Source organism: Acinonyx jubatus, chromosome D2 (genome assembly GCF_027475565.1).
Source record: "Acinonyx jubatus isolate Ajub_Pintada_27869175 chromosome D2, VMU_Ajub_asm_v1.0, whole genome shotgun sequence".
Classification (NCBI taxonomy): Eukaryota; Metazoa; Chordata; class Mammalia; order Carnivora; family Felidae; genus Acinonyx; species Acinonyx jubatus.
The window spans coordinates 36,894,154-37,181,372 of NC_069393.1; the positions used below are offsets into that span (position 1 = coordinate 36,894,154).

General features: G+C 47.9%; 2 protein-coding genes and 1 long non-coding RNA gene across 11 annotated transcripts; 1 reads left to right on the plus strand and 2 right to left on the minus strand.

Moving 5' to 3' along the window:
- Positions 1 to 371: 371 nt before the first annotated feature.
- On the minus strand, positions 372 to 13,551 carry LOC113600103 (uncharacterized). Its single transcript, XR_003421058.2, has 4 exons — positions 7,091 to 13,551; positions 4,477 to 4,558; positions 2,205 to 2,275; positions 372 to 1,421 (listed from the first exon to the last, which is right to left on the minus strand). It is a non-coding gene; the product is annotated as an uncharacterized LOC113600103 (long non-coding RNA).
- A 1,645-nt stretch (positions 13,552 to 15,196) lies between these two features.
- Positions 15,197 to 67,850, minus strand: POLR3A (RNA polymerase III subunit A). 2 transcript variants are annotated; one of them, XM_053207677.1, is made up of 32 exons: positions 67,647 to 67,850; positions 64,946 to 65,081; positions 64,578 to 64,715; positions 63,492 to 63,663; positions 63,090 to 63,244; positions 55,394 to 55,633; positions 55,122 to 55,284; positions 54,807 to 54,943; positions 53,385 to 53,488; positions 52,377 to 52,518; positions 49,321 to 49,461; positions 45,479 to 45,548; positions 44,705 to 44,832; positions 44,237 to 44,375; positions 42,817 to 42,981; positions 39,299 to 39,471; positions 35,574 to 35,685; positions 33,741 to 33,859; positions 32,479 to 32,616; positions 30,250 to 30,420; positions 29,205 to 29,318; positions 27,902 to 27,937; positions 24,682 to 24,768; positions 24,509 to 24,591; positions 23,765 to 23,935; positions 22,577 to 22,670; positions 22,299 to 22,391; positions 20,862 to 21,026; positions 20,235 to 20,399; positions 19,888 to 20,019; positions 18,744 to 18,876; positions 15,197 to 17,049 (listed from the first exon to the last, which is right to left on the minus strand). In XM_053207677.1, the coding sequence occupies exons 1-32, from the start codon at positions 67,688 to 67,690 to the stop codon at positions 16,901 to 16,903; spliced, it is 4,209 nt and encodes a 1,402-aa protein (XP_053063652.1). In that variant the 5' UTR covers positions 67,691 to 67,850; the 3' UTR covers positions 15,197 to 16,900. The 2 variants fall into 2 exon arrangements, with proteins under 2 accessions (XP_053063652.1, XP_014921692.1); XM_015066206.3 differs by lacking the exon at positions 27,902 to 27,937 and having other exon boundaries at positions 67,647 to 67,846.
- Positions 67,851 to 69,678: 1,828 nt separating this feature from the next.
- Positions 69,679 to 155,127, plus strand: RPS24 (ribosomal protein S24). 8 transcript variants are annotated; one of them, XR_008292318.1, is made up of 6 exons: positions 69,679 to 69,742; positions 71,219 to 71,284; positions 71,374 to 71,583; positions 72,489 to 72,599; positions 72,725 to 75,505; positions 75,893 to 75,975. XR_008292318.1 is itself a non-coding variant. In XM_015066211.3 (6 exons), the coding sequence occupies exons 1-5, from the start codon at positions 69,740 to 69,742 to the stop codon at positions 75,484 to 75,486; spliced, it is 393 nt and encodes a 130-aa protein (XP_014921697.1). In that variant the 5' UTR covers positions 69,681 to 69,739; the 3' UTR covers positions 75,487 to 75,505; positions 75,893 to 75,975. The 8 variants fall into 8 exon arrangements, 5 of the variants coding, with proteins under 5 accessions (XP_053063653.1, XP_053063654.1, XP_053063655.1 ...); XR_008292319.1 differs by having other exon boundaries at positions 69,680 to 69,742; positions 73,250 to 75,505; XM_015066211.3 differs by having other exon boundaries at positions 69,681 to 69,742; positions 75,484 to 75,505.
- Positions 155,128 to 287,219: the final 132,092 nt, after the last annotated feature.

Below are 287,219 nucleotides of genomic sequence, written 5' to 3' on the forward strand. Positions count from 1 at the left end.
ATGCTCAACCAGACTGAACCACCCAGGTGCCCCCCAAATATTTATTTTATTTTATTATTAAAAAAAATTTTTTTTCAACGTTTATTTATTTTTGAGAGAGACAGAGTGTGAGTGGGAAAGGGGCAGACAGAGAGAGGGAGACACAGAAACCAAAGCAGGCTCCAGGCTCTGAGCACAGAGGCTGACGTGGGGCTCGAACTCACAAGCAGGGAGATCATGACCTGAGCTGAAGTCGGGCACTCAACTAACTGACTGAGCCACCCGGGCGCCACCCCCCTGGCAAAAATATTTTTTTAAATACACATTCTATACATTTTTTCCTGGCTAAATAAGAGAACATGAAGAAAACACCCAGGCAAAAGCTTCCTTACATCAATCAGGTGGGGAGTGGTTGTGTTTGGAGCCTTCCCGGACCTTGAAGAGCATCCAGAGATCCTGATAGAGCAGATCTAGCCGGAGGCTCCGGGGTCACACTCTGCTACGTGCTCTCTGGGTGGCCTCTGGCCACTCCAGGGGAGGCAGGTGTTGTGACTGGTCAACCACGTAGAAAGCCTGGTGACTTTAGAGTCAGATGGAACTGGGTTTGTTTTCTGGTTCCAACATTTATGTCTGCCCTGGAAAAGTGAAAGAACCACTATGGGCCTCAGTTTTTTCACTTACAAAACAGGAACAAGCATACCTGTTACAGGATCATTTGAAGAGTTAATGCCAACATTTGATATGTTCACCGGGGTTCTTGCTGCATAACCCTATCAGCAAAACCCGATAAACAGCGGCTGTTGATTGCTACTCTTATGGACACAAAGTACTTGGTGTTTCTCATCTTCTGGACGGCCCAGCATCTAAATCTCTCCTTCCTCCATCAAGTGAAGGCATTTCCTTGTCTCCTGTTCCCCAGGACAGGAATGACAGACCCTTACGACCCCTGCCCTTGGTCCCTGGTGGCCAGTGTGGTCAACCGGTTGCCCTGCAAGGGGAGAATGGAGAGTCTTAGCAGTAGGGCCAAGGCGGCACCAGGCCCCCCAGCAAGGCGCCCCGGGCCCTCACCAGACCACGCAGGGGTGCGGCCCCGTTGGTTCTCTGCTGCTGTTTGCCCTTGCGTTTTGCTTATCTCCTCATCGTGAATCCCTGCACTGCCTTCCCAGCCTTTGTGACGGCTCTGTGAGCTGCCTGATACGTTTCCATAAACAAACAGAACAAAACTTTTCCACATCGTGAGCTGGATTTGGTTTCTATTTCTTGTCACTAGGAATTCTGACTGAGACACCTGACGTCCAAGACTAGCGACTTCTCAAAAACAGGGCAATGACGTTTGAGGTGCCAGGGGGACCAGGAAGCACTTGTGTTTCTGGTTGTTCTAGGAGCATTGACAGCAGGCCACTTGTGAAAGATGAAAACCACCAGTCAACAACAAGTTGAACCTCAGGAGAAAACAGACAAGTGCAAATTAGAGAGAGAGCATTTTCTCCTGTCACATTAGCATGAATCTATGTGCGTGCGATTAACTTAAAATAGCTCATACTAATACAACACTGTAGGTTAACTATATTGGAAAACAAATAAAAAGGAAAGAAAATAAAACATAAAATCGCTGGTGTGAGCAGGAAACCTCACGTTCCAGGCACCTCACGACAGAGAGCTCGGTCTCCGCGGGCTCTGAGGGGTCCAAACAAATGTTACCACCTGCCTAGTGGAGAAGCACTTTACTTACTTACTTACTTATTATTTATTTTTCCCTTCTTCGGTTTAAAATTATTTTAATAATTTATTGTCATGTTAGCTAACATACAGTGTATACAGTGTGGTCTTGGCTTTGGGAGTAGATTCCCATGGTTCATTGTATATACAACACCCAGTGCTCATCCCAAAAAGTGTCCTCCTCAATGCCCATCACCCATTTTTCCTGCCCCCAACCCCCCACCTCCCCATCAACCTTCAGTTTGTTCTCTGTATTTAAGAGTCTCTTATGGTTTGCCTCCCTCCCTCTCTGTTGGTAACTTATTTTTCCTTCCCTTCCTCTATGGTCGAGAAGCATTTTAAAGATCGCTCCCCACTGCCCTGAGCAGTTTTCCTAAAGGACGAGGGTCATTACTCTCCTGTGTATGGATTTGTTAGCAAATGACTTGGCTGTGCCTTTAAAACGAAATTGTGGTAAAATACACATTACATAAAATCTATCACTTAAACTATTTTTAGGTGTATACTTCGGTGGCATTCAGTACATCCACGTTGTTGTGTGGCCATCAACACCATCCATCTCCGGAACTTTTTCATCCTGTAAAAACTGAAACTCAGTGTCCATTAAACAACAATTCCACATATCCCCCTCCCTTCAACCCCTGGCAACCACCGTTCTACTTCTGTGTCTGTGGATTTGACTCTTCTAGGCACCTAATATAAGTAGAATTATACAGCATCTGTCTTTTGGTGACGGACTTATTTCACTTGGTGTAATGTCCTCAAGGCTCATCTAGGTTGCAGCGTGCGTCAGAATTTCCTTCCTTTTTAAGGCTGAATAATATTCCATTGTGTTCATAGTGTACATTTTGTTTATTCATCTGTCAACAGGCACTTGGGTTGCTTCCACATTTTGGCTCTTGTGAATAATGCTGCTATGAATGTGGGTGTGCAAATATGTGTTCATTTGTAGACTGGGCGTCAGCTCAGTTCATTTTCCTTTGAGATTTAAATGACATCGGCTAGGGGCGCCTGGGGGGCTCAGTCCGTTAAGCGTCCTGACTTCGGCTCAGGTCATGAACTCACGGTTTGGGAGTTTGAGCCCCGCGTGGGGCTCTGTGCTGACAGTTCGGAGCCTGGAGCCTGCTTCGGATTCTGTGTCTCCCTCTCTCTCTGCCCCTCCCCCACTCACGCTCTGTCTCTCTCTCAAAAATAAATAAACATTAAAAATTTTCAAAAAATTAAATGACATCGGCTTAAGTACACCCATGGCCCCTTATCCCCCAAAAGCAAAATAGAATGGAACCCTTCCTTGGGGCGCCTGGGGGGCTCAGTCGATTGAGCGTCCGACTTCGGCTCAGGTCATGATCTCACAGTTGGTGAGTTCGAGCCCATGTGCATCGGGCTCTGTGCTGACAGCTTGGAGCCTGGAATCTGCTTCAGATTCTGTGTCTCCCTCTCTCTCTGCCCCTCCCCTCACACTCTGTTTCTCTCTCTCTCAAAAATAAATAAAAACATTAAAAAAAAATTTAAGAATGGAACCCTTCCTTGATACCGTCATGGTATCTAGGAATCCTGTCCTGCCTTCTGGGACCATGATAACACTATTTCTGGCCTGCTAGGTGCTGTTCTAGGTACTCCACAACTCTTAACCCTTTCAGTCCTGGTAGTAGCACTATATGGTGGCTGAGGGCCACTGCTGACCCACCGGGGCCTTTTTATGTATTAGGAACCGATGCCCTTTTTTCCTGGCACACCCATAGCTTGAAAAGCAGAGCAGGAGCTGGACTGGAGTGCCCACTCGGGCCCTTGCCACAATGGATTATAAACACAACACCGGTCTGTGAGGATCCTGAGCCCGGCCCTGTGGAGGAGCACAGGGAGACACAGAGGTGGAGGACTTTGTCTGAGGTCATGGGGGGCCAAGGCAGACTTAGAGCAGAACGAGGCCTGCTTTAAAACATAGACCTCATTTTTATTTAGGTATGGTGAGGCCAACAGATCGGGGGATAATTGTCCTAGGAAAGGTAGTGTGTGTGCCCAGCATGGTGACTGTAGCTAACAATATTGTACTGTATGTCTGACAATTGCTAAGAGAGTAGATTTTAAAAGTTTTCATCACAAGTAGAAAAAAAGTTTTATAATTATGCATGGTGACAGATGTTAGCTAGACTTACTGTGGTGATCATTTTCTTTTTTTTTTTTTTTAATGTTTATTTATTTTTGAGACAGAGAGAGACAGAGCATGAACGAGGGAGGGTCAGAAAGAGAGGGAGACACAGAATAGGAAGCAGGCTCCAGGCTCTGAGCCATCAGCCCAGAGCCCGACGCGGGGCTTGAACTCATGGACTGTGAGATCGTGACCTGAGCCAAAGTTGGACGCTTAACCGACAGAGCCACCCAGGCGCCCCATGTGGTGATCATTTTCCATGTACACAAATATTGAATCATTATGTTGTGCACCTGAAACGAATATAATGGCATATGTCAATTATTCCTCAGTAAAAAGAAAAGAGAGTATGTTACACACAGTTCCCAAGAGGAGGGGACGTGCCATACAGGGGCACACTGGGAAGCACCAGAAGGCAGGTGGGGAAGGGGAAACATGGCTGAGACCCTTTGTTGTGGTTTCTGCAGGAAGGATGGGGAAGGTTGGGTAAGCACATTCAAGACTGTCTAGTTTGAATAGTGTCAGTGGCTCTGGGGCATAGGGCTGTCCCTTGTTGTCTGGTACCTGGCCCTGGGGTGATTAGGGCAGGGGAATAGTGGCTGAGTGTAATAACAAGGCTATTGGGGTACCTGGCGGGCTCAGTCGATGGGAGTATGTGACTCTGGATCTTAGGGTTGCAAGTTCAAGCCCCATGTTGGGTGTAGAGATTACCTAAAAAAACCAAAAAACTTATATGTATTAAAAAAAAAAAAAGGATGATTGGGATATGGGCTCTAAATCAGTTGGTTTGCATATGAAAAGTGCACTCCCAGGACAATCCTTTATCTCCAGGAATTGGCTAGTCCTGGAAGGGGTAGTCTCTCCAGGGTCAGCAAGTCCCCAGCATATCAAAGCATCAGAATAAAAAGACAGGCTTCCTACAAGGCCAGTGGCTAGGTTCTTAATCACTTTGCCATCCCTCCTTAATACTTTCTCTGGTCAGTGGCTTTCAAACTTTTACTTTTCTTTCGTTTTGACAGTGGACCCCTTTCTCTAAATGAAATCTTGAGGTTGTCCCATTTGTTAAAGAATGATGATCTGGCTGAGGGCCGTGGGGAGGAGGGCACGATCTGAAGCCCCAGCACATGGCGCCCACTCATTTCAGAAACAGCCTGAGAAGCCCTACTGGCCCTCCTAAAGAGAACGGGTGCGAGGAGGCTGGCCGGGAGCCGGGACCCCAAAGCAGCCACTAGTGGTTGTGCGACCTTGGGTTAGTACTTTCCCTCTCACTCTCTTGTTTAAGCGGCTTTATTGAGATATTATCCACGTAGCATACAATGTACCCACTTAAAGTATACAATTTAGTGACTTTTAGAATATTCAGAGTCATGCACCTATCACCACAGTCAATTTGAGAACATTTTCACCACCCCGGAAGAAACCCCACACCCATTAGCAGTCACCACCCAATCTTCCCCGCCACCCCACTCCCCCGCCCCCTGCCCCGAGCAGGCGCTAACTTACTTTCTGTCTTGACAGATACCCCTGTTTCATGTAAGTGCCATCATATATATGGTATGTGGTTCTGTGTGGTGCTTTGTGAGTGGCTTCTTTCCCTTAGCATGACCTTCTCAAGGATCACCCGCATTGTAGCGTAGGTCAATACTTTGATCCCTTTTGGGGCCAAATAACATTCCACTTGTGGATGTGCCACATTTTGTTTATCCACTCATCCACTGACGGACATTTGGGTCCTTTCCACTTTTTGACTATTTTGTAGAATGGCGCCGTGAACATTCATGTCCCTGTTTTTGCATTAACCCATGTTTTGAACCCTCTTGGGGATACACCTAGGTGCAGAATTGCTGAGCCATGTGATACCTATGTTTAACCCTTTGAGCAACTGCCAGACTGTTTTCTAGAATTTTTTTCATGGACTGAATGTTTGCGTCCATCCCCCCACTAAATTAATGGTTGAAGCCACCATAACCCCCAATGTGATGCTATTAGGAGGTGAGGCTTTGGGGAGGTAATTACATTTAGATGAGGCCATGAGGGTGGAGCTCCATGATGGGATTCGAGCCCTTATAGGAAGAAAAGAGACACCCGAGCTTCTCCCTCCACCATGTGAGGATACCTTAAGCAGGTGGCTGTCTGTACATGGGCCCTCATGAAGAACTGAATATAGTGGCACTTTGATCCTGGACTTCTCAGTGTCCAGAACTGTGAGAAAGAGGTGTGTGTTGTTTATTTTGTTATTATTATTTTTAAATGTTTATTAGTTTTTGAGAGAGAGAGTGCGAAGCAGGCTGTAGGCTCCCGGCTGTCAGCACAGGGCCCGATGCAGGGCTCGAACTCACAAGCCATGAGATCATGACCTGAGCCGAAGTCGGACACTTAACTGACCGAGCCACCCAGGTGCCGCATAAGTGTCTGTTGTTTAAACTACCCAGTCAATGGGATTTTGTTGTAGCAGCCTGAGCTGAGACACAGCTGAACCATTTGATAGCTGTGTATGTAGGTTCCAATCTCCCCACTAGTAGTGTATGGAGGTTCTAATTTCTCAACATCTTTCCAGACACTTGTCCTGGTTCATCTTTTTTTTTGTTTGTTTTGTTTTGTTTCCATGATAACCACCCTAATGGGTGCGTGGAGATAGGTCACGGTTTGGGTTTGCATTTGCCTGGTGGGTCACCTTCCCTCTCTTGGGCCACACCCTCCTCCTCTGCTAAGAGGGAATATAGAGCTTCTTCAAAGGTCCCTCTGGCTTGGCTCTCTGAGTGAAGTGTTTCCTTTGGAACCCTGAAGATGCACTGCTGTGGATGGGGACTGGAGAGTGGCTGAGGGAAAGGGGGAGGAAGAGAAGGGCTCTGGTGATCGTTCTCAGAAACCCTTCCAAAGAGCCCCCAGTCACAGGATGCCAGCGCTATAGCAGGACTTTAGCTTTCACCCAGTCCCCACCGCCCAACTGTTGCAGGGGAAGACACTGAGGTCCAGGGGTGTGACAGTCACCTAACAGTGCTCAGCGGGCCAGAGGCAGATGAGAGAACTCAGACGTGCTGGGGGTGCTGGAGAGCCCTGGGTTTAATTCCCACTGATCTGTGTGATGGTGGGCTGCTTTCTGAACCCCAGTTTGCCCATCTGTGTAGTGGGATCGATACCTAACCTTATGGGGTTGTTTTGAGGGTATAAATATTGAATGTAGTAAGTGCTCTGTAAATAACTTATTTAATTTTAGTTTTGGAATATTTAATATTTACATACCTGACAAAACAAAGTCCGACAGTACACAAAGGAGCACACGTGACGAATAAGTCTCTCTCCCTCACCCCCTTCTTTGGGGCCACCAAAGTTTCTAGTTTCCCGACTTTCCCGTCAGATGGATTCTGTGCATACGGTAGTTCTTTATCACACGGGACCCTAGACTTGGTGGAGATCATTAACTTGCCCGCCTTCCCAGGCTGGTCTTTCCCACCCTGCCCTTTCACCCCCTCCTCCTGCCAGTACACAGAACCGTGGGGCTCCCTCATATGCCCAGCTCCCCCTTCTCAAGCCCCATCCACCTGGTAATGATTTCCTAGAGAGTCTCCCAGGGGTCTCCATGGGGACGTTTCCTGCTCCAATCTCCATGGCAACTCTTCAGGTTGCCATGGTGACACTTAAGTGATTATTTGGAGACCCTTAAATAAATCACCCATGGTGGTATATGCTGGAAGTGTTTGGCTCCGACTCTTCTGTTTGGGGCCAGGGTTGGGGCCCAGGCCTGCAGACAGGAATGGGAGGCGGGGAGGTGCTCATCAGCCACTTGCCCCGGTTCCAGCGCTCTGCGAGGGGCCCGCCCTGGGCAAAGGTGGAATTGAGCCTTTGGTGGGGGAAAAGTGGGAGACGATAGTCTTTGGACAGAGACCCTGCAGCGAGGACACCCTTAACGGGCCTGTGGGCTCGGGGCTCCGGGCAGCTTCGAGGAAGCTGCAAAGTGAGCAGAGATAGAAATCCAGGCTGCTGGGCTCCAAGGGCCTCACTCCTTGATGCTGACTACTAAGAGGGAATTCAAGACTGAATCCACTTCATTTATTCCACCCGCTACGTGCCAGGCACCATGCTAAGCCTGGAGGACACAGCGGGCCATTAAAACAAAAGGAACTACCCATCTTCGTGGAGCCTGCATTCCACTGGGGGGAGACACAATTAGCAAAATAATTAAAATACGCAGGCCAGACGGTGGTTTGTGGACTGGGAAACTGGGAGGGAGGGAAAGCAGGTAAGGCGGCTAACCCAGGCAGGGTGGGTCTTGGCTCGCTCAGACCAGGACCATTTCTGCCGGACCCGTGGAGTTCTTGGCACCTCTGTGAATTCACACGGAGCCTGAGCGCTGTCTTACTGAAGGCTGAATACATCGCTTGCCTTGAGCACCTGGGAGACTGGTGTAGTCTAGCCGGGAGTCTGGTCAAGTTTACTTCTCATGCCAGCCTCGGGTGGTTACGATATGCTCCCCGACCTGTATGGGGTGAATTGGTCAGGCCTGTTGTTTGGTGGTGAAGTGACTGCAGGGGACAGGGGCATGATTCTCTTCACCCCTGGCTTCCCTTGGAGGCAATCCCTCCTCCAGGAAAGGAGTATGGAAGTACAGGCCCCAGGCGCACTGTGAACACGGAGCGAACTCTGTGCCAAAAAGCTTCTGACGGAGGCTGTGGGACTCGGTCTTTCTCCGCGAGGCTCCCTCTGCCTTTTCAGAGTGTGGATCATCCACCTTCTAATAGGACTTGGGTTTGGGGCCAGGTGAAGAGGCCACAGAAAATGCCTTCTGGACACTTCCAAACCCCAAGAGATAGACGTTCACCAGAAAGCTCCTTGGACAGTGACTGAGGGGAGCCGAGTGGCCAGCCTCAGAAGGCACAGAAGTCGGTGGAAACTCCCTGGGCCTGGGCTCAGCTACCGGTTAGAAGTTTCTGGAGAGGATGTCACTGGCTTCCTGCTGGTGGCCCTTGGCCCTTGAACGGGCCAGGCTCCCCTTCCCCAGGGCCTCCCTGTGCACCAGTCCCTCTTCCCGGAGCCGTCACCCTTGCTCTTCTCATCCTTCAGGTGGCCCCTGCTCTGAGGCCCGCTCAGATCACCGGCTCAACATTCTTCTTCATTACTGTAGCTCTTCCCTGGCTCAGCACAGCACGTGATTGCGTACCATTTACGGTCTCTTCTCTTCCACTAACCCATGCTTTCCAGTCTTAATACGATAGCCACCAGCCACATGTGGCTATTGCACACATGGAACTTGGGATGTGCTGTTAAGTATAAAACATACAGTGGAATATGGGGCACCTGGGTGGCTCAGTCGGTTAAGTGTCCGATTCCCCCTCAGGTCATGATCTCACAGTTCGTGGGTTCGAGCCCCACATCAGGCTCTGTGCTGATAGCTCGGAGCCTGGAGCCTGCTTCGGATCCTCTGTCTCCCTCTTCCTCTGCCCCTCCCCTGCTCTCTCTCTCAAAAATAAATAAACATTAAAAAAAAAAATACACTGGATTTTGAAAACTTAGCATGAAGAGAGTAAAATACCTCATAAATTTTAAATTGATTACGTAAATAAAAATATTTATTTTGGACGTGTTGAGTTAAATAAAATATATCGTTGACATTAAGCTTACCATTTTAAAAAAATGTATGGATGCTAGAAAATTTAAAGTTACATTTATTTCTGCTGGAGAGTGCTGTGACTGGATTAAGTCAACAGGTAAGGGGCCACGGAAATTTTGCCCACACTCTCCACCCAGCACCTGGTAGCAGGCGAGCAATCATCAGGGCTACTGAATGAATGTTTGAGTTATATTCTCCAAGAGCCCAAAAACACTTTGAACAGCCTGCTAAGGGAATGTGATCTAATTTCAGTATCAGTTTATTAAAAAACAAAACAAAAAAACCAAGCCAAAAAGCCAAAAGAAAAACTGTCAGGTGTAAAATTTGCCAGAAGGGGAAAAAAGAACAGGGGGAATCAAGGGGTCAGGGTCTCGGTCCGTTTCTTCTGAAGAGGAAGAGGTTCCTTGGTCCCACCTGCCCCAGCAACATTCTGTTCTGAGGGGTTCAGGGGGACTTGTGGACCTTTGTCAATCAAAACAAAGAATTAACAACAACAAAACCCTGAAGGTCCTGATACACCAGAAGCAGAGACACGATTGTTTCCCACTTCCTGTTCCTCTGGTTATCTTCGCTAGGCACACGGCTACCCAGAACCCGAGCGGCATTTGCCAGCTTCCCTTGGAGCTAGGTTCGGTTAGTTCTGGCGGAAGGGATGGAAACAGAAACGTCATGCAGCTTTTGGGAACTTTCCTTAAAGGAAGTGCTATGCCTCTCTTTCCCCTGGTCTTCTGGCTAGAATGCCAGGAAATGGAGGGGCCGCCTTGGATCATGAAGGATGAGTTCAGGGCCATAAACCAGAGCTGGTACAAGGGGAGAAGCAGGGCCCGGGTCTGACAGCTTCGTGGAAGTGCCGTTTCAGCCCTGCAACGCCCACTACGGTCTTCTTATGTCAGAAGAGAAAATCGTGGGGGTTTTCTTTCTTAAAGGTTTATTTTTGAGAGAGAGAGCATAAGCATCGGGTGGGGGTGCAGAGAGACAGGGGAACAGAAGATCCAAAGAAGGCTCCTTGCTGACTGTGCAGAGCCCGCTGCGGGGCTGGAACTCACGGACTGTGAGACCACGACCTGAGCCAAAGTTGGATGCTCAACCGAGCCCCCCGGGCATCCTGAAAATCTTGGAGATTTAAGGCCGTGTCAACTGAAGACATCTTTGTCACCTCATCCCAGTGACCGTGTCCACCCTGCGTATCTGGTGTGTACTTGCTGTTTGAGTAACTGGGAGCCACCACTCCGCTTTCAAAACACCTGAGCACTTTCCAACACGACTTCGTTACCATCAGATATTGATTTAAAAAAATGGCAATACCTTCAGAAAGCACGAAATTAGAAAAGCCCAACAGAACAGTGTGAAAAATAACCTCCATCCTCCGTCATTGCTTCCATTGCCAGAGGCAACCGTTACTGCCGGTTTCTTAACATATTCTTTGCGGAAGGCTTTTAAATGGTAACCTCTCGTTTTGTAATGTTTTTCTACTTTATTTTCGAGAAAGAGCGAGCAGGGAAGGGGCAGAGAGAGGGAGATAGAGGATTAGAAGCTGTCAGTGCAGAGCCCAATGAAGGGCTTGAACTCACGAACCATGAGATCATGACCTGAGCTGAAGTCAGATATGTAAGCAACTGAGCCACCCAGGCACCCCGGTCACCTCCCTTTTAAAGAGAAAAACGTTGCACCTCCTGCGACACCCTATTGTTTAATAAACCCATATAAATAAATATATCAATATCCACCTCTATAAAGACTCTGAGTTATTTTGGTCTTACTGCCCACAACTCTTAAAATGAGGTCACATTTACTTCATGGCCTAAAGTAAAACGTTCAAGGCCCCAGTCATATGACTGCCTAATGTCAGTCCCCTCCCCTAGCCTTCTCCCTGGTATGATATACTTCCTGGATCTACTGATCAAGTGGACTGTGGGGCAGAAGTTATGACTAGGGAGGCTGGATCCTCAAGGCCACAAAGGACAGCTCCATCTGGGTGAATTAAAAGGATCAGAGTTTGGGTTTTATTTATTTTTTTAAAGTTCATCGGGGTGCTTGGGTGGCTCAGTCGGTTAAGCATCCAACTTCAGCTCAGGTCATGATCTCGCTGTTTGTGAGTTCAAGCCTCACGTCGGGCTCTGTGCTGACAGCTCAGAGCCTGGAGCCTGCTTCAGATTCTGTGTCTCCCTCCTCCCCTGTTCACGCTTTCTCTCAGAAATAGACAAACGTTTTAAAAAAAATTTATTTTGAGGGGGAGAGAGAGTGCAAGCAGGGGAGAGACAGAGGGAGAGAGGGAATCTCAAGCAGGCTCCACACTGACAGTGCAGGGCTTGAACTCACGAACCAGGAGATCATGACCTGACCTGAAACCAAGAGTTGGAAGCTTATTTGACTGAGCCATGCAGGTGCCCCATATATATATTTTTTTAACTAAAAAAAAAAAAATGTTTTAAGGATATATTTTACTTTTAGAGGGACAGACTGAGGGGAGGAGGGGCAGAGGGAGAGAGAATCTCAAGCAGGCTCCACACTCAGTGTGGAGCCCATCGTGGGGCTCAATCCCACAACCCTGGGATCACTATCCGAGCTGAAATCGAGTCAGACGCTCTACTGACTGAGCCGCCAAGGCACCCTGGAGTTTGAGTTTTAGTTCTGAATTCTCAGACCATGTTTTTCATAAAAAATACTGATAGTCACCATAACTGTGAACATACTTAAGGAGTGTGTCCTTTGTGCCAGCCGCTATATGTGGATCTTACATGCATAATCACACTGAAATTTCACAATGACCCTATGAATCGGGTACCACTAAACAGCACTCCTATCTTATACAATGAGGCAGAGAGGTTAAATCATTAGTTCAAGGGCACCAGGAAGAAAGGGGAAATTGGGATTTGAATTCTGATAGTCTGTTCATGGAACCCAGGCTCTTAACCGCAAGCTGGCTGACCAGATGGTAAGTCCCATGCATGCAGGGATTTTCTCTGAGGCGGGCACACCACCTGGCACAGAGCAGAAGCTGAACAAATCTTCCTGGACTTAAAAATGTCCACTTAGTAACACTGTACATGGAAGGTGGGGTAAGTATGGGAGCGTCCTCTCCCAGGGGCCACAGGACACCCAATGAGTGTCCTCCACTCCGTGCCTACCTTCTAGAATCCAAGTCCTAGGGACAGAGGCCAAATCAGCAGGGAAAGACCCTGTAGAGGGGCTGGAACCAGGGGGCTGTGCTGGCTGAGGGAACTTTCTCTTTTTCCCAGTGAGCCTGAGTTGGCGGGCCTCCCACTGGATCCTCAACTGTGCAGCTGTGACCCTAGACGGTGCCGGACACACTTCTGCAGGCTTGATCCACAACCTCTTTGCCCTCTTCTGCTGAAGAATGAGTCTTAGGTGCATCGGCATCTGATTTGCCTGTTTCGTTTACTGCTGCTCTTCTAGTACCTAGCGCTTCGGCAGGCCCTTATTAGCTGAATGAATTTAAGAGTAAGTTAAGAAAAACTCGAAAAAAAAAAAAAAAGAAAAAAACCCAAACAGTTAGGCAAGGCACTTGATCTGGCTAGGTGGCACTTCTAGAAGTGCACAGGCTTAGGAGATGCTGCATTGTGTCCCACGGAGTTGGGAGTTGGGAGTTAGGCCACATGACAGGGGCAGGGCACAGCACTCCTTGCTGACCTCCAGCACCTGGGAGGTGGGCTTGTGGCAGGGGACATTGATTATTTCAGGAGTGAGAGTCCACACGTGTCCCAACCCACAGGCCTGAACTGTTACCACTGTATGTATAGCAAGTTTTCCTCTTTTCAGTTCTACTCAAAGAGTAGAGTTCTGCAGAGATGCTGCAAAAATTCAAGAAAAATAATCATACAGTGTCAGGCTCAATCAGACACGAATCAGTGTGAACATGCAGGGATACACCCTGAAACAGAAACGAAGCACCGTGATTTAACTCTGACACACTTTCTGACAGACTCCAGAATGTCTCTCCCACCCCCACAGTGCTGAACAAGCAGGGGGCTGTAACTGAGCTGATGACAGCTATTTAATCCCCTTGTACAAGAGGTGTAAAAAGGGCAAAGGACTAGTCAGAAATACGAATTTGTTAATATGGAGGACACAATTTAAAAAAAAAAATTTTTTTTTTAACGTTTATTTATTTTTGAGACAGAGAGACAGAGCATGAACGGGGGAGGGTCAGAGAGAGAGGGAGACACAGAATCTGAAACAGGGTCTAGGCTCTGAGCCGTCAGCATGGAGCGCGACGTGGGGCTCGAACTCACGGACCGTGAGATCGTGACCTGAGCCGAAGTCAGACGCTCAACCGACTGAGCCACCCAGGCGCCCCTGGAGGACACAATTTAAATGTGTTTTTCTTGGGGCGCCCAGGTGGCTCAGTCGGTTGAGCGTCCGACTTCGGCTCAGGTCACGATCTCACGGTTTGTGAGTTCGAGCCCCGCGTCGGGCTCCGTGCTGACAGCTCGGAGCCTGGAGCCTGCTTCCGATTCTGTGTTTCCCTCTCTCTCTCTGCCCCTCCCCTGCTCATGCTCTGTCTCTCAAAAATATGTAAACATTACAAAAAAAAAAAAAAAAAAGTAAATGTGTTTTTCTTATTTCTTCCAAACAGGCACACAGAAAAATCCTAACCTCGTACTGAGCTTGCTCTGGAGGACACTGCCGCGTGGATCTGGGGTCCGAGTTCCGTGCTTGCCCACGGCCCAGTGCCAGAGCAGGGCGGGTGACCCCTCGGGGAGAGGTGAACGCCCACTACGACACCCACGGTGGGGAGCAGGGCGGGGGCTGCCAGGCACCCCAAAGACATGTGGTTTCTTCCCAGGTGCCACGCTGACCCACACGCGGCCTGTGCCCGCATGCAGCACAGTCACACACATCTCCTGAGGGCACCCAGAGCACTGGCTCGAGCGGGACGCGGCTCCCGGCGGGATCGTCTCTACCGTTCACGGCAGCGCGCGTCATCTTTCCTCTGCGTTTGTGCACTCCAGCAGTTCTGCCTCTGGGCAGGCCGGATGCTTCCCTGCCAGGCTGGTTTTCAGGAAGGCAGTGGTGTGGCTCTGAGGTTTCTTTGCAGGTTGTGCGAGAGAAGCGGTGCCCGTGGTGACGTTTCAAGCGACAACCCTGAACAAGCCAGTTGACAGGCTTCACCTGTGTCACGAACCAGGCTAGCTTAGGTCAGAGATACAGGGGTGGGAGGTAGAACCTGAAAAGTGAGTTTTCACCTAAAGAGGAGTTCCTAAGTCAACCTCATGGGTGCAAGGAGACCACAGGGCCAAACTAATTTTAACAGAATTTTAAGCCAGAGAATGGCCAAACGCTCAGGTCAAGAATGCTGAATTCAGAATCACTTCAGTATGGCAGAGAAAGCATTCATTCTAACACAGACCCCAGAACGAGTGGTTATATGAAATATACCCCAGCAGCATGAACTCAGAACTGGGGGAACCAGCTAGGGAATGTCCGAGGAAGCCAAGCATAGTTCTGTGTAATACTACTTGAATTCTGTGTATCTTCTCTACTTTCTCTTTTCTTTGCTTGTTAATGTTTATTTTTGAGAGAGAGAGAGAGAGAGAAAGCAGGGGAGGGGCAGACAGAGGGGAACAGAGGATCCAAACCGGGCTCTGCAATGACAGCAGAGAGCCTCAAGCGGGGCTTGAACTCACAAACCATGGGATCATGACCTGAGCTGAAGTTGGATGCTTAACTGACTGAGTGGTAAAGAGGTAGATGGGGGGGGGCCTGGCCCCCCTCCCCTACTTTTACCACATCCGCCTCTTCAATCAGCCACACCATCTTCTTACTCAACAATAAACTCCTACGTCTTCAGTTTGGGCTGCTGTTTCTTCCAGCGGCTGGATACAATGAGAGAATGGCGACATCATTTCGGAAGTAGACCTTCTCAGGTACATGGAGCCAGGAAGTAGGGTCAAAGCCCCACTTTTCACTACCATCTCACTTCCAACTAAACAGCCTTGGTTTCCCAAGCCTCTGGTGAGGAGGTAAGAACCAGATCAGTGGGACTCGGCTCTGGACAGGGAGGGGAAGGAGAGCAGACTTCACAGAACATTCTCCAGAGAGAGTAGAGAGCTGCGGCCGTCATCACTTTTCTCCGTGACCCTGGCCCAATCTTAAGGAGCTAATTCAGTACAAAGCACCGCAGTCTCCAGCAGTAAAACCGTCTGCTAAGACATGCTATATCCATTTCTTTCCTCTGTTGCACAAAACCCCATCTCAAGCCCTGGAAAACCCACCAGTGATGGTGCAGTCACCAGCAGAACACCAAGAAGGCAATTAAACGTGGGTTTTCCTGGGATACCCTGCTGGCTCTCCTCCCAGCCTGACAGGTGCTTTCGATTGTTACAGATTTACCCTTTGGGTAGCCTGCTATTGCCAAATGGGGCACACCGCCAGCTCTGACACTCCACCCCCATGTGGTCCTCCTTTCCTGTCTGGGTGGCCCGTTCACCCCTTACCTGTATGTAAGGAGGATGCCTGTCTGTACCCGGGAGGGCCCTATCCCACCGTAGCCCCCAGGGCATTTTTTAGGCCACAGCTCTGCACCTGCCCTGCTTGCTCTTTGGATGTGGGAGGCAGGGCAAATGCGCACATACCTCAGGGGGTGTGGTCGCCACCCGGGCAGTGCAGGGGCCTGGACCAGCCTCATGCATCACCTCCATGTACACTGACAGTCCCCACCTCAGCGGGCTCCAAACTTTGGCAAGGCTTCTATTGGCCACAAAGGAGGGTCTGACTCCTGTCACAAGGCAGAGACTCCCCCTACGGGGGTCGGAGGTAAACAAAAACAATGGGGTGGCCAGGGGTGTCTGTTAAAGATGTTTCAGAGTATTGGGGCCTCATAACAGTTTCAACTTGGTTACAAATCCTACTTGGTCCCTTTGGTTAACCAGTTTTTCCCATGATACTTTGATGCTGGCTCTCTTAGTTTTTATAGCTTCTTGGTTTTGAAAGTAAAGCCAAAATAATAACAAATAACGAGACTCTTTACTGAACAAATAAATAATAGTGATAACATTTACATGAGTAGGCCATGTTGAGAGATTCTAGCATGACTGAGGGACAGAAAAACCAGGAACATGCCCTGACGGTGAGGCTTATAGCTGGCTCTGGGTCATGGTGTGATGGGTGAAGTGAGAAGGACAAAGATGCCTGGCCGGGGTCTCCTCGTGACTCCAGGGTTTCAAACAGACAGACAAACCTCAGTTCTCCCAACCATGCACCATGGTGTGATCAGGGCCACTGGTGAGCTGCTCCTGGGGTGCATGCCGGCTGCAGGCCGTGGCGCCCGGGAAGAAACCACGTGACTTTGGGGTACCTGGCAGCACGGTGGGGATGTCAGGGTCTGTCTCAGGAAGCACAAGCTCTCCAGATCGGCCGTCAATGTCGACCCTTTCCAGACGGGACAAGGAGCCAAGGTCAGGAATGGTCCCCTCTTCCCTGGACTATGTGACAAGGGGGATGTGGAATTCATTTGTGTCGAAGATCAGGGGCCTCCTGGGAGGGCTTGGGTCCCTGTCGGCCTTGTGTAGCAGCTTGAAGAGCCCAGTTCCAATGTTCATGGGGATCCCCATGATGATGCATTCAGACACCCCTGAAACCAACCAGAAAGGGGATGAGAGGGCTTTTCAACACAGGGGTGGGCTCACAGCCCAGCAGGTCCCCGCTGTCTGTAGGCACGCCTTCACGTAGACAGCAAGGATACTGAATGATGCTCAGGAAACACCAAGCCACCCAATATTTCCTTAACTTAGGGCCTAGAAGAAAAGCAACCAGGCTGACGGTCGGTAGATGCCAATCCCCTTGGAAACAGCAGCAGAAACTTGTTCCCTGTGCTCGGGGTCAGGGCTGGGCCAGGCCTAACAGCACACCTGTGCCTTGGAAACCCACAGCCCTAACCAGACGCACTGAGAAGACAAGGCTCCTGCACAGACACAGGAGTGAGGTGATGGGGCAGATTCCTTCTCTGAACTCCACTCCAACTTTGGATCAGGCTTCTGCTTCCATAATGAGTGCCTGCCTACTGTGTTCTGGGCTTTGTGCTACCAGGAGACCAGAGAGACAATCACCAAATTAAAGACCAACCGATGTGAGGGTTGACAATGAATTAGCAACATTAAAGGACGAGGAAGGGGGAGATTTCAGAGTGGGAATGGTGTGACCACGCCAGGCCCTGGAGGCGGTCGGCATGGAGAGAGGTGGCAGTGTGTGGGGTGCGTGCTGGCTGTCAGTCCCATCGTCAAGCATGCTTGCTCTTACTTTTGCCTTGCCTTGCCCTGTTCTCCTGCCCCAATCTCTGCTCCCTTTTCTTTCCTCTGACCATTCATTATCTTAAAAACGATGTAGTAACTTCTCTGTCCCTCTATCTGCAAGCTGCGTCCCTTCCGAAAGGAGGAAGAGTTAGCCTTAGGAACGAAAAAAGCAGAGGTGTCTACCCTGATGGGCACCCCCACCTGACTGCCACCTGTTTGGCAAATCCACCTAAGACTGGGAGAGGAGGCGGGAAACGACCACCAGGAAGCAGAGCTCTGGTGGCGGGGACGGCAGCCAGGCTGGGCATCCCTGCTTGGGCCAGATGAGAATGTGACCTTGGGCAGGCTACTGAGTCCCCCGGGGACTCCCGCCTTGGGCCTGCAGGGTCTCGCATGAGAAAGGATAGAGAACAGCAGGCCCTCAGTGCTGGGACTCAGGGAAGAGCCAGCTGGGCAGCGGGCACTGTCGTGATGGCTCCCCCACAGCTCTCCTCTCCCAGGCTGTCATCAGAGATGCGCTGCATAGCAGGGGGAGGAGGCCGGTGTAGGGCGAGACCTGTCAGCAAGCAAGTTAGTTTCTTCTTCTCGCCTATGCAGGGTTTAATACCTGCACCTCACACATGTGCTGAAGGAAGTGCACGCACGGTGCTGGGCCCGGCGGCTCTTTCCCGGGGGGTCACGACAGCAGGGGCGCTGGACGCTGTCCCTCTCCTGTCAGCCCAGGCACCACACAGGGGGTGCAGGATCAGAGTGGCTGACTGCAACTCCAAGGTTGAGAAAATTCCTTGGTGCCCAAGGTTGATCTTTTCTTCTTGGCCCCAAAGCCGTCTGTACTGACAGAGGAGCCATGTAACAGAGAGGGAGGGACGCAGGGTGCCACAGCCAGGCTTTGGAGAAAAAAAGATCATCCGTGATTTTATTCTCAAAAAATAAAAGCTCTGCCTACTCAGTTCCCTCACCTCCTGGGAAGCCCTAGCCCACGAGATAAGCTATCAACAAGGGCCTCTGGTGAAGCTCCTAGAGACACCAAACCTACCACACACGGAGTCCTTCTGCCCGAAGTAGGCAGCATCGAAGAGATGGTCGGCTGTCTTCTCAAAGGAGGCCAGCATCAGCACACTCTCTTTCATCTTGGCCAGGCCAAACCTCGTAATGCCCAGGACTTCACCCTGCATCAGGAGAGGAGAGGACAGGGTGGTACTCACGCCCCTTACAAAGGCCCAAAGCAACCCCATCAACAGAATAAGCAGAGGTCAGCGAGGTGGCAGTTCAGGTCAGTCTCAGGTGTGAACAGGACCCTAACGGCCATCTGTCCCGCCCGTACCCCACGGCGACACGGACCCTTACACTCATGACCACGTGTCATTGGAAGAGAGAACTAGGAACTGAGAGCTAGAATTAAAGACCTAATTTTAAAAAAGAGTATTTCTGAAGATGTTTACTATGGCTCAAAGAACTCCAAAGTCAAATAATTTGAGAGTTTCAAAGTAGGGAAAGAGTTAAGTAAATTTAGGTGCCTTCATTCAAGTGAATACCGCATCATCGTTTAAAAAGGATATTTATAAAAACTACATAACAATGTGGAAGGTACTTACAACAAATAAAACAGGATAAAAACGGTATGTCCACTACTCACTGCAACTACGTAACACATACGTGCGTAGAGAACAGCACAGGAAGGGAAGACTTAAAAACGAGAGCCTTTACCACAGGGTGGAGGAAACGGGTCATTTCCCCACCTAGTTCTATGCGGAGGCGTCCTGAAAATCTTATGGCACTACTCCGGGGAATATGATTTGTGGGAAAAGAGGAAAACAAAATAACCAATCTCATTCCCATCTAACCTCCCCTTCAGAACACATTAACTTATCATTTACCTGGAAATGGCTACAGAAGTGTGATGAATGGGTTCGAAGGGAAATAAACACCTTGGTTTTCCATGGAAATCCCTAAGCTTTCGGCAATGGCCAGTTTTGCTTTAGGAGGACATTTCGAATAAGGACAGAAATAACATCCCACCTCATTCCATGAGGTGGCACATTGCATCCTGGAAGTTAACCAGAACACCCAGCCTGACCGCATGCTTTGGCTTTTGGGTGATGGTAACATCTGATTTTCTTTCAATGGTGTCATCACAGCCGTGTGTGAGACATTCGGCATGCCACATCCCTCCCACGAACCTTGTAGGTCATCAGGTCAGATAGCAGCATCACGTGCCTCCTGTCGATGCTCATTCCGTGGTTGACCATCGTGTACTGGATTTCGTTGATGATAGTTGTCCGGGCAGCTTCGATGCCCAGGGTTTTCTCCACCTACAGAGAGCCAGGATGAGTGCAAGCAGCCTCTTCCGGCAAGCCGTCCCAAGTTCTCCCTCAGTTCTCCTCTGCCCGGAAGCTAAACGGCAAACTCCGGGCCCTCTACCAGAAACGGACTGCTGGGCAATCTTTAGCGGTAGGTCCAGGGCAAGCGGCAGGGTCAGAGGGGTGTGCGGGGACAACTGGGAGGTGACCCTGGGCAGGAGCTGTACCTCGTAGGTGTTGTTGGAGGTAGTGCGGGTGCCCTTCACACCGTGAGTGGCCATGACTGCCCGCAGGTTATCGCCCTCCACCAGGAGTTTGTACTTTTCCTTTCCACTCTGCTCGTCGATGTGGATGACAGCTCTGGAAACCTCTGGGATGCCCTGTACCACCACCTGCACTCGGAGACACAGAAGGCTCAAGGCCCTGCGGTGCCCATGGCCCCATGGCCCCCGTTACCCTCAGAAAGCACACAGGCTGTGAGAACTGGGTTGGCACCTTGACCATCCCCGTTTCTCAGGTCTTACCAAACCGAAAAGTGCCTGTGTGCTGTTAGGGGTTATGCAGAAAACGGAAGATCAGGGGACCATGCCATATATACTCCATCAGTTTTACGACAGAACAGACAGGAATCTAACAAGCAGAGTCAGCATGGCCGTGCTAAGATGGGAAAAACCTGATCCCAGAGGGACGTGGCAGAAAAGAAGAAACAGGCACCACCTTCAGTCTCCGCAGGACCTTCAGTCCTCAGGTTGCCAGACAGCTGGGTATTTGGGGGAGAGGTAAATGCCACCTCTCCCTTTACAAATCTCTGGGCATAGGCTGGGGGAGGGGCCAAGAAGGGACTTTTGTCTCACCTTGGGGAGATCCTCTTTCAGGAACTGCAGCACATAGTACATGGAGCTTTTGCTGTTCTCTCTGGGGGTGACGCACACCACGGCCTCACCGTGAACGGCCACGTCACCAGGCTTCACACGGAGCTTAGACATGCAGATGGAATACCGCACTGTCTCAGCGTTCACCTGCAAGGTGGCCGGGCACGGGCCACACACGCAGGACGTCATTGATGTGTGTGGAGGCTTCAATGGCCTTTTCCCATCGCTGCCCCCCAGCGAGCCACCTCATTTCCCCCCCTAATCTTGCTTCTCACCATGAAGTTTTAAAATGAGACGTACTATGTATTTCCTTGTTAGGTAGAGATTTTTTTTTTTCACAACCTCCCCTTATCCCCAAACCAACGTTTTTCCCCACTGAAAATGGATGGTCAATTCACAGCAACACACACAGGCTCTGAGGTTCTGGGAGCGGGGGCTGGAGAGCAGGACAATTTAAAAGTGTCAGTGAAGCCTCCCCCTTACTGACCTCACTACAACTGCTCATGTGCCACATTCCTCAATGCAACCCGGCTCTTCTGGTAGAAGAGCCACAAGGCAGGTGGCCCGAGCTAGGCTACAGGAGCCCCCAGGCCGGGGAACTGGGCACTCAAATCCGGAATCACAGACTACGGGCAACACAAACTTGGTACTTGAGAGAATGGGCTGAAACAATGTATTAAGGGCAGTATGGATGTTAACTACCTGGGAGGAAGAGGAAAGTGCCAGGAAGTTACTCAGTTTGCAACCCTGCCTCAACTGATCTGTGAGAAAGGCTGATGTTCTTTCAATTTTTATGTATTCAGGAACACCAGTAATAGTAAGCCAGAGTAAGCCACCCAGCCAAGAACATTCGCTGAGCCAGACAGGCGCTGTGCTGAGGGCCCACAGAGGAGTGAGACACGGGTGGCCCTATGCTCCCGCCAGACCCCGTAGTACTATGCTATAGTGAAAAAGTATCGTGGCTTCATAAAATTTCAACTAATTTCTTGCATGTCTTTAGATGGGAGTGTGTGTGTCAGGGTCGGGTTTAAAAAGGGAGAAAGGGGGGAGGGTCTGGGTGGCTCAGTCGGTTGTGAGTCTGACTCTGGATTTCAGCTCAGCTCACGATCCCACGGTTTGTGAGATGTGACGCCGAGATGGCAGCCTGCTTAGGCTTTTCTCTCATTCTCTCTCTGCTCCTGCCCCACTCGTGCTCTCTCTCTCAAAATAATAAACTTAAAAAGAAAAAAGAGAGAGAGAGAGAGAGAGAGGGAGAGAGAGAGAGGGAGGGAAGTACAATGGACTCTTACAGAGCAGAAACCCAAATAAAGCCTCTGCAGTGCTTCTCGTGCCTCGCTTAGCTCCTGCCCCAGTTTACTGGCGCCCATCCTGGGACTAACGGAGGATGACTTCCTGCCCACATTTAATTACGTGACTCACTTCCAGTCTCAGAAGTCTGATCCGTTCCAGGGAGAGTTTGACGAGGATAAAGCAATCATCCGGAAGAAACACTTCTTCAATATACTCTGAAATCTGTCGTGTCAAAAGAGCAGAACGTTACACAGTCACTTCTCCCTTTCCAAAGAGCATACGCTGCTTGTGGTTAGGGACACGGGCCAGCATGGCCACAATGACCAGTACACCCACCACTGGTGTTTACGCCTGCTCACAACGTTGCTGATCTAGTGTTCTTGTTGCCAAGAGGGATTTCTTCTTACCTCTCCCAAGAGGGTTTTCTCAATTCTGCCCTTCACGAGGCGAGCGTAGTCTGCGTCGTCGTCCTTGTCCAGCTGGGCTGTGATGATGGGAGTGCTGAGAAAAGGCAGGGGGACAGTGGTTACAGCAGGAGAGAGCCCGCCGGGAGACGGCTGCTCTGTGAAATCCAGGCACTACCGGATCCTAACGCTAAACACAACTGCAATTTCCTGGGGCATTTACTGGGGGCTTCCCAGACATTCTCACCCAGACTTACTATTTTTAGAAATCATGCCGCGACCCACTCTATCAGTGAATGAGACAGTTTTTGGGACATTCTTCCTGACCAGGTGAACCTATCTCTTCCTCTCTGGTCCTCGCAGGTGTTATTCTGGTTCTGCTCCCCGAGTGAACCGACCCTTCGTGTTTGTGTATTACAGCTTCCCATCGCTGTGCCCTACCCGCACCACCGCCTCTCCAGGACGTCTCCAACTCTTCCAGTCACTCTCTACCAGCCTGTGCCCTGAACGTGCTGGCTGGCGTCCCCCGAACACACTCCTGGGAGAGACTGGAGCCGCCCAGGGAGGCTGCAGAGCCCCTGCCACCCTGGACGCCTCCAGGTGCTGCTCTAGAACCAAGCGTGGCGCTCCTTCGTTGAATGCTACCTGTCATCCCTTTGTTGGATGTGGAGCGCGAGTGAATCATGATTTTGTCACAGAATGCACTGTAACGTATTTTTTTAATCTTTTTCTTTTTTTTTAAAAATTTTTTAATGTTTATTTATTTTTGAGACAGAGAGAGACAGTTTTTAACCTTTTTCTAGTCTCAGATGACCTACAAGCCCTACCACGAAATCACCTGGGAGTCACAGAATATGGCCAATAGTCAAGTGACACACTCACTGTCAGGCGTGATTAGGCTGGGAATAATCAGATCTCCAGTTGAAATCTACAGGGACATATTAATAGCTTTCCCAGTCATTTTTTTTTTTTGTTTCTCCCTTTCATGTGACTTGTGGCCATAAGCAACCACTGCCTTAGTTTTCACTGTATCTAATTTTGACTTTTCTCAAGCGGGTCTTTTAAAACCCCAGATCTGATTAACACAAGCCTATCACCAGAGTTTACCACACAGCCCATCAGAGTATCACACGTGATGAGAGAATGTGTGACAGGCAGCAAGAGAACAAAAGGGAAACGGAGGGCGGGCACCTGATGGCCTTGGAAGCGTTGATGATCTCTTTGATCCGGGGCACACCCAGGGTGATGTTCATGGAGGCCACGCCCGCAAAGTGGAAAGTCTTCAGGGTCATCTGGGTGCCTGGTTCACCAATGCTCTGGGCACACAGTGCACCCACCGCAGAACCCGGCTCCATCTGTGCCCTAGAAGGGAAGGGTATGGAAGAAAAGCCCAGCAAAACTGCTGGGAGGAGATTCCGCTTCTCTCCTCCCTCCACAGACAAGAACGCAAGTGTCATCAGGGTCAGGAGCGAATACGCTACGAGCTGGGCTGTGCTTGCAACAGGTCGGCAGGAGGTGCAGATGGAGGCGGGGAAGGGGTACGACAGTCAGGGGGCTCTGATAACGGAAGTGACCACTGGCTCCTTGTGGTCAGCATGTGATGACTGGGCCCAAACATCGACTGCCCGCAGAAGATCCAAGAGCCCTGCTGACACATGGTGCCGACGGTGGACAGAGCAGCTGGTACCCGCCAAACATATCGATAGTTACTCCACAGGGAGAGGACACTCGGAAATGTCTTTGAGATTATTTCCACCACCTGCAGTATCCAGCCTACCTCCCCACCGGAGCCCCTAAGAGATGAGGGGACAGAACCTGCTCAGATGCTGACAGTCAGGAAGTGGTGCTGACGCAGGATTTTGCTCCACTGGGGAGACAGGAAGGACAGGAGGCCCATGCAACTGCCTGGCAGTCTGAGAAAACTAGCATGCGTACCTCATGTACTTGTCCCTGCAGGTCTCCAGGAACTTCTCAATCTGGGTGGGGGTGATCCGGTCCAACTGGTACAACACCCGGGGCTGGAAGGACAGAAGCCGAGTGCAGGGTCAGGCTGGTGGCACCTGAGCCCACGAGGGTGCCTGAGCCGGTCGGGGAAGGCCGCCCGTTACCTCTGTTGTGCCGTTATCGTTGATGCCGTATTTGTCTCTGGTTTTCTTGATCTTCTCAGAAACACCCTTAATGAATTTTTTTATTTCCTGAAAGATTACACAGCAAGCATCAGTTGTGTATTTCTCGGGAACTTAGATGGCAGTTTGTTTTACAAACGTCAATAATGTCAGGTGTCCACTGGTTTCGTGATGGCTAGCTCCACCCCCTGCGCCTGCTCCACGAGACCCTGGCACGGGGAGCGCGTCCCACGCTGTCGCCTTCTCCTCTGCTCTCCCATCACCTGCACTCACACAGCTCAGCACGGCTAGAACAAACCTGTAGTCTCTAAGCAGACTTACTCTGAGGCTTTCTTCTGAACTTATGATCAATTTAAGTAGCAGCTAATGCATAGCTTTGTAGATGCTGTATATACATCACAAACACGTGGTTTCAGCCTGCCTTCATTTCAAAGAAAACACTCCCAAATCCCTGCCTCTCTTTCTCTCTCTGACCCTCACCTCTGCATCTCCCCCACCCGGGGTCACTTTCCCTTCCCAACAATTAGGACTTTGTAAGGATTCCTGGAAAGCAAAGTTGGAAATGAAACATCTGTGTATTTGTTGTCCCCTCTGTATTTCAGAATAGTACTCAAAGCCCTGGATGAGATCTACATGGAACAAGGAAGAAGGCGACAAGGACATCATGTGGAGGAGGCACAGGGCAGGGCTATCGGCCACAGGCCTAACTTTTCTGGCAACCGTTCAAAGGGGAAGACCCATCTGTTCTGCAATTTATGCTGTATCTCTGAAATAAATCCACCCTGTAGTCACTCCTGGAAGCAGGACTGGCCAGCACTCAAGGAGGACTTACAGAGGGGTGGTGAGCTTTAGTGAGCTACACCCATCAAAGTCCGGCTCCCAGGCGCTCACACGTCAAGTGCTGACTCTTAGGGCAGGTCCCAGGTGAGTTGATGGCACACGCCATGCAGCAGCCATCCTTTAGAGGCTGCTGCGATGCAGGCATGGGGGCTGGTGATTAGCTGCTCTAGTTTGATCCAGGGGCGTTTTTGAGAATATGGGAGAGTAGACAGACTGCACTTCCCTCAGCAGCCCTCCTAGAAATGTAATTTCCCTCACTGATCGTGGACAAGTAACGGTGGCAGTGAGCTTAAATGTCACTCTTGAATGTCAGCGCAGGCACCCAGCTGCTCTGTGTGGCTGGCAGAGGACAGACCCACACACATGGACAGCCCGAGGGTGGACTGCATATTGCGGGGGCCGCAAAGCTTCAAGAAGTCTTGTTTCTTGATTATAAGGCAGGCTGAGGGACCCTAAGGAGAGACCAGTATGTCCTACCCAAAGTCTACTCAGTCTGTATCACATAGCTGAAAATGTCTAATGTTTTGTCTGAAACAAGTATTTTAAAGCAGATGGAACCAGAAGCCTACTTCTGCAAAGATAAAATCCTATGGGCACCCACAGAGAGCTTAACACTTACTAGAGCCCAGTTTTATCATAACCTTGCAAAAATTAATCTCTTTAGCTTCCCACAGACCACCTGGCAATTTCTTACTATCTTTTCTGAAAGCAAAAACCCCCTAACACTTACTGTTGTTATGTTTAAATAGCCTTAGGTTATATCCACACAGTCCATGGCTCATGGGCCCTTCTCGGTCAGCAGCTGCCCAGGGGTTGAGACCTCCCCGTGAGGTGGTATGACATTAACCCTAACAGGCTAGAGTGGAGGGCCCTGAGGGGCTCTGGGAGGTCATGGGCTTGGCCAAGGCAACAGGCCTGTCCCTGAAGTCAGATGCTTTCTCTGAAGACTGGTCTTGGGCCAGCGGTTTCTGCAGTGCCACCTCTGCCCACTGGGAGCCCAGCTAGCCAAGGGGCTACCAGAGATCCACTGCCCTCTGGCTGCCCCCCCGTTCACGAATGCAGCTTCCTCACAACGAGTGCTCCTGTGCGCCAACTCTCTTCCTTCTCCTGGACCAAGCGTGCAATACACGAGGGGTACTGTGCCCCATCGTCATTCTACTCAGAAAGGACTTTTATCAATTTGTAAGAACTTAAAAAAATTTTAAGTAACTCTTTAAAAAGCTCTCCAGATTTACTCACTAACTGGGAGTTTGAGACTACACTTTAGACAGTCAGCTCCTGCAAACCAGAGCAGGGAACCAGACCGGAGAGGGCACTGGAACCGTCTCTCCTGGCATGGCTCTGCTTGACGGCAGGAGCGTGCAAAGGCACGACTGTGTGCTATGGCCCTGTCTTCCTGCTATGCCATTCAGCGTGAAGAGTCTCTCTCACATTGGTGATTTCCTCCCCCAGCCTACTCGTCTAGCTGTGCTTGTGTGGCCTCAGGGAGAGCTCCTGAAAGCCCTCTCGGTCCAGGTGTGGTCATCTCGCGCCAGCTGTTAAAGGCTGCCCCACCTGCCGGCACAGCGAAACCGGAGGAGAGCCCAAGGCTGAGCAGACCCGTGGATTTTCACCTGTGAGGAACTCTGCGCACAGAAGGAGTAAAAGAACACACACCTACAACCATTGCTCAGCTTAGGCACTGGAGAGGAGTCTTTCAGCTACCACCCAAATGGACATTGCTTCCAGCGGCTTTGCTGAAAGGAATGACTTTCCTTACACAAAAGTTAGGGAAGATATTCTGAAAGTTAGGTTTAAAAAAAAAAAGGCTCATTTTGTAGAAATGAAAACTGAAATAAGCTACTAAGAACTCAACTGAATGAACCCATGCATACTAAAAGAGAACTCACAACACGGCAACTGGCAGGCAATTAATCACACGGTTAAGCGGCAGTTAGGTCTTCACACCCTCGCAGCACAACTGTGGGCACCGGCAGCAGCCTCTGGGGCGGCCAGGGCTCCGTGCCACTCAAGAGTGGCCTCCGTGGCCTCAGATAAATCGGGTTCCGGCCAGTGGATTTTGGACCTGAGCTCATTAGACCGTTAGCCCACAGAGGGCAAGGACACAGTCATCTGGGTGTCCCCGGGATCTGCAGGGCGTGTGACATATTGAGGGCTAGGAGTGCTCACTGAAAACGCACACACTCCTGGTCAGGGAGGCACCCGTAAAACCCTGCAAAAGGCAAGAAGGGAGCCAGAGTGATGAGCAGGGAAGCCGATTGTGCCGGGAGTGAGGCGGAAGCTCGCCGGGGCGGGCAAACAGCCGGACTGCTGCCAGGTTCACCCCTTAAGCTTAGCACTCCCAGCATGCTCAGCACGTTACCTCGTTGTACTTCTCATAGCCTGTCTCAGTTAAGGTCTTTGAGGATAAACAGAATAGTAAATAGGTGAATATAATATAATCATGCATAAACACCAAATCACAATTCTAATTTGTTAAAAAAAAAAAAATGAAAATTTGGGAAAAACCACAAAGGCACCCAGCCCAACCATACTCTGGATTTAAACTTACTGAAATCTGGAAATCTCTTTTTCGCCTTTCACACCTCAACATAGGAAAAGAAAGAATCAAGGGCATACTTGACTAGAATACTCTTTCAGTTTCACATGACTGTTGTCATTTTTGATATACTGAAAGGGATAGATTCCTGCCAATTTTGTGCTGCATTTGAATCACCCATTTGCACACAAAGGCAACCATTTACTGGCTTCTGTATCCCTCTGCTTTTGATCATAACCGTGATAATAAACAGGAAGGAGCTGCTCCAGCAGGTCAGTGAAATTAAAAAAACCAAAAAAACAATAAACTAACAAAGCCCTAAGAGGTTATCAAGGTAACAGCTCTCTGGAAAAAGGAGGCTGGCTGACTCCATGAACTACTGATCCACACTATGGTAACAGGAAGAGCAATTTATACCACCACCACCAGGTGTGTCTGGCTGGTTAAGGCAGTAGAGCGTGAGACTCTTGACATCCAGGGTGTGGGTTCAAGCCTTGCGTTGGGTGTAGAGATTACTTAAAAATGGAAGTCTTGGGTAGCTCAGTTGGTTAAGCTTCTGACTTCAGCTCAGGTCATGATCTCACGGTTTGTGAGTTCGAACCCCAAGTCGGGCTCAGTGCTGACAGCTCAGAGCCTGGAGCCTATTCGGATTCTATGTCTCCCTCTCTCTCTCTCTGCCCTTCCGCTGCTCATGCTCTATCTCTCAAAAATAAATAAACATAAAAATTAAAAAAAAAAAATGAAGTCTTAAGTTACCAGGATTCGCAATGACTGTGGGAAGAGCTGGTCTGCAAGATGAGACAGCAGGTAAAGGGGTTGATAGGGGGACAAGGTTAAAAAACAAGAACAACAACAAAAAACAATAGTTCTCTAAAGGAAGTATTTTTCTTCTAGCAGGGTGACACCTGCGTGAGAGACAGACACTAAGAAGGACATGACACGAATTCTTCATGTCGGCTGCTGAGAGTTTGCCTGGGCCATTCCTGAAATTTTTAACAAAGAAAACACTTTTAACACACTCCACCCCACGGCCCCCACCCCTTGCTTATAAAAACCATCTGCCGGCACCGGGCAACAATCTCTTGCTGATGACCAAGCTGGGTGCTCCCACCAGTAGAGAGCTCACCTGCAGGAAGCTGTCCTGGCAGCAGAGGAACTCCGTCTTCTTCATGATTGACTCCGTGGTCAGGACCAGCTCGTTTTTACTCAGCGCAGGCTCGCTCTGACACGGGAAGACTGCCTCAAGTATCAAAAGGAAATAGTGTGATGTGTATGGGGGTGACTGAGGGTGGGGGCAGGATTAAATGAAAGAATTTACAAGAGACAAAATGACTTTTCTCAGAGTGAGCATGATTTTTTCTCACCAATCTATGATTTTTTTTTCTTTCAAAGCATATTTTATATTCTGAAGACAGGATAAACCCACTCCATCTCACATAAAGAGTGAGTGTGAGTGATTCAGTGGGTACCGTTCCATTACTTCTCAACCTTCACCCCATCCCAGATTTGCATTGAAATTATGTATCGCTGTTTTTTTTAAAAAATAAAAAAATAAAAAATAAAAAAAAAATCAAAAAAACATATAAAAAAACCCCAAACATTTCAGGAGTGAAACTACTCCCCTACCCCAAAGCTCACGGGAGTCCCCCAAAGTTTTAAAGGCTGCATATTACCCTAATATATGGGCAAAAGGTGCTAGAAAAACATTCTTGGTACATTTAAGTCATTTCTGTTGGGCAAATTCCTATAAGTGGAATTCCTGGATCAAAAGACACCCACATATAAATTCAGATTAGTATTGTCAAACTACCTTTCAAAAAGGTTTTTTAAAATATACCCCTAGTTAAAGCATGTGCTTTAGTAAAAGCTTAAAGCTTGCTTCTCAACACCCACGACTTTTAACACTGTCCGTAACATGCTTCACTAGAAAGAAACCAAAGCCCTCTTCTGTTGGCATTGGATTACTACCAGTACTAGACTTTGAAATTGAAAAAATATTTTTCCTTCAAATTTGGGGAAATTATGCAGGGTAACACAAGACGAAAAATACTACCGGTGGCTGGATAGATATAACTCGAGTATTAACTGTGTGTGATACTCCAAAGGATGCCTCCATTGTAAACACACGTCCTTGGAAACACTCTAACCCCAGATATAATGCTAAATCTTACTTTGATGTTGTCCAGAACCCTTTTGAACTCTAAAGGTTCATCTTTTCCCTCCATAGCTGCAGGATCCAAGCCATCTCCCCCGTAAATGAACTGGATAATATCACCCGTAGAGCTTCGGACTGTCAGATCGTATTGTGAGCAAAGATCTTCAAGGGACTTGACAAGCCTTCTCTGAAGGAAGAGGAGGAGAGGAAACAAATGCTCAGCTGCTTTGAGAAGGCCAGTCACGTGTGCAGGGGATGAGATCTGCAATGCTAACTTTCAAGGTTACCAGCACTTTTATCATTTAAAATATTTTATTAGAAATCCCTTAAAAAAGAGTCCCCTGGCCCTTTGGAACAGCAAGCCCAGAAGTGACCCGTAAGCCTGTGCAGTGGGATTCAGAATATGCCCAACCTTGAGTGCTTTAGTGTGTTTTTGAATACATGTAATTTAAGGCCCATCACCCCCAAAGGATTCTGTAAACACTAACTGTTTTCCTAGGCCCTTTTGCCCCTTCCCTCTCTTTCTCCCTAAGGTATAAATTAATGCAACAGCTTTACATTTCTAAACACAACTGAATCCAGGACCCCTGTGGGTGGACTTCAATATGAATTACAGAGGATCTCAGGTGCATACCCCCTTCTGGGACCCAGGGGGAAGAAAAGAGAACAGGGATGGCATTGTGTCTGAACCAGCAGGCAGCAGCCATTTCTCACATCTGCTTAGGGAGAACCTTCCACCAGTAGAATGCTCCAGCCAGCAGTGTGATGGTGGTGCAGTGAATTAAAGAGAAAAGAAATCTTCCTCCAGGCAACCTCGAAACAAAAATCCCTCGTGCCAGAACTAATTTGTTCTAAGTTAACACACTGCTCTGGGAAAGTCATACTCTCTACTTCAAAAAGGTAAAGTCAAAAAATACAGTCAAAAGACATTCTGGCAAGAGTGGTAAAAGCATTTCACAGTCTGTTGGGTTTTTGACAAAAGCAGCACACTCCAAAACTGAAGGGCAATTTCCCATCAAAACGTGATGAAAAGGGTAGGTATTGATGAGGACACACACATATTTATGGAAATAGCTATTTCTATGGACTCCAGTCTGCTCTCACCTTCATCAACCTTGTTTGCTCTGCCTGTCTTATTCACACCTCTGGTTGATCAGTTCTGCTTTCCCAGCCTGCAAAGGGCTGTGCTTCTTAAACTGGGATCCACAGTGGGGACAAAGGGGACTCAAAGCCACAGCAAGTTCACAGCCTAGCAACTGGGAGATTGGACTTTATCTGATGTTATAAGGAGACAGGAACATTGAAAAAATATAAAAGCAAACACAGGTCATGGAAGACAGAGGAGAAAATGATAATCAGGGAATGAAATGAAATCCTCTGCTTGTGGTCTTATATAAGGAAGAATGAAGTCGGGATGTGTTCTTACTTGTCTGCCATTAGGGATATTTTTATGGCGGTCTGAGAAGCATGGGAACAGGAAGCCCTCTAGTTTCATCCTGTCACCCTGAGCCTACTGTCCTGGAGCTGCACATATGATGGAGAGCCATCCCTCCAAGTGTCCAAGACCTCCTGCAGGCACCGGAGTAAGTTCTTGGAGTCAGTTAAAATTAAAAAACAAGAGGCTACATACATAGTTGCCAAGTGTGGGGCGCCTGGGTGGCGCAGTCGGTTAAGCGTCTGACTTCAGCCAGGTCACGATCTCGCGGTCTGTGAGTTCGAGCCCCGCGTCGGGCTCTGGGCTGATGGCTCAGAGCCTGGAGCCTGTTTCCGATTCTGGGTCTCCCTCTCTCTCTGCCCCTCCCCCGTTCATGCTCTGTCTCTCTCTGTCCCAAAAATAAATAAAAATGTTGGAAAAAAAAAAAAATAGTTGCCAAGTGAGAAGCAGAGTCCTCTCAATCATTGGGACGTAGGTACTGTCATCCACATCTTCGTGGATTAGGAAACAGAGGCCCAGTGAGGCTCAGTAACGTGTCCCCGGATACACTTCCAGTCCACGTTCTCAGTACAGCTTTGGTGAGTGTGGCCCTGGCCTGGTCTGAATCACTTAAGGCATAAGGGATGAAGTGAACATATTACCTTTTTATGCTGTTTATTTCCAGGGCTCCCGCATTTCCCAATTATTCTTTTTAAATACTAAGACTCGATATGTGACAGTTCATGTACAAAATATGTAAACACTCAGCAGTCAAAATCCTCGGAACCCTGTCCTGCTCTGCCGCTAATGGCCTACATTTCTTCAAATTACCTGCATGTATCCCGTTTCAGCAGTCTTTACGGCTGTGTCGACTAGACCTTCCCGGCCAGCCATTGTGTGGAAGAAAAACTCGGTCGGTGTCAAACCGGAATAAAAGCTATTAGCCACAAAGCCTTTGGCAGCTGGGAGCTAAAGAGAGGTGGGGAAAAAAGAAAAGCCAGACAAAAAACCTTCAAGGTCCACAACTTCAAACCTCATTCAAATCACAAAATGCCCCACCTTTAGACTATAAATACCTGGCCAATGCACGCTTATGAAGGGGCAGACTTTACACGCCCTTTCTGAAAGGAGAAAGAACTTGGCATAAACCATCCTTCCCAGAGACAAGGAGGGTGAGCTCCCAGGCAGGGCAGGTGCTGGTGCTGGTGCCTGTGGCAGGCAAGTGGACCAAGCAGTTTGAATGCCCCCAGCCTCCCCTTTAAATGTGTCAGGCTCCCTTAGAACTCAGCCTGACATGCACAGATGGGCACCATTCCAGTGACCACTTGGCTCTCTGACTTCTAGTGAATTCTGATCTTGGACAGAGTCCCTAAAATGTTCCTCAGACTGTATGATACAGAAAATACCTACACATTCCCAGTACAGCAGTCCTGTCTCCCCGGGGGGGGGGGGGGGGGAGTGGCTGGACAGAAATCCCACAGTCCCATAGGATAAGAGCAGCTGCAGTATCTGTGCTTTAATGGGAATAAGAGCTGATTCCAAATCCAGAAGCTGAGTGACCAAACTTACTCTAAGTTCCTCACCTAGACTTAAAAGTTGTCTGTCCTGAGTCCCAGAAGAAGCCTAGCACAGATTTGTCTATTTCTGCTTATACCAGTGCCCAAACCACCAGCACCACTGAAACCCAGAGGTCATTTAAAAACCGAGTTTGAGAAGTCGAGAGGAAAATCTGGACTTTCCTGGTCGTTTTAGTGTGGTTCATATTATCACTATTTTAAAATCCCCATACTTTGATGTCAGTGTTCCCATAATCACACATTGATCAGACATGAGGTATCTATAGATTTTGATTATTGGAAAGGACCTTGAAATCCTCCCTCTTGGAGAGAAAACAAGAGGGCATTGATCAAGTTTGGTAGCAGAAAATCTAACAAGGCTCCCACACGACTCTGTAGGGGTTGGAGAGGGAAGGCCCCAGAGGAGCCCACCCACACACGCCCCCTCTGGGAGCGCTGGCAGCACAGGGCTCCCAATACTCTTCCGCACTCCCCACGGTTGCCCTCCAAAGTTCTGTCTTAACCACTACTACTTACCTTTGAGTGTTTTTCAAAGTGAGGCAAGGACCTGTTTTCAAAGCCATCTGGCACTCGAGAGCCACTGATGGCTTGCTGTCCTACACAGGCAATCATCTGTGATATGTTAATGAAAGAACCTGGGGAAACAGGTCAGGAATGTAACATTTGTTTACCGAACCATGTTAATTAAGCACAAGAAGATCCATGGGATAAAACAGGAATATGACAGCGCAGGCTCACGGTCTAGGGACAGTAAGAGCCAGAACGAGAATAATACAGGGTGGAGCCCTCAGCAACAGAACAAAAGCGGAGGCAGAGCTGCAGGGCTCAGCAGGGAGTGTAAGCACTTTGGGGCTGGAGCAGAGACTTGCAGGGAAGAGTCTGCCACCAGGCTGAACTTCTGGAGGACATTACAATGTGGATATAAGAAGGGATGAGGGGAGAAATTCCAAAGAAAGTGGAAAAGTGGAAGCAAAGACACAGGAATGGGAAAGTGGGGGGCATGCTCACCAGGAGCAGGAAGGTGAACACTGCAGGGGGCGGGAGGGAAGCAGCAAAGTTGGACTTTATTCTGCCAAAAAAATTTACAGAAATAGAAGCATGGAGGTTTTGAATCTGAATGCAGTACCATGAAACTTAACACTTTAGGTCCTAGACAACTATGAAATTAAAGCATTTACCATATCACTAAATACATTAATTTGGAAAGCTTTTTTAATTTTTTTATTATTTTTTTAATTTTTATTTTTTTAACATCTATATATTTTTGAGACAGAGAGAGACAGAGCATGAATGGGGGAGGATCAGAGACAGAGGGAGACACAGAATCTGAAGCAGGCTCCAGGCTCTGAGCTGTTAGCACAGAGCACGACGTGGGCTCAGAGCCTGGAGCCTACTTTGGATTCTGTGTCTCCCTCTCTCTCTGCCCCTCCCCTGCTAATGCTCTGTCTCTGTCTCTCAAAAATTAAGTAAACGTTAAAAAAATTAAAAAAAAAATAGGGGGGCGCCTGGGTGGCTCAGTTGGTTGGGTGACCGACTTCGGCTCACGTCATGATCTCGCAGTTTGTGAGTTTGAGCCCTGCGTCGGGTTCTGTGCTAACAGCTCAGAGCCTCGAGCTTACTTTGGATTCTGTGTCTCCCCCTCTCTCTACCCCTCCCCTGCTCACGCTCTGTGTCTCTCTGTCTCTCAATAATAAGCGTTAAAAAAAATAATTTAAAAAAATTAAAAAAAAATAGGAGTTACATGTCTAAGATGTAAATAATTCTCTTTCAATACATAGGATTTAAAAAGATATGCCCTGGGGCACCTGAGTGGCTCAGTTGGTTGAGCGTCCAACTTCAGCTCAGGTCATTATCTCACGGCTCATGGGTTCGAGTCCCATGTCGGGCTCTGTGCTGACAGCTCAGAGTCTGGAGCCTGCTTCAGATTTTGTGTCTCCTCTCTCTCAAAAATAAATATACATTAAAAAAAATTTTTTAATAAAAAAATATATGCCTTTATATATATTTTTTAATATGTACATATTTATATATTAAATATACATATATTTATTTTTCGAGAGAGACAGAGGACACGAGTGGGGTAGGGGTAGAGAGAGAGGAAAGAGAGAATCCCAGGCAGACTCTTGTGCTTAAGAGCATGGAGCCGGACACGGGGCTCTGACTTACAAACCTCAAGGATCATGACTTCAGCTGAAACCAAGAGTCGGATGCTTAACCAACAGACCACCCAGGTGCCCCAAGGCATATCCTTATAAATGAACGGTCTGAAATTACTCCTGCATTTTCTGGGAGAAAACCTGTCAACCCATACAGAGAATGCAATGAGGGCAGTGGTGGAGGAGCGCACACCTTTGGAGCCACACAGAGCCATGGTGAGTGGGCTATTGCTCTTATCCAGTTCCCGGAGGCAGGCACTGCCCGCGTGGTCGCGGATCACAGACAGCTCCTTCAGGATCAGAGCCTGGAGGGAAAAAGCGAGGTGCATGAGGACCCTGCTGATTACCAACATTCAACCTGACATTTATTTTATTTTTTTTATTTTATTTCATTTCATTTCATTTCATTATTTTATTTTATTTTATTTATTTATTTTTTCAACCTGACATTTAATGAAATCTGACAAAATTTAAGCCGGATGTCAGATTTCCAATAGAGAAAGGGTTTCGAGCTTTTGAAGATCAATATGCCTTATCTATAAAGACCTTAACCTTCCATGAGGACGGAAAGGTTCCAAATCAGTGTTTAAGGTAAAAATGATTAGTAACAAAGTCTTGAAAAATCCTTTAAATGGCCCCTAAGGCAGAAAGTATATAGCATGTGTATAGCATCCTCTACAATATGTCTGTATACATATCAACTGTACATGCACACGTAGGCCCAAATACACTTAGGAACAGAAGCTACCGTGTAGTATGTAGCAATGGAAAACTGTTTATGCTAATTCTAAAATTTACCTCTTATTTTTACTTTCCAAGCACACATGTGAATTCCCACAAGTTAAGTGTGTGATGAGGTGACTCTACAGGAATATTCTAGTCCATGAACTCACCCACAAGGTGTCCTTTCTCAGCTCACAGAGAGGGTGCTAAATCAGTTACGAGTCATGGTTCCACTACAAACAAATGCTGCTGGAGCCTCAAGTAAATTCCTAGGTAAGTGCCCGTGAGGAACATCCATTTCTCTCTCTCTCTCAAGACTCAGAGAGATTAATCAAAAAACTGCTAGAACTGATAACATGAATTCAGCAAAGTCGCAGGATATAAAATCAATTTACAGAAATTGGTTGCATTTCTATACACCAATAATGAAGCAGCAGAAAGAGGACTTGCTCTCATTGCAATTGCACCAAAACCCATAAAATACCTAGGGATAAACCTAACCAAAGAAGTGAAAGATCTATACGTTGAAAACTATAGGAAACTTATGAAAGAAATTGAAGAAGACAATTCTGACAATTTTCCTTTTTGGAAAAACATTCCATGCTCATGGATCAGAAGAACAAATATTGTTAAACTGTCAATACTATCCAAAGCAATCCACATGTTCAATGCAGTTCCTATCAAAATAACACCAGAATTCTTCACAGAGCTAGAACAAACAATTCTAAAATTTGTATGGAACCAGAAAAGACCCCGAATAGTAAAAGTAATGTTGAAAAAGAAAACCAAAGCTGGGGGCATCACAATTCCGGACTTCAGACTATATTACAAAGCTGTAATCATATGGTACTGGCACAAAAACAGACACATAGATCAATGGAACAGAACAGACAACCCAGAAGTGGACCCACAAATGTATGGCCAACTAATCTTCGACAAAGCAGGAAAGAATATCCAATGGAATAAAGACAATCTCTTCAACAAATAGTGTTGGGAACACTGGACAGCAACATGCAGAAGAATGAACGCAGACCACTTTCTTACCATACACAAACACAAACTCAAAATGGATGAAAGACCTAAAAATAAGACAAGAAGCCATCAAAATCCTAGAGGAGAAAACAGGCAAAAGACCTCAGCCGCAGCAACTTCTTACTTGATAAAGGCAAGGTAAACAAAAGCAAAAATGAACTACCGGGACCTCATCAAGATAAAAATCTTCTGCACAGTGAAGGAAACAATCAGCAAAACTGAAGGAATGGGCAACTGAAGGCAACTGAAGGAATGGGAGAAGATTATTTCCAAATGGCATACCAGATAAAGGGTTAGTATCCACAATCTATAAAGAACTTATCAAATTCAATACCAAAAAACAAATAATCCAGTGAAGAAATGGGCAAAAGAAATGAATAGACACTTTTCCAAAGAAGACATCCAGATAGCTAACAGACACATGAAAAGAAGCTCAACATCACTCATCATCAAGAAAATACAAATCAAAACCACCATGAGATACCACCTCACACCTGTCAGAATGGCTAAAATTAACAACTCGGGAAACAACAGATGTTAGCGAGGATGCAGAGAAAGGGGAACTGCTTTTGCACTGCTGATGGGAATGCAAACTGGTGCAGCCACTCTGGAAAACAGTATGGAGGTTCCTAAAAAATTAAAAATAGAACTACCCTACAATCCAGCAAATGCACTACTAAGTATTTATCCAAAGGATACAAAAATGCTGATTCGAAGGGGCACATGCACCCCAATGTTTATTGCAGCACTACTGACAATAGTCAAAGTATGGAAAGCCCAAACGTCCATCGACTGATGACTGGATAAAGATGTGAAGATGTGGTGTATATGTATGTGTGTGTATGTACACACACACATACACATACACGATGGAAAATTACTTGGCAATCAAAAAGAATGAAATCTTTGCCATTTGCGACAATGTGGATGGAACTCGAGTGTATTATGCTAAGTGAAATAAGTCAGAGAAAGATAAAAATCGTATGATGTCACTCATTTGGAATTTAAGAAACAAAACAGATAAACATAGGCGAAGGGAAGCAAAAATAAGATAAGTAGAGTGAGGGAGACAAACCATAAGAGACTTAAATACAGAGAACAAACTGAGGGTTGCTGGTGGGGTATTGGGTGGGGGGATGGGCTAAATGGGTGATGAACATTAAGGAGGGTACTTGTTGGGATGAGCACTGGGTTTTCATGTAAGTGATGAATCACTAAATTCTATGACTGAAATCATTACTACACTATATGCTAGCTAACTGGTATTTAAAAAGTAAAAAAATAAATTAAAAGACTCAGTGAGATTAAGAATGAGCTAATGGTGAATGGTGCCTACAACTCTGCTTTCTTCCTATTTCACAAAAAATTCATGTCATCAGAAAATTTCTTATTGCTTATCCATTTTTCCACACTTAGGTGAGTTAAAGCTCTGAGCCATGGGCTGCAGGGGAGACAGAAGAAAGCCAGGTGAAATCCTGGTGCAGTCAGACTGCCGACCCAGGCTGCCTGAGAGAATGCAGAGCTCCCAGAGGCTGGTCCTCATTCTGATTCTGACCCCTGCTTGGCACGTTCTCAGCTAACCTAGTTTCTAATGTGACAGGGGAAGCAGATAGGCACGTGATATGAATTTTCCCTCTTCTGTGCCCCAGTCTCTTTTGAAGACCATCCATTGAGTTTTATTTTTTTAAAGATTTGATTTTTAAGTAATCTCTATATCCAATATGGGGCTCAAACCTACAACCCTGAGATCAAGAGCTGCACGCTCTACCGACTGAACCAGCTAGGTGCTCCTTCAAAGACCATCCGTTTAAAGAGCTGTGGTTGCCAGTCTCTACTCCAAAGATGCTAGAAATAGAAAGGGCACAAGCATGTGAGTACCAGTTACAGAAGGGGCCTAAGTGTGACGCTGGAACAACAGCAGCCCCATGTGGTCAAGTGAACAGAGGGCCCTGTTTTCACCACCTAGAACGTGAAAGCTGCTAGGGATGTAAAGGATCCGATTGAAGGCCCTCCCCTTGTTAAACGACACACATGCCGCACAGGGCTGACCTGGGGCTAAAGGCACGGCCTTTACTTCCCCCTCCCTTCTGCTACCTTCTCTTCAGGCTTGCAGCACAGCCCTGTGGGCATGAAGTGGCTAACCCACCCGAGGAGCAGACTCACCTCTAGAGTCTCCTCAGCGGTGCAACCAGGCTGCTGCTGCAGCTTTCCTGTGTTTAGGGCTTCAATGTATTCATCACATTTTTTATAGCCAGCATTCAGCAACTCATACTTGGCCTTTAGCAACCCTTGACCAGGTGTGACGTCACCAATCCCGATGGAGAATCCACGGTTTGCTGCAGAATAGTCGGCAGGTAGATCAGAAAGAGAGTGCCATGGATGTTAGTCAACCCACTATATACAAACCAGTTTATACCTTGAGAGAATATATCATGACCCAATTAAATAAAAATGTATCAGTCTGTAGAGAGTTCCATCAAAATGACCAAGACTCACTGAATCCTGTCAGAGACGTTACAACCCAGTGGAGAGCAAGTACTGTCCCCAACTAACTATGATATACAGTAGGCCAATATTAAATACCAAAGAGCAGCTGGACAAAGTCAGCAATGGAAAGCGAGCCATCTGACTTCTTGTTCTAAGACATCATCTCAGATGCTTTCTGCCCACACCCCCGTCCTTCTTCAGAAATCCTCCCCAAACACAGAAAAACCCCACCTTTGAGGGAACTACACATGGTCAATAATCCCAACGCTAACATATGTAGAAAACGGGTGGATGAGAGGCATCTGGCTTAGCAGGGTGGGGAAGGGACACCTAAGAGTGGCTGTGGAAATGAGGACCCATGAGTCTGGAAATGCTCAGAAACTATACTGCCAGCTTCTGCAGATGCTGGAGACAACGTATGTGTTGGAGATAAGGAAACCTGATGGAAAGCCAGTATTTTCCTGTGGAAGATGAGAGTTTATGTCCCAGTATACAGAATTAGAGAGCTCTAGACTGAGGGATCCTAAGTGCAAACAGAGAGGGAGGACTGTAAAGCAGGGCATGAGGTCTGTATATACCATGACTGTGATTCCTTAGTCCCTTTCCCTGGCCACATCCCAGAATCCTGAGAAGCAGGTCTCAACTTTGGGTGGGAGACTGAGAGCAGAAGATATGTCCCTGGAGAAACCAAGCCTCCCTAGAGAAAAGTATTACTGACAGGGCTATTTGGTAGTTCCTCAATGAAAATGTTGCCTTGCAGCTCAATCAAGGGACTGAGAAGTCCATCAACCAACAGGCTCCATCCATTTCCAATCGGTGTTTGGTGTCTCGCTCCTCAAAATATGAATGGATAGCCAGGGACCACCAGATTAAAAAAAAAACTTAATGTTTATTTGTTTTTGAGAGAGACAGAGAGAGAGAAAGACAGACAGACCACAAGTGGGGGAGGAGCAGAGAGAAGGAGACAAAATCTGAAGCAGGCTCCAAGCTCCAAGCTATCAGCACAGAGTCCGACGCAGGGCTCGAACTGACAAAATGTGAGATCATGACCTGAGCCAAAGTCTGACGCTTAACCAACTGAGCCAACCAGGCGCCCCTGGGACCACCAGACCTCTGAGGAAAGTCTTCAACATGAAAGACTAAAGACAACAAATGCACAGAAAAACAAGACTAAAGAGAAAATTCAGGGAGAATTTTCAGATAAATCTATGAAAAACATTGTCTCTATGATAGAGAAGAGGTATCTGGAGATCAAGAACAGGAAGTCTTCAAACAAAAAAACAAACCCAAAAATCAAAATCTACCTGCAAATAAGAAACATGGAAAATATAGTTGGAAGTGAAATAAATGACAGTTAAAATAAAAAAAAAAAATCAATAGAGGAATTCACTTAAATTTTTTTTTAACTTTATTTTTGAGAGCGAGAACATGAATGGGGGAGGGGCAGAGAGCAACTGAGGGGAGGAGAGAAGAATCCCAAGCAGGCTCTGCAATGTCAGCACAGAGCCCAGGGGGAACTCATGAACTGTAAGATCATGACCTGAACCAAAACCAAGAGTTGGATGCATAACCAACTGAGCCACCCAGGTGCCCCGAGGAACTCACTTTTAATTTTTTATTTATGTATTTACTTTTGAGAGAGAAAGAGAGAGAGAGAGGTGTGAGTGGGGGAGGGGCAGAGAGAGAGGGAGACCCAGAATCTGAAGCAGGCTCCAGGATCTGAGCTGTCAGCACAGAGCCCAACATGGGGCTTGAACTCACGGCCCATGAGATCATTACCTGAGCTGAAGTTGGCCCACTCAACTGACTGAGCCACCCAGGCACCCCCTAATTTTTTTTTAATGTTTTTTATTTATTTTTGAGAGAGAGAAAAACAGAGCAAGAACAGGGGAGGGGCAGAGAGAGAGGGAGACACAGAATCCGAAGCAGGCTCCAGGCTCTGAGCTGTCAGCAGAGCCCAATGTGGGGCTCAAACTCACAAACTGTGAGATCATGACCTGAGCCGAAGTTGGTCACTTAATTGACTAAGCCACCCAGGTGCCCCTCTAGGAAATCATTTTTAAAAGTTAAACTGAGAGGCACCTGGCTTGCTCAGTCGGTTAAATGTCCTGACTCTTGCTTTCAGCTCAGGTCATGATCTCACGGTTCATGGGATTCAATCCCCCCTACTGGGCTCTTTGCTGACAGTGTTGGAGCCTGCTTGGGATTCTCTTTCTCCCTCTCTCTGCCTCTTCCCCCACCCAAATAAATAAACATTAAAAAAAAAAAAAAAAAAAAAGATAAAGTGAATCCAGAAACAAAGAAATGGACCACAGAGAAAAGAAGGTAAGAAAAATCATAGAGTCAATCTAGAAGCTCTACTTACAAAATGAACAAAAATTCCAAAAAGAACAGAGAAAGTTAAGGTGAGAAAATTATCAAACAAAAACAAAATTTCCACAACCAAAGGACACACGGAGGCAGATTAAGAGAGCTTACAGAGTGCCCAACACAATGAATGAAAAAAAGACTCATACCAAGCGTCTACAGTGTGAACTTCCAGAACAAAGAGGATTTGCAAAGCTTCCAAAATGAAGACACACACAAAAGTTGAAAATAAGAATAGAAATACACTTTCACAGCAACTCTGTAGAGTAGAGCAGTACCTTCAAAATTCTGACGAAAAATAAAATTCAATCCAGAGCTCTATACCCAGCCAAACAATCGATCAAGTGTAAGGGTGGAAATGAAACGTTTTTGGGCACGTAAAAACCTGCACGTATGGCATGCTCAGAGATGGGCCAACAAAGGAAACAGAACAGTGCAAGGAGAGAAGGGAAACACAGAGTAACCCAGCAGAGCTGAGCTGTGAGGGCCCAGAGGGCCATAGGTGGAGCGCAGGTACCTTGGAAGCAGCCTGCGGAGGGCCCTTGTCTAACAACCCTGTCTGACTGGCATCTCGGAGCTACTGGGCATTTTGAGACAAGAATTCAAGAGCAAGTTCAAATCTGAAACCAGGCAAGTCAGTACTGAGCTGATCCCATTCTGTAAGTCCCAAATGATTCAGCCTGGGGTAAGTCTCCTTTCCTGTGTGCGGGTATGTGTGTGGCACGTGGGGGCTGGGGGAAGGAAACAAAGGTAAAAGAACAAACTAACGCACAGCCCTGAAACCCGAGCAACCACCACCATACGCCGAGGACGCTGGAGATACTCACAGAGGTAGACAGGAGCCAGCCTGGCAAGCCGTGACATTGCATCGGCAGCTTCGTTCTGCCCCCAGTCTCGCAGCAAAATGTAAAAAATATTGTTCTTCGATCCTGATCCCAACGTTCCCTTGTCCATGCTGCCGCTCATCAACTCACTGTTCTGGATGGTAACGTCTGCAAAGACAGCAAAGATTGGGCACTTGAACAATTACTTACTACTCAGCCTCGTTCCAACGTGGGGCAGTGGAGAAAGCATGCTCCCATTATGAAAATTAAAGCAAAGCAAAGCAAAATTCTCTCAAAATTTTTTGAGGGGAAAAAGAGAGAGATCTAGGGACTTTTGAAAAGCATGAAAAGCCCAGTGGTTTACCTTACAGTCCTAACTCTGAAAAGTACTACAGGACCCTCATTTTCAACTGTGAACTATAAGTGACAGCACCGAGCACTTATCCTGTGTCACAGGGATGTTGTGAGCATCTGATGAAATCACATGCCACAAACTACTCCATAAACTGTAAAGCACTTTGTTATTCCCCCAAGATGATGAAAACTGATGACACCACCATGAAGAGCCTATACAACAAAATGGAATTACATGGAGAAGAAACAAAATACAATCTAAAACAAGGAAGCCAAAACACCTGAAAGACCAGAGGTGTGTTTTCAAAGCAAAGGCTCTAACCCTGAGAAAAATCGGTGCCCTTCAACACATTTACTCTTCATTACAAAACAGGAATCTTGACCTTCAGAGACTCTGTGGTTCAGTTCTTCAGCACAGAGTCCTGGAGATCCATTTCTTGTCACAAGACCTTGCTAGCAAAGCCCATTCAAAGTCAGTGCCATTCAGAGGAGCCTGCTGGGGAGCTGCCGGTTAGCAGTCTGGGGTGAGCAAGGAGGCTCGCGTCAGAAAGGAAACGCTGGCTGAAAGGCACTGGTCTGTGGACTATACTTTGGGTTGAATTAGTCTGGATGACTCAGATGGTTTAACATTTATATCCTCTCGTGGTTACACCTGATCTTCGTGTTATAAGAAACAAGTTGACCAGGAGGCGATAGAAAAATAGTCCCATTATACTTTTAGACAATGAACACATTTTTTGGACATAAAATGATAAATTATATGCCTCATATGATGAGATACTTTCTTATGGCAAAAAGGGGGGGGGCAGAATAAAAGAAATTGCATTAATTTACAGACACTAGTCATCTAAAACACATCCAGAGAGGAACATTCTAATCACTGGATCATGTATCTACATGATCTCTACTTTTTAGAGAAATGGGGAATCACAGCTGAGGAGACATACCAACTACACTTCCCTAAAGAATAAACTTCCTGCCTAAGAGAAACATTGCATTTGCTTGCTGAGTGAAGGCAGTCATTGGCCACCTGCTTTCTGCCCGCTCCCACCCCGCTGCTTTGACTCACAGGAATCGTTGACACAGAGATCTTCTCCTTTGCCACAGTACTGCTTTCCCTTGGTTCGGAGATTGGCCCTTACTGGATTGTCATCACTAGGTCTGAGGATGACGCTGAATATCTGCTTTCCTGTCCACAGGGTGACAGGCTGAAGGAGGAAGAAAGTCACAATGTCAGCTGGCTGAGCCTGGCCTGCAGAGTACTCACATGCAAACCTGTACCTGGCATGCCTGGTTCCCGCACAAAGCTTTACTGTCTTAAATGTATAGTTATTTGCATAGAGAGAGAAAGAAAATGCATGCGTACACATGGGGAAGGGACAGAGAGAGGGGAGAAAGAATCCCAAGCAGGCTTTGCACTCTCAGTGCAGAGCCTGAGGCAGGGCTTGATCTCATAAACTATGAGATCATGACCCGAGCAGAAACCAAGAGTAAGATGTTTAACCGACTGAGCCACCCGGGTGCTCCCAGCACAAACCTTTAATATTGTAGGTGGTGGGAGGCGAACTTTAATTTTCTCGTCCTTGCCAACTAATATTGAAGCAATGATTTGGCAGGCCTTGGCTCGGTCAAAGAAAGTGTCCTTAAGAGTGAGGAGATAGGCACCTATGAATGTTGCAAACACCACAAAAAGAAACGGAGTGAATGTGCGAGACAATTACAAGGTTTCAATTTTATTTTTTTTTACCTTAAAAAAGTTTATTTATTTTTTTGGGGGGGGGAGGCACAAGCAGGGCAAGGGGCAGAGAGAGAGAGAGGGAGACACAATCTGAAGCAGGCTCCAGGCACTGACATGTCAGTACAGAACCCAACGTGGGGCTCAAACTCACAAACTGTGAGATCATGACCTGAGCCGAAGTCAGACGCCTAAATGACTGAGCCACCCAGGTGCCCCAAAAGGTTTCGACTTTAAAAGGAATCTGGAATATTGCTAAGGAGTGAGTTAAAACCCATAGCTGCTTGCTGGCTCCCTCTTCCACTAGAATCTAAGCTCCACAAGGGACTTTGACTCACTGTCCTATCTCCAGTGCTTAGAAAACTGTCTAGTGCACGTCAGGAGCTGAACAAATGCTTACTGATTCAATGAATAACCAGCCAATCCAAAATCTCTTAAGCAGATTCAGAATCAAACATAGTAAACAACAGAATTAAACACATGAAATTAAATCGCTTCTTAAGTTGTTACATGAATCACTGTGAATGAGAATCCTAGTGTTCCATAGTCTCCTCTCAAGTGAATTCATAAACACACCTGTTAGAAAGTCCTGAATAGCAGCAATCAGTGGTTCTCCATTCCTTGGTGTTACAAGATTTGCTTTCGTCTAAAGGAAAAACAAACACAACATGTTAGCCATTCTCGGACACTCTTTGGATTGCATGATGCAGTCCAAAGAACTGCACCACAAAGGCTCTGAATTGTCACACACAAATAAAGAAGAGCAGGCGAGCAGAAAAGTGGGGCTGAGAAATGGCAGCCAAGGCTCTCAATCCCAGCTGTCACCAGCTCCTTGCTCCTTCATCTGTTAAGAGGAGTCAAAGCATACCTGCAACACTGACGTCAGACGTTCCTGCCAACACTAAATACTGAGTGAAGCTTTGGATCCCTGTAAGAACTCTGTATGTGTAAGTAAGACTTCCTAGTTATTAATAAATTCACTTCTCCAAAGAAAATTCACTTCTATGAATGATAAATAGCACCGTTCTCTTTGAGGTCAATCAATTTCATACCTCTCCACAACGAGGGCAGAACTGTTGAACTCTTAATGAAGACAGTGAGTAGTAATGATAATTAATGACACGATTTAATGAAAATTTAATGAATGCCTACACTGAGCAAAAAGGGGTGCTAGCTGTCCAGTGCATAATTAACAAATTAAAAAAGATTCTGTGCATCAGAGTGCATATGCTCAAGTTTTGCTGTTGTTCTTGGGAAATAAGCAACATGTAAATTTGCTCAAATCATGATGTGGAGATGCTTATGTTATTTGTGGGTTGTCTAGGCAACCTCACCTGGAGTAAAAGGCCCTCCAAGGCAGAGACCTGTTCCTACTTTATTGTGAACATTCACAGAACAAAAATCCTCCAATGAGGGCTGGAAGGTAATCGTTCATGATTGTTTTCAAGAATCTCTCTGGGATGGGAAATGGAGTGGTCTGGGGCTGAGCACGTGAAGCTGGGATTTGCATATTTTGCAAAAGTCTCCCCAGTAATTTGGGACCACATTCAGGCTAGAGCCCTACCTATTGAGACAGAACTGCTGAGTTGATACAGTTAGATGATAACTTTCTTACATGTAATTGAGGGGATTTGTCCTGATGGTAACAAAGATCTTCCATCCTGGCCTTAGAGCCTGTGTTTTATTGTCATTTTTAACCAATGATATACGCTGTATAACAAAATGGATCCTCAGTACCGAACTCAAGGCTGAAGTCCAAGTAGTTGACTACAGGCCATTATCTCTAGCAACTAGCTTACATAGCTGATATCACTAGCAACATTCTAATTATTACTTTTTTGTTACAAAAATAGTATGTTTTTTACAGAAAGTCTAAAAATATAGAGAAGCGAAAAAAACCAAAACGACAACAACAAAAAAACCCCACCCAGAATCCCAAAAAACATCTCTGCATAGAACTGCCAAACCAAAAGAACTGCAGTTAAAACATTTTGGTACATAACCTTCCCAATTTCTGGCTATAAGCTTTTTTACAAACACGGAAACATCTATTTACCAAATGAAATAAGATCATGTCTTACACACAGCCTGCTTTTTAAATAAAAAATAAATCATAAGTAGCTTTATGCTGACAACAATACTACATCATCATTTTTAAGGGCCATGCAGGATTTTGTGGTACGAATGTGATGTGATTTAACCTAACCAACTTTTTTATTGGCGGACATTGCCTGCTTCTAATGTTTTATCATTACAAGTGATTTTGCAACTGGTTATTTCCTCTGGAGAGCTTACTAGAGTAAGAGTACAAGGTCAGAAAAAATGACTGCACTGGTCAACGCACCATCTGACTGTGGGAGTGTGGATCTCATTCATGGCCATTCGCCCTCCTCATCCTCTCTCTTGCTATCTCCCAATACAGAGCACAGCACTCCTCACAACTGCTACAAATACAAGGCTTAGGGGGAAACAGGCTAGCCTCGTTACCTCATGTATGATCACACCACAGGGTCTTTGTACCTGTTGGTCCTCTGCTTGGACTGATCTTTTGCTGACAACCACACTGCTCGTCAACTTCTTTTAGAACTTGCCTTGAGTGTTATCGTTCTAGTGGCCCTCTCAGCACCATCCTCCATGAAACAGGACCCCTCTCATTTTCTTTCCTCCTTGTTGTGATTTATTCTTTTCTTCTCAGCACTTGCCACCACATGACCTATTTTATATTGATTTATTCTCCACCTCTCCCCATTCGAATAAGGATAAAAGCCAGAATTTTGACTTTTTTCTTCTGTGTTGCCCTCCTAGGAGAGTACTTGGTGGCACACAGTAGGTACTCATTAAGCATCAACCGAATCATTTAAAAAGGCTGAGGGGTCTGAAGAAACAACTCGGAAGAAAGACTCCAAATGCACAAAGATGGCCCTTAAGGGATTTGTCCTCATAGCAAACAGGGAAAACACCCTAAATTTTCAGGAGAAGGTAGGTGAATCATGGTGTGCTAAGCTTGTGAAATACTGTGAAGCCATTGTAATCAATAATTATGAAAACTTTACAACAAAGGTGGGCATTTATAACATGTTAAGTAGATAAAAGCAAAACCAAGGCTACTAAAAACCATGACTGCCACCATCTAAGTTCGTGGATAAGCAACAAACAGATAAAAATAGGGGTGCCTGGGTGGCTCAGTCGGTTGAGCATCCAAATCTTGATCTTGGCTCAGGTCACGATCTCACGGTTGTGAAATTGGGCCCCATGTCAGGCTCCACACTGGGGGTTGAGTGTGCTTGGGATTCTCTCTCTCCCTCTCTGTCTGCCACCCCTCCATTCTTTCTCTCTCAAATAAATAAACAACAAAAAAACAGATGGAGATAAAGAAAAGAGATGTGATGTGTAAAAACCTCACCTTATTTAAATAACTCCATTACACTACAATGTTTGAATAAGTAAGAAACTGATGTTCTAAAAAAACTGAAATTACCCGCATGAATTTCTTAGTATTAAGTGTGTGTACAAAAGAAGTAACCCATCAGATACTTTACTAGAAAAGATGTCGACTTTAGGCATGAAAAACCGAGGCACAGGCCATGAATGCAGCCACTTGTTCCTGTCCCCACCAAATCCTCATGTACTTTTAATAGATCTGCTTACAGAACTTAACAGCCGTCACTTTAGAATCGATACTAACATCCTACCCCAAAAGAGATGAAAAGCACTCTATCAGAAATGGTAAGAAGTGTTTTGTGGGTAGAAACACTAACAACCACAGCCAAATCTACTCATAACAAGAAAACCAGAATACTGGGGAAAAAGGAAAACCTAGCCTCTAAAAACTCAACAGTTCGGGGCCCTGTTAAATTTAGGAGCGATGAGCCCCGCGCAGCACTGTGCTACAGCTGGGTTCGCGAGCCGGTAGTCCATGTAGCACAGCAACGAGAGCCCAGCCGCCCGCTCCTGGAGAGCAGGTGTCTGTGTGACTCATCGCTGAACTTCTCTGCCATCTAAGGGGCTCCCCTTAACTGCTGGAAAATGAAATGGTGGTATGGGTCATCATATAATGATTCTGTTTAGGGTGACCTTTAGACGACAAACAAGTATGTAACATACTATGGGAAAGTCTTCAATAAAGGGTATGGGTACTCAAAAGAAAACCTACTTATGCAGAACATCTGCTGTGCCCTTGATACCCAACAGTCAAGATACTGCTACGCCCGCATCTATCTTTTCCCAGCTGGTTTTCATGTATGTCCTGTACCTTATAAACACATATTACAGGCCAGAAGAATACTCACTCCTCTCAGCTCCCCACCTGTCACTGACACTCCCTTATACCCTACAGGGTGTTTTCACACAGGACACACGCTCCCCTCCCCCTCCTTTCAAGCTGTTACACAGAAGCGGGGCTGCCCTACCCTACATACCCCCATGAGAACAAGAGCCTCTGCTTTAGCTTCTTCTGTTTGAGGAAGATGAAGGTTCATCTCATCACCATCAAAATCCGCATTGTAGGGTGTACAGACACACTCGTTAAATCTGAAGGTCCGGTGCGGCTTGACCTTGGCCTGTGGAATACAAAAAAAACAAAATAGGAGAGGGGCTTAGTCATTTATCCAAAAGCTTCATGGTTTCAAAATATTAATAAATGGCTTCCTCGAAAACTGGACACTTTAGATTAAGGAAATAAAATCTTTGTATGTTTTGTTAAGAGATACATGTCACTTGTGGAGGTATTCTTTATGAGATCAAAACAATGCAATGAGTTTGTTTTAATACGAGGCAAGCACCAAGGTTAAGAGCCATGTGAAGGGGCTCCCACTGGCCAGTGACGTCACAGCTGGGTATGAAAAAGATTTATGGCAGAAGTTGAATAAAACACATGGACTAAATAAAAACCCAGGGTTTATTATTATTATTTTTTTAATTTAAATTCAAGTTAGTTAACATATAGCGTAATAATGATTTCAGGAATAGAATTTAGTGATTCATCACTTACATAGAACATCCAGTGTTCATCCCAACAAGTGCCCTCCTTAATGCCCATCACCCATTTAGCCCATCCCCCTTCTCAACACCCCGCCAGCAACCCTCAGTATGTTCTCTGTATTCAAGAGTCTCTTATGGAAAAACCCATGGGTTAATGACACCGAAAAAAGAGAAAGCAAAAACAGACAAAAAAATCCAACCCGACCTCGTTGGAAGAAACTGAGCACCAACTTTTTCCTTCCCAGACTGACAATAAAGGAACAAGAATCAGGCATTTATGCTGTCTTTCCTTCAGGCGCTATATTTTTGGATAAACAAATAACCGTAGTTAACAAGAATAGGCTCTTCATTATAAAAATGATAGGTATGGAGGGGTGCCTGAGTGGGTCGGTGGGTTAAGCATCTGACTTTGGTTCAGGTCATGATCTCATGGTTGGTGAGCTCAAGCCCCATGTCTGGCTCTGTGCTGACAGCTCAAAGCCTGGAGCCTGCTTCAGATTCTGTCTCCCTCTCTCTCTGCTCCTCCCCTGCTCACTCTTTATCAAAAATAATAAATAAAAGATTCAAAAAAAATTTTTTTTAATTTTTTAATTAAAAAAAATTTTTTTTAATATTTATTTTTGAGAGGAAGAAACAGAGCATGAGTGGGAGAGGGGCAGAGAGAGAGGGAGACACAGAACTGGAAGCAGGCTCCAGGCTCTAAGCTTTCAGTACAGAGCCCGACGCGGGGCTTGAACTCATGAGCGGTGAGATCATGACCTGAGCCAAAGTCAGGTGCTTAACCGACTGAGCCACCCAGGGACACTCCCCCCAAAATTTTTTAAATAAAATGATAGGTATGGAATATGAAAGGCATGATAAATGAGAAATTCTTCATTTTGCAGCCCCAATGAAATAACACGGGCAATAATTGGCCATGGATGAAGTCTTTAGATAAAAGGTTGGTAAGGAAACTTTCAAGGGAGGCATCAGGCTGAAGTATCTGACGCTCTAACCTTCTCAACATAAGAAGAGTGGGGCAGCCAGACAGCACGCCCCTCCTGAAATAAGGTAAGAAGCAGCCAGTGCCACCTAGGAGTCATTCTTGCCAGAAGCTGAGCCTGAATCTGATCGTGCCTCGAGTACTGCCCAGTTCAGAGGGATAAAAGGAACAATAAACTCTTAGTGCCGTATCCTTACACAAACACACGCACACACACACACAACATGAGACATCGTTTAGGACAAGTGACCTGTTTTTTTTCCAACAACGACACTGAAATTACAAGAACAGGGGGAGGGGAGATTGTTGTAGAGAGACTGAGGACCTTTATCAACCAAATGTAACATGCAGACTTTACATCCTGATTTGGACAAAGTAGCTGCGAAAAGACAGTTGAGACCCTTGGGGAAATGTGCACATGGGCTGTGTGCTAGACAACAGCAGGGAGTGAGTGTTCATTCTGTGTGGTGTGACAATGGCGCTATGGTTGTGTGTGTCTTGCACAAGTAAACTGTTTGACTGAGCCACCCAGGTGCCCCCATCACACGCGTGAACTGATCACACACGGAGAAAAGACCTGGCACCTGGGTCATCAAAGAAAGAAGGGAGAGAGAAAACAGGTGTGGCAGAATCTTGGAAAATTATTCAATATAGAGAGTGGGAACATATGAGTTCATCATAGTATTCTTTCTACTTTTGTATATATTTGAAATTTTTCAAGCAAAAAACCCTTTACTTTGAAAATGTCCCAAAGCCAAGCAAAAGTTTCTGGAAAGGGAGGGATTTTGTTCACCTCCCCAGATCCCCAGGATCGTAATCCCATAGTCATAAAGTGCTTCTTCGGTATTTCCACGCTAAGTCAAATGACTGATGCAGCATGTTCGTAAACTGAAAGACCAAATCTAGAAAAACACTAACTGAAGAGCCTGTTTAAATGCTGTTGCAAATGCTTGTGGATTTAACGGCTTTGGAGATAGGAGAATTTATGAATATTTAACGAATTAAAGTTGCACCTCATTTCCATTTTAAATCTCCAGAAAAAGGAACTGCTGTTGTTGCAAAACTAAATCACTGAAAAAAATATGCTCCAAGGTCTTCATTGGAGGGCCACTGTGACGAAAAATCTCCTAAGCATTTTAGTTCCATAGTTAATAAGCCACGTTAAACCCCAAGTCAACTTTCAGCTATATCTGTTTTACATAAGTCTGCATACACATATATATGTATATATTTTCATTTGCAAGTGAAATCATGCCAGTTACTTTCATGCCAATTTTCAATTAGTTCCTTTCTGTTTTACTGTTGAGTGCGGATTTTATAAATATTAAAAACGTTGAAGGGAAGCTTAAAATGTAAAAGTTTCACTCAAACTAAAAAGTGAAGGAAGAGAAAAATCAAAAGTGACAAAAAATTTCAGATTACCGGCAATCTTAATTTTAGGAGTCTGGAATTTAGCATGCGCACACAGCAGACTCCCACCAACAGAAAATAAAAACAGAATCTCACACTCACCAGATGCGCCATAATGCTCAATTTGTGCAGTGAGGGCTGCCGATTGAACAGCACCACATCTCCATCTATGAGGTGCCTCTCCACGATGTCCCCGTACTTGAGCTCCTGAGCCATCTTTTCCCTATTTCCGTACTTCAAAAACCTACACATGTGATAAGAAATGTGATCTGTGAGAACAAAGCTCCCTCACCAAGGTGCTCCCTCTTCATGTCAGGATTCAGTCTCTAAAATGATGGATATTTCATTGGATCAAAGCTGCCTCCACAAGCCATTAAACTATGACACAGATAGGTCCTCATTTTGTAAATGTTAAATATGAGAAAATTATGTCTTAGAATCACAAAAATGCAGTCATAAGTCAGCTTCTCCCACAGCACCCTGTTGATATGTTTTGTCTCATGTTTGTCTCAAGAGATAAAAAGGCACCAGAGATCAGTGAAGGGTCAGAGCTGGCCAAACCAGTGCCCCCTAGGCTGTGAGTAGAGTCAAGTAACCCCAGAGAGCCCACACGATGTAGAAAATGATTGGCTTGCACACCCCCACGTGTTCTGTCTTCCTAGATCCACCGTTAAACGCAAGGGAACAAATAGACATTTTGTGTATATGCAACGAGTAAGCACAGCAAATGACATACCTAGGCTCACTACAATTTAAACAGTATTTTCCACAGGCTAAAATGTCACAAATGCCGGATTTTGGACGACATTCTTTGGCTGAATATGGCGACCTCTGTCATGAGAAGGTCGTTACACACAGCTAGACTGAGACAGCTTGGGGCGCCTGGGTGGCTCAATCAGTTAGGCATCAGACTTTGGCTCAGGTCATGATCTCACAGTTTGTGGGTCTGAGCCCCACGTCAGGCTCTGTGCTGACAGCTCAGAGCCTGGAGCCTGCTTTGGATTCTGTGTCTCCCCCCCAGTCTCTGCCCCTCCCACACATGTTCTGCTCTCAAAAATAAATAAATGTTAAAAAAAAATTAAAAAGAAAAATAGATTGAGACAGCATTACCTTTTCATCTGTGTGTGTCTCTGCTGAATGAAATTGGCTCCTGGGTGAACTTCAGGGCCATTTCGAACCAGTTTCCTCAAAAAGTTGATGTTTGCTTTGTTCACCTGCACAACCACGATAGAAGACACAAGGAGAGGCTGTTAGCTTTCCGTAAGCTAGCACACTATACTGTACTGTGTCTCAATCTTTACTTTCCTTGAGTGATTCCAGAAGAAAGAGAAGAAACTTGTTTATCTCCTGCTGCCTAGAGTCTTGGGTTTAACGACAACAGCTGATTGGCACACAGGCACCCGGGTTCCAGTCCGAACTCACCACTGGAAGGGTGAAATGGCCAAGTCCTTTCTGGCCTTTGGTTTCCCCATTAGTAAAATGAGTGGGCTGGACTCAGCTGAAAGGACCTTCCAGAACATTCTATGAGCAGCTGGCAACCTTACTAGCAGTGATTTACCATGGGCTCCCGAGGTTTAAAAGCTGTGGCACCAGCACTGTTAGACCCTGGTCTGCAACATCATGTCCCATGACCTCTTGGACAACAGTCTCGTGAAATACTGTCTGAGAAGGAAACTCTGGATCATTAGTAAATCAACTAAGGATACTTTACACAAGCTTTACCGGAAGCTTCCATGATCTGGGCTAATTATGAATCTCAAAAGCAAACCCGAAGCCAATACCTTCCTGCTATCAGGCCTTGCATTTTCTATACCTCAGTTACTGTAAAGGCCATTTTACACTCATGATGAGTGTGAGTTAAGTGTAAAGTGGGGCAGCCTTTCTGGCTATGCCTCAATAGTCTTAAAACACCCCAGATATTGGACTCGATGGTTGTTAAGGCCTTAAAAATAATAATCTATCCCAAGAAAATTAACTGGGTGTGGTGTTTATCATTTAGTGGCCTTATTTTATTTTATTGCTTTTTAAAATTTTTGTTTATTTTTGAGAAAGAGGGAGAGACACAGACAGTGTGAGCAGAGGAGGGGCAGAGAGGGTGGGAGACACAGGATCCGAAGCAGGCTCTAGGATCCAAGCTGTCAGCACAGAGCCTGACGTGGGGCTCGGACCCACGAACTGCAAGATCGTGACCTGAGCTGAGGTCAGATGCTCAACCAACTGAGCCACCCAGGCGCCCCTATCATTAGTTATTTTAAAAGAAGAGGTAAGAACCAACACAGGAAGAGGTCAAAGACCATACTCCTTGGAGAAGTTAGAGAAGAGATGTCTGACATAAATGTGAATATATACACACAAAGGCAGACATATCTGTGTTTGTGTACGTTGCAGACACTACATGCGGTGGTATATGCGTCAGACTGGAAGATAACACGCACACCTCGGGATTTTCCAACTGTCTACTGTTTGGAATCTCAAAATAATAATGTAAAAGACTGGAGTCAAAACAGAATCGAGCGGCTGAATGGTACTTACCTTCTCAGGAAAAGTAAGAATTTTGGCCACGTGAACTGGCACGGCTACCTCATCAATCCTGAGGTTGGGGTCAGGTGAGATGACTGTTCTGCCAGAAAAATCCACTCTCTTTCCTGAAAGGTTGCCTCTAAATCGACCTAAATCAATAAAAATAGGCTATAGGTCTCTGCAGCACAAATGTATGCTGTTTGGGGATATAGTATGACCACAAACAAGAAAATTCTGTAATTTCCAACTAGATACACTAGACATGCTCCAAAAAAAGGGTAACAAAAGGCAGAAGACTGTCTCTTGCACATCTTGTTGGAAACGTACCCTGTTTTCCCTTTAGGCGCTGGACAAAACCTCTGGTCCATTTCTTGGGCGCCATGTTGAGGGGGATGCCCGAGAGCTCACTGTTAATGTAGAGGGCGCACTGCAGCTGCAGGAAATCCCAGTCTTCCATGATCATCTGGGTCTTAGCTCCTGATATGCGATGCTAAAAATGAGCAGAAATAAAGAAAAAAAAAATTATCCTGGGTCAATCTTTCTCGATAAGAAGGGTTTGCATAGATACACTCCTAAACCTGGGGCTTGGAAATACTGACCTTTTTGATGACATCATTTAGGAAAATGATTTCTGTCAGTTTCATTGTCAGATCATCTTCATTGGTGCCAGACTTCAAATCACTCACGACGGAGGGTCTGATACACAAAGGGGGCACTAAAAGTCGCGTGAGAATCAAATCAGAGGGCTTTCCAGCTTCTGGGTTCATTAGAAGTAGAGGGACATCTTCAGCTGGGATTCGTTTAAATAAATTCAGAACTACTAAGGGATTCAGGTTTTCCTATGGAGAGCAGGAAAGGAAGAATGGAGACACACGTTAACTTCCCACAGCTTGGGCACGGGTTTGCTTCTCCGTGCACTCTACCCGACCCATCACGGAACTCAGAGTAAGTACAAACATGGGCAGAGATTTCTGTTGGTAACACGCTACACTGGCAGAGCCCTAAACATGTGTATACCTTTCCTTCCAATTATTTAATGCCAGTAATTCCACTTCTCATAATTATTCCACAGGGTCTGACTTTAGAAGTCAACACAGAGATTTGGCTATAGGGATGTTCAGTAAAGCCGTTAATAGCGAAGAATTGAGACTGTCTGATAGGTTGCTGGCTAGACAAAATCATGGTATATCCACATGTGAGCAAGCATGAAGCCATTAAAAAACGACATTACAGAAATGTAGCCACTGTTATGGAAGGTGTTCATAAGACATTGGTAAGTGAAAGAAGTGTGTGTATAATATGATCTCATTTTGGGGGAAAATGTACATCTGTAGAGAAAAGAGAAAATGTACGTTTAGCGAGGTGTTAACAGTACCGTCTGCAGGTGAATGGACGGTGAATGGAATTATAATCGCTTCTTCGTTTACATTTCAATTTTCTACAGTGAACTTATATTGCCTTTGTATTAACTTCATTTAATAGAAGTGCTATGCTACAACAACTCACTTGTAATACAAGAACTATACAAATGATCAGAGATACCCAAAGACGAAAGTTAAGAACAATCAGCTTGTGTCTTGTTGCTGCTTATTACATTTTCTTGGGATGAGAGACTGTGTGACCAAGAACACGTTACAACCAGAACTTGCTATGCGGAACTTAATGAAATAGGGAGCAAAACCAAGAAGAAATGTTTGAACAGCCACTGCCCTTAAAACACTGTCACAAGAGGAAGTTTCCATGGTCCTGTCCTACCCTGGAAGAGATGGCAGTAGAGTTGGGGAGAAGGAATCCTGCCTGACGTTTTGCAGTCTGGTCCCTGACCACAGAATTCACCTCCCTCAGCTTCCCTGTCCCCCAGCAACAAGCACCTCATGGCCACCTGAAGCAGTTGGAGGAAATCTAAAACTAAGAGCTCAAGGAACAGGATGAAGGCTGAATGTCACCTGTAGTACCAGAGTCGTGCCACACAAGGACATCACGGACATCCACGATGCAGGGGGGCAAGACTGGCAAGAGTCACGTAACAACAATCTCCCAAGGGACACATGGAAGTGGGCCTGACTTATCGTTATGTGACAGGAAACAGAAGTTGGGGACCACTAGAGAGACAGAAGGGCTGTTTGGTCTGAGGCGGAATATCCCAACAGCTAGGGCTCCCTGGTGGAGCGTGGGCTGCCTTGGGTGGTGGTGAAGAGAGCACTGCGTGCTCTCAGCGTGCCACTCAGTCTGCCGGAGATGCTGTGGAAGGCATTTATACTTGGTGGGGAGGCAAGACTGATGCCATCTATGGAAAAACTCTTATCTGCAGGTCCACCAACCCCTGGATTTGCATTAAAACTGGGACTGGATGGGGCACCTGGGGTGGTTCAGTTGGTTGAGCGTCCAACTCGACTCTTGATTTCAGCTCAGGTCACGATCCCGGGATTGCGGGATTGAGCCCACGGCAGGCTCCATGCCAAGTACAGAGGCTACTTAAGATCCTCTCTCTCCTTGAGGGTACTCTCCCCCCCCACACCAAAAAAAAAAAAAAAAAAAGACTCTCTATCCCCCTCTTCCCAGCTTGCATGCTCTAAAAAATGAAAACAAATTGAAAACAAAACAAAAAATGGGGAGTGGGTATACACTAGTCGTCTGGAGATAGAGTCCAGAGTTTTTGTTCAATTCCTAAAGAGGTCTGTGAGCCAGGAAAGGTCCAGAACCACTGCTCTATGGTCTCCATCAACTCAAGAATGCTATGCTACCCATAAAGGCATACGGGGTTCCATGTTCCTGGAAATTAAATGGGTAGGTAAACATGTCAGGATGTGGATCATCCCGAGATCAATGAACTTCAGGGCAATACGTTCACCTGTCTGCACAATGCCCCTCTCCACAAAAGGTAAAAGTAAGTCACTGATGCTTTATTCACTTCAGGTTACTAAGTGGTCCTGAGGAAGGGCCATTCGGAATCAGGCAAATGGTGAATTCCTGTTTTGCCCCCTCCCTTCTTCCACAGCAGGTATAAGAACCAGGATGAGGGGCCCTGGGTGGCTCAGTCTGTTAAGCGTCTGGCTCTTGATTTCAGCTCAGGTCACGACCTCACGGTTGGGTTCATAAGATCGACCTCATGTTGGGCTCTGCACTGATAGCATGGAGCCTGCGTGGGATTCTCTCCCCCCTTCTCTCTGTGCTCCTTCCCCAGCGTGCACACATTCTTTTGAGATAAATAAACTTAAAAAAAAAAAAAAAAAAAAAAAAGGCAAGATGAGCTGATGGTCTCTGATGAGTCTGGAGGCCCCCACACTGTCCAAGCACTGTGAGTGGCATCAAACAGGGCCTCAGAAAAACAAATCTTGTTATAGACCACACTTAAAACAGAAACCAGCAGAAGTGTAAGATGGAACACAGGTGCTATGGAGGCACAGACAATGGACATGTGGTTGAGGAAAGAGTGAGGTCAAAGGGTCCGGAGAACAGAGGTGTGCCGGGCTGCAGGGAAGAAGCCAAGGGAAGGGAGAGTTTGGTAAAGAGGGGAAGGGAGCAGGCTGAGTAAAGCCAAAAGGACATGGAGTCTGAGCCTACATGTGGAGGGGGAGGAAACCTCATCTATCCTCACCATGTCTGTCATTATTTTTTTAAAAATAATTTCACTATCATAAATTGAATCATATAGATGCACTAGACAAAATTGCTTTTATTTGTTTTCGAAGTTGATTTATTTGAAGTAATTTCTATACCCAAAGTGGGGCTCGAACTCATGACCCTGAGATTAAGAGTCACACGTCCTTCTCATTGAGCCAGCTGGGCAGCCCTGTCATTGTTCTCATACTGTCAGTAGCAGTGCTAACTACTGCAACTGGGTAATACGGTCTAAGCACTTGCTCTGCACCAGGCACTCTGTTAAGCACTTGATCTGGAATTCAACTCTTAATCCTCACAATAGCCTTAAAGCAGATACTCCTGTAATCCCGGTTTAGAGTTACAAAACTCAAGTCCAGGTTGGGTCACGTGTCTAAGGTCACAGAACAAACAAGCAGCAGAACTGGGCTCTAATCTTGGGTCCGACTCCAAGGCCAAAGCTCTTCACCACTACCCTAAACCACCTCTGGGGCATCAATCTGGATAGAGTGGGGTGAGATACACGGGGGTGGCGGCAGTGGGGGAATGCCCAGGGAGCCAAGCTCGATGCTCTAGACTCTGAAATGGGAGGGGTTACCTCCAGGGCCGAGTCATTTAGGAAGGAGACTCCCAAACAAGATGCCTCCCAGGCCGTATGGGAGAATCGTGCTACTCCCTACTATGGAGAGTGTGTGGAGCAGAGACAGTGGTCACCCGTCCCGGACAGAAAGCTGGCAGGGGGCAGTGGTGGGCTGTCAAGGATGCTGATCCAGGAGCGGCAGAGTGCGTGCAGGGGCACCCTGCAAGTCAGGCCGCCCCCAGGAAAGCCCAGGCACCCTTCACACCCATGACCAAGGCTGCTCACCAGGCTCCTGAAAGCTTTCTGCACAGCCACCAGCCTGGACAGTGCCTCTCTCTCTTGGGCTGTACAAGGGCCAAGACCATCTTCCTCAGCCCGCCCGCACTTCCTCTGTAGCAGCTTCACCCTTACTGCCTTTGAAGACATTTCTGCCTGAATCAATTGCTGACACCCTCTCTCCCCATTTCCAGAACACTCCCCTTTCCCAGACATCTGCACGCACACTTGCAGCCCCTGACCATTCTTACTGCGGGCAGTGACTCTGGCCTCTGGCTCCTTTAACACCACCAGGTTCACGGTCTGTTTTCTTTGTACCCATTCTGTTCCCCAGTCAAGGCATAATTCACACATACTAAATTCCACAAATCCTAAAGAGACTGACACGCTTCTACGCATATATACCAGACACACATTAGTGTTCCGATCAAGATGCAGAGTATTTCCATCTCTCCATAAAAGGACCTTGGTATTTTTAAAAAAATTTTTATTTTTGACAGTGCGAGCGAGCACGAGCAGAGGAGTGGCAGGGGGGAGAGAGAAGCCTGAGCATGCTCTGCATTGACGGCAGAGAGCCCCATGGGGGGCTCAAACTCGTGAACCATGACCTAAGCCAAAGTCGGACGCTTAACCAACTGAGCCACCTAAGCGCCCCAGGACCCTGATACCTCTTTTCAGTCAGTACCAAGCTCTCACCGCAGGGGTAACTACTCTCCTGATGTCAATCACCACAGATCAGTCTGGCCTATTGCTGGACTTGATCTACGTGGAATCATACACTACGTACTCTCTTGTATATGCTTCTCGTTCTCTGCAGGATTCTGACCTTTGGCCAGGTTGCGTGTCACGAGTTCACTTCTTTCATTACAGCATAGTATTCCATCGTGTGCATCTATGACAATTTGCTAGGGGCACCTGGGTGGCTTAGTCAGTTAAGCGCCAATCTTCGGCTCAGGTCATGACCTCATGGTTTGTGGGTTCGAGCCCCGCGTTGGGCTCTGTGTTGACGGCTCAAAGCCTGGAGCCCGCTTCAGAGTCTGTGTCTCCCTCCCTCTCTCTGCCCCTTCTTGGCTCATGCTCTGTCTCTCTCTCAAAAATAAATAAACATTAAAAAAAATTTTTTTATGACAATTTGCTATGCTCCCGCTGACAGGCATTTGGGCTATTTCCAATTCTGGCTTTTATTAATAAACTTGCAATGAACATTCTCATACAAATATTTCTGCAGACATATGCACTCATTTTTCTCAGGTATGTACTGGATTAAAATTGCTCAATTGTTGGGAATGCAAGCTGGTGCAGCCACTCTGGAAAACAGTATGGAGGTTCCTCAGAAAACTAAAAATAGAACTACCCTACGACCCAGCAATTGCACTACTAGGTATCTATCCAAGGGATACAGGTGTGCTGTTTCGAAGGGACACATGCACCCCCATGTTTATAACAGCACTATCAACAACAGCCAAAGTATGGAAAGAGCCCAAATGTCCATCGATGGATAAATGGATAAAGAAGATGTGGTATATATTACACAATGGAGTATAACTTGGCAGTTGAAAAGAATGAAATCTTGCCATTTGCAACCACGTGGATGGAACTGGAGGGTATTAAGTTAAGCAAAATTAGTCAGAGAAATATCCTATAATATCACATGACTTCACTCATATGAGAACTTTAAGAGACAAAACAGATAAACATAAGGGAAGGGAAACACAAATAATATAAAAACAGGAAGGGGAACAAAGCATAAGAGACTCATATATATGGGGAACAGAGGGTTACTGGGGGGATGTGGGAGGGGGGATGGGCTAAATGGGGAAGGGGCATTAAGGAATCTACTCCTGAAGTCATTGTTGCACTATGGGCTAATTTGGATGTAAATTAAAAAAAAAACAAACAGCTGAATTGTATGGTTAGTGTAGGCGTAACTTTGTAAGAAATTGTTAAACCGCCGTTCAAAGTAGCGGTAACCTTCCACACTATCAATGTGAGTGCTAGTCACTTCACGTCCTTGCAAGCAGGTAGTTTTCAGTTTTTTTTACATTTCCATTTTTCCGTGTGGGTATAGTTATAATTAGTGATTCCCTGATGACTAATAACATTGAGCAATGTTCCTTTGTTTATTGGCATTGGAATGGATGCTTTGGGACGTGCCAATTCAAGTTTTGCTCCCACTGCTTAAAATCAGGTTGTATTTTGGGGCACCTGGGTGGCTCAGTCAGTTAAGCGTCTGACCTTTGATTTCAGCTCAGGTCACGATCTCATGGTTTGTGAGTTTAAGCCCCACACTGGGCTCTGCATTGAAGTGCGGAGCCTACCTGGGATTCTACCTCTTTTCCTCTCTTTCTCTGCCTTTTACCTTCTCTCTCTCTCAAAATAAATATAAATTTAAAAAAATCACGTTATTTTTCTTACTGATTTTTAAGAACCGTTTCCTGGATACGAGAGTCCTTTGTCAGATATATGAATTGTGACCGCTTTCTCCTAAGCCGTGACCTGCCCTTTCTCTCTGGTAATGGGGTCTTGTGAAGAGCAGTCAGGCTGTCCTACAATTCTGTCATTTATTCACCACGAACCATTCACCACCTCAAAGCCTCTGATGGGGCCACGCTCCTCGGAGCAGGACGCGCTCTACACCAAGCTCTCAGTTGTGTCTTTTCTCTAGCACTCCAGCTGCCATGGCTTGAGTCCTCTCTGTCACTTCGGGCAGGGGTGTCTCAAGTACTGCTGAGGATTAAATCAGAGGCAATCCATGTAAAGAGCAAGGAACAGGTCCTGTCCCTCTCAGCAGTCCCTGAAGGTAAGTGCTTTCATTAGCACTCTCTGGTCTTTCAGAGCCTCAGCCTCAGAATCAGCTGAGGCATTGCCGCCTGGATGTGCTGAGCTCAGTACCCTCGATTCTGTAAACCCTACTCCTGTTTGAAGACCAGAACAAACCACACCTTTCCTCAGTATTTCCCAACCAAGTCCAAAGCAACACGTTCCTCCTCCTTTCCCACCGTACTGTACTTCCGGTCTCTGCCACTCAAGTGATGGTTAGCGCCCTGGCCCAGGATGTCAGTTATCTTTTCAGACTACTTGCTCGTGACACATCTAAACGGTGGGGTCAGTGACAACAGACCCACTGTCTTACAGTTCCTGACACTCCCCATATGACTGACAGAATTTGGTACTCAGTAGCCACTCAACTGATTTGTTAGTTTTGTATACTACCAGCTCTGGATGGTACTGTGTGAATTCAGTACTAATCGAAATCAAAGTGAGGCAGAACAGGATACTTCATAAAGTTCTACTAGTTAAGCCCGTACCAAGAAAAGTAACGGGAGTTACCTACAATTTCTTAGATCTCACCCATGTGAGACACAGGCTCTCTCAGTTTATGCTCTGTATAGCTGTGATGCCACAATCTCTTAAGATACAACTGTGACATGCTGTCTGCACAATTCAAAGTGTGTTAGCTGAGCGTCCGACTTCGGCTCAGGTCATGATCTCACAATTTGTGGGTTTGAACCCCGTGTCAGGCTCTGTGCTAACAGCTCAGAGCCTGGAGCCTACTTCGGATTCTGTGTCTCCCTCTCTCTCCGCCCCTCCCCTGCTCATGCGGTCTCTGTCTCTCAAAAATAAATAAATGAAAAAAAAAAAAAAAAGCATGTTAGTTACATGATCAGTCTACATTAAACACTGAACACACTGTAAGATAAACACTTTTCATGGAAGTATTCCTAGAGATCTACCTTAACGGAGCTTCTCATTTCGGAAGACGTGTCTATCAGAGAGGGAGGGGTAAGAATGGGTGTGTGTGATGCGGGGGGGAGGCAGGCATGTGATTTCAGGCTCACCTGCGCCCTTCCCAGCAGTGGTTCTACTTCTTTGTTATGCTCGATGGCTGTTTCAAAAGACTGAAGGAAATTTGATACAATAGGATCCACCACTTTTTTGTTGGTCTTGTATTTCTCATGAATTATCTTCAGTAATCCACATTTCTTTACAGTACCTGTAAGAGAGAATTTATTTACCAAGGTTGGGAAAATGAGATACTTGCTCCGGCTGGCCTGAGGCTGCAGTCTGGCTAATGAAATCACTGAAAATGCATTTGGCTAACAGGGCATCAGTTGCTAGGCTCTAATGTCTAGTTTGCAAGAAAAAAACCTGACCTCCCAACACTCCATAAAACTAGTAAGCTAAATGGACCAGAGTGAGTGGAAAGGACTATCACCAAATCTTTTATGTGTTCTCCTCACCATTAAAAGCACCGCAGTAATGGCAGATGTTTTTCTTCCGGCACTTATCAGAGATTTTCTTCTTCAGGCCACGTTTCTGGAGGTAGGTCAGGCCAGGTCTCTTCAGATAATCCAGAAACTGCTTCTTCTCCTCCTGGGACAGCATGATGTGGCAGCAGGTTTTACAGATCATCTTTTAAAAATTAAAACCGATGAAAGGATGAGAGATGAAAAAGTCTTTTCTTGAAGGAAAAAAAAAAAAAAAAGTCACCCCTACCTCTTGCCCAGAAGACTTTAAGCAATGTGCCCGGAGATATGCACAGAGAGGGGGCTGATGTTCACCAGAATGCTACTTATAGTCAGAGCTGCCTGGTAGAATTTTTGCTGATTTTTAAATTTTGTGCTGTTCTGTACTGCTTGATTCATGATTATTATTATTTTTTAAGTTTACTTATGGGGCGCCTGGGTGGCTCAGTTGGTTAAGAGTCTGACTTCAGCTCAAGTCATGGTCTCATGGTTCGTGGGCTGAAGCCCCACGTCGGGCTCTGTGATGACAGCTCAGAGCCTGGAGCCTGCTTCGGGTTCTGTGTCTTCCTCCTTCTCTCTGCCCCTCCCCCACTCATACTGTGTGTCTCTCATACTCATACTCTCTCAAAAATAAGTAAAACGCTAAAAAAAATATTTTTTTAAAAAAAGTTTAGTTTGAGAGAGAGACAGAGAAAGCAAGCAGGGGAGGGGCAGAGAGAGGGGGGTGGAGCGAGATTTCCAAGCAGGCTCTGTGCCATTAGCACAGAGCCCGATGTGGGGTTTGAACCCACGAACCGTCAGATCATGACTTGAGCAGAGATCAAGAATTGGACCCTTAACTGACTGAGCCACCCAGCGCCCATGATTACTTTTTACAACATGTACTTACCACCTACTCAAGAAAAATCAAGAGTAAAGAATCCTTATGCGTCTTCTTGTAAGATGCAGTATTATGTTATGTAATGTAAAAATCCTCCCCAGATGTCCCCCTGACCACTCACGGCTCCTAAGCTCACTCCCAGTGTCCCTGAGCAGTAGTTCCTAAGTTTACACCCTGAAAACGGACACCTCTGCGCCTACCTGTAAGATGCCTATAACTGCTCTGAAGTAGCCCACATGGAAGCATGGCAACTCCAAGTCAATGTACCCGTAGTGTCCCAGACAGTCAGCCAGGTTCTTCCCACAGGTCTCGCAAGGACGGTCCTTCTCACTTGTACCCTTTGGAAAAAAGCACACGCAATCACTAATGGAGACCACTGCACAGGAAAGAGGGACCAGGTGACTCTGAGTCAAAATCGCTTGGGAAAGTACAGTGTATTCAAATCCTCCAGACCGAGGTCTGGAGACCCTGAGATGTGCCGGGGGAACAAGGGAGATGGAGAGAAGCTCTTGCTTCTTCCAATCTGGCAAGTCAAAACGCACAGAAGCGGGAAGGGTTGGGACCTTACCATCCTATGGTCAAGCACACCATACAGCAAGGGGGCGTGGTTGTTGTCCTGGCTATACAGGTTCTTACTCACAACCTGGATGTGCGCCTGCTGGCGCATCTCTTCAGGTGACTTCATTCCAAAACAGATGTGGCTTCTGGAATAAAAAGAGACGGGAGTTGGGGTGCCTGCCTGGCTCAGTCGGTAGGGCACCAAGACTCTTGATCTTGGGACCACAAGTGGAAATCCAATGTAGTGCATAGAGCTTACTTAATTAATAACGAGAGAGGGGAGAAATTACATCAAAACCGCTTACCAAAAGCGGCTATTACACAGTGAGCCACCACAGCCAACCTTATCCTTCCAACTGTCTGTAGGCTCGCTGTGCTATTATTAAATATATTCAAATCTCTCCCATTTTTCCTTGGTAAGCATCCCTTCGTCTTACTGAAATAATTTCCATTCTTACTATCAAGTGAATGATTGCTTGCTGCTAAATTCTAGGAGAATGTTCTTATTTTACTGCTCTGCAGTGCTGGATGTTAACTCCCTCTCCCCCTTATCTTGAAATATTTTCTTCTCATGGCCTTGGTGACACCACATACTCTTTGAATGCCTTGGCCCCACGCCACCTGTTCCTTCTTAAGTCTCTTTTGTAGTTTTTTCTACTACCATCCCTTAAGTATGATCTCTCCTCACCTAGGGATGCAACACAACTCCTTTTTATTCTACACATCCCTCTTGAGTGACTGTGTCACTGGAGTACCTGTTAATGTCTGTCTAATCTCCTATAGACCAGCTACTACTACTCGGCTGGAGACGGTAATAGACACCTCTTCTGCATAGCCGTACAGGCACCTCAAACTCGACACATCTAAAACAGAACCCAGAACTTTCTTTCCCAAATCTTTTCCTTCAACCATCTGACCAACAAACCGGGGATTTACGATGTGCCAAGCTGAAGATCCATATTAGAGGACACAGACAAGGACCCTGCCAACATGGGACTCACCGTTCAGGGTGGGCAAGAGAGACAAGCAAATACAGACACAAAAGTGAATAGATGCGGAGATTGAAAATGATATGAAGTGGTAGACAGAGTCTAAGAAAACTATGTTATGGGGTCAGAAAGCCTCTGTAAAGTTGACATTTAAGCTGAATTCTGAGTAAGAGGGAGACAGCCGTAAAACCAGACAGAGGTCCGGCATTTTTAGTAGAGAACAACTAGGGCAAAGGTCCCAGAGCCAGCACAAGCGTGGCATTCGAGAACCAAATGAACCAAGCCAGTATGATGGAGCACAGAAAACTAATGGTACAGGACGAAATCAGTGAGGTGTACAGGGCTCAGGTCAGGTTGGGCTTGGGAACTCTGGTAGAGAATTTAAACGTCAGTGCAAAAGAAAGCTGGTAGAAGGTTTTAAATGGAAGTCTCAGATACCTAATTTGCATCTTAACAGAGTCTGCCAGCCTGCTTTGTGAGAACAGATTACATCTGAATATGGATGGGGTTTGGGGTGGGCATGAGGGGCCAGGGAAATATGGATTCTTCCAAGTAAGATACTTGTTCCCCTTGAATGGCAACCATCCACACAGCTGCCCAAGCAAGAAATTCTGTGTTTCAATCTCATTTCTTCCTTCCCTCATCCCTAACACTCCTGTCAATTTTATATCCTAAACTCCTCTAAAATCCACTTCTCTCCAATGACTCTACCACCCTCATGCAGACCATCATTTCCCCTGCCTGGACCCCCTGCAGTGGCCTCCCAGGTCTCTCTCTTACTCTGTTCCCCAAGAATCAAGAGATCTTCCAGAAGAAGCACTCTTATCAAGACACTTCCCTGCTTAACACGCTTCAAAGGTTCCTTACTGCCTTCCAGATGACTCTGGAACACAGCTTCAGATCTCCCACGTCCTTCTCATCACCCCCTTTCTCCCTCCAGTGCGCTCCTTATCTGGTCGGCGTTTTTCTGCTTTCTCATTACATACTCTCCGAACACCTATACCTACGCTTGTACTTGCCAAGGTTCACTTGTCTACCTTCCTCGACTAGACTAGGCAGTAAGGTCTTATTCACGCCCCATCCCTAAAGCCTATGGCTGGGTCTAGCACACCATACCTTCCTCAGTGAGCATCTGCTGCAACAGCAACTGGTTCATTTTCCCACTGGAAGCATTAAGGAGAGGTCGTGGCCTGATAACTAAGCTCTGAAGGAGTAGACCCAGAAGCGCAGCCTTATTTTTGAGACTGCCACCCACAGCCCAGTGGTATAGCTTTCTAGCTGGTGACTCCAACCTTTTGGTCAGCAAATGTTGCCTCCGTGTTAGGTGCTTTGCAGTAATACCAGAATTAGACACACTCCCCGGCCCAGATTGCTCCCCCACGCTGCAGTGGCAGAAGATTCGCTGAAACAAAGGGGCCATCGTCTGACCTCGAGAGGACTCGTGCTTAGGCCCAAGGCTCACGTCCCATCCCACCTACTCCTCCCAAAGCCCAGGGGCCACCCCCGGCCTGCAGTCCCCCGAGTGCTGGAATGCCCTCTGCCTGGCCGATTTCTTTGACCTACCTTGATTACTTCTAAGCTTTGCCCACCACCTTCCGCTGATTCCTGGCCCTCCCCTTCCAATTGACCCTCATCTCCGACTCTTTGAGACCCAGGACCCCTGACCTCGCGCCCCTCTGCCCCTCATTTCTCCGTCCTTTGGCCATTCTTGCCCCTCCTTACATTTTCTTGGCCACATCTGTCTCTCGGAACTGCTCCTTCACCATGGTGACGGCTGCCGGGGCACCCTCCTCGAGACCGGGGGAACTAGATTAGAGAAACGTAGCTCCCTGCACCTCCCGGCCGTGCTTCTTGCCTCGTTACTAACACAGCAGCGGCATCCTCTCGGCCACCGTAGAGCGCCCCACGTGGTCGCTTCCTCTTCCGCTACTCGCCGGCGCGTCTGTCAGTCAAGAGAGGCTTCGGACACGCCGCTTTTCGCCTTCTCCCTGCACTGCCATCTTGCGGCGCCTCTTTGAAACTGCACCAGGGCCTGGGCTGTATCTTCCAAAAGCCCATTTCCGGTCCATTTCTCCAGGTCTTCTGACACCTGCAGAGATACTGCAACGCTTTGCCTCAGGACTTTCAGGCAGTCAGGGAGACAAAAACTGCATAAAGAGGAAAATCGTCGTCATCGTCACCAACAACATCTTAATTAAGATCCTCTAATTTTTTAAGTAAAGGTGGAGGCTTAAAATGAACCTGCCCAGGGTACAGAGGTACCAACTGGACGACCACGGAAAGAAATAAACAGGTCAGAAAACACGGCCATGCGTGCACCTTCAGTTTACAAAGTTACTTTGAAAAAGAAATGAATTAAACATGTTATTGATTACAAAAACAGAAGCTGTAAATCTGTGAAAAGTTAGCCATGATGAGCTAGGGATACAAGATGAGGGGACACTGCGAAGTGAAAATCATTAATGTATACAGGAGATAAATTGCTTACCCAGTCTGTGACAACCTGTGGGAGGTGATCCTAGTGTGATATCTAAGCACATGAGACTACCAAGGAAACCATACTACCATAGGATTCAGTGCTACAGAGCCAAAAATGTCTTTACTATTTGTGGGGAACTCTAAACCGAATCCAATGAAGTGGTTTAACACCTTTGAATTGTAAGAAGGTACGTTAGACTCCATGGATTCTTACTAGCAAAACACAAATGCAACAGACGAAAAGCAAAGCAAATCAGATTTTACTTTACTTATTGTGGACAATACTATACTAACAAGACCATACTAACAAGATTTGATGAGTGATTTTGTCATAGAGAGGTTAAGAGCAAACGTTCTGGAACCACAGTGCCTCCGTGGGTACTACCACCTAAAAGTTGTGTAACTTTGGGAACGCTATTTAGCCTCATTATGTCTTAGTTTCCCCATTTTATAAAAGGGGTCAGCAATAGGTACCCTACTTCTTAGTTGGTCAAATGGCAAAATGAAGGTGAAAGTAATTAGAATGTAACAGGCACATAACAATCACTCGGTGAATATTAACTATTATTATTCTAAAAAATATAGGAAAGTTGTCCTCGAAGCCTGCACTGTGGTTTTCTCGTTCATTCTAACCTTCGGAAAGTTCTTTCCTTAATGTCTCTTTGAACATGTACATATATTCTTTATTTTTGCATGACCATTTTACTTTAAACAACTAAACGAACTTATGGATCAAACAGCTTTTTTTTGTTGTTGTTGATAAGGACTAAGATTTTCAGAAAAAGCAAATTAATTAATGAGTTTTTTGTTTTTAATTTACAAAATCACCAGGAAAATCTCAGAAAAACAATACGTAGCAATCAACGAAAATAGTTTTATATATTTGACATAACAAAGGTTTTGAGTCAGGATTTCTGCAGTTTTCCTCGCTATAAAATGAGGAGGCTGGTTGACAGTATCTCCTAAGATGTCTTGCATCTTTACGAACCTCTAACTCGCAATGAGACAATTTAAACTATAATTCGGCTTATCGGAACTTTAAAGAAGCGCAGTTCAAGACAGTAAATTGAGCTGAAAGGGAACCCACGCTGGCGTAAATCCGTCGGCCCGAGTTGTTCCGCCTCTGGATTGGCCAGTCCAAAACCCCGGGGGTGTGGCCGAAGATCCTTGGCTCACCTTAAGCCTTTTTCAATCCGGCATTGGCGCGGCCGCCCTCACGGTTCGGGCCACGCCCACACGCCGGCGCCTCCTGGGGTCCTTCCGAGCGCATTGATATGATTGGCCCGCGGTTAGTGGTTCTCTTTTCCTCCCTGGCTGCCTAAAGCTCGACCGCCATCATGGTGAGTTTCCTTAGATCCGTGCAGTCATCTGTCGCGTATCTGAGCCATCCTTCGTCTCTGGGTCCTGCCTTTTGCGCTATGGCCACCTGAAGCCCCGTCGCTTTTCTTTGGGTGTGTCTGACGGAGGCTGGTTGCCTAGAGACCCGGAGCCGTCGGTGGGGAGTCCGGGCTGCGCTGCCGGACCCGGACACGCCGGGTTTCAGGGTCCAGGGCCTGGGGACTGCACGAGCGTCTCCTGCGTTTGTCGCCTTCGTGGAGCCTAGTGGATTGGGCTGGGTGGGGTGAGACTCATTTCACCGGGGGGGGGTCTCAGTTTGCGATAGGCGGTTTGCAAGTGATGGCAGCTCTAGAGGTGAGGCGGGTACTGGCGGCGCCCGGGCGAGTTGTGGCGAGTGAAGCCGATTCCACGTGTAAGCTAAAATATTGTCAGCCGGATGGAACTTCTTGCACACTGGGGAAACCGAGGCCCTGGACATGGAAGCCTGCAAAGAGTGTGGATTAAGGCATGACTAGTCAGCTCTGTCTTAAAGGTTCAGCACCCATTTCTAAGTCGACCTCCTCTGCAACCCCCCTCTTCCCCCCGATCTTCTGAAGAGTTGGGTACTATTGAAGTGAACTTACTTTGGGGTGGCTTTTCAAACTGAAATTGAAACGTAGCAACCAATTGTTGCCTCTTCCTTCTCTCCTCTTTCTGTAAAGTTTTTTCTTAGTGGAAACATGCCGAATGCCCACGTTTCCTTGGTGGTCACTTGTGTAAGAGCTGTTGGGCCATTTAGAAGGGGGTAGGATTTCTTGTGGGCCATTCAAGACGGGTAGTTGACATGCACAGTGCAGTGTTTGTGTCAGATTTGTGCAGGATGTTAGGAACGTAGTTGAGACTATAACCTTTGTTAAAGTGGAAGTTTTAGTTCAGAGAATGGGTTCTTGGGTGAGGGTGATTTTGGGGTTTGTTTACACTTAGGGTACAGTCTGCAAAATCTGGAGACATTTTTTCTTATCGCAACTGGGGAGTTGGGGGTGCTACTGGCCTCTAGTGGTTAGAGGCCATGGGTGCTCCTAAACAGCTTAAAATAGGACAAACCTCACAGAATTAGGACCAAAATGAGGTGTTGAGTTAGAGAAACTGCTCCAGAGTGATTCCCGTAGCAAAGAGAAGTAAGTTTCCAGAAAGCTGTTGAGTGGGTTTTCTTGGTATTGAGTTTATGTGTGTTAGAGGTGTCCTAGAAGGTAGGCACTTGGGATTTGTTTTTCTTTTCATGGAAGCATTCCCACCACTAGTTCCTGTGGTTCTTGAACATTTGAAATGTGGCTCCTGCAGCTGCGGGATTCGGAATTGCATCTTAAATGTCATTTGATATTTAGAAATTATTCACATATGGCTGGTGGCTACTCCTTGGCAGTTCCAGAGCTTGGAAAATTACAGCGGGATCAAGAAAAGGTTGAGTGGTGTCATTAACTAGTGTATAATATTTTCAGAATGACACAGTAACTATCCGGACCAGGAAGTTCATGACCAACCGACTACTTCAGCGGAAACAGATGGTAAGGAAGGACACATCACAGTTTGGTTGTTTTGCTTCAAAAAATGCATTTCGTAATGATAAATGCTAAAATTTGTTACTTCTTTTAAGGTCATCGATGTTCTTCACCCCGGAAAGGCAACAGTACCTAAGACAGAAATTCGGGAAAAACTAGCCAAAATGTACAAGACCACACCAGATGTCATCTTTGTATTTGGATTCAGAACCCATTTTGGAGGTGGCAAGACAACTGGCTTTGGCATGATTTATGATTCCTTGGATTATGCAAAGAAAAATGAACCCAAACATAGACTTGCACGAGTAGGTGTTCTCATTTGTTCAACAGTTACTGAAGACTGAATTTCAACAGCATTGTGCTGTGGGTGCAGTGGAATGAGCAAGAGCAAGCAGTCTGGGGAAGGACAAGCTACAGATCTGAACACTAATGGGGTTAAGAGAGAAGGTTCTTCGACAGATGTACAGATAAGAAAGAGTGCAGGGTGTCAGTAATGGAGTCTACAGCTTTTGAAGAGATGGCATTGGAGCTGTGTTTAGAAGGGCAAGTAATAATTGTGAGGATAGGAGCTGGAAATACGGGGATGAGTTTGAAAGGTTGGCACCAAATTGAGATCCTTGATATTAAAGTCTGAGTTTGGATTTGGTTCTCACAGGTAGCCAGGAGCCATGAAAGGTTTTTGATCATTTTGTGGGTGCCAAGCACTACAGTGAACTACAGCAGTGAGCCGGAGAAGCTCCCTTAGATTCTAGGTCGTAAACTAGTACGCAGACGGTTACTTTCAAGTACTTCTGTTTCTCTTTCTCCTTCTCTGCCATCAGATAAGTAGAACACAGGTGAGGGAAAACATGATGTGGTAGATAGATGCTGCACGCTTTGATTGGGTGGTCTGGGAGGCCTTGCTGAGCAGGTGACGTTGAAGCTGAGGTCCACGTGAAGGTTGGTTGGAAGCAGTCTTCAGGCAGCAGGAACAGCAGAGTGACGTGGGGCGTTGAGAGCACATCTGGTTCCTGTGCCATTGATTTGTACACGTACGTGTCCCTTAATTTGATGACCAGGTACTAGCACTATTTTTAAATGTGCTTGAAGAAGTATTGATTTTGGGAAGCTGCGTTTCTTGAGCTGTCTGGCTTGGTCATGGTCCTTACCAGATTAGTTAATGCTGAGTTGATGTTGCCAGTCACTTATGAGGTACTCCTTTCTCCTTCAGCATGGCCTGTATGAGAAGAAAAAGACGTCGAGAAAACAGCGGAAGGAACGCAAGAACCGAATGAAGAAAGTCAGGGGAACTGCAAAAGCTAATGTTGGTGCTGGCAAGAAGGTATTGTTCATCAAGGAGAACACAGAAATGTCAGTTGCAGGTCTTTAGTTTCTAGAGAGGAGGGATTTGTTTTCTTAATAACCTTTTTTAATGTTTTTTCTTTTCCCACTTCTTCTGGATTACAGAAGGTAACGTGTTTTGAGACGCTACACGATGTAGTATCTTAACACCTCACTAGAGTAGCTTTGCCCACCCTTTGTCAGCTCACAGATTTAGCACAACACGGGCCACATCGGTTCAGTCATCTTGGTGGGCATCTTGCAAGCCCTATCAGGAAAAGTTTCCCATTTTACTGCTAATTGGTTTAGACTGTGAATGGGGAAGTATGTCTGGTTCCCGGAGATTCAATTTATTTGCTTAAAACGGATAACTGGTTTAAGAAGCTGTTGAATCAATGTGGCCCATGTTCTCCTGGCATGCTGGAGAGGCAGCTGAGAGATCTCAATTGCTTTCCTCTCCGGTTAGCCAAGACTGAAGTGATTTTAATGACAAGCAGCTTTTTACCAGCTTTGCTAGCTAACTGTAAATAATAGTTGAATGGAATTAAGGTGCTGGGTTGTTAAATTAACAAATAATCAAGTGTTCTGTGAACTTTTTTTTTTTTTTTTTTTGCCTTTTCCCTCTACTTTCTTGGATTTCTTGTTCATCAGAAATGAAGTGTCTAGCAGGTACTGAGATTGTGAGCACGGTGTGGGGATGCATCACCTTCACAGAGTTTGCTTTGATGCTTTGCATGTTGGCTTTTGGACAACAAGAGTTTTCTGTAGTATGGTGTTTTATAATTGAAATGCTATGTTTTAAAATGGTAGATTATGAGCAAAGGAGAAAAACTTCTAATCTCGTTTATTTTGGAAACTCAAAAATGCATGTTATGTTGCGAAGTGACCTGGTGGAGGAAGGTGGGTACTCTACCAAGTAGGCACCTTTTAATTTGTACTGGGAAATGCTGTGCCCCAGTTACATACCCAGGAAATGGCTTTGGTTGATACAGGGCTTGGGAAGGGTTCTCTCATTTTTTTTTTGTCAACAGTCTTTCCCTTAGGGACCCTGGGACTGGTTGATTTCATTGGCAGCTCTAGTCTAGGAAATCTGGCAAAGCATCTGTCCAGGAAGCATTTGCTCAATAGAATGGCCTTGTACCATTCTATTGCTTTTTCTTTTCTTTTCTTTTCTTTTTTTTTTTTTTTAAGTTTTTAAAGTTTATTTATTTTGAGAGAGCGCAAGGGAGGGAAGGGTGGAGAGAGAGGCAGAGGGAATCCCAGACAGGCTCCATACTGTCAATGCAGGGCTGTATGTCATGATGGTGCGATCATGACCTAAGCTGAAATCAAGAGTTGGAGGCTTAACCCGAGTGAGCCACCCAGGAGCCCGTACATTGCTTTTTATTGACCTCCGATTTTCCATCTGCTGTCCCATTTTTCTTTTAATTGAAAAAATTCCAAGGTAATTGTATATTCACACCAAGGTTTTCGACAAATACGCTTTTTCTATAACTGTCTGGTCACAGTAGTTCACTACCCCATGTTAACCATTTTTGTGCATTTGAGCAGCCCCAATCCATAGCATGTGAAGTGGGCTAAGACTGGGTTGGAGGGTAGTAGGGTTTTGAAACACTGTAGTCACTGTCCCTTTGTGCTTCCTCTAGCGATGACTCCCTGTCAGGCAGTGAATGTGTTATGCCTGCCCACCTCTCTAATCACATTGTCTTCCCAGCCGTGGAGTTCTAGTAATGGATGAACTGCCAGAGGAACTACTTGCTGCTTAGAACTGCTCCCTGTTTGTGAGGCTTATACCTGTCAACGGAAGTCCCAGAGGTTGCAAAAAGATTCAGTCAGTGGACTGATCTAGACCAAAGGACATTTAACCCGTTCTTGTCTTCATTCAGCCTTTGAGACCTGTGTGTTAGTGCTTGACGGTGACGTGTGCGGAGGGGCTACCTCTGTGGACCTGAGCATCACTGTCCCTACTTCAGGTTGCACTGGTGCCTTTCACTAGCATAGCTCTGAAAACCTGCCTGGGAGATGAATGCATAAATATGCACGTGTATTTGACTCAAAATGGCCAGGCATACTGATGTTAACTTTTGTTTTTGTTTGGATGTTGAAATTGGTATTTGCTCTTAGCTTTTGGGTACGATAGTTTTTTTTCTTTTTTTTTTTTAACGTTTCATTTATTTTTGAGAGAGGGACAGAGGGTGAGCAGCAGGCTCCGAGCCTTCAGCACAGAGCCCAACGAGAGGCTTGAACTCACAGACTGGGAGATCACGATAGAGTTGTTTTAAATGAAGGAATAAATAGTCTCGCTTTTGAAGAGCATTTGAAGCCTTTTCATCGACTGAGTTTTGCCTTTTTAAAAACTAACTCGTACTGCTTTCGGTGGCTGTGAACAGTGACGTTTAAAGTATTGAACTGAGACAGGTTTTAGGCTTGCTTGATCATTTAGAGTTCTCTCTGAGGCTAAATTAATTTAGATTCTTGTGTGGGATGCTTCCCAGGTCTGTTGATGGTGCTTGTGTGCCCAGCATGATGTTGCTGAGCAGAGCAGGAAGGATAAGGGTCAGGCATGTGTACTTCATGTATATGTAGGCGGTGGCAGCTTGGGTTGGCACTGCCGTTGGCATGATCTCTTCATTGTGAAGTCCTCGTGCCACTTTGTTTACATAAGAACGGTAGTAATCATGCGAGGTATTCTCAGAATGGGGGGGAATAAAATCAGTGAGTGTCTGAAGAGTGTTTGGTATACAATTACAAAGAAAACAGTCATTTTTAAGGTGTCTGATTGCATGCATGTAAATGCAGATTATTTTGGAGTTTGAAAAGGGACTATTAATGAAATGTTTCTTTTCCTTCTTCCCTCCTTTCTCCCTTCCCTGCCACTGATTCAGTGAGCTGGAGATTGGACAACAGGTATAATTTAAGCTTTTCATGTAGATCATTAGACTTGTTTACTGATAATGGTAATTTAAAACTATAGAGCATGTGAAATGGTTTTAGAAGTCCACTTACAAATTCTCTCAAGAAGTGTAGACTTTTAAATACTGATAATTACATGGTTTTGTTTTTAAAACCTAGTAGTATTTAACTGCTTTTTTATTTCATTTCTGACTTGAATGCTTGCAAGTTTTATTTCTTGATGCTTCCCTTGTGTTATCACAAAGTTAATATTCTAGGTTACTAATACTTCTTCTGCATGAGCGTCATTAAGTTTGGAGTTTGTTGAAGGGTTTGAACTTTAATTTTCAGGTTTTTAAAGGTGGTTAACTAACTAAATTTTTCTTTTTCTTTGTTCCACAGAAGGAGTAAAGATGCTTCAGGGACTATCTGGCGTTTGTGCAGATTTTTCATGAGGGGATTAATAAACTAAGAACTTTTATGTGTCTGGTTGTTTGAAACATTTGATGTTTACTGGAAATGTTACGATAATTTGCTGTTAGAGCGGATTTAGATTGCTGCCCGGATTCACATGTTCACATAAGCTTTCAGTGAAAACTTGGCATGACTGTTGTTCCTTTCGGTGGCACAAAGGTGTTGGGTGTACAGTCTCAGCAAAGCAGGAGCATATAGGTAGGGCCAGTCTGTTTTGCCTCATGTGAATACTTGCCATCAGTCTAGTTGGTCAGTCTCTGAAAAAGACACTTGAGATCTGAATTCCTTTTTGGTCTTCCTAGAACCTGACTTTATTCTTAATTAACTGAAAAATTTGCTGGCCTCGACAGGAAATTACTAGATTATAAATTACTAGATTGCTAAATGTTTTCATCATCTATCATGAAGTCAGTAGGATCCACCAAAATCATTGTTAGTCCACTGTAAGTTTGTGCTTACAGGATAAGTGAGTGATGTATTATGAGTGGGGAATCAGAGGCTCTAGTGTAACGAATATTTGGGTGTAGTGTGTAATAGCTTGGTAAATCTGATAGTATGTGCTTTTGGTGAAATATGGAGGGTTATGTGGTGTTACTTTTCCTTTGCTGGATGTTGATTCTGAGTTTGTCTTTTTCAGGCATCATGGTTGAGTACTCGAGCTCTGGATGATTGGTCAGTTGTGTACATTTGAGAGATTTGAGGAGTGGTTGTTTTAAGATTACTGTGAGGGTTGGGGTACCTTTTTTTTTTTTGAAAAAGATTTTAAGTTTATTTACTTTGAGAGTGAGCTCAAGAGCATGGGTGAGGGAAGAGCAGAGAGGGGGAGAGAGAGAATCCCAAGCAAGCTCCACACAGTTAGTGCAAGCCCAGTGTGGGGCCAAACCCACGCGTGAGATGACTTGAGCTGAAATCGAGTCGCATGCTTAACCGACTAAACCACCCTGGCGCCCTAAAGGTGGGGGGTGGTGCCTTTTGATGAGAGGATAGAGAGGGTGGAAAGTGCAGAAGTTGAGTTGAGGGTGAAGAAGCATTAATAGCTTAAGGGTTTTGGATGCTATTTTGCCCTGAAGTTGGTGTAGGATTGGTTTGCATATTAACGTGGGTCCATATGGGAGTCACGCTTATAAATACTATAAGAACTGTGTCTGTGGATGAAAAAGCAGCAGAGAAACCTCAGGAAGTGGTAATGGAATGAAAGACCTGGTTAGTTGGTAGATGGGGATTCAGGAAAAGGCAAGAATCGTGATAGCAGAAAGCACAAGGTTGCTGGTAGGAATGGTTGTATGTTTTGGAGAGCATGGTGAGAGACTCTGAAGAAGTTGGAGACCTGAGGATAGGGATGTGGGGGCTGGACCTGCTGGCCGAGGCCTGCGGCTGGTAGGGTGGGAGCAGTTGCTCCGCCTGGCTGCACCTGTATGCTCAGGCTGCACTCTTGGGTTTATGGAACCCATGGCCCTGTGGGTGTCCTTGCTAGGACCAGGATGAGTAGGAGAGTGTGGAGGAGTGGGAGATTCAGGCCTGCAAGTGTCCGTTTTCACCAAAATGGCTGACTGGTGATGAATAGGAGTGGAGGGGGGGGTATTTTATTTTGTTTTAATTTTTATTTCTTTTAGAGAGTGAGCGGGGGAGAAGGGCAGAGAGAGGATCTTAAGCAGGCTCCATGCTCAGCATGGATGTGGGGCTTGGTCCCACAGTCCTGGGATCATGACCTGAATCAAAATCAAGAGTCAGCTGCTTAACCGACTGAGCCACCTAGGCGCCCCTGGAGTGGGGGATTTCAAATTAGCAGTGCAGAGGTCACTGGTGCCTGGTGGCCAACATTGTAGAAAGAGAAGGGGTTTCTGTGGCATTGAGACTGAGGGAGCAGAGCACTGGGGAGGAGCAGGCAGGAGCGAGGTGCTGAAGGGAAGGGACAGCTGGCAGAGGGGATGCAGGGCACTAGGTAAATTGGAGCTGGGGGAGGCGGGTGTGTGAACTAGCGGTCGGTGGATGGAAGGTTAAGCAGGACTGGTGGAAGCAAACTGAAGGGTTGGTGGTGGCTTTCACAGCAGAGTCCCAGGGACTGATGTGAGCTAGCAGGCACAGCTGCAGGGAGCCTGGGTGGAAGTGAAGGTTAGCAGTCACAAGGCATGGAAGCTTCTGTTGGGGTGTGCTCAGGGAGGGCGGAGTTGGCATTCATCCAGTAGCCTCTTGGAGTTGTGATGAACTCTGGCTGAGCTCACTGTTCCAAGGGACCTGCTGGGCTGGGCGGCTGCCGAAGTCACCAACTGGTAGTCTTGTCTGCGAGCTTTGTTGCACAGGGCACATTTTGAAACTGAACAAGTGATACGTAACAATCCAGATTTCCAGCCTCTTGAAATTTTGGGACCCAAGAGCAGGCTCCCCTTCCTCCATACTGACAGTTGGCAAGGTTAGATGCCTGGCCACCTGCCTCAGGATAAGTGTTGTCTAGTCCACCATCGCCTCCACCACAGCCTCTGCTCCTGCGCCTAGCTCACACCCTCACTGCCTGCGCTCTGATCTCATGTCCCTTCCGTGTGATTTTTCCATGTAGTCCATGTAGATGTCTGGGCAAGTCATTTGGTCAAATGATAGGGTTAACTTCTCTTCAAATTGAGGTACCCATGGGTACCTGCTCTGCTGACCTGACTTAAAGGCTGTTTTGAGGCTCAAATGATGTAGCATCCACCTGTAAGAACAGTTTGGGAACTGTGTTGCTAAGCAATGTGTGATAGGAAGGACTTGGCAGTAACTCAGTTTAAATTGTGGGCATCTGTGCTGTTGAACTTCAGGATTCTCAGATCTAGTGTTGTCGACCCTGACAGTAACCAGACCATGCTGTGCTGTCAGCAGGCTTTGAAGGAGCCCTTGTAAAAAGCAAAGTTAACTAAGGGGAGTCAACAGTGAGGGAGAATACCTCCCTTTCCTCAATTTGGCCCTAGTGGGAGGCTTTGGCTTGGTGAGAGGTAGCGGGGATCTTTGAAGAAGCTAGAGGTGATTCTGATGGGGGTGGTTTTATAGTCTCCAGTGAATACTGGGGTGCTTCTTAACAGCTTGCCTCATTTGTAGTTGCATGTGCCCAAGGAATCAAGCAGCTTTTAACAGTGCTGTGGGCTTGGTTCCCTGGTTGGTTATTTTGGGTTCTTACAGCATCTTAATAGGTCATACTCTTGGAGCCAGGGCAAGCGCTGTTCTAGATTCCAGATAAACACCTTTAATCTGCACGGTAACCATAAGAGGCAAGTGTCATTGGACCCATGTTGGAGAGTTGACAGCAGTTAAGCAACTTGTGCAAGTAGTGGGGCTGGGGGTGGAACACAGCTGTCCGAATACAGAGTCTTCATTGTGCCTCTGATCACATGTTGAGTAGCTGTTGTCTGCAAGATACATGAAGGTGAACAAGACATGAGTTTTTTTAAGGTTTATTTTGAGAGGGAGAACGTGAGTGGGGGAGAGGCAGGAGAGGGAATCCCAAGCAGGCTCCAGTGTCAGTGCAGAACCTGATGTGGGGCTCAAACCCACAAACTGTGAGATCACGACTTGAGCCGAAACCAGGGGTTGGACGCTCAACCGACTGAGCCACCCAGGCGTTCCAAGATAACTGATTTGTATGCCTGCTGTGCTCAACAAATTGCCCGTTGCCGTGAGATTATTGAAGTAGTGATGGCCAACTGAATCCCCTGTTTACTGAGCTGCTGTGTGCCCTGGTCTCTGGTGGGGACTTGGGAAGTGAATGTCCCTCTAGGCTCAGGGGGTTAAGCAACTCCCCACAGTCTCCTGGCCTGGTTTCTCACTGTGAAGCAGCAGACGGTGCTTAATTGTGTTAAATTACATGATAGGTATCCAGAGGTGAGAGAAACTGTGCAGGGTGACTGGGTCTTAGAAGGCTTCTGAGGGAATACCACCAACTGGGACAATCTAATCTGGATGCACAGGAGCAGGGTTTTTTGATCTAGTGCCATGGGAGCTCAAAGAACTTTTGCAGGGTGGGAACAAGCAGCAGGTGTGGGTGAAGTGAGCCCACTCTTTTGGGGTACAGGTGGGGAAGGTGGGAGCAGCATGCTTGTAGATCAGATGGAAGGCTCTGGTGACTGGTGGCTTCAGCAGTTTGGCATAGTGTGTTTCTGGTATTAGAAACTCCCATTTCAAAAATAAGACTTTGGGTTGGCTTTAAGGGCACCAGAGGTTCATTTGTGCTGGCGAAGTAGAGGCCCTCCTGAGTTCTAGAACTCTGCAGTGTGGGTCTAGGGGGGTGAACGCCCATGCTTTCATTTGTCCTTTATCATCTACTCCCTGTTGAATTTCTGTAGGCCAGACGTGAAAGTGAGACGCCCAAAATAAGAGTCCACACTGGTTGGGGGTTAGGGTATAAGGTTCTGGAGGGAAGTGATACTAGAGAGGTCAGCAGGGAGCAGGTTACTGAGGACCTCGTGCAACAGGCTAAGGGTTTTTTTTTTCCTTGTTCAATATTTTGGAATAAAAACTGCTGGAGAATGAGATGTTGAGCTGTGGATTGAATGTCCGTGTCCCATGCTGAATTCCTCTGCATGGGGGATACATAAAGCTGTTGGACTGTTCATCATGCATGCTGGAGAGGGGATTTGCGCAGGAGGCTAGGGATTGAAGAGATGGCATTCATGCAGTCTGGCTTGGAAAAGGACTAGATTAGAATTCGGAGACCTAGTTTCTGATCTTTGCTCAGCCTCTAGACACCTGGGGCTATGGATGGTAAGACTTTTCTGAGCCTTCATTTTCCCGTGTCTAGATGAGGTACAGGGCTAGATGAGTAGTTCCTAAATTTGGCATCTGGGTGCTGGTTGAGAATACAAATGTCCAGGCCTCCTGAGTTAGCTGTGGGGGGCACCCAAGCATCTGAAGTTGTGACAACTTCCCCAGGTGCTGCTTCTAGTCTAGGGAAGTTTGGACTAATGGGCTTCTAAGGTCCCTTCTGCCTCAGAAGTGTTGAGTAGGAGAAATGATCCCTGTCCTCGAGAAGCTGGGACATGAACAGTAATACTGCTACTGCTAATAAAATAATGGCAGAATAGCTGACATTTATTTTGTACATGCCAGAGGAATTAGTTTTTTCCTGGCTATCTGGAAGTAGAGTGATCCTGTGAAGCCTTTCAGAAGGTGTAAAGAACAAAGTTATTAATTTATATGAATTTTGGAGTGTTCTCAGACCCAGAAAGTAACTTCTCGGGCTTTCCTGAAATCTTGGGATACATCTTACTAATGGATGCACAAAATACATTGAGGTAAAGCACAGGTGCTCACAACACCGTTCAAAGCTATGGTGTCTTGGTGCTGAGTGTATGTTGGGGCAAGGGGCTTGGCGGTGACTCGTGCCACTCGGAGTGCTGCAAAACAAACTAAATGCTATTTTTGCTTCCTCCCCCCCCACTCCCGCAAAAATGAAAATGCTCTTTGGATTTCTTTCAGTTAGCAAAAATAAGTGCTCATGTAGGTTTTTTGAGGGGCAGACCTGTGTATCATTTATCTTTTTCAAGTACTCTGTGAGGGAGCTCTTAATACCCACATTTTACAGATAAAACTGAGGCTCAAGGTTAAGGAACTTGATCAAAGTTAACATAGCTTTGACATGGTATAAGTCTGGGGACATTTGGAACATCTCATAAAGGGCTAGAATTTTCGCTGAGCATTGGTGGGTGCAGAGAGATAGCAAAGGCAGTGGTTTTCCAAAAGCCCTGAACTGGCTGTATCAGCATCACCTGAGAATTTGCTAGAAATGTAAAATCTTGGGCCCCAACCCAGAGCTACTGAACCAAAAACTGGGTAGGTTCCAACAACCTGTGTTTTAAGAAGCTTCTTGTGCAGGCTGAAGTTTGAAAACCACTGAGGGCCAGGGGAGGACATTTCAGTGCGACAGCTGTGGGGACCAGGGAGGGCGGTGGTAAGGACTGCTCCAATTACTGGCCTTTCCTTTGGTGGAATAAAGAGGTCTGTGGAGCCACACAGACTCCCACAAGGTGGCACTGTAGGCACAGGCTCGGATGCAACCTGCTTTGTTGTCCTGGCCGCTCTCCTTGCGGAAGCATGAAAAAAGCCTAATGCCACATCAACTGGAGAGGTCACTCTTTCTTCTCAGAGAAGGTCTAATGGGGGTGGTAATCTTGTTTATAGGATTCGGCCCTCGTAGGGAAGCTGAACCTGCAGGGCTTTCTGCTGTTCACGTGCGCATGGCGATGTCTACCCATCCGTGCTGCAGTGTCTCTGCAGATTCAGTGCAAATAGCGTTTCTCCTTTGTAAGCTGCCCGTCAGCTGTGTGCCCCAGCTAAGGGGCTTGCAGTTTATTTGGGTAAGAGAACACTTGAACCCTAGTGGCCTGATTCTGGTTCAGTGTTCTCCCTGTGGTGCAGTGCCTCCATCCAGTTTTTGGATGGTTTGGGTGGGGGGCTAGAGTGCTGGGTCATGAGACTCATCTTCAGGCCTTAGCTCTGTCCCAACCATATTTCCTCAGGCCAGTCCCTTTTCTCTGGGCCTCCGTTCCCTACTCTGCAAGATGGAGTGGTGCCGAGAGTGGTGGCCTTCAGATGCTGTTATAAAATTTTGCTCTGGGGAGTTGAGACAGACTTGTCCTAGTCGGGGAACCTGGATTGCAGGGCAGCTATAAACCCTGCTGTAAGACATCCATCTCCTGTATCCACTTAAGTAAGCCTTGCTGGGACTTGGTGCAAGGCAGTAAGGTGGAAACTATCAAATTGGGTTTTTTAAAATACAGATCTCTAGACATAAAGGATTTGCTATAGATTTCTATTCTGCATTTCTTGGAAGAAGGAAAGATTTACATCCTGTTCTCAGCTGCAGAGTGTATTCCACATACACACTGCAGAGGGAGGGGCCGTGACTGTGCGAGGCTTCATTCAGCATTCACCTCATTAATCCAGGGATTGGTGTACTACACACAGCTTGCTGTGACTGCTCACCCAGCTGAGCTGCTCTGCCTGGGTAGTTAGTCTCTGGAATTGTGTTTTCGGAGAGCTGTAGAGGTGCACATCACAGAGGCATGGGGGAGTCAAGGGAGGGTCTGGGTACAGCCCTCTGCTGGCTGCCATCCTCTGCAATGATACTCTGAGAGTTTGGCTAGAAATTGTCCGACCCATAGGCAAACACCATTGAACTGCAGCTCTTGTTGGCAGAGGAAATGTGTTCAACAAGATGCATCTTTCCAGCCAGGCTCCTTGGAGAAGGAAAGTTATTTAGTTGATCTGGCATCTCCCATTTTGTAGGCAGGTAGCGCTGCATTTTCTTCTGTTTATGGATAAGGCCACGGAGGCACAGTTGACTTTCCCTAAGTCCCACAGCTCATCAGTAGTAGGGAGAAGACTAAGCTTCAGTCCTCTTCACCTTGAGCTCACTCCCCTTCTGACCCCAGACTGAGCTGTTTGCTACTCAGGAGTCATTTCTTACTCCGAGAGAGAGAGAGACAGAGAACAGAGGAGGGGAGAAAGAACGCTGGGCTCGATCTCCCAATCCTGAGATCATGCCCTGAGCCAAAATCAAGAGTTGGGCACTCATGACTGCGTCACCCCGGCGCCCTTTGTGATGAGAACTTTTAAGACCTCTCTTGGCAACTTTCAAATATATGATATGGTATTGTTAACTGTAGTCATCATGTTGTACATGACATCCCCAAGATGTGTTTATCCTATAACTGGAAATTTGTACCTTTTGACTACCTTCACCAGTTTCTTCTACGCTCTACCCCCTGCCTCTGGCAACCACCAATCTCTATTATTTGAGTTTGGGACTTCTTTTGGATTCCATATATAAGTGGGATCATACGGTATTCTCTTGCTCGAATATCACTTAGTGTATTGCCTGCCCTCAAGCTCCATCTATGTTGTCACACATGGCAAGATTTCCTTTTTTTCTTTTTTCAGTTTATTTTGAGAGAGAGACGGCATAAGTGGGAGAGGGGCAGAGAGAGAGAGGGAGACAGAATCCCAAGCAGGCTCTGCATGTCAGCTTGGAGCCCAATGTGAGGCTTGAACTCATGAAACGGAGATCATGACCTGAGCCAAAATCAAGAGTTGGATGCTTAACTGACTGAGCCACCCACTGTGTGTGTGTGTGTGTGTGTGTGTGTGTGTGTGTCTATGGTGTCTACCACATTTTTCTTTACTTTTTTTTTTTTTTAGAATTTATTTATTTTGAGATAAGCACAGAGCTTGATGCAGGGTTTGATCTCATGAACCGTGAGATCATGACCTGAGCTGAGAACAAGAGTTGGATGCTTAACCCACTGAGCCACCCAGGCGCCCCAATCTTTTAATTCATTTTCAGTTGATTTATGTATAAGTGTATAGTGTAAGATAGAGGTCCTGTTTCATTCTTTTGCTTGTGGCTGTCCAGTTTTTCCAACACCATCTTCCTTCTGTTTTTAAGGTTATAAAGCACTGCAGTGTTGTCTGGGGCACTTTTCCGTGCTGTTCAGCTCATTTCCCTGTGCTATCTTGCAGAGTATCACTGGTACAGAGGTCTTCCTTGAGAAGCTAAGAGTCAAAACGTCTATGACTGGTGCTCCCTGAGCTGGCTTTGTCTGGTTTAGATGGTGTTTTGGGTAGGAAGCCTTCAGCCGCAGAACACTGAGAACTCCACTTAAATTGCCTTGAACAATGAGGACATTTATTTGTTTATATAAGAAGCCATCTAGATGCAGAGGGGTCTTCAGGGTTGATTGATGCAGCAGATCAAGAGTGTTATGAGGACCTAGCCACTTCCTCTGCTTTGCTACTCACAGTATTGGCTCCATTCTGCAAATGGTTGCCAGATACGGCGGGGCTATTCCTGGTCAGCAGGAGGCTCTCCTCTGCATGTGGTGAGTCAGGAATCCGGGCTCCTCCTACTCTGCCTTTTGCCATCTTCAGGGCCTCCTGGTCACTTGCATCTACCTGGCAGAATGGGGAAGAGGGAGGAGAGGCACCCTTTCTCCACAAAGTCCTGACCAGAAGTCACCCACATCATTGCTGTTCCTGTCTCATTGGCTGGGACTCAGTCTCCTGGCACACCTAATTGTAAGAGGGCTGGAAAATGTAGGCTAACTCTAGCCCAGGCAAAAGTAGGGAAAATGCTTTTGGGGGACAGCAACCAGTCTCTGCCATGGCTGGATGAAGAAACTGGATGCTTCATAGAGACTCTGAGTAGAAGCCTCTCAAGCAAAAGGAGGTTACTGGAAAGCTGAGAGGTGTTTAAGAACCAAAGTGTAGGCCCTGCCGGCAGCCTCCCTGGGATCGGGACTGGGAAAGGATTCTGATACAAATCAGCCCTTCCCTCCTTCTTCCTTCCCCTTCTGTGAGTCCACTCCTACTCCTCCTTTGCAGGCAGCTTTCTATGCTCTCCTTCCCCATGCCCACCTCCCCATTGCTTCCTATTCCAGGTAGCCAGTTCCATTAACTAGACCTGGCATCCAACTTGTCACTTACCGGCAATGTGACACTGACCGGCCCCCCCCCCCCCCCCCCCCCAGGACAGAGGTCCCTTCCTTGTCCTGCCTGCTCCTGCAGCCCAGTCTCCACTTAACTGGGGCGGAGGGAGCACTTCCTGAGGGGACGAACAGAGAGCGCTGCCGATGTGTCCACAGCAGCCGCCGCTTGTGTTGCGAGGACTTCTGCCTCCTCCTCATCACTCCCAGAACACCCCATGTTGCCACTGAAAAAAAAAACAACCCACCAAACTTTCTTTTTAAAAACTGCTTTACTCATAATTCAGATACTGCAATGTTTACCCTTTTAAAAGTATATAATTCAGTGGGCTTTGGAATTGTGCACCTCATCACCGCCACCGGGTTTCTGGGTATTTTCATCATGCCAAAAAGAAACCTTGTTCCTCTTAGCAGCCACTCGCTATTTCCTCCAGCCTCTGTTCCCTACCTTGGGCAACCACTAGTCTACCTTCGCTCTTTATAGATTTGCCTGTTCTGGACATTTCATTTCCTATAAATGGAATTCTGCAACATGGGATCTTTTTTATAACTGGTTCTTTTACTTTGCATGTTTTCAAGCTTCATACTGTAGCATGTATCAGTACTTCATTCCTTTTTTTTTTTTAATTTTTTTTTTTTAACGTTTATTTATTTTTGAGACAGAGAGAGACAGAGCATGAGCAGGGGAGGGTCAGAGACAGGGAGACACAGAATCTGAAACAGGCTCCAGGCTCTGAGCTGTCAGCACAGAGCCCGACGCGGGGCTCGAACTCACAAACTGCGAGATCATGACCTGAGCCGAAGTCGGCTGCTTAATCGACTGAGCCACCCAGGCGCCCCTATACTTCATTCCTTTTTAAAAATACGGTTTTATTGAGATAACTTATATGCCATAAAATTCACCTTATAAAGTGTACCACTCAACTATTTTTAGTATATTTACAGAGAACATTTTCATCATTCCAAAAAATAAACCTCTTACCCATTAGCATTCCCTCCCTCCCAGCCTCTGACAACCACTAATCTGCTTTCTAGTCTCTGTGGATTAGCCTATTCTGGACATTTCATGTAAATGGAATCATCTCATGTGTATCATTTTGTGACCAGCTTCTCTCACTTAGCATGATGTTCTCAAGGTTCATGCATGTTGTGGCATGTAGAAGTAATTTATTCGTTTTAATTGTCAAACGATATCCCATTGTATGCTTATGCCCTATTTTGTGTATTCAGTTGAAGGACATTTGAATCGTTTCTGCTTTTGGCTATTAGGAATAATTCTGGTACTGTGAACAGTTATATGCAAGTTTTTGTGTGGACATAACAATTTCACTTCTCTGGATATATACCTAGGAGCAGAATTGCTGGGTCATATGGTAACTCTGTATTTAACATTTTGAGGAATTCCCAAAGTATTTTCCAGAGAGGCAGCACCATTTTGTATTCCTGCCAGCAGTGTGTGAGAGTTCTAACTTCTCTACATCCTTGTCAACACTTACTATTATCTGTACTTTTGATTTTAGCCAGCTAAGTAGATACGAAGTGGTATCTTATGGTTCTGATTTGCATTTCCTAGTAACTAGTGGTGTTGAGCATCTTTACGTGTGCTTATTGGCTGTTCATATGTCTTTAGAAAGTCTTTAGCTCATTTTAAAATTGGATTGTCTTTTTGCTGTAAGTGTTCTTTGTATATTCTAGATATGTCTTATCAGATGTTTGGTTTGCAAATATTTTTTTCTCATTTTGTGCAGTGTCTTTACGCTTTCTTGATGATGTTCTTATTATTTTCTTTACTTTCTTATTAAAACATTTGATTTTTTTATTAAAAAAATTTTTTTAATGTTTATTTTTGAGAGGGAGAGAGAGACAGAGGGTGACCAGGGGAGGGGCAGAGAGAGAGCAAGACACAGAATCTGAAGCAGGCTCCAGGCTCTGAGCTGTCAGCACAGAGCCCTACATGGGGCTCAGACTCACCAGCCTTGAGATCATGACCTGAGCCAAAGTCGGACGCCCAGCCAACTGAGCCACCCAGGTGCCACTAAAACATATGCTTTTTAAGTAGTCTCTCTACCCAGTGTGGGGCTTGAATTCGAGATCTTAAGATCAAGAGTCGCATGCTCTAATGACAGCCAGCCAGGTGCCCCTTGATGGTGCTCTTTAAAAGGCAAATGTTTTGGGGTGCCTGGGTGGCTCAGTCTGTTGAGTGTCAGATTTCAGCTCAGGTCACGATCTCACGGTTCATGGGTTTGAGCCCTACTGACAGCTCAGAGCCTGGAGTCTCCTTTGGGTTCTGTGTCTTCCTCTCTCTCTGGCTCCCCCACTCGCGCTTTGTCTCTCTAAAATAAATAATGTTAAAAAAAATTAGAAGGCAAGTGTTTTACATTTTGATGATTATCTGTTTTTTCTTTTGTCTCTTGTGATTTTGATGTTAAATCTAAGAAACCATTGCCTAACCCAAAGTTCATGAAGGTTTGCTCCAATGGCTCCTTCTAAGAATTTAATAGTTTTAGCTTTTACATTTATGTCTGTGACCTACTTGGCGTTAATTTTTATGGACAGTGTGAGGAAGGGGTCTGACTTCATTCATTTTCATGTGACTACTCATTTTGTCCTAGCACCACTTGTTGAAAAGACTGTTCTTTTCTCGTTGAATTGTATTGGCACCCTTGTGGAAAATCAGTGGACTATGTTGTCACTTCCTGAGTTTTCTGTCCTTAGAAACTTCTGTCAGGGCTCCCGTGAGACTTTGAATAGAACAATAATGCTTTTTACTGAATCCTCACTGTTTGCCGTGCTAGGCACGTTACATATATACTCTGTGTCCTCACAACACTTCTGCAAGGTAAGCATTATTATCCTCATCTCAGAGATAAACAGGTTGAAACTCAGGATTTTAGTCATTTTCCAAAGGTTCAGTAAGTGGCAGGGTCGTGAATTTAGGTCAGGGTTGGCTCCAAGGGCTGTGTCATGTGCTATGGTTCTCTACTCCCAGGAGGCCACCCACCCACCTTGGGTGTCATTTCTGGGGTTCTTCAGGGCCATAACTAGACAGATACATGTGTGGTAGGGATTATGGCCTAAAACCTAAATGGAGATTATATGATTTCATGGTGTGATTTGGATACTAAAAAAAGCACAAATTGTTGCTTCCAGCTGCCTCCATAGGAAGTGGGCATCTAGAGTGAAGGAACAGTGAGTCCTCTTACCCTGTCCATTTGGACCACTCCTTGGGGTTATTTTATTTTTGGAAACTGTGAAGTGGAGCTTGTTCAGAGAGGAGTATCGGGATGATAGCCTGCCTTCAGATGATGGCTTATGAGATCTGTTTGCAAGGTCTGGAGTTATTTATGATTTTATTTTATTTTTAAGTAATTTCTACACCTAACATGAGGCTCAAACCCACAACCCTGAGGTCAAGAGTTGCACGCTTTGACCAACTGAGCCAGCCAGGCACCCCTGAAAAGGTCTGGAAGTATTTAGCTGTAAACAAGCGGGGATAGGTATTATTGGTCAAGGGCTATCATGTGGGAAAAGGGTGAGATTTCTCCCAGTGTGTGGAAAATAAGGCAAAATGGTTTGGGTGGATAGGAGGAAGTTTTTAAAACTCAGAGCTGATGGAGGAGGGCAGGGGCTGACTTGGAGAGTCGTGAGCTTCCTGTCACTGGTTGTGTATAAGCAGAGTCTAGCTGCTTACTCTGTGGGATTGCTGTGGAGGCTCTTTGGGCCTTCTGCAAGGTGCAGGCCTGGGGGATTTTTTAGGGTTTCCTTTGACCCCTAAAGCCTGTACGTTGTGGCTTTTGATTTTATGGGGACTTCCTGTACACACAGCTGGGACTGCTCCCAGCCCAGATCTGTCATGTCTCACTGATCCCGAGGGCTAAATTTGGAATTTAATAACAACACTTTGGATTTATGTAGCCCGTTTCCTTGGAGGCACTTCATCTGTTATCCCATTAATTCTCATAACATCCCTGGGCGGAAGGTGAGGGAGGGCGAGAGAGGAGAAGGAGTCTCTGGCTTCTTAACATCCTGAAGGTGAGAGGAAGTGGCTGGATTAGGTACAGGCCAGGGGCTGGGGACGTGGCCTGGATCACAGCCCCTCTGGCTTCTTCCCCATACAAAGACCAGGTTGCCTGCTGGATAAAGGTACGTTGCCCCAGCAGGAAGCTCATGTCTTGTGCAGAGTATATTGGCCATCTGACTACATGAACAGTTTAAGATAAATCTGTAGTGCGTGAGGCTCCAAGTCGGCTCTGTCAGTGATGGAGTGGTTGGGTGTGGAGGTAAGAGGGAAGACCGGTGTGTTCACCACTAACTGGCTTGCAGGGGAGGGTCCAGGGGCAGCAGGAAGGTTTCGTTGGGGAGAGGGGATTTGAGCCGAGTTACAGCAGGGTCTGTGAAGGATGAGCAGGGATGGAAGGGAAGGGTTACCCAGGTGGAGCGCACTGCTTTGGCAAACACAGACTGGCTTTGGGGTTCTTGTCTACTCTAGACAAGAGTTTGTCACTCCTACCTCTACTCAGGCTCTTCTGCATCCTTTTCATGCTTTTTTCCTTCGAGTCTTAGGGTTTGTACTTCAGGCTGGCCCTTGGGGCATGCCCCAGCCTGCACTGGGATACTCTCCGCTGGACTCTGGTGCCAATCTTCCCCTCCCCGGGCAAGGGAGGGCGTGGAAACCCAGGGCCACGGACTTGCAGCCTGGTGCGGCTGGATGGTCCCCTGCAAGTCAACAGGTACTACACTCTGCATCTTCTTTCTGCAGGCGAGGCAGTTGGGGCCTGGAGATGCAAACAGGCGAGGGATCTTTCAGGAAGAGAGACTAGCAGAGGCCAAGACTTAGAGGCAAGATAAGGTGGGTGGGTTTGTGGGAGCTGGAAAAGGCAGGACTGGGAACGTATAGAAATGTGGTGAGGGGAGGGGTTGGACTACGCAGGTGATTACAGGTTGGACTTTACTTAGAGGGCAGGGAGAAGCTGCTGGAAGATTTTAAGCAGAGGAATCGTGTATCATGTGCCTTTTACAAAGGCCACTGGCCAGAAATTGAGCCCCTGGTAGTCCCTGCTTGTCCTCCTTCTTGCTGGCCATCCTCTCCCATGGATGGCAGGTGGTTTCCACTTTCACTCCCATGGCCCGTTCATCTACACATCTTCTGGCTCTTCCTTCAAAAGTTATCCAGAATGTGATTGTTTCTTACCACTTTTGTGGTTCCTCTGGCCCAAGTCTGCACATTTTTCACCTTGTTACTGCCATGGCCCCTTCACTGCAGTCCTGATGACACCTTCACCCCTTAGAGTTATTCTCCATGCAGCAACCAGAGTGAGCTGTGAAAATGAGAGTCACATGAAGTCCTTCTTCTGTTCAGAACCTTCTAGTGGCTGCACAGTCACTTAATGCGATGCCAAAAGGCTCTCCATGATCCACATGGCCTGTGACCTGGCCTCCCATCACCGCTAGCTGTGCTCCTAGCTGTCAGCCGTGCCGCTAGCTGTGCTCCTCCAGCTTGTCAGCCCTGCTCCTGCTCTAGGACTTTGCACGTGTTGTCCCCTCAGCCTGGCCCACTCTGCCCCAGCTAACCTTGTGGGTCATGCTCTCCCTTTCATCTGGTCATTGCTCAAGTGTTAATCTTCTCAGAGACGCCTTCTTTGACCACTTTATCAAAGATTGTATCCCTCCTCAAATTTTCTTCCTGACTTTAATTTTTTCTCCTCAACATTCACTTCTATTATTTTCTTGATTATTGACTGTCTTCTCTCTAGAAAGGAAGCTTCATGAAGGCAGGATCTTGTGTGTCTACACAAACAATTTTTATTTTTATTTTTTGTATGTACATCGTTGCTGTATCCCCCGCGTCAGGAACGATGCCTGGTACTCAGCAGGATAAGTAAATGCTTGCCGACTGACTGACCCAACGAATGGCGGCTTTGTGGAGAGCACATTGGGCTGGGGTGCGGGGCTGGAGGGGGGGTGGGGAAACCAGCCAGCAGGCTGTGGCAGAATCTGACAGTAGGTGATGGGGACTCTTAGGTTTAGATGCTCTCCATTTGCTGTGGTGCATGAACTGTCAGTTGAGAAGTGCTTTTAGGTTTAGTTTGTCCAGTCCCCCCTTTGACCATGTGGGGAAACTGAGGTCCACAAAAGGAATTCTCCAGCCTTCCTGCCTCCCAGACAGTATCTTATTGAAGAAGTCTGGTCTCCGTGGGAGAGGGGAGCCCCCTCAGGTTGTGTGGCAGTGACCGAAAGGGGCTTTTTGTGTGCTCAATGGCAGGTTGAGGGCCTGTCATGGTGATGTATGAAGTGCTTTTCGGAGTGGTCACCTTGCAGTTGGTGAGTAGGCATAAGCTGGCGCCTGCCCCAGCACTGCCAGTCTGGTTGGAAGCCGCCATGCCTGCTAGCAGTTCTTGGAAAGACAGATCTTGGAAAATCTTCCCATTTCCCTTACAGGCATCCACTTTATCCCCTTGCCACTCTCCCAACTTGTTTTCTGGGGAGGTGGGTCTTGACTGGCTTAAGTAATAAAAGTGTGGCGTTAGTAATAGCAAAGCCATAGTAATGGCTTGGTGATGGGCAGTGACCCGGACCTAAACTGATCAGTGCACGGAATCGCACCTGGCCAGAGCAACTGATTGAGGTTAGGCTTATCACAGTTGGAGGGAAGCCTTCTGCTCATGGCTGGGGAGAGATCCCTCCTGCTCCAGGTGGTGTGATGTGCAGATAGAAGGCTTAGAACCACCGTACCCATTTTGTTACCATGAGGAAAGCCAGCCTGAGGACAGAGTTGAGATTTGGAGCAGAGAAGAGGTGAAAGAATAGCGGAGAAACAGCCCGAGCCCTGCTCAAACCTACCTGAAGCACCTGTTATCCTGGACCCTAGTTATGGAGGCTAATGAATGCTGTCTGTTGTTTAAGATAGTTTGAATTGGTCATTGAAGAAAGCCTAACTGATATTTGGGTGGATGGGCAGTGATGACGACTCATAAGTGGAGAAGGTGAGCCCGGTACGGTCTTTACTGGGAGCATGCCCCATGGCCCTGTCCGAGTCCCTGCTCCTCTGAGAAGCCTGTCCCACAAGGCCTGGAGTGTAAGTGCCGAGGGGATGCCAGCGTGGGCCGTCTGCATAGTGTCTAGCACGACTGGGCACATGCAGAGATAGTTGTCTTTTATAGCTATATAGTTACTGGCTTTTTACCCTCTTCCCCTGTGGACACCTGCCTTCTTGGGAGGGTCTCCTTCAGAGGGGAAGGTACTGGTTCCATCTCTGCCAGGGTCCTGCACACCTCTCCATGTGGCATCCTGTGAGTGCTTGCTGGACCACAGCTGGCTCTGTCCATCCCCACACATGGGCTCTTTTACCTTTTCTTTGCCTCTGGGTGGGCTGGTGACCAATGGGGTCCATCCCAGAATATTTCTAAGTGCATAAAAAACACGAACTTACGAAGAAAACCAATTCTGTTCAGGTACACATAGCAAAATATCAGATAATTTGTGATGAAGTATCATATATGCTTCTTTATTAATGTGATAATAGTATCTCACATCAGGTCTAAATACTTACGATTCAAAGTAGTGACTGAGAGTGTAAAGAACATCTTGAGATATATAATGTCCATGGTGTTATATGAAGATACCTCTGATTTCTGTTGGAAACACAGACTACTACTGTGGGTTTGTTGTCTACATTTATAAAGGAAAAAAATTAGAAGTTAGTGAAATAAAGATGTCCCCTTTTTCCTCATCCAAGTTCATGTTCCTCTTGTACTCTGTCCATGGATGCCATGGTAGATGTGTGTGGACCCCAAGTTAAGAACTGAGTGACCATTAAAAACAAATAAAACCCCTCACACACACATGCTCTGTCTCATACACGTTGTGTGGATGCATGTACCTACACACCTACTGGGATTTTCATACCTGCATAGAAAGTTACAGAGAACACCTCGTACCTCTCCAGATGAATGTGTTGTACACACACACACACACACACACACACACACACACACACACAGCTACAGGCACACCCAGAGAGACACTGCATATATGTGCACATGTGCACACATATATCCAGCACGCGGGGCCATGTGTATACATCCCCTTACAAGAACGTACACACAGGCTCACACATATGCTCACACACATCTCATTGTACCTAGAGCCTTCTGTATAAATGTGCACAATCCTAAGTTCCAGGCTGGGGTGGGGGATCCAGGGCCCTGGGGCTTAGTGTGAGCATTGCATGGCAGCCATGCACAGGCAGAGGAAGTCAGGCTCATGCCATCTGGAGGCCGCCACCTAGCCCCCAGGCACCGGGGAGACCTGGTCTAGGATGAGAATTCTGCCAATCATGTTTCCCAGGGTACAAACCAAGGAACCAGGAGAATGGCTCTTCAGAATCTTCTTTCTTTCCCTAATGAAATCCAAATCTGCCCCCAAAGGGTGATGGGGGTTTGGTTGATGTTGCTGTGCCGCCACGAGTAGGCTGGTCTGAGCTGGTGGGGGCAGTGGGGCAGTGGGCCCAGTATAGTGCAGGGGCGTCCTCAAAGGGAAGCATTATTCATTGGTATTGAACATTATGTCTGCAGAAACGAATGGCCCAACCTCCTATTCAGTTTATGTAAAATAAAACAGGCCATATGCTGCTGCTTTCAGAGTTTGGGTGTTTAAATTAAATGTTGTTTAATGAATATTCAAACCCATTTGCTCCAAAGTTGTGCTCAATGTGGCGGCGGCTTTCATCCCCCTCCTTCCTTGCGGCCCCCTCCCTGCTCCAGTACCCAGGGTATTAAGCCATTAGAACGGGGTGTGAACATCCAGGCATCTGTCTTCCAACGGAAAGTTGGATATTAAAATGCCGGAGCAGATGACAGTATAAATAAAGACATACAGTGAGAAGCTCGTCTGGTTATTTTTTTGTTTGGTAATTAAGACTGAGGAGGTTTTGACTTAAGTTCTATCTTCCTGAGAAACAGAGGTGGGGGGCCAAGAGCTCTCCCCCCTTCCCTTTTTCCTTCATTTGTCAGTTTAGGGAGGGGCTTCCACATTGGCCTCTGTGTAACTGGTTTATTGATGAGTGTCAACTTGGTAGCATAGAGATGTGAAATGGTTTTATTTTTCTCTAGTCACTGTTTTCTGCTAAACTCTGCCAAATTACCCTTAACATTAGCTGGAGTAGAGTCCATAGCTTTATGGTCAAAACCACTGGTGTATCTCTGGACTGAAACACTCCACTTGGCCCATTGTAGGCCAGGCCTGTACTCAGATGATGGAAATGGGCGGGGGGGGGGGGGAAGTAGTGTTTGCTTTCTCACTCCTCCTCCTGGTCCAGAGCTTTGGGGCCCACCCCCTGGGGTCAGGTGCAAGGACAGGGGGCTGTGGAGTCAGGCTTCCTGGAGAAGTCCCCGTGTGTGGTGGGAGGCATCTCTACTTTGGCTTACTGCCGTGGCTGACCTGGGTAGATAGCAGGCCGGTGTCCTTGGGGCAGAGTACAGCTCATGCCAGCACCACCCATCCCTGATGATGTGCTCAGCGACAACGGATCGCTTCAGTCCCATGAATGGTGCACACTCTGCCGCCTTTCTGTGGGGTGTCGAGGGGTACTGCTTCTTGGGCTGTCCTGTGGCTCTGGCCCATCCTCTCTTCTCTACACCTCCACGGGGCTGTATAGGAGCAGCTGAGGCCCTACTATGCCTTCAGGGGCTGGTGGGGTCAGAGGTGTGGGCACCCCCTTTCTTCCTAAGCATTCTGCCCCTGCTTTCCATACGTTGGTGCTGCTGCAGGCTCCTTCTGCCTTGAGAGATCCCCAGGAAAAAGTGGGTGCCACATTCCATGCCCATGGAATCTCCAAGCTCTAGGGACCCACGTCAGCTTCTCCTGGCACTACTACTGCCTCTCTCTGGCAGTACAAGGTGGGGCTGCAGACAGCACAGCTCAGCAAGCACCCGGCTGGGGAGGGAAATACCAGCTTCCCCCTCTCGTGGGCACTCCCCGCATTTCTACGAGTGATTCTCTTGAGCCCCTCTCACTGAAACAGTATGTTCTCTAGGACACCAGTTTCCCCAGCGATCCTCTTTTTCTTCCTTCCCTCTCATATAGACCATGTGTGTGTGTCATGGTTTGCGATGGGGCCTGGTGTTAGAGGTGCTGGTTCAGTTTCTTGGTGAAACCTTTGGGAAGGTGTCAGCTACTAGTGCCTTTCTACTACTTTTTTGCCTTTAACTATGTGCACATACCAGTCTGGGGGCAACAGTAAAAATTCCAGCTGACATCCTGTGCACACACTGAGAGAGAGTTGGTCTGTGAGTGGAACAATTTTAGAAGCGTCATGAGGGTTCCTATCCTCCCCTCCTATCCTCCAAAGTATCCTCTCAATCCAAAGAGCTCAAATTGCTTCCATGTCTTTGGTTATTAGCTCCACATGGGAGACCTCCAAACCTATCACCAGCCCTGTGCTCTCTCTGTGGCTCTGTCGCTACCTGGGCATCCCACCAGATTTCAATATGCTCATATCCAGCCTCTTCATCTCTCATTCCACTCTCTTCTCCACAATCCTAACCACTGTTTTCTGTGTGTTAAGAACTTGCTCAGCAAGCACTAATGGAGCATTCACTATAACACCAAGCCCTGTGATAGATGCTGGGGTGGTGACCAAGTGGTGACTAAGAATAGTGTCTGCCCTCAAGGAGCTCTTGGCCCACTGGGGACCATACGCCTAAGAGAGACTCTTGGTATGAAATGGAAAGAGCTAAGGCGAACATAGGGATGGGAGAGCTCTCATATGTTAGTTCACTAAGCTCCTGGGCACTGAGGAAGAGCTTCCTGGAGAGGATGACCTTTGAGCTCAGTCCTGGATTGTGGTAACTGGCAGGGTAAGAAATATTTGAAGGGCATCCTGAGGAAAGGCAAGAGCGAGAACAAAGGCATGGAGGCATATAGAATAGCATGGAATGTGCTGAAAATTTGAAGTGCTTCCATGTTCCCGGGGTCTATTTTGCATGGGAGGAAATGGTAAGAGATGCGCTGGTTTCCCGTCTCCATTCCTGGGCCTCTATCCCCCTAGTCCCCCATGTGTAAGGAGTTGTGGCTGTCTCCTCTTAAGCAGGATGTTGCCCTGCCATGCGTCCCACCATAGGATGAATGACAAGTTGAGGCGGCTCATCACATGGTATTTTCCTACTTCCCACTTTCTCATCATGTCGTCGGTAGGTGAGTATGATGATGTCTCTCTTAGGGGAGGTGGGCTAGGGGAACCACTTGAAGATGGGGAGGCTATTTGGAGTAAAGCTGCTACCCCATGGCCAGCCCCTGTGCCCTGACCCTGACCTCCTTTGAGCTCAGCTCTTGGTCCGAATTCTGAATCTCTTTGATCCTTGACTTCTCTTTGCTTTCTTGGTCCCTGAATTTGTTCTAGAATCTGGCTCTTTGATTCCATCTGGCCCCTTGAATAGGCAGCCTAGTTGGATCCATCTTTGTTGGTGTTGGCATTTTGTACATGACAGGATATACCCTCAGGAAAAAGGATGCACCTGTGGATCCCGAGATATCCCTGGAGGACCTGGCCCAGGTTCTCCCAACTCCTGGCCCCTACCCAACTGTCTAGGAGGATTGAGACCTTGTAGGTGAGGTCAGCTTGGATATGTTCTTCCCTGACCTGGTTTTATACATGTGTGTGTGTGGGTGTGTGTGTGCGCGCACGTGTGCGTAGGTTGGTAGGGAGTCAGTGTCCAAGGTGAGAATCTGTTCCGGGGCTTACAGGAAGTTGGGCGTCCTTACCCACTGGCCCTGGCTCTCAATCACACATACGTGCATTAAACACAGTGGGAGTATTCCATCTCAGATGGATAGAAGGCCTGGTCCAAGTCCATGCCTGGGCGTGAGTCTCCTAGGTGAAAGGCACGGACTCACAGAGTGTATTTTAATGATAACCAGAGCCAAACCATTCCAGAGCTGGATGTGCCATAAGGAACCCACTTGTTTGTTCCTTCCCTCTTCCAAGCTGTACTAGAGCTGGTGTTGGGAATTAGAGGATGGTAGGATGAACAAGATAGAGCTCCTCTCCTCCAGGGGTTCATGGTTTAGTGCAGCCAGGAGTGGATTCTGTGATGTGTGTGCTTGATGGCACTGCCATAGGCTGAGGAGGGCTTGGCCATCACAATACACTTATTTAGTACCTACTTGTTGCCAGTCATTTACAATGAAGGAAAGGCAGGCCGATGGATAGGCAACCTCTTCCAGTATTTACAATTAGATGCATTATCTTGCTGAGCCCTTTCCAAACCATACCAAGCAGATACTATTTCCACAGGAGATGAGAAATTTGAACAACAGAGGGGTTGAGGTATTGCCCTTGGTCACAAAGTAAGTAGTGGAGCCAGAATTTGAACCCAAGCTTTTCCACTCCGATCGCTTGGCTAGTGATACAATACTTTGAGTTACAGTTTTATTTCAGTTGGTGGAGGAGATTCTTTCATTTCTAGGAGACCAAAACAACCTATCATGTCATGGCTGCACTGAAGCTTCCTCATAGAAGGGCAGTAACTCTAGGAATATTTTACAGATGCCTCTTCTTATCTCTAGACAGCTGAGCCCTGATGTCCTGAATTCTCTGGCAGTGTAATCTGCATCCTGCCCAGGAACTCAGAGAAATCCTTGCAGAGAAATCCTTGCAAGGGGCCCAGGTTTGGGCCCCTGGGAAGGATGGAGAGAAGGACATTAGGATGGCATGGAATCACCCCAGGGCCAGGAAACACCCCTGCCCCTTGAGCAGCACCATGCCCATTGTTGTAGGTGGGGATCATTGGGTTTCATGGACTACCATCCATGTGAGCCAGCTCGTGTACTAGGCAGGCCATGGTGGTTGGAACAGTATAGGGGGCTGCAGATGGAGAGTGAAGCCAGCTGGGCTCACAGCAGCCAGATGAGGTAGGCCACCGGAGCGTGAGGCAACTTCCCTCTGCCTCTCGTTTCCCATCTCTCTTGGGCTGTGTGGCCTTTGCTCTTTGCCCCTCTCTGAGCAGCCTCTTTGCTGTTTTCTTCCCTGTAGGCAGTACTCCTTTGCTTACTCGTGGCTTCTCTGCTCTGTACATCTCCTCCTCTAGCTTGTTTACAGATGGCTTGGTTTGCTGTAGGGCCAGCTGTGGCCATGTCTCTACACAGCCCACAATGCCTATCCCGTGGTCCAAATTCTTGACAGGAAATAATCTGACCGATCACTGGTTAGCGACAGATGTCCTAAGGACCTAGATGTTTTTAGGTCAGGTATCCGTCTCTGCTTGAGTCAGAGGAAAACATGTGGGACACTTAGGGTGGCCCCTATAGCTGGGGCTATGGGTGGGGCAAATATACCAAATGCATCTGCCACAGACCAAGGGTAAGTTGAAGCTGTTCGTCTCACTCCAGATCATGGGCAGAACAGAACCAGGCATGGTTTCTTGGGGTGGGGATGGGGGGGTCTTATTTTCTCCTAGTGGGCAGCTACCTCCTCAAGGCTCTGAGCAGGGAGGTTGTGCCCTTGGGGAGGCCTTAAAGACCACAGTTCACTGGCACGTTCTTCCAGAATTCAAATCACTTTGCGCCCATGAGGGAGGGAAGGCATTGTGAGAGACACATATCCACATGGAATCCAAATTCTTGTAACTTTGCCAGGAAAAAATAGGCCTGATTACTACATCCAGATGATGGAACATTCATTCGTTCATTAGGTATTTCTCAAGTGCTTCTGGGGTGCCACGGCTCTCCTGGTTATTGCAGATACAGTGGTGCATGGTGGCTAATATTACTGCAAGCTAACTGTAGAGCAGAGACCATGGGAAGGAAGGGAGTGATATATAGTTATCCCTTTCAAGCCTCAGATCAACAACATGAGAGAAGTTCTGTTTTTGACCCATTGTGCAGATGCGGAAACTGGAGTCCAGAGAGGTTAACTTCTTGTAGAAGGTCACACAGCTAGTAAGTGGCACGGTCTGAATATGAACCCAGGCCCATGGCCTGTTATCATTTAGTCCAGGAGTTCTGGGTAGAGAGATTTCTCTGGCCAAGGGGTACTTGGGAAGTAGTGTTCTCATGGCCTTTGTCTCAGCTGGTTCCTTTATTTCCTGAAGGAGTGGTAGGGAGTGGGGTTCCTGGCCGTGCCCCTCCCACCTTCCTCGTTCATTTCCAGAGCTTTGTTTCTGCTTTCTCACCACATTCCTGCTCCTCCTTGAATGGTTTCCCCTGTCCCAAGGTCATAAAGACCCTTGGCCTTCTTGTGGTCCATGTTGTCATACCATGTGCTGTGGTCTGAATATTCGTGTCTCCCCAAAATGCATGTATTGAAATCTCAGTCTCCCAGGTGCTGGTGTTAGGAGGTGGGGCCTTTGGGAGATGTTTAGGTCACGAGAGTGGAGACCTCATGAATGGGAGTCGCATCCTCCTAAAAGAAGCCTGAGAGAGTGCCCTGGCCCTTTCTACCATGTGAGGACCTGGTGAGAAGTCTGTGACCCAGACCCAGAGAGGGTCTTCACCCAACATGCTACTGCCATGATCTTAGATTTCCAGCCTCCAGAAAGGTGTGAAATAAGTTTCTGTTGTTTATGAGCCACCCAGTCTATGGTGTTTTGTTGTAGTAGCTCGAATGGACCAGGATGCCGTGTGTGTGTCTGAGTTCTGCTGGCTCAGCTGGCTGACTGGGGCCATGTTTGTGGCTGCCCCTGCCAGCCATTTCCTCTGTGCTCCTGTGCACCTCCTCTCTGTCAGGGGCATGTCTTCACTGAAGGAACAAGCTGTGTGTGCAAGGGGGAGAGGGCTAGACATCAAGGCAGGCCTTGGCATTGGGGCTTTTAATGGGCAAAGTGACAGGGGGACTGTCCTTAATTGGCTAGCACTACAGCCAACTGGGCCATGCTACATCCATACAGACCTTGTGCTTCCTTGAAGGGCAGCTGTGTTGGTGGCCATATGGCAGTCAGTTCTCAGAGTTCAGCTGGAATCAGGCGGGGCTGGAGAACAAGGGACAGCCTTCCCTCTGGCTCTGGGAACCTGGCTTTCTGGAACCGGGGTGAAGGCCTCCCTTCTGCCCGATTGCCTTCATCACTTCTTACAGAAGGAAATTCTGGCCGAGAGTGCTTAACTCCTAAGCTGTTGCAACTCCTTATGTTATAAGAGTCCCAGAAACCACCAGTGAGAGTGTTGGGGAAGGAACAGTCCTATGTGGATGATTTGAGAGAATGGGACATCGCGAGTGGCCTATTGGCCCAGGACTTCATGTTAGCTGAGGAGAGAACATATGACCGTGTCAGAGCACTGATCTGGCAGAAAGGTGTGCTTTAATGTCATGGAAAGAGCATGAATATACAGCCAAGCTACAAGAAGGTAGTAGTTAATGATAACACAGCACTCGTTATGGGCTGGGTACTCTTCTAAGCACTTTGCATATTTTAATTCAGCTAGTGTTGTGAAATAGGTTTATTATTGCCTCTATTTTATAGTTGATGAAATTGAAGCACAGAGAGGGTAAGTGACTTGCCCAAGATCATAATAGCCAGTTAGTGACCGAGCAGTCAGTCATGAGCTCTGCTAGCCAGCTGTGTGACCTGGTGCAGGCCTCTGGGCCTCTTTCCATGGGGTAGCTGGTCTTGTAGTGCCCTGCCTGTTATTGTCTACTCCATTTTGACACTGCAGTCTGGCCATGGACTCTCCCAAGGGTGTGAGATGGAGAGGGGTGGAGCTCTCTTCCCAGGGACAAAGGAGCTGCCCAGATGATGTCATCATGAAGCCGCCAGAGCCAGCCTTTCTGGATTGATCACACTAGTCATTAATCCCCATGTAAAGCAGTTTGGGACCAGGCTCCAGACCCTGTGTTTGCTTTACTGTTTTCATGTGCCCGGTAAACGATTCTGCTGGAAGAGGTGTGAAGGGCATCTGTGCAAAGTGGTTCTGAGCAAGATTTAAGGCCGTTTTACACATTCCTATCCATTTTGAGGCTGCTCTGGGATGGAGAAATGGGAATGCTTGCAGTACCAGGATGCTGTGCTCCAAAGGCCTTTGAGCTGGAGTCAGGAAGCCTGTACAGTCTTCTTGCTGGAACCTGGAGAGGGAGAGCTTGCTTGCAGAGCTGCTGAGCCCATCTTTTTCACTGCATATGGGGGGCTTGGGTCCAGATAAGAGAAGAAACAGCTTGAGGTTGACCAGCGTTAATCCCAGCATTGGGACCCTTAGGGCCACTTCTGGCCTTCCTCCCTGCCCAGCCAACACAGATGGAACACTGTTACCACACTTTACCTGCGTTGTCTCCACTTAATGTCCACACCAACCCAAGGAGTTGGGTTTACAGATACTTACAGATAAGGAAACTGAGTCCCAAGTGGCAGAACCGGAATTTAGCTCCAAATGCTTTCTTATATTCTTTGTGTTTCTTCTTAATATTAAGACCTCTTTAAATTTTCCAGAGCACTTTTTCTTCCATGCATAGGCTGTCTAGTAGAAATAATTCCTGAACCAGCAATCAGGATGGTCTTGTCCTTCTCCACCAGCCCAAGTTCAAATTCCAGTTCCACCGTGTACTGTGGCCTTGAGCAAGTTGTGTAACTGTTGAAGCTTCAGTTCCTACTTTGTAAATTGGAGATGATAATGTCCAAATTACAGAGAATTTTTAAGGATGAAATGAAATCCTTGAAAGGCATTTATTGTGACAACAAGTATGCAGGTGAAAGCCACTAAATTATTATTATTGGTAAGGAGTGCCAATATTTGATATTGAGTCTTATCCTGAAAATCTGGAATTAAGCTTGTTGTAATGATATGCTAAAGCTTTTTCTAAAGCTAATTTCTAAGAAAGGAATGGGTATTATGATTTCATTTATATTAAGGTCGATGGTCAGCTGAGTAACGGGCCCCCAAAACGTCCAAGTCCTATTCGGGACCCTGTGAATGTTACCTTATGTGGCAAAAGGGACGTTGTGGATGTGGTTAAATGAAGGATCTGGAGATGGGCAAATTATCCTAGATTGCCAGGGTGGGCCCATTGGGTCCTGATATGAAGGCAACGGAAAGGTCAGAGTTAGAGAAGCAGATATAATGATGGAAGCAACAAAGTTCATAGAGAAAGATTTAAAGATGGGCTGCTGCTAGCTCTGAAGTTGGAAGAAAAGGCCACAAACCAGGAAATGTGGGCGGCTTCTAGAAGCTGGAAAAGGACAGGAAGCAGATTCTCTCCTAGGGCTTCCATAAGGAATTCAGCCCTGCCAACCCATTATGGACTTCTGACCTGTGAAACTGTAAGGTAATAAATTGTTTTATTGTTTTAAGCTACCAGGTTTGTATTAATTTGTTACAGGAGCAGTTAGAAATCAATACAAGATCCATATTTAGTATTTTCTACTCAAATTCCACAGGCATTTATAAGCACCTCCTCCAGGCCAGGAACTCACCTAAATGCTAGGTAGCTCACCTAAATGTGTCCCTATAAACAGCATAAATGGGTGCAGAGAGCATGGGCTTCGATGCAGAAGAGGCAAGTGGGAATCCCAGTTATACTGCTCATTAGTGGTGTGATCTTGGGCCAGTCACCTGACCTCTCTGAGCCTCCATTTTCATATCTGTGAAGGAAAGAGTTTAACATACGAAAAATACCTGACATGGCCAGGTACTCAGTAGCTTCTAACCAGTTACATTCTAAGTAATGTTGCTGCCTACTCTTCCCCCAGACTTCGATGCACCGTACCCCACTTCCCCAGGAGAGCCCTAGTCGGGATTTGTGTTCAGTGCCTCCTATCTCTGGGGCCCTCCTGGGGAATGGTGCAGCCAGCAACACCCAGGACAGAGTTAGGGCCAGGTGCAGGGAAGAACCTGCTTTCAGCCAGGGCTTTCCAGAGGTGGAACCGGCAGCTGGCCACCTTCCTTGTTTTCAGGTGTTACAGCTGCCCTCCCCTTGGACTTCAGACGTGGACTTTTGATGTTGTCACCATATGTGGTCACATGTAGTCACAGAGCTCGCTGGTGTGACTGGAAGAAAGACGTGCATCTTGCAGTCTGGAACTTGTGTGCCCATCCTGGCCTTCCCTGCCTATAGGGTTCCATATTCTGTGACTGGCAAAATCACCCTGATTGCTCTTTGTTTCAGGTTGGTGGGTTAAAACAGTATTTTGGTAAATGTACACACTGAAAATTGTACTTTTTTTTTTTTTCATTCTGGTTTTGGCAATTCTTCATTTTTCACTCCACTCAGAGCTGAGTCAATGTAAACCTCATGATGGCTTTGCCTCCACAGCCACTATCTATCTAGAAAAGAAGGAAAAAATATAAAAATATCCAAACCTCTTGTATTTGAATAGAGGCTTCCCTCTTTGAAGGCTTGTCCCATTCATGGGGCGCCTGGGTGGCTCAGTTGGTTAAGCATCTGACTTTGGCTCAGGTCTTGATCTCGCGGTTTATGGGTTTGAGCCCCACATTGGGCTCTGTGCTGACAGCTCAGAGCCTGGAAGGAGCCTGCTTCGGATTCTGTGTCTCCCTCTCCCTCTGCCCCTCCCCTGCTCACGCTCTGTCTCTGTCTCTCTAAAAAAATAAAGAAACACTGAAGGCTTATTCCATTCAATGCATCCTGTAATGCTCTCAGCACTCTTTGAGGGCTGTATTCTCATTCTGCTGCTCTGAGGTTCAAGCAGGATGAACAAGTGAGGGTACTGGGTGTGCAGATCGTACCACCATGCCCATGGTTCTGGTTGTTTGTTGCCAGCATTCATTCCCATTGCTCAGTGCTTGTGCAGCACTGACAGTTACTTATTTAAATAGTATCCCTGGCTATCCCCATTTTACAGATGAGAAAACGTAGGTAGGTGAAGGACGTGTACCAGGCCATGCAGCTGAACCCGGGGCCCTTGACTATGAGAAACCATAAGCTTTTCCCGCCCCAGCTGCCCCTCTTTATGGGAGGTTAAATCACGCTGGCTTTAAAGACCCCATTACAATACCTTGGTTTCTTTTCTTTTTACCACCTCGAAGCGGCTGTAAAAATACTAAAACCAATTGCCGTCATCTTTCAGACCGCTGCGTTTATGAGATGTAGCTTTCAAATGAATGGAAATAATCGGAAACTCCCTCCCCGTTCCATTCTATGGGGGCATTTCAGATTTATACAATATTTCTGAAAGCTCTTATAATAGGGCATATGCACTTAGGGCATTAATGAAGTCGGCTCAGTGCTGGCTGGTCTCATTTCATGGAGCTAATTGTTAAGTGTTTTGCATACTTACAATTGAACTAAATTATTCCAAGCTAGCTGGTTTCAGGAAGTGTTAATTATATTTCAGTAAAGGAAAATCAAGGCTAAAAAATCATCCACTTAGAGCTTATCTATTTATGAACATCTCATTCTGGAGATCTCAAACATATATTTTAACGCCATGTGAATATTGAGATTAATATTTCTTCACCAAAGAAACCTTTCTTCCGTCTTTGAATAGCCCCCCTCCCCCCATCCCATCCTTCCAGCTTTAATTCAGCAGCCTAGTCTGGAAGTTGAAAGAAGCCTTCCTTTGTATTTCTGGCGCCTTGAATCTTTAAGTTGGATGCCAAGAACAGCATTAGCTCCATTCATCTTGAGACCAACTGGCCTTCTGTAAATGATATTAAGTAATTAATTTATGGGTCCTGCACAGGCCATTTAGGACCCAGCGCTCCCTTGCTCTTGGGTTCTTCTTTGAGGAAGTTAGGAGTTTTCACCTGGGCCATGGATTGGAGAGGGTGAGGGGCCAAGCACTGCCACTCAGGTCTTAGTACAAGGGTGGGGACGGGGGGATGGGAGAGGAGCAGGTCCAGGGGGTCTACAATGCCTGCGTCGTCTATTCACACTTCTCTTCCTACTCATTGGACCAGAAGGTCGGAATAAATGCCTAACAAGAAGTTATTCTGGTTTCTTTTGCATCTGTTGCTCAATTTCTTTCCTATTTGTTTTTAACTTTCTGTTCACTCGCTCACGCATGCATTCATTCTCTCATTCAGGACACACATATCGGGCTATGGAAGGCCTGTCACACCAGAATGCTGGACTGGGGACTGGGCCTGGAGAGCTGAGGGTGGCAGGGCACTCCACTCAGGAGCTCTCATAAGACAGAAACAGACCAGGGCATCAGAGCCACCTGGGGGCTTGTTACAGCACAAGGTGATGGGCCCCACCCCAGAGTTTCTGATTCTGCCAGACTAGGGAGGGCTCATGATTTGCACATTTGCTTATGATGTTCTGGTCTAGGGATCACCCTGTGAAAAACACTGGGAGACTCCTGAGATTTAGGAGTTCTATCCCAAGACCATCTTGATTTTTCCAAAGAAGACATATGGATGGCCAACAGACATCATTAGGGAAACGCAAATTCAAACCACAATGAGATATAATTTTACACATGTCAGAATGGCCAAAATCAAAGACGCAAGAAACAAGTTTTGGGGCGAAAATGTGGAGAAAAAGGAACCCTCGTGCACTGTTGCTGGGGATGCAGATTGGTGCAGCCACTGTGGAAAATAGCATGGAGGTTCCTCAAAAAGTTAGAATTACCATATGATCCAGTAATTCCATTACTGGTTATTTGCCCGAAGAAAACGAAAACACTAATTCGATAAAATATATGCACTCCTGTGTTTACTGCAGCATTCTCTACAATGGCCAAAATATGGAAGCAACCCAAGTGTCTTTCGACTGATGAATGGATAAAAGAAGATGTGATACACACACACACACACACACACACACACAGTGGAATATTAGCCATAAAAAAGAACGAAATCTTGCCATTTGCAAATGTGGATGGAGCTAGAGAGTATTATGCTAAGTGAAATAAGTCAGGGAAAGACAGATACCACGTGATTTCACTTATATGTGGAATCTAAGAAACAAAGACAAAAGACTCTTAAATACAGAGAAAGGGGGGGGTGAGTGAAATAGATAAAAGAGATTGCTTACCTTGGTGAGCACTGAGAAATTTATGGAATTGTTGAATCATATTGTACACCTGAAACAACATTGTAGGTTAATTGTATTTCAATAAAAAAATAAAGCAGAAGGTTGGTATCTATATACCTATATAGACCACCATCACAGAGCTTTTTTTTGCCTGGCAGATGAGAGTGGCATTTTTTTACACAAAGTTTTTCCATTAAAGAGTCACTTTTTTCTCATAAATAATGAATAGAAAATAACCAATATGTGTTGAGAAATGGATGTTGAATGGCCAGTCAGGCTCCTGAAACAGCTGTATAATTCCCCCTGCACACCAGCCTTCCAGAATGAGATTCAAATCCACACTTGTGCAAAATGACAAATTACTCCTTTGCAGAGGCCTTTGCAGAGGGATGCCCACATGTATAGGGGACCCTGGGTAGAATTAACATTTAAGTAGCCTTGGTAACTGAGCACTGAAAAAGGCATGTTAACTTGGAGAGAGGAGAACAGGAATAGGGAAGGTGATAAGAGGACCGTTGACCTGGGGCTTGAAGGGTAAATAGGAGTTTGCTAGCACTGGAGTGAAGGTAGGGTCGAGAACATTTTGGGCAGAAAGAACAGTCTTTGCAAAGGCACAGAGGTGAGAAAAGGCAAGGCTTTTTCAATGAGCATAGAGAAGGGGTGCAGACATTGCTGTTTGCCTGTATAGGGGCAAGGAGGGAGGGAGGCTGGGAGATGAAGCAGGATTACAAAAACCGTAACTATTAGGCTGAAAAGCCAGACTTCATTATGAAATACAGGTGATAGAGGATCACTTAATGTTTTACAGTTAAGAAGAGTGACTCAAGGCTGCTGTTAGGCGGGGGTGGGATTAGAAAAGAAGTGTGGCAGGGCCAGGAAACTTGTGGGAGATAAAGCTAATGAAAATAAGATAAAAAAAATAAGAGGATAAAACTTTAGCTCCTCAGCAGTGGTAGCCACTTGTAGCTGGAGGCTACCGTTGTACAGTGCAGATAGAACTTTATCATTGCAGAATGTTCTATTGGACAGTGCTAGTCTAGAACGGAACCATGGTGTCTGGGTGGGCATATCCCCTTGCATCCATGGACTTCTCCCTGTAGGCAGAGATGGGTGTGGAGGTGGGGGAACCAGAGTAGAGCCAAGTTCAAGGATAGCATGTGCACGGAGTTGAAGCAGTGCTCAGAGGCCCTTAACAGTGTCAAAACCATGGGAGTGTCTGGAGAAGGCCTTAGAAGTTGGAGGAAAGATGGTGCCAGCTGAGTCCTAGAAGCCAAGAAGGAAGTTTCAACAAGTGGAAGCCGTTGGTGACCCTAGAAAAGGGCAGGAATGGTTAAGAGAGACTCAGCCCGGGCCCGCCTGCTCCTTTCTCCTGGAAATTTGAATGGGACACAGTGACTGAGGCCATTAAATGTGGCAGCTGAGGCTCCCATGTTTGGGAGGTTAAGGAGATTTTTTGCAGGAAGATGAGCAACCTACCTGTGGAGAGAGCAGAGCACAGCAGGTGTGTAGAAAGAAAGAGGCCAACGCCTGTGAAAATGTCAGAGGCAAAGTATGGCCCTGATCACCTTCCAGTTCCCATGAGGCCCTCTCCTCTCCCTGTGACACCTGGGCATCTTCACAGTGGTGCTGTCTCTACTTCTAACCCAGGGCGTTTCAGTGAATTTCCCTTTCTTACAACCCAACACATTGACACTTCACTGCCCAGTCCAGGACGTGGCACATACCAAGTGCTCAATCAAAGCTTGTGGAGTGTTCAAATTCATGTGAGATTTGAGCGATGGACAAGACTGAGACAAGCAGAGAGAAAGAAGAGGCCAAAGGCTGCTTCTGCATCCTTCTGCCCACTCCGCTGAATGCACAAGGGAATACTGCTGCTGAAAGGTTTCCTTCTTCCCTCACCCCTTTGGCACCTGGAATATGGCATCCCCCTCCTTCCTGCTTGAAGCTACACGTGTGGCTGGCACTCTTTCTGATGTCTTGCCTTGCATCACCACACTCCCACATCAATTCAGGTGGTGGTTTAGAGCCAATTAAAATTTATAAGCCACAGGTAGTGAGTGAAATCCCAAGGATTAATTTGCTCAGTGGAGTATTAATCTGTGTAATGTCATAGGCGCTCCTTCAGCAAACGTGGCAAGATGGAGACCTGGAGGTACATCCCCTCCCGTGTTTTACTGTAAATGCTTTAATTGGTCCCACTGGGCTGAAGGTGGGGCGTGGCTCCACCTCCTCTGAGCACGGTGAAAGGGCAGAGTCAGCTACTTGGTTCCCCAACAGAGCTGCCTAGAACCTGGCCCCCTGCCTCTGCTACCTGGCAGGGCCCACAGCCCCCTCCCTCAACTGGCAACAGGCTCTCTCCGGCCCGCACTCCCTCGGCTCTGTGCTCCCTTTCCACACTGCCCCCGGGGCAAGGCCAGAGAAGGATCCGTAATGGGCTGATCCCGTCAGCTCCCAGGACTTGCCACTTTCCAGGTTTTGTAATTAGAATCCTTCTCAGTTAGGAGGTGGAGTTAATCAGCAGCCAAATTAATAATGTGGCAATGCCCACCTGTCTAGCCCGCCACCCTGCCTCCAAGACCGCGGAAGAGCAGAAGAGAGGATTTACTAATGCTGAGGCTGCAGAATTAGGGCTCTGTGGTTGGCTGGATGTGAGCCTGTCCAATAGGCTTTGGTGCTGGGGTTTGGGATACCTTCCAAGCTTGGCTCAAGAGAAACTTGTCTCAAGGGTGCTCTGTTTCTTCCTGGACAATCTAAACTTCGGTGTTGTAAGTCAGAGCAGTTACTGTAGCTGGTGACCCTGGAGTTCAGAGGGGCTTAAGTGGCTTGTCCAGAAAGGTAGGCCGAGGCAGATCAGTGGGAGGCCATTTAATATTTAATATAATGGCTAAGAATCCTGGCTTTGGACCCAGATTTCAGTACTAGTTCTGTACTTAGCAACTGGATGCTTTTAGGCAAATTAACTAACTTCTCTGAGAATGCATATCAAAACATCTACCTTGCAGGGCTACACAAAATATATAATGAATTGTTTAGCCCATTGCTTGCAAATAGCCAACTCTTAACAAATAGTAGCTTTTATTATTGTTATGTAGTGATAACAGCAAAAAAAAACCACAAAAACAAAACAAAACAAAAAGACAACAACAACACCCAGGTGTCCTGAGTCCCAGTCTCTCCCTGCTTTCCTCTCTGTTGGCCTCTCTCAGCCTCTCCTGTGCATGGTGATAGTGAGCAGGATAGTGGAGGGGACAGCTTTGAAAAGGACCTAACTGGTGCTTGAGCATGAGGGATTATTGTTACCAACGTTAGCTAAGTCGAAGGCTGCAGAATCCTGCAGGGGTGACTGGCTTGCTCTGATGACATGGGGGAGGAAGTCCAGGGCAAAAGTTCCTTTTGGTTTCCGAGGATTCTGCACTGGTATGAGTGTTAGTCCAAGTTCACTGTTGCCAGCAATCTCTGGCTGGTTTAAGTGGGAAAGGGATCTGCTTAAAGGGAATATGACCCATCAAAGCATCAGCGGGAAAGCTAGGGAAGCGGGATAAGGGTGGCCGGACATGAGGATAACAGCCTGAACTGAGCTGCAGGGAAGGCTTGGTACGGAGCTGGTGCTACTTCCATCCCCACTGTGATGCCCTCGGGACCTGGGAGCTGCCTCTTCTGGGACATATTTTCTCCTGACCTTGCCTCTTACGGGTCCTGGGCATCTGGTCCACTCTTCTTTGGTGACACACGGGGTTTCAGCTGCAAAGAGAAGGGAAATATGAAACAAGTATCAGGCCTGTATTGTTTTCTTTAGAAAAAAAAATTTTTTTTTCTAAAAATGGGGGAGAGGGCAGAGGGAGAGAGAGAATCTTAAGCAGGCTCCACACTCAACTGTCTAAGCCACCCAGGCATCCCAGGCCTGCATTATTTTCTGACTTAGGAGGAGGGCTTTGCCTCCTGAAGACCCACACACACAGGAGAGTATTCTATAGTAGGAAGGCTCAGCCATAAAGTGACCTATGTCAGTGACAAATACCAGAAGTCTTCCAAATGCCCACCCAGTGGACTACGAGGATGTTGAAATCTTACCTGACACGTTTTCGGCATATTTCTGCGTTGACTGGTACTTCTGTGTCTTCTCTTGTATTGAGAAAGGGACTTGTGTTCCTGGAAATGGAGGCCCAGGCCTTGAGATGGGCCTTGATGGGGTGCTTGGGAACTCTGGGGGCATGGGGAGAGTGAGGGAATCATTGATGGCTGGACTTTAACCTGCCCTCGAAGGCATCTGGTCAAAAAGTTCAGGCCAAGGGCAGAGGCCAGCTGTTCAGAGAACCAGTGAATCTGAGCCAAAGTTGCAGGGCAGGGGGAGAGCCAGCAGTGCAGCTGTGGTGGAGAACTGCCTTTCTGGGGACACGTCTGGGTTGTGATGCCCCTCCTCCCCAGGCCCAACTCTGATCCAGCGTATCCAGTGGGGAGGAGGTAGGCCGGAAAGGCCCTTTCCCTGCTCTGACAGCACAGCTCATATCCCAGGGACTTTACCCCACCCGACCCCCCATGGGGGCGACCACTGTGCTCCAGGGAAATGAAAGGTGGCTTCTCATGACCAAATGATAAGGCCTCTGATGCATTCCAGTTGTTTCCCCAAAACAGCACTGAAACAGTCAAACACCAGTAAAAAAAACCCAAAAGTTAAACTTATTCACATAGCAGAAAAAGTAGTGCTGTGGTGTTCAAAGCTCCGGTGGGCGGCTAGCTGGCTGGGGAATCAGAATCCACAGGGCCTCCCCTCGCATCACCAGAAACACCAGGAACCCTTAGGACACTGGTCCTCAAAGTGTGGTCTCCGTATCAACATCGCCTGTGAACAGGTTAAAAATGCAAGTTCTCAGACTCCTTAGTAGACTCACTGAATCAGAAACACTGGCAGTGGGGCCCAGCCCTCTGTTTTAACAAACCCTCCAGGGGATGCTCGTGCTTGAGTTTGAGAACCATTGCCTTAGGATTTTGAGGAGATGCTCTCCTTGTTGAAGGGCCTCAAGTTTCCCCCTCTGTAAAGTGGAGAGTTTGAATGCTTTTTTTTTTTTTTTTAATGCGTTTACTTTATTTTTGAGAGAGAGAGAGAGGGACAGTGCTTGAGCGGGGAAGGGACAGAGAGAGGGACACACAGAATCCGAAGCAGGCTCCAGGCTCTGAGCTGTCAGCACAGAGACTGATGTGGGGCTTGAACTCACAGATGGTGAGATCATGACCTGAGCCGAAGTTGAATGCTAAACTGACTGAGCCACCCAGGCACCCTTGAATGATTTTTTTAAACATATTGAAATAATTCCATGGAATGGAAAAACCCAGATCCCTCACTCTATTATGTTATCAATTAGCAGAGCCTCACTGAGTCACAAAACCTCTCTGGGCACGGTTTTCTTTTTCATGGAGGAGGTGGTACCTTGGGGCATGGACAGGATTGGATGACTTTTGCGGGCCGCCTGTGGATCCCGGTGTGTGCTATGCTGCTTTTTTGCGACATGGTTTGCTGCAGCACTGATTTTCAAAGCCCCAGGCCGGGAACAGCCACGTGTCAACAAGTAGGACACTAAATAATGGTGCATCCATGCAATATGATATTCTGCACTTGCAAAAAAGAATGAGGAGAATGTACACGTACTGATTGGGGCCAGTCTCTCAGATACAGTAAGTGAAAAAAACCACGGTGGAGAATGTTATGTATAATATGCTAAAATTTGTGCGAAAAGATATAAATATGTTTGAATATATGTAAGATATCTCTGGCTGTAGCAGATACCGCTTGGAAAGGACACTTGAGGGACTGGGGGTTGGAGATAACGGGAGTGAGACTCATTGGTCACTAAATCCCCTTTGGTACTGATTTTAAAGCATATACAGTTGACCCTTGAACAACACGAGTTTGAACTGTGGTGTCTACTTATGTATGGATTTTTTTTTGATACAGTACAGTACTGTAAATGTATTTTCTCTTATCATTTTCTTCGTAACATTTTCTTTTCTCTAGCTTACTTTATTGTAAGAATACAGTGTATAATACATATAACCCATAAAATATGTGTTAATTGTTTATGTTCTTGGTAAGACTTCTGGTCAACAGTAGGCTATTAATAGTTACATTTCGGGGGAGTCAAAAGTCATATGTGGAGTTTCAACTGCGCAGGGGGCCGGTCGCCCTAACCCCCTGCGTGGTTCAAGGACCAACTGTACATGTACTAGTCAAAAAACAAAATGCAACAAAAAGCACCAGCAATAGAGAACCACAGTCCTGTCTGGCTCTCTGATGTTTTGATCTTGGAGCAGTGGCAGCCAAGTCCGCAAGTCAAAGATGAACGAGGCTCATGTAGTGCCCTGAGAGTGAGGAGGAGAGGAAAGTGTGGCAGCAGGTGTCGGCAGAGTTCACTGTGACACACGCACAAACGGCCCCCTCGCCAGGCCTCTGTCTGCACCTTGCAAACAAAAGGGAGATGTGGAGGTAGAGAGGGCCTCTGCGCGTAGGCGGTGGATCGGGCTGAGCAGGGAAGCTCTGGAGGGCGGGGCTGTGCTTGCCAGGCAATCAGGGCACCGCTCTCATGGTAGGTTCCAGCTGGGCACTTGTAAGACGGAGTCCAGGACCCCAGAGGTGCCAGGAGGTGCAGGGCGGGAGGCTGTGCTGGAGCGTGGAGGCTCACCAATGGGGCTTCCCACTCACAGCGCCCTTCTCCCTTCTTGATCTCCTGTGTGCCTCTGAGGGCATTGTTGTTCACCCCTTTCTGCACACAAGGAAATGGGGGCTCCTTTTCCCAAGGACCTGTGCAAGATTGCATTGCCGGTTAACGGCTGAGCTGGGCTTGGAACTCAGGTTACTGGCTCCAAATTCTCTGCAATGAATGGTGGAAATAGGTTGCTGGTTGCTAATGACCTGAGCATGGAACGGTCATCCCCCTCTTACGGCTCGGGCTGAAAGAACTCAGGGTCCCAGATTTGAGAAGTGGCTGGTAGAGCTGTCCGTTCACGGGCAGCTGCCGGCCTGGAGGAGCTTCCTCCGGCTGGGGCCGAGGCTACTTCCTCACAGGGAGGATGGAAGTGGCTCTGGGACCCTGTGAGGCGTTCTGCCATGGCCTGGTCCCATTTTCCTCTTCTCATTGCATGTGCCAGTCTGGCCAGATAAATGAATACAATGAGCATTCTCTGCCTGTGGAAATCCGGTTATTCCTTTAAGGTCCAGCTCAAATGCCCGTCCTCCACGAAGATTCTCTCATCAGCCCTGGAGGGTTGAATCTCTCTATTCTGACCTTGCTGGAAGCCCAGGCAGAGTGAGAGAGTCTCCTCAGAGCCCTCCTTGGAGCAGAGAGCCAGGACCGGATTCCTTGAGGCTGCCTACCCTATGGCAAATTACAGGCACACAGTAATGTTTTGTGAAGGCTGTAAGGGCTCTTGCCCTCATTTCTCCTCTCCACAGACAGAAATCATTTATGATGATGAGTCTCATATAGTTAGAACAGAGGGTGTGTGTGGCAGGAAGTGGCCAGGGACTAGTACTTGGAGTTGGGGTTGGTCGTGAAGGCCTTTCCTGCAGGCTACAGTCAGACTTTATCCTGGCGACCTTGGGGGCCATCAGAGGTGCTGAACTAACCTGTGCAGTCTCTCTGGCGGCGGTGAGGTGGGAAGCCTGGGCCGACAGGGAGAGCCTGGATGTACATGGCCAGGGACTCAGCAGGCCTTGGCACCCTGGGTGGATCTGAATTAGGCAGCGGGGCAGACCTCGTAGGGGACAGCCAGAGCTGGGATCCGTAGTCATAGGAGAGGAGGAGGAAGGAAGAGAGGGCTGGAGGGGACTCACAGTGCCTCGTGGCCTCTCATGGGCCTGGTGGTGGGTAATACAGAACTTCAAGTGACAAGAGGGGTCAGAGGAAGTCTCAACAGCAGAAGGAAAGAGTCATTTAAAAAAGGAGGGGTGGTGGCTAACCTCACAGGCTTCAGAGGTCAGTCTGTGGAGGGGCTGGGGGAGAGGTGGCCGGGAGTGAGCCGGTGGGAGGCCACCGGCAGCCCCGTGTGATTGCTTTCTGGGGTGTGACGGTGGCAAAGCCGGACTGCAGTGGTAGGCAGGCAGCTGGGGCATTGCTCATGGGTGAGGAGTGGGCGCTCAGCACAGGCTTGCTGCTTGATTGATTCTGCTGCTTGAGCAACACAAATAGCCGGAAATGTAAACACCGCTGGATCCGGCGCAGCACCCCTTGGCATTGCTAATTAGCCCTCAGATTACTCCTTGCAAGGGAGCAGCTACGTTACACCTCAGTTATGGCTGGATGGGCTGCGTGGGGAGGCAGGTCTGGTCAGCGGCTGCCCATCGACACCTTCTCCCCAGTTTTCTTTGAGAAACACCAGAAACCATCACCCAGCCCCTGCTTCCTGGTCCTACCTTTCCAAGGTACCATTGCTTAGGTGTTATTAGTTAAGAGAGGGACTAATTTGTGTAATGGAAAAGTCACGGAGAGAGAATGTGGTATAAATGTTAATCGCTTTTTTAACTTCACATTATGTGATCCGTTAACATTAATATTTAATTTAATGCAGTCAAAAGATTAATGCTTGTGTTTATTTCTAAAAAAGGCAAGGATGCTTCAGGCTGCTTTTCAGCTTGGTTGAGCTTTGGGGGAAAAAAAAACCCACCCAGAACAGAAGAAATGTATTCATGCTGTAATAATACAAATACCCTCTCCCCCACCCGCTCTCCCTCCTCAATTCCTAAAAATAAGCCGCAGGGTTCTAATGGGGACACTGATTAAATATTCGGCTCTGTAATTTATGCCCAAGTGAATCCCAACAGGAACCAGGGGCTCTGGAAATCTGTTGTGAAATAATTATCCTGAATGACATTGTCGAGATGGTCTGCAAGGGTGCTGTCAATAATGCATTAGCCCAAATCTGTTTGAAATACAGCAAGGAAATTACACGATATTCATGGGAACCTGAAAGAATTATCAGTAAACAAATTTAATCAGCTTGATGTTATGCATACCACTCAACCTCTTATTATCTGATCATCTAGGTTTAGAACACGCAGGGGAATTGAATGGCGCGGGACGTGAGGCTGAGCGTGTGCCTGTGTGTGTGTGTGTGTGTGTGAGAGAGAGAGAGAGAGAGAGAGAGAGAGAGAGAGAGAGAGCGCACGCGCGTGCGCCGTGCATGCATGCTTCTTGGAACCAGCCTCAGGTCTCCACGTTTCTTCTCCTTGGCTGCAATCCTTTTGCATTTTTTTTTCTCTAGGCCTGATTGGTGGCTGCCAGCTCTCACCTCAGCTGGGATCTTGGACTCCTCTTTCCCGCAGAGTCAGAACCCTGATTAGAAAAATCAGCTGACTGCCTACCTTTCCTCCAGATGCCTCTTTCTCCTCTCCTGCCTTTCAAAGAAGGGGTGGCCCCTACTATGGAACTCAGGAGTAAAGAGGTGGGTTGGAGAGGAAGTGAGTGCTGTCATCGGGAGAGACATTTCTGGACATAGAAGGAAGAGGCCAAAGTGAGGATCTGCCACTATTTAGCCGATCTTACACAAGCCCCTTCCTATCTCTGGGCCTCCATTTTCCCATCTGAAAAACGGGTCTTGGCTGGGTGGTCTGTGTGATTTGATGAAATCTTGGTAGAAGCTTAGCAGCATGTCACTCGCTTGCATTTTGCTCCTTGTCTTCTAGATGGGGACTGCAGAGGGGCTTTCTCAAGACCAAATGGGAAATCAGAGGCAGAGTCAACATAACTTTCAGATCCCCTTCTCATGACCCCTCCATCCCGCAAGTCAGAACGTTATTTTTTGTCTGCACCAAAAGGCATGGGGAGCATTTCCGAGTCTCGATTTCAGAACCGAGCTCTAGGTTCTGTGGTGGGGGACTTGGCTTGCCTTCCTGGCTTTGCAAGTCCCTTTCCATTTCCAGGCCTCAGCTTCCTTGTCTATACAACAAAGGGGCTGGATGAGATGACCTTTCCGACCCCCTTATTTTAGCTTTGACATTCCACATTGTCATCCACTTCCTAAGTTCCCCAATTGGCTAAGGCTTCATACTTTGAGGAAGGAGAACTAGCTTCCATTTGCAGACTATGCCCTCTCTTCTAGCTTCTGTGTGCAGTGAAAGTACATTCCTATCAAGCGTCTGCTGTGGTCAGTGCCCGGGACCGGGCCCTGTTGGGGAGCATGTATGGAATATGCTTACTGAGTCCACTTTGTGCCTGGTCCTGGGCTTGGTATTGGCATGACTTCATGGGACTTGGGGAATAAATAAAAGCCAATTCATTCAATAGCTTCTTTTTGGGTACCTACTGTGTGTCTGTCCCTATTGTCAGCATCATGTAGGATAATAGGCATATATATGAAGACAAACTGCACTAAGCACTTCGATGTTTAAAAGCGTGGTGAATGAGACTTTCCCACTGCTTGGGAACGGGCCACCCTGAAGTAGAGCTAAGAGGCAGAAAACATCTGTTTTATAAAGAGCACCAAAAGCAAACAGGTACAGACACTCCTCCAGAAGCTACTGGATGGGCTCTTTTACCTCCACCCATAATTGCAGCCCAGACCCTGGCCCCACACTGTCATGGCCTATACAGATCAAAGTCTAGATGTGGCACTGTTCAATATGGTAGCCGCTAGCCTCAGATGACTATTAAGCACTTGAAATGTGGCTAGTCCAGATTGAGATGTGCTAGCAGTGTAAAGTACACACTGGATTATCTCAAAGATTTAGTTCAATAAAATATGTAAAGTATCTCAATAGTTTTCTATATGATTATATGTTGAAATAATATTTTGGATATACTGAGTTAAATGAAATGGAATATTGGGACACCTGGGTGGCTCAGTCAGTTAAGTGTCTGACTCTTGATTTTCGCTTTGGTCATGATCTCATGGTTCTTGAGATCAAGCCCTGTGTTGGGCTCTGTGCTGACAGCACGGAGCCTGCTTGGGATTCTCTCTGTATCCCTCTCCCTCTCCCTCTCCCTCTCCCTCTCCCTCTCCCTCTCCCTCCCTCTCCCTCCCTCCCTCCCTCCCTCCCTCCCTCTCCCTCTGCCCCTCCTCTGCTTGCACACGTGCTCTCTCTCTCAAAATAATAAACTTAAAAAATAAAATAAAAATTAAAAAAATGAAATAGAATATTAACATGAGTTTCACTGTTTCTTTTGGCTTATTTTGAAAAGTTTTATTTATTTAAGTAATCTCTGCACTGAAAGTGGGGCTCAAACTCACAACGCCATGATCAAGAGTTACACACTCTTCCAACTGAGCCAGGCAGGCACCCCCTCTTTTGGTTTATTTTGTTGTGAATCATAGGAAATTTAAAGTCCTATATGTCTATTATATTTATATTTCCTATAGAATTATCTCAAAGAATATTTAAATACTCAAATAATTATCTGATGGGAGTATGGAGGGTGGTGATGTGACTTTCCCCCTCTCATTTCTCACGGGGGAGGCTGGATGGGGCATTTGTCCCCACTTCATGTGAGGGGTTCTAAGGGAACCACTCATAGAGATGAAGGGGTGCTGGATGAAGGAAGATTGACATTTTAGTTTGTGCCTTATCTCCTCCTTAGCAGAGGAATTGCTGATCTGCTCTTTGTGCTTATTTGAACAGGGGGAAAGGATAATTGGAAAGTGTGGTGGGCAGAAAAATGTCCCCTTACCACCCCCATCCTTGCCCCAAGATGTCTACGTCCTAATCCCAGCAACCTGTGAATATGTTATTTTACATGGTGAAAGGGACTTCGCTGATTTGATTAAAGTTAAGGACCTTGGGATAGGGAGATTATTCTGGATTATCCAGTTGGGCCTAATCTAATCACATGAGTCCTTGACCATGAAGAACCTTTCCTGGCTGCCATCAGAGAGACATGGGATAACTAGGATGATGGAAAAAGAGGCAGGAAAGATGAGAGGGTATGAAAGGGGCTCGGCTTGCCATTGTTGGCTTTGAAGATGGAAGAAGGGGCCACAATCCAAGCAATGCGGGGGGCCTGTAGATGCTGGGGACAGCACAGAGACAGATTCTCCCCTAGAGCCTCTAGAAAGGGACATAGCCCTGCTGACATCTTGATTTTACCCCAGGAGATATGCACTTGATGTCTGACCTATAGAAGCAGAAGATAACACATCTGTGTGGTTTTAAGCCACCGATTGTGGTAATTTGTTATGGCAGCAATAGGAAGCAAATACAGAGAGAGACAATGAGTTGGAGAGAGGATATGGTACTTTGGCACAATAAAACTGCGTGAGTTGCTCATGAATTGAGTGCGCATTTTGTAATACAGCCAGGCTTAAGCCATCTGGCAAGATCCACCCAAGAGCCTGGATGCAGGGGAAGGAAGCTTAGCAGCAAGAGGCTTTGGGGTTGATCACTAAGGGTGGTAGTTGAGGGAGGGCAGAGGGTGTCAGCTTGGGGCAGCTCTTGGGGATGAGTAGTGGAGAATTCTCCTTCTGGTAAGGCCTCCTGAAGCACTCATGCCTGTATTCTAAGATCAGTTTAGGACCTACCACATAGAGACTGAAGAGTGGCCATAGAAGAGCCATCAGCCACCTATATCAGTTAGCCTCGGTTATGCTAAGTAACACACAGCTCCCAACTCTTAGAGCTTTATGACAATGGAGTTGTCCCTGTTCATGAATGAATGAATGAATTCCCTGTTCATGAATGAATGAATGAATTCCCTGTTCATTCTCTATGTCTATCTCTACTCATCCTCCTGGGATCCGTCCTCACATGTCATTTGCTATGGAGCAAGCCACATGGCTCCACCTAACTTCAAGGGGACAGGAAAGTGTAATCCAGCCATATGTTGGGAGTAGAACTGGGTATATTTATTGATCACTAATGTCTACCAATCCTCTTTTCTTTTTTATCCTTTCCAGGCCCAAAAGCTCCCAAGGAGAAAGGGCCCCAGGAGAGGAAGGGGGAGGAGTTCGGAAGAGCAGAGCATATGCCTTTCCTCAACAGCAGAGACTCTCAGGTTGATATCTGACTGGTATGGGAAGGGTGTGAGGACTAAATGAGACATGCGGCTGAGATTTTAAACCAGACTGGAATTTCCACTTAGACCCTGAAAATGAAAGGAGGCTGAAGGGTCATCCTGTGATGTCATTACAAAACAGGAAATGTGAGGTTCATCAGGGAAAGGACGAAAGCAGTACTTTGAAGAAACAAAACTGTTTTTTTATATGTGGCTAATTTCAGACTCTACTGAGTCCAACTACCAGTGCATTTAATCCTCAAAATGATCCTTTGAATCAGTGTCTGTTACTACCTTCATTTTCCATGTCACAAAACCGAGGCTCAGAGAGGGTGGGTAATATGCTGAGTGGTGCACAGATCAAGTAGCTAGTCAAAACTCAAACTCAGATTGTCTGCCTCCAAGTATACTTTTAAAAGCCATACTTGCTGTACTGTGCCATACTACACTGACGTCAGTGGAGTGCTACTGCTTTCTGGAGTAGACAGGAGAGACGCACACTGTGAGCTATTCCTTTGTGGGCAGGAAGGTTAAATTAGGAAGATGCTCAGGATTTGGCAAAAGGGAACGGACATTTCTGGACCTTCTACCACGTGCCAGGCCCTGCCATGTACTTGGCACACAATATCTCATTTAACTCCCTGGGCAACTTTATAAGTAAGCAGTTCCATTCCAGTTTTGCAGATGAGCCAAACCGAGGCACAAAGAGATGACACAACTTGCCCAATGTCAAGGAAGTAATAGGCAAGATTTGAATCCAGTTCTGCCTGATTTTCAAAAGTCTCTCTACCCAGCAACGATTTCCCAGTAAATGACTTTGGAGGAGCCAGAGGAGAGGAGGCCAGAAGGAGGTGCGAGAGTCTTGAGGAAGACCTCCAGGCTGAGAGGATATGATGGAAACAGGGAGGGTGGTGAGAGAAGGTGTGCAGGTGAGAGCTCGGAGCCAAGAGTAGGTAGGTCTGATTGGCACTGACACTGTATAAGAACAGTGGGGGCAGGAGGAAAGGCAGGTTGGAGCCAGGTCAGGAGTTGTTTGGAATGTAAGGTTGAGGAGTTTGGCTTTGTTCCCTCAGGCCATGGGAGATGTTTGCAGTTGGAGAAAGAGGAGGTGTGCTGTGGGAGAAAGAGGAGGAAGCCTGGAGTGTGGGGTTTCTGAGGCTGCCCCTGTGCTGAAGTGCTGGGGTGTTCTGCCATTATCCCCTGTGCAAGTGGAAAACAGGAAAGGGCTACTTTAGGCAGAAACGTCCCTCAGGACAAAGGCATGGTCGGGGTTGCGGGAGAGTTGGGCGGTAGGATTCCAGATACATCAGGACAGAGCAACGAAGGGCACAGAGGTACGGAGGGTGCCTAAGGCAGGGGACAGACTGTGGCTTTGGCACATGGCAGACCTCTTTCTGGTCTCAGGCTTGTTTTCACTGCTTATGTGACCCTGGGCACATAATTTTGCCTTGATGACATTAAAATCAAAGAGATCTGTGTGGTAGAACCTGCCAATTTCCTCACTTTACCATGCTTCAAAATGTAGCCCCTTTATTATCTGTATCTGATCTTCTTGAGGAGCCCCTTTCCTACAGAGGAATAGAGAAACTTCACATGCCAGCTGACAGTCTCCACTAGCCTATTTAGTCTCCTTTCAGTGAAAATGTTCCTGCTCTTTGTTTTTATCTTCCAATCAGAGCTGGCTTAAATAGTTCCTTTGGGATTGATGGATAACTCTTTAAGTAAATGTCCTGTCATTCGGGGTTTCACTTCTTTCCCTACTTCTTTCCAAGATGGTAACTGGGTATTTGAGGGCTTTACTGCATTCTTCAGGTAGCACAGAGATGGGCTTTAGATTTGCATGGTGTCCTCTGTATCCAGGAGCTAGTCTGGTCTTCTGGCCACTCAGGTATGACTTATTTCTTTTGGTCTTCTGGTTGATATGCTGGTGGAGTTTGTGGTTTTGGCCATTTGTCCTCAGTCACAAAGTTCCTGTCCATGATGGCCTCTTTTCTCTTGATCCTAGGCCTTTGCCCTCTCAGTACCTTTGTGTGCCATCTTCTCTCTGATGGAGGTTCAAGGGTGCTGCCTCAGACTCATTCCTCTGGTAGTTTCCTACAGTGGCTGCTGTGCCATCACCCTCTGCCATGTTGGAAACCTTTTTTTTTTTAAATGTTTATTTATTTTGAGAGAGAGACAGAGAGTGTGAGTGGAAGAGGGACAGAGAGAGACACACACAGAATCTAAAGTAGGCTCCAGGCTCTGAGCTGTCAGCACAGAGCCCAATGTAGGGCCCGAAACCATGAACCGTGAGATCATGATCTGAGCTGAAGTTGGTTGCTTAACTGACTGAGCCACCCAGGTGCCCCTGTTGGAAAGCTTTTGAGTGTTTTTTTCCTAGAGAAAAACTCCTGCTGGTAGACATGGGAAGTGGGCCGTTAGTTCTTTGCATGGCCTTCCCTTTCCCCTTGACCCACCTAATTTATCTCTTCAAGGTGAGACTACAGTTAGGGGGGAAACGTAGAACACAATGGCCTGAACTTCCCTCCCTTTATCCATCTTTTCTTCTCACAGCTTTGTGAATGTGAAGGGGTGAACATCCTGACTTTTACTTTGGGGAAATACAGCACCACAAGTCATGTGGTGGATGCTGGCTCCATGCCTGCGCTCCAGGGACAGACAGGTAACTAAGGCCTGGACAACCATGCCATTCCCTTCCCCTGGCCAGTGACTGCTTCAGGGATGGACATGTGACCACATTTGTGCCATGAGAGACAGCTCTGGGAACTTATTAGAGCCTATAACAGAGAAGCTCCTTTTTAAAAAAAAATTTAACATCGAGATATAATTTATATAGAATGAAATGCACTGATCTTTAGTGTTTAGTTTGAAGAGTTTTGACAAATGTATACACATTGGTGTACCTAACACCCAAATAAAGGTGTAGATTATTCCCATCACCCTTAGAAATTCCCCCAGGCTCTTTTCCAGTCAATCCCAGGAAGTCTCTTCTGATCCTTTCCAGTCAATACCACTCGCCTCCCAGAGTACACACCAAAGGCAATCATTATTCTGACTTTTATCATTATAGATTACCTTTCCTGTTCTAGAACTTTTCATTTTGGACTTTTCATTCTGTTCCACTTATCTATTTGTCTATACTTAATTCAACATCACAGTGCCTTGATATACTGCCATAGAGTTTAGGCAGTATAAATATTATAATTATGTTCTTTTTCAAGACTGTTTTTGTTAGTTAGGTCCTTTGAATTTTCATACAGATTTTAGAATTATCCTTCCAATTGTTCAACAAAACATGCTGGGATTTGATTGGGACTTCATTGAATCTGCAGATCAGTTTGGGGAAAGTTGACATCTTATCCATATAGAATCTTCCAAACCATGAATATGGTATATCTCTCCATTTCTTTCTTTCTTTCTTTCTTTTTTTCTTTCTTTCTTTCTTTCTTTCTTTCTTTCTTTCTTTCTTTCTTTCTTTCTTTTTCTTTTCTTTTCTTTTCTTTTCTTTCACTTCTCTCAGCAAGGTTTTTTCTCAATGTAGAAATCTTTCACTATGTTCATTGCCAAGTATTTTATATTTTTTGATGCTATTAGAAAGAGTATTTTTTAAAATTTTGTTTGCCAGTTGTTTGTTGCTAGTATAGAAATTCTCTTTTTAGTGTTTGGTAAACTGGTTTGAGGTAAGGCATGCAAGGGACACCATGGGGAGATGGTCTCTCTGAGAGTGACTTCAAAACTGAGGGGAACAGAGCTAAAAGATGGGGAGGTGGGGACGTGGGGAGGTAGGGAGGGAGAGAGAGAGATCTCTAAAGAAAGGATCTGAGCTCCTATGTTCAAAGGTGACTCACTTCTTCCCTTCCGGAAGACAATCTACATCTGGAAGAATTTAAAAGCCAACATTGTCTCTGTTAGCTAGTCTGTGGTCCTCCCATTTGCGATATATCAGTTTTGCTGAGGAATGTGGGATTTGTTTTTGCATCTCCTGGGGCCTGTGGCATCACAAAAAGCACACTGGCTTTTGATGGCTGCTTTTTCCCACCCAGGGAATGTCCCTGCCTCTCATTAGATTCTTTTAGTTTAGACTCTCTGTCTGATTGTGGGAGGAGTTGGGGACAGAAGTGAGAAATGTGTGTATGGGAAGGCTTGCTATTCTCCCCACTAGTTTATCCATCCATCCATCCATCCATCCATCCATCCAGTCATCCATTCTCTTAGCACTGAATGTTTCCTGGAAAGAAAGGTGACACATGTACTGGGTGTGTTTCATATACATGATCTCATTTGATTCCTACTACAACCCTTCAAGGTGGACATTATCATTACCTTCACTTTTCAGATGAGAAAGCTGAAGTTTAGAGCATTTAAGCCACATATAAGTCCAGATAATGAGAAGGTGACAGAACTGACATTCAAATCCCCAATGTCCCTGCTCTTTGTACTTTGAGAAGCGGTCTTGGTTTCCTGTGTGTGAGGTCCATGCTAAGCAGCACAGGGGATGGAAGGAGGATTAGCACTGACCGAGTGTGACTCTTGTCATCCAACCCAGCAGTCTATTAGAGGAGCTGACAATGGGTGAATAACTGTAACACAAAGGAGAAAGGAGGATCTAAATGCAATGAGTGGAATTTTGGGAATCCAGGGGAAAAATATGAGAATTCCAGGGACTTTTTAACATCCTGAGTTATTCTCAAGACTACCAATGTTCTTCATTTTCTTTCCTCATTATTATGTATAACTAAAATTTTTGATGAAGAAATAAGAACTATTAAGTTAGTAGAGAACTATATATAGCCTACAGTGTGTATTAAAACCTGGGAAAATGCCAGTCAACATAATCAGGTAGTGCTTGAATAATGTAATGTTGAGATCTCCCAGTAAGGCTAACAGTACTAAGGAATTCCTTGTCTTCCAAAACTTGTTATTTCTTGGAACACCGCTCATAGGATTTATGTAAAATATGCTGTGCACGTAAACTTATTAATACATATTTTATTTGCAAGAATAACTCACCATTAGCAGGAAAAAGGGCACCAAACACACACTGATAACACAACAGCCATGTGCAAGAGTGACTCAGGTCAACCTTAACCTTCAACTCTGCCTGTCAGCTTTTCCTGCTTTTGGTTTCAACTTGACATCGGCAGATTCCTTCAAACCAGTAATGCCTCTATATTGATAAGCTTTAATTCTCACAGGAGAGTATGGTACTTTTTCTGGTTTTCTTGGTTGCTTTTTCTCGGGAGTTGAGATTTGAAAGAATATTTAAGTTCCCTGAGAAAGAACAGGAGGGAGTTTCTGAATGGATACATTGGTCTTGAGGGAGGTACAGATAAAAGCTAGCAGGTTTGGGGAAGGTAAATATTAAGGGCAGCTGTAGGACTCACAAAGCTGGCATGTGAGCTGGGAGGTGAAGGGTGGGCAGGATTTAGAGATTCAGGTGGGGGGTGAGAGTAGGGAGAAAGGCGTTTTAGGTGGAAGGCACAGCTTGGGCAAAAGAAGACTGAGAAGCTGGAATTTGGGGATATACCAAGCAATTATTTTTACCCTGAACAGTGAGTTTGTGAAACAATACAACTGGAAGGGTAGAGTGGGAGGGGTGTGTGTCATGCATCATTTTCGTCTCTCCACCCTGTAAAGTAGGTACTCCAGGGTTATTAGTTTATATGCTGTGATGAGGAAACAGAGGCTCATGAATTAAGTGACTTGCTTAAGGTCACATGGATAATAAATGATAGAAGCTGGGGAATAGGAACTCTACAGAACACGCAGTCCAAGGTCTTGCCCATCACAGGAACACACTGGAAGTCTTAGAATGAAGCAGTCATGGGGATTTCTTAAATGTATGTTGAGTTGAACTGATGTGTAGAAATTAAAGGGAAATTAGATTTTGGTTAAATATCAGCAAACACTTTCAGGAGAAACAGACTTCTGTAACAAGGTTTTTATTTTTTAATTTTTTAATGTTTATTTATAACTGAGAGAGAGAGAGAGAGAGAGAGAGAGAGAGAGAGAGAGAGAGTGTGTGTGTGTGTGTGTGTGTGTGTGTGTGTGTGTGTGTGTGTACATGAGCGGGGGAGAGGCAGAGAGAGAGGGAGACAGGATCTGAAGCAGGCTCCAGGCCTGAGCTGTCAGCACAGAGCCTGATGTGGGGCTTGAACCCACGGACCATGAAATCATGACCTGAGCCGAAGTCAGATGCCACCCAGGTGCCCCTGTAACAAGTTTTTAAACCCTTTTTTGATATCTATTTATCTCTCTCTGTCATTTATCTCTTACTGATGTGAATTTATAACTAATCATGATTCCCTCTTCCTTTAGGCCACAAGGAAGCTTAATGTCAAATTTGTGGCTCTATAAAATGGGATGATTTGCCTTTCTGCCTGCTAATCTTAGCCCCTGCTTTGTTTTTTTTTTTTTCCCTTGCCTTTTCTTCCTGCCTTTGTCCCTTTGCTGTTCATTTTCTCTTTCAGCATTGGATATATTCATTCAAGCTGCCTCAAATTTGGATATAATTAACTAATCTAAAACTAACTGGGAAAGACTGAGAAATTCTTTTTTTTTTAAATTTTTAAAATGTTTATTTATTTTTGAGAGACACAGAGAGACAGCATGAGCAGGGGAGGGACAGAGAGAGAGAAAGAGAGAGGGGGAGACACAGAACATGAAGCAGGCTCCAAGCTCTGAGCTGCCAGCACAGAGCCTGACATGGGGCTTGAACTCATGAACCGTGAGATCATGACCTGAGCTGGAGTCGGATGCTTAACCGACCGAGCCACCCAGGCACCCCAAGACTGAGAAATTCTAACAGATGTGTAAAACAGTGTAATGTGCTGCCTTGTGAGGTCATGAGCTCCATGCTGTTGGAGGTGTGTAAGAAAAGACTGGAAGACCATAAGTCTCGAAGATCCCTTCAGTTTTGAGATTTTCTGATGATAACAGTTGGGAGTAGGCAATTCTTTGACGGCACCCACAGCCATTCCCCCAACAAGCTGCACCCCAGTGCCCATGGTAAACTTCTCATCCTCTTGCGGCCTGAGGTCCTCTGGCTACATAGGCTCATGAGACTGGGGGCTGGGGATGCAGGCTGCCTGGTACTGGGGCAGCAGTGCAAATGATATTAATAACACGTGACTAGCAGGGAATTGATTGAGTAAGCAGATGTTAAGGTTTTGGCTGATAATGATTCATTACTATTTGGAAAAACCTGATAGGGATGCTCTCACTCTAAGAATTAATTAGTTTATGCTTCATCAGTTGTATTGAGCAGAGTGTAAATGACCCTTCTGAGTACAGAGCTCTCCAGTTAGGGGAATTAGCATTCCTTCCAACCATCAAGACATGGGAACTGAGAGCTTCCTTCCGTAGAAGAATGGGCAGAGGGGGAGGGGAGGCACAAGAAGATGGAGAAGCATGCATACCTGATGTTTGCCTGTCCAGCTTCCATCCCTCATCCTCCACAGCTTATCATTTGGAGATGTTCCCCTTTACCACCCTCACTCTATGCTATGGTGGGGTTCCTCTCTAGCTCAAGTTGGGAGGGAGAGCATGTGACCAAAGCCGGGCTAATCAGTGTACTGCATTGCCTGGGCCATAGTGACTGGCTCACAGATGTAAATGTGTGACCCAGTCAGATACCTTGAGCCTCTATGAGACATTTGCTGGGAATCTAGGAAAAGCCATTCTCTCACGTTTCCCAAAGGGATGTGAGGCGGGAGCTGCAGCAGCCATTTTGTGATCTCAGCCCCCAAGCCATTGAATCATTCCCAGCATTTGAGCTTCCCCAGCTGCTGCTACATGAAGCAAAGACAACTGTCTCCATTGAAACCCATCTAAATTACAGATTTGTGAGCAAAAAGAAGACTGTTGTTGTTTTAAGCTACCAAGTTTGGGGTGATTTGTTACATAACAATTGACCAGAGCAGTTTATCTTCCATATTTTGGACTTCAGACCAATCTTCCCTAATTGCAAACCTGATCACCTTACCTTTTTGCTTAAAAATTCCTCAAGAATCTGCTGGTTAAAGACCCGTGGTATTTAAGGTGTTCCTGGTGGTACCTCTGAGATCTCATCTCTCTGCCCTTCCTCTCAGGAATCCTGTCCTTCTGTCACACAGAACTGCTTGCAGTTCCCTAAATAGCTCATGCTCTCTCAGGTCTCCATGTCTTATGTATGCTGTTTCCTCTGCCTGGAATGCCTGTCCTGTCCCTACCAGATGACACCTTTGTGGAGGATTTCCTCCTGTCTCTTTTCTGAAATCCTATTAGTCAAATGTTGGAGCCCATAGATTAATCACTGTATTTTCTTCTTCAATCATTTGTTTAAAGTTTATTTTTAGAATTTATTTTGAGAGAGATAGCAAGCAGATGAGGGGCAGAGAGAAAGGGAGACGGAATCCCAAGCAGGCTCCGTGTCGCCAACACAGAGCCCATTGCGGGGCTCGAACTCACAAATGGTGAGATTATGACCTAGCCTGAAATCAAGAGTCAGACGCTAGTCAGACGCTTAACCGACTGAGCCACCCAGGTGCCCCTTCTTCGACTATTTTTGTATCTAAGTATCTATGATTTACATATGGAGGATTTCCTTGGCTTTATCTTCCAACCCTTCTTATGGAAACTTTTATTTTGATAATCTCATTTTACATTTCCAACAAGTCTTTCATGCTCTGTTTTTCATGGTATTTGTACTTTTTCATGTTTTATGTTTCTTCTGTGTACTATTTCCTGTTTTATATTTCTTCCTTCACAAATGAAATAGCTTTTTGTATCTCTGTGCTCTTCTGTGTGCTGAATTATCATAGCCTCCTTATTTATTTTATTTTTTTAATATTTCTTCGTCACTCACTTTCATATTGGCAGTTTGCCTCAAATGTCTGATGATTCTGAGTTGTCCATTCAAGTTTAAGAAAGAGTGGCTCGGGAGCTCTGAGAACATAGGGCTTGCATGGTTCCCATTACGGTTTGTAAACGGGAAGTTGCTATTACCCTGAGAGAGCCTAAATGCTATAAGGTGGGAGCTGTAACACCCTATGAGCTGTCTTTGGTCTTCCCAGATAGTTTATCCCACACAGCTCCTGACAGTGCAGTCTTCACTGTGTGATGCATGCTTTGATATAGAGACCCCTGCGTATGGGGTTGGGTGTTCTTTGTAAAGACTTTGGATCAACCTCCTGTTGATCCCCTGTTCTGACTTCCCCTGTTCTGACTTCCTGCCCCCTTCTTACTTGGCAACTTTGCGTCTCAAATCTCTCTGTGGTTAGACATGGCCGGATGGCTTCCTCATTGGCTATAACCCTATTCTCATGTGTTCTCGGCTGCCTTTTTTTCCATCCTACTTTGTCAATTTCCAGTCCGTTTCCAGTCATATTCTAGAAATGCACAAAATCACTTCTACATTGATGTACCACCCCATTCTCTTAAGTTGTATTGAGTTTATTCTTTTTAAATCCCCCCACTGTCCTTTTACAGGGATCTCCTCAGGCAAGGAGAGAGATGGCTGGTTCACCATCAAGAACTGTAGGTTCAAATTCTGCTTTTCTGTCTTCTTGTCCTGGAAAGGACTTTAGAGACCACTGAGTCACTTTGAAAGGGAGAAACCAAAGTTAGAGTGGGTAGAGCCCCTGGCTGAGGAGGAGAGGCCCAGTAGGGACGTGGCAGAGTATTAGCTTGGGGCACACCAGTATTAGCTGGTGAGCATCTGTCTGAGACAGACAGCCTGGGTTTGAACCCTGGCTCCATCACTTACTAGCTATCAGAACTTGAGAAAGGTAGTTCACTTTACCGTGTCTCTGTTTTCCCACCAATAAAATGGGGATAAAAAACCGACTTCATAGGGCTGTGAGAATTAAGTGGGTTAACATACATGACGTGCTTAGAATAGGACCTATCACAACGCGTTGTCTATTAGTGGAGAAACTTAGGCTGGCACTCAGATCTCAGCTAACCTCGGGCCCTGTACCAGTCATGCAGGGTGAACTTCTACTGGGTGAAGTTTCTAAACAAATGGAAACACCACCATTGCTAAATTAAGTACAAAGTCTTCATCCTGATAGCACAACCCTCCCCAGTGTGAATCCAACACCCTCACCTAGCTTTTCTTCCCGTTGTTTCTGACCCCTTCCCCCTTGCCCTAGCCAGGCCACACCCTTATAGGCTGGTCCCCCAATGCTGCTTTAACAGCTCCTGGACACAAGCCCCAGGCTCCTCATTGATAAGCATGTTACAGCAAATGGCACTCTCAAACACCTGAGGAATGCTTCAATGTCTCTTGTTGCTGTCTTTGCTAAGCTTTAAATCCTTTTAACAAAATAGACTTTTCTCCTATTTGTGTCTTGGCTCCTATCAAACTCATGAACTCCTGGAAGGCAGGGACTGTGGCTTAGTCATCTTTGTTCCCTCCAGAAGGCTGGTGAAGTACTTTTCACTGCTAAGCTTGATGGAACAACCTGGAGACGGGTAGACCTGGTCGAGGTCTCAACTCCCCCAGGTGACAGCTCTGTGTCCTTGGATAACTAAATTAACTTCTCTGGACCATCACTTCCTCTTGCGCATTTTGTGATTCAAATAGGATATGCCAAACTCTGTAAGGCACCATGAAAGTAAGTTTTCATTGAGGGCATGTTGATGAGGCAAGCTGAGGAGAAGTGTGATGACAGGAATTTCCTGCAGGTAGGATGGGTTATGACAGCCCAAACCCTAGAGATCCACCAGAGAGGTGCTGGCAGTTGCATGGGGTGGTGGGCTGGGGAAACTGGCAGGGTAGTGTATAGGCACATATGGGAGGTGGTAGGCAGGGGACCAAGGTGATGGGAGGTTTGAGTGTAGCTCATTGGGAGGATGACGGTGGATGATCAAGATGGAGTAGCTGGGAGAAGAACAAATTTGGGGGCCAGATGAGGCATTAAGTTCGGGAAAGCGTGAAGTTTAAAGGGGGAGGGCTCCCATACAGATATTTCATCAGGCAGTTGGAAGTGGGAACTTCCTGCCTGAGAACAAATCTGAGCTGTCTCCTGTGTTGAACTGATAGTTGGTACCCTAGGAGAGGATGAGATGCCTGAGAGAATGCGAGGACAGATCAGAGAACTGAGGACAGAGTCTCTGGGGAAGAGAGACATCTTTTGAAGGTTCAGGCGAGAATTGCAGCCCCCTGGTGTAGGACACCAGGAGGGCACTGTGTCTAGGAACTCATGAGGTGGAGATTTGAAAAATGAACACTGATTACCTTTTGGGAATTTGATGGTATTAGGAGGTTTCATGAATGTTTTAAGGTATGATAATGGTATTGTGAAATGATCTCCTGTTTGGTATCTGCTTTAAAATGAACTGGTGGGCTGTCTTAAAAGGGACATACTTTAGGTTCAGAAATGCAAATAAGTTGAAAGTAAATGATAGAAAAAGGTATACCATGCAAACAATAACAGAAAGACAGCTGGATTAGCTATACTATTATCAGACAAAAGAGACTTTAAGATGGAACTTGTTACTGGGGACAAAGAAGAGCATGTTATAACGATAAAAGGATCAGTCCATCAGGAAGGCATAACAATTATAAAAACATATGCACCTAACAACAGAACCTCAAATACATCAAGCAAAAAGGTGACAGAAATGAAGGGAGAAATAGACAATTTAACAGTAATAGTTGGAGACTTCCATACCCCACCTTCAATAATGGATAGAACGAGGCTGAGATCAACAAGCAACTATCTGCAAAACACTTCATCCAACAAAAGCAAAATAATGTGTTCTTCTTAAGTGCACATGAAACATTCTCCAGTTTAGAATATTTGCTAGACCAGGAAACAAATCTCAGTAAGCTTAGTAGAGACAATAGAAAAATAGAGTAAGTCAATGAAGTGAAGTTATTTCTTTGAAAAGATCAACAAAATGGACAACCTTTTAGCTAGACTGAGCAAAAAAAGGAAGAATCAAGTGTCTAAATGAAAAGTGTCAAAAATGAAAAAGCAATGTCACTACTGATGTTACAGAAATAAACAGATTATAGGAGAATAAGATCATGACTGATATCTCAGAAATAAACCAGATTATAACTGCATTATGAACAGCTGTACATCATCAAGTTAGATGACCTATGTGAAGTGGGAAAATTCCTATAAATACACAAACTACCAAAACTGACTCATGAAAATAGAAAATCTGAATAAATCTGTAACAAATAAAAAGATTGGCTTAGTAATTAAACTTCCCACAAAGAAAATAGCAGGCCCAGATGGCATCACTAGCAAATTCTCCCAAATGTTTAAAGAAAAATCAATACCTATCACAATCTCTTTCAAACAGCAGGAGAAGAAGAAACACTCCCCACACCTTTTATAAGCCAGAAACCACATTATCTAGATATGAAAACCAGGCAAAGACATCACATGAAAATAAAACTATAGACCAGTATCCTTCACAAATATATACGCAAAAATCTTCAATAAAATGCTAGTAAATTAAATCCAGCCACACATAAAAAGATCATATACATTATCAAGTGGGATTTATCCCAGGAATGCAAGGTTGGTTAAATATCTGAAAATCAACAATGTATTTTGTCCATAGAATGAAAGATAAAAACCGCATGATCAACTCAGTAGGCACAGAAAGAGCACTTGACAAAATCCAACACACTTTTGTAAATTAAAATCACTCAATAAACTAGGAATAGAGGATGTAGTGAGTTCAGTGGTGCTCCCTCCACATATGTCTATATTCCAGAACTTGTGGATGTTATCTTATATGGAAAAAGTTCCTTTGCAGATGTAATTAGGATAAAGATCTAGAGGTGAGATCATCCTGAATTACACAAGTGGACTCCAAATCCAATGTCCTCGTAAGAGACAGACAAGCCACAGAGCCACAGGGAAGAATGCCATGTGAAGATGGCGGCAGAAATTGGAGTGGCTTAGCCACAAGCCAAGGAGTGCCCTTGGTCATCAAAAGTGGGAAGAGGCAAGAAAGGATCTCTTGCCTTTAGCATGACTGCAGGATATAAGATAAAAATAAAGAATCAATTGAATTTCTTTACACTAGCAGTGGACAATCTGAAAATGAAATTAAGAAAGAAATTCCATTTATGATAGAATCAGAATGAATAAAATACTTAGGAATAAATTTAACAAAAGAAATCTTGTATGTCTTGTATAACTAAAACTACAAGACACTGTAGGAAGAAATTAAATGAGACACAATTAAATGGACAGACTTCCCATGTTCAAGGTTTAGAAGTCTTAAAATTGTTAAAATGACAATATGTCCCCAGTTGACCTACAATTTCAACATAATCCCTGTCAAAATCCCAGCTGGCCTCCCCTTTCCACTGATTGACAAACCGATTTTAAAACTCATGTGCAAGTTCTAGGAACCTAGCGTAGACAGTAAAGTTCTTGAAAAAGAAGAACAAACTTAGAGGGCTCACAATTCCTGGTTTTAAAATGTACTAGAGACAGCAATCAAGACTGTGTGGTACTAGCATAAGAATAGACATTTAGATCAACGGAATAGAACTGAGAGTCCAGAAATAAACTCTCACATTTACAGTCAATTGCTTTTTGACAAAGGTGCCAGAATAACTCGACTGGGGGAAGAATATTCTTTTCAACAAATGGTTCTGGGAAAACTGGATAACCACATCTAGAAGAATGAAGTTAGACCTCTACTTGATAACATTTACAAAAGTTAAGAGTTAACACTATGCAACTCTTAGAAGAAAACATAGAATTAAGTATTTGTGATGTGAGGTTAGGGGCAATAGTTACTTGGATAGGATACTAAAACAAGCAACAGATATACTGGTCATTATAAAAAACAAAACAATTTTGTGTTTCCAAAGCATCGATAAGAAAATGAGAGGAGCCCACAGAATGAGAAGAAACATTTACAGATCATAGATCTGATAAAGGACTTGTGTCCAGAATATAGAAGAACTATTATAACTCAATAACAGAAAGATAAATAACTCAGTTAAAAAGTGGGCAAAAGATATGCAGAGACATTTCTCCGAAGAAGATACACAAATGTCCAGTAAGCACATGAAAAGATGCTCAACATCATTCATCCTTAAGGAAATGCAAATTCAAGCCATGAGACACCACTTCACACCTGCTGGGATGACTATAATAAAAAAGACAGACAACAACAAGTGTCTGCAAGGATGTGGAGAAATTGGAACCTTTGTACGCTGCTGGTGGGATTGCAAAATAGCACAGCTGCTTTGGAAAACAGTTGTACAGTTCCTCAAAAATGTTATACACAGAATAACTATATGACCAAGAAATTCCACTCCTGGGCATATAGCCAAGAGAAATGAAAGCCTACATCCTCTCAAAACTGTTCAGAGTGGCAGAATTATTCATAATAGCTAAAAGGTGGAAACATCACATATGCCCATCAGCTGATGGTGGATGACCAAAAAGTGGTATATCCATACAATGGCATGATATTCAGCAGTTAGAAGGAATGAAGTATGGATACATACTACCGCGTGGATGCATCTTGAGAACATTATGCTAAATGAAAGAAGTCAGTTACCAAAGACCACAAATTATATGATGTCATTTATATTAAATGTCCAGATAGACAAATCCACAGAGACAGAAAGTAGATTAGTAGTTGTCAAGGGCTAAGGGGAGGGGAGAATGGGGAATAACTGATAATAGGTACAGGGTTTCTTTTTGGGGAATGATGAAAATTTTTTAAAAAATTAGTGGTGGTGTGACTGCCTGGCTGAGTTGGTAGAGCATGCGATTCTTTATCTCAGGGTCATGAGTTCAAGCCCCACGTTGGGCATAGAGCTTACTTAAAAAAATAAGCGAAAAAACGAACAAACAAAAACCAAAAAAAAATAAATGAAGTTATACTAAAAAATAAAATTAGTGGTGATAATTATAGAACTATGTGAAATATATACTAAAAGCCACTGATTGTACACTTTAAAAGGTTGAATGTTATGGCAGGTCAATAAAGCTGTTAAACATTTCAAGTTATTTAAAGCTAAATAAAATCAACAGTTCAGTTACTCAGTCATACTAACCACATTATAAGGACTCATAGCCACATGTGGCTAATGGCTCCCGTATTGTACAGCACAGGTCATTGCAGAAAGTTCGGTTGGACAGCACTGCCACTGTAGAACGGCTGCTGTAGAGAGACTGGGCAGGCATCACACACCGTCTTAGACATCTCCCTGTGAGGACTGTAAGTAATGTATTGGTGCAGTGGTTACTTCTTGTGATGGAGTTGATGAAAATATGTCTGTGTCTTTATTGCCACCGTATAGGATGCAATACTTTGGCGTGGTTGAAAATTTCCATGTGAGCAGGGTAAAATGTGCATGGCTAAGAGATGAAACAAACATGCCAAAACGTCAGGTGTGATTATTTTGAGTAAGGGGAATATGGGACATCATTTTTCTTCTGGCTTTTTGTAGTGGATTATGCAGCTAGAGTTCTTGTCTATAACCTCCAACCTCCCACCCTCTTTGTGGTCCAGGTGGCACTGTTTGAATTCCTAGAAAGAGTTATGCCTCTGAAGCTATGGTGCTCTGTTTGGATTTCCTTATCCCATGAACCAGATAAGATGGCTTGAGCTAGGTTTGTATAAGTCGATAATGGTGAATGCTGGGGGGTGACATTGGGTTCAGGGGGTTCATTTATACTAGTGTCACTACTCAAAAAAAAATTTCATTGAAACAGTGAATGGTGATCAGCAGTATTATCTGATGCAGAGGTTGAGAAATGTGCCAGTGAACTTGGCAATGTTCCAGAGGGGCTATTTAGGAGAATATTGTGGAGAAAAGCCAGAAATCAAAGGGGAGAAGTGGGGGGGAGGTGTTAGGAGTGAGGAAGGCGGAGACAGTAAGTATAGACGCCTTTTCTTTCTTTTTTTAAATGTTTTTGTTTGAGAGTGTGAGCAGCGGAGGTGCAGAGAGAGGGGGGCAGAGGATCCGAAGCAGGCTCCGTGCTGACAGCAGTGAGCCCGATGCAGGGCTCAAACTCACGGACTATGAGATCATGACCTGAGCCAAAGTCAGACGCTCAATTGACTGAGCCACCCAGCTGTACGTAGATGTCTTTTCTCAAAAATTTTGGTGGTGGTGGTGGGGCGGGGGGGATTAGGCAATAAAGTATCATAATTGAAGGGAGTTTTAAGTAAATTGTTTATAGTGTGTGTATATTTGAAATATTTTTTCACTTGAAAGTAATACCAGTTGAAAATTGGAAAAATAAAAAGAGTAGAAAGACAAGAACAAACCATCACCCATTGTTCCACTGAGAAAGGACACCTGGGGGCGTTCAGTCAGTTGAGCCTCTGACTTCAGCTCAGGTCATGATCTCATGGTTTGCGAGTTTGAGCCCCACAACGGGCTCTGTGCTGGATCTCAGAGCCTGGAGCCTGCTTTGGATTCTGTGTCTCCGTCTCTCTCAAAAATAAATAAACATTAAAAAAAATTTTTTTTTTTTAAAAGAAAGGACACCCATTATGAGTGCTTTTGTGGGTTTTCTGTAGTCTTTATTCTCTACCTGTTTATCTTTACATATCAGAGTCTACTTCACACACAACTTTGTAGTCTGCTTTTTACGTTGCATATTATTTCCTGGTGTTACTAGCATCATATAATTAGTTGGAGTATCTCATTGTATTGATCTCATTGTATGTCATTGTATACCAAGTCATTTTTCCATTTGGGATAATTAAACTGAGGGGTTGAGATCCCAGGGGAGGGGACAGTAGAGGGAGAAGGATCTCCGTCCATGGTTAGCCCAAGAAGTGAGCGAATGAGGCCTGGCCTCACTTGAGGAGTTGTGTTGGAGGACAAATGAAGGATAACTGAAGACAAATTTTGAGTTTGAGAAGGTTGCTGTTGAAGAGAAGCATGTCAGAGAGCTTCTGTAAAGTAACAGAGAAAATTTAGAACAGCTGAGGTGGGGAATTTGGTTGGGAGTTGACACGAAGTGGGTTGAAAGGGTTTTCTGAGGAGCAGTGAGGGAATTCAGCTGAGCCTGGGATTACTTGAGGCCAACTTTTCCTGAATTAATCAGCCACTGAACTCCCTCCTGATTAAGGATGGGATTGGGCACAGCATTTGGGCTGAGTCTGCTACGCTGGTTAGAATTCGTAATGATGGAGGCGGATGGCTTTGTGGTTAAGAAGGTGGGCTCAAGGGCAACTGCCTGGATCTGCCATATACTAGTTGTGCAGACTTTGGCAAATTACTTAACTTCCCTGTGTCCTGATTTCTTCACCCGCGGTATACACAGTGATATTAAAATCTATTTCTTCGTATTTGTTAGGATTAAATGAGGAAACCTATGTTAAGCATTTACCACAGTGCATGGAACATAACACCGATTAAATAAATATTTGCTATTATTATGATTGAGTCGGTTGCAGGTAACAGGAACTCAACACAACTAGATTAGGGAAGAGGAAGGATTTATTGATCTTTATAACTGAAAAGTATAAGAAAGCAGGCATTGCTGGATCCATTTAATTCTTTGGAATATCTTACGACCTCACTTTCTTCTGTGTTGACTTATGTCTCAGGCAGACTGTCTGGAAGATACCCACCAGCTGCTCTGTGCTTACATCCTACTAGCTGGGCACTGCCAGCGGAAGACAGAGAGCCCTTTCCCTGGAAGCTTCAGCAAAGGCTTGGAGCTGGGTCTTACTGACCTGGCTCTTGCTCCCAGCCCATCGGTGATCCAATTACTGTGGCCAGGGGAATTCAATTCTGTCATTGGCCAGGTCTGAGTCACACTTAACCTTTAGAGCTGAGTCACATGGTCTGAGGGTAGGATGGTCCCCAAAGCAAATGCTTTTATTAGAAGGGTGAAGGATACTGGGCAAGCAGAAAGTCATTTCCACTATAGCTGCAGAAGGGGCAAAGTGGAGAAGGGCTGTGGAGGAAGGCAGGCAAGCAGAAGGGGAATGTGTGCTATGTGATACAGCTACTAGGTGAGCGAGAGAGTGTCATGGAGTTTGGTAGAACAGTTTCCCCAAATGTGTTCCACTGATTGCCAATTCAAGCAAATGTTAATAGGCATTTTTGTGACAAGGGTTCCATGAAGGGGGAAGTCTGGGAAATCCTTACTGTGAGATTTTTCTTGCTTTTAACACACCTCTGTACCTGGTGGCACTCAGGACAAAGGTATGAGAGCTATGATTCCCAAACACATGGGGCTATGACACCCTTATTCAATGGAGCATTTTGTGAGATTAGTATCTGTGGACCACATTTTAGAAACGTTGTAGAAGAGGATGGTGATGAGGTTGGGGGGTGGCAGAAGAGACTTTCTGGGATATTTGCAGGGGGACAGTGATCTGCAGGGGGCTGTGGGCACTGAGGAATGGACCCCTTCTCCCCAAGCATGGGGTCAGAGGTGTAGGAGAAAGTGGGGAGGGTGGGGGTGTTGAGTGCAGGAGCTGGCAAAGGCATATATTGAGCAGAGTGGAGGGGCCTTGTGTGGAGGGGGCCCCAGAGTTGGGGGGAGGAAAAGATCTCAGGTGGGACAAGACTGGAGTTGGGGGGAGACCCCTGTCTCTTAGGAAGCTGGGAGCTCTTTTAGCCAGTTGTTTAGGCCTAGCACTTTAATCAGAGCATTGTCACTGAGCTGGATTTGGGAAAATTAGCTTCCCAAGAAAAGTGCGGGTGAGTCATTTAACTGACCATGGGTAAAGCTGAATCTGGAGGACTTCAGGGCCAAGAGCCTGATGACTTGATGGCATAATGCTTGGGAAATTGCAGAAAGGACTGACTCCTCACATTGGCACACCCGGAATTTTGGGTGCAGAAACTTCCTCCACCTTTTCCTCCTCTGCCTGTGCCTTCCAATTGTTGTTCATTATATTATGATTTTGACATTGTCAAGGTCTATACTGTTTGAAGCTCTCAGTGTAACCTCAGTTCTCACATTTCCCTAGATTTTCCTCTGTAGTTAACTGAATTCATTTTTTACTGTCTTGTACAGTACAGCCCTTCCATTCACAAGTTCCTGTTTTTACCCCTTTTGGATTCATTTATTGGTTGGCTAGATTTTTATCACCAGGAAGGGTTTGATAAGTGCTATCTTTCTGAGAACTTCTCTGTTGTCTTTATATATAGTGATACTTTATCTGGGTTAATAAAAGTCTTGGGTCCCATTCTTCCCACTCCCAACCCTTAAATTCTGTAAGAGTTGTTTTTCTTTTCTTGTTTTCCCCCTGTGGTTTTATTTAAATTACAGTTAGTTAACATACAGTGCAATATTGGTTTCAGGAGTAGAATTCAGTGATTCATCACTTACATACAACACCCGGTGCTCATCACAAGTGCCTCCTTAATCCCCATCACCCATCTAACCCATCTCCCACGCACCTCCCTCTGTCATCCAAGAGTTGTTTTTCCATCTTTTGACATTGACTGCTCCAGAGAGGGGCATGGAGGCAGCCTGACTGTGTCCCGTGTAGCTGACTCAATTTCTCCGCCCACTGGAGTCTTTACCTCTTGAGTGAATTAATCTGAGAGGACAAATTACCCTTTGATCTGCAATTTCAGCTCTTTATTTTATTAAAATTTTTTTAAGTTTATTTATTTAGAGAGAGAACATGTGTGAGCAAGCAGGGGAGGGGCAGAGAGAGAGGGAGGGAGAGAATCTCCAAGCTGTAAGCACAGAGCCCAATGCAGGGAGTGAGATTAAGACCTGAGCCAAAATCAAGAGTTGGACACTTAACCGACTGAGCCACCCAGGTGCTCCTCGGCTCTTTATTTTATTTTTTAATATTTATTTTTTAGAGAGAGAGAGAGTGCACGTGTGCAAGTAGGAGAGGAGCAGAGAGACGGAGACACAGAATCTGAAACAGGCTCCAGGCTTTGAGCTGTCAGCTTAGAGCCTGACATGGGGCTTGAACTCACGAGTTGTGAGATCATGACCTGAGCTGAAGTCAGAAGCTAGGCCGACTGAGCCATCCAGGTGCTCCCTACTTTTTAAATAATCTTTATTTTTTTAATGTTTTATTTATTTTTGAGAGAGCTCAAGCAGGGGAGGGGCAGAGAATCTGAAGTGGGCTCTGTGCTGAGAGCAGCAAGCCTGATGTGGGGCTTGAACTCATGAACCACGGGATCATGACCTGAGCCGAAGTCGGATGCTTAACCAACCAAGCCACCCAGGCACCCCTCAGCTCTTTATTTTAGAATATTGTCTTTTCTTATATCTTTGGCTACTTTTCTGTTTTCTGACTAGTTCCGTTGCTGTTGTTCTTAAAGAGATGGGGTATGTTCTGGGGCTTGGTTCCTGAGGGTCTCATCATATTCTTTGTGTAGATTTCCTCTGGGAACCAGGAACCCTGGGCTTGGAACTGCTCCTGCCACTCTAGCTCTTACTTGCCATAGGGGTCACGTGTGAAATGGCAGAACATTCTGTGCATTGACACATGGGCTCTGAGTAGCCAAATGAGACAGTTGTCACAAAGTGTCTTGCAAAGCTGGTTACCCCATCATCTCCTTGCCATGCCTGATGGGGTACCTAGCAATTGGTACCATTTGTTCAATAATCCTGTGTGGTCGTTTTTTCCAGGAATTTCTGTTGCAAAAGGAAAGAGAGAAATGGGGTGGTAACTGGAGGGAAACATGGGGTTAGGGAAGCCTTTTTTTTTTTTTTTAAAGAGCTTGTTCGTTTGCTGAAAGGGGTGATCCTGTAGAGAGGAGGAGCATGGTGCTGTGGGAGAGAGGAAAGAGACTGAAGCCATGTCCTCCACTAGAAAAGAGGGGAGTGGATTTAAAGCACAACTAGGAAGATAGGCTGTAATTAGACATTTTGCTCAAATCTGGATATCCTGTACTTACAGGACCCTCTGGGCCCATCCCCTAGGAGAGCAGCAGTGGGTCTTGGGGAAGAGCCTGAAGCTTTACCAGCGACACGCTAGATTCCTAGAGGCCCTGTGCCTCCTGCAGAGAGGCCCAGGACAGACTGGGTAACTTCCCTGAAACTTGGTTTCAGTCTCTTGTAAAATGCCAGTGATCCCCCAGTATTAAACAAGCAAGTATTAAACAAGACAATGTAAGCAGAACCCTCCACAAGGAAAATAAAAGTCCATCATCGAGAGATGACCATGTTTACCATTTTGATATATTTTTGTACCAGTCTTTTTTCCACTTACTACAAATCCATACTTGAAAATAGTATTCTTTACATACTGTTATGGTACATGCTTTTAGCGCTTAAATATATTAAGGACAATTTTCCATGTCATTAGTTGTTTTTCTGGAACACCATTTAAAAAAAAAAAAACATTTGCAGGTCGTTCCAGCAGGACTTATCATACTCTGTTTTAAACAATTCGTGATTATCGACAGCATGTAAGGTGCTCCTTGCTATTTTCTATACTAAACGGCTCTGTTTTGAACTTCCTTGTGGTCGTTCCACGCTTATTCCCCAGGGAGGTTTTTTTCTGGCAATGGAATTTTAGCTGAGCGGTAGACAAACTCTTACACCTTCCTGCAGATTTTGGGTGATAGCACAGACAGGCAGAGTGCCGCCTCTTTGTACAGTACCCAGAGGGTGCTGATAAATGGGCTGTTGTCACCCTGGAAGCAGGGCTCTGGGGGCCAGCAATGAGTATGTAGATGTGGCCTATCCCCTTCAACATTTGAATTGCTGCCCTAGTGGCAGACACGAGGGCAAACTTAGCAAACAGGAAGGAGCTTTGAAGTTGAGACACAGATGTTGAATGACAGAATCCAGGTGCAGGGGGACCCTGACTGGCAGGAAGAATGGGCTGAAACAAGCAAGAGAAACTGAATAAGGCAAATGGTACCATCTGAACAATGGTAACAGCTCACAAGTCTAGACCACACATGTGGAGGTTAGGGGAGAGCTGATGAATATCAGGTGACAAAAGACAAAGGGGTTGATGTGATGTTGTTGCCCCTCAAACTCATGCAAAACAACCCAATAATCTCAGGATGTGTCCGTCTGAGTGTAGAGTCCAGACCATGGGTTAATGGAATGTTGATAAACTGGAGGTTAGACAAACAAAAGGCTAGAGAATGATCTAGACAATGGCTGTTCAGTAGAATTATAATGTAAGCTCACTCACTCACTCACTCTATCTATCTATCTATCTATCTATCTATCATCTATCTAAAATTAAAAATTTTCTAGTAGCCAATAATAGCCAGTATATTCAAAACATGTTCATTTCAGTATTAATCAGTATAAATAATTAGTCAGGTATTGCAATATTTTCCCAAGTACAAAGTCTTTGAAATTCAGTGTATCTCACACTTGCAGCCCATCTTAGTTCACATGCTAAATTTTCAGTGGTTAAAATAAAAAAATAGAGTCCTAGCAAAACAATAAATTGTGTTTAATGGAAAAATATTTTTTAATTTTAATTAAGTTTAATTAAATTTAGTTTTAATGCTTTAGTTTTTTAAAATTTACATTCTAAATAATTAAAATTAAATGAATAAAAACTGAGTTCTTCACTTGCACCAGACACACTCCAAATGCTCAGTAGCCACATGTGGCCAGTGGTTACCAATACAGGGCAGTGCAGCTCTGTGCCCTGAGGTCACCCCTCCAGTTGTGGTCTGTGTCCCAGCAGTACCTGTACTCCCTGGGAACTGGTTACAGATGCAGTCTCAAGCCCCATCCAGACCTCTCGAGCTGAAGTTTGCATTTCCACAAGTTCTCTGATTTTTGTGCACACCGCAGTTTGAGAAGCGGCGGTCAGATGTCGGGCCAGGATTGGGGAATGTCTGAAGCAACTGAGTGTATTTTGCATGGAGAAGGGAAGCCTCCAGAAAGCTACATAACAATCTTCACGTGTTTAAAGGTCTGTGTGTGGAAGGTGAGGGAGATGTAGTCCCAAGTGGAAGAGAGGACGACGGGGGAGGCGGGGCTGGGGCGGGGTGGGGGGGGGGGGGGGGAGAAGGCACCTGACCTGTTTAAAGCTTCCAGAGTTAACTGTCTCACTGAACCCTGGTAACAGCAGCACTGGACCTGGAGTTGAGTCAGATGATCCAAGTGCAGGCCACCCTTCTGCCAACCACTGTGTGTCCTGCAGGAAGAGTTATTTGGCCACTCGGAGCCTCAGCTTTCTGTCTATATGGTAGGGAAATACTAACCCACCTACCAGGGCTCACATAAGACCGCAGAGGCAAGGGCCATATTGGCTGTATTCACCACACCATCTCTGGGCTTGGCACAGACGGGGCCCGCACTCAGCCCGCAATGGTGATTTCTTTGTAAACTGGGCAAAGCTCTGACTCGTGAACAATGGCTATTACTGCTACGTGCAGTCTTGTGGTTTGAGGTGACAGGATGCATTTTTCAGTAGACACAAATGAACCCAGCCCCTGCCCTCCTTCCTCCTGCCAAAAGCCCGTTTTTTATTTACAGTCTCAATTGATCTGGATCGATCTATCCTCAAACCTTTTCATCAGGAGGGTGAAAATAGAAAAGCAGGGAGGGGGATTCTCGGTTCTTCCACCTTCCCTTCTCAGTGGGCAGTGATGGGTCTCTGGCCACTTTTCTACTACTGGGGCAAAATCTCTCTAACCACGGTCCTGGGTCACTCTGAAGAGGGAGGGTGACCGACCCATCAGAGCATTTCTCTGCAAAAGGCCTCATCCCAGATTCACTAGGCCACATCTGTGCTTCTGTCAAGTAAACAAAGAATATCTACTGCTCTCAGGCAGGCACTAACATTAGCCGAGTGAGGGCTCTTTGGGGACCAGGGAAAGGAGGTTCGCATTTGAAAATGAACCACTGTACATGGATTTATAGCTCTGCTTTGCCGACGGAGAGGGGGAAATATTTTTCTCTGGGAGATTAGAATTTACTAGTGGATTCAAGTGTAACTTTGGAGAGTGGCAGAGGTATTAGATGTGGCAGTATCACAGTATTGTTTTATTGGCAATTAGATTTCAAACTGGCACAAATGTATGAAAATAAGTCTCAATTATGGGCCTGTGAAGTTTCTCCACCATCTGTCAACAGTTTGCTCCTTATGCCGCAACATGTGTACCTTTGGAGGAGAAATGATTTAATAGCCTGAGAGAAGAGGTACAGCTCACCAAATTATATTGGAGTTTATAGCCAATGCCTGCATTTGTGATTTCTGATGCAGAGAAAGCAAATTTAAACTTGCGCATGCGCACACACACGCGCGCGCGCGCGCGCGCGCACACACACACACACACACACACACACACACACACACACACTTCCAGGGGCTCACAGACTCACAGCTGTCAGAGATGGTAGGTCCCTTCAAAAGGAGTGAGCCCAACTTCCCGCTTTACAGTCGTGAGAAGTCAAGTCCCATTGAGGTCCGTGGCCATGTCCAAGTGACGCTCTGATATGGGGTAGGCAGAGCTGGAATACAACCAGTAGGAAACGGAGTTGGGGGCAGGAGTGTGCTGGCAAACGCAGAGCAACTGGTTCTCTGGGGAAGTTAGAGCCCTGTTGTGCAGCGCCTGCCTATTCCTTTGGTATAAACACCCTACAGCGGCTGACTTCCCACTACCAATGTGACGTCACTGAATGTGGAGTGTGTTCGTCTCTCATGGGCCAGGGGGAGCCAGCTTCTGTGTACCATCGGGAAGGGTGATTGCTGGTCTGCCATCTAGCATCTGTTGTGCCTTCTGTAAGAGTGCCCTGATTTTTCCTGAGGGTATCTACCCCCTACCTTCTTCTTGGCCCATGTGGTTTGGGGAGGGTGACCCCCTCACCAGCTCCAAGGGTGGCACGTGACCCAGGCCTGGACCAGTCAGTGTATCCCTTCTCACTGGACATTGATTGGTTCAGGGATGGGCTTGTGGGCCAATCTGTCTGTGGGACTCAGGCCCAGGACTTTGAATTAGTGCTCTTAGAGCTATAGGGAGGTGTAGCCCGGATTGACTACATGAGCATGGGGGCAAACACAGAGGAAAATGTCAGAGATGGAGAGAGACAGAGAGAGAAAGAGAGGATAGAGAGAGAATGAGAATGGGCCCCAATAGTCTTGTTTGCACCTGGATAGCCCTGCTTCAAGCTTAATTCCTGGACTTTCTGTTTATGAGAATCCACAAATTTCCATGTTTCTTTCTCAAGTGCATCCCTTCTGACAGAAGGAGTCTTAACTGATGGGTTTGTTCCTGGGAGTTAAATGTGAAAATCCCAAGGACTTTTGGGACTGGATGCTTGTGTAGAGTGTGAACCCCAGGAGGTCATGACCTTGTTTGTCTTGGCCGTCACTGCTTTTGCAGAACCAGCACCAGGCCTGGCATGTGGGAGGTGCTCAGTAAATACTTGTCTTGAATCAGGCAGTTTTGCCGTATTACAAGGCGGTAACACAGCCCCCAAATTCAGTGGCTTCTAACCATGGTTTATTTCTCCCTCATAACTTTTGTCACTTGTGATGGTGGCAACTCTGCTCCACGTGTCTTCCTCCTGGGGTCCGGAGTGGTGGAGCGGCTGCCATCTGAGAATGACGGCAGAACCTTGTGGTGGCCCTTAAAGTTTCTGCTTAGATAACGTACTTGTCATTTCTTGTCACGTTCCATTGGTCAGTGCAAGTCACATGGCAGGAAGGCAGGCACCATCCACAACAAGACACTGCATGCCACCGGCTGGAGTTGAGATTTATTATCAATCCTCTTATAGGCTGGGAGCGAATAACGGGGAACAGTAATACTGGCAACCACATACTTAAAGACAGAGTGTGGGAGCACAATTAGACATTGTCTTGTGAAACTGAACATTTGAATTTCCACTGAGCCGACAATGCCACTCCCAGGTGTAGACCCCAGATAGCTTCTTGCATATGGGCATCACATGTGTGCAGAAGTGCTTATAGCAGCATGTTTAGTACAGCACAAGGCCCTCAACAACTCAGACAACTTCTAGGTCTGTAGACAGGTGAATGGACATATAAATCAAGTCACATTGTAACACAGAGGAATAATGTGCAGCAGTTAAAATGGACCAACCCCAGCTATTTGGAACAACATGAATCCACCTTAGAAACATGATACTAAGCAGAATATGCAAGTCTGTAGAAGACTATACGGAGTATAACTCCAATTATGGAATCCATTTATATGTGCAAACTGCAAAAAACATAAAGGAGTGGTAAACACAAAATTCAAGATGTGGCTATTTTGCAGGGGAGCGATGTGGATGGGGTCAGTGGATACAAGTTACTGGTAGTGTTCTAGCTTTTAAGTTGGAATGTGAGCTGAGGGGTGGTCATTTTAATATAGATTTTAACTTATATTTGGTGCATTTATCCTTTTTGTTCTGTGTCAACTATGCTCAAAATATAATTAGAATGCAAAAATACTGACTAGGATAGGAAAGAATTTGAAACTTGACAAAAGTGATTATGGAAAAGAGTTGTCTTAGAAAAGCAGGGTTCTTAGAGGCAAATTCAGCAAAATACATTTTGGGGCTGAGCTCCAGGTCCTGGAAGAGAAGGCATAGGCCCTGTGCAGGGGACAGCTCAGATCACCAGGCACCTCTGGGCCTGGAGAGGATCTGAGTCCCCACTGGCCCCAATATCATGCTCATTAGGCCACTTCAGAGACTGAGAGACCTGGAGGGACCCTGAATATGGGCATGAACAGTTCAGGTCTACAAAGAGAAGACTACCACTGTGGATGAATGCTTTCACTGTTAGGCTTGTTCACCAGGTGTTCTGATTTAACTGTCTGTCATTGAGAATTTGGTTCTCTCTGGGTGCATGGAGAAAGTTCCATTTTGGCCTGATAAAGTTCAAGAGGCCACACCCAGAAAGTCAGTGAAATTGGTCTCCACTCTTGACCACCCCCAATGAGGCTGCATCCTGCTGGAAGATTCCTTGATCTGCTTTCCAATCTTAGGGCAGGAGAAAGGACATTCAGGCTGGAGATTCTGGGTCTCTACCAAAACAATTCAAAAGCACCTGCCCCCAGCTGTCTCACCACCTTCTTGGACAGAGGAAGTCATGGTACTGAGGGAAGCCTGCCTTGCTATGGGGATGCCAGGGGCCCAAGTGGTGTTGAGTCTATTTTCTCAGAGGGAGGGAGACAGAAGGGGGCTGTGGGGAGACTGGAGATGAGTCAGAGTAGAAGCCAGAGCACAAGTGAGACTCTACTCAACCTCTGAGGGAGGGAAAGGCTGCTTGCACCAGCCCTCCCTGAACTTCCCTGGCCACCTAGGCTCACATGAAAAATCTGACCTCTGCTCCTTGCTTGGGAGCATGCTTGAGATCTCTACACAGTCAGACTTAACTTGGCTCATTTTAGTTTGATTGCTTTTGTTTGCAAGCAATAGAAACCCAGAAAACTCAGGCAACGACAGATGTTGGCAAGGATGTGGAGAAAGGGGAACCCTTTTGCACTGCTGGTGGGAATACAAACTGGTGCAGTATGGAGGTTCCTCAAAACAGTATGGAAGCTCATCAAAAAATTAAAAATAGAAGTACCCTGTGACCCTGCAATTGCACTACCAGGTATTTATCCAAGGGATACAGGTGTGCTGTTTTGAAGGGGCACATGCACCCCAATGTTTATAGCGGTGCTATCAACAATAGCCAAAGTATGGAAAGAGCCCAAATGTCCACTGACAGATGAATGGATAAAGACAATATGGTATGTACACACACACACACACACACACACACACACACACACACACACACACTCTGGAGTATTACTTGGCTGTCAAAAAGAATGAAATCTTGCCATATGCGACAACATGGATGGAACTAGAGTGTGTTATGCTAAGTGAAACTAGTCAGTCAGAGAAAGACAAATATCATGACTGCACTCATATGTGGAATTTAAAAAACAAAACAGATGAACATAAGGGAAGGGAAGCAAAAATAATATAAAAAAAGGGAGGGGGGCAAAACATAAGGGACTCATATTTTTTAAAATGTTTATTTATTCTTGAGAGAGAGACAGAGCACCAGCAGTGGAGGGGCAGAGAGACAGGAAGACACAGAATCCAAAGCAGGCTCCGGGCTCTGAGCTGTCAGCACAGAGCCCGACACAGGGCCTGAACCCACGAACCATGAGATCATGACTTGAGCCAAAGTCGGGCACTTAACCGACTGAGCCACCCAGGTGCTCCAAGGGACTCTTAAATACTGAGAACCATCCAAGGGCACTGGAGGGGTTGTGGGTGGGGGGTGGGCTAAATGGGCAAAGGGCATTGAGGAGGACACTTGTTGGGATGAGCACTGGATGTTATACATAGGGGATGAATCACTGGATTTTACTCCTGAAATCATTTTGCACTGTATGCATGTATATGTATGTAAATTAAAAAAAAAAAACCAACAGAAAAAAATGGGATTTTTGTTCAATACTTTTAAACAGGGGTGGGTGGGTTTAGCTTTAGTGAAACTTGGTCCTGAATTCAAAAAAACTGTTACAAAGTCCTCTTTCTGTCTCTACTGACTTCTTGGCTCTGCTTCCTAGTGCTGGCTTTACCCTGGGGGTGAAGGTGGTCGTGCTGCAGCTGTTCTTGTGGGCCCCAGCATTCTCCCAGAAGCTCCTGGGGTTCTACTAAGGTCCATCGGGAAAGAAAGAGCTTCTTTGTCCCTGATCTCCTCAGAAGCTCTGGGAATGAATCTGCTCAGCATGTGGAGGGGGTGGGGGACTGGCTTGGTCACATGCCTCTTCCTCAGCCAATCACAATAGTTGGGGAATGGGATGAACTGATTGGGGTAGCCAAGTCACATGATCCCTTTGGAGTGGAGGACGGAGTCAGTTTCCCCAGAACCTGTGGGTCTTTCAGTGGGAATCAAAGGCCAGGAGGAAGCAGAAGGGGGGATTGGATATGAGGGAATAATCCACAAATGGTCACTTCTTATCTACTGATGCTTTAATGAATGTTAGTCATTTGGAGGAGCTCTTTGTACCTCAAAGAAGTACATGATAATGGTTCATATGCCATATTGGTGGTAAAGGTATTTTTCCCTTTGGTTGTTTGCCTTTCAAATTTATGTTAATTTTTAAAAATTTTAAATACTTTTTTTAAAAGACTTTAAAATTGAAATATAGCTGACACACAACATTACATTAGTTTCTGGGGCACAACATAGTGATTTAACAACTCTAAACATTATGCTATGCTCACCACAAGTGCAGCTACATTTGTCACCATACATTGCTATTACAATACCGTTGACTATATACCCCATGCTGTACCTTTCATCCCTGTGACTTATTCATTCCATAACTAGAAGACTGTACCTCTCACTCCCTTTCATCCATTTTTTGCCCATCCCCCTACACACCTCCTCTCTGTCAGTCATCTGTTTGTTCTCTGTATTTGTGGGTCTGTTTCTGCTTTTTTGTGTTTATTTGTTTTGTTTTGGAGTGAACATATAAGTGAAATCAGGTCACATTTGTCTTTCTCTGTGTGACTTATTTCACTTAGCATAATACCCTCTAGGTCCATCCATGTTGTTGCAAATACAAGATCCATTCTTTTTTAATGGCTGCATAATATTCCATTAGATATAACATATTATTCCTATATATTATATATCACATATATTATATATATATATATATATCTTCTTTATAACCATGGATATTTTAATTTTTTAAACATTTTTTAAAACATTTTTTTAACATTTGAAAGACAGAGACAGGGTGTGAATGGGGGAGGGGCAGAGAGAGAGGGAGACACAGAATCTGAAGCAGGCTCCAAGCCCTGAGCTATCAGCACAGAGCCTGACATGGGGCTCAAACCCACAAACTGTGAGATCATGACCTGAGCCGAAGTCAGACGCTCAACTAACTGAGCCACCCAGGTGTCCCTATGTTTTAAATTTTTAATTTGAGAGAGAGAGAGAGAGAGAGAGCGAGCAGGGGAGAGGGGCAGAGGGAGAGAGAGAGAGACAGAATCCTAAGCAGAATCCTCCGCATAGAGTCTGATATGAGGCTTGATCCCACAACCTGGGATCATGACCTGAGCTGAAATTAAAAGTTGGATGCTCAAGTGACTGAGCCACCCAGGTTCCCCATCGTGGATATTTTTAAACACACACAAAAGCAGAGCAGATGGCATAATGCAACCCCTCTCCCTTCAAAGTTTTAAATTTGTGCCTAGTTCAATCTTCATCTTTTCCATTGTACTTCCTCCCAATGTTGATGTTTGTGTTTAGAGAGATGCCAGATAGATATTCAGCTACATTTTCCTCCTAGTTTTGTGTTTGTTTGTTTGTTTTGTTTTTTTAAGATATAATGCCATGAGGTGTGGCTCTAACAGGATTTTTTCCCCCAGGTATCCATTTTTTTTTTTCACCTGTGCTTATTGAATCATCCTTCCAGTTCTCACTGGTTTGTGAAGCCACCTTGATTTGATATTAAGTTCTTGTATTTACTAGCATCTGTTTCTGGCTGCATACTCTGTTGTATTGACCTGTGTGTTGTTGCCCCCCTACTGGTGTTGAACTTTATACATGTATGAATAAGTTTTCATATCCAGTGTATCTGGTTCTGTCACCGTGTTTCTTTTTCTCAATATTTTCTTGCCCAACTCTATCTATTCATTCTTCCAGATGAAACTTAGAATCAATTTTACAAGTTCTAAAGAAAATTCTCTCAGGATTTTGATTAGAATTGGTTAAAGTCATGAGCTATATTGGAAAAGTGAACATTTTCTCAATAGTCCCTCTTCAAATGTAGAAGTCGCGTTATTTCTTCAGTTTGTGCAGGTCCCTCTGAAAATGCTGTGTTATTACTGTGAGGGTCACTCTTCGACTGTTTATGTGTTTCGTTGTGTTTATGGATGGAGGTTTTAAAAGTTCCCATTTGAGCTTTGTTAGTCATTCTCTAAGACTTCTTGTTTTTGTTGGGTCTGAGTCTCTCAAGGGTTCAGACCATGTTTCTAGGGCTCCGCCACCCAGTCTGCCAGAGTTTCTATTTGCTCTAAAAATTGAGTCCCCTGAGCTCTTACGTTTGGTGTACAGAGCAGTAGATTCGGCATCAGAACATGCCTGAGTTTCAGGCCCTGCCTTATCAGCCTTGTGTCCTTGGACAAATTATTTTGCTTCTCTAGGTCTCATTTTTCTTATTTGCATGTGGGTGTGGATCATTTTATTCATTTTTCATTTACTTCCTTATGTTTCTTTCTAACTTTCCTTTCTTCCCTAGGAGAATCTAAACTCCTTGGGAACAGGGGCTGTGCTGCCTCCGTGGCTCCGTGTGGGAGCATAATTAGATAGCAGTGGAAGCTCAGAAACAGCCACACAGTCCAGCGAGTGGATACCATGTTAGTTCACTCAAAATAAAATATATTTTTAAAAAATCTTGAGTCCTTACTTGAATCTTGGTTCTTTCATAAAACTTGGAAATATGGATAATAGTTAACAGGATTAAAATAGCCAACGTTTATTGAGTTCTTGGTGTTCCAGGCACTAGGTGATCATATTCCAGATATGACCTCATCAGACCTCCGCGTACTCTTCAAAGAAGCTAAAAGAGTAAGATCACACAGCTAGGACGCGGTGCGGCTGGAACTCAAACCAACTCAGTGCTCTGAACCTGCATACCTTCTATCTTCTCTACAATATCAAGTTGTGTCATCACAGTGCCTCGGGCTTCGGAGGTAGTCAGAAATACTGGTCTTGTCCCTTTCTTCCCTTTTGTCTAGGTCCTGCTTTTAGTAAAGTAGTGAAATCAGAGAGCCATTGGTCGGTACTGGTTGCCCTTTCATCTCCCTCCGTTTCAAGAATTTCCAGAACAAGATTGTCATCATCTCTTGCCCATCATTCAACGCTTGCCCATCAAGTCTGTTACACCCCTTGTTCTCCTGACGAGAGTGGTGGGCTAGCCTGGCTGTGAAGGACCTCTGAGTAGAGTAGAGGGGTATGGAGAATGAAGGGGGAGCATAGAAGGGGGGTGGAGGATTCAAAGCCTGGCAGGATGACAGGGGAGAAAAAACTGGACGTGGAACCAGATGCATCTGCTGCTTGATAACTATGTGACTTGGTGCAAATTGCCAAGCTTTCTGTGACTCTGCTTTCTCATCACAAAAGTGGGGACTGGATACGACTTATGGGTCAGAGTGGTGATCGACCTCGAGGGCGGGAGCTTGCTCTAGATTGTGCAGCTTCGGGCGTGTGTAGGATGATGTTATTGTCATTATTGTACTAAAGAAATAAGAGGGGAAGAAGACAACGAGCAGGAAGAGGGTGATGCTCCATCCCTCAAGGTGACTTCTGGATGCTGCAGGCACCAAGGCACTGTCGGTACCCCAGGGGAAAAGGATCAGAAAGAGGTCAACGAAATGGGCTTCAGATGGTTTCGGGATCATACAGATTTCAGGGGTTACTTTTAGTTTTAAACATTTTGGACTCAACATTTTTGGGGGACATACTATGGTAGTGTAAAACCAGAAATCGTAACAATAGCTGACATTTATGTACTCTTACTATGGTCTAGGTGTTGTGTGGTTTGGATGGAGTATCTGATTTACTCCATAGAACAACCTGTGAAATAGGCATTATTATCGCTCCCATTTTCCAGATGGAGAAAGTAATTTCTGAGGGTTTTAAGTAGCTTAAGTTCCCTGAAGTTATGGAGCTGGGATGGGGATTTATACCAGAGAGGCTCTAGAACTTAAAACTCCCAACTCAATACCCATGTCCCACTTCAGATGAATTAAATCAGGGTCCTGGGGTCCCTATTGGTGGACAGTGCCCTAGTGATTCTGATGTGTGGCCAGGCTCGAGAACAGTGGCTCAGGTGTTTTCCTGGGGGCAGCAGATGGTGCTGAGGTGGGAGAGGCAGGGGAGGGTAAATGTGGGTTCATGTTGGGGATAGTGGGGAATGGTGGCGGCTGTTCTCGCTCCTGCAGACGTGGTGCTGTGACCCCACTGGAGGCTCCTGCCTATTGGCAGCAAAAGTGATTTTTCTTAATGGGAAGAAAAGATGGCCAGCAGGCTGTCTGTGTCTGTGTCTGTGTACGAAAGAGAAAGAGACAGAGAGAGAGAGGGAGGGAGAGAAAGTGTGTGTGCATGTGATTGAGTATTTGTATGCTCATGTGTGTGCACTTATGTAATTGCAGACATGTGTGCATGGACATATATGTGCATGTGAAGAAGTATGTGTGTGTATCAGTGTATCTCTGTGTGTGGGATTGTATGAGTATATTTGCATAAGTGTATATGTCTGTGTATATGTATTTGTGGGCACATGTACGTACACACGTGTATTTGTATGTATGTACGTCAGTGTGGGAGTGTATGTGTGGGTGTGTGACTGTGTGTGTGAATGTGCGTGTGTTTTGACTATATACATGAGTGCTTGTGTTAGTATAAACATGTGCGTATATGATTGTATACATACGTATGTAGGGGTGTGTGCTTCTGTGTGACTGTATATAGGTATATGCATGTATATCTGTATGTGCACATATGCTATGGACTGAATGTATTCCCCAGCCTCCCCAATTCATATAGTACAACCCTAGTCCCCTGTGTTAGTGTCTGGAGGTGGGGTCTTTGCGAGGTAAATAGGGTTAGACGAGGTCATGAGAGTGGGGCGCTCATGATGGCGTGAATGCCCTGATAAAAAAGCAAGAGCCACCAGTGTACTCCCTCTCTGCCGTGTGGAGATACAGCTAGAGGTGGCTGTTCGCACGCCAGGAAGAAGGTCTTCACCAGACACCCGGTTGGCCGACACCTCGATCTTGGACTTCCCAGCATCCAGAACTGTGAGAAACATGTGCTTATTGTTTAAGTCACCCAGTCTATGGTATTTTATTAAGGCAGCCTGAGCTGACTAGGACAACGGAGTTGTGTATGTGTGTACGTGTGTATGCGAGCATGTGCCTACGTGTATAAATGTGTACAGGGGTATGCATGTGAGGGAGTATGTGTGGATATAGGCAAATCTGTGTTGTGTGGGAGTGTGAGAGTATATGGGCAGGAGTATATGTGTGTGCACGTGTACTATGTACCTGCAGACATGTATATGTACACACTCGTTTATGTATTTCTGCATGGGTGTGTGTGAGAGACAATGTATGAGTGTGGAGTATATGATTACATGTGTAAGTACGTTCGTGTGTGTTTGACTACATATGTGTACATATGACTAATATGTGTACATATGGTTGTGTATATCTCTGTTCATGGGTGTATGCGTGAGTGTGAGTTTGTGTATGGCTCTACGGCTGGGTATGCATATTTGTGCATGTGCTTGTGTATGTGTGTGAGGGTGCCCATTTGTATACATTTATGTGTGCACATGTAGAAGAGTATGTGTGTTGGAGTGTATCTTTTAAAAAATTTTTTTATTTACTAAAAAAATTTTTTTAATGTTTAGAGAGAGAGAGATAGAGTGCGAGCAGGGGAGGGGCAGAGAGAGGCGGAGACACAGATCCTAAGCAGGCTCCAGGCTCTGAGCTGTCAGCCCACAGAGCCCGATACGGGGCTTGAACTCACGAGCAGTGAGATGATCACCTGAGCCGAAGTTGGATGCTCAACCAACTGAGCCACCTAGGCTGCCCTTGAGTGTATCTTTATGTGTGTGTGATTCTGTGGATATGTGTGCATGTGTGAATGACTATATGTGTGTGGATGTGGTTGTATATGTGTGTGTGTGGGCATGTGCATATGTGAGTGTGTATGAGTGTGTTTGCAGGGGGGGTTCTGGGCTGTGGAGCTAGGTGCCTTTCCTTTGCTTCTGACAGATGGTTCGGCAAATGAAGCCTTCTCTGCCACCTGCCCACTCACCCCACTCTGCCCACTCATCTCCCCCCCCTCCCCCACCGGGCCTTGCCTTCTCCCCCAAGTCTTGCTTCAACTCCCATAGCTGCTTCCTTCCACCTCATTCCTTCTCTGACATTTGTACCCCATTGGCTTGTGTATGGGGAAGGTGGGGTCAGGACAGAGGGGGCAGGCCTGGCCTGAGTGCACTGTGGCAGGGCCAGGAAGCAGGCAGGACTGAGAGTGTTAGTGTTAGAGTGTGTGTGTGTGTGTGTGTGTGTGTGTGTGTGTGTACCCAGCAGGGAGGCAAAGCCCAGGCAGTCCCCGCCAACGCCTGGCCTCCATCCGCAGAGTGGGCAGGCAGCCCAGGGTAGAAGGGCCTGTGCTTTGCAGACAAAAATGCCAGATGGTGGGGATTTGGGGAGGCTCTCTACGGCCTGGCTGCCAAGGGCAAGGAGGTTTCCGGGGATCTGGAGAATGAGCTGGGGAGTTGCATGTGTGCTGCTGTTTTTTGTTTTTTTGTTTTTTTTAAAATGGAGAGTGGAGAGGCTCGTTTTGCATATTTCAGGATGTATTTCCCCTTTGGATTTCCATCAGTTCGCTAAAAAATTTGATCATAAAGGCTTAGATTTTTTTTGATACAAGGAGAGTACGTTTTCTGCAAGGAAATAAAAACATTTATTTTTATTTTTATTTATTTATTTATTTATTTAATTTTTTAACATTTATTTATTATTGAGAGACAGAGAGAGACAGAGCATGAGCATGGGAGGGGCAGAGGGAGGGGGAGACACAGAATCCGAAGCAGGCTCCAGGCTCTGAGCTGTCAGTACAGAGCCCGACACGGGGTTCGAACCCACAAACCACGAGACCATGACCTAAGCCGAAGTCAGATGCTTAACTGACTGAACCACCCAGGTGCTCCAAAAACATTTTTTTTAAACTGAAAAGATTTATTGACAAGCTACAAAAGAGGCACTAAATAAGACAGATATTTAGATTGGTGTTCCGGTCGTGAATGAGCTGTAGGGACACAGTGAGTGGCTGGGGTTCTGTTTATTTCAGGAATGGGTTTCACCTCTTGCTGATTGGTTTTCTGAACTTTGTTTTCAGTACAGGGAATTCTCCTGAGCTGATCCAGTCCCAAGGATGTGTTCTGCTGTGTGCTGTTGGGAAATGCCAAGTTTGCCCAGGTGCAGGCTCAGACAGATGTCCAGATGGTTCTGTCCTCCACTCCTGACCAACATAGCCTCTCCGTGGAGACTACCTCAGTGTGCCTTTGTCTCACCAGGATGGACGTGGTGAGTGGTACAACTGTGGGCAGAGACCACAGGCATTTTTTTTCCTTATAAGAAAAGGGAAACAATGAGGAGAAGGATGATTTTATATGAGTAAAGTGTTTCCTGGCCGTCACACAGCCCAAATGCTGATGTCTGTACAGGAAGGTGGGGGTGCTCGTTGGGAGCCCTGGGAACAATGAGTGGAGCACGGAGCTGTCTTGGAAAACAGGTGGCCATCTTCACAGCCTTCTCTGCCTCTGGTCTCCATTCCTTCGTCACCAGGTTTGGAAAACCTCAATGGCTTCATGTTGACTAGAGTCCAAATTCCTTAACCAGGCTGTAGCCAAAAGGTACTTTCATTTTGTGGTTTGTGTATCCCTATCACTTTTCTAACTTGCTGCAGGCTCTAAGTGCCGTTTCTTTTCAGGAGAAAACTATTTATTAATAAGTCATAAAAGCAGTACTAAATGTGGCAGAAAGTTGCATGGGCTATCACTCTGCCAGTGCTCTCCCCGGGATGCCCTTCGTGCTCCTCTCCTTGCCCAAATCCCATCTCTCCTGTGCTCAGCTAAAATGCCACTGCCTCCTTTCCTTCTTTATGCTCCTATGACATGTCATAGACTAACAACATCTCATATGACTCCTGGCTGAAATGACTACTTCCTTTCAATGAGGTCAGAGGGACTGTGTTTAATGTTTGTACGGAGCACAGCTCCAGGCACACAGGTCAGTTTGCTGGATGAATTCACGAAAACTCACGTGCTGGCTTCCTTTTGGAACTTGTCCCACTGGGCACAATAGTATGGATTATTAGCTTGGAGATGAGCGCTTACCTACCCTATCATCATCATTGTTATCATCAGTATTGTCAGGAAGTATGTGTGAGGGTGTGTTTACGGGCGTGTGTAACTGCACGTGATGACGCTGACATTGGGCATGGGGTGTACATGTAAACAGAGTATGTACAAGTTTCACTCAGGAAATAAGAGGTCATGAACCAGAAGATGGTAGCCTTATACATCTTGAACATCACCCTCATCCATACCGTCTTGCATGTGGCCTCTCCCCCATCTTGTTTTATTATTAGCCCTTTTCTGCTACTGTGGTTGAATACATGAATACATTTTCTCTAGTGGTAAAGACAGGCCAATGATTCTGGGCCCAGCCTATGCTGGTTGCCGAAGATTCAGTGATGAAAGAAACAAGATCCCTCTAGGAAGGACCATATACTCTAAAGGGAGAATCGTGCATAGAAAGACACTGACAAAGTTTTGCTAATGATTCAATGGAAGTAGGAACAGACTTGCTATTGAAACACAGGGAAGGGAGAACTTCACACAAGAAAACTCCTACTCATCCTTTAAAGTCCAGTTCAAATGCCCCTTATTTTTTTGTAAAGGACATTTGATTCCCCAAGAGCAGAAGTGGGGGACGGACTTTGGACAGAGTGACTAGCACACGCCAGGGCATGGAGACCTGAGGAAGCCTGGTGCATCTGGGTTATTGTGGGTTAATGTGGCTGGAGCATCAGTATACTGGGAGATGAGGCTTGAAAGCAGGTGGGCTCATGTCATAAAGAACCTTGAATTTAATCTTCTCCTAAAGCAGTGAGAGCTGGGTTTTACATTACTCTGTGTTTTAGAAAGACACCTTTGGTGTCCCCATTGAGGACTGGGGCTGAGCAGAGGCGGAGAGCAGGTGCTTGGAGGTAGACGTGCTCAGGAAGTCAAGGGAACAGAACTTGGTCACCATTTGGATATGTGAGAAGGGGAGTGGATCACTCAGGAATTGTTCAGGTGCAAGATGCATAACAGTTGACTAATTTTAGCTTACGTAAAAAGAGTTCATTTTGTCATGTCAGAATACATCTGAGTCTTGGTGGTTGTAGGCAGGGGTTCAGCTGTTGAGAACTGTCAGAGCCGACATTTGTGACGCTCTTTTGGTTTTCTCATTGTGGTTATGAGATGGCTGCTAGAGCTCCAGATATCTCATCTACATCCCAGGCAGGAAGAAGAGGAAGCCAGTGCCCCATCAGCTCCCTGTATCAGAAGAGCCAACTAAATGCTCAGAATAATCTTCAGCAGACTTCTGCTTGGGTCACATTGGCTGGACCTGGCTCACATGGCCACCCTTAGCAGCAAGTGAGTCCGGGAATATGAGGCGTGGGATGGTCACAATTGGCTCAGACCAATTGCAATCCATTTTCTGGGACTGGGCACATTGTCCCCTAAACCAAATTATGGCTCTGTTAGCTGGGAAGAGGTGAGGAATGGATTTAGTGAAGGCATCTAACAGCATTGGCCACGGGCAGTGAAGGCACAGGTTAAGGATGGCTCCAGGGTTTAGCCTTCCTGGCCTGGGTGGCATTCAGCCACGTATGGGGGTGTGGGTGGAAGCTGGTGGTAGAGGCTGACTTCAGTCTTGCATGTGTAACTCAGATATCACCTTTGATTACTCTGCTTATTCAGATATGAATAAGATTTCCTTGGACCCAATGTTCCTTGAGTCTTGAATGGATTTATTAGAAGCAAATGTGACCTCAAGAATTTTAAAAATGCCTGGGTGGCTCATGGTCATCTCTGGCTTTGAGCTTCTGCTTCTGCTAACGTAGTCTAGTCTAGTGATGACTTAGGGATCCCTTATGTGCTGTTCTTATCCAGAAATGTGGGGGATCAGCTGTAGAATTCATCCCTTTCCCCATTACTCCCCATCCCTGCTACATCTCTCTCTCTCTCTCTCTCTCACACACACACACACACACGCACACACACAATCCCATTCTCTCAGGCACTTGTGTATGTAGAAACATTCACCGAAAGGTTGTGAAGGAGTGATTTATATTGCAAAACACAAGCAACTTAAAATTTAATATTAGACATTTTTATTTTTTAATGCCCCTCATCCGTGTCTATGACTTGGGTTCTAGCCTTCCACCATGTTATTTGGTCTTCCTCTCTCTTTGCTTGCTCACTGTCTTTCTGGATCAACCCTTCCCATTTCTTGGGAAGAGCAAATGCTGTTTGCAGCTGATAGCCCCTGGGATGTGCCTCAGTAGCGTTATGGTGGTAATGGCAGGAGTCTGCCCCGATAGGCCAGAGTGCACACCATACTGTGTTGCTGGCTGTTTTCATTACTGCTCCAGTTTAGCTTTGGACTCAGTTCTTGCTCCCCTACTGCATGTCAAGGACTTGGCTTGACAACAGCTCCCAAGGTTCTGTCTGCTTGTTGAAAGAAGAGGGTCTCTTGTATTTTGTTAGGTGCAGGTGTGTTGAATTGGAGGAGCCCCCAGAAATTATGTCCACCTATTTCCCCCTCACCCAGTTACTCCGTGGAATAATCTGACTGCAGTGCTGGGACACGATACTCTCCCTCTGGGCCCACACTTGAGGCTGCTGAATGCAAGTGGCTGGGAGCACGCTTGCTCTTCAGATGGGGCGGGGGTAGAGGGGAGAACCACAAATCTTCCCGTGGAAAATAAAAAGGTCAAATGGTGTTAATTCATCTGCACAACTCAGTGGGCTTAAAAGCACAGCCTGAAATGGCTTCTTGATTGAGAGAAGATGCTTCATTAATCTTGGTTCTCTCATTTGAGGGTGCAGAGAATGGAGACTAATGGCTGACATTTCAGTGTCTCAGGGATGGGACATAAACCTCCAGATACTGGGCTATAATTGCAGAGAAGTCACAAGGAGAGGAGGAGCAAGCAGGCCAGGGAGATGAGAGAGGTACTCAGCATCCCCTCTCTGATGGCTGATGGTGGGTAGGGAGGCAGCGGGGGTGGGGGTGTGAGTTCCTTGCTAGAAATATTACTGATTAATTCAAGATCATAAATCATGCTGGAAACAGTCCTCTGCATCCTGAGGGTGAGCTCCTGGGTTTGAGTCTGGTCCTTCCATTGCCTGTCTGGGTGACTGGAGCAGGTTGTTGGCCCTCTCTGTGAAATGCAGGGAGATGGGAGCGTTTGATAATTTCTCAGGTCTCTGTCAGTGCTAGGACGCTTGACTCTTTATTGAAGAATGAGACACACTTGGACTTGGGATTGTAGCCTGGGGTGTAAGGCAATGCCTCTGCCTCTGTGGGGCAGCCATACCTGTTCATAAGATCAAATGTACAGAGACGCCTGACATGAAGATGTCAGGATGTCAACATGCCGAAAGGATGTCATGTGCATGTAGTATTCTACTAGGGGAGAGGGAAACATCCTTCTGGTTGGGTGTGGGAAGGATCATGGAAGGCTTCCTGGGAGAAAGGGATCTCCTGGCATGGGATAGACTTTGATAGGCAGAGAGGACATAGCTGGAAAGCTTCTATTTCCAAAGAGCAGGTATTTATCTTGGGGCTCAAGGAGAGCCATTCATATTCTATAGATTTCTGGAATGAGGGAAGAGAAAGATCATGGTCAGATCATCTAGAAGACATCCCCAGGAGCCTTTGAGCAGTGCCAAACCCTGTTTCACATTGCCTGAAATTCTACCATCAGACAGTCAATCATTCCTGGTTGCTAACCCACATAGTGACTTTGAGCTAGGGCCATGACTGATCTGAGCCTCATTTCTACATTGATAGAAGAATAATAACATAGGTAGGTAGGTAGGTAGTTGGGATTCAATGATTTAATGCATACAGAGTGCTTAGCATAGTATCTGGCATGTGATAGTGCTCAATAAACCTTAGCTGCTATCATACTGTTGTTTCTGATGATGTCATTCCTGAGTACTTACTGTCCTCAGGCATGTGCATTGTATTCTCATAGTAATTAACATGTCACAATGGATGTGACAGTGGTCCAATGGATGGACCAGTGGATGGACAGTATGATGGAAGTATTGTTATTATTGTAATAATAGTATTATTATTTACAGAAACCTGAGGCACTGAGAGGTTAGGTAACTTGCCCAAGGCCATGTAGGTGGTGAGTAGTGGAGGTATAACTTGATTTCAGGCACTCAACCTCTTAACCACCCTGCTACCACTTCTTTTGGGATTAGTATTGTTATTTATTTTCAAAAGCAAGGCTGTAGATCCAGCTGATCAGTGGGAGGAGAGGGGTGAGTGGAGGAGGCGCTCTAGGGTGGTTTCCCTGTTTTGGGCTAACCTAAGGAACCCAGAAGGAGGCAGTGACCCTGGGGGGTAAGAATATGATAAACCTGCTGTAATGAGAGTTTACTGAATGGGTATGAGGTCAAGCTGGGATGGTCAGACCAGAACCTAGGTCAGGGGGTAGGGTCTCAGAAATAGGGCAGAATGTTCTGTAAGATGAACTGGGGGCAGATCAGGGGTAAACTTGTCTCATGTCTGTGAGAATTCATTTGTCTAGCTTCTGGGAGGTGGTGAGCAAATGTGATTCTGTGGCCATTACAAGGTTATTGCCTCAGACTCGTTGAACCACCGAGCCCTTGCAGAGCTCCTAGCTTGATGTTTCTATTGGACTCTTCCAAGGAACATGAGTCCTGGGAGCTGTTCTCTAAAGAGTCTTGTGGTCAATAAGACTTGGAAGCAGCAGCGCTCTCCCCCATAGCAGAAGCTGTCAGTCAGGGGCTCGCCTGTCCCTCCCAGGCCCTGCCGTGCCACTGTACTGGGCTGGACTTCCAACCGCCAGTATCTGCAGCTCTGACTGAGGTCTTTCTGCTCATGCCTGGAAAACAACAGGAAGTGCTAGGCAGTAGATGACGATCACTGACACCCCTCTCCAGCCTGCAAGAGCAGCCCTCAACTGATGACCGGCCACAGTTGGCGTATGGCTACCTCAGCTCCCTTGCCTCCAGGCAAGAGAGCTCTGAGGCATGTATCCCATGTCAACTCCCAGAGAGCCCCTCTGGAATGAAGCTCCCATTGCCCACAGAGGTGACTGGCTTAATAACTCATTAAGTCATGGCTGCCTTTTGTTTCCCTGCTTTTCTTCTTCATTTCCCTCCCAGGGTTCCCCGGGATCACCTTCCAAATTAACTACTTGTACTCAAATCCTTGTATCATAGCCTGCTTCTGGTGGGACCCAAGCCAGGATGCCTGCTCTCGTAGATTCTTATAGAGCGTGAAAACATGAAAGGCTCGGAGATACCCTATAGTGGGGAGGCCTATTTAACTTTAACCCAGTGTTTTCCAAACTTGTTTGACCAGAGAATTCTTTTTTTTTTTTTTAACATTTATTCATTTTTGAGAGTGAGAGACAGAACATGAGTGGGGGAGGGGCAGCGAGAGAGGCAGACATAGAATCTGAAGCAGGCTCCAGGCTCCGAGCTGTCAGCACAGGGCCTGACGTGGGGCTCAAACTCACGGACTGCGAGATCATGACCTGAGCCAAAGTCGGACGCTCAACCGACTGAGCCACCCAGGCGCCCCCAGAGAATTCTTTTTTACCAAGCACCTAGTAACCTCCCATGAAACACCATTCTGTGGTCCACACTGTGGGATGTCATGGTCCAACCCTACCTTGCAGCTGATGGCTGAGTTGTCTGATGCCTGAAGGAAGTGAGTGGCTGAGCCCACTGTCGGCAGATGAGACTCACGCCCTCTCCACTCCTGGTTCAGTGCATTTCTAACCACTGTACTCCTCCCCTCCTCATCTGTGACCTGTGGGAAATTATATTTACTGCATAAGGGATAATGTAACATGTGTGGGAATCCTAAACCGAAGAGGGTTAGGCAAATCTGCAGAAGGGTTCCTGTCAGTGGAAGTAGGGGTGAGGGGCATTGGATTCAGAAACCTGGGAGCTCACTGTCTTGGGGGCTCCGAGTCATGACTGGAAGGGAAAAGTGATTGGAATTGTCTTAAACCCACCAAGTTTCCAGCAAGTCTCCCTCCCCCCTCCCCCATCTCGCTTACCCGCATTGCTGATGTAAAATATTAGCTCAGAGGAAAGTTGGCAAGCAGCTTGAAGAGGGTCGGCATCCATCTCGGAAGGTACTTCTCTGATTTTCATAGCCACCGGAGACAGCCAGGGAAGATAACCAGATGTTCGAGTATCTCTTCCTTTCTCTCACTTGCCTGCTTGCTCTATCTTTTTTGTAAATTGAATTTAAAGGACGTGTTTCTTAGCAACAGCAGCAGTCAGTGGTTACCAAATCCTCCTTGGCCCTTTTAATGCCCAGGGTTTCATTAGGCAAATGAACCTCTCAGCACAGGCTAGGGATGGGGGACAGATAGCAGGACCACAGTGGAAGCCAGCACATCAGGTGCTATGTTCCTGTGGGTGGGGAGCTTCCCAGAGGACCCAAGGTGAGGACAGGGGGAACAGCAGAACCCTCTGTGGCTCTTAGGCACACATGGCATATGATGCTGGCTGGACGTTCCTGGGCTGGAAGGCTGCATGTGGCTGCTCTATTTCTGTACCGGGGCATCCGTTGTTTTGGATGGTGTGGCTATGTGAAAAGAGCCCTAGAAGAAATCTCAGGAAACTCAAGTCTGGCCCCAGTGACAGTGTTGTGTTACCTGAGGCAAACCATTGAATTTTCCTGAGCCTCATCTTCTGTACCTGTCAGATAGGCAGTGACACCCACCTTGCCAAAGGGAGGAACAAGAGATCAGAGCATGTGGAAGTTTGGAAGACATCAGGAACAATGACCATGTTAAGGGTTAGGAATCTTTCCTTCTTCCGGCTGTAATGCTCTGCCACCACCTTCCCTGGAGAAAGCGAAACTAGATTGTTTGAAACTCTGAGCTCACCCTCCTACCCCAAAGCCTTGAGGGCGTCTCCAGGTGTCTGGACACACAAATTTTGGGGTTGGAGGAGGTCCTGCGTGGGACAGGGGAGGAGAAAGCCTCTTCCTATGGAGCTGGTGATCAAAGCAATGAAGGGCCTTTGGAGCCTCAGGATGGCAGAATATTGGGTGTGAAGGATCCTTAGGGGTTTTATTCTAAGATGTCCCAATGCTTGAATCCTTGACTGCTGAGATTGAAAACTGATGGCCCATGGGTCATATATGGGCTTGACATGCATTTTGTTTGATCCTCACAGGGTTTTGTAATTTGTTGAATTAGTTATTAGCAGTTACCAAGTAGGAGACTTCCCCCCCAAATTTGTGATTTCCAGCTCCTTCTGAACAATCATTTGGACAAATTTTCACATCCTCTGTTGGTTGCTGAGCAGGGGCTGCTTCATTTTGATGGGACACACACCCTCTAGTTTGTCACAGTCCCTACTTCTCCCAGCTGCCTATAACTGGGGCCCCTTTGCTCATTTTATAACTTCTGGTCCTCGTAGGCACTTGAGTTGGAGATCCCTGCTTTACTGGCAACTTCTTGAACATCTGTACAATGGGGATGTTCACAAAATCTATCCAAGCAATGATTAAGATGAAATAACGTAATGCATATAGTGTCTAGCACATGGCAGGGGTTCAAAAGTATTGGTTCCTATTTCCCTTTTAAAGCTTTCAAGATTTAGACTCATTTGTGTTAGCTGATCAGTCATAAGAACCTGGAATGAGTCTTCTTATTTTTTTTTTATTAAAAATTTTTAATGTTTATTTTTTATTTGAGAGAGAGAGAGAGAGAGAGAGAGAGAACGACCAGGGGAGGGATAGACAGAGAGGGACACACAGAATCCAAAGCAGCTCTAGGCTCCAAGCTGTCAGCACAGAGCCTGATGTGGGCTGGAACCCACGAACTGCAGAGATCATGACCTGAGTCAAAGTTGGACACTCAACTGACTGGGGCACCCAGGTGCCCCTAGGAATGTGTCTTTTTAGAGAACAACCTTTGTTTAAGCATGAATTCCTTCTTCTATTTATTCATTTATTCAGACATGACTGTGCCAGGATTTGGCCTCAAAATATGCAAGTTCAAGTCTTGGCTGCTTATGGTGTAGATGATCTTGGCCAAGGCTTTGACTTCTGGGCTGCCTCAGTTCCATTTGTTCATTCGTGCATTTACTATTGTGATAGGCATCGTGGTACTAGGTGATGAGGCTTCAGTAATACATAAGACATCACCAAAAGAAAGTCTGTGTCTCATTTTCTGGAAGCAGAGCCCAAGACAGGTTCAGATGTATATGATTTACCAATGATGTCCTCTTAGGAAATACCTTTCATAGAGGGAGTGAAGCAGGAGAGAGGAGGAGAAAGAATTGAGGTCAACTTTTGCCTAGATCTGATCCCCAAGGTGGTGATGATGGGCCATGAAGCGTAAATCACATTGCAAAGTTTTCCTCTTTCAGGGGAGAGGAGCTGCCTTCGATACTCTCCTATCAATCAGGCATAGCTGTGGACTGCCCTTTGGGGTTGTGTAAACTCTGGGCAAAGCAGTTTCCACCAGAGTGAGGGCACAGTGGTTGGGAGGTGGGCATGCTGGCCAGGTAAAGGGGATCTATGTGGGCACTGATGGTGCCTACCACAGCCCACTTGCACCAGCCACATCCTCTTGATTCTCACATTTAGTTCACTCTGTCTGGTCCCTCCTTGTCTAGATTTCTGCAGTCACAGTTCCTGGGGTACCTGATGAAAGAGGAGGGCTAGTGGGACGAACTACAGTCCCTATTGTAGTACTTGGTCTCAAAGCCAAAATCGATCATCGTTATCTTTCTCCTCTAGTACCTGCTTTATTATTTTTTTTTCCTCTATTACCTGCTTCAGATTTTTCTTATCCTTTTTTATCCTTGGCTACTAGCACTTTTGTTGGTCTGGATGGCTTGCCTGGTGGGGTGGCCCAGTCATTCACCTCTAAGGATTCTGAGCACTTGATTGCCATGCCTTCCTCTTGTGGTTGGTGTACTTGCTATTAATAGATAACAGTAGGCATTGGGGATACCAAGAGACACTCCAGTGGGTCACGTGAATGCCAAACACATTTCTCCATGCTTCCATTATAGGAAAGCAAGCCACACTTCCTTATGGTGAGCAGGGCCACTGACCCCTGAGAATATGTATAGATATCCTTCCTGTGCCCGCTAATCTTGGCAGTGGTGCCCAGGGACCCAGCCTAGCTAACATTGCCTGGCTAAGTGACGCCGTCTGGTCCTTCACAGTGGATGCTTGCTGGCATGTGTTAACATGTGACACAAAAAATCTTCACATTTTGTGTCCACTCCCATAAGCCTGTTCACATGCCTCTACCCCAGACTTCCTTGTCCCTGAACTTCAACCTTGCTCCTTTCAGACTCCTCACTAACAAGCCATGCTGTTTATCATGTTGTTGGGGGCTTAAGGGGTTGCCATCAGTCTGTGTATATCCTTACTTCGGGTCAGTTCTCTTTCCACACAAAGTGGATGACCAGATGCTCTCCTTGAAGCTTGGCCCACTGGGAGGATTTCTTCTCACTTCTGTTTTTTTAGGGTCCCCTGAGTGGGGTTGTAGTGCAATGATACCCATTTTTCTGTTTGTATCAATGCCTATGAGCCAAATTTGGGCTTTTCTCCATCACTTGGCCATGGGAGGCCTCTCATAGGTGTGAGCTGGGGTAGAGACATTGGTACATACATGTTTTGTGACACTGAGTATTTGCCATCTGTTTGTTCAGTTACTTCTGCTCTCTGGACCTGTTTAAACCTGACCCTGGACATGCCATTTCTCTCTTCTGATGGATTTCAGACTTTCTACTGAGAAGGGTTGACTGTATCCCGATCTTGATGGGTAGTTCTTGTCTCATGGCCATTTGATGTCCCAAAGACAAACACTCTTATCTTTACCATGGCCTAGTAGTATGCCAGAGCTGTTTTTGGAACGATGGATGGTTCTGTGCAGCAGATGGCATGATTCTGCTCCAGAACCCCATGGGTCTGCTATGACTCTAGTAATTGCTAGAGATTTCATGGGTGGCCTTTCCACCACACATACTTCTGGTACCATTACTTCTGCTGTATCACATGGCCCAAGTGGAAGTGCTGCTTGTGTCATAGTCTGAATCTGCTGCAGTGTACTTTCCTTACTCAAAACTGGCAGCCTCCTGTAACACCTGACAAATGGGTTGGAGAATTATTTCCAACAATGAAATATGCTGCCTCCAAAGCATTTTGGTTCTTTGTTAGTGGTAGAAGGTACAGGATCTAATAACTTGCTATTTATTTTGGATGGGATGGCCAGCATCCCCAAGACCATAAAATCTCTAAAAACAATGGCAGTCTTCTGATTCTTTGTAGGGTTTATTTCCTACCCTCTTGTGCACTTGTATCTTACTTGTTATCATACTAGCTACTGTTTATTCATAAAGGTCTGATTTACATGATGTCATCGGGGCACCTGGGTGGCTCAGTCTGTTGGGCATCTGACTTCAGCTCAGGTCATGATCTCATGGTCTGTGGGTTCGAGCCCCGTGTCGGGCTCTGTGCTGTCAGATCAGAGCCTGGAGCCTGTTTCAGATTCTGTGTCTCCCTCTCTCTCTGCCCCTCCCCTGCTCATGCTCTGTCTTTCTCTGTCTCAAAAATAAACAAAAAATAAAAACATTAAAAAAAAATTTACATGATGTCATTAAGAGAATGGGCAAATGTGTTCTGTGGAATATCTAGATGGTCCAGTCCCCTTTGTATATATTATGACAGAGTGAAGGAGAATGAACAGGGCCCTGTGATAGGTGGAACAGAGGGCTGTGAATGAATACTGCTGTTTATCTGATGTGAATGTGAACCGCTTTGGGTTCTCCTCTCTGCTGGTTATAGAAAAGAAAGCATTCGCCAGATCAATAGCCACATATCACCTACTTGCAACTACGTCAATCCGTTCTAGTTAAGATACCACATCCAGCTCAGAAGCTGCAAATGGGACTACTACTTGGTTAAGTTTGTCACAGTTCATTGTTATCTGCCATGATGCAGGCCAGAATGTGCTATTAAATGGGAGAGAGGACAGAGGGACCAACTCCCCTGCATTTTTTAAGTCTTTGAGGATGACACTAATTTCTGCCATTGCCCAGGTTATGATAAGATTTTTGGTTTACCATCTTGGTCCGTCTTCTCAGTAGAAAGTCTGCAATCCATCGGAAGAGAGAAATGGCATGTCCAGGATCAGGTTCAAACAGGTCCAGAGAGCAGAAGTAACGGAACAAACAGATGGCAAATACTCAGTGTCACAAAACATGTATGTACCAATGTCTCTCTTGGATGGGGCAGCTTCAGCTTCACTTGGCCTTTTGTACTAGAAGAGCTCATTCTACTGGTCAAGGAATCATTGTGCAGTTCTTTCTGCCCATTGCTAAGTGGATATATTCCAGTTATGTATTTAGGAACTGAGAAATGACAACTGATCCTGAGTCATGACTCCATTTTTTATCTGACCCCCATATGCCTCTACTATAATGAAGAAGCCATGATGGAACTTTGGGTCCTGGAATATCCACACTGGCTTATATCCTCTAACATTCCTTAAAAGCTCTAGACATTCCATTTCCTCATTGCAGTTTCCTTTTCCCTTGAATAAATGAAAAGAGTTCCAGTTGGGGAATGACTACTGTCCATATTTACTCTACTGTTGCAAGGTACTATCTCACAGGGACTGGTCCTCTTTTTCAGCTGGAGTTCTGGGTCTGAGAATTGTCTCAGGTCTAGAAATGGGGCAAAGGACTGATTCTCCATTGGGGTATCTAATCTCAGCCTTCTGCTTATGCTTCATCTTGTTTGATTCTATACATCTGTTATAAATACCCTTGTTGGCTCTTGAAGATGTTATTTTTTTTAGTAATCTCTGTACCCAGTGTGGGGCTCGAACTTACAACCTTAAAAGCAAGAGACACATACTCTTCCAACTGAGACAGCCAGGCAGGCACCCCTGAGGACATTATGTTATTACTAGCCATGTCCATCCATCAGAGGTCAGGAGAGTTTTTCTGTAAAGGGCTGCCAGTAAATATTTTAGGTTTTAAGGGTCATATGGTCCCTCAACATTAGTTGAATAGAAGTTTTCCATTTGAGTCTTTGAACTCCTTTCCTCATAGTCTTTGACAGCAGCTTCCAAAACCATACCAGCAACGTATAGAACCACTCTCTAGGGCTCTTTTCCAGGATGTTGAATCCTCCAATATGGGAGGTGCCTCCATATTGATAAACTTTTCTTTATCTAGTTTTATATTCTGCTTTCCTCCTTCAGCATCCACTTTCATCTATGCTCTCCTGGTTTCTATGAGCCAGATCTTAGCAGCTCCTTTAGTGCACGGTCTCTCTCTCCCTTAGCAGGCTGAGCACTTGTTAGTGACCACGCTGCAGTTTAGTTCTGGTTATGGTTCTGGTGGCCACGAAAGTAGGTGGGGCGCATTATGAATAGGGCCAGCATTGTCCTCTAAGGCACCTGCCTCAGCTGAGGCTTCTGTTCAGATTTAAAGCAACAGGTGGGAGTTGGGCCTTTTCAGCAGGCCCAAGAGTTCAGGGGAATTGAGGATTCAAGTGTATCTACTTAGATATCTCTGTCCCAAACTGTGAAGCCCTACTTCCTCCCCTGAGGTACCTGACTTGGCATATCAGGATTTCTGGGGCTGAGAAGACATCTTTCTCTGCGGTTCTGCTTCTCTTACAGTTCCATCCTGGCTTTACTCTCTCTCCACTCTGTCCACTAACTGCAGGAGGTGAGGGTCTCTTTAAATGCTATCGAAGAAGTTCTTGGCCTCTCACAGTTGCTCTAAGTTAATGCCTGATTGTCCCAAGCTTGTCATTTTCTCTCTTCAAAGCACCAAGTGTTTAACAGCAGCCACCAGTTTTCCAGTCCTTATACTTTTCCCCCTGTATCTCTCAAACTCCAGAGATACAGCATAAGTATGTGACTCCCCGCCCATATCCCACCCCAGTCACCACACGGGAAAGCACTGCCACCACTTGTTCAGGACTGCCATCAGGCCTGTGGGCGATCCACTCCAGAATCCTGTCCTTACATCTGCTTCCCAGGTCCGCCCCAGCACTAACTGTTTTTGGTTGGGTTCTCAGAGCCTGAGAAAGGATTGAGGTTTCCATGATTTATTGAGGGAGTGCCCTTTAGGAAAAACCTGTAGGGGAAAGGAATAAATTGCCATAGGGAAAGGAAGGAGCTGACCAAGGATGTGGTTGCAGATAAAGTCTAGATTTAGCCTGACCCATGATGGTGGGGCTTTGGAGCATCAACCACACTGCAAAGCCATCTGCTTTTGAAGCAAGGGGACTAGACTTTTTTTTTTTTTAATTTTTAAATGTGTATTTAGTTTTGACAGAGAGAGAGAGAGAGAGAGAGAGACAGAGCATGAGTGGGGGAGGGGCAGAGAGAGAGACACACACACACACAGAATCTGAAGCAGGCTCCAGGCTCTGAGCTGTCAGCACAGAGCCCGACATGGGGCTCAAACTCACAGACTGTGAGATCATGACCTGAGCCGAAGTCGGTTGCTTAACCGACTGAGCCACCCAGGCACCCCTAAGGGGACTAGACTTTTGTACCACTTACCAGTCAGCTACTGGCTGTTCTTGTCCCTGAGATGGGGGTGTAACCTCCCTAGCAAAGTGACTTCTGTCAGCCAAGAGCAATGCTCTGGAGGAGAGGCATCTGTGAATTGCTATTGGCCGACTAGCGGAGCAGCTGGGGTGGGTGGACCTGGTGAGCAAGAACTGTAGCATCTACGGCAGAGGAAGGACTATTCTGGTACCAGAGAAATTTCAGCAGGGCTGGATTATACAGAGTGAGGCATTCAGGTGGTGGTAGCCCTTGGACCAAGGTGGTTAGCAATGGGGGTGGTGAGAAATGGTTGGATTTTGGATACATTTCTTTTTATTTTATTGTATTGTATTTTATTTTATTTTATTTCAATTAAAATTTTTTTTAATGTTTATTTATTTTTGAGAGAGAGACAGAGACAGAGAGAGACAGAGAGAGACAGACAGAGCTCGAGCAGGAGAGGGGCAGAGTGAGGGGGGAGACACTGAATCCGAAGCAGGATCCAGGCTCTGAGCCATCAGCACAGAGCCTGACATGGGGCTCAAACTCATAAGCAGTGAGATCACGACCTAAGCCGAAGTCAGATGTTCAACAGACCAAGCCACCCAGGTGCCCCTGGTTACATTTCTTTTTAGAAAAACAAACAGCTTTGCTGAGATATAATTGACATATAGCGGTAAACTGCACATATAGTGTTTAATTTAATGTCTTAACAGATGTATGTATCCACGAAATTATCTAATAATCAAGATAATGAACATATTTCTAATGCCTTAAAGTTTCATTATGCCCTTTGAAAACCCTCCCTCCTGCTCATTCTCACCTCCCTTTGCCCACTGCCCCCACATCCTAGATGACCACGGATCTTTCTGCTGCTACAGGTTAATTTGCATCTTCTAGAAATTTTTACAGATGAAATCATATGAACAGTATGTATTCTTTTTTCTTTCTTTACTTTTTTCACTCCCCATAATTACTTTGAGATTCATTACTGTTGTGTGTTCATTCCTTCTCGTTGCTGAGTAGTATTCCACTATGCCACAGTTTGTTTGTCCATTCACCTGCTGAGGGACATTTGCATTGCTTCTGGTTCTTTGCCGTCACAAATAAAGCTGCTATGAACATGTGTGTACAGATCCCTTCGTGGACAAATTGCTTTCTTTTCTCTTGGGAAATGGCTAGCTGTGGACTGGCTGGATCCTCCGGTAGGTGTATGTTTAGTTTTGTAAGAAACGGCCACACTATTTTCCATTTTACCTTCTCACTAGTAGTGTGTGAGAGTTTTAATTCCCCATGTCTTCATCAACTGCTTGGTATGGTCAGTCTTGTTAATTTTAGCTATTCAAATAAATGTTCTGGATATGCTTTGGAAATGTGGCACATATGGAATTTTAATGGATTGGGTCTGGGCTATGAGAGAAAGAAAAGGAGATCTTTATTCGGCAAATGTTAATTGAGTGCCTTCTCTATCCTGTATTATTCTAGAAGCTGAAGGAATAGGCAAGCGTAAAATAGATATGATCCCATCCCTCATGGACCATACTCTCCACACTCTTCTCTGCCTGTTTCGGGAAGACTGGGGTGGAACATGGGGCTCTTGTGGGGGTGGGGTGAGGAGGTGAAGGAGGGGGTAAGTGCAATTGATGGAGGCAGTGGAGAGAGAGGGGGCACAGGGTGAAGCCAGGCTGTGGGGTAGAAAAATTAGTGGGTCTGATGTAGAAAGCTGCAGTGATGTCCTGATTCTACTGTTTACTCTTAGTGTGACTATGGCCCAGTCATGTTTCCTCTCTGAGCAGCCTTGGTTTCTTCATCTGTAAAGTGGGAATAATAAATACTTTGGATGAAATGTAATGTCTTGCCAGCCCTTTGCCAAATCACCACGTTCAGTAAACTTACTGAAGGCAGTGACATTGATTGATACACCAATAGTGCTCTTTAGAGAGGACCGCATGTTCCAAGTATGGGTTCCAGAAGGGTCCCAGGGACTGTGAAGCCAGCCCATGGCCCACTGCCTCATTTCCACACTCTATCAGTGCCTCAGGTGCAGACCCCCAACCTGTGGGCCCACAGCAGACACGGGGAGCACCGCGTCTGTTTGCAGCTTTATTTTTAGAGCCGCCACTGGAAGATGGCTCAGGCTCCTGGCTCCATGAGGAGCTGAAGTCAGGCTATATTTAGGAAACACAGCTGTGTCCCATGTCACTGGGTTTTAGTCATCATGGTGTTGGGAGAGAACACACTACTTTTGCCTGAACTGTGTTTATTGTCTGTGGGTCCCCCAGGAGCAGCAGACCTCCCTTACTCAAGCTTTGTTTTGAGCTCTCTGAGAGGAGGGTGGCAGGAGTGGGCAGTCTGCCTCCTTGGAGCAAACAGTGGTTTCTGCCTCACTGTGATGTTCAGGGCTGGGAGTGTGGCTTCCCTGGGTGCCCTGTGTGTAGCCATAGCAACCACATTCCCCATTTCTGTTTAGTGATTCCTGTCTACCCAGTGTTTTTACAGCTGTCACCTATGGTGTCCCCCAGATGGGTTTGGAGTGTGGCATCATTGCCAGTATCCCTATATACTAGATAAGGAAACTGAGGCTCTAAGAACACAGGGATTGCTTAAATTTAGTTACTGTGTGACTGGGGATATGAAACCAGGCTGTGGGCTTCCAAGATCGGGGCTCTTTGTTAAGCCATTGTAGTTATCCTGGTTTTGCAATCTTGTGGCCCCTGCTCTTTCTCTATGCTGCTCCCTTATCTGCCTGCACAAATCCTATTCCTCCTTTGAGGTCCAGGGCTTATCTCAAATGCCTCCTTCTCTGGGAAGCCCTCTTTTATTCTCCCAGGTGAATGTGAACCCGTGGACATGTCACGATGCTGTGCAGAATGCGATGGGGGTGGATGTGCTTTGGCACAGCTCTTGAGGTCCACATCCTACCTCCTCTGCCAGGTCACAGCTCCTTTAGGATAGGAAGCATGACTCATCATTTCCATATTCCCCACACCACATAGTGTAGACTGCAGGAGCTCATAGTAGGTGCCTGAGAAGTTCTGACTGAATTGAATTCCAACCGTATTCTATAACTGTACATTTCTGAGAGTCTGAGCAGCGTTTGACATCAAACAGACCTTTGAGCTCATGGCCTGGCTCTGCCCTTTGCAAGCTGGATGACCTAGGCTGTTCTCGTAACCAACTCTAGGCCTCAGTTTGCTCAATATGTAACTTAGGAATAATCATAGGAATAATATATCATAGGAATAATGTATCATAGGAATGATAATCATAAGAGTAATCATAACATAGGAGTAATGTATTTCATAAGGTTGTCGTCATGGTCAGAAGAGCTAATGAAAATAAAGACCATGTGTATATACACTGTGGTGCATAATGAATGCTAAAACAAATTATAGGAAACTCTTGTTCTTTACTAGCAATCTTGCCCAGTTCTCTTAGAAAGACCTAGGATCTGCTGATAGGTGACGTCAGCTAATGCTGTAAAGAGTAAATGAACAGATATTCAATTAGGCACGTGTCACGTGGCATTCTTTCATTCATCCACTTGTTCTCTTCTCCATTCAGAGTTGACATGACTCACCTAAGGGCTTCATCAGAAAAGGGCGGGAGCTTCCTTATGTCTTCCCTGTCTCATGATCAAAGCTGTCCTCTGGCCATGGAAGGGGTACTTCTCTACTTTATCAATGAAGTCAGTCATTTCCCTTCAGTCTCTATTGTGAACTTGATGAATGTGGCCTCCAGAGTAAAAATGTGGCCAACAAAGTAAAAAGAATGAGAACATATTTCAACAACTCTCCCAAAGGACTGATGGGCTCTGAATGTGCCCCTCTCTCCAGCCGTTCGCTGCCCCACCAGCACTGTGGGCTGAGGACTGAGGACTACACAAGACGGAGGGCCTTGGTGGCCTGTGAGGAGGATCTTCCCCAGGAGGCTGCCATCTCAGGCAGGGGGATGACCATTGTGAGCTAGGAGGCACAGAGCCCCACAGTGGGCAGAGGCTGGTGAATGGCAGGGATAGCAGGGGCTGGAGGAGTGGTCTGACTGGGGTAGCTCTTTGTAATATGGTGAGTTGGTTTGCCCAGAAGTAGAGAATGCTCAGGTGGGTGTGCAGCTGGGCCTAACCATGTCACTCCCATGGCAGTGGAGGTTGGAGCCTCTCTGGAGCCTGGGGATGGCTGGGTTGGCTTAGTTTTGAATTGGCACAAGCCAGGATCTTTTTGCCACAATGGGAGGGCTTCTTTGGCCAACGGCAAGGGCTGGCAACACTGGCCCTGTGGGTGGGGACACTGATGTCCTGTTGACTTTCTTATGGAGGACAATTTTATGGAGAAGAGTCTGGATTTACCCTAAGAAGATGGGAGGGTGGGAGTGGGGCATGTCCTAGGATGTGGTAGAGACAGGGGCGGTCCTATCACCTGCTCCCTCAGGACCATGTGACCACTCTGGCCAATGGCTGAGAATAGGAGTGAGAGGGTCATTTCTGGGATGCAGCATAGAAAACCTGGTGTGCGACCCTATAGCTGTCTGTCTCCCTGTTGCAGTGATGGGGGACGCCAAGAGTTTTAGGTGGTGCAGATTTAAGATGGAAGGGGCGCCTGGGTGGCGCAGTCGGTTAAGCGTCCGACTTCAGCCAGGTCACGATCTCGCGGTCCGTGAGTTCGAGCCCCGCGTCAGGCTCTGGGCTGATGGCTCAGAGCCTGGAGCCTGTTTCCGATTCTGTGTCTCCCTCTCTCTCTGCCCCTCCCCCGTTCATGCTCTGTCTCTCTCTGTCCCAAAAATAAATAAACGTCGAAAAAAAAAATTAAAAAAAAAAAGATGGAAGAAACTGTCAGCCAGGGTATCTGTGTGACGCTGTGGAGCAGCGCCCTCCTCAGACTCAAGTCGGCTCTGTGAGCAAGCAGTAAACCTTTGTTATGTTGAGCCATAGAAAATTTGAGGTTGTGTCCATAGCCCAGTGAACATCTGAGATGCCCGGAAGTTGGTAGCAGTGATGGGAGAGGATATTGATATTTCATAGACTCAGTCAAATATTTTTGCACAGTTCCATTTATATTGTGTTCTAGGGATACGTTCCTGTATTAGACCTCAGCTCCCTTGCCAGCCCTTTTAAAACCACTCAATAGATGGGAAATTGAGGACCAGAGAAGTTGAGCAACAAGCTTAAGTTAGGTGACTGGTTTAGGAGCAATGCTGTACTTTACAGTCTTTGTTTTAATAAGTTGTGTGTACATGAATTTTTTTTTCCCCACAACGAAAATTCCATTTGCCCATTGGCTTTACTCAATTCTGTCAGAGCTGCTTTATCATCATTTTGACTATCCTTAGGTGAAGTTTGAGGAACCACAGACAGTGGAAGCTTCTCTACACTTGTAGTCAAGCCATCGATGCCAACAAACTTAACATTCAGATGTGGTGGGATAGTCTACTCTGAAAGGGACGCTGGGATGCCCCCTTAAGTGAAGTAAGAAGGCGAATATTGGCTTTCTCTTTAACGTGTTTTGGGAGCTAGAACTTTTGTATGTTGGAGATAAAAAAAATAGTGATGCCATGTATATTCGTGTGTCCATGTATACTTATGTGCATATGTGCATTCTGGTGTACCTTGTGGATATGTGTGTGCTGAGGCAAGAGACTGGATTTGTAGAAGAAACCTCTTGATCAACCTGCACCCAGTTAATTGAGATTTTTAATAATTTTTGTTCCTTTTATGAGACGAAGAAAATGCGAAAAAGCAGGAATTTGTTTTTCAAAACTATAATATTTTCGGGGTGCCTGGGTGGCTCAGCCAGTTGAGCATCCAACTCTTGATTTTGGCTCGAGTCATGATCTCACAGTTGCAGGGGTTCAAGCCCTGCATTGAGCTCTGTGCTGACAGTGCAGAGCCTGCTTATGATTTCCCCTCTCTCTATAGCCCTCTCCTGTGCGTGCTCTCTCTGTGTCTCTCAAAATAAATAAATAAACTTAAAAAAAAACACGATAAAATTTTCAATATTCTAGAGGTCTTGAATTTTGATTGGTCCCAGTCTCCTAAACCTTTAGGTTACATTAATTCTTTTGTTTAATGAACAATTATCATGCACTTGCTGCATCCCAGACCCCTATACTATTGGCACTGGGGCTTCAGAGGCAAGTCCCTGACAGTGACCTCCTGGAGCTTGGAGCCTCCTCGGGGAGAGAGGCCAAGACAGAAAGTATAAGTGCTTTGTAAGAGGAGGCCCCAGATGGCTAGGAAAATTCAGAAGGAAAATTTTCTCCATTTAAGGCTGGGAATCAGAGAAAGCCTCATGGAGGAGGCAGAATTTGAAGAGTCATGGGGCAGAAAGGAAAGGTAGGAATTTGATGGACAGAGAATGGGGGTGGAGTGGGTAGGCCATTCCTTACCAAGACAATGGCTGGGCTCAGGCATGAGGGTAGGGGTGAAATTAGACTAATGTACTTCAACAAGGAGGTTGAAATAAAAAAGCGATTGCAGGTTAACCTCTAATTAACCGGAAAATGCTAGTAACTGGAACCACTTATGGAAGATTGTTCCATTAATTAAGATTTTCCTGTGAGTGTGCGTGGTGTGTGTGAGACTGCGCAGTCACAGATACACTCACACACACCTGTTCAGCCCCAACTCCCCTAAGGGCCCTCCCTCCACATCCAGTGGGTGCTGGTCTTCACATCCCACTGTGGCAGGGAGGGGTACTGCCTATCAGCCTGGAAGACGCATTTTCAGCGTGCTGTGCTGTGGCCCCACGGAGACCCCGTTCCGAGAGGATTGGAAATGTAATCACAACAGTTTTTATTAGCAAAAGAACAGCAGGAGCCCTTCTGCTGTCCATATGGACAGATCCCGATGGGTATTCATGAAGCAGTTTGCTACGGGAACAGCGGTGCTTAAAATTCCTTGTCCAATTACCTTTGAACTTGCCTTTTTTGCTGCAGTGGCTGCTGCTGCTGCATGCGAAACATCTCACACCCTTGTTTCTCCCTAGGAAAGAGGGGTCCGCCTTACCCTGTTCGGGGTTCCTTTGTCCAGGGGCTGGACAGCAGTGAGCCAGAAGAGACCCAGGAGCTTGGGGTCTAGTCTCTTACCGTGGATGTTCTGGTGGTCAGCTTGATCTCATCTGTCCCATGTTAAATTATCCAGTTAATTGGAGCCAACAATAGCTTTTGGAGTAGCCCCTCTGTCCTACTCGGGCTCTGGGACAAGGTGTCATTCTTCAAGGGCACCCAGGGAGAGGGTAAAGGGTTTCCAGCCCAAGCACTGTTTCCTGGCCTCATCCACATGCTGCTTGTTAGGGGACTATGGTATATTGACCGTGTCTAGCCCAGGTGCTTGGGGACGTTTCTACTTCCACATGTCCTTCTCATTGTCCCTTGAGGTGCGTATCAGATTACAGGCCTAGCTCCTGGGAAGAACACACAAGAGTGTATAGATCTGAAATAGGATGCTAGTAAAGCAGAAAGAAGCCCATGCCTTCTGTAGGCTGTAGGTACCAGGATTTGAGATTCATTGGCTAGAAGAGGTCAAAGAAGGAGGAGCTGGCTGCTAGAAGCAGACGCACATCCCTGAGATTGTGAGGATCGAACCAGAAGAGCCTGTGATGTGAAAACAGCTATTTTGAGTTGCTTCTTAGGCATTTGGCAGTATGACGACCCTGCTCACACCCCGAGTCTGGACATTTAGGTAAGGACCAGAGCTGAGTATTCTTGCCCCAAGTTCCTCCGCTTTGCTTTCCTTAGGGCACCTTTTATTTATGTATTTTTAATTTTTAAAATTATTATTATTATTTTTTAAAAGTCTATTTGTTTATTTTGAGAGAGAGAGTGGGGGAAGGGCAGAGAGAGGGAGCGAGAATCCCAAGCAGGCTCCGCACTGTCAGCAGAGAGCCTAATGCGGGGCTTGAACTCACGAAGCATGAGATCGTGACCTGAGCCTGAAGTCGGATGCTCAACCAACTGAGCCACCCAGGCGTCCCCATAATCTGCAGATTCTTAATTTCATACACCAGCTACAGGATGCTAACACAGAGCTCAACAAAGCTAACACAGCATTATCAGTTAATGCTTGGTGGACTGGGGGCACCTGCCCTGCATGTCCGAGTCAGAGAGAATTCAGAGTTTATCTGTTGTTCTGCCTGCTGAGCTCTCCGTTTTCTTCTGGGGATCTACCGCCCTCCTGCTCTCTGGCAGGGGAGTTTCATTGGGCTGGCTTCCATCCTCCTACTCCAGGAGTGACGTGGAACTCAGGTCTGGCCCAGCAGTCTCATGGATGGGTTCTGGAATGGTCTACTTGAGACAATAAGAGCCTGGCTTAGGATTTTTGTTGTAACTCTCTTTTTTAGAAGTTTTAAGAAGAAGAAAATGTAACTTTGGAGATGGGTGGCCACAAAGATGCCCCCTGGAAAGAACCTGCTGAGAATGTCTCCCATCGGCTCAAAGCTACACCATCTCTGGTGGCTTGGTACCAGAGCCCATAAATTCTCTTTTGCACTTAAGCCAGTTCAAGAATGTCTAGGAGTCCAGATTCTGCCAGGTGACCCCCTTCCCAAAGAAACTGGCACCCCTAGGTCTTTCCCTTCTGTTTTCAAATCCATCATCAAAGAACTCCCCTCTCTTGTCAAGGTGTGCCTTCCCAAGTTGGCTAGAGGAGAGTCAGGCATCTTCCCTGAGTGTTATATCACATATGGTTATATCAGATGGTCCTGGGCACAATCCTGGCTCATAGCAGCAGCTCATTAAGTTGTGTTGATAATCTGACCACACACACTTATGGAGCTTTTCCACTTTCCATTCCTAAAGGCAGAATCATCCTGGGGTTCAGTCTAGAGTGCGGGCTTTGGAATCTGACGAACCTGAGTCCTTGTTCTGGTTCTGCCACTTGCTGGCAATGACCTGGACAGGTCATTCAACCTCTGTAAGCCTCAATTGATCTGGAAAATGGGTAGAATTGTACTCCTACCTCACTGGATGCTTTTGAGGACTGAATGAGAACATTCGTGCAGAGCAAAGCTTAGCACAGAGCCTAGCATGTTCTATACGGGAACTATTATTCTTTCTAGAAACCCCACCAAACAGCCTTTAAAGCTACGAAAGCAATGCCCCACAATTGTTATTCCATTGGATTTACCAGTGTGCATGCCTGTTTCCTTTTCCTTCTATCTCTTCCCCCCTGGTATCTACTGAGGGCTGATTTTTTTTTTCTGTTCTGGACTCTGTGGTTACCCAGATATAGAAGATACAAATACAGTAGGGGAGCTCATTACAGGCAGGAACTACACCCGATGGCCAAGAAAGAGCGGAGCAGAAGAGAGTGTGTTCTAATGGAGGAATAAGAGGCAATGCTCCATGCCTGGAGTTAGGGCACAGGCTTGCTGAGGGCTTATGTATCCATCACCTTTGACCCCGGGGTGCTTTGTTGGGAGCACAAAAAAACCCTTGTTTCATCTTGGAGATGGAGATGAATTCCTTCAATTCAATTCAGTCTTCCTGAGTACTTACTTTGTTCAGAGTTGCAGTACCAACCCCAGCTCAGATTTTCCCTATTTGTTTTCTTGTCAAATGCTCCAAGTAGAAAGAGGGGGTGTGCAGCAGCATGGAAATTGTAGAAATTGGCAAGCTGATTCTACAATTCATATGGAAATGAAAGGGACCTAGAATAACCAAAACAATTTTGAGAACGAACAAAGTTGGAGGACTGACACTGCCTGATTTTAAGTCTTATGTTAAGTTACCGTAATCAAGACAGCATAGCCGTGGTGTCAAGACAGACAGGGAGACCAATGGAATGGAATTGGGGGTGCAGAAGTAGACCCATGCATATATGGGCAACTGATTTTTGACAAAGGTGCAGAGACAATTCAGTGAAAAAAGGATAGTCTTTTTGAAACAAGTGGCATGGAACAATGGGATAGTCATATGCCAAAAAAAATGAACCTGGATCCAAAACTTGGGTGTACAAAAATTAGCTCAAAGTGGATGATAAGCCTACATGTAAAACCTAAAACTATAAAAGTTCTAGAATAAAACAGAAGAAAATCTTTGTTCTTTGTGACCGTTGTTTAGGCAGAGTTCTTAAATATGGCACCAAAAGCATAATCCACAAAAGAAAAAAAAATATAAATTGGACTTCACAAAAATGTAAATATTCTGCTCTTTGAAAGGTGCTGTCAAGGGAATTATAAAGGCAAGTCCCAGATGGAGGAAATAAGTGCATACCATATATCTGATAAAGAACTTGTATCCAGATATAACAGGAGCTTGCAATAATAATAAGACAAACCGATTAAAAGCGGACAAAAGACTTAAATAGACATTTCACTAAAGAAGAGATACAAATATCTAATAAACACAGGAAAAGGTGCTCAACATATTAATCATTAGGGAAATACAAATTAAAACTACAATGAGATCCTGTTACACATCCTCTCAGAGTAGCCAAAATTAAAAAGACTGACCACACCATGTGTTGGTGAGGGTATGGAGGACCCGGAACTCTCTGTGGCTGGGAAGTAAATTGCTACAACACTGTGGAAAACAGTTGGATGGTTTCTTAGAAAATTAATCACATACCTACCATATGATCCAGACAGCCCACAGCCAGCTCTTTCCTCAAGAGGAAAGAAAACATATGTCCATACTAAGACATGTACCCAAATGTTTATAGCAGCTTTATTTGTAATAGCCCCAAGCTGGAAACAACTTCAATGTTTTTCAGCAGATGAATGGATAAACAAACTGTAGTATATCCATACAGTGGAATATTACTCAGTAGTAGAAATTATTGATACATGCTCTAACATGGATGAATCTCAAAATAATTATGTTGAATGAAAGAAGCCAGAAAAAAAAAAGAGTAACACTATATGATTGCATTTACATGAAAGTCTGGAAAATGCAAATTAATGGATAGTGGCAGAAAGCAGATAAGTGATTGTTGGGGCATGAGGGCAGGGGGTTTTCAAAAAAGGGCAGGAAGAAATTTCTGGAGGTGATGGATATGTTCATTATCTTACTTGCAGCGATGGTTTCATGGGTGTCTGTATATGTCAAAACTTACTAAAGTGTACACTTAAATTATGTGCAGTTTATTATATGTCAATTATATCTTAAAAATGCTGTTTTAAAAAGAAAAGGAGGGTATGGCTCTACCAGCAACCCTTGGACCAGATAAAGCACCCCAAGAAAGCTGCTGCCTGCAGGGGAGGGGAGGGATGGAATAGGCTACTGGCTCTAATGTCTCCCGATATTTGTATTTGTCCACCTTTGCCCCCACTGCCTCCTCTTCCAGAGCATGGCTTCCCAATTTTTCTCACCTATTTGTCACTTCACCTATTTGTCATTCTTTATCTATACAAGAAATTGCTTCCTCCACGAAGCCTTCCAGGACCACACCTGCCTTATGTTTTCTTCATCTCACATATTTGTGCAGCGTTTATTTTGTATGTTGCTACTCAGATCATTGACTCTGTGCTGATTAGGGGACAAATAAGTTAGGAAGGTTTCAGTCCAGTATCAGTACTTGCTCTCTCAGGCTCTCTTGAGGCTTCTATAAATGATGACTCTTGTCATGGTACCTTTTCGACCTCTTGGGTTAGATGGTGGTGTGCACATACTAGTGTTTCTTTTGTTAACAGCACGTCCACCTACCCAAGTGCAATGCCCATGAAGGCACCCCTCCTCCCCTCCCCCAATCAGTCATAACATACTCTTGGCTCTGTCCAAATCCTGAATCAGTCTACTGTCTCCTTCTCCACGGCTGTGACCTTACTCCAGCCGACACCATTGCGTGTCTGGATCGCTGCAATACCCTTGTCGCTGGTTTCCCTATGTCTACTCTTCCCACCACCTCCAGCTGGTCTGTTCTCAACCCAACATCCAGAGAGATCCTTCTAAGATCTACATCAGCCCATGTCACTTCCCTGAATAAAATTTTTATCCAAGTTCTGGTTGTGCTCATATTAGAGCCAAACCCATGGTCATGGCCTATATGGCTGTGCCTGGTCTGACTTTCGCTGACCTCTCTGACCTGGTTCTGTCCTACGCTCCCTTTGTACTCTCTGCACTCACTGGAGCACCCTCCCTTTGTAGAGGGGCTTCTTCAGAGAGGAACTCCCTGACCGACTGTTTAAAGTGAGTCCCTCATCTCTAACTTCCTTGCAGCATCCTGCACTGTTTTAGCAGATGCTCCTATTCGTACGTGCATACGTATTTGTTTTCCTAAGGTAATGGCCATCTCTTCCACTTAGCTGGTAGCTCTAGGCAACAGGGAGCAAGTCTGCATTTACTGCTCTGTGCTGTGTCCCCAGCACTGGTTTCTCAATGCCTATTTGTTGAATGACCAAATGATCGACTGAATCTCAAGGGAAGCTTTTAGGGACTGGCTTTTTGCTGTATTCCTTATTCTCATGACCTTCGAACATGAGGATATATTTTTCTGTCTTACAGTGCACATTTCTGAAATCAGGACAGCTCTTATAATTTTACATATTTTTATGCAGCACTATTTTTCCTCCAGAAAACTGCTAACTTCGTGACTCAGTCTTACAATGGTACACACTATGTCTGGCAATTGTAGCAATAGGAAAATCTTTGTGTTGTCCAATAGATGGCATGTCTTACACATGAGGGCATCTCTCTTGGTTTTGGAAGCTTTCTCTTAGCCATGATACCTACTTTGTGACCTCACATGTGTTATGTTAACCAAATATTTAGTATTTATGTTGTTCATATGTACACACAGCTTCTCCTTAGCTCAGATTGTAAGCTTCCTGAGGACAGACATAGCGTTTTATACTTCACTGTTCAAGGACTCAGACTGAGCACAGAAAGGAAGAGGAGGAGAAGGGAGGGCCCTCATAACGTCTAGTGGCTCAGCTGTGAGGAGTCTTGAACCACCTGAGCCTCATGGGCCAGCCTTGTTTTGAGATCTCAGGGGTTCTAGGCTGGATCTCAGGGTTCTACCTCCAGGGTAGCCTTGCTGTTGGGCCCTCTCTGGTGTGCTGTCTGGTTCTAGGAACCAGGGCTTGCCTTGTTCATGAGATAAGCCCATCTGTTTTACTAAGTGGGTCCCTCTATTGCCTCCCTGTGCCCAGGGCCCTACTCAACTAATCTGAGGAGATACCTTACTTCACTCAGTTCATCTCCTAGGGCTTGAAGCCCGGCCACTGCCACTAGCCCTCAGACCTCCAGGCCAATGAGAAATGGTGTGGCTCCATGGTTGGGAACACTGGCTGGGCTCAGGCCAACTTAAGGGTCATTCCAACTCTTTTTTTTTGCTGGCTGTGTGACTCTGGTGAGTATTCTTTTTTTTCTCAGCGCCTCAGTTTCCTTTAAAATAGGGATGGGGGCACCTGGGTGGCTCAGTCGGTTGAGTGTCTGACTTCAGCTCAGGTCATGATCTCACTGTTCCTGAGTCCGAACCCTGCATCAGGCTCTGTGCTGACAGCCTATTTCGGATTCTGTGCCCCTCCGTTCCCCCCGCGCCGTCCCTCCCCTGCTTGTGCTCTCTCTCTCTTTCTCAAACATAAACATTAAAAAAATAATTTTTAAAATGCAGATGATAATACCTAACCTGTAAGATAGTTGTAAACAGGTTATGGTAGAGATATTGACAATGTGTATTGCATGAACACTGGTCATCAGCCAGCCCTGGAGTAGGCTCAAACACTAACCTTTAGTGACACTGGGGGAAGGGCTGGGTGGCTAGAGAAAGAATGTCCTTCTCACAGGGGTTTGGGACAGCAGCAGCTCTTTGCCAACCAAAATGAAAGTAAATCAGTAGTTTAACAACTGGCAAGCCAGGTAGGGAGGAAGTGTTTGATTTAGGGTAGCAATTTACCAGTAGCTGGTAAATGCTAGTAAGCACTGGCTTTCTGGAGGAGGAGAAAGGGAGCCCAAATTTTTAGTGTTTGCCAATTTCCGTGGTGTAAATACTACCAACACAGTTACCTGTAGGAGATGTGCGGCAGCTGCTGGGATAAAGAATTTCCGTCATACAGATACAAGATGGGTAAATAAGCTCAACAGTATAGATAATAGTAAGAATTAGTAAAAGAATTAGGAAGTAATAAGTTTTGAGTCCTTTTTTTTTAACCTCTGTTCTTAATTTGTTTAACTGTGAGTTTATATAATTTTTAATAATGGCTGTGTTTAACAGCTACTTGTGGACTTTCTGAAAATTTAATAATTGCCGTTTGAGGGCTGTATAAGCCATTTCCAACACACTTTTGAGAGAGAATGACTAGTATTCCTCCAGTCCACCTGCCAGACCTCTGCCTATTTCCCTTTCTGAGACTTCTGGTCACTTTCTTGCTTATTACCCATAGCTGGTCCTAATGATGCTCGCGGCTGGCCATCCTTACTTACTGCCACACCTGCTTACCTGTGAATCTTCTAGTGCTGGTAGCGGGGCTAAATATGTGCCCCACAGTCAAGGACATGCCTGGCTCCAGGACCTTTCCTCTTTCCACCTGGCCACTCCACCACCTCCTTCACCCTCCGCTTCCCTCCTGAGCTGGACTTTGATGGGACAGTGCTAATTGGTGGTGGAGGGGACAGTGCCTTCTGGGGTGTGAAAGCGGAGAAATGTAGCATTCTTTTCAAGGTTGGAGAGAACCACCTACAGAAGAGGGTTTGGCCCATGATTGCCAGACTGCCTGTGCCCCTCTACACTTGGCTGCCATCCTTAGAATTTCTGCTGGGGAAGGTGCTTGGCAAATTAATCCCCCAAATGCACAGAAATCTCTCCTGCCAAAGTCAATCCTCCAACCAGCACTAAGTGCTTACCACTGGCTTGTGCAAGCACAAACAAAGCACAAACCGAGCAGCAGGAGCTGTGGCATCGGAATGGAGAATTTCCAGCTCTTTGAAACTCTGCAGATCTGCACTGCACAAAGTTATCAAATGAATTAAAGGGCCAGGTAAAGGATGGGACTGGCTAGCAGATGAATAGAGGCTGCCGAGGAATGGGTGCCCGCTTGGTTCCAGACCTTGTCAACAGACAGATCTACTGTTAAGCCTTCATCTCAGAGAAACCTACTCAAGAGTCCGGTGTCTGAGACAGATTCAGGGGGAGGCGATGCCGTTAGCCTGTCCCTTGTTATGTGGGGTTTAGGACGAGGAGAAAGGAGGGGGCCGAGAGGAGAAGCTGGGCCTGGAAGACAGTGGGACACAGTGGAAAGAACCCAGGCTTTGGAGGCGAATGGCCTTGGGTCGGTTAGGCCTTGCCACTTCCTAGTTGTGTGAGCTTGGCCACATAGGTCCCACCTCGGGGCCTCCTCTCTGAAAACAGGAATAGTGGTATTGTGCCAGATGCTGCTGGTGCTCTGTCTGTATTTCTGGGCACTGACAGTTCCCGTACTCTCCACCCTGGTGGCGTCGGAGGCCAGCACCTGGGGACATCCATTGAAGGGCTTTCTGGTTGATCCGAGTGCACACGTGGCGCCAGCAGGTGGAGTGGGGAGTTAATGCTCCGCTTGCAACCTTCAGCCTATGGCTGGTGGAGCTCCCCGAGGCGTGCTCTGTAAATCTCTAGTGCCCCAGCCGGGTGCAGCATGCCTGTCCGCAGTCGCGGCGTGCTCCGCGACACATCCCGTGTGGGCTTCTGTCCCTTCTTTGTCTCTCCTCCCCCCTCCCCCCAGCCCCCACTGGTGTTTCCTGGGATGCATCCCAAGTACACTGCTTGACCTTGAATTCTTGTCTCAGGGACTTCCCCTGGGGGAATCCAAACCTAAGACCAGTATCTCTATCCCAGGATGGTTCTGTTTTGAGAGGTAAATGAGTAGTCTCTAAAAATGCTCAGCGAAAAGTAAAGTGCTCATTGGGGCAGCCCCTGGTTTGGCCGGGTGGGTGTCCGTCTCTGTCCCTGCCCCCCTCCTTCCCATCTCTCTCCCAAGAAACACCCCGCACAGCGAAGGCCTCTTCTCTCAGGCTCCCTTGCTGGTTGCCTGCGGCCTGTTGAACTGCCTGGGGAGGGAGTGGGCGAGTGGCCGTTCCCAAGGCCGTCACCCCTCCGCTTGCTATCCTGAGTCTCAGGAGGGTGTGAAACTCCTGCACATGGGGTACAAGTGCAGCCTCTGGGAGTTCTTTTGGGGGCTAAACAGACTCAAGGATTAATTAGCTAATGCTGTGGAGTGCCTCGGAAATGTCAAGTACCGAGTGTGAAGTGCCGTCCCTTGAGATGTGAGTCCTCCATGAAAGATGTGCCTATTACCACAGTGGAGAAGCTGTTGCCGAGTCTCTGGTTGGGGCTCTTAACCAGGCAAATGTTTACGGCCCCCATAAGGCACTCAGAGGCTGGAGCTCACGGCCCGGCTCGTGGCCTAGCAGACAGGGGCTTCAGGAGTGTTGGTGAGCTGGTGGCTCTTCTGCGGCGTCCCCTTGGGGATTTGGCTGCCCAGTATCCCCCAGCTCCAGACCCCCTCACCTGTGCCAGGGCCCTTTAACCCACACAGCCAAGCCTGGAGGTCACTTGTCGGCCTTTGGCTGGTCATGCGTTCAGAGCGTGGGTCCGAGACCATCTTCTTCTCTCCCAAACCTGTTCCTCCTCCTTCTGAGGGTGGCACCACAATCCACCTACACTGCAGGCAGCTCCCATTATGACCTCTGGTGTCCAACCACCTGCCAAGCTGTTTGGACTCTTTCTCTGCACTGATTACGGTGTCCATCTCCTCTCTGCCACTCGATCGCCCCTGCCCTGCTTCAGGGCACCATCCATCTCCCTCCCGCCAATTCTATTGTTTCTGTCTCCTGGCCACTCTCCTAACCTCCCGTCTGCTCTCTATGTAGCCAGCAGAGGCTTATTCTGGAACTCGTTTTAAGGGAATCCCTCTCTCAGCGAACACCCAATGGCTCCCTATTGCTTACACAATAAAGCCCAAACTCTTCCTATCTGCCTACGGCTCATCATGATTGGCCACTAATCAACCTCTCTTACCTCTTTTCCAACTGTCTCCTTCCAGGTCCCCACTGCTGCAGCCAGCCTGAACTTTCCTGGAGTTGGGGGCCACTTGCCCAACTGACTGTCCACTCACTCAATGGGTTATCCCTTCCATGTTCTACACACTCCCCCATCTTTGCTCTCACTGATGCCCCTTCTCCTTATTTTGGGAGGAGGACACCCTTCCTGCACCCCCCGCATGTATGTTTAGAGGATGGATCAAATATCACCTCTTTCTCCTCTCACCTGCCATGGTGATCTGGTCTACATCCTACAGAGGATTTTGATTTTGTATTACAGTGATGAGTAGAGAGTTGCCCTCCTGCCTTCTATATTAATGCTGTGTCTGTGAAGATGTTTTTGACAGCAAGTCTGGTGCCACAACATAGCGATTCCTCCATCAGGACAAAAGATGGTTGCTTTTCGCCACAGACTGCCTACTCCCTGTTTTTTTTTTTTTTTAAATCTAACTGAACGTGTGTATGAGTATGTCCTTTCTCCTGGCCCTCAAGGAGCTCCTTGTACCTAATATGTTCCCTCCCTGCTGGCAGATATTAGTTGTTCAGTACCTGTTGGGATAACATGAACTTGTGGGTTCAGAGACTCACAGGCATGTTATTAAGATGTGGCATCTCTTCTTTAGGGTATATTTTTATAAACTGGGTTGGTGGGACATGGCAGCTGGTTTCAGATTCTGTGGGCAGAGGTGTGCTTGAAGTCTTCTTGCTTGTCCTGGGATCTTCATGTGACAGTGCCTGGAAATGCCCCCTGCTGGGACGCCTTGCATCAGGAAGGCAGGATTTGGAGACTGAGGCCCAGAGTGCAGGGAGCCAGGGTCTGGGTGGGCAGGTGGTAACTTAGGCAGTAGAATTACTTTCTCGGCCACACAGGGTTGGGGTGCTAGGGGTCTAGGTGTGTCATCTGGCCCTACTTGGTTGGGTGGCAGGAGCAGTGAGGAAGAGAGATCCAGCAGGCTCCATAGGGTATTTCCCTCACTTCTAGAAAGGGGGCCATCCAGTGAGTCCAGATTTTGACCTTGTTTTGGTTTCTCCTTCCCCTGCTCTCCCCTCCCCTGATCTCCTCTTCTCTTCTCAAAGCATAATGGGGCATCGTTGCCCCATAGAATTTGTCCAGTGCCAGGAGCACCCATTATCCAACTCCAGGGTTCTACATGATGGTGCCCCTGGAGTCAAGATACCCAGTTTCCCTGTCAGGTCCTGACTTTATCAGCTAAAAGCCTGTTAAGCAGATAAGGTCTCTGATGGGTTTTGTTTGACTTGTCAGTGTTTTCAAGAAATTGAGCAAACGTTTTAAAATTGTGAGACTTGGCATAAAATTTCACATTTCTGGGGTTATGGTGTGTTTTTAAAAAATGTTTATTTTTGAGAGAGAGAGCTTGTGTGCAAGTGGGGGAAGGGCAGAAGGGGGAGGATGACAGAGGATCCCAAGCAGTCTCTGTACTGACAGCAGAGAGCTCAACGTGGGGCTTGAACTTGTGAACTGTGAGATCATGACCTGAGCTGAAGTTGGACACTCAGCTGATTGAGCAACCCAGGAGCCCCTCGATGTATTTTTTTTTTTTTTTTTTAAAGAATTGAAGGATCGCACAAAACTAGTCCTATAGGGCAACTGTGGCGGCTGATCTAGACAGGGCAGCCAGACAGCGGTGGCCATGGGTATCACCTGGCTTGCTTCAATATTTACTCTCCTGACCTGTGGCCTGGCCTTAGGTCACAGTCAAGGCAAATATCATCGAGACACTGGAGGACCTACACTCTCAATAAGTAAGGCCAGAACAATGTCACTGAGCTGTGTGTATACAGATTATAGAATTTCAGAGCTGGAAAAAACACTTCTGGAACTATGCTCTCATCTCTCATTTGTAGACAAGACCTGGAACTCAGAGCTGGGAAGGGACTTGCTAAGGCCACCCTGTGAGTTGATGGCCAGGTCTCCTTACCCATCGCCAGAGTCTTTCCCAGTTACAGAATGCTCTTATCTCCCCTTGCCTTTGTGTCCCTCATTTCATGGCCATCAGCTCCATTGCAGACCTGTGTAGGGAAGCTTGGGATGGGGAGGGATGGGGAATAAAGGGTTGGGGAGGCCCAGGGCTGCTCAGGATAAAGGCTGAATGCAGGGGCGTTCAAAAGCCACTGGGCACTGAGCGAATTAAGCCATGCCTGTCTCCGTTGCCCGGGTACTCTTTATACATTGCATAATGCCATTGTTCAGTCAGAGCCAGGGGCCAGAATGAGCACTGTCTTTGCAGGTAGGCAGCCAACGCCGGCTCTGCAGAAAGAGAGGGAGCAGGAGAGGCTGGAATATTCCAGCTTGAAAACAGCAGCTGTATAATAAAGCCAGGCTGGTTCGTCTCCGGGCTCTGCTGTCCCTTCTCCCTGCCTCAAAGTAGCAGCATGAATCAGTTCACTGCGGCAGTGGTCCAGGCGATGTGACTTGCATCCCCATCAGCTACCTGATTGCGGTCCCTGGATGCACGAGGCGCTGGATGTGCCTGGCATACCAAACCACCTGCCCCTGTGCTGCAGCTGCCGGTACTGGAGATCGCTGGCCCCGCCTGGCCCTGTGAACAGAGCCAGGCATCCTGCAAGGCTACCACTGGCCTTTTATCTTGTCCAGGGCTCTGGGACAGTCACCGAGGTTCTGGGGCTGCTTTTGATGGGGGCCACCAGCCTGTCTCAAAGATGCCCTGACAAGCCCCTCCGGTCCCGGGCAGACAAAAGCTTAAAAGGAGAGGAATTGCACATGGTCCAGTGCTGCTGTTACTAATATGTTATTTTGACACACAATTAATTGCAATTTTGCTCTAGGCAAAGAGCTCGGGCCCTCGCAGGATCTATACGCACAATTGAGGCAGAATTTGGTCCTAGGCAAACTTCATCCTGCCCAAAGGGCCGGGGTCCCCTGCTACCCACAACGATGCCACTACTCTCAGGGCTGGGCTTTCCGAATTGGAAAGCCTGCATCAGCCTGCCCAGGGCCCAGCACGGGGCCAGGGAAACCACGGCACAAATGGGGGAAGAGGCAGAAAACCTTCCAACAGAGCACGCTGAACAACGACCCTTCCTAAAATGGTGGCGCTTATCCTCCACTGACAAAAGACTGATTTGAGCTCTCCCCGGAGGTGGGATGAAGCGAACACATTGCCTTTTATCTCCTCGCTGCTTTGAGAGGGGAGACAACTGGCGCAGAGCGTGGTGGGGAGCCCTGGAGAAGGCGCTCTTGAATGAAAGGCATAATCTCCGGCTCCCCAAACCAGGTGGGGGGGCGGCTCGTGTCCCCCACCCCGGCTGGCTCCCCCCCATCCTGGAGGCATCTGAATGCGAGCGGGAGCTGGAAGGAGAGCTTCCTGCGTTGCACAATGCCACACTATATTGCTTCTCCCCAGGAGCCCAGAGGAGGCCATGGGCATACGGCGCCTTACTTTGAAACCAATCCTCCAATCAGCTATTTAAATAAGAAATATAATCTCATTGAACACTGAGAGCTGTCGGTCTGAGACGCTTCCATTTACAAGGCACTTGAAGAAAGTCCCCAAAGCCCCAGTTTATCAGGACAGCCAGCTCGGGGCTATTTACTGGGAGTGGGGGGGTTGGGGGGGAGAGGAGCTGGAGAAGGAGGAAAGAGAATTGAAGTTGGCTGTTAGAAATCCAGGCTGTCAGCAGCTCAGGGGGGCGAACCCACACCCGGCGCACTGATGTTCTTCACAGAGGAGGTGGGATGGTCTGTAGGTTCTCAGTAAACCACCTTCCAGCCAGGGCGATGCTCTGTGGACTTGTTGTGGCCTGGGGTGTGCCCAAAGGGGTTTCCCGGCAGCCCAAGCCTTGCCTGCCACCCATTTGGAAACCTCTTTTTGAGCGCCTACCAAGTTCATCACTGCAGCATAATTTGTCACATCCGGCTGTTGTTAAGGCCCAGCGGAGGGTACTTCCCTAATAAAACCGGGCTCTCGAGGACCCAGGCTGGGGGTGACTTGACTAAGCCTCCCCTGCAAGAGCTCAGGGTTCCACTTCTGGGACCAGCTGTGTTTCTGAGTACCAGACTTACCCCTTTGTGGGTTCTGGCCACAGACCTGTCTGGAGAGGGAGCCCGAGAAGCCTGTGACTGGGTTAATGGTGTGATCCCTGCACTTGATGGCCAGTACTCATGGGAATCCTGGTACTGCCACTCACTGACTTTCTCATCCGCCTGTGACTCATGCAGAGCCTCATTTTTCCTCATCTGCAAAATGGGTCATAAGGACCAAGGTAGCACCTGGCAGCTGTACTGCACCCCATACGGGATGGCTATCATCATACTGTGGTAATGGAGTTCCCCACCTCCAGTCATGGCTTGTCGGCTATGACACACAACTCTGGTTCTCACATGGCATCTCTGGCCCACAGCTCCACCCATTTTGCCTCATCTTGTTCCGCCCAATCGATTCTACTGTATCATGCTCTTTCTAAAATATGTAACGCTGATGGCCTGTCCTGGTCACCCAGACCAGGAAGGTGGAGCTGGAGGGCTGGCTGGAGGAGGTGTGGATTGAACTGGGCTTGAGGGGTGGGAAGGATTTGGGGAGCAGAGGAGCAAGGGGAGCAAAGAAAAGTCTTGGAGGTAAGGATGAGCAGAAAGGGAGGGTTGAGGAAGCCAGGCTATGGGGAGCTGCCAGGCTGGGGAAAAGGAGGAGAGAAGAGGGGGAGGTGATGGAAGCCAGCCCCTCTTGTCATCATTGCTCATCTTGGGATGAATTTGGCTTTGAGGAGACCAGAATTGAGAGGGCTCTCTGGGAAAGCCACATCGAGCTCAGGTGTGTGAGTCTGTCTTGGTCATGGGCAAGACCCTGACTGTGTGCAAAGAGGAGCCTCGAAATCCTGGAAGGGTGCTGGGGGCATCATGGAGACCAACGCCCTAGGTCCAGAGTGAGGAGACCTGAGCCCAGATAGGGCAGGGGACTTCCTCTGGGTCCCACAGCAGGTCAGCAGTAGGGCAGGACAGCAGCCCAGAGGGCCTCATACCTGTTTCTTTCCCCTGTTCTTACAGCCAGCTCTGATTGAGCACCTACTGTGTGCCAGGCACTGTTCTAGCTCTTTGCATGTGTGTATTTCCCTATGAAATCTTACAACAGCCCTACAAAGTAGGGATTATTTGTATTTCTCCTATTTTAGAGACCAAGAACCTGAGGCCTAGAATGGTTTTGCATCTTGCCCAGGTCACACAGCCAGGAAGAGGTGAGCCCGGGGGGGTGGGGGGGGGCGTTGGGAGCTGGAACTCCTTTCTGCCTTCTTGCCTTTGAAGGTGCTTGGCTCACTTCCCTCTCCTTCCCTGAAAGAACGTGTCCTTGTCAGAGATGAGGAAAGGAGGTCTCAGCTTCATTTGGTATTCTCTTCCTTCTCGCCAAAGCACCTAAGTGCCTTCCACACTCCCAGAACGTCAGGGAACATCAGCAAGGCGGGAGAAGAGGGCCCCCAAACCCGCGCCCCACAGTGCAGGAAGGGCTGGCTCACTCCGCTGACTTCCATTAAACATTTGACGCATCGTAGAACTGCCGAAAGCCATCCATCACGGCCACCCCCCTCCGCCTGCCTTCCTGACCTACTCCCAGAGAGGGGGCCTCGGCCCCTGTTCGCCGGCACTCAGGAAGCAGAGGGCAGGAGAGGGGACAGCATTGGCCATGCCCTGTGCCCAGGAGCTGCCTCCTTCCCCTGAACAAGGGTCTGAGAAAGAGCTGCAGGGTTGGCTGAGTCCTAATAATCACAAGACTACCACTTATTGAATGCCTGGTGTGTTCTGGGAAGACCTAAACACCTTACGTGTCTTATCTCATTGAACCCTGTAACTACGACAGGTAGTTATCATTGCCATTTGATAGATGCAGAATCTGGCGTTCAAGGAAAGTGTGGTCACTGGCCGACAGTCACCCTGAAGGTGCTAGAGCCACACTGAGCTCAGGTGTGTGAGACCAGGAGTCTCCTCACCCCTTCTCCATTCTGGGATGGGGGTGGGGGAGGAGAGGTGCTCAGCAGGGAGGTGGAGGTGGAGCCTGAGGGTCCCAGTGCACTTGGTGGTCACAGTTCCCAGGGGAGGATGGCCCTGGCCAGGGCAGGTCTGGGGGCTCCAGGACAGAAGGGGTCACAGGACAGGTGTCCACTCCCTCTAACCAGTTACTCCAGCCAGTCGCTCCCTGTAACCAGTTACTCCAGCCAGAACCTGGCTCCTTCTGGCATGTCCCACCCCCTCAGTGTCCAGTCTCTTAGCTCTCCCTGCGAACTGTTCTGCAATCCCTAATCCATCCCCCTTTCCTGTCACAGCCTGCTCACAGGGGACTGCTCTAGCTCCTGAATGTCTTGCCGGTGTCCTGTTTCCTGTCCCCACTGTAGCCAAAGGGACTGTTCAGGAGCCCGCATCTGCTTGCTCACTCCTCTGCTTAACTTGGGGTAAGGCCCACATGCCCTCATCTGGCCTGCCTTCCAGGGCTCCTCCCCTCTCCAGGCCCCTCTTGCCCCTCACCCCTGCCTGGTGCCTCCTTGCTCGAGCTGGTGCGTCTGCTCCCGCTTTGCTCTCAGCAGGGACACCATCTCATACCTCACCTGGCTAACTCCGGCTGATCACTCAGACCCCAACTTAGATGTGAGTTCTTCCAGGGAGCCTTCCCTGGTATGCCAGGCTGGGCTTAGGGGACCCTTTTATGTGCTTCCCTCCATTATGGCACAAACCGCACTGTCCCCAGTTGCTTCCCTGCTTATCACCCTCTACTGACCGTCAGCTCCAGGGAGGCAGTGAGTGTGTCTGCCTGACCCCTGTTCTTCCAGGGTTTGGCACGGGGCCTGTTCTGGAATAGGCCCTGCATACAGGAATGAATGATGTGATGAATGATTGAATGATGCCTATTAAGGCTAAGACGAGGCCCGGAAGGTATGGCATGGATCAGGGGTTCAGATCCAGGCAGCATCCCTACAGGAGGAAGCAGTGTGGTTTTTGAAGTTTGAACACCTAGATTTAAAACCTGACCCTACTGCTCACGAGCTGTGTGTCCTTGGGCTTGGCCTCTCCAAGCCTCAGTCTGTTCACATGCAACACAGGGGTAATAGTACCTGCTTTGCTGAGAACTTGTGGAGACAGGCCTTGGGGATAATGCTTGTGCAGCACTGGCCCCGTGGTGGGCCCCAAAGAGGATAGTTAGGGACTGAGCAGGGAGCTTAGGTATCCCCCACTGGGCACAAGGCCGGGGCCAGGCTGGAAGCCTCTCTGACACCGGGAGGTGGGGCTGACGGGCCTGGGCTCTGCAGTCAGGAGGCCTGAGGCCTGGATCCACGGGAGAGGAAAACAGGGAGACACAAAGCATGCATTTCGCCACCCTGCCGCAAGGCTGGCCTGCTGAGGCTGGGCTCTCACCAGTTAGCAGACACTGAGATTTACCAGTGTGGTGAAGCAGAGGCCCAGGGAGGGAGCTGTCTCACCCAGAGGGTTTGGAATACTGGAGTGTGGTAGAAGGGAGGTGGGGCGTGGGGAGGGGAGCAAACGACCATTTAGTAGTTATCACTACTGTGAGGCAGGCACTTTGAATCTTACTTAATATGTCAGCCAGTAAAGTAAAGTAAAGTAAAGTAAAGTAAAGTAAAGTAAAGTAAAGTAAAGTAAAGAAAAATCTTACTTTAAAGTCAGCCAGGCGCCCCCAATTCTGGGTACGTGATGGTGCATATGGTGTGTGAAATGGGTATAAAATGGTACCTTCTCAACCACTGCAGTGAGCCTAGGCGACACGTTGCACAGGAAATACCCAGAGCCCCTAAATGCAAGTTTACCGTGGAACGTTTAGAAAGGCTTGTTGGTAGATATCCCCATCTCCAGATGAGAACATTAGGTCCAGAGAGGTGAAGCCAGAGCCTAGGGCCACGTGGCCACTGTGGACCAGAGGGACAAATGACCTGGTCCAGGCCGTAAGCCAGGGAGTTTGGTCGGCAGATCCACCGGGGTACCTCACATGGTGGGGAGTATTTTTCTCATCCTACTCATGTTGCACTTCTTAATTTCAAGTGGGAAATTCCACATTGGGCGCCTCATCAATCATTTTTGTGAGCTCAGCTCTGTGGAAAGCATGGAAAACATTTATATTTGCAGCTCAAACTGTCGAAAATGTAAAACAATTTAAATAATATTAACATTTTAACAGCCTCCACTCACGGCTCTGTGAAATTAACCATTATCTCTTGGAGTGTTTGTTAAAATTCAGCAGCGGGTAAGTGGTGAGGTCCTGTGTGTGGCAGTGTGGTTCCCGGAGCATGGTCACAGAAACCTCTCACCTGGGTTGGGTGCTGGAGGCAGAGAGATGAAAGTGACATACATTCTACCCTTCTGTGGCGGAGGAGGTGATCGGAAAAACGTACACTAGAGTAGGGCATGTGCTATACACACGAGAAGGGAGTGCTTGTGTCCTGGGAGCATTGAAGAGGGAATCAGGAGCACTTCCTGGAGGAGGCAGCCTCTGTGCACCAGGCAGTCAGTGAACAAGGGAACAGGTCATCTCCAAGGCCTTGCCTTAACCTTTGAGAGTCAAAGAGGGGCTGCAGTCTATTCTCGGCACTGAGGAGGAAGGGGCTCCAGTGTGGTGGTGATTCTGTCTGGTTCTTTCTGAGCCCTGCACACTGATCTGGGAGAGGGAAGGGAGGATGACTGGGGTAAATACTTTCTAAGCAGCTGGGTGGCTAGGGGTGAGGAGCCTAGAAAAGCCAAGACTGAGGGGAAGCATGATATTATTTTCAAATAATGGGAATGAGGGATGGGTTCTTTTGACAACTTCAGCAGGAACCTCTGGGCTTTGTAGACAGGTGTTAGGACTCTGAACTTGGTATCTCCTTATCTAAGAATGAATGGTGAGCTTCCTGTCCTTGGCGGATGAGCAGGTAGAGGGTGAAGTGCCTGGGACTTGTAAAGGGATTCTTGCATGGGACATTTGTCCAACCCTGCTGTGGGACAGGCCTGGCTACATACTGTCTCCTTGAAAGAGAGCCAGACCTGCTTGTTGTCCTTGAGGGGTGTAATGGGCTGAATTGTGTCTCCCCAAATTAATATGTGGAAGCCCTAACTCCCAAAGTGACTGTATTTGGATGGGGCCTTTAAGATGGTAATTAAGGTTAAATGAGGCTATAAACCCGGGGCCCTAATCCGATAGGACGTTAGGACTGGTGTCTTTATAAAAAGAGGCACAGACACCAGAGACCTCTCCCTCCCTGAGAGCACTCAGAGGAGAGGCCACGTGAGAAGCAGGAATGTGGACACCTGCAAGCCGGGAAGAAAGCTCTCACCAGAAACCAGCCCTGACTGAACCTTGATCTTGGACTTCTAGCCTTCAGAACTGTGAGAAAATAAATTCCTCTTAGTGAAGCCACTCCGGTTGTGGTACTTTGTGAAGTCAGCCCGAGTGGACTAATACGGGGGCTCACAGTTTGGTGCCAGAGATGCTAAGGTTGCTAATTATAATGCAGCACAACACGGGACAGAGGGTGTATGCACAGGGAAGAGTCACCCGGCTCTGCCAGGTGGGCATCAGAGGAGGCTCCCTGGAGGAGGCAGGGGTGCTGGAGGTAGACGCAGGAGGACAAGAAGGAGCTGGTTCTAAGGATGGGGGAGAAGAAGTGGGAAGGGGTATGCCGGGTGGAGGGGACAGAATGTGCACAGACACAGAAGTGTTAAAAGAATGGTGGGTTTGGAGGCACTGAGAGGAATCTCGTGGAACTAGAGTGCAGGTAGGGAGGGAATGTGGGCGACAGAAGAGGTGGGGGCAGGCGGGGCCCACCCGCCAGCGAAGGCCCTTCTGTTGCCTTTCAGGGAAGGCCATTTAGAATTCTGTGCTCTCCAGACCCCCAGGGACTCCATGCTTAGCGACTAACTTGCTGTATGACCTTAGGCAAGTCATTTGACCCCTCCACACAGCAATTTTCTTATTTGTAATCGGAGAAGGATCCCTGCCCTGCCCACCTCCCGGATACTTTGTGGGCTCAAAAGCTAATGCCTGTGAAAGCACTTTGGCAAAAGGCCCACAATAGCGCCATAGAGATGGAAGGTGTTATTATTATGTAACCGCACTGACTCCCATCTGAGAAGCGCGGAGTCAATTGGAGTCTTGAGGGATGTCAGGGAATTGGCTGCTCTCTGAAGCTTGTCATAGAGACCCGTCTTTTCATTGTACTCCTTTCATATCACTGTTGGCTCGATGAAAGAAGGGGAAAGAATCTTTGATATGTCTAAATATTCCGCTCCCACCAAGACGGGAGGGATTCCGAGGAAGAGCTATTATTAGAGGCTGAGCTGGAAGCAGGCGCCTTTGGCGGATCAGAGCTGTCAGCCTGCATAAACAGCCTCCCGCGCTTGGGAGCCGGCTGGGCGGCCTCGGGCCTGGGCGCCGAGCAGGGGCTCTAACGCCGCTGGTTGCACTGCGATGGGCTGACCTGGGAGAAAGGAGGACCGGCTTCTGGTCCCGACTCTGCATCTACTTTCCTGGGCAAGTTGCTTGTGCTCTCAGAGCCAAGTGATGATGACATAGTCCTTACCAACAGAGAGGGGCTGTTATATGCAGGGAAAAGAAGATGCTGTGCTGTACGGAGGTCTGTGCAGGCCAAGAGGGGCCCGAGCACAGGCTGCCAACACCCTGGGTATGTTGAGGCCCCAATTTGTTTTCTTTGGGAAGGGTGTATTAGGGTTTGGTTCTTCCTAAACCTTGTATCAGAAGCACCCGGAGAGTTTGAAAATCAGATTCCTGGGCATCACTCCAGGCCTATAGGTTCAAAATTTCTGGGGGTGAGGCCAGGGACTCTCTTTAATAGGCTCCCAGGTGATCTGGATGCAGGCGGCTCAGCATCGGATGCTCCGTGCTCCTGCGTTTATAGGATCGGGTCATCTGTCTGGCTCTAGGACGCTGTGATTCCATGAGAACAGGGGCACAACCCAATTTCTTTACTTGCCTCCGGGCCACACTTAGCCTGTGGGTCCTAGGATCTGTGGTCCGTGCGCTGGGCAGATACCGGCCAAACCATGGACTCCTGGTCAACTCTGGCTGGGAACACTGTCTTCCATACCATTCTCACCTTGATTGCTGTGTCACCTGCCCGTAAGTCTTGAAGAGACTAGAGACCAAATGGGGGAGGGCTTCCGGCAGCTGAAGAGTGGGCCACGCTGGACTCGTTTCGGGGACTCGTCAAGGGACTAGTCAAAGTGCCTTCACTTACTAAGAGCTTCAGAAGGACAAGCCCAGGAAGACCTGGGATGTCACCTCAATCTTGCTTAGCCCCTTGTTTCAAAGGAGGAGAAATGGTCTCAGCAGCGCCAATCTGGTTACTTTAACCAGAACCCCTGTCCTGTTGGCTTGACTCTGGTTCATCTGCGACATGGGTTAACTGAAGCAAGGCAGAGACCAGTCGTTGTACACAATCTTAGAACACTTTGTGTCCTAACGTAGGCTAACATCCTGGGTGCGGGTTATCGCCTGTCCCTGTCCCGGCTCTCACAGGTACATTGCATCCCTAGCTTGCAGAACTGACTCTCTTTTCCAGTGCAGCACATCACAGTCCTGCCCCCGCACCCCCTCTGCCCCATTTCTGCCTCCTCTCCCATCACCCTGGCTGCTGGCATCCCAGTGAGAGCCAGAGTGTGGTTCTCTGCCCTGGCTGTCGATTGGAACACCCTGGGGAGGGGTTACAAATCCCCATGCCCAGGCTCCACCCTTGACCAATTAAGTCAGTGTCTCAGGGGCAGGGGGAGGGGGGAGTCCCAGGCATGAGTGTATAGTTTTTAAAGCTCTCCAAGTGATTTCATTGTGCAACCAAGGGAGAGACATGCTACTCCAGAGCAGCGGGCCTCAACCCTGGGGCATTTTGGCCCCCCGGGGGACGTGTGGCAATGTCTGGAGACATATTTGATTGTTACAAACAGGGAGGTACTACTGGCAGTTAGTGGGCAGCGGCCAGGGAGCCTGCTAAGCATTCTACGATGCTCAGGGTGGCCCCCACAGCAGGGACTAATCACCCCAGATGACAAAGGCTGAGATTGAGAAGCCCTGCACTGATGAAATGGGGAAAGATGACTCTGCCCATGGTGTAGCCTCGTGGCCCCACATCATTGCTCTCAGCCCCCGGGCGTAAAGCCCTCCTGAAGTACCAAAAGTTTGCCAACATATCGGTCACCTGGGTTTTCTGCCATGTGCAATACCAGTCATTGAGAGAACTCTCAAAGTCACAGTAATCTCAAACATTTACTAGATGGAAGGTGAAGGCAAAAACAGCAAGATGAAGCGGGCGGGGGCCGAGGGCTGGAGTGATACTGTGGCTGGAGGGATATAACTCAGATGCACAAAGCGTCCCCACCAAGATAGAAGCTTGGTTTTCTTTCAGACTGAGGAGTCTGCTGTGGGGCAGCCCAGGGCTGGAGTCAGCAGCCCAGGCTCCCTCAGCTTTTGTTTCTTGCTCCGCAGCTGTGGTCCAAGGTGGGTGTGGAGCTTGTGCAAGGACTGCAGGAGGAGTGCTAGAGGCACGCGGCACTCCAGATCCCCCGGTCTGACTCTCCTGATAATGAAGTAGCTGAGGCCCAGACAGGCAGTGCCAGACTGGATGTGGCACACGTCTCTTTCACCCACATTCCAGAACCTACTCATGTGCAAGGGAAGCTGGGAAGTGACGTCCAGCCAGACAGCCCTGTGCCCAGCTACCTTCCCGCGCTGACCCCAGTCTCCTCCTCACTTACTGTGTTCCAGTCCCTGATCTCCCCGGCCATTGAAGGCCCCCGCTCTTCCTACCCCAGGCCTTTGTATATGCTGTTCCCTCCTCCTGAAATGCTTTGTCGCCCCGTGGCATGGCTCATTCTTCTTCCGTCACCCTTGCTGATTGGCCTGGGGGCAGTAAGTGCTCTCCCTGTCACTCTCTGTCTCAGCCATTTGGTTTCCTTCATTGTCATCCATCCTGAGTTGGCATCCTTGTCTGATTACTGCACAGTTTTGGGGCCCGTCTGTCCCACGAGCCCTAACTTAGGCCAGCCACATCGGGATCACTGGGGAGCCTGTTGGGGATGCACACTCCTCAGCTCTACTCAGGCCTACTCAATCAGAAATCAAGAAATCTTGTCCTAAGTGTGGAATCCGGGGAGTCTGGCCCATCAGTGAATCTTTGTGGGGTGCTGCTGCGTCCTGTGGTGGCCTGCGATGGTGAACAACATGGAGATGCGAGTAGGGTGAGGGGCGACTGTGGGAACAGCCACGGAATTGCGGGTGGGGGCAAGACCGACTGACCCACAGGGAGCACACAGAGGCCACCTGAGATGGGGTGCCCCGGAATGTGAGGAGGGGTGGAAGAGAGTGGCCCGGTAGCACTGGGAGGCTGCAAACACCAGGTCAGCAGAATCAGATGATGTGCTGGGCACTCCTGGCCTCAGTTGATCTATCTCTATCATCCCCAGTCAGCAGACAAGAGAGCTGAGGCACAGAGCTTGTAGGACACTTGACACTGGGGGGTGACGTTTGTCCGTGAGGCTGAGTGGAGGCGAGGGGACATTAGCATTCGGTTGGATGGTGGGCCATGTGCCATCCCTGCGTCGCTGCTCCAGGACGGCGAGAAGAGGCGGCTGCACGGCCTTGTCATGCCGGCCCCTGGGCCCTGCCAGGGCCCATGTGGGATGGGGGCTTGTCAAGTGGGTAGAACTGTGCTCTTTACCTTCGCCTCCCAGGGAGGTCGTTCTGTACAAAGGGGTGGGAAGTGGCTCGGCCGCCACCAGGCCTGGTCCCACCTGCCTCACCGCACCAGCGTGCGCAGTGCCCACCGCAACCAGGATCCGGCGTGCAGAGGGTGAGCGGAGCTCTCGCCTTTAGCAGATGCTCCGCTTCGAGTTTCTTCATTCACTCATTGTCATTTGTTCATTCATACTGTCCTAGGCGTGCTCAGCGACCCCTGGTTAAAGATGATGTGGGTGTGGGGACTGCAGGGAGGCTTCTAGGAGGAGGTGACATTTACCTAGCATCTTAAAGAACCCTACACCCCACTCTCCTAAGCCTTCCAGTCTTCCCCATGCACCAGTGCCCACATTCACAGCACCAAACCAGCAGCCCAGCTCCCTGCCAGGGCTGGGGCTTCACGGGGACCAGGTGCTCCCTCGGTCCTGACAGAGGCCATCAAAACAACTCAGGGGGCAAACCCAACCCCAACTAGATTTTGTCTGGCTCACAGCATTAAAAAAATACTCTGAGCCAGCCAACAATTTAAAAGGCAGTTGCATGTTAAAAAACGCTGTATTTTTGCCTTCTCTGGCAAAATGGGAAGTCCCTCTGGCAAATGGCCTGGGGCCTGGAGCAGAGTGGTGGTCGTCTCCTATGATAGATGTGTGCCCTCCAGTCCATGGACACATTTAGAATGTTCCTGGGCCCTGGAGACTCTTGACTTTGTCCCTGCGTCCTGTGGAATTTTTGTACGAGTGGCTGTAAAACGCTGCGAACCCTTTAGCTCGCTCGCAGGAGAACGTGTCAGAATGGGAGCGAGTGGTATTTATGAAGGAGGTGAATCGCCTACAAACATTGGCATCTATTATAAAATGACCGTGACTCATGTCCCCCCCTGAGTGGGACACCCCTTGAGCTGTGACACCAGGGCTTATGGCACAAAGCATGCCCACATGCTGTCCGCCCCTCGGTGGTGTTTTGGGGGAAAGTTCAAGCTCAGGGCAGACTCTGCCCAAACCACCTGTGGGGGACGGTGAGGCCAGACTGCAGAGTGGACTTAGATGCCCGTGCTTTCCCAGCGCGCACATGCCCTAGAGGGAGTCCCTTGCCAGAACCAGGTTTCTCAGATTTTCTGAGGCTGTGTGGTGTTTTAGTCCCAGATATATATTTTGTCACTCTCTCCAGATCAGGTAGCAGCTCTGGGCTTTTTGCCTTCAGGAGTCGCCGTGGCAGGGGGGAGAGAGAAATTGTCTGGAAGACAGTGACGTCAGGCTTTCCTTTCTAAAGCCACCTTGAGGCAGTGGTGTTGGGAGGTGGGAGGAGGAAGAAGGAGGGTGGGAGGGTCCCAAGGGAAACAGGGAAAGGAAGGAAGGGAGCCCTCCAGTTCCCCAGAGGTGTCTCCAGACCAGAGTAAAGGGTGGCTGCTGGTTTTACAACTTCTCCCTGCAGAGGCCCCTGGAGGAATGGCTGGGGGTTCCAACCCCAGAGGGCGACAGAGGCAGAGTGCCAGACAGCTAAAGGGACTGAGGCTGGGGTCAGGGGCTGTATCTGCAGGTGTTCCCCAAGCCAACATGTTGTGTAAGACGCAGGGAACCTCTGCAAAATATTTGCCTGGGAGGAAGAGCTCCTGGCCATGAATGACTGGGATCACATTTCTAGCCAGCAGGTTCAGGACTCCAGAATTCAAAATGAAAATGATTTGTAGAAGAGGTTAAATGTGATTTTTTTTCCTGTAAGCTTGAGTTTGGGGACTGAGGTTCTTATCCTCAGAACAGATAGGTCAGTGCCACGGTCACATCACAGGTGAGTCAGAGATGGCTAATGTGTGTCATCTGGAGGGTCTGTCTAGGTCTCTGTGTTAGGAAGGATTCTGAGGCAGAGTCTTTGATGAGGAGCAAAGCAAGCCTTCGTTGATTAGTGAGCTGTAGCTTATGTGCAATTAAAAAACCTGGCTTAATGCTTCATTTTACAAGCAAGGACACTGAGGCCCAGCGTATTAAGCCTTCTGCCTAAGGTTGGGGCAGAGCTAGAGCGAAGGACTCTTGATATCAGTGGTCTTCACCTGAAACAATTCTGTGGGTTTTTTTTTTTTCTTATTTGTTTCCTTACTTATGCCAGGCTCTGTTAGGTGGTGGGGCAGTTTGAGGGAGTAGTAATGCTATGAAAAACTTACTGTTAACGTCCTACCACAGTATTTCTGATCCTCATGAAGTATTATGTGACCAGTCTTTTTTTTTAAAAAATTAGTTTATTTTGAGAGAGAATGAGTGAGAGTGAATGGGGGAGGGGCAGAGAGAGAACCCCAAGCAGGCTCCATGCTCAGCCCAGACCCCGACACAGGGTTTGATCTCACTATTGTAAGATCATGACCTGAGCCAAAATCAAGTCAGATACTTAACCGACTGAATCACCCATGCTCCCCGTGGTCAGTCTTTCTATGAGTCAGACTAAGGTAACTGCATTTGTGAATAGCCTCAACATTTCCTGCAGTGCATATTTAATGCACGTTCCAAGGTGCCTCCTGGCAGTCAAGCAGGGACTAAGGTTCTTTTGGTCTGTGGCTTTGTCACCTCCCAAGGCCCCACCATTGTCTGCTGGCAAAAGTGGAGGGGAGCAAGTGTGGAGGACTGCAGGAGGAATTTCTGGGTGGGCTGGGGCATACCACCCCCACCACCCACAGTCCCCAGGCTAGCAGGCCACACTTACCTGTAGGGCCACTGGAAAGTAGGCTGGTGGTATGAGGATGGGAGAGAGAAAGGGGTTTGCAGTCCATTGGTGTTCCCATTCTAAAGAGGAAGACACTTTCTGCACAGCGAAGGAAACAATCAGCAAAACTAAAAGGCAACCGACGGAATGGGAGAAGATATTTGCAAACGACATATCAGATAAAGGGTTAGTATCCAAAATCTATAAAGAACTTATCAAACTTAACACCCCAAAAACAAATAATCCAGCGAAGAAATGGGCAAAAGACATGAACAGACACTTCTCCAGAGAAAACATCCAGATGGCCAAACGACACCTGAAAAAATGCTCAACATCACTCATCATCAGAGAAATACAAATCAAAACCATAATGAGATACCACCTCACACCAGGCAGAATGGCTAATGTTAACAACTCAGGCAACAACAGATGTTGGTGGGGATGCGGAGAAAGAGGATCTCTTTTGCACTGCTGGTGGGAATGCAAGCTGGTGCAGCCACTCTGGAAAAAAATATGGAGGTTCCTCAAAAAACTAAAAATAGAACTACCCTATGACCCAGCAATTGCACTACTAGGTATTTACCCAAGGGATACAGGTGTGCTGTTTCGAAGGGCACATGCACTCCAATGTTTATAGCAGCACTTTCAACAATAGCCAAAGTATGGAAGGAGCCCAAATGTCTGTCCACTGATGGATGAATGGATAAAGAAGATATGGTATATACATACACACACACACACACACACACAATGGAGTATTACTCGGCAATCAAAAAGAATGAAACCTTGCCATTTGCAACTACATGGATGGAACTAGATGGTATTATGCTAAGTGAAATTAGTCAGTCAGAGAAAGACAAATATCATATGACTTCACTCATATGAGGACTTTAAGACACAGAACAGGTGAACACAAGGGAAGGGAAGCAAAAAGAATATAAAAACAGGGAGGGGGAAAAACATGAGACTCTTAAATATGGAGAATAAACAGAGGGTTACTGGAGGGGTTGTGGGAAGGGGGATGGGCTAAATGGGTAAGGGGCTAAGGAATCTACTCCTGAAATCACTGTTGCACTATATGCTAACTAACTTGGATGTAAGTTAAAAAAATGATAAAAGTTAAAAAAATTAATAAAAATAAAAGTATAGACTTCAATAAAAAAAATAAAGAGGAAGACACTGAGGCTGAGGTTTAACGACCTTGCCTGAGGCCAACCAGCTGGAAAGAGGCAGAGTCAGAATTTGTGTGAGCTTGCAAGGGCTGCCATATCAAACCACTGCAGACTGGGCGGTTTACACAACAGAAATGTATTCTTTCATAGTCTGGAGGCTGGAGGTCTGAAATCAAAGCTGTGAGACAATACATTTTTGTCATCGGCAGAATTGGTCCCTTCTGGGGGCCAGGAGAGAGAAACTGCCTGTCTCCTAGCTTTTGGTGAGCTCGGGCACTCCTTGGCTTGCAGGTAGCATTCCTGTTGTGTCTTCATATAGTCTACCCTCTGTGGGTGTCCATCTGTGTCCACATTTCCCCATCATATGGGAGTACGGCCCATCCCAAAGACCTCATCTTAGCTTGATTATCTGCAGACCCTATTTCCAAATAAGGTCACACTTGCAAGTACTGGGGAATAGAATTTCTGCACCTTTTTGGGAGACACGTTTCAGCCCCTAACAATTCAAACCCAGGTATATCTGTGTCTGCCTCGAGACTTCCAGAGAGGGTGGCGTTTAAGCTGGGCATTGAGGATTGATCAGGAGTTCTCTCGGTGGAGGAGCAGAATTTTCGCCAGAAGCCCGATGTTCATGGTCTACCACGTGTGGTACGCTAACGGCATAACCTGCATTTTCTCTATATCCTGGAATCCAGTTGTGGCACTAATTCGGTCTTCCTCCTTTGAATCTAAATTGCTAAGAGCTGACTGCCCAATTAGAGGCAAACATCAAATGTGTACTGAAAACTACTTTGTGATGGGCAGTAGGCAACCCCCTGGGGACTCAGAGACTAAGAAAACAGAGCCCATTCTTCCTGGGAAGTCAGCTCAGGTAAGCACACAACGATCCCACGTGAAAATATAACTTATGAAATTAGTATAAGAAACTTACCTCTAAGTATGAAGTGAGTGGAAGAGGTAGGAACCTTACATAACCATTTATGAGAGTTGACTTGGGGGGCTGAGGAAATCTTGGAAAGCTTCCTGGTAGAGGGGGACTCTTGGTTGGAATTTAAGAGAGGGTTTGGACATATACAGAAAGGAAAGGCAAATGGGATTTTAGACATGGGGAACAGCCTAGCCAGGATTGCTGGAAGCCAGGCTGGTGTTGGAGAATAGTAGAGCCTTGAGCGCCAGGCTGGGAGGTTGGATTTCATGCCATCTGAGGGCCTGGATGCTTGTGTTCTTCTGGAGGGCAGGCTGCGTGCGAGGCCCTCCAAATGGAGGTGCCCTGGGTTTGGCCAGCATCTCAGCATGCCCTAATCATGCACAGCCTTGGGCCTGTAGAGACGAGCAGGGGTGGGTGCAAATGTCCCTCCAACCACCCCCCCCCCCCCGACTCTGACTTCCAGGGTGGATGTTGTGAGATGACCGCTAGGATCAAGACTTGAGCAACTAGGTAAGAACAGACATCAAAAGCAGGCAGTTGCTGTTCTTGATGCAGAGGGCATCCCAGGAAGGGTGGCCCTGCTCAGATCTCAGCACAGTGGTCTCCCTGCAAGGGCCTGGCAATGGGGGTGGCACCAGCCACGGTCCCGAATTCACAGTTACTAAGTTAAATGACCGCCTCCACGGAGTGCAGGGCGGCACCAACATGCCATCTCTTCTCAGACCTCTCAGGAGCTCAGCTTTGTATCCCTAGTTCCACTCATCTTCCTTCCTGAACTTCAGAAGGTGGAGGGCGGGTTCTTCCCATCCGCTAGGACAGGAAAGGGTCTCCTGTAGGGGAGGGAGGTGGGAAGTTGTTGAGGACTGCTGCCCACAGCAAGGGCAATCCCTCTCAGAGGCCCAGGAGCAAGACCCAGAGGCTGTAGGCAGAATCATGGCCTGGTACAGAAGCTGGGGCTCCATTCCTGGTCTGGCACTGATTCATGGAGGGACCTTGGGCCCCACACTTTTCTCTGGGCCTCTGTTTCCTCTCTAACAAACAAGGAAAGTGACATCTATTGTGGTCATCAAATATTTTGATATTGGATAAGAAAAGAGCTTTCAAGACCAATGTTCTGTTTTTTGAGCGTTTTGGAAAATTTATAAGCAATAAAATTCTAGTCTGTCAAAATAAACTTAGTATGGAGGGGATGATTGAGGCCAGTCACCCTCTTCCCCACATCAAAGGGTCTCTGAAATAGGAGGCCTCTGATCTCACCCCATTTGTGTATTGGTTCACAGATCTTTAATTATATGATCAAGAACTGGGAACACAACAACCCAAAGTCAGCCATTGCCAATTAAAGAAGTCATCATAAATCAGGACTTAGGCCGGGTGGACTGACATAGATGCCAGCAGGAATGCTAATCCCCGTGAACCTTTCCAGGAACACACTCATCAAGCAAACGTTCCCACTCAGGCAAGAAGGGCGGCCCCAAGGGTGTGCCCAGGAGGAAAAGCAGGAGTGGTCAACAGAGAGGAGCAGTGTGGACAGAGGCTGGGCACATGAGGGACTCGGGGAAGAGGAGGAGGGGGTTCTGTGGAGGGGCACTTGGCCTGCGCTGTGGGATAGACAGGAATTAGGCAGGCATCTGGGAACAATGGCGACATTGCAGGGTGGGTGGTTGGTGGGATGGCAGGGGTGGGCGTGGGGGCCAGAGGCAGGGCAGGCGGGGATGGGATGGCCTTGACTTTGGCTTCCATTTGTGGCATTTGGATTTGCTGTCGCTGCCAGGCCAGGCTATTGGCAAACTCCTTGTGCTGTGTCCTGAGGGTCTGGATCCACCGCTGGAAGGCCAGCTGCACTGGCTGGAGCACCAAGGAGCACTCATTGATGAGCATCACCTGGTATGGCCGAAACCCACCCAGAAGGGATGTATCCTGTGAGTAGGGTCGGCAGGATGGTCACAAGGCAGATCAAGCAGTGCCTCCTAAGCATGACAAGGGGGGCTCCCTGGGGAGCCTCTGAGGACTAAGAGGTGGTGTGACAGGATCAGGAGGGCTCTTTAAAATTAAAAAAAATTTTTTTTAATGTTTATTTATTTTTGAGAGACAGAGACAGAGCACGAGTGGGGAAGGGGCAGAGAGAGAGGGAGACACAGAATCTGAAGAAGGCCCCAGGCTCTGAGCTGTCAGCACAGAGCCCAAAACGGGGCTTGAATTCATGAACCGTGATATCATGACCTGAGCCGAAGTCAGACGCTCAACTGACTGAGTCACTCAGGCACCCCCAGAGGGCTCTTTAGAGGGACTTCTCTACTGCAGGTTGGGAACCCATGGGAGGGGGTCAGCGTGGCAGCATGGAACCGGTCAGAGAGCACCGCTGTGGACACATCAGACAGCTTCCAGGGATCCAGTAGGATCCCCAGCCCAGGTTGGTCTTACAACCTTCCTAAGGAGAAAGGGGACACTCTGGGAGAGGGACGGAGACCTGTAGCAGGTTGAAACATGTCCTTCCACAACAGATAGGTCTGCCTGGAACCACAGATTGTGATATTTTAGAATAAGGGTCTTTGCAGATGATAGTGAAGGTAAGGGTCTCAAGGTGAGATCATACCAAATTAGACTGGGCCCTAAATCCAATGACAAGTGTCCTCATAAGAGACAGAAAGACCCAGAAACATGCCATGTGAAGACAGAGACAGAGACTGGAGGGATGCGGCCACAAGCTAAGGAATGCTGGGAGTCCCTGGAAGCCACCGGAAGCTGGAAGAGGCAAGGCATAGTTTCCCTCTAGAGATTTCGGAGGGAGCATGGCCCTGCCCACACATTGGTTTTGGACTTCTGGCCTCCAGAGCTGTGGGAGAATGCACTTCTGCTGTGTCAAGCCACCCAGTTTGTGGTCATTTTCTGCGGCAGCCCTAGGAAACTAATATAGTGCCCACGGAGAAACCCCAGCTGATCTTGCCATGGTGGTTACAGCCCACAGCGAGGATGCCTTTGAGGAGTTGTGCTCTGCTCCCATTTGGTTGCACTCCCCCTGTCCCCCCTCCCCTCAACCTATATTAGAATAAGATTGAATTTTCTAGCTTGGGTTACTAAGCTTTCAGATCTGGAAACTGTGGCCATTAATCAGCTGTCACGGGATGTCGTAAACAAGGGACTTTAAAAACCATGTTTGCTTTTTAGGCTGATAATACTTGGAGGTGAAGCCGGGAGAGTTATACATAATGCATGCATTTTAATGGGCCGCGCACTACAGCCCTCTTTAGTCGGAATGATTCGTTTTAATGTTCAAAATAAATATCAGAGACAATTTGCCAACAAAGCTGATTTTCTCCGCCCGCCATTAACTTAATCTTTATACCTCAGCCTAATGACAGAGGGGCTGGGGGCGGGAGGGGACTTTGTAATACAAGTAAGTACGGAGAAACAGTCGGTGTGGTCACGAGCCATGGGGTGACTGCACGGCCCAGTGTGCTCAGGACTGTCCTGCTTTGTGCCTGGTGTCCTGCAGTAATTATTTGGAATTTGGATCAAGAGGCAGTGCCAGCAGCCAGCTGTCTTTGACCTACAAGATAGCAGTTTCGTACGGTTAAATCTAAATACAGTTTCCCAGTTTGTATGATAAACAATGTCTCACACTAAAAATGCCCTTTATAGGTTTGGAAACTGAGGCCCATAGAAACCAAGACCCAGGCCTGCTGAGTGCCCCATGCTCCTGTTTCCTGCCCAGATGTTTTTCTTTTGGTAGGTGTCCCCATGCTACCTGCCTCCTCTCGGCCTCAGCTTGTCCCTTCCTTTCTTCCGCCCCAGGAGCTTTTGGATGCCTCTTAGAAAGGCATATCTCAGGGGTATACCTTGTTCTTGTGCCCTGCTTCATGGGGTGATGACCGCTGAGATGGGGTCAGCAAACCCATGGCCCACCCTGGCCATGGTACTGCCTTTCTCCCATCAGTCTTTTTTTTCTCTAAATTAAAAAAACTTTTTTAAAAAATTTATTTATTTTGAGGGAGAGGGAGGGAGCAGGGGAAGGGTAAGACAGCATGGAACCTGATGCAGGGCTTGAAGTCATGAACTGTGAGATCGTGACCTGAGCCTCAGTTGGACACTTAACTGATGGAGCCACCCAGGCTCTCTCCTCCCCCATCAGTCTTAATCACCCATCACATGTTCACGGAATTTAGGAACACATATTGATGATTCGTTAGTCTTACTAACTGCTACATAATTGGAGTAAGGTATGATCCCTGCCTCCTTGAAGCTTACTGACGGTAGGATGGGAGATGGGGTGACTGTCCCTCAACATGAAGCAGCTGATTCTTTCAATTCACTTATTTATGTCTCCGTGCAATTGTTGGGGAGGGGGGTGGAGGAATTCAGAAATTCAGGAGGTCTGGGCAGGAGCAGGGAAGTTTAGGGTGTAAGATTTGCTGAACAAAGCTCATTTTAAACCCAAACGTTACCTTGCAAACCAGGGAGGAGTCGTCCCCCCCTGCAGCCCGCTGGGAGACACATATCTCCTGGATGGTGGGTATGCCCACGTCGGGGCAGGTGGGGATGGCTGCTGGAGGGCCCCACTCTGGGTGCTGCTGCAGTTAAGGAAGCAGAGGGCAGGGGCCTAGGCCTTGCCCTGCCTACCTGCGCAGAGTGAGTATGGGGCCTCGCACATCTTACTGGAGAGGTGGGTCCCTCTTCCAGGCTGAGCTGCAGAAGAAAGAACATAGACTCCAAAGTCATTCTTTATTCACTTAAATATGATATCCTCAAGGGCCAGGTGTTCTGCTAAGCATCAGGGCAAATACACCTAAAAATCCAGGTTTCCGGCTTTCTGGAAAAATCATAAGCTCTGGCTCACAGCCTAACATTCTTCCTGCCCTCCCTAGCATCACCTTCATCTAGCCCAGGTCCCTCCTCTATGCAGCCTGACTGGCCCCTGCAGGCACTTGACCTTGAGAACCCTGGCCAGTCTCTGCTTCTTGTACCCAAACAGAGCATATGTCAGGTGCCAAGGACATTCTTACTGTTTGTTGAATGAAACAGACTCTAGATGGTTCTGCTTAAGAGGTCCTGGACTTCCTTCAACGTTTCTACAACTTAGTTCAAGTCCCTTCCTGAGGGAGCTCACATCAGGGAGGGACCCTGATGGACCAGCGTCTACCTCAGGTATGCTAGGAGAAGTGGGTGCACAGCACTATGGGCGCGACTGCCTTGGTGAGAGCACAGCCTTGCCGAACCATCTGGAGGGTGACAGGATCGTGTCTACCAAAATTTGAAAAGCCCATGCCCTTTGGCCCAGCTGTTCCAGGACCACATTCCACAGATGTGTTTGCAAAAGTATATTGAGATACAGCCGCAAGCCTGGGTTAACACAGCAATGTTTATAGCAGCGACTAGAAAACCACCAAAATGTCCATCAGGGGGCTGAGTGTATAAGCCGTGGCGCTCCCACGCTAAGTGGCTGCTCGAGAGAACGGAGTAGCTGTTTTTGTGCTGATATGGAGAGATTCAGAGATGCGTTTTCAGCAAAATAAAGCAGGGAACAGAGCTGTACATATATGAACACATTTATGTGTATAAAAAGGGGTGTTTGAAAGCATGGCCTTTGGCACAGCCCACTTGAGTGTGAGTTCCTGCTCTGCCACTCACCAGCTGTGTGACTTGGGAAAGTCCCTTAACCTCTCTGGGTTTAGTTACCTCAGCCATAAAATGGAGCTGATAATAGCACCTGGTCCTTTTATTCATAAAGCATGAATAAGACTGGGCCCAGAGTCAGTCCTTATTAGCTATTATTCTTATGCTTATATAATATTTTTTTTCCCAGAAGGACACACAAAATGTTAGCATGGGCCACTTTGGGTGTTGAGGGGGATCCGTGTGGGAGGCAAGACCTGTTTTTATTTCCTACCTTTATGAACAGTTCAAAATTTTTATCAGAGGCATTTTTATTTTTATTTCAAAATCAGTTATGCACACACACATACATAAACCCCCTACAGAGGAGGAAGCTATTTCTATCAGGAGTGAAGTGGAAGCTGGCAAAGCTAACTGAAGAGGTTAGAGAGGATCATCCAGACAAAGAAAATGGACAGGATCATAATTCTGGGTGGAAGAACAAGCATGTGCAACTGTCCTGAGGAAGGAAAGCAGATAGGGAGCAGTGTGGGGCCAGGCTTTAGAGACACAGAGGAGCAGAGGGTCCTTAAAAGAGCTTGTGGATGAGCCCAGACCTCATGCACTTGAACTCATGCATATTCTCAGGTGATAATGAATAGATGGTAGATTTTTTTTTTTTAGCTGGACCTGAGATTGTAATACTTCCCATTTCCCAGGCTAAAAAACTGAGGCACAGAGAAGTGAAGTGACTTGCCCAAGGTTGCACATCCAGTTAGGAGCACAGAGGATCTTTTGGCTTCTGGTGTCATCTTGCTCTCCTACATAGTACGTGCTTCACCAGTTCTACCAGAGAGTGTCTTAGTATAGGGTTTGGGAAACTGAGGCCTGGAGGACAGACTACTTGTTCATTTCTTTATAGTCTGTCTTCCCGCCCAACCATGGGCTCTAGCAAGGCAGGCTCTAGAAACTGTGTTTTGTGGACTAATCCATGCCTCAGTGCTCAGGACAGTTTCTCAGAGCTGGTAGGTAGACAGTGACTGTTAGTTGAATGCAGGAGTAAACAAGGTCACATGAGAAGTTAGCAACAGCCAGAACAGTTAGGAACCTGGGTTCCTAACCCAGGTCTCTGGCCCCCTGGGCTGGGCTCTATGCCTCACACCAGGAAGCCTAGACTTTTGGGGCTGGGATGCAGCCTGAGCATAGTTGTTGGTTGAATTGTTTCTGTTCACCTCCTCCAAAAAGGGAGATATGTTGAAATCCTAACCCCTGGTACCTGGTGATGTGGAAATTGGGTCTTTGCAGATATAATCAAATTAAGGTAAAATCCTATTGGATTAGGGTGAAGCCATATTGGACTAGGACGGGCCCTAAATCCAGTGCCTAGTGTCGTTATAGGGAGAGATTTGAAGACACAGTGGAAAGTGGGGGTGTGTACAGGGATGAACTCCATGTGAAGGTGAAGGCCGATGTTGTAGTTGTGCTGTCACAACCGACAAAGGCCAGGCATTGTTGGCCAGAAGCTAGCAGAAGCGAACAAAGGTTTTTCCTTAGAGCCTTGGAGAGCACAAAACTCTGCTTACACCTTGATTCCAAACTTCTGGCCTCCAGAACTGTACGAGAGAATAAATTCCCGTGGTTTTAAATCCCCTGGTTTGTGAGCCTTTGTTAGAGCATCCTGGGAAACGAATGCAGGTATCTAAGAGTAGGGTCCTGTGGTCTGGGTGTCCCTCCACAGGTGAATGAATGAATACATGCATGTATGAACGAGGTGATCTGGCCCAGCCCTTTCATGAAAACCAGAGCAGGCAGGGGCTTGGACTAGGCTGCACGGCTGGTGGGCCCAGGGCCAGCAAAGAGCAGGGCCTCAGGAAATGTCAGCTGGGTGAATGATGTAGACAAGGGGGCTCTGGGGCAGCCCCCTCTGTGGGGATCCCTTCCTTCCCCACCAGACCAAGTGGTGCTGGCTGGGGCGGAGAGACAGATGCAGCACCTCACTTTTGCAGGGATGATCATCTTTCCAAACCTCTGCCAGAGCTGGTGACATCACTCACCGTGGCCCCCACGGGACCCCAATGGTGTCCCCAGCTGCTCGCAGCCAGCTTGCTCCCCACACCTTCACCAAACCCTCAGACAGGCATGTGGGCCACAACTGGGCTTCTAGGAACGCCTTCCCCTCCCCCCACCCAGACGAGAGGCCCTGAGCAGGGTTTGAGCCCTGACGCTGCACACACTGACGTGTGCCCTTGGGTCAGTTCCTTCCCTTTCCTGTGCCTTGGTTTCTTCTCTCCAACCTTCGCACCTCAGTGCTGCCTTTGGAGTGGGAGGGGACAGTGTGATAGTGAGGACAGCAAGATGCAGAGCCCAACAGCCCGAATCCAAGTCCTGCTCCATCCCTGACCAGCTGTGTGAACTGGGGGCGGTTTGCTCCCCTCTCTGAGCCTCAGGCTCCTCCTCTGTCAGATGGTGCAGGTCATCCAGCCTCCCTCTCGTCTAGCTGAGGACTAAATGACCTCATACATGGCAAATACCTGGCATAGTGCCTCGCATGGAAATGTTCTGGAAGTGTGACCATTGCTTTCATTACCTTTTTAGTGTCATTGTCCCCATCCTGCTTCCAGGAACTCCAAAGATAGAGTGTTTTGTGCAGCTGGAGCATCTCCTCTCCAAGCCTATGCATGTGCTCTCTCTTGCCTGTGGTGCCCACTCGCAGCCCCTGTGTGGTGGACCCACCTGCCTGCCCTTCAAGGCTTGGCCTCACTGGCCCTGCTTCTCAGAATCCCCTCAGATTGAGTGCTCTTTCCTCTGGGTGCCCTGTGGTACAGGGTCCCCTCTGCTCTTGCCCCGCCACTATGGGGGCCGTCCCCTCTCTCTGTGTGTGCCCTGTCAGGCACAGGTGCTCCCATCTCTCCCTGGCTTCGGTTCTCCGAGGACACTGAGTGTCTAGACCAGTTCATTTCCCAGCCCTGCCACTCCCCACTTCTGGGGCCTGGGGCAAGGCCTCTGAGCCTCAGTGTCCTCTTCTGTGCAATGGGGGTGCCAGTGGCACCAGCCTGGCAGAGTCGTGCAGATCATGTGCCTTGTCTGAAGGCAGCTTCTTCTCAGGGCTGTGAGTTAGCTTCTGTTATTGTTATAGTCTTATTGCTGTGACTGCCGACTCCCCCAAGGCCAGACAGCACATAGGAGTGGGGCTTCCAGCCCAAATAGGTCACCTGATGCCCAAGTCCAGCCAGTTTGCCCCCAGTGGGCTCCCCACCACCTCTGAGGCTGGCCCAGCAGCCAGGTTTTACAAATGGGTTACGTTCTGGGATTTCCTGAGGGGCAAGGAGACGCCAGTGGGAGTCAGCAGTGCCCTTCCGTCCTCTGGGGGTGGCTGTGGAGAAGGAGGGCAGGTGATGGGGGGGTGATGTTGGAACAACAGAGCCTCCTGTTTACCCGAGGGACTTTAATATTGTAACTTGCTTCTGCACGGCTTCCCTGTGTCTCACTAGGTAGATGTGCTCCCGAGGGATCTCGGGGGACTGGCTGGCTCCCTTGAGTTGCCTTCCCTCAGGGGAGCTTCTGGGAGCTGGTGAGTGGGGTGGAGGGTGAAGTGGTACCTCTGCTCCCCCCAGGGCCTTCTTTCTACTTTCTGCTTGGTGATGCTTAGCTGGGGGAGAGCACAGCTCAAGTCACACAGTGTGGGGCAGAGAGGAGCTGGCCTGAGGGCTGGGAGAGCCTCCCACCGATCCTCCCCACCCCTGCCTCCCGTCAACAGCTTGCTGTGTGACCTCAGGTTAGCCCCTCACCTCTCTGAGCTCCAGTTTCTTCCCTCAGAAATAAGGGGCTTGGACTCCAGCTCCAAGAAACTATGAGAATTCTCTTCCTCTTCATCAGGAAAGGAGGCTTTCATTCAAAGTTGTTGCTGTTATTGTTATGAGTGTGTTTGCCTGGAATGCCACTTTCCCTTCATTGCTCCGGGAGGGCTTGCTTTAGGTATGCCTTCTTCCTCCAGGAAGCCTTCCTTGACCATGCTTCCTGGCTGGGTTGGGGCCTGTCCTCTGGTACCCATAACCCTGGGCATCCCTCTGTCAAAACACTCATCTCTCTAGTAGTGCAACTGATTTTGCCCAGCATGGAAGCATCCTGGGGGCAGGTGTGGGATATCCTACATCTTGGAAATTCCCACCCCTAGCACAGACCCTGGTCAGAGAAGACCACATTCAATCTTAGTCAGACTGCCTTGACATTGGACAACTGGAGGAGATTCTGGACTTTCAGATCAGGGCTTTCTCCTTGGGACCAGGGGGAGTGGAAGACCCTGCTTTCAGGGTCTGTGAGGCTCCTCCGCCAAGAATCGCTGGATGACAGAGCTGGATACGTGTCCAGGAGAAGAGGGGTGAGCACCGCCCCCTCCCCCCCCCCCAACCCCTTGCAGAGTGATGAGGTTTAACTTGCATTTCCCAGCCCGATTCTGTCTGTGAGTCTTGCCAGAGGCCTCGGTCCTCCCTGGTGCGTCCTGCTCTGTCTTCTGGGCCCGCGGGAGCACGGCTCCCCCAGGCTGGGGCAGCTGGCATGTCCTTCTTTATCCTCCCTTTCATTTCGGCCTCTGTGAACATGCCGCCCTGCGCCCTTGGCCCTCCGCGCTCAAAGCTTCACAGAAGCAGCTCAGCAGGAGTGGGGGCTGCTCTGACCCCTCTAGTCTCTTAAACTCTCGTAAAGGAGAAATACTATGCCGGGAGTGTCTTCTGTCAGATTTACATTTTTTTTTTTAATGCCAACTACTAATCCACGGGTTTCAAAATGGGAAACCCAGGCTCCACAGTGAGGATCAAGAATAGGGGGTCACTCCAGTGTCCCCTTCTTTCCCCGACCCCTGCTCTGGGCTGAGGCCTACCGCCTGCCTAGCTGCCCAGGGACAGTAGCCACCAGGTCAACCTGCAGGAGGCTCATGTCCCCTCTCTCCACCTGCTCTGGCTCCTCCATAGTCCTTGTCCCACACCACGCGCATGCACACTCCTGCCTCTGGGTCCTCGGAGTCCTGCTTCCTGCCTAGCATCTCTCTCCTCTCCTATCTCCCGACAGTGCCGCTATCCACGTCCTTGGAGGGGCCTAGCTGGAAGCATATTGCTCTGTCCCACACTTTGAGGCCATCTCTGGGGCCCTGAGTCAGGAAAATACAAAGGCTTGGAGCCTGAGGGATCTGGGTGTAAAGCTTAGCTCTCTAGCTGTTAGCTTTTGGAACGTGGACAACTCACTAACCCTCCCTTGGGCCTCAGGTTCCCCATCTGGAAAGCAGGGATAGAAGCACCCATCTCAGAGAGTGGCTGGAAGAAGGGGAGATTAGCACGAGTGGCTTGCCTTGTGGTGGGTCCAAGGGTGGTTCTGCTCCAAGCCTGGCCTGGCACCAGCATCATGCCCTCCACTATTGATTACAGGAATTGAGAGGAAGAATTAGAAACTTGTACAGAAACATGGCATTACCATGACATTTTAATTTATTTTACCAAAGTATCTTTAACAGATTAGAAAATGAATTAGTTGGAGATTTTCACACTGAGATTTTGAGAAGCCTTGCCTCAGCATGGAAGAAATCTCAGGACACAGTGTCTATTGTCATTTATTTGTTTGTTTGTCCATCTGTCTACCCATTCATCCTTTCATCCATCTATCCTTCCATGCATGCATGCATTCATCTACCTACCCACCCATCCACCCATCCATCCACCTAATCCATCCATCCATCCATCCATCCATCCATCCATCCATCCATCATGAATTAAGTCCTCATTATGATGATCAGAAGAGCTAAATTAGCTCCTGGCTATGACTCCTTAATTACTGAGTCTCTTTAGGGCAACATAGAGAGGTGGATGTCCCCTAAATTCCTTCAAGGGGTGGGCAGAGGCAAGTTTGCTTAACAAAGCTCAGGTAATTATACCCACATTATATTTTATTTGGGGGTGGGTGGGGTGTACCAGGAGAAGCCCCCACCCTCATTTTCATCACTTGTCCCGGCTTGGCATTTGCCTTCTTTTGTGATAGGAAAACCTGGGAGGGACTCACTTTCAGTCTGTCCTTCATCTTTCCAAAAGTCAAAGGCAGGAGTTGGCTCCCTCCCCTTTATTCACCACCACCCTCCCCCCCAGCCTAATTTCCTTTTATTATGGAAACTGGGAAAATGACAAGTAATTGCTTGAAGATGCTAGAAAGATTGCATTTTGTTTTGCAACTATCAGCTTGAAAATAATGTTTAAGAGATTATGAATGGGTGATTAACTATTTTTTCCATTACTTCCCTCTCAAAATCAAAACCACAACAATTGTGATATGCACAGTTAAATGGAGGCCCTGGTCTCTAAAACCAGGTGAGAAAACAAGGAGTCAGGGTCCCTTCTAGGGAGAAATTCTACCTCTCAGGCCTTGGAGAAGACTGGGCCGGGTGGGGTGTCGCATGTTGCTGAGACAGACTTGTGCTGGCCTCTCTGCATCACCCCCTCCCTCCTCCCTCCTTATATCAACAGCAGTGATGGGGTCTGCAGTCAAATTTGCTATTTACTGCCTTTCCTGAGTCAGTTTGTTTTGGGTGAAAACAGTCTCTGATGTGGCTCTATTGCGCCATTTCAGCGGGTGTTTATCATTTAAAAGGAACAATTTTAATACCTACATTTGCCTTACAGTATGAGCCATAAATGTGATTTAGGCTTCCCTTTATAATAGACTCTTACAAGCGGTTGCCTAGACTTCAGAAAACCATTCCTCCAAGTGGTGGCCATGAAAATGAACAGGCTTTTCCCTCTTTTACGAAAGTTTCCCTTTTTAATACCTCTTGAAATTATTGAACGAAAGCTGGGTAAATGGGCTGATTTGTGCGTCTTCTTGTTGGGAATCTGGAGCTCCAGGGACGCGTTGGGAAAGAATGGTTCTGTGGTGTAGCTGCTGCTGTGTCGGCATCCGGGGGGCTGTGTTCCCCTCTGTGGCCTCTCTGGGCCCCAACTGCGTCATCTGTAACAGGTTGGTGGTGTTGACAACCATGCAGATCCCTTACACTTGTGCCACTCAGAGTGAGGTTTGTAGGCTGACAGCATCAGTGCATCTGGGGCCTTACTAGAAATGCAGGTTCCCTGGCTCTGTCCAGACCTACTGAATTGGAATCTCTGGGGGTGGGGACCCAGGACTGTTTTACTAGCCTTCCAGATGGTTCTGATGCACTCTGACTTCTTAGGAGCAGAGCCCAGGGCCTGGCTCATAATCGGGGTGAACCACTAAAACAATTCACGGGCTCCCCTTAGCCAAATGGCTCCCTGGTCCTGGGAAGTTGTAGGTCCACTATGTGCTTAGGACCCAAATTGGCTTATGACAGAAAAGCAGGTCCACTCTTGGACGCCACAAACCAGTGTTGGATGTTGATAGACTGGAGTGCGTGTCCTGAGATGGTAATGAGGAAGGTGACAAATGTAGAAGATAAGATTTGTTCTGTTCATTCAGAATGACCTACTAGATACCCACTGGTGTCCAAGACCCCCTGGCACACCACACTGCCTTGGGCACAGGCATGGGCACGTATAGCTCAAAGAAGAAAAGAAGCCACACAGGAGAGCCAGAGACCTGGAGACTCTCTTCCAGTTACTGAGGGCTGGACCGTGGAAACTGGAGTTGACATCCACATAGGGGGAAAGGAGGCATGTGTGAGAGTGAGCGTGCCATCACCGGAGATGTGCAGCAGAAGTAGAGGATCGAGATCCTGCTTGCCGTCCCGGGCGCTCCTGCACTGGAAAGGGTCCCCTCCTATCCCAATATTCCAGGACTTGTGTCTTTTGTTCCAGCTCTAGCTGACCTTTTGGTGGCCCTCCTTCTGCAGTGTAGGAAGGCCATAACCTCGCGAATGAGGAAAGCCCTCCTGCGTGGATATGCTACTTCCTGCTGAGAAATGCCTCCATTTGGGGGAAAAATGGGATTAATTTCTAGCGGAAGCAGCAGTGGCTGAACGTGCAGTTTTCAAATTGTTGACTATGATATTAAGTAACAGGCAGACTCCTGTCCAATGGATGTTATTAAAATTAACTGTTTTAGCACTACATTTAGAATCAAAACCAATCTGTCACTCCTAAATTGGTTTCTTTCAACTGCTATTTGCGGGTAAAATGAACAGTTTTAACAATTACATCTCCAGTGCAAATCATAAACTTGATTTACAGGAAAACACTTAATTTACTGCATTTGACTATGCACCAGAGCTGCCAATTATCTGACTGTAAATTTCCCTGCTTGGTTATTTGCTTCTTAAATAGCAGCCTTGGTCCCCTTGCTTCACTTACCTGTGAGCCCAAGGCTCTACCTGGGGTTGTACACCCTGATTTGGGGTTTTGTCTGTGATGAGCTGGGCGCTTAACAGCAGAACAGGGATCCATATGGAGCTGGGTCTCCGAGGATCCTCTGTTCTGTGCTTGCTCTTTCTTTCTTTTTTTTTTTAAATTATTTTTAAAATTCATGTCGATACCCAATGTGGGGCTGAAACTCACAACCCCCAAGATCAAGCGGTGCACGTGCTGCTGACTGAGCCAGCCCGGCGCCCTGGTGCTGTTTCATGCTCTCGGATACTGGGCAAACCATTAAGGAGGGAACATCATGGTGTGTTTGAGTGAGGAGCTTGAGTGAGGAGCTGTAGGCTGTGCGGTGATGACTGAATCTCCCACAGTTCCTGCCCTCAGCGAGTGCACAGTCTAATAAGACGTGTGCTACATAACAGTTCTTGGGAATATAATACATCATCCCTTTAATTGTTGGCTGTTAATGAGCTCAAGTGCCGAGACCCACCGAGAGGCAATAATCCTGCGCAGTGGCATTGAGGTAGGGAAGATTCCATGCAGAAGCATGGCAGAAGTTCCATGGGAACTGGGTCTTGAGGATAAAAAGGAGTTTTTAAGGTAGAGGAAAGGGTATTCCACGTACGGGGAATAGCCGGCTCCTGTAGACATGGACGAACCGGGCATTTTCAATGAATCCATGTGTGGTCTGGCCCAGCAGGAGGGGAAGGGGCAGCAAAAGTGGGTGGGTGACGTGACCTTTTGGAAAAGTGGGTTGGAGCCAGGACTCGTCTTTTAAGGAGTTTGGATTCTCCCTGGCTTCCAGGTGACCCCTTTTCTAGTTAAGCAAATGGAAGTCCACAGCACTGAAATGACTTTTGGGAAGTCAGGAGGGATTTTGAACGCCATGAAGTTAGAGGAAGGAGGAGGGTTTCCCGGTATTTTGAGAAGTCAGGAAGCATATGCAAACCACATGCAAATTAGATGCAAGCCAGCACCTGCTCTGTGCTGTGTTTCAGCAGGCTTTTGGGCTTTCGGCCGCAGAGGGTCCTGTGCATGGTAGCCGGGGCTGAGCTACGGGACCTCTTATGAGGCTGTTTAACAAGAAAAGTGCCCCAAGACTTTTCCTGGCAGGGGCCTTTCTGTTGGAAGGAATGTCCCACTGGGAGACTGGAGAGGGAAGGACCTCAAAGGGCAGGAGGAAGTCCCCAAGATTGCCACCTGCAGGGAGTCCAGATCTTAGGATTTTGAGGATCTGGTTTTGAAAGATGCCAAGACATTAGCATGGGAGGCTGGGCAGGGTTGGGATTCTCATCCTTTCTGCACAGCTAGTCTCTGTGCAGTGGGATTTATGGCATCTTCCAGAACCAATGTCCTATGGTTTGAGGGTCTGTGGCTTTCTGCTGATGGTTCAGCTCTGACCCCACTTGCGCCCCAGAGGGGTGATTATTGACTTGGTGATGGTGAGGCAGATTCTTCTCACAGGGGACTTGAGGCTAAGCCCCCTGACCAGCTATACCCTGAGCTGTGCTGAGGAGCTGCTGTGCGTAGGGTGTTCCTGGGCCCACTGAGAACGGTGAGTTAAAACTGGGGGCATGACTCAAAGGAGCTTTCTATCCAAAGCTCTGGTTTTCCTCAGGGCTTCTCTTTGCTTCATAAGACAAGGGGGGGTGGAGGTAAGTGTCTGGCCCCTGGAAGCTTCCGGGGCTGACTCTTCCCAGTGTGCTGTGTGACCATGGACAAGTCCTCTCCACAGTATTCCTCTGCATCTCGGAAGCCAGCCTAGACATTCCATATGAGACGCCTTCCCTGTTGAGAATCAGCCCACCCCGACCCAGGGACAGGAAGAGCAGTGAGCTGCTTAGGGGCTAGACAGGCATTTTGGAGGGCTGGGGGTGGCATGGGTGTCCTGGCCTCCAGAACAATACTTCAGCCTCAGGTCCCTGCTGTCCTCTAGAGGGAGGATGGCGGGGGGTCATGGTGAGGCTTGCTGCGCTTTGTGGGAGTGGCTGACAGCCTGTTCTGCACGTCCTGGTGGCCTGCCCCTCTGTCTTCTCCCTTGGGTCTCCTGTTTCCTGTCTCCCTGTCTCTCCCTGATCCCTTCCCTATCTGTTTTCCAGGCATGGCATACCTGAATCATCCTCCAGGTCTGCTGTCTGTGCTGTCTCTCTAGAATCCTCTGTGTCCTGCTGTCCTCTTCCCTCTGCTCCCCCCTGCCTCTCTGTCTCCCTGCCGACCACCCTCCCTGAATCTTCTTCTCCTTGGCTGGGTCTGGAAGTCTGCTTCCCTCTCCCCTTCTCCATGTTTCTCTTCTGCCTCAGCACCTCCTCTCCCCCCTCTGTGTTCACTCCCTACCCCGTTTCCCCACTCAGCTCCAGGGTCCTGAATACTTGGAGGGAAACTGAGGAAGGGTCTCTTCTGAGGGTGGGAGGGGCATGAGAGGAGAGGACCAAGAGTAGTCAGCCTTCAGCAGGTGGCACTGTTGGGTGACTTTTGCTTGTGAAACCTTTTAACACTGAAAAAACACACTGGAATCTATTGGCATTTGAGAGCCTTCTTTTTTTTTAAAATAAATAAATAAATAAATAAATAAATAAATAAATAAATAAAAATAATGACTCTCATTTCCTGGGCATAATTAAACAAGGTGCAGTGTGTGTGTGTGTGTGTGTGTGTGCGCGTGTGTGTGCGCGTGTGTGTGTTTTGAGGATGTATGAATGCAGATACCTGCATGTGAGTCTGTGGGGCTAGAGGTGTAGGTGCGTGTGTGTGTGAGCACTTGCCAAGGCCATGAGTGTCTATGTCTATGTGTAAGAATGATGTAATGTGTGCTCGTGGGAGTGTTTATGTTCAACCATGTGCATGTGGGTTTCTAGTATGAACCAGTTGTACCAATGTGAGATGTGTCTATGCGTGTGTACCTGTCAGTGTTGGACTCACTGGTCTGTGTCTATGTATAAGCGTAGCCACAAGTGTATTGAATGTGTAGGGGCAGGTTTTTGGCAGAGCACAGGGTAATATATTTGTGTTTTCACACATGCTCACCGGCAGCAGCTTAATAGAGTAGACAAGAGGAAGAGCCTTGGAATCAGGGCTTCAGGTTTAAATTCTGGCTGTGAACAGAATTTACAGCTGTGTGATTTCGACCTGGTCACTTAACGTCTCTGAGCTCAGATTCTTAATCTGAAAAATGAGCAGATAGCAGTAGCTACCTCTCTGCATGACCAGGAGGGTGAAGTAGGAGCATCTACGTTAAGGGCCTGCCATGGAGCTAGGCACGCAGTTAGCCCATAAGGTTCAGAGCCACGATGTGTCGGCAGGGTGGGGGGTTGGTAGGGCATGGCCTCCTCTGTCCAGCTCCACTGGCTGGCTTGGCTAGGACTCCTGGATCCAGAGGCTTGCAGTGGTTCCCTTCCCAGGAGCTTTGGGACCTGGGGTAGATGGGGACATCCTGAGGGCAGGCCTCTGAGGTCTGACCAGGTGTATGGGGTCCTGGCTCTGCGGGACAGACCGGGGCTGGAATGAGCCCCACGGTGGAGAGGCTGGAGTTGCAAGAGCTGAAAGGGACCACAGAGGTCATCATGCCAGCTCCTCACTTAGCAGAAGTGGGGAAGGCAGACCAGAGGGGCTGGTGCTGAGCCAGGGCCTGGCACACAGGCCCCTGACTCACAGGCCAGTGCCCGAGAGGACTAACCCAGGCTGACCCCTGTCAGGGCCCTGGGGCAGAGCAGAATGGGGCTGTGTGCCTCAGCTCCTTGTAACCCTGATGCCCGCCCCCTTATCGCTCATCTTTCCTCTTCCTCATCTCTTTGTGATGACTGCCTCTCTTATAAGTGAAAGAGGAGGGAGGGAGACATCTGCTCTGGTTTTGTATTGATGTGTGACTATCATCCCCAAACTCAGTGGCTCAACAATGTATTCTTGTGGGGCCCAATCCTGTGGGTTGACTGGGCTCGATTGGGCAGCTGTCACATGGGGCCTCATGTCATGGGCTGGGCTGGAAGTCACCCAAGGGGCGGCCACTTGCCTTCTGTGTCTGGCCCCTCAGGGTCCTTGGCCTCTCTCTGGGCAGTGTCTCCAGGGCCCCCGCATGACTTGGGCCTCCCCCAGCATGGCAGGCTCTGGATCGTCGCACTTTTTACATGGCAGCCGGCTCCCAGGACGCAGAAAGCAGAGGCAACTGGACCAGGCAGGGCTGCATGTTGGACCGGTGGTGCCATTTTCCCATGTTGTATTGGACAGAGAAGCCATGGGCCCACCCAGATTCAAGAGGGAGTGAAGCAGAACTCACTTCTTCATGGAGGAGAGCAAGGTCATGTTGTCCAAGAGCCTGGGAGATGGGGATGGTGTGGTGGGCATCCTTGAACATGCAGCCTGACACAGCATCATAATAGTGTTGGGAAATGACGAGCAAATTCCAGTCTCAAGAGCATTTCTTCTTCATCATTTTCAATCCTCTCAACAGCCTTCTTCGGCAGGTCTGTCCTGGCTTCTTCACTTGCTGTGTGACCGTGGGCAGCTTTCTTCGCTTCTCTGTCTCAGTTTGTATGTGTAGAACAGGATGATGACGGTAGTAATGGTAGAGCTCCCCACAACGAGTTGTAAAGCACGCACAATGTGGCCTGGCATACTGTCAAACCTCAGATGTGCCGTTGCCACCATCCTTCTCGTCCCTTCACAGATGAGGACACTTAGCCTCAGAGAAGTTAAGGGACTTGCCCAGGGCCACACAGTTTAGAAATGCTGGAGCTGGGCCCAGAACACCGGCATTTTCCCTCTCAATTCCACCCTCTGTTCCCTTGGAGGCTTTGTGTTGTCAGGAGAAGGGTTGGAGGGAGGGGCAGAAACAGTACAAAGACAAGAGGTTGGAGGGACGTTGTCCTGTCTCAGGTTCTAGGTTATATATGCTGCGACTCCCAGGCTCATAGTGCCCTCCACTGGCTTCATTGTTGGTTTCTGTGTCTCAGTTCTACCCCTTCTGAGAGCTGTGATGGGACCAGCTCCAGACTCCTTCCAGCTGCCCTGCGAGGGCTGCTACCCCATTCCATAGGAGAGGAAACCAAGGTTCGGGAAGTCACGTGGCTCCTCCACATTCGGGAGGACTATGGCTGCCCGGCAGCTCTTCGGATGCCTCCTGGGCCATCTGCCTGCCACGCCTTCTCCTCTGGGGCTGCCGCTCCCTGCTGGGTTTACACGCACCACACACGGCACCTTTTATTTCACAAAATCACTTAATGCCCCGCCCCGCCTTTTGGAATAAGAAATGTGGCCTAGGTAGTGAAGTCCAAATCTCTGCTCTTGGCATTCAAAGGTGGGGCTTCATGGTTGGATCTCAACCCCGTGTTCAGTTTCATCTCCTTTGGATCCCAGACAGTCCTTCTCCTTAGCATGCTCTGATGTCCACAGGACCTGTGGCCTCAGGCCTCCCTGCTTCTGCTCAGACCTCAAAACTCCCTTCTCTGGGGAGACCCCCATCCAGGGCCCCCCTACCTGGGCATGCTCTGATGGCCATGCCTCCCTCTGCCATGGGTTAGATACAGTGTTAGTTGCCTTTTCGTGCACGTGTCTTGAGCCCTGAACTAAATATAAGCTCTTCAAGGGCATAAGTGTCTTCCAGGTCTCCTGACAGCCTCCTGGGCTGGGTGTGACACATGCACGGTCCATTCCCATGGCTAGATTGGTGGATGGGGGCACCAGGGAAAGTCCAGGGGAGAAGGCATGTTGATATCTTGCAACCAGCCTGCGTGGCTGGAGTTTCCCCGTAGGTGGGGAGGGGTGCAGGCACAGTAGCCATCACCACCACTCCGTGCCTGTGCCCCGTGTTCAGTTTGATGTGAACCTGGAACCAACACTTTTCTCTTAATTCCCCCGGGGTGAGAGCAGTAGGAACTGACCTCTGGCACAGCAGCAGACAGTCCAGCCGGGCTGGGGAATGACTTTCCACAAAGCGAAGGCTGTCGGCCGTTTGACAGATGGGATTTCAGGGACCTGCCTTGGATGTAGGGGTCTCCTCTGTCGTCCTTAAGGACGTCCTTAAGGGGTGACTGTGCTCCTCCCAGGTGCTCTTTTGGTATTTTCCATCCCTGTGGTTTCCAGGCTGCCAGCTCCCAGGGTCCCTGGGGTCCCAAGGCGGGAGAGGAAGTTATGGACCGGGGAATGAGCATGGGCGCGGACAGCAGGGTGGAGAGGGCTCTGTGCAGCTGGGGCCTGTCCTGCCCAGATGAAGGGAGGCTGTTGTGCCAAAGCAGCCCCAATGGCTGCTGGAGCCACCCGGGGCCGCCCCTCACCCCCACTCACATGCCACAGTTATTTTTAGCACTGGGATGTGCAGAACATGCCACAGAGAAATAGAGTGGAAAATCTGACACTCAGAGCCCCGCTTTGAGGGAGACACAGTTCCTCCAGCCCGGCGCCGCTCACGTGCCTGATTTGCATCTTTCACGTTTCTGTGCACAGCCTGACTTTGAATTCCAGTGGACTCCCTGGAGCTGACCCAAAGCCTCCTCGGCAGGGTCTGGGGTCCTGGGACTCGGCCGGGAGTGATGGCTCCTGGGCAGACTCTTCCTTCTGGGAGCTGCACACAGGCAGGGCATTCTACACGCGACAAGCCCAACTATCACCTCCGGGGCCTCCCAGCCACAGGGTGGAGGAGGCAGTGTGGGTTCTAGAATTCCTGTTGGTAGAGGATGACGCCGAGCCCAGAAAGGGTATTGTGTGGCCCTAGGTTGCACAGCAGAGAATCACAGAGATGATCAGGAGAGCCAGCACCTCAGTCCTTGGGGTGTCCAACCCAGAATGTAATGTCTAGGAAACCTGGAATAGAAATCTAAAACGGCGCGGGAGGGGTGCAAGGAAAGAAACAGCAGGTGCGAACCCTGCTTGGAGGAGGGGACAGCTTCCTACCAGGGGCCGATGTAGCAGGTATTTAATTAAATGTTACTTCAGGTTTTCTTCCTCTTATTACAAAAATGTGCATGCTCTTTGCAGAAAATTTAAAAATACAGATGAGCAAACAGAAGAAAATGAAAATCACCCCTAATCCCAGCACTCAGAGATAACCCTGTAAATATTTTGGTATTTTGCTGGATATACTGTCAGGTTTTCCTTTCTCCTTCTTTAAAACATTTCCATTTATTTTTAATTACACACGTGGTATAGGAATGTGTTTTTGTTAGCATGATACAGACCAGGCTAAGGGCTTCTGTCCCTCTCCCGCTGAGGGGATCATGGCTGTAGTTTTGATGTGTATCTCTCCTGATCTTGCTCTAAGTGCACACGCACATTTATATCTGGACACGTAGAGATACATGGTTTTATTTTTAGTGTGTCGGGATGTGTTTTCTTTAACGGAAATGGTATCACACAGTATGTATTGTTCTGCACTTTGATTTTGTCACCTAACTATTAGTCTTGGGGTTTTCTCCATGTCAGTACTTATAGCTGTAAGTCGTTCGTTCTTGCTGCTGGGTGGAATCCCTTAGCATAGATACATCAGGGTTTATTTAGCCATTCCCCCTGTGACGGGCTTTTACGATTGCTTCTGCCTTTTGTTGTTGTTGCTGTGGTTGCAATGCTCTCTGTCTTCAGTGCTCTTCGACAGGCCTCCTTGGGTGAGGATGCTTTCCCAGGATCAAAGCTGAGGAGAGAAATTGCTGGTCAGTTTCGTCTCACACACATTAAGAAAATGGGAGCATCTTGCAGCGACTGCCATAGGAGCTTGCCTTCCCTTTTCCATGTTAATAAGAAGGAGCTGTGACAGCTCTTCCCCTGCTCTGCTCTGGACGGCACCGATGTCGCCAGAGACACTAATAGGTGTGCCTCGGGAGGAAAAAAATCAGGGCAGGTGGACAGTCGCTACAGCGGATGGTCGAGGGCTTGGGAATTCACCAGCGCATATCAGTATGTCAACAGGCATCCTGAAGCAAAGAAATAAGTTTGTCTTCATTTAGTTTGTCTTCATTTTCCCGGTGTGAGAGCTGTGATGTAGGAAACGCAGACTGTAGCCGATGTGCCCTTGGCCCGGCCACTTCCGTGCACTGCTGGTCCCTGTTCCACCTGCCGGTACCTGTGTTTCGCTTCATGAGGGCTTTCTCTTGCTGCAGGAGCCTGCTCGGCTGCCTGGTGGCAGGCTGGAAGTACTGAGGAGTCAACACTTGTGTCTCCTGCCTCCAACAGCCCTCAGACAATGACTGAAGCAAGTCGGTGTAGGGACACCCCAACTCTCTCACCCAAGGGACAAGTGGGTTACATTGAGGCAAGGGTGTTACACTGGTCCCAGCGTTTACCCAGAGGAATTAGCTCCAGCCACCCACCGTGGCAGCTGGTTTGAAAACACAGTCACTACTGCCTGTCCTCCTTCCTGTGTCACCTCCGCACTCCTCTGCCTCCACCTTCCATGCCTTCGCCTATACCTGCATTTGAGTCCTGGATTTGCTCCAGGAAGAACCCCAGCGAAGACTCTGGCCAGTCATTACTTCTTCATGAGAATGTCCCGAGTACTTCTTTCAACCGATCCTGCATTGTTGGCCATAAAGGTTGCTTCCAATTTTTTGCGAATATAAACAGTCCTGTGGTGGACATCCTCATAGCTCAACAGCTGTATACATTCTTGATTATTTCCTCAGGGGCTATTTCTAGACATAAAGGCACTGTTTCCAAGGGTGTGCGTTTGTTTTTAAAGCTTCGGTAAGTATCTCTGACATGTGCATCCTCCCCTTCTCTTTTTGCTCTAACACCACCTTCCAGCCCAAGTTCTAGGGCACAGAACAGTCAGCCGTGGGTGTACTCTGGAGGTGGAGTGAAGTGCTCTGGGAGGGTCTGGAAAGGGCAGACTGGAGGCAGTGCCTGGCAGGATCCAGGAAGACGGCCAAACGTTCACCTGGGAGTTCACAGGAAGGCGTTTGGAGCTTGGTGGTTATAGGTGCTTCTTCCCAGGCTTTTGTTCCAAACCTTTCTCATCCTGAAAGGCCTATATGAAACTCCACCTTTTCCAGGAAGCTCTCCTTGATTTTCCTGGCACTTATGATTCACTACTAATTCTATATGGTCCATGCCACATTCTGTGGGTAGGGATTCGGTCTATAAGAGTCAATGTTATACACAGGACAGGTTTACATACTTGGGGTTTAATAACTGCTTGTGGCAAGAACTCTGGCTGGGGAGCCAGGGAACCTGGATTTGAATCCTACCTTTGCTGCTGACCCCTGCGGGGACCTATGGGGCTCAGGGAAAAGACCCTGAGATAGTCTTGAGTGGGGATGAGCACAATGTGGGCCCGCTCTCTCTCTTCCCCGACTCTTATTTCGCCCCCTTTCCAGGGAGTCTCTGTGCCAGGAGTCCCAGAAGCTGGGCTGTCTGTGTTTTGCACGGGGCTGTGACTATCAGTGTGCTATTCTTTTTATCCTTGCAGGTGCAGGTTTCCGGAGACAAATATACCCTCCATTCCCAGCCCCTCGATCTGTCTAAACACAATTTGACATGCGTTGCTATTAGCTTAGCACCTTATCAAATAATGCGGCCTGATCGAGATAAAAGGTTTTACAACCCTTGCTGCCTTTGTTTCTGCCTGCATTCACCCGCCGAGACAGCTAATAATTACCACCAAAGACAAAGAGAAATCTATACGCTCAGCGTTGAGGTTCCCGTGTGCATGTTAAACAGCAGCCTGAGGACAGAGAACCGGGAGGAGGCGGCCCCAAATGCAGCCTGTGCTGGCCCGGACTGGGCCTTGCCCCCTCCTGGAGAAAGTGGCCCTGGGGGTTCTGGGGCCCCCCGGTTGCTGACATGACCCCTGAGGTTTGATATTGTCGGAGCCTGGGGGTGGAGAGAGAGGTGGGAGGCGGGCTCCAGAGCCCTGCAGTGGACATTGTTGTCAAGGCCTAGGTAGGTAAGCCGGGAATGAAGTGAAGGGAGAGGCAGGGGGCGCTGGTGTAGAGGGCATGGCCCCCCTCTGGGATGCCGGGGACCTGGGCGTCTGTCCTGACTCGCTACTGGGTCAAACTGTGAGCTTGGCTAAACCTCTTGACCTCGGTGGGCCTCAGTCTCTGCATCTGTAAACGGGACTCCTGAGGCAGTGTGGTGGGCATCTGGAGACCTCGGTTCTGGAGTTAGCTTGGCTGCTGACAGGCAGTTTCATGCTGTTCTGGGCCTCAGTTTCCCTACGCGGGAAATGAGAATCTGATTGGGATGATGGCTATAGGCATTTCAGGACTCTGTCTGAGGCTGTGAGTGACTCAGCTGGCATCTCCTTAGACGTCTGTTCCATGGCTAGGCCCATGTGGGGCACGGACTGTGGGGGCAGAAGAAGGAGAAGACATAGGCTTTGAACATTTTCCAGGAAGGCAGTTTTCCTCCCTGAACCAACAAACACAGAAAGTGAAATGAGAGCTTGGGATGGGGGCGGGGGTGAGGGTATCCCTGCAAACTAAAGCAGTCTGAGAAGGCTTCCTGGAGGAGGGGGGCACGACTGGCACCAAAGCAGATTGGGTGGGGGCCTGAATTGGGGGTGTGTGAAGCAAAAGCCGTGCTGTGGACTCCATGTTTGTGTCTCCCCAAGATTCTTACGCCAAAACCTACTCTTCAATGTGATGGTATTAGGAGTAAAGGCCTGCGGAAGGTGATGAGGTTATGAGGGAGGAGTATGGTGGGATCAGTGCCTTCATAGAAGAGACCCCAGAGAGCTCCCCCGCCCCTTCTATCATGTGAGGACACAGAGACAAGGTGGCTCTCTGTGAGCCAGGAAGCAGGACTTTCCTAGACTTTGGATCTGCTGGTGCCTTGACCTTGGACTTCTGGCTACCAGAATGGTGAGAAATACATGCCTGTTGTTTGTAAGCCACCCAGTCTGTGATATTCTGTTACAATAGCCTGAATGGAGTCAGGCGAAGGCTGATAAGGATAGAGAACAAGGTGAGTTTTAGGGGTTGTGAGTCTCTGATAGAATGGTCTGAATTCCAGCATCTGTGGGCACCGGCCACTTGTCGGGGGACAAGGGTTCCCAATGGGTCCCAGGACTGGGGAGCTGCCTGGATTCCCTTCTCCCCGTGTCCTGGCCTGCTGTGGGCAGGGATACAGCCGGGGGTGTGCTAGTACATATTTAACAACTAGTTCTCAGGGAGTGTGAGGGAGGGGAAGCCCTGATTTGTAGCGTTAGCCAATTTCCATGGTGTAAACACTTCCACCGTGGCTGATTTTAAGATGTGGGCAATGAAATATCACTGAAGATGGAGATGGGAAGAGGTGCACAATGGGCTCTTATGACTGGGATGAGCTGCAGCACCGTAAGTTGGAGCCCAGTTTAAGCCCAAGGAGTCAGATCAGGGACTCGCAGAGTGTCAGGACTCAAGAGGTAAGGAATGGTAAGTTAGCACATGTGCCACTTCTGCCCTTACCTGTGCCTACGCAGACATCGCTAATCAGTAGTGTCTCTGCTAAGCCCAGCTTCCTTCTCATCAGAGTGTTCCAGGTGACCACTACCAGTCGACTGAGCTGGACTAACCGTTGTTGATCTAGACTAATGTCCTCAGTGTACAGATGGGGAAACTGAGGCCAGGTAAGGGAGGAGATTCTCCCAAGGTCACCTAAACAGTTTGGGAAAGCTGAGGCTGGATGCCCAGCTGCCTGCTTCTCAGAGCCTGCGTCCCGCTGTCCCCCCGACACCATCATCCCTCTTTGGCAGCAACAAGAGAAAACTGCCCTGCTCCTCAGGAAGGCAGCTTTGAGTCTGGGCTGGGCAAACCTTTTCCCTGAAGCCTCCACTTTGACAGGGATGAATCCTGTCCTAGTCGTGAATCCTTACAAACACTCATGTGCGGCAAACTGCTGTTTTTGCTCTGTGCCCTTCCTTGGGGGGTACATGTGTGTAAGCGTGTGTGTTCATGTGTGTGTGTGTGTGTGCAGACTTAGACATCTCTGCACATACAAGTGGATGTGTCTTTATTTCCTATTAGCTGGTGACAAGCTTGGAGCCCTCCCCAGGGGGCAGTGGTCCCTCCAGAGAGCCGCCTATCTGTCTCCCAGATTTACAGTTGGAGCCAGGCACTGAGTCATGATTTATCCAGGGATTGGCTCTGGGCCAGCCTGCTCATGGCCGTGAAGTGCCTGGTTTGCTTTCTTTTCCCTTCTCCTTCCTTTGCCTTTTCACTTACCTGCATTCAGACACTGTTCCTCTGGGAAGCCCTTCCTGATCCCAGATGCCACTGTCTCCTATGCCTTGTGCTTCCCTCTGGCTTGACTCTCATCACTGTGCCTTGGGATTATTGGCTTGTGTGCCTGTCCCCCTCCTGGAGTGAGCGTTCCTTGAAGCCAGGACTGTGGCTTTATTTTAGGAGAGGAGGCCTCGGTCGCTACCGGAGGGACCCCAGCACCCTTCTCTTCTCCCTGCCTCTCTCTTTAGTTGTCTTCATCTTCCTGTGATTTCGAATCCAGGACTGTTGGGTTGGGGAAGAGGCCTGAGTCCCTTGTCATCGTTCTTGCATGGCTCCCTGTGTGTCTGTCAGCTAGGCATTTTGTTCCAAGCCACAGAAATAGACTCTGGCTGATGTAAGCAGGAAGGACAATTTACGGAATGGGTAGAAGGTATTCGCTGCATCGTAGGAAGCCCGAAGAACCAGGTTCAGGTAATAGGCTGGGGGTCCGGGATCATAGCCACTGTCCTGCCACACAGGCCATCTGGGAGGACCCTCCTGCCACGCCCTGCCAGCCCTGGGCACTGAACAGCTCTGTGGGTACATTGGCCATGGTGGCCCTTGGAAGCAGGATGTTTGTGCAGCTGCTGCAACAGAATGGAAACTCTGTGCCTTTTGTGCGTGTGTCCTCGGCCCAGATTCAGAATCCCAGGCAGCTGCCTCTGACCAGTTGAGCCGGGTCACCCCCCAATTCCGGGCCCCTAGGAGACTATGTGGAACACACCGAGGCATCGCCCCACTGGGTATAAGGGAGTTGAGCCATGTGTCCGCCATTTCTGTTCTCTCATTGGCAAAGGTTGTTCCTGGGGCATGTCAGTTCCCTGGCTCTCTGCCCTGCCCGGCACACAGGCCAGACCACCCTCATGCGGAGAAGCTGGGAGGCCTTGGCATGATTGGGAAGTGTCTGCAGGTGGCCTCCAGAATGAAGTGAGGTACCATGGTGTGTGCTGACCGGTCTCTTATACCCCTCTGAGATTTTCCTACACGGTGAAGGGCTCAGGGGTGCAGATGCTCCAGGGGTGTCCTGGAGGGAGTGAGAGTGGGCTCCGAGGCTTTGTTCCCCCTGTTTCTGCTCCGGTTCTACTATGTTCGTTACTTTTCCACATGGGAGCTTGTCGAGGCTTTTCTGATCCTAAATGTCCACTCCCACTGTGCCCAGGCCTCTTCTACGGGCATCCACCTCCCTGTCATTGTCAGGAGCTTACCACATCGTTATTGGGAGGCCTGATTCGGTGGATGAATTTGGAAAGGGACTTGGGGCTGGATTGTCCATGCACGGGTTCCCAGACCCTCAGATGGTTAGCTCTGGGAGCAACCTTAGAGATCCCCTGCCCCACCCCGAATTATGCAGATAGGGAGATGGGCTCTCCTCCCACAGCACCCCATGACTGACTTCTGGAAGGCATTTAGCAATGTGTTCCTGACTCACCAGTTTTGCAAAAAGGAAAGATCATTAACAATGCTACCTGGCCAGCATCCCTACCAGGAAATGTGCACATTTGTTGTGGGAGTTATCCGACCCATTGCTGGTCATAAGCAGTTTATGGGCAGTGCTCCAGGGACGCTATCCTGCAGGGGAGCCTGAGCACAGGCACCCAGAGCACCTCCCTGAGTGGAGGCAGGGAGCCGCTGGCTTTAGCTGACTGCCAGGGTTGCTTCTCCATGGCCTGGGCCTGGGGCTGGGGCTGGGTGGGTACAGCTTGTCCATCTCTGCTTCTCGGCTGGGGTGTGTGGCAGTCCGTGTGTGCTGCATCGACAGTTGTGACCCTACCAGGAGCTCTGAGTGGAGGGGGTCCCTGCAGGCTGGTGGGAGGGGGAGGTGCCCCGACTGGGAGCTGAGAGGTGAGAGGAAGGAGTGGGGCAGGCGGGGCAGGCAGAGAGGGAAGCCTGCAGCGTCCTCATTGTTAGGCGGTGCACGCTCTTCTGGGCCAAGTGTGATTTCGTGGGCACCGGCTCAGAAGAGTGGGCTGTGCTCGGTGTCACTGTCACAGCACTGCCCTTCCCAACTGCTGATGCAGCTCTGCCTCGGCCCCTCCTTTGTCCTTTATCTGGCCCGAGAAGCTGCCCGCAGCCCAGTTGGCTCCCACACTGCAGGAGTCCTGCCTCTGGCGGGCAGTGGGGGAGATGTCACCTCTGTCCTGGCCAGTGTCAAAGCCAACCCTTCCAGCTGCCCTTCTCCTTGGGAGGAACATGTGGAGCTGTGCCCCTGCCCATGGGAAGAAAGCAGGCATTTATTATGGAGCACCAACTGTGTCCTTTGTACTGGCCAGGCTCTTTACTGTCTAATTTCACGTCACCCTCCCAGTAGTGGGATAATGTGATAGTATATTCCCATTCCAAAGATGACAGACCAAAGGTAAGACAGACTTGTCCAGGGTTATGCAGCCAATGAGGCGGCAGGACTAGGGACCTCAATCTGGGTCTTTCTGGGTCCATGAAGCCTTCCCCATGAGGCAGAGAGTGAGGAGGCTGAAGGGTAAGCCAGACCTCCTTAAAATTTACTGTTCTAGGTGAGTCCTGGAGACCATTTGTGAGTACAAACAATTGACCAGGCCCTGAAGGAGTGGGGACCCCATGATTCCCCATTTCCCTGTGTGGGCTCCCAAAAGCCAGGGAAGAACTCATTCTCTCTGAAGGGCTGGGACCCACATGGCAACCCTTCTTAGACCCCCGACATCCTCCACTCTGGAACTGGAAGGGACTTTAGGAACTCCTTGTTTATACCCCCATTTTACAGAAGAGAAAACTGAGGCTGGAATAGAGAATTGCCTCAGATTTACCTGAGGAGTAGCCAAGCTGTAGATGACTGCTTTCTGCTCCTGAGCAGCCTTCACAAGCCCAAAGAATCAGACAGGGTTGGGGAGGGCTTGTTGGCCAGAATATGGATTTCTCTAGAAATCCTGTAGGCTGGTGTTTAAATGATAAGTCCCTTGAGGTTCCAACTCATTCTTTTTTAAAGTTTATTTATTTTGAGGGAGGGAGGGAGGGAGGGAGAGAGAGAGAGATTGGAAGTGAGTGCACAAGTAGGGGAGGAACAGAGAGAGAGAATCCCAAGAGGGTTCTGCACTGTTAGCAAAGAGCCTGATGTGGGGCTCAAACTCACAAAGCATGAGATCATGACCTGAGCCAAACCATGAGTTGAACACGTAACCAACTGAGCCATCCAGGCACCCCTCAAACTCATTCTTGTGCCGTTTTTTTTTTACGAGCGAAGTCCATGCCTGGCCATATGCTCTGGGCTGGCACTTGATGAGGCAACATGAATGGTCTGGAGTCCCTGAGCCAGGGGCTGTAGAGTGACAAGTCTCAGATTTCTGCATCCTGGTCCAGTGCTCCTTCTGTGATTTCACTTTTTAGTCAGCAGGAAACACACAGGCTGTGTGGTCTCCATGGCTTTGGAGAGAGTTTGGATATGTGGCTACAGAATTCTAGAATCCTCAAGTCCCTGACTTGTGGAGATGGTTGGGGGCGGGGGGCATCTCAACACTCTCTTACCCATAGCACAAATCCTCACCTGGCCTCTCTTTGAACACTTCTGGTGATGGGGAGGTGCCTCCCCACTCTTGGTAGCACCAGCCAATACCTTCTTCATTCCTCCTTGGAGCTGATGGCCATTAGCCCAGATTCAGGGCTACTTGGGCCCCTGCTGGCCAAGCTCCCTATTTCTTGGTCACAGGTGGCTTGTTCTTTGGGTATGCCTTCTTTCTTCTTAAAGACAGACTCCCAGGCTTGCTAGGAGTCAGGGAGATTGAGTTTGAATCATGGCTCTCCCTATCATCTTGTGACCTTGGACATGATACTTAGCTTCTCATAGCCTTGGTTTCCCGTTTTGTAAAATGATGGTAACTTTACTGGATTATTGTGAAGATTAAGTGAGAAAAGGCATGGAGAGTACTTAGCTTGGAGGCTGGCACAGAATAAGAACCCAGTGTGTGCTAGAGAGTATTATTATGGCCTCCTAATTTTAAAAAATATTTAAAATGTTTGTTTATTCTTGAGAGAGAGAGACAGAGACAGAGCACAAACAGGGGAGGGGCAGAGAGAGAGGGAGGCACAGAATCCGAAGCAGCCTCCAGGCTCTGAACTGTCAGTACAGAGCCCAATGCGGGGCTCGAACCCACAAACCATGAGATCATGACCTGAGCCAAAGTCGGAGGCTAACTGACTGAACCACCCAGATGTCCCTATGGTCTCCTAATTTGTAAGCTAGGGATGGCGGTACCTATCTTGCAGAATCATCTCCAGGACTCTCTGAGATGATCTACACTAGTGCTGAGCACAGATTTGAGCTTGTAGTAAAAGTGGTCTGATAGTGACAATGGTCCTTTGTCATGTTGCTATTGCAAGGGGAGGGCACTGCCAGTGGAGTACATGAGACATGAACTTTCGGGTACTTTCCTGACACACATTCAAAACTTAGCCATGCCCCTTTAACTTAAAATTAAACTTCTTTCTTTCTTTCTTTCTTTCTTTCTTTCTTTCTTTCTTTCTTTCTTTCTTTCTTTCTTTCTTTCTTATTCCTTCCTTTCCTTTCCTTTCCTTTCTCTTCTTTCTTTCTTCCTTCCTTCCTCCTTCCTTCCTTTCCTTCCTCTTTCTTTCTTTCTTTCTTCCTTTCTTCCTTTCCTTTCCTTTCCTTTCCTTTCCTTTCCTTTCCTTTCCTTTCCTTTCCTTTCCTTCCTCTTCTTTCTTTCTTTTCTTTCTTTCTTTCTTTCTTTCTTTCTTTCTTTCTTTCTTTCTTTCTTTCTTCTTCCTTCCTTCCCTCTCTCCTTTCTTCCTTCCCTTCCTTTCCTTTTTCCTTCCTTCTTTCCTTCCTTCCTTCATTCCTTCCTTTGTTCCTTCCCTTCCCCCCTCCTTCCTTCCTTCTTGGCTAATCTCGATGAAGTGTCTCAATTAGGATACTTCCAGCTGCATTTAACAGAAGAAACACATCAAAATGGCTTAAAGGATAGGAAGATTTTTTTGTTATAAAAATAGTTAAATGATAAGAGAGTCTAGTGTAACCAGGAGTTCAGAGCCCAAAGCTGGCTGCCTGAGGTGGAAGCATTGCTAACTGTAGGACCTTGAGCCAGTTACTTAACCCTTCTGGGCCTCAGTTTTCACACCTGCAAATGCAACCCCCAATAATATCTTTCTCAAGGGCGCTTGTGAGGATTAAATGGGTTAACAAATGCAAAGTGTTTAGAGCAGTGCCTGACATGTGGTAAGTGTTCCGTTAACATTGATTGTTATTTATACCAGAGCTAGGATAGTTGAAGGGCTTATCAAGTTAGGGACTCCATGATGTAAGCAAGGCACTGGATTTTTTCCATGGTCTCTTCTGCCACTGTCAATATGCTGCCTTTGTCCTCAGGCCTGTGCCCTCATGGTGCAGATGGCTGCAGCTACACCAAGCATCACTTCTCATCCAATACTGTCCAAAGCCAGAAGAGACTTTGACTTCTCCTTTGACAGAACATCTCCTTTTTCTCAGGAGGAATGTCTTCCTTTGTATCTCATTGGCTAGAAGTAGGTCAAATGTCTAAACCAGCCACTTGGGAAGAGGAGAATGGAATGACTGTGACTGGCTGAGCCCCACCCAGATTCATCTTCCTGAAGCCACTCATTTTTGGACCAACTTGGGGGCTATAGGGAGAAAGAAGAGAGATACAATGATAAATCGGCCAGCAGTGTCTGACTTGGGATGACAGGTGTGGGGACACAGCCAAAGGATTTGTCATCATGCCAGGTTCTTCGCAGGCCTTGTGATAATTTTTTGCCTGGTCCTGAAAGCCTCTCTGAATCGGGGAGGGCTGCCATTTAGGCTGCCAAAGGCTGAGCTAAGGCCTTATCCGTAGTCGCTTACAATCATAGCAACTTCCGTTTATCCAACCTCACTTTTTCTTCCCCATAACCTACAAGGCAGGTGCTATTTTTATCTTCATTTGCCGATGAGAAAGCTGAAGCAGAGAGAGATGGAGGAATTGCTTTGGCAGTATCAGGTACCTGCTCATAACCCTTGGGTCTTTCTTGGAGGTCACCTGCAGCCTCGATGGGCGGGGGCTGTATGTGCTGATGGCTTCCTGCGTCAAGCTGCCTGTGGGCAGGGCAGCCTGGGAATGTCGGGGAGTTAATGTGCCCAGTGATGACCCTCCAGAAGTGAGGGGCGGGAGTTGGTAGATGAACACCTCGCCTCCTTGGGGACGATTCTGCGGTGAGTCCTGCCGTTTCTTGAGGTGTGGATGACAGCGGCGACCTGCTTACAAAGACACACCCATCTGGCTTTTCTCTCTGCCCCATTTTACTTTCTCACTCCCTCACCTGGACTTCCTGGGATCACCTCACCCAGATCCTGGGCTCAGGGCTGCTTTGGATAAAACCCAAACTGAGAGCCTTGTCTACAGTTGCAGAGCTAGTCCGTGACGGCCCTGAGATACGCACCCACTGGGCCGCTGATGCCGAGCCTGAGCGCACACCTCTAAGCCGCCCACCCGCCTGTCATCAGAGCAATCAAGAGAGAAACAGGGGCGCCTCCTCCTCAGACCCCAACCCCTAAATCCCACCGTCTTTAGTGAGACCAGCGCCTCTGTGTCTGGATCTGCCTGTGTGGTAACCGAGCCGGGTGCTTCCCGTGGGCGTGGACCTGCTGGGCTCCCACAGCCAGCCGCAGAGGCTCATAAACCGCCTGATGGGCCAGGACCGGTGACCTGTGGACTGACTCTGAGGGACAACTCGGCCTTCCCCAGCTGGCTTCAAAGGAGCGATTACGGACCATCCAGGAAATAATACATTTCATGGAAAAGACCGTAATTATGGAGTATTGAGTAAATAATATGTGCTTTTTAAAAGTCTGCAATTATGTATTTATCCTATCTGTAATTAGGGAATTTTTAAAGGGTGCATTATAGGTAATTTAAAAATAAAATAATGACACCACTCAAAACAAACAGCCCCAAACAAAGACAATTCAGGCCACCCCAAACTCAGCTGAGTGATGATTTCAGGGAGCCACTGTCCCTGGCTTCAGGGAAGCCGGACGGCCCATGTTTGGCCTGGGTGTGTAAGGTGAGCTGGACCCCAACCTTGGTTTGATGTCAGAGGTTCACCAAGGCTAAAATTCTCTCCTTGACCAGCCTTTTCCTGGACTGCCTCAGAGATTTCTTCCTTTTAGGACACAGCCAACAAGTGACTACTGGTACCAGCAGCTTTCCTCACGTTCGTTCTTCTGGAAGTGTCAAAGTCCAATATGGTAGTCGCCTGCCACAGGTGGCTAATTAAGTGGAAATAAGTTAAAACTTAAAACATTTAAACATTCATTTCCTCAGTTGTACTTGTTGCATTTCAAGTGCTCAATAGTTGCACACAGGTAGTGGCAATTTTGTTAGACAGTACAGAGACAGAACATTTCTAGCACTGCAGAAAGTTCTACCAGACAGCGTTGCTTTGAAATCATCCAGGCATGGGGTTCCTGGGTGGCTCAGTCGTTTAAGTGTCTGACTCTTGATTTTGGCTCAGGTCATGATCTCACGGCTTGTGAGATTGAACCCCATGTCAGGCTCTGTGCTGACAGCTTGGGGCCTGCTTGGAATTCTCTCTCTCCTCTCTCTCTCTGCCCCTCCCCTACTCTCTCTTTTTCTCAAAATAAATTAACTTAAAAAAATAAAATTAACCAGGTGCATAGTTGGTGTAGACATGGTCTGAACAACTGTGGTGAAGGAAAACTTGTTTCCTCCCCACCGGACTGCCTGGTGAGCACACCCCTCTTCACCCTTCCTTCTGGAAGCCTCCTTGATGTCCCCAGTGGTCAACTCCCTAAACTTTCTCTTTTACTTATGACACTCTTTGCCCATCTTGTTTTCATAGTGGTGTCTCCTGTCTCATTCACCTTCATGACCCTACATCCCAGGCCAGGATCTAGAACATTGGTAGAGAGGTCCTAGCTCAAAACTTCTGGGAAAACCATTTCCTTTCTTCATATCCTTGTTCCACGGCTCAACGTCTATGTCTGTCCCATTGCTCTTGAGCCCATAAACTACAAACCAAAGTGCAGCATGTCGTGGAAGGCTGTCCATACCTCCCACATGGAGCCCTTGTTAATCGGCACTTGTCTCCGCCTGGCGTTGAGGGGTGTGTGAGTGTGGGCTGGTGAGGGGAAGACACACCCGGGGAGGATCTGTCTGGGGGTGCAGGGTCCTCATTGGTGCCTCTCTCCTGGTGATGAGGCCCAGAAGCTTGACCTGGGAATGGAGTCAGGGGCAGGTCATGGGGGTGCAATGTGGGGCTGATGAAGCCCCGGGGCAGTGGGGAGGCAAGGACGTGGCCAAGGTGCCGCCAGGTGGACGGGTCAGAGGGTATGTGGATGGGGGAACCGGAAATGAGGCCCAGCAGCAGAACCTCCTTCTCCTGGTCTTCATCCCCTGATTCCCCAAGGGTAGCTTTGTGGAGAGGTAATATTGGTTTTGGATGTGCTAAGGGAGGCAAAGGGCTGGAGCACTAGGAGGAAGAGATTACCTTGGGGTGGCAGTGATAATCAAGGCCGGATCCTATGTCCCAGGAAGGCAGAGCTCAAGGTCACAGTGGCTACAGGCCCTGGCCCTGCCTCTCTCCCTATCGAGGGGCTCTTCTTCTAGCCAAACCTTGCAGGTGTTAAGCTTTAGTTATTTTTCCTTTTCCCTTATTTATTTATTTATTTATTTATTTATTTATTAAAGGGAAGCCAGTTTACTTTTCCTTGGCCCTCCCATCTATGTCCTGGAGCAGGGAAATGATGTCATATTTACTGAGACCCACGGGGTGCCCGGCCCTGTGGGACACGACTGGGAGCCAGTGCCTGTGGAATGAGGGGACGGGTGGTTCCCCATGACCAGAGCATGAGCCACAGCGCCCAACCAACCCTTCTGTGCTTCAGGCTCCTTTACTGAGAAATGCCCCCTCACGGTCTTACTGTGTTTTCTAATGCAGGTGAAAAGATATTTAATTTTTTAGTTAAAACCTCTACTTAAAATTTTGAAGAGTTGGTATATTTATGTATTCAAAAAGAAAAATAAAATGAGAGGATCATAGAGTAAAATTCTTCCCCAGCCCCCTCACCCCCATCTGTCCATTCCTTCCCCGTGAGCTAGACACGGCTACTGATTTCTCATGTCCCAGGGGCCTCTGTTTAATGTGTTTACATTACGGCAAACACAAACATATATTTCTCTCTCTTCTTTATACACCAGCGGTAGCCTAGTGAGCCCCCCGCCCCGCGCTTTGGTTTTTAAGTCGTGTTGGTGCATCTGTGAGAAACTACTCGCTCTTTTGAAAGACAGTCACCCCAGATGAACTTACGAGGTCTTGGAGAGCAGGGACGGTGCCTCCTCCTTCCGTAGCTCTCCTCAGGGATGGCCCGTGGCTGAGCACGGCATGGGGAGCACAGACCCTTGGAGTCGATGGAAGCACATTCTTGGCAAGCTTGGCAGCCTCTGTTTTCCACATCTGTCAAATGGGGACAAAAAGAGTTCTTTCCTGAAAGGGTTTTGCTGTTGCCATGATTCAATATAGTGCCAGCTGTACAGTGCCCGGCACATGGTAGGTGCTCAATAAGTGGCCCAAATCAGAGCATGGTGACTCCCCAAGGAGAGTGGCATCAGTGTGGTCGTGATGAGGGTGGGCCTTGAGGGCTGCTCTGAGGAACTGGCATCTCCCTTCCGGCTGCTGAGGGTGGGCGAGCTTGGGGGTTTGTAGCTGACCCTGGGGTCTTGTTTCCAGCTGAGCTGGGCACTCGTGCCTCCCTGTTTGTGTCCTGTCAGAGGCCAGGCAAAAGGGAAATCTCGTCCGAGTGGCAGTGTGGCGTTTGGAAGGAACCTGTCGGGTCCAATCAGAATCCTGAGACAGGTTGTCACGGCAGAGGCTCTGCGAAGACAACGCGTGTTGTTCATCAGCATGCCTGCCCCCACCCCTGTCTCCAGTGCTAGGAAGTACCCCCTTGTCACCACTGTCGTTTGGACAGGCTTACACGTCCCCACCAAGCCCCTCAAAGCCCACTGAAGCTGCTCTTAATGTTGGGGAGGGTCCTGAGGTCCCAGTGTTTTCTGTCTGTCTTCCTGTGCCTCTGTCGTGGCAGGGTGGAGACCTAGACAGGATGTGCACGGGTGGACCCCGCTTCCGGCCCACCACCCCTGGCCTCTGTCACTGTGGTATGCCCTTACTGCTCCTTGGTCCCCTCCGATCTGTCTTCCCCCTCGTCTCTGGAATCACTGACTTACGGATTGACCTTGATGGCCTTTCTCCTGGGTTTAACAAGTACATGCCTGGCCTGATTCCTGTCTGCCCCCTCAGGCAGGCTGAACTGCTTCCTCTGCTCCAGGGTCGCTGGCCTGGGCTGGACTCAGAGTGAGCAGAGATGACCTCCAGCCCTTCTTACTGTTTGAGAGGATCCTTCCCATCTTTCACCCCCTGGCAGTAGCCTCACCTCCTCCCTCCCTGCTCCTGACCACCTCTCCCTCCTTCCAGCCCTTCTCTGTTGCTGGACACCAGGGAGTCTCTCCTTTATACACCAGCGGTAACCTAGTGAGCCCCCCGCTCTGCTCTTTTTTAAGTCGTGTTGGTGCATCTGTGAGAAACTACTCACTCTTTTGAAAGACAGTCACCCAAGATGAACTTATAAGGTCTTGGAGAGCAGGGACGGTGCCTCCTTCTTCCATAGCTGCCCTCAGGGATGGCCCGTGGCTGAGCACATGGAGGAGCACAGACCCTTGGAGTCAATGGACTATTTCCCTGGGTGGCATTTTCTTCAGGGGAAACAGTATACTTTAGTAGCTGAGACTGTGGCCTTAAGAGTCAGACTGTCTGCGTTCAAATCCCTTTCTAGCTATGTGTCCTTTGGCAAAGCACTGACTTGACCTCTCAGAGCCTCAGTTTCCTCACCTGACAATAGGAGTAACTGCCCCCACCTCTGCTAGTCAAATGAGCAGGTGCTAGTAAACCACCTTGCAGGGCACCTGGCACAGAGTAACAGTTGATACGTGTCAGCTTTAGTGTTACACCACTGAACTCTGATTTCTATCACAGGAAGAAAGGTTCTGACTGCCATCCCACCTACCACGTAGAAGAGAAGCTGGTGGGGGATGGCAGAGAGGGTGGTGGCAGTTTATTTTATATAGGAAAGATCCCATCTATTTCATTCCACTCCCTCCAGGCCTCCCCACTCCCATCTGGGCCCAACCGCCTAATCCCTCCCCCACAAAAGGAATTCCCAGGCTTCCAGAGCCCTGACACCTAAACCCTGGGTCCTTCAGGCAGGTGCCAGCCACAGGAGTAGTAGGTTTACAAGGTGCGGGTGTATGAGATGTGACAGGCCCGGAATTAGCAATGCAATTCCTCTGTCATTTTTATCATTGGCCCCTGCAGGGAGGAGCTGATTAAATGGATATTCAACTCTTTGCATTAATGTGCATCCAGCTTCAATTTGCATTTCATTAGCCGCACAAAAAGCATAATTTTATTATTTGCCGTTGGAAAGCAGATCTCTGCTAACAAGCAGCTACACGCTGTTACTGAAATATGATGTGACTGACTTGCTCTGCCGTCTCACTCGCTCGGCCATCCTTGCGCCCCTGCAGACTTTGGCTCTCTGTTGAGGGGCGACGCGTGGCCGTTTGGGCCTCATCCCGGCAGAACGTGTTCTCGTTCTAGCTCCAATCCCTTTGAGGGCTTCTCTGCCTTCCCCTGGCCACCAGGTGGGGACCCGCGGGCCCCGTTTTCTGATGCACGTAGGGAGGCAGGAGGCGACTGCTACTATCTTCCTGGTTACTCACTGTCACCACCAATAGTAACGTTACCGGTGTCCCAACGGTAACTGCACCACCGTCGCACCATTGCCATTTTTCCTGTTGTCCTCACCATCACCCTCGTCAGCTTCAACCTCCACCACTTCCACCGTGTTAGTCCCACGATGGCCACCCCCATTATGATCACCGACTCCACCACCACCATCGCTTGCTAGCCCCGTCCGTATCATCTCCACCATCACTGCAGGCTTTCCTTCTGTCACCTCCCTAATCATCAACTCCATCATTACTTCCACCATATTGGTTCTTCCAGCATATGGATACTACCATGGCCACAGCCACTATTATCGCCATCGCCATCTTCACCTCCACTCCAAACTTCACTACCACCACCACCACATTCGTCGCCACCCTGCCACGCTCGTCACTGCCGCCCTAATCATCTCCATCACCGCCATGACTGTCATTATCGTTGGTTCCATCACCGCTGCCATCATCACCATCTCCTCTACCACGTTCTCCATGCCAGTATGTTCTTAGCCGCAGCCACCACCACTGCCCTCATCATCACCTCCACAACTACGTCTACCGCCACCACCTCTACCACCACCGCCGCCACAGTATCCAGAACCACCGCGCACCGTCGTCGCCCCCGCTGCTGCATCCCGCCATCTCCACCACCACCATGACCGACTTCGCCGTAACAACACCAATGCCAGCTCCGTGACCATCATCACCACCACCCTCATCGCTTCCTCTACCCCAATACCTCCATACCCAATGCCACTGACGTTATCACCATCACCGCTATTATCATTATTACTGCTGCCGTCCCTGTCATCCCTACTAATGCCAGCGTCTCCGTTTCTCCCATTTTGGTGGGCTTCTTGACCCTGTGTGATGTTGATGGGACAAGCAGACTGAATGGAAACCTGGAGGAGAGCGGGGCCCTCCAATGCCATGAGGGGCTCTGGAGATTGGAGCCCCGAGAGGTACGGTAAAATCTTTACTGTGAGAGGATGACCTGGAAGACAGATGGAATTGGTTGCTTACTACCTCTGGGGCCTTGAGTGAGTCCCATTTCTGAGTTTTGGCTTTGTCATCTGTAAAGTGGGGCCAATAGTATCCTCTTCATTGAGCTGAATATTGATTAAATGAGAACACATATGTTGAGGGTCTGCGTAGTGGACAGTGTCAGTTTCCTGCCCCTCGGCTGTCTTTTAGGAGTTCTTCTTGTCCACCCTCCCCACCACCGCCCAGCTTCTGCATGCTTCTTTCCTGCAGCTTGCAGTTGCAAGCTTCTTCAGAGGGCTGCCTTTAGGCTATCCCAGTTGCTTCACCCAGAAGGATCTGAGAGCAGGCAGGGTCCCCACGGTCACCCGCAACCAGTGTTCAGCTAAGGCAGGTGTTTCAAGGTGGGGCAAACGTGGAGGGTGTAACGTGTACCCCAGAGCTCTGTGCAGGATCAGGCCAGGCTGGGACGTCCCCTGTGACCCTGTCGTTGCCTGGCTGCTTTCCCATCTTGTTTCCCCACTCCTTCATCACGTTCTCCCAGGAGCAGCTTCGTAATTCATCACTTGCACACGAGTCTTCATCTCAGGGTCTGCTTCTGACGTGGAACATGGGAGGATTTCGGTGCACACCACTTCCCTTCCCCCTCTCCTTGCGTTCGTCGAGTGCGTTAGTGACCAGAGGGTTTTCGCACACACTGTTCATTGGAAGCATTTGCTAACCCTGGCAGTTTCTGAGAGCGGGAATTATTATCCCTATTTTATAGACGTAAGACTGAGACTCACGTACAAGATCATGGAGCTGGTAAGAGGAAACCATGGGACTTGAAGCATGTCCTCTGAATTCAAGCCCAGCCCTCTTCCTTCAGACAGGTTGCGGTGTTCTGAGAGCTCAGGGTGGGCTCAGGCCTGGGCCAGCATCTAGGGGTGGTGATTATGGGTCAATTGCTGGGTTGAGAATTCTAACTCCAGTCTTTTTTTCTCACATCTTGAGCACAAAAAAGTCACCAACCATAATGGGATCACCAGCGAAGAAGGGGTGGCCCAGCTGGTTTAAAAGGAAGACCATGCAGTGAATGAGACCTGGTTTCCTGCTGGCACCCCGGGTGACCTTGGGCAAACTGCTTAATCTGTCTGAGCCCTGGTTTCCCATTTAGTCCCCCCAGCCCCTTGGTGAGTTGGGGGCTATTCTCATCCCAATTTTTCACATGACTGAAAATGGTAAATAGATGTTCTGAGAAGGGAAGATAGATCAGAACAGAGAATGAGGTGCTTTGTCCCTTTCCCCCAGCTCAGGAATCCTCTGCGTTACGTTTCTGACAAGTCTGTCTGGCTTTGGCTCAAATATTTTGCCATGACAGAGACTTTTCTCACACTCTTGCAAAGCAGGCCTTCCAGTTCAGCTCTCCTCCCACAGAACAAACTGACCTTCCTGAGATTTTCGTTCACCGGGCCCAGTTGAGTTTTAGGGGTTGCTCAGAAGGACCACAACCTTCAGGGATTTGAAGACAACTTCCTACACCCTCAAGTCCAAGGCTGGTGCCAGGGAGGAGGGGGTAGGGAAGCCCCTTACACATCACTGTCCCCCTCGCGGGTCGTTCAACCGGTGCTCACCAGTGCTCCATCAAGGAGCTCACCATGACATGTCAGAGTGGTTTATGTGCCTGACTCCCCACGAGTTATGCTCTTTTTTTAAAAAAAAAAATTTTTTTTAACGTTTATTCATTTTAGAGACAGAGAGAGACAGAGCATGAATGGGGGAAGGTCAGAGAGAGAGGGAGACACAGAATCTGAAACAGGCTCCAGGCTCTGAACTGTCAGCACAGAGCCCGATGCGGGGCTCGAACTCACAGACCTCGAGATCATGACCTGAGCCGAAGTCCGTCGCCCAACCGACTGAGCCACCCAGGCGCCCCGAGTTATGCTCTTTGAGGGTGGGGACCTCATCTACAGGCTCCTGCCCTGGCCCAGAGGAAGTCCTCAAAATAGCATGATAAAATGGTCTTTGGACTCAGACAGACTTGCATTCAAATCTCAGCTCTACTGCTTAGTTTTACACAAAACACATTGTTTCCTTGAGCCTCAGTTACTTCATCTGTGAAATGGGTCTAGCAGTAGCACCTTCTGCCCCAGGGCTGTTGTGAGTATCAAATGGCATCATGGATGGAGAATGCCAAGTCCTGTACTCAGCTGTGGTGAGAAGCATCTGGAACTGAGACGTGGCCTGCCCTGCTGAACATGAGCAGCTAGAGCTGGACATGAGCCTTGGGGAGTCTCTGAGCAGCCCAAGGTGTTCTGGGCCTTTCACCTGCCTGGTCTCACACCATTCTCACTCTGCCTGGTGCCCCGAGGTTGGCTGTCTCTCAGTGGAGTGGCCAGGTGGGAGAGGGCCGCGGGCAGCAGAACGTAGCTGGGAAGGCGCGGGCGAGCCCCGGCCCTGAATGCTGTGGTTTGAATGGATACCCGTCTCCAGACTTCAAGGCAAGCATCTCTGGCCAAACCCACTGTGGAGATCCTAAATTGGCACCCTGTGGAGTGAGCTGTCTGATTCTACAAAGGCCGTATTTCTGGTTTTCAAAGGAACTGAATAATTTAAAATGCACAAGACAAAAAGTAGGATTAAGGCGATCTGATAGGCTCTCCAGGCTGGGGTACCAATTATACACACTCAACTCGTAAAGCCTTATTTGTGAGATTCAGAATTTATTATCTGTCTGAAGCACTAATTACCAGGTTTTTCTCTTTTAGTCTTACAGGTCTCTTTTCAAATTTATTTTCTTGCCCCCCGCCCCCAACCCCCGCACTGGGGCCAAGTAAGTCTCGTTCCCGTGCCTCCTTGAGGACAGACAGAGGGAGATGTTTGGGTTTGGTTTGTCCCGCTCTGGGCACCTTGGGGAAACAGGAAGGAGGCCAGGAGGACTCTGAAGTATTACGTATTAATAAAAGGGACCATTTCATTTTAAAATTCTGTCCAAGTCATGTATGTGCATTGCTTAAGAAGGCAACTAGTTCCCTATGGTGTACTTGGCTTTTCCTTTCCTGTGCAACATTTTGTCCTCCTCTGAGCTAATAAGCATCCTGTTCTTTTGCTCGCTTGCCTATCCATGCACTTATCACTCATTCAACTCCAGTGTCTCTGTCCCCTGCCTATGCTGTCTCTCAAGGAGTTCACTTGCGTTGAGCACTCTACTGGTTTCGTCATCCTGAATGGTCCCCGCCCCCGTCCCGGGTCCCCCTCCCAGTCATTAGGCCTCGGAGGTGACAGTGCCCTGTGCCTGGCCACCGCCTCATCCTGGACCTTCCTTTGCCACCATCCTTGGGACGCCCTTCCCGTCTCTCCTGTGTGACAGTCACCGCCACCTTCAGTCTCCCTCTGCGTCATTTTACAACTTTGATTTGGCAGAGAACATCCTCTAAGAGCTTTTAAGGAAGGATCCATGAGAAGCAAAAATCTGCCTTTCTGAAAATCACTCTTGATTATTCGGTTGAATATAGAATTCGGGGTTGGATGTTTTCCTTTAGAAATGGGAAGAATTTTCACTATGATCATTTGGTTTTCGGTGACGTAAAGGAGTCAATGGCATTTCCCTTTCTTGTTCTTTGTATATTACCCATTCTCGGTTTTCTTGTAAGAGCTTGAGGGAGCTGTAGGCTTTTCTTGTTGAAGCCGGAAGCTTCAGCGCTGAGCTTGGGCTGTTGTGCTGAGTCTCTGTTTTATCCATTGTGTGGAGCACTTAATGGAACTTTTACTTTACAAATTCGTGCCCTCTAGTTCTGGGAAATTTTCCCAAATTATTTCTTGGATGCCTTCCTTCTGTTTCTTTGGTTTTATCTTTCTGGGAACTCTTATAATTGTATATTACACTTCCTGGATCAGTCCTCTAACCTTACCTTTTTTTTTTCTCTCCTTTTCCTTTTGTGTCTTTGAAATTCCTCTTGAAATCTTCCTTCAGTTTTTTCTTCCAATGCTTTTATTGGGTTCTACCACTTTGTTCTCTTCTATACCTAATTCTCAAATCTCTGTGCACACAGTTCCTGAGTGATTGTGCAGAGACATGGGCATGTCGTATTGACATCTTTCTTGGTTCTCCACGGCCTGAGGGAGAAGTCTCTTGTTTTTGGTATGACCTATGGGCCCCGCCTATTTCTCTTGCCTCATCATACCAAACCTTTCCATGTAGCCGCGGCTGCAGCTGCTCCAGCCAACTCATCACACTGGTCACATGAGGCTACCTCTTGCTTCCATACCTTTACTCATACTGCTGCTTCTGCCTAGAATTCTCTTGCTCTGGCTATTCCCATAGTTGATTTTGTCCTGCATTCCCCGTGGGACTGTAAAGTCCCTGAGGGCAGGAGCAATATTGTAGTCATATCTGTTTGCCCAGTACCCACCAAGCCCGTGGCCCATAGCTAGTAGGTATTCAACGAAAACTTGATGATACTTGATGGGCATGTGTGTTTGTTGAGTGCACTCATGTGTAAATCTCTGGACTAGACTCATAGGAGTCCACAAATTAGTCTAACACAATCCCTGTCCTTGAGTGATTACATAAAGTGGGGTGGGGCCCACTAAGTGTGTTCGTGTGTGCACGCACACACATCATGTCTGGACGTGGCAGACTGTGATCAGTGCATTCAGAGAGGGATGCAGTGTGCTAGAAGAATTTTTGAGAAATAAAACTCTTGTCCAATCCAGTTAAGTTAAACACAAAATCTTTGTAAGGGATGTGGGAGCATTACCTCTTTGGACCAGCACGTAGGCTTGGCCTTTGTTGCCTGAGCCTATGCCTCCCTAGGTGGGCCTCTTCCTTTGGTGACTGCTTCCATCCCTCCAGTCTGTTCTGTCCTTCTCTTAAGGACAAGTTGAAACCATTTTCCATTTGTTTCAGCACTGAGCAGCAGGCTGGAGTTTCCAAAAATTCCCCTTCTGTAAAGAGAAGCAAAGTGGGAAGAGCTGAATTCTCCAAGCTTAGGCTAACTTTAGAGCTGTGGTGGCATGCATACCCTATCCGAAGGGAGCCCTGTTTTAGTAGTGAGCTGCCTTTTATTCAATGTGCTCTACGTGCTGGCCACTGTGCTGAGTGCTACAGGTATGTGATCTCAGATACGAGGTCACAACCTCACAATGGATCAGTGGGCTAAGCACTACTATCATCGTTGTATACACAAGCAAGCTGAAGCCTCAGAGAGGTTACGTGACTAGCACAAGGTCACATAGGCTGAAAGGGCTAAGCCAGCCAGAACTCAGATTCAGGTGTGATCGACTCCATCCTTTAACACAGTAAGGAAGAAACTTGAGAGAAAAAGAGGGTGCTTCTATCCAAGGGTTCATGGCAAGAGGTACGTGAGGAGAACCAGACAGAGAGGTGGGGCTATGGGACTGCTGTTGTCCCTGGGCCAAAGCAAGATAGAGATGCGACCCTCGGAAATCACCGTCTCTTCCACTCCACAGCTTGCATGATGTGTAGGGGTGAGCAACCAGGCGGTGGCCCCTGTGGCTGTCCTGGTGAGGATGGGTCCAAAAGCAGCGGGAGATTTAGTTGTGCCACCTGAAGGCAGAAGGGACCTCAGAGACTGTCCGGGCCTCTCCCCTTGCTTCATCCCTCGGGAGGAAGGCTGGCCTGCCAAAGGCTGCCTGGCAAGTGGGGTCAGCAGCTGGCCTGTGGTCCGGGCCTCCTATTCCCCATCCCAGGGCTCCTCTCTTGGCACGGGAGAGGTGCTTCTCTGGCTCTGGAGGGCAGAGGATTCTCCCAAGAACACAGCTCAGAGAGACCAGACAGAACCAAGACTAGGCGAAGATGAGTTGGGAGAGCAGGATGTGACCTAGATTCTTCTGAAACACCACTTGGGTTTTTAAGAGAGAGCTGCCTTTTTATTACTTGGTGTGCTTGAGGGTGACTCCAGCCACCAAGGAAGATGTGCCTTGGGAGGCCTGTCACGATGGAGACAGTCCTCGTTTTGAAACTTCTAAATGGATCCCAGCCTCGTCACTGACGCGTTGCTGGGAGAGAGTGAATTGGCACATCATTATGGAAAACAATTAGTCATTCTCCTGATAAGTTGGAGATGCTTACACCCTATGATCCAGAAAGTCTATTTCTTGGAGCAGAACCTAGAAAACATGTCGGACGTGTGTTCTGGGAGGAATGGACAAGAGCATTCATGCAGGGTTGCCGGTGATGTGAAATAGAAGGACACAGTGCAAGTGCCCATCCCAGGGCAGGATGAGTCATCACGTACCCTTACACCGCGGGGATTGGGCGAACGACAGCTTTGAACAACAGTGTGGGTAAATCTCGGGAACAGAATGGTGCGTGAAAAGAGCAAGTCTCAGGAGACTACACAGAGTATGGTTTTACTTATGAGAAACTAAAAAGAAAAAACCCCATCAAAACTACTGTGTACGGGTACAAACATATTCAGTGAAATTATAAAGAAGAGCAAAGGAACGGGAAGAACAAAGCTCAGGTTGTGGTGTGGGGGCAGGAAGGAACTGAGCTCACGGAGGGTCATAGCGGGGCTACCGTCAGCCAATTCAATGTCTGCAGCTGGGTGGCGGGTCTCCGGGTGGTTTGTGGGTTTTCTTATTTTAACCGTACACATATTTTGTCATTGTTACTCTGCATTCCAATAGTTTTTTTTTTTAATATTTAAAGGTGCAGATTTAAAAAGACAGTTTGAGGGGCACCTGGGTGGCTCGGTCGGTTAAGCGACCGATTTCGGCTCAGGTCACTATCTTGCGGTCTGTGGGTTCAAGCCCCGCATCAGGCTCTGTGCTGGCAGCTCAGAGCCTGGAGCCTGCTTTGGATTCTGTCTCTGTCTCTCCCTCTGCCCCTCCCCTACTCATGCTCTGTCTCAAAAATAAACATTAAAGGGGCACCTGGGTGGCTCAGTCGGTTAAGTGGCCGGCTTCAGCTCAGGTCATGATCTCACAGTCTGTGAGTTTGAGCCCCGCGTCAGGCTCTGTGCTGACAGCTCAGAGCCTGGAGCCTGCTTGGGATTCTGTGTCTCCCTGTCTCTCTGCCCCTCCCCTGCTCATGCTCTGTCTCTCTCTGTCTCAAAAATAAATAAAAACATTTAAAAAAATTAAAAAAAAATAAACATTAAAAAAAATAGAAAGACAGTTTGATAGAATACCCGTAAACAAACAAACAAAACATACAAGTCACACTCACTCTCTCACCCTGAGGAGGTAAACACGAGTAGCCTTTTGGTGGAGGTTGTTCTGGCCTTTTATTTACTCACTCAGTTTGTTTGGTCACAGCTCTGGTCTTCACATACATGCATGCTCAGGCTGAGCCAGAGAGGGGACCCAGCTCTTTCCTCCAGAAGGTGGACCTGGTGATTCTCTTCCCCTTCCCCTAGTGGTTGTCTATGCAGCAGGGAATTTTCTTTTTTGAGGTTGGATAGAGGAGGTTTGGGAGGTGTTTTTCTTCTGGGGTACAGGAGCAGGACAAAAGAAGAGACCTGTGACTGGCCTAAAGAGTAGATTTTTGGTCCAGGTGGGAGAGGGGATGGGCGGAGTGAATTGAATGGTGGTAATAAAAGCTGTCATGAGGCCCGAAGCTCAAGGAGACCGGCTTTGGGGCCAGTACCATGTGAGTTCAGTGCTAAAACTTAGTGGTAGTGTGAGATGGGGCCAAGCAGCAGTTCTGGAGTGAGGCAGCCCCACACCAAGCCTGATGGGGGGAGGTTCTGTCTGCCTGGGATCTCCATTGGCCCACGGTCCCCACAGGAGAGATGCTCATGCTTGTTCCAGAGGACACATGAGACATCTGCAGTGTCCCCAGCAACAACAGAGAAGTGACACCACTTTCAAGGGATGCAGGTGGGAACTCAGAGCTACCAGGATTTGAATACTAATGCTAACATAACTGCATTTATATGCACAGCTGTCATTAAATGATATTTGATTAAATAATTTTTAATGGTTGCCATAGTATTCTATTGTTCGGATGTATTGTGGTTAATTTATCTGATCCCTTATTGTTGGGAAATTAAATTGTTTCTCTCTACAAGGAACTCTGCAATAAATATTTGTGAACACTCATGACTATTTCCTAAGGAGGCATTCCTGGAAATAGACTGACTAGCGCAATGGGTTTGCAAAATTTTAAGGCTTTTGATACAAATTGCTAAACTGTCCTCCAGGATGAATGTGTGAATTTATACTCCCACCAGCAGTAAATAAAAGTAGCTGTTTCCTCACACTCTTTCCAAGATGAGATATTATTATTTAAACATATATTTTGCAAATTGAAGCCTCAAAAATTATGGTGTCTCATCTTCATTTGTATGTCTTTGGTTTCCAGAGAAGGTAAACTTTTTTCGTGTTTGTTGAACATTTATTTTTTTAGACGTTGTTTGTTCACATTTTGTCATTTTTTTTTTTCTATCTGGGTATTCATGTTGTTCTAATACAATTTGAAGCCTTGCTTTTTGTTGAGGATGTAACTCTTTTACTATCATGTGGTTTGCATTTTTTCCAGTTTGTCTTTTGCGTAAATTTTTATATGGCTTTTTACACTTTTACTTTGAAATAATCTCAAGCTGATACACAAGTTGCTAGCACAATCACCATTTTTTCCCCCCAGACCCACTTGGGTGACTGATGTCCATCATCCCTGGGAAGTGTAGTGTACATTTCCTACGAACAAGGACGTGCTCCTACATAACTGTGATAGGACTGTCAAAATCAGGAAGCTGACCTAGTACATGGGTTCCAGCTATTCCTGAGACCCTGTCCGACTTTTGCCAAGTATCCCGACAACGCCGTCTGTAGTGAAAGGATCCAGTTCAGAATCTCGTGTTGCATTGACTTGTCGTGTCTCTATTCTCTTTCAGTCTGGGACAGTTCCGCAGTCTTTCCTTGACTTTCGTGACCTAAACACCTTTGAAGAGCACAGACCAATTTTTTTTTTTTTTTGGTTGAACGTCCATTAAAGTGTTCTTTCTGAGGTTTCCTCCTGATTTGCTCCAGCTTATCCATATTTGGCAGGATATCAGAAGTGATGCTGAGCTCTTCTCATTGCATCCCACCAGCTCACACGTGGTTTGGATTGGTCTCTGTACGGGAGGGTGAAGCTTTGAATACTTGATTAGGGTAGAGTCGGCCAGATTTCTCCATTCTAAAGTTACCTTTCTCCTTTGTAATTAACACCTATTTTGTGATACTTTAAGACTATTTAAATACCTTGTTCTTCTTCAAACTTTTAATTCATTTGCATATTTTTATCTGTATAAACTCCTGGATTTCTATTTTATGCGGTGGGTTATAATCTATTAATATCATTATGTATTTTGATGCCAATTGGCCCTAGGTTTGGTCCCTAGAAGCCCTTCAAATGGGCTTCTGTATCCGTTTTGATTTTGTCCCCATGATTCCTTTTTTTTGGCAAACCAAGCTGTTCCTCCCTGGCCCTGGAATCAGCCACTTCTCCAAGGATCCCCAGTTCCTTTTAGTGAAGAATAGTATTTAGAAGCCATAATCTGAGTACTAGGTGTGCTGATTGCTATTGGGGTGTCATTGCTTTTACTGTCTCTGTGGACATAAACACACATGTGCATGCATTCACATGTTTACAATTGTATTTATTCTCTCTATATCTACATATGTTTTTTAATGTTTATTTATTTATTTTTGAGAAAGAAAGTGCATAAGCAGGGGAATGGGAGGAGCAGAGAGAGAGGAGAGAGGGAATCCCAAGCAGGCTCTGCACTGTCAGGGCAGAGCTCAATGTGGGGCTCAGTCTCACGAACCATGAGATCATGACCTGAGCCGAAATCAATAGTTGGATGCTTAACTGACTGAAACACCCAGGTGACCCTATATCTACCTATGTTGGAGGCATATATCTATTTATAAAAGTATGAGTTTTTAATGCCTCTGTTTCTAATCATACACCATGGGGTACATTCTAGCTTTCTTTCTGTTCCAATAACTGGCTTCTATGGCAGTGAAAAATCTGGTTCTCACCCCATCATCTATAATATATTTAATTGTTTGGTTAATACTTTGTATGTCATAAATCCATCATCACTGCCACTGTCCTAGGGACATCCCCTCCAGTGCAGATGCCCTTCTCATCTTGCTCAGGCTCTGACACCCCATGCTGGGCATTTCCTCACTCTAGTGAGGTCTGATACCCTGTTCTGGGATGTCCCACCCCCCAGATGCTCTAAGGCCCCACATGGGCTCCTGTCATCACATATACCCCCTTTCAGTGCACGTGGGCTCCGATACCCACACTGGGTCATCTCCCACCCACACATATTCTCCCTTTGCCCTGTTCAGGCCATGTTGTCCCATCCTAGCCCTGCCTGTCTTGATTGGCCCTGCCTGGTGGTTTTTGGCCTTAAGTGTCCTGGAAGGGAACGAAAGAGTGTGTGTGGTGTATTTTGATGTACAGAAGTTTTACATTAAAAAAAAAAAAGTGAATCTAACAGTCTTTTTCTTTATATTTCCTCAATTTAGTGCCACACTTTTAAGCTTTACCCAGTCATGTGGCCTGGGTTCCCCCCAAAATGGAACCTGTGACAAGGCCTTGAATGCAGTTTATTTTGGTGATTGGTTCTAGGGAAGAGAAGTGAGGGTTGGGAAGAGGGAGAGAGGGAGAGAGGAGAAGCCACTACAAGACAAACAAAGAGAAATGGGGGTCAGTCCTGCTGGAGGCCTATCAGGAGCCATGTGTAGTGTGGCTCAGAATCATCTCCCTGGCAAATAGAAGACAGAAATATTCGCCCTCCAGCTTTATCTCCCAAGGCCTCTGGGGGGTGGGTGGGTGTTAAATCCCTTGCACTTTTGGGTTTGTGTACACACCAGAATGGCTGAATGGGGTACTGCAGGTGTGCTCAGAGCTGTCCCAGAGAGGCCAGGAGGAGAGAGACAGACAGAGGGACAGAGGTGGTGTAACTGGGGCAACGTGTTGGCAGACCATCCGTAGTGCAGCGGTTCTATAGCAATAGCTGGGTGGCTGTCCAGAGGGCCTGAGAGGTGCCTGACACGCATCCCAAAGATAATATGAATGGTTAAGTGTATTTTCTCTTAATATGGTTCATCTTTTATTTCAATACTTATCTGGACTTTATTTTGAAGTGTAGTGTGAGGTAGGGATACAGCTTAAATTTGTTTGCTGATGGGTTGGGCAGTTATTCCCAAGCCATAGTTCACCGGGTAATCCATATTTTCCCACAACCATATGAAATTCTGTCTTCAAAGTGTATTAAAATTTCAAATATATCAAGTCTGTTTTATTATTCTGCTTGTCAGTTTCTTTGCTGGTACCACACTGTTTTAATTCTGGCAGCTTTAGAATGCATTTTAATATCTGCAGAGCAAATATCCTTTTAGTGATGTTCTTTTTTTTTTAAAAAAGTGTGTTAATGACTGGTAGTAGTTTATTTTTCTCGAGGAACTTTTGAATCATCACATTTTAAAATTCCCTTTCACCCTCCCCTGGGGGGAAGAACCTTGTGCTTGTATATTCTTCGGCTAGGCAGCAACCCTTCTTTCACAGATGGCCAGAAGGCGTAAGAGCAGAGGCTCTAAAGAGGCAGATGGTGTATTTTCGCTCACTGTGCTGCCTGCCTGTTAATTTCACCTTCATAGCAGTCCCATGACTTCAGAAAGGGGTGGCCATTTTGTAGACCACAAGTACAAGACTCAGAAAGGTTTTTGCCCAAGGTCACACAGTGAGTACTGGGACAGGACAAAAGCACAGATTTGTATTCAGGAGGCTCCTTAGAAAGAGCATCAGTCCAAGAATCAGAACACAAGTCTGTGCTTCTAAGGGGAAATCTTTGGTCCCGATACATTTAAATTGAAGAACAATTTTCACTGAGCTCCAGAAAGATCTTAGATATTAGAAGAGAAAATAGTGGGGCATCTATGAGGGTCTTTAAATAGAGAGGCTGGTTCTAAAGACTGTGTCCCTGACACGCACAGCCAGTTCCCTCTTCCCCATTCTTTTAGCCTCCCCATGCCTGCCATCTTGGGCCCTGATGATGGCTGATACTTCCTTGGGACCCACCTGGCTTCTCTAGCACTGCCTGCTGCTGGCCGGCCTGGGTCTCTGCCCTTTGTGGTCTCCTTAGCCCACTTCCTCTGAGTCTTCTGGCTGGTTCTCTGGTTATCCCTGAGTTGGTCTTTGCTTCCTTCCTATCCAGATCCTACCCAGTTGGGCCATCACAGCTCTGCCAAATCATCCCAGAAACAAAGATATACAAATAGAAAAGGAGTTCTTTTGGTGAAGTTATTCCTGCCTCCTAGACACTGCTCTTTTTTGTAAATTTTAACTATCCTAAAGAGACAGGATGCTACTTTTTCTTGATGGGGAGAAGAAAGCATAGTTGAGTGCCTCCTCTGTGCCAGACATTGTATAGGTCACCTTATTTAATCTTCCCAGCAATCCTGTAGAAAGGGATGCCTATGTCCACTTTACAGATGAGGGAACAGAGGCCACAGGGCTTGTGGAACTTGTATTAACTCGTGTGGCACATTGACCGTGAAGCCAGGGCAAAAACCCAGGTCTGTCTGGCTCCAACTTCAATTCCACAAATGTGAGGCTGGCACCCTACTGTGTGCCAGCCACTGAGCTTTGGTGCCATAGCTGCCTCCCCACTGCCAATGATTTGAGCACATCAGCTGAGGACACTTTTTGTAGGTCTTTATTTTTCTTAGAGCCATTCTCCATTTTAAGCACATTGTGTGTTGACTTTCGGAGACTGAGCTATTGAACTGGGAATATTTGCAAAGCTGTAGAACAGTGGATGTGCAAAGACCATGTGAGATGGTGTCCTATCTGTTGGGCCAGTCAAGCCCCACGTGTTTGCTTTCATTTTCTTTTGGCTCGGGAAAGGATGGTTTGGTTTTGCAAACGAAGGCTGAGGACTTTTGCCAGCTTGCTAACTGCCTTGCCCCTGTCAGATGTGTCAGACTCACAGAACATTGCTCCCCAGCTGCAGGCCCGTGGTTTCTGAGAGTGCCTGAATAGAAAACCACTCATTTCCCTTCGCAAGAGAGGTGCCCAAAGCAGATATTTCAATATATTCCAATTTAACCAAGGGAAGCCAGAACATGGATGCTGTTGCCAAGGCAACCACCTCCTTCCTCCCCGTGTGCTGTGCATACGTGTATCACTTCATCTCTCCACTCTCCAAGGTAATATCATAGCCCTGTGCTTGGGGAAGGGTTTTTAAAAAGGCATATAAAACCTCTTAGCATCGAGAAGATTCATTAAATGATCTCACTCCAGAGAAGCTTAAATTATTCTTTTTAGACCCTTTTATGCCGAGGATGGGGAAATGGCTGAGTCAGTGCTATCTCTCGTAGCCCAGCTTGGTGTCTTGGTCGAAACAGTTTTCAGAAATAAACAAGTCAGGGTTCGGAAGCTTCGACAGGGAGAGAGTGTGTGTAATAATAACGAGGCCATCATGTAGCTGTAATGTCACTTGCTAATCCCTCCAAGTAGATCTGCCGAGACCACCTTGATCCACAGGCCTCCTGGGTGTGAGGCCATGTTTCACAGGGCAGGCTTCAAAGTACAGACAAGAGAGGGTCTCTGTTGCAAGGCCACCTGTCAAAGGGCCCCTTGTCAGGAAACCGCGTGGGGATTTTTGCTGCTCAGTCTGGTCTTGCGCCCAAGTCTGGGGCTGTTCCTGTCCTCATTCCAGTGTCTGGTCTCAGTCTGCCTCTCTCTCCTCCTGGCCACTGCCACCCCCTCCTCTTCCCCACCTGCCCTGATTCCGTAAGTTCAGGTCGGCGCGGATCACCCCCATGGCTCACAATGGAAAAGGGAAGGTGGGCTCCATTCTCGCTAATCATCTGGGAGCTCTGTGCACTGCCCCGGCTTTCCCACCTTCTCTCAGCCCTTCTTGGCTTCTGGTGCTCAGACTCCCTTCTGCCTGTTGGATGAATAAATTCCACTTGGCTTTCCTTGTTCAATTAATGGCATCCTTGCACTAGCCAAGGATGTTGGTTTATGTGAGTGGGGCAATTTTGCCTCCCAGGAGACAGTTGGCAAAAATGTCTGGAGACATTTTTGGTGGTGATGACTGGGAGGGGGTGCTACTGGCATCTAGTGGTTTGAGGCCAGAGATGCTGCTAAACACCCTGCACGGGATGACCCACAACAGGAATGATCTAGCCCCAGATGTCAACAGTGCTGAGGGTGAGAAACACCAGCTTATTCTCTCTGCCCTTTCATTTCATAAATGTTTGTTGAGTAACTCCTATACACCATTCTCTAAGCCAGGACCCGAGGACATAAGCCGAACAGGACAGACACACGTCTCCTCACTTTCTCACTTGAAGCCGACTGGTGACATTAAACCAATAATTATACAACTAAATTATTTAATACAGCTGGTATCCTGGTTTGGCTTGGATCTCCTGCCCCAGTTCTGAGGCCCCGCTTGCCTTGGCTTCTATGGGGTATGGACATCCATCGTGTCCCCCGATGGCCACACGCGGGGCAGGTTGCACAGAGGCCACAGCCTCCTTCCTGGTGTAACTGCATTGTTGCTGATCATGATGGGAGCACACTCAAGGGACAATGAAAATAACAGCCCTGGGATTTCACAGAAGTTCCAGCACTTTGTCGCCTTCTCCTTCTTTTTAATGTTTGTTTATTTTGAGAGAGAGAGAGAGAGAGAGAGAGAGCAAGCGAGCGAGATGTGCATGCAAGCAGGGGAGAGGCAGAGAGAGAGCGGGGATCCCAAACAGGCTCTGCTTTGTCAGCATAGAGTCCAACCCAGGCCGATCCCACGAACTGCCACATCATGACCTGAGCCAAAAATCTAGAGTGGGGTGCTTAACCGATTGAGCCACCCAGGTGCTCTGACTTCTGAAGCCCCAGTGGCCCCAGTGGCCCCAGCGGCTGCCCTGTCTGTCCTGAATGGCGTCTAGGATGGCAAACAAAAACCTCCTCAGAATCCACCCTCCACTCTCTTTCCAGGGGGGAATGAGCCAGCCACACCGCTCAGCCTTCCTCTAACTCCGCCCCCTTCTCTGACAGGCTTATTGACAACCGTGTGGTCCTCCTGGGTTAGGAACATGGACTCTAGAACCAGACAACCTGGGTTTGAACCCCCCTCCACCACTTACTCGCTGTGACCTTGGACAAGTTACTCAACCTTTCTGTGCCGCGGTTTCTTTCTCTGTAAAATGGAGATAATGGTAATATCTATCTGGTATGGTTACCAGGAGGCTTAAGTGAGCTAATACATGTGGAGCTCTTGATTCACGATGAGTGCCATTTACATTTTGCTGTTAATATTATTGTTGCTGTTCTCCCAGCATGTTGGCCTGGTGATGCAAACAAAGCAGAAACTTCTGTCTCTGCCTCTTGTGGCCGTGTGCTCGTCTCCACAGAGCTCAGCCACGCCTGAAGGGCCACAGATCTTCCTTTTGTGACCCTTGGGAGAGCTGGCTGCTGAGAAGTCAAGGAGTGCTCTGCCTGGGCATTTGGAGGGTTTCCATGTGTAGGAGGAAGATGACAGTGACTCTGGAACCAGAGGGTTGTCATGGAAATGCACCTGTTCCAGGTCATTGCAACCCTGGGCTCTGGGCTGGCTTTGAGTGGGCGTGGCTTACACGGGGTCTCAGCCTCACCATTGATTCAGGGGGATGATGGACAGAAATAAATGTCCTTCTTCCCTGCCACTGCCACAGCTGCTTTCTCTGTTCAGTATGAGGAGCAGTCTGGGCTTTTCCTGTATCTCAGGGCTCTGTGAGCATCTCATGAGACGATGGGGTCCGAATAACATTGGTAGCACCTATTGATCAGATGGCCACCATGAGTATGGTGTGGGGTGGGTGAGGGGAAGGGGACTGGTGGTTATGGACACCCCCTCTGAGGCTGGGCAGGGAGGCTTTTGTGTGTCGTCTCATTTAACCCTCCAGTAATGCTCAGGCAGGTGGAGGATCCTGACCTTATAGGGGAGGAAGCTCGAGTGTAGACATGAGTTCCCCCCTCAGAGCCGCTTCCAGGAGGTGACAGCTCCAGAGTTGCTAGCCACGGTCGGCCTTCGAAGCTCAGGCCACGTGCCTGTATGCATAGTTGCCCCCGGCCCCTTGGGGAACTCCACAGCATCCAGGAATTACCGACAAGGGCCCCCATCTGGGTGACCAGAGTCAGCAGAGGTGCTCTCCCAGCTGGGTGGCACCTGCAATGCCTTCATCCAGGGGCGGGGTGGGGTGGGGGTTGGGGTGGCCCCAGGTCATCTGCTGCAGGGTGGTGGGCCTCCAGGATACTCTGGGCCTGCCAGCTGCCCTGGGGCCAGAGGATCCTGCTGCCCCTGTGCCCAGGAGGCACCTCCTGGGGGGCCAGTGACTTGTGTCAGGCCCCACAGCCAGGCACTGGCAGTTCTTTCCGCTCTTGTCTTTTCCTCCGCTACCCACCTACTAATCTTGCCTTCACACACAAAGCCTCCCCTGCACTCCCCGTTTCCCTCCTCAGCCCCTCGTCCTGCCTTTGTACTTTATGATGCGGGACTTTGGTGAGGAAACTCATTAGAGTTATTATTCCGTGCACAGAAATGTGTCTTTCATCCCATTCATATTTCATGTTCCTCCCACTTGATCTTTTGACGCTTTTTAATTCCTGATATCACCACACACACACACACACACACACACACACACATACACACACACACAGAGCTCTCGTCGGGGATCGTTCTTTCTATAGAGTTGTCATTCTTGCTCTCCGAGTGAGAAGTGTTATGTATTTATTAATTTCTAAAAAAGATTTCAGAACATCGGGATTCACGCTGTCTGGTGCTGTCCACGCAGGGCTAGGTGCTATTGTGGTCGGAGACGTGAGAACCGCGGACACAGGTCTGGATTCTTGTTCTGGCTGTCACCTTTCCTCTCTACAGGCAAGGCGTCCTTCTGTGAAATGGGCAGATCCAGACCCCAAGGCCTGCCCAACCCCTGCGTTTGGCATCGATTGGGCTTTTTTGGGTGTAAGCAGGTGGTTTAAACTCTAACTTACAATAAAAGGAATAATTTGGGAGGAGTCAGGGCCACCCATACACAGAAATGGCTAAAGAATCAGCCTTGACGGGGGCAGAGCAGGGCAGGCTCAGGGACTCGGGAGCCAGAGCCCAGGCTCTTTCTTTAGGCTCTGCGGGTGGGAGGAAGGAGATCCCATTGCCTGCCAAGGCTCTCTTCTCAGCTCAAGGTTCAAGGTGCAGGGATTGGCTCAGCGTGGGTCACATGCCCGTGCAGGAGGGGCATTTTGATTGACAGTTGTATTAAGAGTTGTGTTCATCCAATGAAGACAAGCTGTTCCCTAAAGCAAGAGGCTATTTCCAGAAGGAGGGCCCTGGATTTCAGTGGGGGGCGGGGGGCACAACAGATGCCTCCTACCCAGTAAAGACAGTGGGGGAGGTGACGAGACGGCTGGGCAAAGAGAGGTAGAAGCAGGTTTTTCTGGCTGTAAATCTTCAACCAAGAGACATATTTCTGGGCCTCAGAACTTGTCCCCTGATTCCAGGGCTGGCAAACTTTCTCTGGAAAGGACCAGATAGGAACTATTTTTGACTTTCTGGGCCATATGGTTTCTGCCACTACCGCTCAACTCTGCCACAATGCCTTGAAAGCAGCCATAGCCCATATGTAAATGAAATAAAACTTTATTTACAAAAACAAACTCAATTCACAAAAACGAGGCTGGGTTGGGCGTTTGGGTCACCGTGTGCTGGCCCCTGTCCTAGTTGATTGCTCTAACTTCGTAGGGAAGGTCCCTCTTGGCTTTAGCAATCCATGTATCTCCGACTGTGGTTCTTTGACTTGCCTCTACTTCAGAATACCCCAAAGAGCCTATTGAGAGTACAGATGCCTGGGACCCAGCCCAGACTTCCAAATCAGAATGTCCAGGAATGGCCTGGGGTCTGTGCCGTAGGTGATTCTGACCTGCGCAGTGTTGTGAACTGGTCTAAGATGCAGTCCAGGAGACAAGCTCATCTGACATGAAGCATGGTGGGAGCAGCAGGTGAGATAGGGTTGGCTTGGGAGGTGAGAGGAGGGAGGCACTTCCAAGGGCCCTGGGAGAGTGTACATGCAGGGCAGGCTTCCTGGAGGAGGGCCCAACATGCCCCAAAAGGCAGTCTAAGCTACCACAGTATTATCAAGGCTTTTTCTAGCTGTCGGTCTCTTTCCCCATCCTGTGCTCTGCTCTTAATTGGCCAGGAGGGGAGTTGATTAAAAGTCCAGGTGCTAAACCTGAGACCCTTGGTTCCCTGCCTCCAGGCAGCAAGCTCTCTAAACTGTTTTCTATTTTCATCCTTCTGAAGGGGGCCACACCCATGACTCAGCCTCCTCTGGCTTCCCTCAAAGTCTCTCCTTCCCCTTGCAAATGTGTCCTGTTGCTTTCCAGACCCACTTTACCACAACCCCCCTTTCTCCCTTTCTCCTTTGCCCCAGGTGACACCCACCTGTGCGTCCTTCTGGTACTGACCATGTTCTGGCAAAGTCAGCTCCTTCTTAGTAGTACTAAGAGCCCTGGGCGTAGTTCTCTTTTTCCATATTTTCTTCCCCAACAGACACCCTAAAACCTTTGGGGTCTGTTCTGCTGGGGTGGGAGTGGGGAGAGTGCACTCTGTAGGTGCCAACAGCGCAGTGTCAGCCATAAAGAAGAGGCTGCGCTAGTGCTCCTAGGATATGACCCTGGACCCAGAGGCCTCTGGTTCTCACTGCTCTGGCCTTGGACCCAGACAGGGAGCTTTGCTTCTGGCAGTGGTCGGCATCTGCGGTCTGCCCCATATTCATCCCCTTCTTCTGGCAGTAGAACATCCTTCTCTTTAGGAATCCACTCCCTCCCCACTCTGAGTGCATGTAGATTGAGTGTGATGGCTCCAGAGTGGGCATGTGACCCAGGCCTGGCAAATCAGTGTGTCACATTCCCCCTGGCACAGTAATTGGTGCAGGGATGGGTCAACGGGCAATGTTAGTCCAATGTCAGCACCTGCGTGGGGTAGTGAAGAGGAGAGAACTCTCTTTCTGGACTTGAGGTTGTGATGCTGTCCACCTGGAGCGTTTGGAGTCCCACAAGTTAGGGAGAGTGTGCCTAAGCATGACTACAGCCCCGAGGAAGACAAAGCAGGGAGATAGAGCCGAGAGAGAACCAGAGAGCAAGAGAACACACGCTGTCCGGAGGGCGTGGTTCCAGTCTCTGGGTCCAGCCGGACCTAAGCCGGAAGACCTATTTGTGGTCTTTTCTGTCATATGAGTCTCACATTTTCTTTTTGGATTCAGCCAGTTTAAGCCGAAACGTTGAGCGTCTTGATTGCTAGTTTCCTTGCTCCTGGCAGGGTGGGTTCCTCGGCAGGGATGCCTGAGCTGCAGGAGGACTCCCTAATCCCCTGTGAGCTCCGTTTTGTTTTCAAAGAACAGCCCCGATTAGTGCCCACCAGGAACGGGTACCAAAGAGCTCATCACAGCAGGGTGAAGTGTGGGCCTTTTGTGTGCTGAAGGCTCCGTCATGGGCCCAGTCCATTCCCATCCGTGTCCATGCCCCTCTTGGTCCTCAGTAAATGTGTTGATTGTCTGGTTGAGGAGCAGCTCAGCTCTCCCTCACTACCCAGCCGCCTGAACACTTTCCTGCCATCCCAGTCTCCTTGGTGTCATCCCACCCACCCACTCTCCGAGGTGGAAGCCTTGCCTCCGTGCTCACCTCAATGTGGCCCCGTCCTGTTCTCACTTTTCCATCCTCACTGCCACTTGCTTGGCATAGACGTTAGCCTTTTGCGGGAGGAAGCCATGTGGCCTGGATCTGACACCTCCCCTGGGTGGTCTCGGTTCCCTTACCTGTGAATGGGGGTGAGGCAGTACCCTAAAAGTGTGGAGTGCCCCCAAGGATTTGAATGTGAGGGGGGGGGTGCAGTGGCCCTCTGAGCACCCAACGAAGACATTGACCCGTCAAATGGACAAAGGCACAAAGTCACCTTCAAGAGTGAGTGGGCCAAGAAAGCTTAGAAACCACTGGCTGAATATATGTGAAGCCTTAGCCTATCGGAAGGGAGTCTTGTCAGCCAGTAGGAGCACAGGAAATGGGGTGGCCCAGAGGCACGCGTTGGCGGGGCCTCTGTCACGAAGAAGGACACATCACAGCCTGATGCCACCGGCTCCCCTGCCTGGGCTTCCTGTGTTGCTAGCCACCGGGAAGAGAATGTGCCGGTCAGACACCAGAGGTGTTTGCATGTGGAGATGCTGGCATTTGGGTTCCAGTCATCATGCTTATGAGCTGTGAGTCAGCTTCCTGGAGCCTGTGAAGTCTGCATACCGATGACTCTGCATTCTGGTTTGCAGGGCCGGCTCAGGCCCTGGCCCAAGGCTCTCGGGGTTGGGAGGGTATCAGTGTAACCGATGGGCCTGCGCCAGAGATTCTGATTGAGGAGGTCGGGGTGGGGCCAGGGCCTCCCATTAAACAGCTCCTCAGGAGGCACTGGCACCAGCAAGGGCGGGCAGGGGGGACCCAGTGCCAGGACACAGTAGCTGCACCACCAGGCCGACCTCCTTTCCTGCCTCTGTTGAACCTCTACACTGGGTGCTGCTGATCGGCTTCAGGGTTCACTTGAGTAACTTGCACAGAGCCCATTTTAATTCCCCTGAGACCCCCTGCAGGCTTTGATGACATTGAACATGCCGCAGCAGACACTCAAGAAGGAAAAATGGCCTCTTAACTTGGAAGTTGTGAACACAAAGGGGAAAGACATGCCAGCAGTTATAATGCCTCTGAATCTTCCGCCTCTGAACCCACAGTTGGGTCTTGTCCCATCTGGGCTTTGACCCCCCAGGTGGGCGTGACTCAGGGTAGATGTGTCATGTGACCTTCTGTATGGCAGGGTTTGGCTGAGATGGCCCCCCATTTGCAGGGACTTGGCTTTTTAGGACTAGGGAGGTTGTGAGCTACCTCTCAAAGCATTTCTGAGTGACTAGGGCTGAGCACAGAGGCAGCAGCCCCCACTCCTGTGCTCCAGAGAGGTGGTTGAGTCTTCCTCTGGTCCCTCCCCAAGACTGGTTGTCACTCATCCGGCCGCTCCCAGGAGCCCTTGGAGAAGCAAAGGTCTATTCACTGCTGGCTTTCTTACTTTATGAGACTTAGAAGAGCACAAGTATGGTGACTGTAGAGAGCAGGACGTTTTCCTGGCCAGCCTCTGTTGACCTGGACAAAATCATCACAACTCTGTGATACATTTTGAGCCAAAGCATATTTACAGTTGAAACAGTGGACATCATTAGCATGACCTCATTTCCCTTGCTTTTTCCCCTCAACAAATCTTTGCCACCTCCACTCATTCATTCTGCACTTGACCTCATGTCCTGCTTTGCAGAGCAAATAGAAGACGTCAGATGAGACTGCCAGTTGCTTGCCACCAAAATTCCAAATTTAAAGACACCGTCTGCCATCCTGTCTTGTTTTCCAGGGCTCTACTTGAGCATGGCTAATGCCACTGCTTGCTGCTGTCTGAAGGGCCTCTCCCTGCTCTATCATCATGCCCTCCCTTTACTAAAGAGTCCCATCAGCATTTAGATATGTCTGTATCTTCTTCATATTTAAATGGAGGTCTTTCCTTCTACTTCCTCCCCCTCCCCCCCCCCCCACTCAGTTCCTGTCTCATTGTGGTCATCCCTCTTCACAGTCAGACTTATTGAGAGGATGGTCGACACTCTCCCTCCCTCCTTCCTCGCCTCCCACCCACCCCACAGCCCATTTCCCAGAGTGCTCTGGACAAAGTCACCAGTGACCTCCATATTACCAGACCCGAGGGACACTTCTCCGTCCTTATCTTACTCACACTCATAGAAACATTTGGCATACTCAACAATTCCCTCCTGCAAGACCTCTTCCCTTGGTTTTCGTAACACTGAATTATCCTATTTTATTCTTCTCTCTCCTCTTCCCTCTCAGTCTCCTGTGGCAATATTCTCCCCCGTCTGTTCCTCACCTCAGTGGTTTCCAAATTTCAGCGTGCCTAAAAATCATCTGGAGGGTGGGGGGATTGTTAAAATGCAGATCAGATTCTCAGGCCCACATCCCATGCATTTTGGTTTGCTGGTTTTCCTGAAGGCCCAGGAATCTGCATTCTATAGATCCTCATGGGCATCTGATGCATGTGGTCTTTCAGCCACATCTAGTGAAATCCTGCCTTAATCATCAGTGGTCCTTGGCTTGGGCCTTTTCACCCTTCACCATTCACATTTCTTTTGAAGTCTCATCTGGCTCAAGGCTTCAGCTATCACTTAGAGGCGACTTGCCATCCATCCCAGTCCTTGCTTTTGAGCCTCAGAACCACATAGCCTACTACCTACAAGATAGCTCCATGAGGATGTGCCAAAGGCGCTTGAAACCTTCAAAGCAGAACCTCTTATTTTCTCCAAGCCAGTCTGTCCCCATGTTCCCCTTCCCTGTCACTGGCACCATCACCCACTCAGTTATCCAAGTGAGAAGCTTCAACTCCCCTTTTGTCACTATTGCCCATCAAAGACCCAGTTCATTTCCAAGTTCTGTATATTCTTACCTCCTAAATGGGTCTCAATTTCACCCATTGCTCTTCATTCCCACTGCTGCTGTGCTGTCCAGGGCTCCATAATTTTTTTCCTGGATGAGCCCCTATTTGGGCTCTCTGCCTCCAAGCTTGCTTTCTCCTGTCTGGTTTCCATACAGTGAACCAGGAGCCTCTCCAGAGCTTTAGTCTGACCATGTCACTCTCCACATTCAGGCCTGTTGTCCTCTTGCTTGTGTTTGGACAAAATCATAGGCCAGCATACAAGGCTTTTGTGGCCCCTCTCTTGTCTCTAGATGCTCATTCATCAGCAAGATCAAGTAGCCACTTCTCAAGCCTAACTCGGTTCCAGGCTGGGCATAAAATTCAAAACATCATGATAAAGGTTAGTAAGTTTCTGTCCTTGAGATTAAATACAAAGGGTCGGATTGCCAAATCAGTTTCCTAAGAATCTGAGATCTCACCTAGTATTAAGCTTTACTGAGAATTGCAAGGATATAATAATTACAAGGTCTAGAACCACCAATACTGCTCCCCAGGACCTTTCTCACCACATCAGGAAGTTCCCTGGTCCAATTGGTTTTATCAAAAGAGGTCTCTATGTGATATGCAAGGGTCGTAAAAAGGGAGCTATTTGGTCACGACACATCTCCATTTTATTCTCTGATAGTTACCTAGCTTGCACAACATTCCCCAGGGAGTCATCCCCCATAAATCCATAGGGTCCAGGTTTGTTTACCATAAATAGTCCCAGACAGATAGTCTACCTTGTGCTAAAAGCATTCCATAGATAAGAACGCTTCTGCGAGCCAGTATCGTTAGTGCGTTTCTAGGGCCTCTGTCACTAGTGTGCTTATGAGGGGATTTGACCGGGTCATCTTTCTTTCTTTCCCAGTCAAGGTGACAGTGGCCTGCTTTGTCTCCTGCTTTCCTCCTCAGTCCTGCTCAGACTGAGATGACATGTTGGCGTTTCCCAGTGCTCCGTCCTTGGCCTCCATGCTTTTTCCTCTACACGTGGCATGGAGGGTCTCTTTCTTCATTCCTGTGGCTTCCATTCTCTAAACACAGAGTCTCCTGAATCCACACCTTACACCCTTGAGCTTCAAACCCACGTGGTCTGCTGCCCACTAGATTCTGCTCCCTGATGCCCTCCACATCCTCAAACTACATGCCCATCGCTGACCACTGGCCCCTTCTTTGCCTCTTCTGATCTATTCTTCTGCTGGCTCCCCTCTCAGGGCAACAGCACCCACACTCACTGGTTGCCCAGAAACTTTGGATCACTCCAGTCCTCTTCCTTGCTAGTTCTTTGACTTAGGGTGAGTCAGAGAGAGTAAACGCTCTGAACCTCAGTTGCCGCACGTGTAGAATGGCAATCAGAGCAATGTCTGTTTCACAGAGGTGTTGTAGGATTAAGTGAGATGTTACAGCTAGTGCTTATCACGGTGGCTGGTACACAGTAAGTGCTCAGTAATTATCAGTGAGCACCCTTGACTCCTGTTGCCTGCCATTCCCCATGGCTACTCATTGCTACGTGCTGTAATGCATACACAGGTTTTCTCTTCTAAGGGGCCCTTCCCCGTTGTCTCTTCAGTGCCCCCATCTCTGCCTCCATCCATAACATCCGAGCCTTGGCAACTGGCCTCCTGGATGGCTGCCTTCATCTCCCATCTACCCGTCACCAGAGAACTCTCCTCACTCAGACATCTGATTATGTCACTGCCTTGGAAGGCTGTATGCTGCTCTTGGGATAAATTTCAAGCTCTTTCAAGTGGCTTAGAAGACTGGATGAGCTCTGGCTACTTCCTGCCCCCTGTGGCTCCCCAGCCCAAATGCTAACCAGCGGGTACCCTGAACTTTCAGTTCCACCAACCTTTAGGATCTGGCCGATGCCCTCCCCACTGCCTGGGAGACACTTCTCCCTTTCCTCACCTCCATCTGATGAACCCTCCGGCCCTCTCCAGTGCTCTCTGCATGCCCCCCATCACAGCACTCTTCAGCCACGAGGTCACTGGCAGTTTCCTTGCCGGGACCCCTCATGGAGCTGTGAGCACCAGAGGATAGGGGCCATGGCTAGTTCGGGCTTTTAGCTCCAGTGCTTAGAACAACAGCGCCTAGTAGCGTGGGTTCCTGAATGGAGTTGAGACGGGCCCCTTGATCTAACACTTGGCAATTGGCACGGGAGAGCGAGGCCCCCTGCCCTATCCCCTCTGCTGCCCCCTGAGTGAGTCTCTGCGGGGCTGGCACAGAGCACCATGTCCCTGTGGCAGTGGTGGAGGAGGAGGTAGGTTCTCACAAGGTTTCTTTCCTCCAAGGTTGTGTTGCACCCTGTATGAGAGAGACTGTGCCTGGATCCGCCAATCCTGCAGCAAACTAGCACTGTACCCCATGAGGCCGGTCCATTTTCCTCTGTTTCAGGCCTCTGGGGAGGGACAGTTTGGGCTGGGGGTGGGGCAGGTATTATTCCCAGTTGTCTGTAGGATGCACCTGCCACCACTCAGGAATCACGGGGGTGGGGAGGACTTCAGTGCCCACTAGGGAACAGTGGGAATGAAAAGCCACCTTTACCTGTCGCACATTTGACCTTGGCCACCATCCCTTAGTAAAGGATGACCTCTGACGGTGATGACTGTTTAAGTGGCTCTGTAGGGAAGGGCCCTGGGGAGGGAGGCTGCAGGAGAAGGCAAAGTCGGGCCTCATGTCTTGGCTTAGGCACCTTGCTCCCTTGAGCTGCACATGGTGTGTGGATGCCCCTCCATCTTTGGAGGTGCTCCCTGTCACTCCTCCCTCCTGCGTCTTGCAAGTTCTCTTGTCTCCTCCATCTCCTGACTCTGACTGTCCATGGCTTTCTTCTCTGCCCATTTTCTGCTGGCTGTGCAGAGAGAGGGTGGAGCCCTGCTCTGAAGAGGGCTGAGGTGGGGAGCACCAGAGAGAGGGGAGTGGGGAGGAGCAGGGAGGCTCTGACTCTAGGCTGGGGCTGATTGCTTCTAAACCAGCGGCAATTAAGCACGCCTCACCACTGTGAGAATTAATTCCCTTCTCAAGCTCCCCTTCAGATAGGTGAGAAATGTGTGTGCCTCCTATTAACATGAGCGTGACCCCGTTTCTTGTGAGATGAAAACCCTGGTCTGATTATGCTCAGGGAGCATCCCCACCTGCCTGCCCTGGGCTGCGTGACAACAGCTCACTCGCATTAACTGGCAAATGAACGGTCCCATGTCTGTACTTTGTCTGTAATCTGAAGACAAGCCCACATTTCTCCTGGCCGCAGGACAGGGTCAGGAATAAGGTCTGCGTTACTTTGCCACAGCTAGTTGAGTATGTACCCAGCGGTGTGGGAAGGGGAAGGGGGAAGCTATGCACGGGAGCCCCTGGAAGAGGGCCGGGTGGCCCGGGGCCAGTTTGGGCTGAGTCCCTTCCCCTCTGTGAGAGCAGAGGGCTGGTTCATTAGACCTAGAAGGGTTTCGAGTCTGATACTTGCTGATGCCAGGCTATCACTGAGTATAAGCTTAGAACCTCATAAAAACTGCGCTCCAACATTTTCAATGTTAGAGGAAGGATCTAGAAAGCTGTCTATAAAACTGAGTAAAGAAGCCAGATAAGTAGTTGGATAAAGGCCCTCCCCCGAGACGTGATGCCCCTGAAGACACCAGAAAAGCTCGTCTTCCTGGCGGCTCAATGGCCAGCCTGGCTTGTGTGTCTAATGGGAGACAGAGGAGGGCGTCTGGGACTGGGGAGGAAACAGTGTGTATGTTCCTTTGCTCAGACCCATATTTATTGTGCTCGTCACATATTTATTGGGTGCCTCCTGCGATCAGGCAGCATGGGCGAGTGGAAAGAAGTCTGTGGTTATATGGGGCTTAGCATCTTACTGACACGTGACCTGACAAACAGCTCCTGGCCCCTTAGATGTGGTTGGGTGCTCTGCCTGCCTTGTGTTGCCGGTGTGAGGATGAACAGAGATGGCGTTCCAGCCTTGGAGTGGCCCTCACCCTGTGCCATCCCCTTCTCCATCCTCTGCATGCATGGCAATGAGCCAAGCATCATGGAAGACACTGAGGCCATTCAGAAACTGCCACTGTCCTTAAGTGCTGCAGATCTGTGGTGTGGGCAGCCAGATGCATGACCACAAATACCTCTGGTACAGAGTAGGGACCATGCCCCATAGTCTGGGGATGCAGAGGACTGAGAGATGTGGCCAGAAGCAGTTTCATGGGATGAGCTGAGTCTGGAGTGGGCCGTGATTTGGAGGAGAAGGGAGGAAGGTCACTGCAGGGGCAGGGAAGCAGCTCGGGTTAACGCACGGGTGTGCAGAGTGTGGGGAGGGACAAGGAGAAGAAAGAAGCCTGCGTGGTGGGGTGTGAGCAGGCGAGCACTCTGTGCAAGATGGTGCTTCTGTGCAGGCCCTGGGGGAGGGGTGCTCGGACCACTCTGTCTGGAGAGGTGGTGTCTGGGGGAGCTGTCCTAGGCTCCCCACTTACAAATCAGCAGTCTTGGGTAGTATTTCCTTCCCCGTTTATTGTCCAGTACTAGATACTGTTAATCCCGGTTTCTGTTCTCTATTATTTTCCTTTTCCTTAGCTTGTAAGTAGGCGGAACACTGCCATTTGCTTGGTCTTGGAATAATTTGTCCTGCCTTTCTTCTTGCAAAATAATGCGCCACCCAACCCCAGCCTTCCTGCCACCTCCTCTTTGCCCTGCAGTTTTCCACATAGCACTTCTGTCTCGCACGTTGCATATTGACTATTTGGTTTTCAGTTCCCTATGCTAGAATCTTAGCTGTGTGAGGGCAGGGACCTGGGCTGTTCAGTTTCCTCCTGGCCCCCAGCCCTCAGAGGACCATTGTAACCACTAGGCTTTCAGTGTGCATTTGAAGAATCAGTGAGTGAATGGCAGTTGGGTTGGTGGTTCCTTGATCACTTGTCATGGTGCAGGTTCATGCAGGAAGACGCTGAGTAATTCCTCTAAGCCCTTGCAATGCTCACAGGTGAGTAGTAAGTATTAAGGATGCTGCTCACAGCCCCCAAGGAGATGATAAAACCACCCCGAAGATATGCAAAGGTCTATACCAGCAGGCTGATGCTTCTCATCTCTCTAGATAGGCTTGTTCCGGGGTACTGATTATTATGGTGATGGTAGGGCTGAACTGGATGGCATGGTAGAACACCCAAAGGCAGAATGGGCTTTTGACTTACTGACGGCCCTGGTCGGAATGAAGCCCTTCAAAACAGCATTGAGAAGGGACCTTGTGTTAGTAGGTGTCATGGCGTCAATAACATTTTTGAATCTTCAGCAGGCAGCCAGGCTGGTTTCTGTCTTCTCTGTTACTCAGGTCCCCATGGGACTAGGAATATTCAAAGGAGGGAGGGTCCCGATAGAAAACATAGCAGAACATCGATGCTTATGAATTGGCATTAGCCTGACTCCTACCCCTACCATGTCTATGGGCTCTCTCAGTGGATTGCCTTGCCCATCTTTCCCCCTGAATGCCATGTTAGGCCCGGGATGGGCTCTGGTTAGGGACGCACACATGACACTACAGCTGATACGGCCAGGACCAGGTATAGACCAGATGGAGAAGCAGGACAGGGGCAGCTGGAAGGGGTGGGGGTAGGGTGGGGATGGCCCAGGGGAGTCTTCAGATGCAAGGTGACTCCCGAATATAATTCCAAAGAGTCAATATTTAGAACAAGATTGTAAAGATTTCTAAGTTTATGAGCTTATTCACAGGTTGGGGGAGGGGAGAATTCCAGACACAGAAAGCAAGTGTAAATGGGTGTGTGTGTGTGTGTGTGTGTGTGTGTGTGTGTGAACTAGGTTCCTGGAAAGTGCTAAGAGGGAGAAGGGAAGGAGGTGACAGGAAAAGAGGCTGGTCAAGGAGGTGAGGGCCAGCCTGCAAAGACCTTGAATTCCCCGGCCGTGGCAGGAAGTTGCTGATGGCTTTAGGTAAGGGAGTGACTTGACCAGATCTATTTCAGGAAAATCAGTCCTGGCAGCAGTGTAAGGAAGAAAGTAGGAGATGAGGCCAGAGGTAGGGGTAGGAGGCTATTGAAGCCACCCAGGAGAGGGAATTGGAGGGGGCCTGATCCAGGCTGTGGCACTGAGGACAAGGATAAGGGCAGGAGGCAGGTAGACTGGCCAGGGCCTGGTGACTGATGGAGGGTGGGTGGGCAAGGAGGAAGCCTAGGGGAAGAAGCAAGTCGAGGACCCACACCTTCCTCCAAACTGCTCCTGGGTGTACAGACTGCTGGCTGGGTGGGAGGAGGCAAGTGGTGTCACTCATCGGGATAGGGACCCCCGGAGCTAGACCATATCTGGGGCCGGGTTTGGGGGATGTTTTGCATCCCTGGGTGCTTGTGAGGTAAAATTACATATTGTATGTTACATGTCCCACTCGGGCTTGAGCCGGGCTCACTCCGGAAAAGCTACTTCCTGGGATTCTTCCCCCTCCCCTTTCCCTTCTCCTTCCCTTCCTCCCTGGTATGTTTTCCCAATGTCCTCCCTTCCCCTTTCTCAGACATCTCAGGATGAGCTGCTGGGGAAGAGGAGCTATGGAATAATGTCCAATCAGGGAGAGGTTACTAGCCCCAGATTATAGTCATGGCGTCTCCCCATGCCTCTCACGTGGTAAGCAGCCTGACTTTGTAACTTAGCTAGAAGCAAGCTCGGTACTTCCCACCAGCAGGGCAGCCTGTAGACCACAGATTCCTGACAGACCTTCCAGAGCACGTATCTGATCTCTTCCCTGACAGGGGTGAACTGTCTGCCCCTCAATGTTTTCTCTGAATTGGTAAGACCCGTGTTGCCTAAGCCTGCGATTGGCAGCAAAATGCACCTAACATGCGGCCTAGTTTTGGTGGCTGATAGTCAGCTGTCAAGTGGCTGCATTTTATCCACATGCTTTACCTGCATCATGACCTCTTCTGGGAGCCCCGGGCTAGGGCTGGGCTGTGCCCTCACCTCTGGTGTAGAGGAAGGAACCCTGGCCCAGGTGGCCTTTCTCTGAGCACCTGTTTTGTGTGATGCTCTGGGCTCAGTTCTGGGGACATGCCATGGGCCCTACTGAGGCTCAGGGACCCCAACCATGTCTTTGGCACTTCGGTCACTGGAACTCAGAGGTGGGGGACATTGACCTTGATCGTGTGTACCTGTGAGTGGAGTGGGGAAGGTTAGAGAAGGCTACTTGCTGTCATTGCTAATTTCTAGGTTGCTTCCACAGCCCCTCTTTGGCTTCTCACTCTTACATCACTGGTGTAACCAATTCTCTCTATGTATTAAATTCCCTTTGTTTGAAATACTGAGAGTGTCTTATTTTTCTGACCCAGATGCTGACCAATACAGGTGTTCGATGAGGATGGAACATCTAGAAAGCAGGAAGATGTGATAGACAGACTAATATCCCCCCAAAGATGCCCATGTCTTACTCTCTGGAACCTGTACTGTGTTAACCCACGTGGCACAAGGCACTGGATTATCCTTGATTATCCAGAAAAGTATCTTGGATTATTTGAGTGGGCCCCGTGTAAGCACAGGGTCTCTGTGAGAGGGAGACAGGAGAGAGTCAGGGAGGTGTGACGATAGAATTAGTGGTTGGATTGCTGGCTTCCGGATGAAGGAGGGACCCTGGACAGAGGAATGCAGGCTGCCTCCAGAATGCTGAGGAAGGCAAGGGAACAGATTCTCCCCTAGAACCTCCAGAAGGAGCACAGCTCACCAACACGTTGATTTTAGCCTACTGAAAACCATGTCAGACTTTTGACCTCTGGAACTGCAGGACAGTAGATTTATGTTGTGCTAAGCCAGTTAAGTGTATGGTACTTGATTATAACAGCAGTAGGAAACTGATACAGAGGCCAGAATTCGAGATGCCGTAAATCACGCAACGGAGGTTAGATCTTGTTCTACTGGACTGAAGGCTTATCGCTGCTTTGGAGCCCATGTGTGCTAAGTGTATGAACTCTGAAGTCAGACTGCGTGGAGTTGAATACCAGCCTCGTCGGTGGCCAGCTTTGTTAAGCAGGTGTTTCAATCTCTCAAAGCTGCAGTATTTCTATCTCCGGAATGGGGGAATAGTAGTTCTTATCTAATCAGGCAAGTGTAAGGATTAAATATGATGCATGTAGGGTGTTTGGCACAGCACAGGCCAGGAAAGCTATTGTTACCCTTACTTGTTTTGTAACGTTGGACAAGACAGTGTCTCACCAGGAGACTTGGCCTCTACATCTTCCAAGAGGAGGTAATAGGAAGCCCCTCATCCTCCATACCCCACAGGAATAAGTGGATTTTGTGATAGGACAAATTGGAGAGGGAGCCCCCCTGCTGGCCTTGCACAGAGTTCTCCGCCCGCCCATGGAAGGAGCAGGTGCCTGTTTGCCCTCCCTACCCAGCACCCCCCTGCCCCGACACTACAGGCATGCTGGGTCCCTGTGCCCCTTAAGGGCTGTCCTGGTTTCTGCTCCCCTGCACTGTGCTTCAGGCATAAGCTATTTTAGTTACAAATTCCTTGAAATGCTACACCTTCCCTGCCCACCCAGACTGACCTCCCCAGGTCCAGCTGCCAGGTATTGATTTTCCTTTTAAATATTACTGCAGCCCAGGAGCATGTATGGATTAATTGACGAGGCTCGGCTTGTACCTGCACACTTCATTAACAGCTGCTACTAATTAGTGGAGTAGTCATTAAGAGACCTATGGGGTTTTGAGAATAATAGTTTTATTTATTTTTTTTTCATGACTTTTAGGCACACAATACATTGGGAAGTGAAACATCATGGTCCTAGGGTTGGATGTAAGTCACAGGGTGGCTTGTGTTCAGGGCTTGCCCCCCAAGAACACAACAGAAATAAGAAAATTACTATAGTGAGACCAGAGTCAGGAGGGCTTTAGAGTCATCTGGTCTACCACGTATGTCTACTGTGGCTGGGAGAGGGGCGGGGCCTCATCCTCAAGGTCACAGAGGGACAGGGAGGCAAGAGCTGGGACAAGTACCCAACTTAATTAATATTAAGGTGTGTGAATTTGGTTGACTTGTTGACCCTTTTGGAATGTCACGCTTGCTGGATCGTGTTGGATCATGTGTGTAGAGGGCCAAGCACGGCTTGAGCATAGCATGAGTCCTCAATAGGTGGTAGCCGTTGTACCCTGTGCTCTGTAGGGAGGTGTATGCATGGCCCAGTCACTGTTTTTCTCAAGCTGACTTGAATCACTCACTGGGCACACATTGAGATGTTTTATAGCAAAGGAATAGAGAACCTTGACTTATCATTTCCTTCTTGTTTTAGAGATAATGATAATAGTTATAATCACTGACCTTCCCTGGAAGCTCACTACATGTCAGAAGTTTCTGTGCTAAGTGCTTTACATGGATTAATTCATTTTATCCTCTTGACAACCCTATGAGGTAGGTGTTTTGACTGATTCCTATTTCACAGACGTGGAAATGAATGTACTGAACTTGCCGATGGTCACAAAGAAGAAGGTGTTGCTGAGCCCAGTATTCCAGCCCCAGAATGCCTCAGCCTCTTAGAGAATCGATTTCCTGGCTAAGGGAAACCCCTGCCCGGCTGGTGCATGCCGCATGAGTGGCAGCTGTGTTTGCATTCTCCAGACCTCACCTGATTAATCCAGGTCGGGCACTTGAAGCAGAGGCTGCCCCATACTAAATGCTTTGGGCACTCTGGCTCAAAAGCATGAGCTGGGCCAATCTGACTCCTACCTGGAACAGGCTGAGCCTGGCAGTGGAAAGAGCTGATGAAGTAGACTTAGCACTGGAGACCCATCATGGTCATCAGCCGTGAGTGACCACTGGCGGCTGGCCAACCAAGAAGGACAGAAAGGTGCATAGATGCCACGAGAAAGACCCCCAGTTATGGAGGGATGCCTCCCCTATTGGCTCATGGTCCTGGTTCCCACGAAGCCTGGCTGCTGCTGACCTTTTGTTTCAGGATTCCCATGAGGACCTGCTTTGTTCTGAACTCTCCTTATATGGGCTTCCCTTGAGCTAGTGCCCCTCTCTTCCTTGCAAACAGAAGAACTCTGGCATGAACAATTCTCCTATCGGGTCTGTAGGGCACTGCTGATGTCAGGTGAGGCTCAACCCCGTCTGTTAAGAAGGCCTCCTGCACAAGAACAACATCCTAAAATAACATGACTGGGATCTGTAAGGAAAGGTCTCTGGAGATGGTGCCCAGTTGGAGAAAAACATCTCTAATAGTCAGGATAAGGGCAGGCTGCTGTGTCGTGATGATGCCGTGGCATAAAGAAGACTGAAGTATCTTTCTTTCTCAGTCCACGGTTCCAGGTGAATGGCCCAGGTTGGCAGGGCAGCTGAGTCTCACAGCCATTCAGGGACCGGGGTCCTCTGAGCCATTGCCACTACCACCCCTGTGAGCCTTGTGGTAGTCTCAGTCACTAGAGCTGGGAGCTGCCATGCCTGGTCTAGTCAGAGCCAGAAGAAAGCTGGGGGGTGGGGGAGACACCTGCTATTTTACATCAGCTTCCCTCCACTTTCACTGGTGTGAACTTAGCACAGGGTCCCACCTAGCTGCAAGGAAGTCTGGGACCGGTGGTTTTCATCTGGGGTCAGCAAACGTTTTCCATAAAGGGCCAGATAAGAAATATTTTTGGCTTTGTGAGCCATGTGCTCTGTTGCAAGCACCCAACTCTCCCCTTGTATCTTGAAAGCAGCCACAGATGATATGCAAATGAATGGGTGTGACTGTCTCAATAAAACTTTATCCATGGACATTGAATTTCAGGTAATTTTCATGTATCATGAATATTTTTCTTTTTATTTTTTTCAATTATTTAGAAATGTAAAAATGATTCGTAGCTCCCAGGCCATTCAAAAATAGGCAGGGGACCCAACTGGCTGCGGGCGGGAGGGGGGAGGGCGGAAGGGGGGTGGTGGTGGTCATTCAGACTCCTGGTCTGGATGGTGACCTTGGGCCTGGCCACATTTTGTCATGGGAGATTGAATTTTGGTGGAGAGTGAGTGGTTTCCACCACAACATCTATTCCAGGGTTTGCTAAGACAGAGGCATTTTGGGTGCCCTCTACCCACTTCTCTGTCTAAAGAGAAGAGCAGAGCTTGCTGGGTGGAGACAGCCATGTTCCTGTCTCCAGCTGTGCGAGGAGCAAGAGGAAGCAGCCATGCCCCAGTGGGGGGGGGGGGGGGGTTCCCAGTGTCAGGTTGTAGAGATGGCCCTGTTGTCACACAAGGAGCTGGCAGCTGGCTTCCTCCAGTGCTAGAGGCCAGCTGGGGTGAGGACACCAGTGGGACAGCATCCTAAAGGCAACACCCATCCCCCACTTGGGGAGAGGCAGCCATGTCGCAGCAGGACGCTCCCATCCTTGTTGCTGGAGCTCCTAGAATCTAGGCGGGAGGTGGCTCTGAACTGGACAATGACATTTTTTCAAAAAATGTTTATTTATTTTTGAGAGAGATAGAGTACAAGCAGGGCAGGGCCAGAGAGAGAGGGAGACACAGAATCTGAAGCAGGCTCCAGGCTCTGAGCTGTCGGCACAGAGCCTGATGTGGGGCTCGAACTCACAGACCGCGAGAACCTGACCTGAGCCGAAGTCGGACACTTGACTGACTGAGCCACCCAGGCACCCAGGACAATGACACTTTTTTACTAATTACAAAGTGAGAACTACAGATCTTAAATGTGACCAGGAAAATTGTCAAAAAGGACAGACATACTATTATTTGGCAAGTGTGTTTTCTTCTATCCCTCCCTCCTCTGTGTCAACTACCAGCTTGTGGGGTGGGGGCCTGCAGAGGCGAGCTGATAGCAGTTGTCGAGAAAAATAGAATCATCCCGTGTTTGTACATCACGGAGCTTATACTGTCAATCAACACAGCTATATATATTTTTGACATCAACTGCCAGTTATTCTCGCGGTGCCTCAGAAAAATCAGAACCAAAGACAGAAAGATTCACCTAAGGGTGTTAGATGTGGAATCAGAGCAGCCTGGGTTTGAGTGCTGGTTCTGTCAGATCCTGTGTGAGCTCCCCAGGCCTTGTGACCCCCCTGGGCCTTAGCCCCGTCGTCTGTTAAGTGGAGGAGAATAACTCATGTTGTGCAGGTAGGCGTCCAGAAGCCCATTTCAAATGCAGAGGATGCATTCATTCAGATGCAAAGGATGATTTTTGCTCCTCTCTCTGCGCCTCTTTTTCCTCATCTATAAATGGTTGGGTTGGACTCATGGCTCAGTCAAGTCCTGACATCCAGTAATTGTGTCACCATTGGTTGAGTCTGTGACTTACCAGGAGAAAGCTGGCCTTTAGAGGTGCTTCCTCCTGGTGGGAGGTTTTGAAGATGCAGGAAGCAGTGGTTTGATTAGGAGCTTACTGCTCTCAGACCCATCCTTTCTGGCACAGTCCAATCCCCCCTCCTCCAGGAGGCCCTCCTGGATTCCTTCTGGCATAGGCCATCTCGCCTTTTCAGAGGGTGTTTTACCTTGATCTCCATCCCAGCCTTTTTTCTCTACTTGCTGGTTTGAGTAGGAGGTTTGATGGTGGGAATCTCCCTAAAGCCATTTCTATAACCCTGACCTTAAACTCTAACCCCATCTCTGAGTTTGTGAATGGATCTTGTATGTAGATATGGGCTGGAGGTGCCCTGTTGTGGGGCTACCCTGGCAGGACCCACCTATTCCACATTCCTATCAGGCAAAGGGGACCTGAAGCACCCAGATCCCCCAGCCAGGAGCCCCTGTTGATAGCCATGTCCTCTTGGGTCCTGAGCCAGCAGTCCCACAGACCGTGTGGACATTCTGTTGGCCTCGTGACCCTGCTGGCTTCATGGAAGTAGTCAATGCACCCAAGCGGAGACCTGTCCCTACTCTCATTACAATACTGATGCCCATCATGGGAGGTGGCCTGAGGACGTGGACCAGCTAGTGAAATATATGGCACTAAGTTATACAGTTCTTTTTTTAATGTTTATTTATTTTTGAGAATGAGACAGAGTGCAAGCTGGGGAGGGACAGAGAGAGAGGGAGACACAGAATCCGAAATGGGCCCCAGGCTTGGAGCTGTCAGCACAGATCCCGATGCAGGGCTTGAACCCATGAACTATGAGATCATGACCTGAGCCAAAGTCAGATGCTCAACCAACTAAGCCCCCCAGGCACCCCGATATGGCACCAAGTTGAAGATGTTGGTCCTTGTTGGTCTCACAGAACATCTAAACTTCTAGTAAGCAAGTGGCCTGTGTTATGTGACATCATTTGAGTCATCCATTAACCCATTCATTTTCCTGTTTGTTCAGCAATGTGGTGAATATGCCCCCAGGCGCTGGGAATACAGGGGTGAACAAGGTGAAAGCAGTTCCTGGTTTTGTGGAGCTTGCAATCCAGGGGGTATCTACACAATTAAGCAAACAATTACAAGAGTACTGGATGAATACGTGCAACCTGGACTGTGGAGTTGAAGGTGGCCAGACAATGGCGCGCTGAGGCAGGGAAGAACACTGGAATATTCTGAGCAGAGGGACAGCAGGTGTGAAAGATGACAGGTGAGAGTAGCAGTGGTAGTCTGGGGAGCTGGAGGGGGACACCTGTGTCTGGACAGCAAAGCATGGAGTGAGGGGAGGGCAACATGGAGCTCTAGAGATAGGCAGGGGCTGGATTCTGGGGGCTTTCGATAAGCATGATGACACTGTTTGGACTTCAGCCTGAGGGCACAGGAAACCCTTGAAGGTTTTTGGACAGGCTTTCATTTTAGGATTCCTCTGGCTGCTGTGTGGCTAGCAGGAGCATGGGGGGAGGGGAATGCTGTAGTCACCTAGGTGAGACATGCGCAGAGCTAGGACAGATGGAATGGAGTGCGGTGGGGAGATGGCATCCGGAGCTGCAAGGAGGAAGAGAGCCACCAGGACTTGGCTGTGGGGGAGCAGGAGCGGGAGCATCAAGGCGATTCCTAGGTCTCTGTTGTGAACAACCGGACAGATGGTGGCTTCTCTGACTGAGATTGGGAAGAAGATGATGGATGTGTTATGAGGTGCCTGGGAGACACCCAAGTGGACCCAGAGTTTAGGAGAGAGTTCTGGGGTATCAGTAAACATGAGAGGACCCTGGCATGGAGGTGGAGACTGACGCCCCCGGAAGGGTCAGGTCCTTGGAGAGAGAGTGTATAAAGGCCTGGGCAGGGCATGGGGAACCCTTCCCAACGCCCCATGCCCTCCATCTACAGGCAAAACCAGTCCTGACTTACATATCAGTTCTATAACCCCTCTTGTAAATACAGAACTTAGAGCAGTAGAACCTGCCGATCAGTGAGGCCAGTCCTGGCCCCTCTGCCCTGGTGCAGCCTTGGAGCCTCTGTACCCCCTTTTGCCCCAGTTTGGGCCCAGCTGGTTCCTCATCCTTCAGGTATTACTTCTCATGTGCCTTCTCAGAGAGGCCTTCCCTGACCACTCGGTCCCCTCCCGCACTGCCCCAGCAGTGCCCGGCAGAGCACTCAGTTCCATTTTCTTTATCCCTCTTCTCCCAGCACTCACTGAAGTCCTTTCTTCATCCGTTTTCTGTTTCTCTTGGCCAGAGCGTGAGAGCCCTGTGGGCAGGCCCTTGTCCCCCTACGCACTGCTTCTCCAGCATTCTCCATGGCTGGGGGGTCTCCTCGGCTCCTGCTTCCCCTCTCCTAGAATGCTCCCCGGAGCCAGAGCTGTGGGCTCGGGCTTTGAAGTCACCCTGCGATCATCTGCTTCTCTCCCCCAGCCACTTGTCTCTGAACCCTGTCCAGCAGCAGGTTCTGTGTGGCAGCCTTCTTTCTCCTCCCTCTGCCCTTCCAGGTACTTGCATCTGCCTACAGCGGACATCTCCTGCGGTACCCCAGACTCTTCAAAGGGAATCTGAAAAAGCTCCCAACTGCAGGTCGACATTTTCTAGAGGCCTGGAGTCTAGCCCCCACCCCCCACCTTTCTAGGTATCTCCACTACTCTGCCCTTCACTCCTTCTGGACCAGAGGCACGGGGCTCTCAGCATCTCCCAGCAGCTGTCTCACCTTGGTGCTCACCGCTCCACCTGGGGCATGTAGCAGGGGCTTTTCCCGAGCGGATAAATGACCTGTCCAGCAGCACAGAGGGGGCAGGAGTGCTCTCCAGAACAGATCGGCCTCCTGCTTCTCTCCTCTCCAGGGGAAGCCTGGTGGACCATCTCTCATCCTCATTGTATTTCTTTCTGAAGCCTCAGACCCTTTTCCACCTCTTCGTATTTGATGCCTGAGCCTCAACCCAGTACCTCCAGCGGCCTCCAGGGCCCCAGCTACCCCAGGCAGCCTTAATTAATTGTAAAATTGATTAAGCAGCCCCCTTTGTTAGGCTGGGCTGGTGTTTATTTGTATTTTCATATTATTATCCTTTTATACTTCTCTGGGCGCCTTCCGCTCTCTACTGACACCTTTTATTGGGGAAATGTTAATTTAAAAATCATCTATAATGCAGGTGTCACAAATCAAAGCTGTTCGGTAATGAGTTGCTCTTATGTCGTATAAAAACAATTAATTAAAACCCTTTCTGAGAGAGCCGTGCCGGCAGATTTATGTTTCTCAGTGTCTCCCCTCGACCTTCTGTTTTAAGGACCCTCATGCACTCAGCTGGCTTCTATCGGAGGATGGTTTCCTCCTACCTCCGCCCAGGAAACACAGTCCCAGCCTGGTGGGGTGGGGAAGCCTCCAGAAAGGCATCTGGTCCTACCTCTTTGTGGCACAGAGCGCCGAGGGGGACTTTGCTATGGTCACATAGCAATTGAGTGGCAGTGCTAGGCTCAGAGCAGCCTCTGCTGCCCAGGTCCTGTCCTTGTCATGACTGCCGGCGCTGCCCCTGGCGTCCTCTCAACAAGGCTCACTGGCCAGCGGACATGGGTCCCCTTGCGCTGCTGTTTTGCTGATGCTGGTCTAGGAAATAGTACTCATTTCTCTGCTGACAGGCACGGTCACTTCACAGATGCTTCCTCCTCCTTGCCAACCATTTCAGCACTTAGGAAATACGGTCTCAGGCATCTAAACTCTGGTCTTGCCTCCGTTCTCCTCCTCCTCCTCCTCCTCCTCCTCCTCCTCCTCCTCCTTCTTCTAAGTACAATTTATTGTCAAATTGGTTTCCATACGACATCCAGTGCTCATCCCAACAAGTGCCCTCCTCAGTACCCATCACCCACTTTCCCCTCTCCCCCACCCCCCTTAAACCCTCAGTTTGTTTTCAGTATTTAAGAGTCTCTGATGGTTTGCCTCCCTCTCTCTCTGTAACTTTTTTCCTCCCTCCACCTCCCCCCATGGTCTTCTGTGAAGTTTCTCAGGATCCACAGATGAGTGAAAACATATGGTATCTTTCTCTGCCTTACTTATTTCACTTAGCATAATACTCTCCAGTTCCATCCACGTTGTTGCAAATGGCCAGATTTCATTCTTTCTCATTGCCAAGTAGTATTCCATCGTATACATAAACCACAACTTCTTTATCCATTCGTCAGTTGATGGACATTTAGGCTCTTTCCATAGTTTGGCTATTGTTGAAAGTGCTGCTATACACATTGGGGTACAAGTGCCCCTGTGCATCGGCACTCCTGGATCCCTTGGGTAAATTCCCAGCAGTGCTATTGCTGGGTCATAGGGTAGGTCTATTTTTAATTTTCTGAGGACCCTCCACACTGTTTTCCAGAGCGGCTGCACCAGGTTGCATTCCCACCAACAGTGCAAGAGGGTTCCCGTTCCTCCACATCCTCGCCAGCATCTACAGTCTCCTGACTTGTTCATTTTAGCCACTCTGACCGGTGTGAGGTGGTATCTCAGTGTGGCTTTGATTTGTATTTCCCTGATGAGGAGTGACGTTGAGCATCGTTTCGTGGTCCGTTGGCCATCTGGATGTCTTCTCTGGAGGCTTGCCTCTGTTCTTGATCCATCGTGTAACCCTGGGCGAAGCACTTCTTCTTGGTTGGGCCCCAGATTCTCTACAAAATGGCTACACTGATTTAGATGGAGAGTTGCAAATTGAAATACCTCTAGCTACCATTTATGAATAAGGCAGGTTTGGTGGGGACGGTGAAAACTGGAGAAGAGCATTCTCCTTCTGAAGGGGACAGCCTTCATCACCTCTGGATATTTGCTGTCACTTGGGAGAGCAGGCCCCAGGTCATCCCTTTCAGGGCAAGCTGGAAACCCAGCTCAAATGTTGACAAGGGCGCCAGCCCTTGGTTAATTTGCTCTCAGAGCCCCTTCTCGTCCTTCCCCTATTTTGCTCTGTATTCATGGGGCTGTCCCCTGAAGGGTCCTGGCTTGGTTGTCTTGAATTGGTGGGATGTTCTGTCTGTTGATGGAGAGTGAGAGGTTGGGAGACAGGGATAAGCCTGATGTCTTCCCTATCTCCCCACCTTGGGTGCCAACACTGGCAGGGCCCACATCTCTGTGATCAACTGAGGTTCCAGGTTGGCCAAGTCACTGTGGCCTCTGGGCTCTGGTGACATCTTCTGCCTTTGTCCTGGGGGGCTTGTTGCTGTTGCTAATCTCTGGGTGGCCTTGCTGATCTGTCATGTCCTGTGTTTGTATTAAACTGCCTCCAGTTTAAATACCTGGAGTTATTTATAGGTTCTTGGTTGGACTCTGTCTGATACAATTAATAATAATAATAATTATTATTATTACAATATAATAATACAATAATCAATAATACAGTGAAGGCTTGTGTGGGGGCTGGGTGGAGTGTGGGGAGCACCACTGCGTGACTGGTTTGGGTAAGCTGAATTTCAAGGTCATAATTTGGTTCAGAGTTGACCTGGGAAATCAGATAATATCAGCCCTTGCATTTTAGAAGCTTTCATTCTTCAGAGTGAATGTATTCTTCAGGGCATCTGGATTCTGGCCCTTCTGCCTCCACTAAAAGCTGCCTCTCCATCTTCATGCCAGGGCCTCTTCTGGCCCTGCCTGGCCCAGCCTCTGGTTGGCACCCCCTCCTGGCAACAAGGTGGCACTCTTCCCTGGTGGCCTGAGAGGAAGCAGGGTGTGCTCTGAACAGGCAGATGACTTTCCTTGCACTGTCTCCTCTCCTGCCTCCAAAACCCAGGCCACAGTGAGAGAGTGGGAATCAGGACCAGAACCCAGGGCTCAGTCCCTCCAGAGGTGCACATCCCATACCTGCCATGTGCCACGCCAGTGCCAGGTGCTGGAGATGCCACCACTAAGACCCAGTCTCACCTCTGAGGAGCTGGGCATCCAGTCCAGCAGGCACAGAACCTCCTGCCAGTCAAGGTGGGGTGAGCTGTGGGGGAGGATCCCTGGCAGGGAGAGCCACCAGGCTCGGGAACTTAGCTCCTGACTTCTGGGTTCTTCCACCTAGGTATGGAATATGCTACTTTTCCACCTGACATTGTGTGATTTAGGGACAGTCCAACTCAGAATGAAAGACGCCAGTCATGTGGTGAGCTGCCCCTGCCCTGATGGTGGTGCCCCCTCCCGCCCCCCCCCGCCCCCCCCCCACCTTCTGGGCTTCAGCAGGACTCCCTCCTGGTGATCTCATCCTCTCCCCCCGAGTGGGGCTGTGAAGTGCCTCATCCAGGCTTTTATCTGGCATCCACAATTATAATGTCAAGATTGAATAATCTGCCTTTATCTCCCGGGTGACAGCCATGTAGAAACTTCAAAAGAAACAGTTTTGCTGGCATCTAACGGCTTTTGTTAATTACTATATCCCAAAGAAAATGAAATAAAAGAGGAAGAAAAATGATATTTCTCGGTGACAACTCTGTAAAAATATCAATGATGAAGCGGCATAGTTTAAGGGCTTTATCCATGCAGCTGAGATCAGGCTGCTGCCCACCGATGCGAGCCCTGGAGAACGTCTGAGGATGCTGTGCACACGCACATGGGGTACACTATCACGCACCCTCTTGCAGCCCCGCCCCGGCACCCCCCCCCACTCACACACATTGCACACACAAAGGCCTTCCCATGCTGTGCACGCCACTGCACAGACTCATTCACAAGACCCCCCCACATGTATACGACACACACACACACACACACACACACACACACTCCTTCACACATCGTACCGCAGCATCACATACGTTCATACGCACGATCCCCGTGACACACCTCTCTCACATACTCCATCCGGAGCCTCACATTCACACTCCTTCACAGACCCCCCACCCACACGTACCCTTTTGCGTGCATGCCACATTGTGCCAGGTTCTGTGCTGGGTGCTGGGTGACAGGCATGCAAGAAGTTCTGCTGAGGGTAGCAGGGAAGACACACAAGAGGGCCAGTGGCCCTGTTTTCTCTGTGTCACAGCATATTGATGTCCCGTGTGATGCAGGTGGATGGGAGTAGTGTGGAGTGAGCAGATGCTCAGGCTCTGGGGTCAGAATGCCTGGGTTTGTTTGGATCCTGGCACGAGCATATCATATCTATGTGACCTCAGGCAAGTCATTTCACCTCTCTGCGCTACAGTGTCCGTATCTGTACAACGGGGATAATAATAGGGCATCCCGTGAAGGGACGTGTGAGGCCAAAATGAGGTAATGCAGGTGAAGCATTCACCCAAATGCTAGCTGTTATTTAGGGATGTGGAGTGGCTGATTCGGCCTGTGGGGGAGTGGCCTGGTGTGTAGGGGATGGCTTCCTGGAGGTGATATTTGAGTTTGAGTCCTTGGAGTTTGGAAGAAAACAAGAACGTATCCCAAGCAGGGAGAACAGCATGTGCAAAGGCACAGAGGCACAGCAGGGCATGCATGTTCCATGGATGCTGGATGTTGGGTGTGACTGGAGGATAGTGGGGGGTGTCAAGAGTAGGATTCAGTAGGACAAGATTCTAGAAAGGTAGGCAGGACCTGACAGTCACAGTCCTCGTATTTCCTTCTGAAGGGGTAGGGTTTTCCTGTAGAAGCTGAAGCCATCAAAGAGTTACAGTCTGGTGAATAATACCATCAGGAAGGCCTGGGACAGGTAGGATGGGGTCCCACAGTGGGTGAAGCGTGACCCACCCCTTCACAGGACGGAGGGTGCCCACTGGTCCTCGGAGAAGGGGATGAAGTGTGGCTGGCCACCTCTCTCCCTCACTTGGGGCTTGCAAGCCTGGCACATGATAGTATTTATGTCACGGGTAGGTAACGACAGCAGGTAGAGTCCACTGCATTTAGGAAAGGCTGCCCTGCTCTAGGATCATAAGCAGTTCCTGCTCGATGGGAGTGGAGTTGAAAGAAAGGTTTCCCAAACCTGGGAGATTCCAAACAGAATTGTTTCCCTTCAGCCTGATGCAGTTTCTGGCGGGAGATCTTGTAAAATTCTCCTTTCCTCTGTGTAACAGCAAAGGGGTGTTTCCTGGTTCTGGCCCCCAGAGGCTGGAGTAGACAAAAACAATGACTTTCCACACCCCGAAGGTGGGAGCCTGGGACAGCAAGTTTGACTTAGACCAGGTGGCAGCCCTATCGGCAGCAGGAGGCTGGGGCAGGTAGGAGGAAACCACGATCTCTTCTTGCTTGCCTGCCCCAGCCCCAGGCGTTTGTCACCCCAGGGAATGGCTGGGGAGTGTGGAACCTGGAATCCAAGGAGAGGTGTCTGTCTGATGACAGACTGAGAAGTGTCTCGAGAAGTGACTGAGAGAAGTGACTGGATTGTATGGGTTTTCAAACAATCCCAAGCAGCAGGCGCCTGAGTCAGATGAGCTCCGGCAGGAGGCTAGGACAGCTGCCCCTGGAGTTGTGTAGGGCACTGTCCTCACTGCGGCACATGCTGGCCCGGCCCCCACTGCTTGTCCCCGCCATATCCCCAGATCACCTTCTGGGACCTCACTGAAAACTCCCTTCCAAGATGAGGCCAAGAGAAGGACACCAGCCAAGGTGGCCAAGGGCACCCCAGGATATCATTCGGCAAATGAGGGTTCCAC

What these genes read in the sequence shown, in the direction of transcription:
- POLR3A (XM_053207677.1), bottom strand. Translation starts at nt 67,690, where the DNA reads ATGGTGAAGGAGCAGTTCCGAGAGACAGATGTGGCCAAGAAAAT. An exon ending in CACTGCTGGGAAGGGCGCAG is followed by an intron (nt 55,634 to 63,089) that starts GTGAGCCTGAAA and finishes TGCTCTCCATAG; the next exon opens with GAAAACCTGAATCCCTTAGT. An exon ending in CCTCCAACAACACCTACGAG is followed by an intron (nt 20,020 to 20,234) that starts GTACAGCTCCTG and finishes GGCTCTCTGTAG; the next exon opens with GTGGAGAAAACCCTGGGCAT.
- RPS24 (XM_053207678.1), top strand. An exon ending in TACTTCAGCGGAAACAGATG is followed by an intron (nt 71,285 to 71,373) that starts GTAAGGAAGGAC and finishes ACTTCTTTTAAG; the next exon opens with GTCATCGATGTTCTTCACCC. An exon ending in CCAAACATAGACTTGCACGA is followed by an intron (nt 71,584 to 72,488) that starts GTAGGTGTTCTC and finishes TTTCTCCTTCAG; the next exon opens with CATGGCCTGTATGAGAAGAA.